Genomic DNA, 257,668 nt, shown 5'->3' with positions numbered 1-257,668 from the left:
TGCTGGCCATGGCCTCAGGAGGATGCTGTGGGGAGGACAACACAGCAGCTGCCCCATGCTGTGTGCTGGGCCCAGGACCCCTCCTGCTGCAGCTCCTCCAGCACCTGCTGGGCTTGTGCAGGGAGGTGGTTGGGGCCCTGTCCCTGGAGGTGTCTAAGGCCAGGCTGGCTGAGGCTGTGGCCAGGCTGATGTAGTGTGGGGTGTCCCTGCCCATGGCAGGGGGGTTGGGGCTGGCTGGTCCTTGTGCTCCCTTCCAGCCCTGACTGATCCTAAGATACTATGATACTGTGCTGCTCCCAGCACACCTCCCATCCTGAGATGCCTCTCAGACCCAAGGGTGCCTTGGGGTGGGACCCCCCCCTCTGGGCTGTGCCTCTGCCTGAGCCCCTGGGAGGTTGGCTCATTCCCTGCTCACAGCCCCAGCACTGCCCTTGCCTTCTCCTGAGGCGCAGCCCAGCCCTCCCAGGGTCAGTCAGAGGAGCCCTGCCACGGCCCTTGCTGTGCTCCCAGGGGCAGAAGGGACAGCTCAGGGCCATGGGGCAGGCCCCTGGCTCTGCTCTCAGAGGGGTGCATGGTCCTGGCCCCCTGCACAGGGGCAGCCAAGGCCATCACAGCGCTGGGATGGTGGTGTTCAGACCGAGGCAACACAACTCTGGCTGAGCACTGCAGGCACCAGAGCTGGGCCTAAGCCAAAGCCACCTCAAAGCAGAGGTGCCTGCAGTGCCCCAGCCCAGAGGGAGCAGAGGCTGCACCTTTCCTTCCTGTCACCAAACCCCCGAGGTGTGAGATGCTGACCCCCCAGGGGCTGGCTCTGGCAGGGCTGAAGCCAGCCTGTCCTCAGGGAGGGAGCCAGGCTGCAGATGCTTGGGCAGTGGCTGTCCCCTGGTGGGTTCAGCTCTGCTGAGGAGCACTTGCAGCATCTCACAAGCAGTGAGCTATGACCCTGCTCACTGCAGAGCTGTGTCCCAGGGACCATGCAGGCTGCTGGCTCATGACCTCCACCAAGGGGCAATCATTACCTATGAGGCATCTGGAAACCATCCCTCAGGTCCAAACGAGCCCTTGGCTCTCAGCTGCCTCTATCACCCCCAGCCCCACTGACCCCAGCAAGCCCTCAGCTGGCAGGGAGTGAGCAATACACAAAGCTTTCCCCTGCAGGAAATGCAGTGCCATGGAGCCAATGCCTCAGCATGCCAAGCACCACCTGTGTCCCGTCCCAGGGTGCTGAGCAGGGGCTCACACCTCCTGCTGCACCAGGGACACTTCACTGGCCTGAACTGAGAATGATGGCAGGGAAGGGCAGGGCAGGGCAGGGCTGGGTGGCTGCACTTCCCAGGAGGAATCTTGCACTGCTCCAGCTGCAGCCAGCTGCTGCCATCCCAAACATGCAGGGAGAGCAGCACCACCTCAGTGCTGCCTTCTGCTGCACCCCTGTCAGCTGCTGCAGCTTCAGGCAGGACAAGACTTTGCTTCTGGGCTCCTGTCACTCCCTCCTCCCTGGGCTGCCTTGGGGGCTCTCAGCAGGGCTGGGGGCAGCTCTGCCAGCAGACCTTTCACCAGCACCAGTCCCCATCCTCCTTCTGCAGCAGGGAGAGGTGAAGGTGCTCTCCCCAGCCCTCCCTAGAGCCTGGGAAGGAAGCAGCCAGTGCAGAGCAGCTGGGAGGGCAGAGCAGCTGCCTCGGGGCTGGCTGGGAGGGTGCTCTGCCTTCATTCACCTTCCTGCAGAGGCACCAAGGCAGGCACTCAGCATAGCATTAGTAAGGAGATGCAGCTCACTTTTACCAAAGTGACCTTCAGCAGACTCTGAGCTCTTTCTGCTTAATTTTCCCCCAATGAGAGCCAAGTCACTCAGGGGATGCCAGGAGAAGATCTGAACTCTTTATTGATCCAGCAAGGCTTAGCGAGGCAGGGTTCAGGGCTGGGATGGGCAGAGAGGAGCACTGCAGCCTTCCACTCTGACCTGCTGCAGAGCACAGGCCTGGCCCTCCTGCAGCCCAGCCCTCGAGGAGGCTGCCACAGGGCTCTCATCTTTGAATCCATGGCAGGGAGAAGCCTCTGGAGGGTCAGCAGGTTTTGGTCCAAGGGTCAGAGCCTCGCCGCCAGCACCGCACTGCGCTTCCAGTTTCGCTTTGTCTCACTCCCCCTGCAGCCTCCGGCTGGGGCAGCTGAGCTCCCTTCAAAAGAGTCCTCTGAATGTTGCATTTCACAGCACTAACAACTCAGGGCTGCTGCATTTTGCAGTGTGCAATACTGCCAGGCTGGAGTCTGAGCTGTGTGACTCCCCCAAGCAGCTGGAACAGATTCATTCCTGTAACAGTTTGGGTTCGGTGTTTGTGTAACAGAGACCAAAGCCCAGGCAGGGAGCAGGGCAGAGCAAGGCTGCTGCCCAGGCTCCTCTGGGCCACCCTTGCCCTGCTGTGTGCTCAGTGTGGAATGGTAAAAAAACTAAAGGCAGTCAGCTGCAAAGTGCTGCTTTGGGTGAGGAATGGCTGCAGTCTGGTTTCCCAGGCAGGTCATATGTCAGCGCCCAGCTCTGCGCACTGCTTGTCTGAGATGTGGTTAGCTAAGGACTCGATGATGTCCAGGAGGAGCAGCTGACTCAGGGAGCGGAGGTTTGGCAGCTTGGAGACCTTCAAGGGAAAGAAAAACAGAACAGAAATAAACCAGAAAGGAATTAAGCCCTCCCCAGAGCAGGTCTGAGGCATCAGCACGGCCCCTGCCGCCCCACCGGGCAGCTCAGGAGAGCCTGAGGCTGGGCACCTGCAGCCTGAGCCCACACTGGCTCAGAGGGCTCCAGAGCAGGACCCGTGGGGGCTCCAGAGCAGCTCCCCTGGGGGCTCCAGAGCAGGACCCTTGGGGGCTCCAGAGCAGGACCCTTGGGGGCTCCAGAGCAGGAGCTGTGGGGGCTCCAGAGCAGCTCCCTTGGGGGCTCCAGAGCAGCTCCCCTGGGGGCTCCAGAGCAGGAGCTGTGGGGGCTCCAGAGCAGGACCCTTGGGGGCTCCAGAGCAGCACCCGTGGGGGCTCCAGAGCAGCTCCTATGGGGGCTTCAGAGCAGCACCCATGGGGGCTCCAGAGCAGCTCCTATGGGGGCTCCAGAGCAGGACCCTTGGGGGCTCCAGAGCAGCTCCCTTGGGGGCTCCAGAGCAGCTCCTATGGGGGCTCCAGAGCAGCACCCGTGGGGGCTCCAGAGCAGCACCCTTGGGGGCTCCAGAGCAGGAGCTGTGGGGGCTCCAGAGCAGGACCCTTGGGGGCTCCAGAGCAGCTCCCGTGGGGGCTCCAGAGCAGGAGCTGTGGGGGCTCCAGAGCAGCACCCGTGGGGGCTCCAGAGCAGGACTCATGGGGGCTCCAGAGCAGCACCCATGGGGGCTCCAGAGCAGCACCCTTGGGGGCTCCAGAGCAGGACCCTTGGGGGCTCCAGAGCAGCTCCCGTGGGGGCTCCAGAGCAGGACCCTTGGGGGCTCCAGAGCAGCTCCCCTGGGGGCTCCAGAGCAGCACCCCTGGGGGATCCAGAGCAGCACCTGCAGGGGCTCCACAGCAGCTCCCCTGGGGGCTCCAGAGCAGCACCCCTGGGGGCTCCAGAGCAGGACCCTTGGGGGCTCCAGAGCAGCTCCCCTGGGGGCTCCAGAGCAGCTCCCCTGGGGGCTCCAGAGCAGCACCTGCAGGGGCTCCACAGCAGCTCCCCTGGGGGCTCCAGAGCAGCACCCCTGGGGGCTCCAGAGCAGGACCCTTGGGGGCTCCAGAGCAGCTCCCCTGGGGGCTCCAGAGCAGCACCTGCAGGGTCTCCAGAGCAGCTCCTATGGGGGCTCCAGAGCGGCACCTGCAGGGGCTCCAGAGCAGCTCCTATGGGGGCTCCAGAGCGGCACCTGCAGGGGCTCCAGGGCAGCTCCCCTGGAGGCTGCAGTGCAGGACCCTTGGGGGCTCCAGAGCAGGACCTGTGGGGGCTTCAGAGCAGGTCCTGTGGGGGCTCCAGAGCAGCTCCCTTGGGGGCTCCAGAGCAGCTCCCATGGGGGCTCCAGAGCAGCTCCCCTGGGGGCTCCACAGCAGCTCCCTTGGGGTCTCCACAGCAGCTCCCATGGGGGCTCCAGGCACAGCTCCCTGTGCTTACAGCCCAGCTCCAGACTGCTGCTGGAGGGCAGCTGCTGAGCCCAACGCAGGGACAGCTCTGACAGCTCCACTGTGGCTGGAGGCCACAAAGCAAAGCTGGGCACCAGCACAGCCCTGGATTTGAAGTCTGTTTGTACTGAGAAGCTGCCCCAGGGCCTGATCTCCTCCCCCCTGCGTGCTCCTCAGGACGTGGTGCTCAGTGCCCTCCCTGGTTTTGCTTGGCAAGCCTCCTGCAGTCAAAGCAGGTCACTGGGGCAGCAGCCAAGAGAAACCTTCACCACGTCAGGTCTCTGGGAATCTACAACCAACTTCATGCTCTTGAACTGCTCAGGAGCTCAACTCCTACCCAAAGAGAGCTCTGCAGACTCCTTCCTTTTCCACAGCCCCACAGTGAGGGAAGAGTGAGAGCCAGGAATCTCTCTTGCTGGAGTTACCGACAGGCAAACCCAGCCCTGCAGGCAGACTCTGCCCAGCCTCCAGGAGCTGCAGGGGGAAGATCCTCGCCTGGCTCTGCCCAGCTTGGCTGTGAGGAAGAACAAAGCTGGCTCCAGCAGCAGGTTCTGAAACCCAGCAGGGAGATGGCTGAGCAGACTTCCAGAAAGAGCTCAGGACAGGTGCTTGGGGTCATACCCCCAGGGGAGAGGTTCCACAAGGGCTGGGAGGGAGAGCCCTCAGCACTGGTGGGAGTCTGCCCCTGCCCGAGGCTCGCGCCGCGGAGGAACAGATTGGGGAGGGTCATCACCAGCGCTTCAGAGCAGCTTTATTGAGGCTTTTGCACAACACTGAGACAGGAGAGCCTCAACCACGGGGCCCAGAGCAGCCAAGCTCTGGGAACAGCTCCTCAGTGAACCCTCCTGCACGGGGAGAGCTGCTCAGCAGTCCCAGCTGGGAGGAGAGGAGACCCCAGCAGCCATGCCCCAGGCTGCCTTCACCTTGCTGACCCCACAGGTTTGTGCAGCCAGAACAAACCCTCCCTTCAGGCCTGTGGCTCACTCTGGGCAGGACAGCGACTGCTGGTGCCCAGTTCCCCTGCACTGGGCCAGGAATCACACACTGGAGGCTCTCAGGCCACAGGAGAACACTGCACAATGAGAGCTGCTGGGGCTCAGTGCTGGACAGGCTTCCAGCCACGGCTGGGTGAGAGCTTTCTAGCAGGCAGCAGTCTAAAGAGCAAACATTTGCACACAGCCTGGAGAGGAGGGCACCAGAGCAGCTGCACTCCTGCAATGGCTGCTCCCTGGCACAGCTTGGGCAGACTCCCCCCAGATCTCCTCTGGCCTCCCCTGGGCAGTTGAGGCCATGAGGTTTCAGCCCTCAGGGACTGTAATGCAGGGACCCCAGACCCCAGGAGATGTCCCAGGCCACCAAGCTGTCCTGTGGGACAGGCAGTGGGACCATGCTCCATGCCCCTCTGCAGCATCCAGGAGGCCAGAACACACTCCAGATGGAGGCAGGAGGTGGAACCTCGTGCTGGGGACTCTCACTGGGAGTGCAACTCCTGGGTGCTGGCTCCACCCTCAAAGCTTTTCATGCATTTGGAGTTATTCCTGAATGCAATACCCCAGGTGGGCAATCAGGCAGCTAAGAAGGAGCCTCTCTGTGTCTCCTGCTCTCCCTCCCTGGAGGTTACTCAGAGGAAAGGCAGGCAGCTGGGTGCTGACTGGGGAACTGTTGTCAGCATCCAGAATCCCAGCTCCTATGATTTATTTCCCCATTCCCACAGTGCTAATAAGCTGTGCAATGAACTGCTCAGGGGCTGGGGAGCTCTGGTGGAGGGCTCATAGCTCACAGGGGCACCTCCATGACAATGTCCTTATCTCAGGGTGAGAACAGGAACATCAGCACTTCAGGCTCGTGACCCTTCCTCTGGCCAATGCATCATCCCAGCACGGAGCCACCAGAGGGCACAGCCATGGCAATTGCAGCAGCAGCTGGCAGTTTGCCTGCTGAGCATGTGGCAGCAGCAGGCCCATGGCAGGGAACACTTCAGAAGAAATGTGAGCAGCACCCAGGGGACAGAGCTGTGCCCTCGGTGCCGACCCTGCCACACGCAGGAGGGCACAGCACAGAGCTGCGGCAAGGGCCGAGGGCAGCGGCGCTGGGAAGCTCCTCTTTTGGAAGGGCTTCACACTTCCAGAGCAGGCTGCTCCAGCCTCTCACTTGTGTTTGCTGTGCCCAGCACCCCCAGCAGGCTTGTCCTGGAGTGCCAGAGCCAGGCTGGCAGCACTAAGGAGTCTTTAGCCAGCGCAGCGCCACAGGGCAGCAGCTCTCCAAAGCCCCAGAAAAGACGCAACCAACCTTGGTGAACTGGTGAACGATGATGTGCAGGCAGTGCCTCTTCATGTCCAGGGCCTGGGTCTTGTCAGCTGCCTCCAAAATCTAGAGCAGAAGCAGGGATGAGAGTTTCCCTCTGCCCAGCTCAGGCTGCAGCACAGACACCGACTGAGAGGCAACTCCCCGAGCCAGGGAACCCCTCCAGATTCCATCACAAACCTGCATCTGCTCTGAGCTACTGAAAAGCAGCCCTTGGGTCTCACATGGGGGGAGGCCTCAGGAGATCAGCAGAGGGAAACTGCAGAGCTGCTTCAGAGCCAGGTGCCTGCAGTGCCCCAGAGAGGCCGGCAGGAGCCGAAGGCATTTAGAGCTGGAACAGCTTCTGCTGCTGTTGAGGAGGGCTCTGCCCACCCTGCAGCTGCCTCTGGCAGCTTCCTTACCATGCAATAGTCTCTGTTGGCTTCATCTCCCCTGCCAGGCCCTGTCAGCAGCACTGAGCAAGCAAGGCCAGGGCCACCTGCACACCACCCTTTGCCCTGGTGCAAAGGTCTACCAAAGAAAGGGTCAGGAGCTGAGTGCTGAGCACCTGGCAGACCTTTAGAGGCCTTCAGGACACTGCTCTGCAGTGGGGGCTGAGGAGCTGCCCAGGGACATCCTGCTGCTCAGCACAGGAGCACCAGGGACACACAGAGCAGGGCAGGAAATCAAGCTGCTGGAGGCTGTGTGTCCTCAGCAGGGGTTGTGCAGTCTCAGTGGGTGGCAGTCTGGGAGGGCCTCAGGGAACCTGGCACTGGGGGGGGGCACTTAACCCTTTGGCTTCCCTCTACCTAAGTCAAGGGACTAATTAAAGCTAGCTGGGGCCAGTTACCTGCAGTACATTCTCCACTGTGACATTCATCTCCAGGTTCTGCTTGCAGTAGGCCTGCAGCCTGTTGTTGGAGAAGCCATAGTAGTAGGGAGCAGCAAAGAGGTACCTGAGCAGCTCACTAAGGAAAAGCAGCAGCAGAGGCCTGGCACTGCCTGGCAGCACAACCCAGGGGAGAATGCAGCAGCCCACAGAGCAGCCCTGCCAAAGAGCCCCCAGCAGGCAGGGTCAGAGGCAGGGCCAAGCACTTCAGACAGACACTTGAGCCCCTCTGGGCTGAAGGATACAGGGAGTCTTCAGGAGGCATGTTCACCTCTCCATAATAGATGTATCTGAGCATGGACTCGAAGGCCTGCTTGCTGGGGACCATCTCCCCTATGGAGATGTTCACCTGCCCATCCTCTGGCATGAAGGAGCGGAACATGGCCTCGAAGTAGCTGCAGCAGGGGACAGAGCTGCTGGGGGATGCTCTGCAGGCTGCTGCTGCCCAGCGCTGCAGCTCCCCCAGCAGCAAGCCCAGGTGAGAGCCTGGGCAAAGCCACTGCTGAACTGCTGTCTCCTGGATGTCTGGCTGCAAACATAATCCCCCCTCCCCTCGTTTCCATCAGCACCACCTGAAATCCATCTCCTCCTGGGAAATGAGGAGGCTTGGGGCTTTGATTTTCACCTCATTTGCATAAGAGCTGGGAGAGAGCTTCAGGAAGGATGAATTTCCTTGGTGTCTACAGGCTGCCAATCAGGCAGAGTTCTTTCAACAGCTGTGAAATGCTGCTGGTAAAGCACCACAGTGGCTGACACTGAACATTACTGCTGGGGCTGGGAACAATAAGCCAGTGGTGCCAGGGTGTGCAGCAGCCATGTGCTGCGAGCCCTTCGTGCCTGGCAGGACACAAAGGTGCAGGCAGAGAGAGCAGGCGAGGGAAGGGCAAACCTACCTCACACAGACTGAGCAGGGGGAAGGGAGAAGTGCTGCCCCTGCAGCAGAGCATGGGAACCACCTACCCCCTGTCATCAACCATTTCTCCTGATGCCTGGTCACACCCAGGTGAAACAGCAGCAGAAAGAGATTCAGGTTTCACAGGAGGGACCTTCACCCTCAGAAGACTCTCTCTGACCTCAGAGCAATCTGCTGCTTTCCACTGCACTGAAGCTGCCTTGCATGCATGGAGCCACAGAATGGTTTGGGCTGGAAGGGAGCTCCAGAGCTCATCCAGCCCAACCCCCTGCACTCAGCAGGGACATCCTCCACTGGAGCAGGTTGCCCAGGGCCCTCTCCAGCCTCACCTGGAATATCTCCAGGCATGGAGCCTCAACTCCCTCCCTGGGCAACCTGCTGCAGTGCTCCAGCAGCCTCCTGGGGCAGAACTTGTTCCTCACATCCAATCTCAATCTGCTCTGCTCTAGGTTGAAGCCATTGCCCCTGGGCCTGTCCCTGCAGGCCTTTGGGAACAGTCTCTCTGCAGCCTCCTTGTAGCTCCCTTCAGGTCCTGGCAGGCTGCTCTAAGGTCTCCCTGCAGCCCTCTCTTCTCCAGGCAGAACACCCCCAGCTCCCTCAGCCTGTCCCCACAGCAGAGCTGCTCCAACCCCCTGAGCATTTTCATGGCCTCCTCTGGACCCTCTCCACCAGCTCCAGGTCCTTCCTGTGTGGAGGGCTCCAGAGCTGGATGCAGTACTCCAGGTAAGGTCTCACTAGAGCAGAGCAAAGGGGCAGAATTCTCCACCCTCCCTGGGCTTTGCCAGATCCTTTGTCTTGCAGTGCAGCTTCCTACAGCCCCTCCAGAGAACCTCCACAGCTCTAACTTCCTCCCTGCTGGGTACCAAACTCCACACTGCTGCTTGAAGGCTTACTGCAGGCACTGAGCAAAGCTGCACCTTGCACTTCACGCTGCACCAAGTTCCCCTCTGTCTTCTAACCAAGGGCAGCCAGCCCCAGCCCCCCAGCCCTGCCCCTGCTCCCCCCAGCATCTGCCCCAGCACAGAGGCTGACCTGGAGCGCGCTGCCAGGATGGCTTTGTGGGCAGGCTGGGGGTGCCCGTCCAGGAGCAGGATGATGTCACAGAACTCAGTCCCAGCTCCTTCCAGGTAAGCCTTCATGTCCTGGATTAATGAGGTTCCTGAAAGTCAATGGCAGTGAAGTGGTTAAAGGCTCCACAGCTCCAGCTCCCACCAAACTAACAGGGGAGAGCTCAGTGCCCTCCACAGCCTGGAGGGAGGTTGGTGCTGGTCTCTTCTCACAGGTCATTAGTGACAGGGCAAGAGGCAGTGGCCTCAAGCTGCAGCAGGGCAGGGTCAGGCTGGACATCAAGAGTGGTCAGACACTGGCACAGGCTGCCCAGGGAGGTGGAGTCCCCAACCCCAGAGGTGTTTAAAGAATCACAGAATCAATAAGGTTGGAAAAGACCTCAGGGATCATCAAGTCCAAGCTGTCCCCCAGCACCTCCTGACTACTAACCCATGGCTCCAAGGGCCACATCCAATCCCCTCTGGAACACCTCCAGGGATGGGGACTCCACCACCTACCTGGGCAGCACATCCCAAGGGCCAACAACTCTCTCTGGGAAGAACTTTCTCCTCACCTCCAGCCTAAACCTCCCCTGGCACAGCTTGAGGCTGTGTCCTCTTGTTCTGGTGCTGGGAGAAGAGCCCAACCCCCACCTGGCTCCAACCTCCCTTCAGGGAGTTGGAGAGGGCAATGAGGTCTCCCCTGAGCCTCCTCTTCTGCAGGCTACACAAGGGTGGTTTAGATGTGGTGCTCAGGGACAAGGCTTCGGGGTGAACCTTGCAGGGCAGGGTCAGTGGCTGGAGCTGATGGTCCCAGAAACCTTTTCCAACCTGAATGACTCTGTGATTCTGCAACACATGGCCAAGCCCAAGCCCCAGCCCCCCCTTGTTTTGGGACCCCTGGGGGGGGGGAGTTTGAGGCAGGCCCTTCCTCACAGCCCTGGAGCAAAACAAGCTTCATCCTCCCCCATCACAGTGCACCACCCACTGCCCAACCCAGCCTGGCAGCTCTGTGTCACACTGCTGACAGCAACCCCTGGCCATGGCCACTCTGGCAGGTGCTCTCCACAGGTAAGGCAATCAGGCTCTTCCCCACCCTCTGCAGGACTTCCCACCAGCAGGAAGACAAAATTCTGTCTGCTGATGAAAAGCTTCCCCAGACCCTGCAGGAAGGCCTCTGTCAGCCAACACTTGAGTTAACCTTTGGAAGGCCAGAGGGGCAGAGCACCCTCCCTGCTCAAGTTCACTCACAGCTCCAAAGTTCTTATTTTGTGGGTGTTTGGTGCTGGGCCCCTTGCCCTGTCCCAGCCCTGGATACAGAAGTGGCTCTGCCACCCTCTTGCAGGGGGCAGCTGTCTCATCTAGGGGACAAATGCCACCCAGACCTGCCTCACCTAGGGGACAAATGCCACCCAGACCTCTCATCTAGGGGACAAATGCCACCCAGAGGCTTTCTGCTGAGCCTCCTGGGGCTGGCTTCCCCATCCTCCTCTCCAGTCCCCACTTACTGCTGTGCAGAGCTCCCAGTCAGCTCTGGCAATGCCTCTGACCCTGCTGGCCTCAGAACATTTCATGATTGGATTCCTCTGTCTGCATGCCACCAGGATAACAATTCTGAGCAGGATCAGGCCCAGGGCAGTCCTTGATGAATTCCACAAGAGAATCACCCACCAAATCTCCTCCTTCCCCTGCACACACCCACCCCTCAAGGTGAAGCCCAGCAGCAGCTTTCCTTGCAAGATCTTCCTCTGCCTAAAACCTAGGAGCAGGCCAACTGCCTGCTCAGCTTTGTTACCTCCCAGGCTGCTCCCAGCACAGCCTCTGCCTTTGCTTTGAGTCAGTCTTTGTTCCTCCCTGCTCCTCCTGCCTCATCTCTCCCTGAACAGAACCAGGTTGCTTTACTGCAAGAAGAACCCACCAGGATTTAACAAGAGCCTTTCCAGGGAGGAGGTGGAGTGCCCATACCCTGGAGAAGATCAGAAGCTGCCCTGATGTGGTGCTGAGGGAGGTGGTTCAGTGGCAGTGGCTCAGGAGCAGTGTGGGATTGTGAGCTCCAGGGCAGCAGTTGGGCTGCATGCTCTCAAAGGTCTGTTCCAGCTTCAGCAGATCTGAGGCTCTGTGGCTCTGTCTGTTTGGAAGGGGACACTGCTCTGAGTGCAGCTCACTGAAGGACCAGCACAGAGCCACAGAGCTCTCAGGGCTGGAAGGGAGCTCAAGGCTCAGCCAGCTCCAAGCCCCTGCCATGGGCAGGGACACCTCACACCACAGCAGCTTGCTCATAGCCAGCCTGGCACCAATGCCATAGATTCACTCCAAGGTTCACAGGATGGGGTGGGTTGGGAGGGACCCCCAAGCTCATCCAGCTCCAACCCCCTGCCATGGGCAGGGACACCTCCCACCAGCACAGCTTGCTCAGGGCCTCATCCAGCCTGGTCCTGAACACCTCCAGGCAGGGGGCAAGCATCAGATCTCAGAGAACTTCCACTTTGGGTTGGGTTTTGCAGTATCTACTTAAATTCTGATCCCTTCACAACCAGAATGGTTTGCAGCAGCTCTGGCAGGGGAAGCTGGAGTGCCCCAGCAGCTGAACTTGGCTTCTCTCCCACCCAGCCCCAGAAGGAGCCAGCAGCAGTTACACTTTGCCCACCACCATCTTTGTGCTACCACCACACCTCTGGGGTGGTTGGGCAGGAGACAGAGAGTCAGATTTCACCTCTACCTTAAAGGCTTCAACTTTCTCCCCACCTAGACTCCCAGAGCTGCCAGGGCTGGAAGGGAGCTCAAGGCCCAGCCAGCTCCAAGCCCCTGCCATGGGCAGGGACACCTCACACCACAGCAGCTTGCTCACAGCCACCTCCAGCCTGGCTGCAAACACCTCCAGGCAGGAGGCTTCCACCACCTCCCTGGGCAGCCTGGGCCAGGCTCTCACCACCCTCCTGGCCAACAACTTCTTCCTCACAGCCAATCTCAATCTTCCCACTTCCAGTTTTGCTCCATCCCCCCCAGCCCTATCCCTCCCTGACAGCCTAAAAAGTCTCTCCCCAGCTTTCCTGTAGCCCCCTGCAGATCCTGGCAGGCCATAAGAAGGTCTCCTCAGAGCCTTCTGTCCAGAGTGAGAGAGCAGCTCCAGCCCTCTGCTCCTCCTCCTGGCCCTTCTCTGGACACCTTCCAGCACCTCCAGACCCTTCCTGTGCTGGGGGCTCCAGACCTGGATGCAGTGCTGCAGCTGTGGTCTCACCAGAGGGGAGCATGCCCTGCCTCAGTCTGGGGAACAGCCTGAGCACAGTTACACCAGTGGGTGATCTGCAGTGGTCTCCTTGCCAGGCTGCCCCCCAGCCCCCACCCCCCCCAGCAGTGGCAGAGAAACATGGGCAGGGCTGTCCCAGGGCAGCACAGGCAGGGCTGTCCCAGGGCAGGGCTGTCCCAGGGCAGGGCTGTGCCAGGGCAGCACAGGCAGGGCTGTGCCAGGGCAGGGCTGTGCCAGAGCAGCACAGGCAGGGCTGTGCCAGAGCAGGGCTGTGCCAGGGCAGCACAGGCAGGGCTGTGCCAGGGCAGGGCTGTGCCAGAGCAGCACAGGCAGGGCTGTGCCAGAGCAGGGCTGTGCCAGGGCAGCACAGGCAGGGCTGTCCCAGGGCAGGGCTGTCCCAGAGCAGGGCTGTCCCAGGGGAGCACAGAGAGGGCTGTCCCAGGGCAGGGCTGTCCCAGGGCAGGGCTGTCCCAGGGCAGGGCTGTCCAGGGCAGGGCTGTGCCAGGGCAGGGCTGTCCCAGGGCAGGGCTGTCCAGGGCAGGGCTGTGCCAGGGCAGGGCTGTCCCAGGGCAGGGCTGTCCCAGGGCAGGGCTGTGCCAGGGGAGCACGGGCAGGGCTGTGCCAGGGCAGGGCTGTCCCAGGGGAGCACAGGCAGGGCTGTGCCAGGGCAGCACGGGCAGGGCTGTGCCAGGGCAGGGCTGTGCCAGGGGAGCACAGGCAGGGCTGTGCCAGGGCTGTCCAAGGGCTGTCCCAGGGCATCACCGATGTCCAGCGGCTGGTCCGAGTGTGTCCGCACTGGGGGCTGCTGCTTCCTCCGCACAATCTCCACTATCAGGGATGAAGAAAGATGCTCAAACTCCTTCATCATTATGACCTGATTAAAATGGGACTCCTTCACCACGAAGTTCAGGCAGTGTTCCTTAAAAACAAGGACAATGAGGATGACAAAGGAGAGTTGGCTGCTTGAAGGCCTCCTGCAGCAGCGTCACGTCAGCAGTGCCCTGCTGAGGAGCCAGGGGAGCACTCATGGCCTCCCTCATGGGCCTGCAGCTGGAGCTGTCAGAGAATGGCTCAGGCTGGAAGGGACCTTAGAGGTCATCGACTCCAACCTCCCTGTCATGGGATTGGATGGAGGGAGAGAGGCTGTTCCCAAAGGCCTGCAGGGACAGGACCAGAGGCAATAGCTTCAGACCAGAGCAGAGCAGATTGAGATTGGATGTGAGGAACAAGTTCTGCCCCAGGAGGGTGATGGAGCACTGGAATAGGTTGCCCAGGGAGGTGGTTGAGGCCTCATGTCTGGAGATATTCAAGTTGAGGCTGGACAGGGCTCTGGGCAACCTGATCCAGTGGAGGATGTCCCTGCTGGCTGCAGGGGGTTGGACTGGATGAGCTCTGGAGCTCCCTTCCATCCCAAACCATTCTGTGATGCTATGACAATCCACACTGGCACTGGCTCCAGCAACTGCAACTGCAGACAAGAGCATCACAGCATCACAGGTCACAGATGTCAGGGGCTGGAAGGGACCTCTGGAGATCTTTGTGTCCAACCCCCTGCCAGAGCAGGAGCAGGGAATCCAGCACAGGGCACACAGAACACATCCAGACAGGGCTGGGAAGGCTCCAGAGCAGGAGACTCCACAACCTCTCTGGGCAGCCTGCTCCAGGGCTCTGGGAGCCTCACAGTGCAGAAGTTCCTCCTCATGCTGAGCTGGAACCTCCTGTGCTGCAGTTTCCATCCACTGCCTCTTGCCCTATCCCAGGGCACAGTGAGCAGAGGCTGTCCCTGTCCCTCCCTTCCTGACCCCCAGCCCTCAGCTATTGACAGACATTGATCAGATCCCTCTCAGCCTGCTCCCCTCCAGACTGAACACCCCCAGGGCTCTCAGCCTCTCCTCCCCAGGCAGTGCTGCAGTCCCTTCAGCATCCTTGTAACCTCCCTTGGGCTCTCTCCAGCAGATCCCTGTCCCTCCTGAGCTGGGGAGCCCAGAGCTGGATGGAATATTCCAGGTGAGGTCTCAGCAGGGCAGGGCAGAGGGGGAGGAGAACCTCCCTTGCATTTGCACAAGCTGCCAGCTTTGGCAAGGCATTAATGGCAGCAATCTGATTTCTGTAAGTGCCTGATCAGTTCCTCTGCATGCTAAGTGCTCACCTTTAGCTGATCCAGCTGAAGCTTGTTAGCATTCTCACAGACAATGAGCACATTCTGCAGGTCTACAGAAGCCTCAATGTACTGCAGGCAGAGCTGCTCCAGGCGAGAGAGCTTGAAGTTCAAGGCCAGTTTGTAGACATCCATAATGAGCAACACATCCTGCACATGGCCTGCAAGCACAAGAGGGAAAGGGCTGCAGAGCTGAGAGAGGAGGAGAGCAAAACATTCTCCAAGGAGTTCTTTTGACCTAACCTAGAATGCTGGGGGGAAAAAAATATACCCAATGGATACTAACAAATGGCTTCCAAAAAGTGAGGCATGGAAGAGTCAGCCCAGGAGCTGTGAGGGACAGGGGTTTGGGACACACTGACCTAAAGCAGGTTCCTAACTGAGCCATGAAGCAGTCAGCCCAGGAGCTGTGAGGGACAGGGTTTGGGACACACTGACCTAAAGCAGGTTCCTAACTGAGCCATGAAGCAGTCAGCCCAGGAGCTGTGTGGGACAGGGGTTTGGGACACACTGACCTAAAGCAGGTTCCCAACTGAGCCATGAAGCAGTCAGCCCAGGAGCTGTGTGGGACAGGGGTTTGGGACACACTGAGCTAAAGCAGGTTCCTAACTGAGCCATGAAGCAGTCAGGCCAGGAGCTGTGGGACAGGGGTTTGGGACACACTGACCTAAAGCAGGTTCCCAACTGAGCCATGAAGCAGTCAGCCCAGGAGCTGTGTGGGACAGGGGTTTGGGACACACTGACCTCAAGCAGGTTCCTAACTGACCATGGAAGAGTCAGCCCAGCAGCTGTGTGGGACAGGGGTTTGGGACACACTGACCTAAAGCAGGTTCCTAAGTAAGCCAAGAAGCAGTCAGGCCAGGAGCTGTGTGGGACAGGGGTTTGGGACACACTGACCTAAAGCAGGTTCCTAAGTAAGCCAAGAAGCAGTCAGGCCAGGAGCTGTGAGGGACAGGGGTTTGGGACACACTGACCTAAAGCAGGTTCCTAACTGAGCCATGAAGCAGTCAGAAAGGAGCTGTGAGGGACAGGGGTTTGGGACACACTGACCTAAAGCAGGTTCCTAACTGAGCCATGAAGCAGTCAGCCCAGGAGCTGTGAGGGACAGGGGTTTGGGACACACTGACCTAAAGCAGGTTCCTAACTGAGCCATGAAGCAGTCAGCCCAGGAGCTGTGTGGGACAGGGGTTTGGGACACACTGACCTAAAGCAGGTTCCTAACTGAGCCATGAAGCAGTCAGCCCAGCAGCTGTGTGGGACAGGGGTTTGGGACACACTGACCTAAAGCAGGTTCCTAACTGAGCCATGAAGCAGTCAGAAAGGAGCTGTGTGGGACAGGGGTTTGGGACACACTGACCTCAAGCAGGTTCCTAACTGACCATGGAAGAGTCAGCCCAGCAGCTGTGTGGGACAGGGGTTTGGGACACACTGACCTAAAGCAGGTTCCTAAGTAAGCCAAGAAGCAGTCAGGCCAGGAGCTGTGTGGGACAGGGGTTTGGGACACACTGACCTAAAGCAGGTTCCCAACTGAGCCATGAAGCAGTCAGCCCAGGAGCTGTGTGGGACAGGGGTTTGGGACACACTGACCTCAAGCAGGTTCCTAACTGACCATGGAAGAGTCAGCCCAGCAGCTGTGTGGGACAGGGGTTTGGGACACACTGACCTAAAGCAGGTTCCTAAGTAAGCCAAGAAGCAGTCAGGCCAGGAGCTGTGTGGGACAGGGGTTTGGGACACACTGACCTAAAGCAGGTTCCCAACTGAGCCATGAAGCAGTCAGCCCAGGAGCTGTGTGGGACAGGGGTTTGGGACACACTGACCTCAAGCAGGTTCCTAACTGACCATGGAAGAGTCAGCCCAGCAGCTGTGTGGGACAGGGGTTTGGGACACACTGACCTAAAGCAGGTTCCTAAGTAAGCCAAGAAGCAGTCAGGCCAGGAGCTGTGTGGGACAGGGGTTTGGGACACACTGACCTAAAGCAGGTTCCTAACTGAGCCATGAAGCAGTCAGAAAGGAGCTGTGAGGGACAGGGGTTTGGGACACACTGACCTAAAGCAGGTTCCTAACTGAGCCATGAAGCAGTCAGCCCAGGAGCTGTGTGGGACAGGGGTTTGGGACACACTGACCTAAAGCAGGTTCCTAACTGAGCCATGAAGCAGTCAGCCCAGGAGCTGTGGGAAAGGGGTTTGGGACACACTGACCAACAAGCAGGTTCCTAACTGAGCCATGAAGCAGTCAGCCCAGGAGCTGTGAGGGACAGGGGTTTGGGACACACTGATCTAAAGCAGGTTCCTAACTGAGCCATGAAGCAGTCAGCCCAGGAGCTGTGGGAAAGGGGTTTGGGACACACTGACCAACAAGCAGGTTCCTAACTGAGCCATGAAGCAGGCAGCCCAGGAGCTGTGTGGGACATGGGTTTGGGACACACTGACCTAAAGCAGGTTCCTGACTGAGCCATGAAGCAGGCAGCCCAGGAGCTGTGTGGGACAGGGGTTTGGGACACACTGACCTAAAGCAGGTTCCTGAGCCATGAAGCAGTCAGCCCAGGAGCTGTGTGGGACAGAGTTTGGGACACACTGACCTAAAGCAGGTTCCTAACTGAGCCATGAAGCAGTCAGCCCAGGAGCTGTGTGGGACAGGGGTTTGGGACACACTGACTAACAAGCAGGTTCCTAACTGAGCCATGAAGCAGTCAGCCCAGGAGCTGTGGGACAGGGGTTTGGGACACACTGACCAACAAGCAGGTTCCTAACTGAGCCATGAAGCAGTCAGAAAGGAGCTGTGTGGGACAAGGGTTTGGACAGTCAGAGTCCTTTTAAACTCTCCAAAGGAAGTGCAGGCTCTAACCCCCCTGACAGCTCTGCCTTGCCAGAGTGCTCAGCTGCTCTCAGCTCTGCTGACAGCTGTGGCTGTTATGCAGCATCAGCAATCAGCTCCCTGCCTTGGACAGACCCTGCTGGAGGCTTCCTGCTCGAGTGTGTACAGCTCTAGGCTGGCCTGGAAGAGAGGGATGAACTAAGAGAGGCGCAGTGGGGACCCTGATAGGCCACTGCAAGGGGGCTACTGGGACATCAACTCAAGGAATAATCCTCAACAGCCTTTGCTTTGCTCACAGGAGACCTCTGGCCATCTGCTCTGACCGCCTCCAGACAGAGCAAAGCCTTCCTGCCTGTCTCCTGCCTTCCCTCCCTCTCCCTGGAAAATCCCCTTCGAGGAGCATGCCCAATGCTGGCAGCTCAGCCCCTGCAGGGCTCCCCAGGGTGCTGCTCTCTGAACCCAGAGGAAGAACCAGGAATACAAATGCTCAGGACAGGGCCACTGGAGGATCCCAGCAGAGAGAGAAGCACCAGGGAGAACGTTTGAGGGGCTGGGGGAGGGGAAGGGCAGCAGGCTGCCTGGGAAGCCTGCAACAAAGAGCTCAGTGTGAGCTCCCTTCTTCTGATCCTGTCCTGAAGAGAGCTTGCTGAGGATCAGTGAAGCAGCTGAGCAGCATCTGGCAATGCCAGCAGACACACATGAGAAGGTTTCCTCACCCCCACTGATGAGGCTTGCTGTGACAGAGGCCACCTTGCAGGGGAAGCCTTGGGACACCTGCACACAACTCACTGCGTTGCTGAGCATCCCCTTGCAGAGAAAGGGAAGGGCCTGGAGTGGAAGGGAAGCAAAGCTTCCTGCACTAGGACAGATCTGCCTCCCTCCACCTGCCTGTGCCACATGGCTGCAGGGTCCCCAGCCCCACCAGCTGCACGTCCCCCAGGTCCCCCCAGTCTGCCTCCCCCCAGCCAACAGACCTCAGCAGCTCCCCACAGCCAGAAGCCAGGCTGGGTGGGAGCTGAGATCTCTGCCAGCCTGCAAGAGCTTTACACCCAGGGATCTTCAAGGAATGAATCAAATGGCTTTTGCCTCTCTTGAGGCTTCACTCTCTTGGATTGGTGTTCTGAGGAGATGACAAAGCCTGGCTTGCTCTGCCTTTTGTGTGAGCTCAGTTTGCAGTGGATCAAAACCACACCAGAAAAAGGCCAGGAGCCAGCCCAGGAGCCAGGGTCCCTCCAGGCTGTGATCTTCAAAACACCACCAGCTTCATTTGTTTGCTCTGGGTGCTCTTATGCCCTTTAGAACAACCAAGAACCTGCTCCTCCTTGATGAAATGGGGATCAAAACCAAAGCCCTGTCAGCATGCTCTGATAGAACCCTGCTTTGGGTAAGCACCCAAGCACTCAGAGCAGGACTGGTGGCTCCTGCTCCTTAGGAAACCCAGGTGTGGCCCTCTGGGCTGGGTGCCTCCAAAAAAGAAGCCTCAGAGTGGAGACCTCCAGTGTCTGCAGTGTCCAGTGCAGAGGGTGGACACAGGGAGCAGTGGGTTTCTATCCAGAGATCCTTCACCCTTATAAATCTGCTGCAAAGTTGCTGTCTCTCCCTTCCTCCCCTCTCTGCTCCCATGGAAGAGAGACTCTCTCTTACCTGGTAATGATGGGAGAGTGTCACAGAGCCTCTTTGGCCTGCTTAGGCCTAATGCCAGGCTGAAAAAGGGGGTGGGGGGTGCAGTTCCAGCCTGGCCAGCCTGAAACCAGCCTGGCAACAGGAGGGCAGAAAGAGCCCTGAGGTTTCTGGTGAAGCCCAGGTGGGGAAAAGGGGAGCTGTGTGTTGGGTGGTGTGTCAAGTCTTGACTGGGGACTGGTTTGAGCCTGCTGTGCTCTGCTGTGCTCCCCACTGTGCTCTGCAGCTTTTGCAGTGTGGGAATTGCTTCTCCACTGAAGCTTTCATTGCTGCCCAATCCATCTGCGTCAGTGCTGACCCGTTGCCCCTTCAGGAGCTGCAGAGCAACCTGCCCCACTCTGAACTGGGACACCAGGCTTGCTGCCCCGCTGCCGGCACCGCTCCCACCCCGCTGCCGGCACCGCTCCCACCCTCCTGCCCGCACCGCTCCCACCCCGCTGCCGGCACCGCTCCCACCCCGCTGCCGGCACCGCTCCCACCCTCCTGCCTGCACCGCTCCCACCCCGCTGCCGGCACCGCTCCCACCCCGCTGCCCGCACCGCTCCCACCCTCCTGCCGGCACCGCTCCCACCCTCCTGCCTGCACCGCTCCCACCCTGCTGCCCGCACCGCTCCCACCCTCCTGCCGGCACCGCTCCCACCCTACTCCCCCCGCTCCCACCCTCCTGCCGGCACCGCTCCCACCCTCCTGCCCGCACCGCTCCCACCCTGCTGCCCGCACCGCTCCCACCCTCCTGCCGGCACCGCTCCCACCCTCCTGCCCGCACCGCTCCCACCCTCCTGCCGGCACCGCTCCCACCCTCCTGCCTGCACCGCTCCCACCCTGCTGCCGGCACCGCTCCCACCCTGCTGCCGGCACCGCTCCCACCCTCCTGCCTGCACCGCTCCCACCCTCCTGCCGGCACCGCTCCCACCCTCCTGCCTGCACCGCTCCCACCCTGCTGCCGGCACCGCTCCCACCCTCCTGCCCGCACCGCTCCCACCCTCCTGCCGGCACCGCTCCCACCCTCCTGCCTGCACCGCTCCCACCCTCCTGCCGGCACCGCTCCCACCCTGCTGCCCGCACCGCTCCCACCCTCCTGCCGGCACCGCTCCCACCCTCCTGCCCGCACCGCTCCCACCCCTCTGCCGGCACCGCTCCCACCCTCCTGCCGGCACCGCTCCCACCCTCCTGCCGGCACCGCTCCCACCCTCCTGCCGGCACCGCTCCCACCCCGCTGCCGGCACCGCTCCCACCCTCCTGCCGGCACCGCTCCCACCCTCCTGCCGGCACCGCTCCCACCCTGCTGCCGGCACCGCTCCCACCCCGCTGCCGGCACCGCTCCCACCCTCCTGCCGGCACCGCTCCCACCCTGCTGCCGGCACCGCTCCCACCCCCGCTGCCCCAATCCCACCCTGCTGCCGGCACCGCTCCCACCCCTCTGCCCCAGTCCCACCCCGCTGCCGACACCACTCCCACCCCACTGCCCCAGTCCCACCCCGCTGCTGGCACCGCTCCCACCCCACTGCCCCAGTCCCACCCCGCTGCTGGCACCACTCCCACCCCACTGCCCCAGTCCGACCCCACTGCCGGCACCGCTCCCACCCCTCTGCCCTACCTTTCCGAGGGTATTTGATTTTGTCTGTGTAGAGGAACTGCATGAGCACCTCGAAGGGCTGTGCCTCGGCCTCCCGGATGGGCACCTCCAGCAGCGGCTGCAGGCGGCACAGCCTCACGCCGGCGCCCTCCCGCGGGCACGGCGCCTGCCCCTCCTCCTCAACGTCCTGCTTGGACTTCTGATGGGACAGAAAAACCACTCAGAGGTGGCAGTGAGGCTGTCTGCTCACACACACTGCTGGCCAAGCCAGAGGAAAGGTCCTGCTCCTGACTGCCTGCTCCTCCGGACCCAAGAGCTGCTCATCCGCAAGGCAACGAAGAATTCCTGCCTCAGACCTGCTGTTCCCTGTCCTGTGACACACCTGGATCAGAGCAAATGGGAGCTCCTGGATGGAGCTCAAAAGCAGCCCCTCAGAAACAGGGAGGAATGAACTCCCCTGAGCTCCTGCTTCTGCCTTCAGCAGGTACAACATCTCTCCTTGGAGAAGGAAAGATGCAGGAGCCAGGTGCCACAGACCTCTGCCTAGCAAAGCCAGGGCTGCAGGGATGCCCACAGACCTCTGCCCAGCAAAGCCAGGGCTGCAGAGATGCCCACAGACCTCTGCCTTAGGGCTGCAGAGGTGCCCACAGACCTCTGCCTCGCAAAGCCAGGGCTGCAGTGATGCCCACAGACCTCTGCCTTAGGGCTGCAGAGGTGCCCACAGACCTCTGCCTTGCAAAGCCAGGGCTGCAGAGATGCCCACAGACCTCTGCCTTGCAAAGCCACGGCTGCAGAGATGCCCACAGACCTCTGCCTAGCAAAGCCAGGGCTGCAGAGATGCCCACAGACCTCTGCCTTAGGGCTGCAGAGGTGCCCACAGACCTCTGCCTTGCAAAGCCAGGGCTGCAGAGATGCCCACAGACCTCTGCCTTGCAAAGCCACGGCTGCAGAGATGCCCACAGACCTCTGCCTAGCAAAGCCAGGGCTGCAGAGATGCCCACAGACCTCTGCCTCGCAAAGCCAGGGCTGCAGTGATGCCCACAGACCTCTGCCTTGCAAAGCCAGGGCTGCAGAGGTGCCCACAGACCTCTGCCTCGCAAAGCCAGGGCTGCAGTGATGCCCACAGACCTCTGCCTTGCAAAGCCAGGGCTGCAGAGGTGCCCACAGACCTCTACCTTAGGGCTGCAGAGATGCCCACAGACCTCTGCCTTGCAAAGCCAGGGCTGCAGAGATGCCCACAGACCTCTGCCTTGCAAAGCCAGGGCTGCAGAGATGCCCACAGACCTCTGCCTAGCAAAGCCAGGGCTGCAGAGATGCCCACAGACCTCTGCCTTGCAAAGCCAGGGCTGCAGAGATGCCCACAGACCTCTGCCTTAGGGCTGCAGAGATGCCCACAGACCTCTGCCTTAGGGCTGCAGAGATGCCCACAGACCTCTGCCTAGCAAAGCCAGGGCTGCAGAGGTGCCCACAGTCCTCTGCCTAGCAAAGCCAGGGCTGCAGAGATGCCCACAGACCTCTGCCTTGCAAAGCCAGGGCTGCAGAGATGCCCACAGACCTCTGCCTTGCAAAGCCAGGGCTGCAGAGATGCATCTTAAGCCATTCTGTGGCTTTCAGGTTTCACTTTGCAGCCCCTTGCAGTGGCTGCAGGGTGGCAAAGCCTTCAGCTGCGGTGCAGGGAGGCAGCCCTGTGCCCTGCTGCAGGCTGTGTGCCTCCAGTTCCTCAAGAGCAGCAAAATGTTTGCTGCTGAACAGCTGCAAGCAGTTAAAACGAGCAGGCAAGGACCCAGAGGCACCAGCCCTTCCACTCTGCATGAAGGCAAAGGGAACCACAGCAGCCTCAGCCCCCTCACACTGCCTGCCCTCTGAGCTGCCTAACCTCCCAGGCCATCCCTGCTGCCATGCAGCTCTCACCCTCCCCAGAGGGAGGCTGCACACAGACCTCCAGGGGTACTCCTCCAGATCAGAATTGAGCTGAGGGCTCCCAGGAACCACCCCACCAGAGGCAGGTAAGTGGATTAACTCTGTCTGCCCCATGTTCTGCTCCCCACCTGCCCTGGCACCCCCCCACTGCCCAGCTAACCCAAGCTACCCTCTGCAGTTCCCTTGCCCAGCTGCACCTCAGCACCAGATGCTGCTCTGCTCCTCATCTCTCTCAGCAGATGGAATTTTTTCCCTGACAACTTTACTCCCAGAACTGAGCAGAATTTGCTTTACCTTGCCACAAGATTGCTCTTCTAAAATACCCATAGAATCACAGAACTCTTTGGGTTGGCAAAGGCCTCTGAGCTCCTCCAGGCCAACCCCAACCCAACCCCCCCATGGCCACCAAACCCTGGCCCCAGGTCCCATGGCCACAGCTTGCTGCAACAGATGCTGCAGACAGGAGGGCCTGAGCCTGCCCAGGGGCTCACCAGGGACCTGCTCTGACTTACAAAGCTGTGCCCTGGGAATGCTGCTCCCTGTGCTGAGCACCTAACAACCAGCCCAGTGTGGGAGCACAGCCCTGAGGGGCCTCCCTGGGGCTGCTTCCAGGCACTTTAGGAGAACCTTAGAATGATAGAATGAGAGAATTGTTCAGGCTGGCAAAGGCCTCTGAGCTCCCCCAGGCCAACCCCAACCCAACCCCCCCATGGCCACCAAACCCTGGCCCCAGGTGAAATGGCCACAGCTTGCTGCAACCCCTCCAGCCATGGGGACTCTACCACCTCCCTGGGCAGCCTCTGCCAGGCCCTGACCACTCCTCCAGCAAAGACATTTGGCCTCCTCTCCAACCTCAGCCTCCCCTGGCACAATTTCAGGCCACTTCCTCTCCTTCTGTCCCCTGAGCCTGGGGAGCAGAGCCCAACCCCCCCTGGCTGCAGCCTCCTCTCAGGGAGCTGCAGAGAGCAATGAGGTCTCCCTCAGCCTCCTCTGCTCCAGGCTCAACCCCCCCAGCTCCCTCAGCTGCTCCTCCCCAGCCCTCTTCTCCAGACCCTTCCCCAGCTCTGTTGCCCTTCCCTGGCCCTGCTCCAGCCTCTCAATGTCCTTCTGGGAGTGAGGGGCCCAGAGCTGAACCCAGCACTCAAGCTGTGGCCTCCCCAGTGCCCAGCCCAGAGGTGCAATCCCTGCCCTGCTCCTGCTGCCCACACCACTGCTGCTCCAGGCCAGGCTGCTGGTGGCCTTCCTGCCCCCCTGGGCACCCCCTGGCTCCTGTTGAGAGGTCTCACCTGTTTCAGCCTCTCCCTTGCCTGGATGATTTTCTTTCTCAGCCACTTGCAGCGGGCTGTGACGATGGCGGTGTGCCCTCGGACTCGCTCTTCCTTCTGCCCAGGCCAAGGGAAGAGAACACATCCAACTTTGACTCCCAAACCACAAGCTGGGGGCAGATGGCAGACCCAGAGGGACCTGGGCTGAACTCCCACTTTCTATGCACCAATTCTGAACCCAAGGCAGCCTTGCAGCCGCTCTGCACCCGCAGAGGAAACCCAACCCCTCCCTTCCCCCCGGGCTGAGGGCAAACAGCACTTGGGAAGAGCCTTTCTGGGGTTCCCTGAGGGGAGGCTGATGCACAGCTTCAGTGTCACAGATGCTGCTTCTTGCTGCTGCACCTGATTGCCCCTTCTCAGAACAGCAGCTTTGCTACTGGGCTGCATCATCTGCTGTTGAGGATCTGTGATCTGATCTCTGCAGAGTGGTTTAGAGCCTCTTTGGGTGAAGCACTGCAGAGGGAGGCTCCAATTCCTCCTCTTCTTCCCCAGAAACTCTGTGATGGGAATTTGGGAAGAGGATCTGTGAAGAGGATGAGTTCCCTCTGCTGCTTTTCCTCATCCTGGGCTATTTCAGTCATCAGAAATGGCTCTTTCAGGGCTGTGTGGATCTGCAAGCCACTGTGACCTGCCCCTTCCAGGGCCTGCTCACACTGCAGCTGCCTACAGCGTGCTCTGAGGAGCTCAGGTTATGTCTCAGCCAGCCACACAACTCCTCAGTTTCAAACAGTGTCTCCTCCTTTGCAGCTTTAGAAATGCTTCTGGCTCAGTGCAGCTTGCTAAGCCACACAGACATCCTTGCACCACTGCCACTGCCCTCAGAAGCCCATTCCCAGGCTTCCTGGCAGGCTCACAGTGCCCTGTGCTGTTTCCCAGCAAGCAGCAACCTCCCCCTCGCTGGCAGCTCTTCAATAACCTCCACTCACCTCTCCCAAGACAAACTCCAAGTCACTGAACTGTCTGTTTTCCCACAGCCTTCCATAATCTTCGTGGAGAGTGCACTTTGGGTAACAGGAGAACTGAAAAAAGCCAGAGCAGGATTCACTTCCAGTGCTCTGGCCAAGAGCTCAGCCCCCCCCCAGCCCAGGGCTGCCCTTGCTGATGATCCCCAGCCCCCCTGCAGCACAGGGAGCAGGAAGGAGCAAGCAGACCAAACACCTCCCAGGGCTTGCTCTGTGGTGGTCACTCTTGGAATGAAGCTGGAGGTGGGGAGATTGAGGCTGGAGGGGAGGAGGAAGTTCTTCCCCATGAGAGTGGTGAAGGCCTGGGATGGGTTGTGCAGGGAGGTGGTTGGGGCCCTGTCCCTGGAGGTGTTTAAGGCCAGGCTGGCTGAGGCTGTGGCCAGGCTGATCTAGTGTGGGGTGTCCCTGCCCATGGCAGGGGGGTTGGGGCTGGCTGATCCCTGTGGTCCCTTCCAACCCTGACTGATTCTGTGACACTATGATACAGAGGGGAAGCAGTGGCAGAGCTGTGCCTCACCACAGCCTGGTGGCCAGGAGCCTCTCCTGCTCCCAGGAGCCTCTCCTGCTCCCAGGAGCCTCTCCTGCTCCCAGGAGCTGTCTGAGGGTCCCACACAAGAAAGAGAAACTGGAGTGCAGGGAGGCCTGGATCTGGGGTGCCTTGAGATGCAACATTTTGATCTCCCAGAGTTACTGGGGGGTGGGAAGGCTGCCTGAAGATTAAACTCCAGCTCAAGATGCTCTGACCCAGGAGCCCTGAGGCTGACAGTGCAGAAGGTGACCATCCTGGCAAGCCCCCTCTGCCACTCTGTGGTGGGGTTAAGGCTGCAGGTCTCAACCAGAGGGATGAGATGGCCCAGGGATGGAACAGGAGAGTGTAAGCTTTGGTTAGTCCATCCCATAATGCCTGCAGCCCCTTCTGTGCACACAGCACAGGCTCTCTGCCCTTGTCCCCTCTCTCTTCTCCCAGAGTGCTGAGCTCCTCTCTCTGTGGTACTTAGGGGGGAGTTGGCAGCACTTGGGCCTGGGGAGGGAGGTATGGGGGGGGGGGCACTGAGGTTCTGGAGCTGGCTGGGGAAAGGTTTTGGACACTGTTGGCCTAATGAGGTTTTGGCAAGCCCAGGATGGAGAGCTGGGCCAGGGCTGAATATGAACTTGTGTATTCTGGATGGGTTTGTGCTGTTGTGTAGAGCTGTGAAGAGTACTTCCAGCCCCAGCTCCAGCCCCAGCCCCAGCCCCAGCCCCAGCCCCAGCTCCAGCCCCAGCCCCAACCCCAGCCCAGACCCAGCTCCAGCCCCAGCCCCAGCTCCAGCCCCAGCCCCAGCTCCAGCCCCAGCCCCAACCCCAGCCCAGACCCAGCTCCAGCCCCAGCCCCAGCTCCAGCCCCAACCCCAACCCCAGCCCCAGCTCCAGCCCCAGCTCAGCCCCAGTCCCAGCTCCAGCTCCAGCCCCAGCTCCAGCCCCAGCCCCAGCTCCAGCCCCAGCCCCAGCTCCAGCCCCAGCTCCAGCCCCAGCCGCCCCAGCTCCAGCTCCAGCCCCAGCCCCAGCCCCAACCCCAGCCCCAGCCCCAACCCCAGCCCCAGCCCCAACCCCAGCCCCAGCTCCAGCTCCAGCCCCAGCCCCAACCCCAGCCCCAGCCCCAACCCCAGCTCCAGCCCCAGCCCCAGCCCCAACCCCAGCTCCAGCCCCAACCCCAGCCCCAGCCCCAACCCCAGCCCCAGCTCCAGCCCCAGCCCCAGCTCCAGCTCCAGCCCCAGCCCCAGCTCCAGCTCCAGCCCCAACCCCAGCCCCAGCCCCAGCTCCAGCCCCAACCCCAGCTCCAGCCCCAGCCCCAGCCCCAGCCCCAACCCCAGCCCCAGCCCCAGCTCCAGCCCCAACCCCAGCTCCAGCCCCAGCCCCAGCCCCAGCCCCAGCCCCAGCCCCAACCCCAGCTCCAGCCCCAGTCCCAGCTCCAGCTCCAGCCCCAGCCCCAGCCCCAGCTCCAGCCCCAGCCCCAGCTCCAGCCCCAACCCCAGCCCCAGCTCCAGCCCCAGCTCAGCCCCAGTCCCAGCTCCAGCTCCAGCCCCAGCTCCAGCCCCAGCCCCAGCTCCAGCCCCAGCCCCAGCTCCAACCCCAACCCCAGCCCCAGCTCCAGCCCCAACCCCAGCTCCAGCCCCAGCCCCAACCCCAGCCCCAGCTCCAGCCCCAGCTCAGCCCCAGTCCCAGCTCCAGCTCCAGCCCCAGCTCCAGCCCCAGCCCCAGCCCCAGCTCCAGCCCCAGCCCCAGCTCCAACCCCAACCCCAGCCCCAGCTCCAGCTCCAGCCCCAGCTCCAGCCCCAGCCCCAGCCCCAACCCCAGCCCCAGCTCCAGCCCCAACCCCAGCTCCAGCCCCAGCCCCAACCCCAGCCCCAGCTCCAGCCCCAGCTCAGCCCCAGTCCCAGCTCCAGTTCCAGCCCCAGCTCCAGCCCCAGGCCCAGCCCCAGGCCCAGCTCCAGCTCCAGTTCCAGCCCCAGTCCCAGCTCCAGCTCCAGCCCCAGCCCCTTCCAGTCCTGTGTGGAGCATCTCTGATTTCACTCCTCTGGGGAGGGGTGACAGAGCTTCTGCCCACTCTGAAACTGAGAGACACACTTTGCCATGATCTGTCCAAGGAGGCTGCCATGGCCTCTGTCAGGGCTGTAGAAGGCACTGGGGAGCTGGACCTGGGCACAGTGTCTGTGCAGGTGATGCCTCAAAAGCTTTTGCAGAGAGATCTTTGGCAGCTGCAGCTGAACAGCAGAGGCTGCCTGCAGCAAGGGCAGCAAGCACTGAGCTGCTGGGGAGCAGGGCAGGAGCTCTGCCAGTCTCACAGTCTCACAGTATCACCAAGGTAGGAAGAGACCTCAGAGATCATCAAGTCCAAGCTCTCACCACAGACCTCATGACCAAACCATGGCTCCAAGTGCCACATCCAATCCCCTCTGGAACACCTCCAGGGATGGGGACTCCACCACCTCCCTGGGCAGCACATCCCAAGGGCCAACAACTCTCTCTGGGAAGAACTTTCTCCTCACCTCCAGCCTCAACCTCTCCTGGCACAGCTTGAGACTGTGTCCTCTTGTTCTGGTGCTGGGTGCCTGGGAGAAGAGCCCAACCCCCACCTGGCTCCAACCTCCCTGCAGGGAGTTGCAGAGAGCAAGAAGGTCTCCCCTGAGCCTCCTCTTCTGCAGGCTAAGCAACCCCAGCTCCCTCAGCCTCTCCTCCCAGGGCTGTGCCCCAGACCCCTCCCCAGCTCTGTTGCCCTTCTCTGGACACCTTCAAGTCTCTCAATCTCCTTCCTGACCTGAGGGGCCCAGAACTGGACACAGGACTCCAGGTGTGGCCTAACCAATGCAGAGTCCAGGGGCACAAGGACTTCCCTGCTCCTGCTGGCCACACTCTTCCTGCTGCAGGCCAGGATGCCCTTGGCCTTCTTGGCCCCCTGGGCACACTGCTGCCTCCTGTTCAGGCAGCTGTCAATCAGCACCCCCAGCTCCCTCTCTCTTTGGCAGCTCTCAGCCACTCTGCCCCCAGCCTGGAGCTCTGCCTGGGGTTGCTGTGGCCAAAGTGCAGCCCCTGGCACTGGGACTTGTTGAATGCCATCCTGTTGGCCTCTGCCCAGCTGTGCAGCCTGGCAAGGTCCCTCTGCAGAGCCCTTCTGTCCTCTCACTGACCAACCTCTGCCCCCAGCTTGCTGTCAGCTGCACATTTGCTGCTGACTGACTCCATCCCCTCCTCCAGATCATCAATGAAGATGTTAAAGAGCACAGGGCCCAGCACTGCTCCCTGGGGCACAGCACTGGTGCCTGGCTGCCAGCTGGCTGTGGCACCATGACATGCCATGTGCAGAGGCAGAGGCAGAAGGGTTGAGGCAAGAGCTGGAGGGGCTGTGTGCTGAGCAGCAGTTACCTGGAACCTGTACATCTCTCCACTTCGAATGTTGTTGTCCACTGTGCCCCCAAAGATGTACATGGCATCTGAGATCACAGCTGCAGCATGGAAGAGTCTCCCACTGGGTAGCTAAGGGAAGAAAAGGACAGGAGAAGGCATAAACAAAAGATTTCCCTTTCTCCCAGGAGGAAGAACCTGCACCAGGTCAGCAGTGAGGAGGGAAATCAGAGCAGTCTGAAGGGACACCAGTGCTGCACCCCAGGACTGGATTGCTTCCTGGTGGATGCACAACATGCTTCCCAGCTCCACCTCTCCCTGCCCCAGCTGCACCTCTCCCTGCCCCAGCTCCCTGCTCCACCTCTCCCTGCCCCAGCTCCCTGCTCCACCTCTCCCTGCCTCAGCTGCACCTCTCCCAGCTCCACCTCTCCCTGCCCCAGCTCCCTGCCCCAGCCCCACCTCTCCCTGCCCCAGCTCCCAGCTCTACCTCTCCCTGCCTCAGCTGCACCTCTCCCAGCTCCACCTCTCCCTGCCCCAGCTCCCTGCTCCACCTCTCCCAGCTGCACATCTCCCTGTCCCAGCTCCACCTCTCCCTGCCCCAGCTCCCAGCTCCACCTCTCCCAGCCCCAGCTCCACCTCTCCCTGCCCCAGCTCCCTGCTCCACCTCTCCCAGCTGCACATCTCCCTGTCCCAGCTCCATCTCTCCCTGCCCCAGCTCCCAGCTCCACCTCTCCCTGCCTCAGCTGCACCTCTCCCTGCCCCAGCTCCCAGCTCCACCTCTCCCTGCCTCAGCTGCACCTCTCCCTGCCCCAGCTCCCAGCTCCACCTCTCCCTGCCCCAGCTCCCAGCTGCACCTCTCCCTGCCCCAGCTCCCAGCTGCACCTCTCCCTGCCCCAGCTCTACCTCTCCCTGCCCCAGCTCCACCTCTCCCTGCCTCAGCTCCACCTCTCCCTGCCCCAGCTCCCAGCTCCACCTCTCCCTGCCCCAGCTCCACCTCTCCCTGCCCCAGCTCCACCTCTCCCTGCCCCAGCTCTCAGCCATCTCCAGTGCTGAGAGTCAGCTTCCCTCAGCTCTGTTTGCCAGTTGGGTCAGGCCTGGGTCTGTCCTGCAGGCAGCACAGCTCATTAGATCTCTGCCTACCAACTCAGAAGGCTCTGGTGTGAGAAAGCCTCTCTCCTGCCAGGTGTTTCTGGCCACCAAACAGGATCATGTCCATCTGCAGAGACTCCAGTTGCAGGCAGCCTTGCTGGCTGGCACTGCTCAGCACCACTGACTCAGCCTCTTGCCCCCAGCAGCTCACAGCTGTGGTGGTTGAAGCTCCTTGCACACAGCTGTGAGGGTCAGGAGTTTCCCCTCTGCAGCCCCTGGTGATTTGTTCACACTCTACCTCTGTTCTACTCGAGCTGGGGGAGATTTCCCTAGCCACAGCCTGCCCCTGCCACAGCAATGCTCTCCCTGTGCCTCTCACTCACCAGCACCTCCAGGACCTCTGCTTCCCTCCAAGCTACAGCCTCCAAGGGATGCAATCCCCTGGGCACTAACTAGGACCTGGCTTGGCTGATCCTCTGTCTCCCCCCTTAGAGGCACAGACCACAGCTTTGGTGACCTTGAAATGCCTGAGCCAGAGCCACAAACCACCTGGGTTCCCCTGGAGGAGTAACATCTCTGCTGCCTCCAGCCTGCTCCAGGGAGACTTTATCAGAGGGATCCAGGGCTGGTGCTCACAAGTGCTGTGAGGGGAAGGTTAGGGAGGAGCAGTGCTCTGGTGCTGCCTTCCTGCTGGGCCCCTGGCCAAAGGAGCAGGAGATTACAGCCAGATTGCATCTGTCTGACATGGCCTCTGCCACTCTGAGCAGTAATCTCCTCAGCAGTCATCCCCAGGCAGGTGCACTGCCTGAGCACATCCAGCCTTCCCCAGGACGTGGAAAGCCTCTTAGTGCCCTTCAGCAGCAGGAGCTGCAAGCCCAGCCCCAGCCAGGAACTGACAGCTGGGTGGGCTGGCACCAGCTGCACCGAGCCCTGCTAGCAGCTAACTCCCCAAACAAGCAACCAACCAAGCCCCAACTAACCAACCCCCAACCAACCAACCCACCCCCAAGCAACCAACCCCCCAACCCACCAACCCCCAACCCACCCACCCCCAACCAACTAACTCCCCAACCAACCAACCCACCCCCAACCAACCAACCAACCCCCAACCAACCAACCCCCAACCAACCAACCCACCCCCAACCAACCAACCCCCAACCAACCAACCCCCAACCAACTCACCCCCAACCAACCAAGCGCCAACCAACCAACTCACCCCCAACCAACCAACCCACCCCCAACCAACCCACCCCCAACCAACCCACCCCCAACCAACCAACCCACCCCCAACCAACCAACCAACCCCCAACCAACCAACCAACCCCCAACCAACCAACCCACCCCCAACCAACCAACCCACCCCCAACCAACCAACCCCCAACCAACCAACCCCCAACCAACTCACCCCCAACCAACCAAGCGCCAACCAACCAACTCACCCCCAACCAACCAACCCACCCCCAACCAACCCACCCCCAACCAACCCACCCCCAACCAACCAACCCACCCCCAACCAACCAACCAACCCCCAACCAACCAACCAACCCCCAACCAACCAACCCACCCCCAACCAACCAACCCACCCCCAACCAACCAACCCCCAACCAACCAACTCACCCCCAACCAACCAAGCCCCAACCAACCAACCAAGCCCCAACCAACCAACCCCCAACCCCCCAACCCACCCCCAACCAACCCACCCCCAACCAACCCCCAGCCAACCCACCCCCAGCCAACCAACCAACCCCCAAGCAAGCAACCAACCCCCAGCCAACCAACCCACCCCCAACCCACCCCCAAGCAACCAACCCCCAACCCACCCCCAACAAACCAACCCCCAACCAACCAACCCACCTCTAACCAACCAACCCCCAACCAACCCACCCCCAACCCACCCACCCCCAACCAACCCACCCCCAACCCACCCACCGCCAACCAACCCACCCCCAACCAACTCACCCCCAACCAACCAACCCCCAACCAACAACCCCCCCACCCCCAACCAACCCCCAAGCAACCAACCCACCCCCAACCAACCAACCCCCAACCAACCAACCCACCCCCAACCCAACCCTCTCCTGCCACAGGTGAGAGCTTCAGGGAATTGTTTGGCTTGGCAAAGCCCTCTGAGAGCATCCAGGACAACCCAACCCCCCATGGCCACCAAACCCTGGCCCCAAGTGCACAGGCAGTGCACAGCTGCACCTCTGCTCTGCAGCAGCTCCACTTCAGAGTGTCACAGCATCAGCCAGGGTTGGAAGGGACCCCAAGGATCAGCCAGCCCCAACCCCCCTGCCATGGGCAGGGACACCCCACACCAGATCAGCCTGGCCACAGCCTCAGCCAGCCTGGCCTTAAACACCTCCAGGGACAGGGCCCCAACCACCTCCCTGCACAACCCATCCCAGGGCTTCACCACTCTCATGGGGAAGAACTTCCTCCTCCCCTCCAGCCTCAATCTCCCCACCTCCAGCTTCATTCCATTCCCCCTAGTCCTAGCACTGCCTGAGATCCTGAGCAGTCCCTCCCCAGCCTTCCTGCAGCCCCCTGCAGATCCTGGAAGGCCACAATGAGGTCACCTCAGAGCCTTCTCTTCTCCAGACTGAACAGCCCCAACTCCTTCAGTCTGTCCTCACAGCAGAGCAGCTCCAACCTTCTGCTCATCCTCCTGGCCCTGCTCTGGACACCTTCCAGCACCTCCACATCCCTCTTGCCATAGGGGCTCCAGAACTGGAGGCAGGACTCCAGGTGGGGTCTGCCCAGAGCTGAGCAGAGGGGGAGAATCACCTCCCTTGCCCTGCTGGCCACACTTCTCCTGCTGCAGCCCAGGCTCTGCTTGGCTTTCTGGGCTGCAAGTGCACACTGAGAGCTCCTGGTGAGCTTCTCCTCCCCCAGCACCCCCAAGGCTCTCTCCTCAGGGCTGCTTTCCAGCCAGTCCCTGCCCAGCCTGGATTTGTGCCTGGGATTGCCTCCAGCCAGCTGCAGGACCCTGCCCTTGGTCTTGTTGAACCTCCTGAGGTTGGCTTGTGCCCAGCTCTGCAGCCTGCCCAGCTCCCTCTGGATGGATCCCTTCCCTCCAGCCTGCCCAGGTCCCTCTGGATGGATCCCTTCCCTCCAGCTGTCTGCTGCACCACACAGCTTGGTGCCAGCAGCAAACCTGCTGAGGCTGCACTCAGTGCCACTGTCCATGGCACCCACAGAGATGTTGAACAAGCCTGGGCCCAGGACTGATCCCTGAGGGCCTCTGCTTCTCCCTGGCCTCCCCTGGGCCATGGAGCCATGCACAGCCACTCTCTGGGTGCAGCCCTCAAGCCAGTTCTGTATCCATCTGGTGGTCACCCCTCACCCCCATGTGTCACCAGCCTGGAGCCCAGGCTGTGGTGGGGACAGTGTGGAAGGCTGTGCTCAGGCCCAGGGGAACAACATCAGCTGCTCTCCCCTCAGCTGTTGATGTTGTCACCTGCTCAGAGAAGGCTCCAGCTTGGTCAGGCAGGGTTTGCCCTGGGTGCAGCCCTGCTGACTGCTCCCCATCACCTCTTCACTATTCTGAGCCAGCAGTGCCTGCAGGAGGATCTGCTCCATGATCTCTGCAGGCACAGAGGTGAGACTGCCTGGCCTGGAGCTCCCTGGTTCCTCCTGCTCACCCTTTTTGCAGATGGGAGCAATGTTTCCCCTGTTCCAGCCTGTGGGGACTGCCCCAGGCTGCCAGGGCCTTTGGAACAGACTAGAGAGGGGTTTAGCAACCTCCTCTGCCACTTCCCTCAGTGCTTCCAGCAAGGGCTTTGCTGGCACAGCTCCAGCTGGGTGTGTGGATCCCAGGGGAGGCACAGGGAGTCCTGCCCAGGGGAGGCTCAGGGAGTCCTGCCCAGGGGAGGCTCAGGGAGTCCTGCCCAGGGGAGGCTCAGGGAGTCCTGCCCAGGGGAGGCTCAGGGAGGCCTGCCCAGGGGAGGCTCTGGGAGTCCTGCCCAGGGGAGGCTCAGGGAGTCCTGTCCAGGGGAGGCTCAGGGAGTCCTGCCCAGGGGGGGCTCAGGGAGTCCTGCCCAGGGGAGGCTCTGGGAGTCCTGCCCAGGGGAGGCTCTGGGAGTCCTGCCCAGGGGAGGCTCAGGGAGTCCTGCCCAGGGGAGGCTCAGGGAGGCCTGCCCAGGGGAGGCTCTGGGAGTCCTGCCCAGGGGAGGCTCAGGGAGTCCTGCCCAGGGGAGGCTCAGGGAGTGTCCTGCCCAGGGGAGGCTCAGGGAGTCCTGCCCAGGGGAGGCTCAGGGAGTCCTGCCCAGGGGAGGCTCAGGGAGTCCTGCCCAGGGGAGGCTCAGGGAGTGTCCTGCCCAGGGGAGGCTCAGGGAGGCCTGCCCAGGGGAGGCTCTGGGAGTCCTGCCCAGGGGAGGCTCAGGGAGTCCTGTCCAGGGGAGGCTCAGGGAGTCCTGCCCAGGGGGGGCTCAGGGAGTCCTGCCCAGGGGAGGCTCAGGGAGTCCTGCCCAGGGGAGGCTCTGGGAGTCCTGTCCAGGGGAGGCTCAGGGAGTCCTGCCCAGGGGAGGCTCAGGGAGGCCTGCCCAGGGGAGGCACTGGGAGTCCTGCCCAGGGGAGGCACTGGGAGTCCTGCCCAGGGGAGGCTCAGGGAGTCCTGCCCAGGGGAGGCTCAGGGAGTCCTGCCCAGGGGAGGCACTGGGAGTCCTGCCCAGGGGAGGCTCTGGGAGTCCTGCCCAGGGGAGGCACTGGGAGTCCTGCCCAGGGGAGGCACTGGGAGTCCTGCCCAGGGGAGGCTCTGGGAGTCCTGCCCAGGGGAGGCTCAGGGAGTCCTGCCCAGGGGAGGCTCAGGGAGTCCTGCCCAGGGGAGGCTCAGGGAGTGTCCTGCCCAGGGGAGGCTCAGGGAGTGTCCTGCCCAGGGGAGGCTCAGGGAGTCCTGCCCAGGGGAGGCTCAGGGAGTGTCCTGCCCAGGGGAGGCTCAGGGAGTCCTGCCCAGGGGAGGCTCAGGGAGTCCTGCCCAGGGGAGGCTCAGGGAGTGTCCTGCCCAGGGGAGGCTCAGGGAGTGTCCTGCCCAGGGGAGGCTCAGGGAGTCCTGCCCAGGGGAGGCTCAGGGAGTGTCCTGCCCAGGGGAGGCTCAGGGAGTCCTGCCCAGGGGAGGCTCAGGGAGTCCTGCCCAGGGAGTCCTGCCCAGGGGAGGCTCAGGGAGTCCTGCCCAGGGGAGGCTCAGGGAGTCCTGCCCAGGGGAGGCTCAGGGAGTGTCCTGCCCAGGGGAGGCTCAGGGAGTCCTGCCCAGGGGAGGCTCAGGGAGTCCTGCCCAGGGGAGGCTCAGGGAGTGTCCTGCCCAGGGGAGGCTCAGGGAGTCCTGCCCAGGGGAGGCTCAGGGAGTCCTGCCCAGGGGAGGCTCAGGGAGTGTCCTGCCCAGGGGAGGCTCAGGGAGTCCTGCCCAGGGGAGGCTCAGGGAGGCCTGCCCAGGGGAGGCACTGGGAGTCCTGCCCAGGGGAGGCACTGGGAGTCCTGCCCAGGGGAGGCTCTGGGAGTCCTGCCCAGGGGAGGCTCAGGGAGTCCTGCCCAGGGGAGGCACTGGGAGTCCTGCCCAGGGGAGGCACTGGGAGTCCTGCCCAGGGGAGGCTCTGGGAGTCCTGCCCAGGGGAGGCTCAGGGAGTCCTGCCCAGGGGAGGCTCAGGGAGTCCTGCCCAGGGGAGGCACTGGGAGTCCTGCCCAGGGGAGGCTCAGGGAGGCCTTCTCTCTCCCAGGGCACAGAGGAAAGCTAAAAGCCACAGAGCAGGACCCACTGCCAGGCTGAGTCTCTGGCAGTGAGATCCTGGGCTAACCTCCCAGCCAAGCTAATCTCCTTACTGCATTAGGCAGTGCCTGACAAGAGGAATTTCAGGCTCAGCCCTGACACCTCTGGTGATGGGGGCTGGCACCCCCCAGACACAGCTCCTTTAGTCAAGGTTGATGAGATTTGCAGCCTGAGGCTCTTCCCAAGCTGGACCCTTGGCTTCCACAAGCAGAGCTCATCAGTCACCTTTGCTCCCTCCCCAGCACAGCCTCCCCCCCAGCACTGCCTCCCCCCCACCACAGCCTCCCCTCCAGCACAGCCTCCCCTCCCAGCACTGCCTCCCCTCCCAGCACTGCCTCCCCCCAGCACAGCCTCCCCCCCAGCACTGCCTCCCCCCCAGCACTGCCTCCCCCCAGCACAGCCTCCCCTCCAGCACTGCCTCCCCCCAGCACTGCCTCCCCCCCAGCACTGCCTCCCCTCCAGCACAGCCTCCCCTCCAGCACAGCCTCCCCTCCCAGCACTGCCTCCCCTCCCAGCACTGCCTCCCCTCCCAGCACAGCCTCCCCCCCAGCACTGCCTCCCCTCCCAGCACTGCCTCCCCTCCCAGCACTGCCTCCCCTCCCAGCACTGCCTCCCCTCCCAGCACTGCCTCCCCTCAGCACAGCCTCCCCTCCAGCACTGCCTCCCCCCCAGCACTGCCTCCCCTCCCAGCACAGCCTCCCCCCCAGCACTGCCTCCCCCCCCAGCACTGCCTCCCCCCCAGCACTGCCTCCCCTCCCAGCACTGCCTCCCCCCCAGCACTGCCTCCCCTCCCAGCACAGCCTCCCCCCCCAGCACTGCCTCCCTCCCAGCACAGCCTCCCCCCCAGCACAGCCTCCCCTCCCAGCACAGCCTCCCCTCCCAGCACAGCCTCCCCCTCCAGCACAGCCTCCCCCCCAGCACTGCCTCCCCTCCCAGCACTGCCTCCCCCCCAGCACAGCCTCCCCTCCCAGCACAGCCTCCCCCCCAGCACAGCCTCCCCCTCAGCACAGCCTCCCCCCAGCACTGCCTCCCCCCCAGCACTGCCTCCCCCCCAGCACTGCCTCCATCAGTACAAAATTCACCAGTTTCAGCAGGCCTCTTCCCCTCTTCCTGCAGTTCTCCTGCTCAGCCTCCCTCTGCCTCCTGCCTGCCCCAGCACAGATGCTGCAGACAGGAGGGCCTGAGCCTGCCCAGGGGCTCACCAGGGACCTGCTCTGCCTTACAAAGCTGTGCCCTGGGAATGCTGCTCCCTGTGCTGAGCACCTAACAACCAGCCCAGTGTGGGAGCACAGCCCTGAGGGGCCTCCCTGGGGCTGCTTCCAGGCACTTTAGGAGAACCTTAGAATGAGAGAATGAGAGAATTGTTCAGCTGGCCAAGCCCTCAGAGCTCCCCCAGGCCAGCCCCAACCCAACCCCCCCATGGCCACCAACCCCTGGCCCCAGCTGCCATGGCCACAGCTTGCTGCAACCCCTCCAGCCATGGGGACTCCACCACCTCCCTGGGCAGCCTCTGCCAGGCCCTGAGCACTCCTCCAGCAAAGACATTTGGCCTCCTCTCCAACCTCAGCCTCCCCTGGCACAATTTCAGGCCAGTTCCTCTCCTCCTCTCCCCGAGCCTGGGGAGCAGAGCCCAACCCCCCCTGGCTGCAGCCTCCTCTCAGGGAGCTGCAGAGAGCAATGAGGTCTCCCTCAGCCTCCTCTGCTCCAGGCTCAACCCCCCCAGCTCCCTCAGCTGCTCCTCCCCAGACCCTTCCCCAGCTCTGTTGCCCTTCCCTGGCCCTGCCCCAGCCTCTCAATCTCCTTCTGGGAGTGAGTTGCCCAGAGCTGACCCCAGGACTGCCCTGGTGCAGCCTGAGCTCCTTCCCTCCTGTCCTGTTGTGACCTGGGAGAAGCTCTGGCTCTCACCACCCCCAGCCTGGACTGGTACCAGGCACTGTCCTGACCCAGATGCAGGACCTTGCACTTGGCCTTGTTGAACCTCATGAGGTTCAGAGGAGATGCCACAGCTGCAGCTCCCAGCTCCACCCCCAGCCCAGGTAAGCCACATCAGCTCTCCTGCTGCACTTCCTTCCTGGGGAGGGAGCTGCAGAGACCAAACCCTTCTGCCCAGGCCTGCCCCTGGCTGCCTCTGGAAAGGAAGCTTGGAGGGCAGATCCCTCAGGAGGATGAGTGGAGACCTGACCACGGAAAATGGAGCTGAGCAACACTTCCCCAGAGGTGCTCTGGGGCCAGTTTCCACCAGCAGCTTCAGGAGGCCTCTCTCCAGCTCACTGAGCACAGACTCAGAAGGTCACTGGCCTGAAGGGAGCTGCAGCAGCACCTCCTAGAGAGAATGCAAGAGCCTGAGCAGTGCTGGTGAGCACAGGAGGCAGCACTCTGCTCTGGGAAGTGCTCACTGGCAGCTCTCTACAACTCCCTGAGGGGTGGTTGTGGCTGGGAAGGGGTTGGGCTCTTCTCCCAGGCACCCAGCACCAGAACAAGAGGACACAGTCTCAAGCTGTGCCAGGGGAGGTTTAGACTCGAGGTGAGGAGAAAGTTCTTCACTGAGAGAGTCATTTGCCATTGGGATGTGCTGCCCAGGGAGGTGGTGGAGTCCCCATCCCTGGAGGTGTTCCAGAGGGGATTGGATGTGGCCCTTGGAGCCATGGTCTGGTCATGGGGGCTGTGGTGATAGGTTGGACTCAATGATCCTCGAGGTCCTTTCCAACCTAAGTTATGCTGTGAGACTGTGAGACTCTCTGACAGCTGCACTGAGCACAGCTGAGCTCAGCTCCTGCCTCCCTGCAGGAGCCCAGGCCTTGCTCACACAGCAGAGAGGTTCTGCTGCCTGCTGGAAGGAATCCCTGCCCAGGGAGGCTGCAGCAGACTCATCCCCAGCAGGATGAGTTAAGTCCTTTCAATCCTCCCTGGCTGCCCACAAAGCATCACTGAGAAAGCCCAGAGCTGTGCCTCAGGAGCCAGGGGAGGCTCCCCCCCAGTGACCTCCCTCTGGGTTACTGAAGGGAAGTGGAGGAGCTTTGGAAGTCAGAGATGTTTATTGCTCTTGGCTTTGAAAGGCCTAATTGTGAGGCTGATGTTCCACAGGCCAGGCTCTGGAGCCTTCTCTTGCAACTTCAGCAGAGCCTGCTGGTGCCCACAGCCCCTGGGGAGGTGATGGCAGCTCCCAGGGGGACCAGGGAGCGACCCTCACACACTGCCCTGCGCTGAGCAGCAGCTCCCCCTCTGCCCTGCCCTGCTGAGACCTCACCTGGAACACTGCATCCAGCTCTGGGCTCCCCAGCTCAGGAGGGACAGGGATCTGCTGGAGAGAGCCCAAGGGAGGCTGCAAGGATGCTGAAGGGACCTGGAGCACTGCCTGGGGAGGAGAGGCTGAGAGCCCTGGGGGTGTTCAGTCTGGAGAGGAGAAGGCTGAGAGGGAGCTGATCAATGTCTGTCAATAGCTGAGTGCTGGGGGTCAGGAAGGAAGGGACAGGGACAGCCTCTGCTCACTGTGCCCTGGGATAGGACAAGAGGCAATGGATGGAAACTGCAGCACAGGAGGTTCCAGCTCAGCAGGAGGAGGAACTTCTGCACTGTGAGGCTCCCAGAGCCCTGGAGCAGGCTGCCCAGAGAGGTTGTGGAGTCTCCTCTGGAGCCTTTCCAGCCCTGTCTGGATGTGTTCTGTGTGCCCTGTGCTGGATTCTATACATAGAATAGACCAGGCTGGAAGAGACCTTCAAGATCATGGAGTCCAACCTATCATCCAACACCACCTAAGCAACTCACCCATGGCACCAAGCACCCTATCAAGTCTCCTCCTGAACACCTCCAGGGACTCCACCACCTCCCTGGGCAGCACATCCCAATGGGCAATCACTCTCTCTGTGGAGAACTTCCTCCTCACCTCCAGCCTGAACCTCCCCTGGCACAGCTTGAGACTGTGTCCTCTTGTTCTGCTGCTGGCTGCCTGGGAGAAGAGCCCAACCCCCACCTGGCTCCAACCTCCCTTCAGATAGTTGTAGAGGGCAATGAGGTCTCCCCTGAGCCTCCTCTTCTGCAGGCTAAGCAACCCCAGCTCCCTCAGCCTCTCCTCCCAGGGCTGTGCCCCAGACCCCTCCCCAGCTTTGTTGCCCTTCTCTGGACACATTCAAGTCTCTCAATCTCCTTCCTGACCTGAGGGGCCCAGAACTGGACACAGGACTCCAGGTGTGGCCTAACCAGTGCAGAGTCCAGGGGCACAAGGACTTCCCTGCTCCTGCTGGCCACACTCTGCCTGCTGCAGGCCAGGATGCCCTTGGCCTTCTTGGCCCCCTGGGCACACTGCTGGCTCCTGTTCAGGCAGCTGTCAATCAGCACCCCCAGCTCCCTCTCTCTTTGGCAGCTCTCAGCCACTCTGCCCCCAGCCTGGAGCTCTGCCTGGGGTTGCTGTGGCCAAAGTGCAGCCCCTGGCACTGGGACTTGTTGAATGCCATCCTGTTGGCCTCTGCCCAGCTGTGCAGCCTGCCCAGGTCCCTCTGCAGAGCCCTTCTGCCCTCTCACTGACCAACCTCTGCCCCCAGCTTGCTGTCAGCTGCACATTTGCTGCTGACTGACTCCATCCCCTCATGTAGCAGGGCTGTAACTCAGCACTCCCCACAGCATGCACAGGATGCAGCCAGACTCAGGCTGCACAGGAGGAGGGAGAAAGGCAACTCCAGCACAAGGCAGGCTGGGCTGCTCTGCTGCACTTCACACACAGGCAGAACCCTTCAAGTGCTGAGGCAGCAATGGGTTTGAGCTTTGGTTCAACTCAGAGTGAACAAAGTTGCTCTTAGATACAGACAAGAAAGGCAATGTCAAGTTCAGAGTGCCCTGGGAACAGCCTGGGGTAGGAAAGGTTCACTGCCACTGGTCAGAGTCTTTGCCAAGAGCTCAGAGAAGCTTCAAACCCTGAGGAATGATCCAGCTGCCACTCCAGACCACACCAAATGCTTCAAGGCTTACTGAGGCCAGCAAAGCCTCCCAGCCCCTGCAGCTCAGCAGCCTCTCAAGCACATTGATCACCCTGTGCTCCAACACAGCCTCAGCCTCACTTCCCTGCTCTGGAATCAGTCTCCAGATGCCATCACTGCCAGGGAGACTTCAAAACACAGCCAACAGGCTGAGACCTGCCTGGGGATACAGCCAGCCCCAGGAGAGAGCCTGGCACCAGGACATGAAACTCAGCAGGGGCCCAGCCAGGTATCAATGGAGCCTCAGAGCAGTGCCCCTGCAGCCTGGCTCCTGACAGGCAAGCAGGGAGAAGCCCTGTGCCGAGGGACAGCCTCGGCAGGGACGGAGCAGCAGCTGCACCCACAGCATGCCCTGGGTCCAAAGGGACCTCTAGAGGTCATCTTCCCCAACTGCCCTGCACTCAGCAGGGACATGGGACCAGAGAATCAGGGAGGCTGGAAAGGACCTCAGAGCTCAGCAAGTCCAAGCTGTCCCCCAGCACCTCCTGACAGCCAAACCATGGCTCCAAGAGCCACATCCAATCCTCCTGAGCACCTCCAGCTCCAGCAGGCTGCCCAGAGCCACAAAGCATCACAGAATCAGCCAGGGTTGGAAGGGACCACAAGGATCAGCCAGCCCCAACCCCCCTGCCATGGGCAGGGACACCCCACACTAGATCAGCCTGGCCACAGCCTCAGCCAGCCTGGCCTTAAACACCTCCAGGGACAGGGCCCCAACCACCTCCCTGCACAACCCAGTCCAGGCCTTCACCACTCTCATGGGGAAGAACTTCCTCCTCCCCTCCAGCCTCAATCTCCCCACCTCCAGCTTCATTCCATCCCCCCTAGTCCTAGCACTGCCTGAGATCCTGAGCAGTCCCTCCCCAGCCTTCCTGGAGCCCCCTGCAGATCCTGGAAGGCCACAATGAGGTCACCTCAGAGCCTTCTCCTCTCCAGACTGCACAGCCCCAACTCCTTCAGTCTGTCCTCACAGCAGAGCAGCTCCAGCCCTCTGCTCATCCTCCTGGCCCTGCTCTGGACACCTTCCAGCACCTCCACATCCCTCTTGCCATAGGGGCTGCAGAACTGGAGGCAGGACTCCAGGTGGGGTCTCCCCAGGGCTGAGCAGAGGGGGAGAATCACCTCCCTTGCCCTGCTGGCCACACTTCTGCTGCTGCAGCCCAGGCTCTGCTTGGCTTTCTGGGCTGCAAGTGCACACTGAGAGCTCCTGCTGAGTTGACATCAAGTCTGACCTTGAATGTCTCCAAGACTGAAGCCTCCACCACATCTCTGGGCAACCTGTTCCAGTGTCTCACCACCCTCTGAGTGAAGAGCTTCTGAATGTCCAACCTCAATGTGCCCTGCCCCCACTCCAAGGCACTCTCCCTTCTGCTGCTCCATGCCTTTGTCCACAGCTCCTACTCCCTCCCCAGCTTCCACAGCTCAGACAGAGTTTTATGACCCCCCTGTGAAAACAAATCAGCTTTGTACAGCACAAGGGAGCTGCCATCAAATCCTCTGGGCAAACAGGTTGTGAAAGGAGGCCCCCAGGTACTGTGGAGCCCAGAGCAGAGCATCCCCAGCCTGCTGCTGCTCATCAAGTGCTGGATCCATGCATTCACAGAGTGGGTTGGAAGGGACCTTCAAGATCCCAGCTCCAGCCCCTGCCATGCCCAGGGACACCTCCCACCAGCCCAGGCTGCTCCAGGCCTCATCCAGCCTGGTCCTGAACACCTCCAGGCAGGGCACAGCCACAGCCTCCCTGGGCAGCCTGTGCCAGGCTCTCCCCAGCCTCACTCTCAGCAATCTCTTCCTCCTCTCCACTCTCAGTCTCCCCTCTCCCAGCTCAAAGCCATTGTTCCTCAGCCTGTCCCTCCCAGCCCTTGTCCAGAGTCCTTCCCCAGCTCTCCTGGAGCCCCTTCAGCTCCAGGCTGAACAGCCCCAACTCTCCCTACAGGGGAGGTTCTCCATCCCTCTGAGCATCTTCATGCCCTTCACTGCAGCCTCTCCAGCAGCTCTGTGTCCTCCTTGTGCTGGGCCCCCCAGAGCTGGAGGCAGTGCTGCAGGTGGGGGCTGAGCAGGGCAGAGCAGAGGGGCAGAATCCCCTCCCTGTGCTGTGCTCTCCCTGCCCTGGCTGCAGCTCAGCTCTCAGCTGGCTCTGGGCTGCCAGGGACCACTGCTGGCTCCTGGGGAGTTTGTCACCAGCTGACACCCCCAAGGCCTTCTCCTCCAGGCTGCTCTCAGCCACTCCTCCCCCAGCCTGGCTCTGTGCTTGGGATTGCCCTGCCCCAGCTGCAGGACCTTGCCCTTGGCCTTGTGGAACTTCATGAGGTTGGCTTGGGATCACCTCTGCAGCCTGCCCAGCTCCCCCTGGGCAGATCCCTTCCCTCCACACCACACAGCTTGGTGTCATCTCAAACTTGCTGAGGTGCCTCAATCCCACACCCACAAACACCTTAAACAGCACAGGTCCCAGGACCCAGCCCTGAGGGCCAGCCCTTGTCACTGGTCTGCACTGGGACACTGGAGCACTCTCTGAGGGCAGCCAATGCAGCTGACTCCTGCCCCAGCCAGTGGCCACCCCAGGCTTGTCCACTCTGGTGCCCAGGATGCCACCAGATGTGCCCAGGATGTTCAAGGTCTCTGCAATCAAACTGAAGTACAGAGCAAGAGTGCAGGGTGTGAGCACCCCTGTGGAAATCATCTTGCCTCTGATCCTCACTTGTGCCACATTCACCTCCCTGGGGTACACCTTCAGCCCTGCAGGCTCTGCAGCACACAGGGATGAAGCCTTTCTGCCTGCAGGTCAGCTCTCAGACTCCAGCAGTGCCTCAGCTCAAGGACTTCAACCTGCCCCCATCCACCAGCATCAGCAAATGCAGCCAGGCTAAGCCCAGGCACACTACAGGACAGAGAATCATTGAGGTCAGACCTCTAAGACCATCAGGTCCAACCTCCCACCCCACAGCTCCATGACCAGGAGACCAGGGACCACATCTCCTTGTTTCTTGCACTCCTCCAGGGATGGGGACTCCACCACCTCCCTGGGCAGCCTCTGCCAGCCCCTGACCACTCTTTCTGTACAGAAACCGTTCCTGAGACCCAACCTAACCTTCCCCTGGCACAGCCTCAGGCTCTTTCCTCCTGTCCTGTCGTTCATCACTTGGCAGTAGAGGCCAACACTGGCCTCACTCAGGTCCCCCTTCAGGGAGCTCTAGAGAGCCATGAGGTCTCCTCTCAGCCTCCTCTTCTTCAGGCTGAACAACCTCAGCTCCCTCAGCATCCACACAGTGGGGATATGGCTGTCCAGGACCCAGCCCTGGGGCCAGATCCCCCTAGGGCCCTTCCCCCCCTGCAGCTGCTGCTGGGGATCTGTCCCCTGGGCTTTAAGACTGCAGGCTGCAAGAAGCCTTCTTGTTTGTGCCTGCTGGGAGGGAAGCAGCCAGAGGCCACTGCAAGCACAGCCACTGAGGGTGACTTGAAACCACACAGGCCCTCAGCACTTCAAGGTGAGAGCTCAGCTGCTCCTGGAGATGGGCTGAGAAGAAAAGGACACCCCCTGACAGCACCACTGCACTGCACTGAGCAGCCCCAGGGAAGCACATGAAGATGCTCCTCAGCTCTGGGTTGTATTTTCTCCTCCAGGGCACTCCTCAGCCCCCAGGCTCCACTGCCTCCTCATGTTCATGTGAAGCACCTGCAGGTTCTAACTTACCTACCCTGTTAGACATGGCAGGGGGGTGGAACTAGATCATCTCTAAGGTCCCTTCCAATCTATGGTTAAGATCCAAGATGTCTTAGGTTAGACATTAGGAGGAAATCTCCCTCCTGAGTGGGGGGAGGCACTGCAACCAGGTGCCCAGAGAAGTCTGGGAGGCTCCAAGCCTGGAGGTGCTCAAGGCCAGGCTGGATGAGGCCCTAAGCAACCTGGGCTGGTGGGAGGTGTCCCTGCCCATGGCAGGGGGCTTGGAGCTAGACTCACAGATTGCACTGGGGTGGAAGGGATCCTCAGAGGTCACCTTGCCCAAGCCCACTGCAGTCAGCAGAGACATCTCCAGCTGGATCAGGCTGCCCAGGGACACCCCCAGTCTGATCTTTGATATCCCCAGGGATGGGGCCTCAGGCACATCCCTGGGCAACCTGTTCCAGTGCCTCCCCACTCTCTCTGTGCAGAACTTCCTCCTGATGTCCAACCTGCTCTGCTTTCAAACCCCTGCCCCTGGATGCTCCTTTCCAACCTGAACCAGCAAGGGTTCAGAAAGGCCATTTCTGAGCCCCTCTGTGACCTCTGTCATCACTTCACAGCCACACCTCCGCAAGCCAACACTTCACAGTTGCCCTAACAGCTGCAGAACGTGCAGGGCTTCGTGCAGACAGGCACAGCACCGGAGGGAATCCTGCTGCAGCAGCACCTCCCAGCCAGCCAGCCCAGCTCCAGCCCCCGGGGCCAACTCCCTCCTCATCTCTGGCAGATAAGGGCTGACTCACAGCTGGGATTCCAAGTGGTTTGTGCCATCCCTTTGAACAGTTCTAAACGTGTCAACAAAACGTGAGAAAGTCCTCTGCCCACAGGAATGAAGCTGCTGGGAAGGGAAGGCGGTGGGAAGGAGGGCTCGCCGTGCGGCTCAGCCGGCGCCCCGGGCAGGAGGGTGTCCGGGGCCGGCACCAGTGAGTCAGGAGGGAAAACCACGAGCTGAAGGCTTTACCTCACTGTCTGGGCTGGGCTGGATGACTTCCCAGGTCTGAGAGTCCACATCGTAGCAGTGGAGCTCGTTGGGCAGGGTGTTGTCCGCAGCTCCCCCGAAGACGTAGAGGTGGCGGTCGAAGGCCACCATGGTGTGGCCGTAGCGGCGCTGCGGCGGCGGCGGCGAGCCGCGCAGGAGGTGCTCGGTGGGGATCCGCGTCCAGCTGCGCGGGGGACGGCAAAGGCGGCAGCTGGGCACAGCCCTGCCCTGCAGGGCCACGGTGCCACAGAGCCGCAGCGCAGCAGGGGCTGGCAGGCACCTCCAGAGAGCAGCCCCTGCCCGAGCAGGGTCACCCGGGGCAGCCTGCACAGGGAGGCAGCCAGGAGGGGTTTGACCGTGCCCAGGGCAGGAGACTCCACAACCCCTCTGGGCAGCCTGCTCCTGGGCTCTGCCACCCTCACAGTGCAGAAGTTCTTCTCCTCATGCTGAGCTGAAATCCTCTCTGTTCAACTGTGTCCCTGCTTTGTCACTGCACACCACCCACAAGAGCTTGGCCCCCTCCACGTGACCCCCACCCCTCAAGCTATTGATAGACATCGATCAGATCCCTTTCAGAGCCTCCTCCTCCCCAGACTAAACAGCCCCAGGGCTCTCAGCCTCTCTTCACAGGGGAGATGCTCAAGTCCCCTCATCACCCTCATGGGTCTCCCTTGGACTCTCTCCAGCAGGTCTCTGTCTCTCTTGAACTGGGGAGCCCCAAACTGGACACAAGTCTCTGGCTGTGGTCTCACCAGGGGGAGAAGAACCTCCCTAGCCCTGCTGCACACACACTACTTGATGCACCCCAGGATCCCACTGGCTCTCCTGGCCAGTTCTCTAGCTCTCAGGCTGCAAGGATGAAGAGGAGAGGCAGAGGAGCTCTGCTGACCCAGCAGGAGCACAGACCACAACTGGTACTGCAGAGTGCTCAGAGCCCTGCGCCAGCTCCCTGTGGCCAAGCTCCTGACTGAAGGAGTGACAAAGGCAGCACAGTTCCACAGCCCAGATGGATTTATGCAAACCCCAGCAGCTCACAGACCACAGCCTGGGAGGAATCAGTGACCTACAGTCACACACTTCAGCAGCTAACCCTTCTGAGGCACCCAAAGGCCCTTCTGACACCACCTCCCAGGCCGGCCAGGCATCGCCGGCTCACCACCGCGGCACCAATCCAGCCACAGCCTGCAGGCCAGCAGCTGCTGTTCCAGCTGTGGTCCTGCTTGAGCCAGCCAGGAAGCAGACAGATCAGGCTGGAAGAACAGATCAGTGGCTGGATTTTTCCCTCCTCAGAGGGGTGACCCTGGGTCCCACCACGTGCCTCTAACTGAGCCCTCAGTGAGCTCACTGCAAGCATCTCACAGGGCTCTGCCTGGCTCTGCTCAGGGATCCACAGCACATCCCTCAGGAGGATCTGGCCTCTCACTCTGAGTACACTGAGCCTCAGACTCAGGGTTTGGAGCCAGCTGACTGAACCTTCTGCTTGGCTGCTGCAAGAGATCTGTTTGATGGATGTGGCAAAGCACAGAGCCTCACTAGCAGTCTGTGCTCCACCCCCTCTGCCCTTCCTCACAATGAGAGGCACTATTCTTCCTCACTACCCTTCAGGATGTGCATTTCTCCACTCAGGCAGCCAAGGATTATGTGGATTTGGTGGGACTTAGCTGTCTCCACTTACATCTTCTCCTTGAACTCAAACTGGAAGAGGTTGTTGGTGATCTTGGCTCCACTCTGGCCAGAGAAAACAAACATCTTGTCCTTGCAAACAGCCACAGGGAAGTTGCAGCAGGAAGGAGGAATTTCACCACTTTGCTCAATCTGAAAGGGAAGGAGGTTCAGAGTTTACTCCAGAGGCTGCAGGACCAGGCAGTGCAAGGACAGGCAGACAGACAGACACCCAGCAGATGTGTGCAGCCAGCCAGGTCCATCTCAATCTGCTACAGGAAATCAACTAATGCTGTGCCCACAGCATCTGCACAAACTGACCTGATCCTGCAGGGCCACTCCTAAAGGCTCTGACAGGGCAAAGACTCTGAACCTGACAGCAGCCCAGCAGTGGTTCAAGTGGGAAGTGCTGTCCCTTTTACAGGGGCCCCAGCAAAGCCACCAGAGAGTCACAGAGCTGCCAGGGCTGGAAGGGAGCTCAAGGCTCAGCCAGCTCCAAGCCCCTGCCATGGGCAGGGACACCTCACACCACAGCAGCTTGCTCACAGCCACATCCAGCCTGGCTGCAAACACCTCCAGGCAGGAGGCTTCCACCACCTCCCTGGGCAGCCTGGGCCAGGCTCTCACCACCCTCCTGGCCAACAACTTCTTCCTCACAGCCAATCTCCATCTCCCCACTTCTAGTTCTGCTCCATCCCCCCCAGTCCTATCCCTCCCTCACACCCTCCAAAGTCCCTCCCCAGCTTTCCTGCAGCCCCCTGCAGCTCCTGGCAGGCCACAAGGAGGTCTCCTGGGAGCCTTCTCCTCTCCAGCCTGCACAACCCCAACTCTCTCAGGCTGTCTGCAGAGCAGAGCAGCTCCAGCCCTCTGCTCCTCCTCCTGGCCCTTCTCTGGACACCTTCCAGCCCCTCCAGAGCCTTCCTGGCACAGAGGCTCCAGAGCTGGCCCCAGAGCTGCAGCTGTGGTCTCAGCAGAGTGGAGCAGAGGGGCAGAATCCCCTCCCTTGCCCTGCTGGCCACACTTCTCTTGCTGCAGCCCAGGCTCTGCTTGGCTCTCTGGGCTGCCAGTGCTCACTGCTGGCTCCTGCTGAGCTTCTCCTCCCCCAGCACCCCCAAAGCCTTTCCTCCAGGCCTGCTTTCAAGCCAGTCCCTGCACCATAGGCAGCCTAGCTCCAGCTCCCAGATGCAGAAGCACAAATGAGCTGTCTTGTTCAACATCTCTGTGGGTGCCATGGACAGTGGCACTGAGTGCAGCCTCAGCAGGGTTGCTGATGGCACCAAGCTGTGTGGTGCAGCAGACAGCTGCAGGGAAGGGATCCATCCAGAGGGACCTGGGCAGGCTGGAGGGAAGGGATCCATCCAGAGGGACCTGGGCAGGCTGCAGAGCTGGGCACAAGCCAACCTCAGGAGGTGCAACAAGACCAGGGGCAGGGTCCTGCAGCTGGCTGGAGGCAATCCCAGGCACAAATGCAGGCTGGGCAGGGACTGGCTGGAAAGCAGCCCTGAGGAGAGAGCCTTGGGGGTGCTGGGGGAGGAGAAGCTCACCAGGAGCTCTCAGTCTGCACTTGCAGCCCAGAAAGCCAAGCAGAGCCTGGGCTGCAGCAGGAGAAGTGTGGCCAGCAGGGCAAGGGAGGTGATTCTCCCCCTCTGCTCAGCCCTGGTGAGACCCCACCTGGAGTCCTGCCTCCAGCTCTGCAGCCCCTATGGCAAGAGGGATGTGGAGGGGCTGGAAGGTGTCCAGAGCAGGGCCAGGAGGATGAGCAGAGGGCTGGAGCTGCTCTGCTGTGAGGACAGACTGAAGGAGTTGGGGCTGTTCAGTCTGCAGAAGAGAAGGCTCTGAGGTGACCTCATTGTGGCCTTCCAGGATCTGCAGGGGGCTGCAGGAAGGCTGGGGAGGGACTGCTCAGGATCTCAGGCAGTGCTAGGACTAGGGGGAATGGAATGAAGCTGGAGGTGGGGAGATTGAGGCTGGAGGGGAGGAGGAAGTTCTTCCCCATGAGAGTGGTGAAGGCCTGGGATGGGTTGTGCAGGGAGGTGGTTGGGGCCCTGTCCCTGGAGGTGTTTAAGGCCAGGCTGGCTGAGGCTGTGGCCAGGCTGATCTAGTGTGGGGTGTCCCTGCCCATGGCAGGGGGGTTGGGGCTGGCTGATCCCTGTGGTCCCTTCCAACCCTGACTGATGCTATGACACCAAGATACACTCTTGGTTTGCCAGATACACCAAAACCCCCACGCCCTGCCCTGGGACTGTTTGCTGTCTCCTGTGTGACAGATCCATGCAGTGCAGTCCAGCACAGGAAATGTCCAACACCACTTGGGAGGGAAACCAAAAGAGCAACTGTGATGTGCTAGGTGAGGCTGAAGCTCCTTACCTCCTCCCAGCATGTCAGCTCTTTGTCCTGCAGGCCAATTGTCCACATGTCATTTAACCTGCAACACAGAAGCAGTGCTGGATTTGGAACAGTTGGTTTCCAGTGAGTTTTAGCTCCTGGAGCTGGAGGGAGAGCTCCTATTTCATGAGCATTCCTTCCCCTGCACAGAAGAATTTCCTATTCCCACTAGCAAAGAAAACCCAATCTAAGAGAATCTTTTTGTCCTCTGTCTGAAATTTTGGCACCACCTCAGCATCCTTCTGCTTCCAAGGGCACTCCAGTTCCACTCAGCAGCTCTGCCTGCAGCTTCAGGAGTTCAGCTATTTAACCTTCAGGCTTCCTCTTCAGCACCCTGCCTCCTCCTCCCCATCCCTGCCTCCTCCTCCCCATCCCTGCCTCCTCCTCCCCATCCCTGCCAGCCCCTGAGGCTGACCACAGGCACTGTTTAGGTGTCTGAACCCACTCCACACACACACAGAGGAGGAGGAAGGAGGCAACCTGACACATGGCTGCTGACTGCTACCTGCCTGCCTGTGCTGCTCCCAGCAGGAGTCACCCACAGTGACTGCAGATGTTCCCTTTGTTCCAACCTGCCTGGAGGCTCCTCTTCCACAGGAAGGCATTTGGTAACATGATTACACATATTTAACATGAATTAGGCAGCTCCTCTCACCCAATCCCTCCCTCCAGCTACCCAAGGTCCCTGGGGAACTCCCTGAGCGTTTCCACAGAGCCAGGCAGCTTTCTCCAGCTCCTCCTCCAGAAAGGGAGAGCAGATCCCATCTGTTGTCAGCTAACAGCAGCTCTCCTGCAGACTCAGAGGAGCTGATAACTTCCCTGCAGATTCTCCTCCCAGGAGAGGCCAATGCAGCATCCTGAGGCAGGCCCTGGCTTGTGACAAGCTCTGTGTGCTCTCGGGATGCCAACACCGCCCAGCAACATCAAATGAGAACTGATCCTTCCCTGACAGACCAGCAGCAGTCACAGGGAGCTGGGGCAGAGCAGCAGGCACAGGGAGCTGGGGCAGAGCAGCAGGCACAGGGAGCTGGGGCAGAGCAGCAGGCACAGGGAGCTGGGGCAGAGCAGCAGGCACAGGGAGCTGGGGCAGAGCAGCAGGCACAGGGAGCTGGGGCAGAGCGGCAGTCAGAGGGAGCTGGGGCAGAGCAGCAGTCAGAGGGAGCTGGGGCAGAGCAGCAGTCAGAGGGAGCTGGGGCAGAGCGGCAGTCAGAGGGAGCTGGGGCAGAGCGGCAGGCACAGGGAGCTGGGGCAGAGCAGCAGTCAGAGGGAGCCGGGGCAGAGCAGCAGTCAGAGGGAGCTGGGGCAGAGCAGCAGGCACAGGGAGCCGGGGCAGAGCGGCAGGCACAGGGAGCCGGGGCAGAGCGGCAGTCAGAGGGAGCTGGGGCAGAGCGGCAGGCACAGGGAGCTGGGGCAGAGCGGCAGTCAGAGGGAGCTGGGGCAGAGCGGCAGGCACAGGGAGCCGGGGCAGAGCGGCAGGCACAGGGAGCTGGGGCAGAGTGGCAGGCACAGGGAGCCGGGGCAGAGCGGCAGTCAGAGGGAGCTGGGGCAGAGTGGCAGCAGGCACAGGGAGCTGGGGCAGAGCGGCAGGCACAGGGAGCTGGGGCAGAGCGGCAGCAGGCACAGGGAGCTGGGGCAGAGCAGCAGTCAGAGGGAGCTGGGGCAGAGTGGCAGGCACAGGGAGCCGGGGCAGAGCGGCAGTCAGAGGGAGCTGGGGCAGAGCGGCAGGCACAGGGAGCCGGGGCAGAGCGGCAGGCACAGGGAGCTGGGGCAGAGTGGCAGGCACAGGGAGCCGGGGCAGAGCGGCAGTCAGAGGGAGCTGGGGCAGAGTGGCAGCAGGCACAGGGAGCTGGGGCAGAGCGGCAGGCACAGGGAGCTGGGGCAGAGCGGCAGCAGGCACAGGGAGCTGGGGCAGAGCAGCAGTCAGAGGGAGCTGGGGCAGAGTGGCAGGCACAGGGAGCCGGGGCAGAGCGGCAGTCAGAGGGAGCTGGGGCAGAGTGGCAGGCACAGGGAGCTGGGGCAGAGCGGCAGGCACAGGGAGCCGGGGCAGAGCGGCAGTCAGAGGGAGCTGGGGCAGAGCGGCAGGCACAGGGAGCTGGGGCAGAGCGGCAGGCACAGGGAGCCGGGGCAGAGCGGCAGGCACAGGGAGCTGGGGCAGAGCAGCAGTCAGAGGGAGCCGGGGCAGAGTGGCAGGCACAGGGAGCCGGGGCAGAGCGGCAGGCACAGGGAGCCGGGGCAGAGCAGCAGGCACAGGGAGCCGGGGCAGAGCGGCAGGCACAGGGAGCCGGGGCAGAGCGGCAGTCAGAGGGAGCTGGGGCAGAGCAGCAGTCAGAGGGAGCCGGGGCAGAGTGGCAGGCACAGGGAGCCGGGGCAGAGCGGCAGGCACAGGGAGCCGGGGCAGAGCGGCAGGCACAGGGAGCCGGGGCAGAGCGGCAGGCACAGGGAGCCGGGGCAGAGCGGCAGGCACAGGGAGCCGGGGCAGAGCGGCAGGCACAGGGAGCTGGGGCAGAGCGGCAGGCACAGGGAGCCGGGGCAGAGCGGCAGGCACAGGGAGCCGGGGCAGAGCAGCAGGCACAGGGAGCTGGGGCAGAGCGGCAGGCACAGGGAGCCGGGGCAGAGCGGCAGGCACAGGGAGCCCCGGCAGAGCGGCAGGCACAGGGAGCTGGGGCAGAGCGGCAGGCACAGGGAGCTGGGGCAGAGCAGCAGCAGGCACAGGGAGCTGGGGCAGAGCAGCAGCAGGCACAGGGAGCTGGGGCAGAGCGGCAGGCACAGGGAGCTGGGGCAGAGCGGCAGCAGTCACAGGGAGCTGGGGCAGAGCACCAATCCCTCCCTTACTTCTGCTCATTTCCAGCTGTTCCCACTCCAGACTCTCATCTCCCTTCCACCAGACTGAGTCTCTCTGCTCCCAGGGCAGAAGCTGTTGGCTCTCAGCTCTGTCTCAGGGCTCCACACAAAATCCACCTTTTGTTCCACAACCCCTCAGCAACAGCAGAAGGCCTGTGGTGGGCAGCTGTGCAGAGATGCTCAGTTGCAGGATTCCAGGGATCATTCAGCATCCTCACAGGCAGGGAGGCTGTCAGAGGGCACAGCCAGGCCAGCCTGAGGCAGCAGGCTTTCCCCTTCCCAGCAGGTGCTGACGAGAACAGGAAGCAGGGAACAGCAGATGGGGAACCCTCAGCAAGGGGCTGGGTTTGGCCGGCCTCCAGTGAGGTGCTTAAAGCATTTGGTACATGGAAGCTGCTCTGGGGAGGTGGGAAGGGAGGGGCTGGGGTGCAGGGAAGCCCCCGGGGGGCAGGGCCCCCGGCACGTACCGCGCGTTGCCGTCGTAGCCAGCGAAGATCCAGAGCTTGTCGCTGTAGACAGTGGCGCCGTGAGCAGACCTGGCCACGGGCACCCTGCAGGGGGACAGGGACAGGACAGCCCTCAGCACCCTGGCCTGCACACACAGAACCCACAGCAAGGAAAAGGAAATGGCCCCCACACAGAATGGCTCTGGTCAAGACACTTCTGTCACAGGATCATAGGAGTGCTCAGGTTGGCAAAGGCCTCTGAGAGCATCCAGGACAACCCCAACCCAACCCCCCCTGGCCCCAGCTGCCATGGCCACAGCTTGCTGCAACCCCTCCAGCCATGGGGACTCCACCACCTCCCTGGGCAGCCTCTGCCAGGCCCTGACCACTCCCTCCAGCAAAGACATTTGGCCTCCTCTCCAGCCTCAGCCTCCCCTGGCACAATTTCAGGCCAGTTCCTCTCCTTCTCTCCTCTGAGCCTGGGGAGCAGAGCCCAACCCCCCCTGGCTGCAACCTCCTCTCAGGGAGCTGCAGAGAGCAATGAGGTCTCCCTCAGCCTCCTCTGCTCCAGGCTCAACCCCCCCAGCTCCCTCAGCTGCTCCTCCCCAGCCCTGCTCTCCAGCCCCTTCCCCAGCTCTGTTGCCCTTCCCTGGCAATGCTGCAGCAGCTGCATACACCCCCAGAGCACAGAGCCTCTGCAGGGTACATTTGAGTTCTGCCCCCTGCTTGCTTCAGTTGAGAGAAATCACCTTAAGGTATGAAGGAAAAAATCATTCCCAACGAGTTCCTCACCCAGCCTGCAACACCTGGGAAGTAGCTACAGGGGGACACAAGTGATATTGAACTGCTGCAGAGGGTCCAGAGAAGGCTACAAAGATGCTCAGAGGCTGCAGAACCTCCCCTGTGGGGCCAGGCTGGGAGAGTTGGGGCTGTGCAGACTGCAGAAGAGAAGGCTCCAGGGAGACCTCAGAGCAGCTTCCAGGACCTGAAGGGCTCCAGGAGAGCTGGGGAGGGACTCTGGACAAGGGCTGGGAGTGTCAGCATAATGCTTTGAGCTGGGAGAGAAGAGACTGAGAGTAGAGATGAGGAAGAGATTGTTGAGAGTGAGGCTGGGGAGAGCCTGGCACAGGCTGCCCAGGGAGGCTGTGGCTGTCCCCTGCCTGGAGGTGTTCAGGACCAGGCTGGATGAGGCCTGGAGCAAGCTGTGCTGGTGGGAGGTGTCCCTGCCCATGGCAGGGGGCTGGAGCTGGATGATCTTGAAGGTCCCTTCCAACCCAACCCATTCTGTGACTAGGATTCTAGCATCACAGCAATGAATGCTCCTTTCCCCTCCCACTACAGCCAGCAGTTCAGAAGCTTCAACTACGACATGAACTAAGTGCAGGTAGGAAGCCATGGCACCCAAGAGTGAGTGAGGTCAGTGCTACATGGCTGGGTTAACATCAGTGTCATGGGCAACATCCTTGAGCAGGCACAGTCAGCATCAGGGAGCAGTGCTGCTGGGTTTGATTTTGCCTTGGAAAAGTGAATCTCAGCAGCTGTGTTCAACAGAGGCAAACAGCAGTCATGAACTCATTCCTCTGCTCCTGAACACACAGCACCTTAGGATGTGAAGCAGAGCAAAAGGTCCAATCTTAATCCCAGAGCTGTCAGGGCTGGAAGGGAGCTCAAGGCTTAGCCAGCTCCAACCCCCTGCCATGGGCAGGGACACCTCACACCACAGCAGCTTGCTCACAGCCACCTCCAGCCTGGCTGCAAACACCTCCAGGCAGGAGGCTTCCACCACCCCCCTGGGCAGCCTGGGCCAGGCTCTCACCACCCTCCTGGCCAACAACTTCTTCCTCACAGCCAAGCTCCAGCTCCCCACTTCTGGTTCTGCTCCATCCCTCCCAGCCCTATCCCTCCCTGACTCCCTCCAAAGTCCCTCCCCAGCTTTCCTGCAGCCCCCTGCAGATCCTGGCAGGCCACAAGGAGGTCTCCTGGGAGCCTTCTCCTCTCCAGCCTGCACAGCCCCAACTCTCTGTCTCTCTCCACAGCAGTCTGTACATTTCACTACAGCTTCCAGCTGGTTTCTGGTAAAACCAAACAGAATTCATCAGAGGTCCACAGATTTCATGGCAGCCTGGAGAAAGAAAACCTCTAAAAGACAAAATTCCTTTGCTCCTATCCCTTCTGTCACACAAATCAAACATGAAGAATGTTTCCCCTTGCACTCAGCTCTGCTGAGGCCACACCTGGAGGGCTGTGCCCAGCTCTGGGCACCTCCACACAAGAGGGAGGTGGAGGTGCTGGAGCCAGGGCAGAGGAGGGCAAGGAAGGGAAGGGCCTGGAGAATAAATCTTGTGAGGAGCAAGTGAAGGAGCTGGGGATGGTTAGTGTGAGGAAGAGGAGGCTGAGGGGAGACCTCACTGCTCTCTGCAGCTGCCTGGAAGGAGGCTGTGGAGGGAGAGGTTGGTGCTGGTCTCTTCTCACAGGTCATTAGTGACAGAAGAAGAGGCAATGGCCTCAAGCTGCAGCAGGGCAGGGTCAGGCTGGACATCAAGAGTGCTCAGACACTGGCACAGGCTGCCCAGGGAGGTGGAGTCCCCAACCCTGCAGGTGTGTAAAGGTCCTTTGGATGTGGTGCTTGGGGCTATGGTTTAGGGGTGACCCTTGTGGAGCAGGATTCTGGGTTGGACCTGGTGATCCCAGGGGGCTTTTGCAGCCTGAATGTTTCTCTGACACATTAGTCCCATTTTCAGCAGAGCACACACTGCTCTGCTGAAAAACAAACAACCCCAAACCCCCTTCAGGAGAGAAGACAGATTTGAGCAAGCTTTCATCAAGGAAGCAGAGCAGAAATCATCTGCAGCCTTAACATCAGCCCTGCAATGAACTCCAACCCTGCCTGAGTTATGCTCAAGCCCCCCTGAAAAGTGGGAAGATGCTGCCAGCTCCTTACCTCCCTTCAGTCTTCCACTCTGTCCACTGTCCAGTTGCAAACTTATACTCAAAGAGATCATTTTTGTTCTTCAGGTTGGAGTTGGAATAAATGTCCCCAGTGTAACCACCTGGGCAAGAGCAACTCTGTTAGACTCAGCTGCAACAGAGCATCCACACTGCTGGGGTGGTGTTAGAAGCACACAAGTTTAGATCTACAAGGATGCTGAAGGGGCCTGGAGCACTGCCTGGGGAGGAGAGGCTGAGAGCCCTGGGGCTGTTCAGTCTGGAGAGGAGAAGGCTGAGGGGGAGCTGATCAATGGCTATCAATAGCTGAGGGCTGGGGGGCAGGAAGGAAGGGACAGGGACAGCCTCTGCTCACTGTGCCCTGGGATAGGACAAGAGGCAAGGGATGGAAACTGCAGCACAGGAGGTTCCAGCTCAGCATGAGGAGGAACTTCTGCACTGTGAGGCTCCCAGAGCCCTGGAGCAGGCTGCCCAGAGAGGTTTGGAGTCTCCTGCTCTGGAGGCTTTCCACACCCATCTGGATGTGTTCTGTGTGCCCTGTGCTGGATTCTCTGCTCCTGCTCTGGCAGGGGGCTTGGACTGGGAGATCTCCAGAGGTCCCTTCCACCCCCTGACATCTGTGATCCTTTGATCACACAGAGAATATATTTGGCTAATGGACTGCTACGGGTGGGAGACTTTTCCTGCACCCCCCCCAAAGAAAGCAAAGCTCTGGTCATGAGTTCCAAGTCCTCCTTACTTTAAACAAAGAGAGAAAGCATTCCTAAGCTAAACCTGCAATCAGTCAGCCCTGCACAGAGGGTCTGCTACTGACACTTCCTAAAGGGACCTCATTTTGCCACACCAGCAGCAGGAGGGCTGCAGCCAGCCCCTGCCTTACCGAACACGAACATGCTGCTCCCGTAGACCACGGCCGAGTGGTGGTAGCGCGGCGCTGGCGGCGTCCCGGTGGTGAAAGCCCTGCAGGACGTTGAGGGAGCAGCAGTTACCCTCCCCAGGGCCATGCTCCTGGCACCCAGGGCTGCTGTGCAGACTCACGAAAGGACACAATGGCTAAAAGTGGTTCTGCTGCTCCTGAGTGGTGTCACTGCCTGTGCTCTGCTCATTACACTGCCTGTGCTCTGCTCATTACACTGCCTGGCTTAGCGCTGCCAGCCCCAGCAGCTGGGAAGGAGCTGCTGCAGGCTGCCCGGCAGAGAGAGAGGCACAGAGCAAAGGAGCAAAGCAAAGGCCTCTGAGCCCCCCCCCGTGGTACCCTTCCTGACCCGAGGGGCCGCAGCAGCCCAGTCCCTGCCCGCATCCTTTCAGCGCTCACAGAGGGCACGAATGGGCACCGGCGGCTCGCTGCCCATCGCTCCCTGGCAGGCAGGAGCCATGGGGGCGCTCAGTGCCGCGCAGCCGCTCGCTGGGACCGGCTCTGACAGCGCTTGTCGGGGGGTGAGGCTTCCCCTGGGATGCTCCGGTCCAGCCCAGCTCTCACGGCTGCGCCCCGGGAGCAGAGCGAGCGGCAGAGGCTCTTCGCAGCGCCGCCGGCAGCCCTGCGGGAGCGGGGCCGGGCGCGGCGCGCAGCGCACCTGCACCACGAGCAGTCCTTCACGTCGAAGCGCAGCAGGTCGTTCAGCATCGTCTTCCTGCGGGGAGGAAGGGGAGAGGAGGCTGAGGCGGGCCGCGGAGCCGGCGAGGGGCGACCCCACTGCCCCCAGCCCTGCCTCCTCTCGGGCCCGGGCCTGCTCCCCACGGCGCCTGCCGCCCCCAGGCCCGGCCCGGCCTTACCCGTTGTCCCCGCCGAACACGTAGATGGCGTCCCGGTAGGCCACCACGGTGTGCTTGCTGCGCCTGCGGGCGGCAGAGAGCGGCGGTCAGGCCTCGCCGGCACAGCCCCTCCAGCCCCCGCCGCCGCCCCCCGTTCCCCGCTCACCGGGCCCCCACGAACTCGTCGCAGGGCGGGAGGCGGCGCCACCGGTGCACGGTCTCGAAGGGCCCGAAGTTGAGGGTGAGGTACTCGACGCTGTCCGAGCAGCTGTGGTCGAAGTCCACGCTCGGAGCCACCTTCGAGCGCCCGGCGCCGCCCGCCGGGGCCCCGCCGGCCGCCATGGCGCAGCCACCGCGGGGCCTCCTCCCGCCGGACTACGGCTCCCGGCGCGCCACGGCCCCGCGCCGGCCCCGCCCCCTCGCCCGCCCGGCCCCGCACCCGCGCCCGCCCGGCCCCGCCCCCGCGCCCGCCCGGCCCCGCCCCCGCGCCGCGCCGCCGTTCCGGGCACGGCTCTCGCCCCGCGCCGGACTACGGCTCCCGGCGCGCCCCGGGAGTGCGGCTGCCGGCACGGCGTCTCCGCCTCCTCGTCCTTCTAGGGCTGCCGGCGCGGCCGGGGAGCGCAGCTTCCCTGCCGGACCAGCGCTGCCGCTTCCCGGCTGCCGCTTCCCTCCCTCCTTTCCTCCCTCCCGCCGCCGCACCCCCGGGCCTGCAGCCCCCAGCATGCACCGCTGCGGAGGTCGCGAGTTCGAGCCCTGGGAGCGGCAGAGCTCTGGGAGCGAGGCAGCGCCGGGGCCGCCGCTGCAGGGCCTCGGGAGCAGTTTGCTGTGTTCACACAAAAAAGCCAACCGAGGCCAGTGCGCACCGGGACGTGCAAAGCCCCTGAGATCCTTCTGTGGCTCCCGCAGCTCCGCGCTGCCCAGCGAGGCGATGCCCGGGGTGCGGAGTGCCCCCCACGGGAGCCGCACACGCGTGTGCCAGGCACCGGCACCTGCCAAGGGCGGGGCGGGAGCCTCGGTCTGTGCCTAAAGCAGGTTCAGGGCCGAGCTGCTCTTTTGGAGGACAAACGAGCAATGGACAAAGGACCTCGAGTGTGAAACGCAGCAAACAGCACACTCGGCTTTGGCTCCAAAATAGTGCCCTGGGCTAATCCATTGCCTCATTGCCACGGCGCAAAGCAGGTCCTAGCTGGGAGACCCCTGCCCAAAGTAAACCCTGCCGCCCCCGAGCCTGTGCAGGGCAGCGCCGAGCCGCGGGAGCTACACTGGGAAGGCACCGAGAGCCTGAGCGCTGGCTCCTTGCATCAGTGGGGGCAGAGCTGCTACAGGGCAGAGCTGCTGCAGTCCATAAACGTCCACCACAAGCCCCAGGTGGTGCAGTGGAGTTGTGGGGACACATCCCAGCCCCCAGACTTGCACAGCTTTGTGATGAATGCTGCTGTTGAAGCTGAACCATGTCCCATGTCCATGGCCCAGGGGAGGCCAGGGACAAGCAGAGTCCCTCAGGGGTCAGTCCTGGGCCCAGGCTTGCTCAACATCTCTGTGGGTGCCAGGGACAGTGGCACTGAGTGCAGCCTCAGCAGGTTTGCTGCTGGCACCAAGCTGTGTGGTGCAGCAGACAGCTGGAGGGAAGGGAGGCCATCCAGAGGGAGCTGGGCAGGCTGGAGGGAAGGGATCCATCCAGAGGGACCTGGGCAGGCTGGAGGGAAGGGATCCATCCAGAGGGAGCTGGACAGGCTGGAGGGAAGGGATCCATCCAGAGGGACCTGGGCAGGCTGGAGGGAAGGGATCCATCCAGAGGGAGCTGGACAGGCTGCAGAGCTGGGCACAAGCCAACCTCAGGAGGTTCAACAAGACCAAGGGCAGGGTCCTGCAGCTGGGGGGAGGCAATCCCAGGCACAAATCCAGGCTGGGCAGGGACTGGCTGGAAAGCAGCCCTGAGGAGAGAGCCTTGGGGGTGCTGGGGCAGGAGAAGCTCACCAGGAGCTCTCAGTGTGCACTTGCAGCCCAGAAAGCCAAGCAGAGCCTGGGCTGCAGCAGGAGAAGTGTGGCCAGCAGGGCAAGGGAGGTGATTCTCCCCCTCTGCTCAGCTCTGGGGAGACCCCACCTGGAGTCCTGCCTCCAGTTCTGGAGCCCCTATGGCAAGAGGGATGTGGAGGTGCTGGAAGGTGTCCAGAGCAGGGCCAGGAGGATGAGCAGAGGGCTGGAGCTGCTCTGCTGTGAGGACAGACTGAAGGAGTTGGGGCTGTTCAGGCTGGAGAAGAGAAGGCTCTGAGGTGACCTCATTGTGGCCTTCCAGGATCTGCAGGGGGCTGCAGGAAGGCTGGGGAGGGACTGCTCAGGATCTGAGGCAGTGCTAGGACTAGGGGGAATGGAATGGAGCTGGAGGTGGGGAGATTGAGGCTGGAGGGGAGGAGGAAGTTCTTCCCCATGAGAGTGGTGAAGGCCTGGGATGGGTTGTGCAGGGAGGTGGTTGGGGCCCTGTCCCTGGAGGTGTTTAAGGCCAGGCTGGGTGAGGCTGTGGCCAGGCTGATCTAGTGTGGGGTGTCCCTGCCCATGGCAGGGGGGTTGGGGCTGGCTGATCCTTGTGGTCCCTTCCAACCCTGACTGATTCTATGAATGATACTATGAAAACCCAGCGGTGCTGATCCCCAAGTTTGGTGACAGATCTACCCCTGGGGTTTAATTTAACAGGGACCTTGCATTTCTAGCACAGCCTCAGCAACCTCCACCACTGTTGGTTTAGTTTCTCCTCAGGAGAAGCGAGCAGAGGGGTGCTCTGCACCTCCAACCCAGAGAGCTCAGACATAGAGCCCAGCACCTCCCACCCAGGCAGATTGTTCCAGCAAAGCTGACAGCCCCCAGCAGAGTTGTTTTGGTCCAGCATGGGGCATGAGGAGTTTTGTTAGGACAGCCAGGAGGAAAGCAGAAGGGTAGAGGGGTTAGAACTGGGTGAGCAATGGGGCCACACAGAGGTCACTCAAACCATCTCCCTTGGCACATGGCTGTTCTCACATCCTCCTTGGCCCTTGAGGCTCAGCATTTGTTGTCCTGCACAGCAGGAGCTTGGTGACCACAGTGTGCTGTGCAATGAGGCTGCTCCTGCGTGGGGACAGGGACAGGCCCAGCCCCAGGGGTGGTCCCAGACTGCAGCTCTTGGGCAGCTGCACTGTGCCCAGCCAGTGTGGGCTGCGTGTGAGCTGCTGCTGCAGGGCAGAGCGGAGAGCACAAGGCCCTGAGCCCAGCTCAGCTCCCAGGCTCAGCTACACCCTGAGCAAAATCCCTGCAAGTTGAAACCCTTCCTAACCAACACCCTGAGGAGCTCCAGCAAGACCTCTCCACGACGCTGCCCCACCTGCCTGCTGGACCTTGGGATTGCAAAGGACTCCTTGGGTTTCTCATTCAGGGTGAGGAACAGTGAGAAAGAGGAGCAGCAGGTCAGGCTTGTTTAAACCTTCCATCTGACTTAAGCAAAGCACCAGCAAGCACACAGCAGGCACCTCCCCCCAGCAAGCACACAACCCCCAGCAGCACCCCTCAACAAACAGCCCTGAGCAGGCTCCATTGCTCTCTGCCACCCCAGGACAGGCCTAGAGGCTTCCAGATGTTTGGTGTTCAGTTAGCTCCAAGGAAGGGTGATTGGGTTTGAGCCTTGCTGCCAAAGCATGGGGCAAAGAAAATCATGGACCCACCTCTTCCCAGGGCTGGGACCAGTCCCTCTGAGGACTCACTTGAACCTTCCTGCACAGGGATCAGGACACACAGCTGCAGCCACCTGCTTCCAGCTGGCTTTCCTCTAGAGCCTGCCCTGCGTAGCTTGACTTGAGTTGAAAAGACCAAGGGGGAGTGAGAGCCCAGACAAACATCCCAGCATTCCCAACAGGCTTTAAAACACAACCAGCAGTGGCATCTAGGTCAGAGGGAAGCAGCATTCCCACTGATGGGAATGACATGGCCCCAGGTTTAAAGCAGAGAATCCCCAGGGGATGAGGCACTGGGACAGAGCCGCAGGGGAGCCTGGGCAGAGCGACCTCTTTGCAAGCACACACAATTCAGGCCTCAAACTCTGCTTCCCATGGGGTTATAGCCAAACAAAACCACTGGGAACTCGAGGGCAGCTCAGGTGTCCAGGGGTGGGGACTGTCCCCTAGCACTGCCCATTGCTGGGCACCACCTGGGGGGCAGGGCAGGGAGGGCTGCTCTGCAATCCGGGGTTGGTTTACTGCTTTCCCCCCTGTGACCGCTGCAGGCTGTGCCTTCCAGAAAGGGACAGCTGCTGGAACACTCTGGCTGAGTGTTTGATGGACACAAGATAGCCTGAACGAATTTCATTGGTAGCTTGGTAGAATGCAACTTTGAGTTCAGTCTGAGTCTCAGTTCAGTCTGTCTGTCTGTCGTTTTCAGCCTGTTTCAGTCTCTCTCTGAGCAACAGCTGCAGGACGGAGTTGACCTTGAACCAACAGATAACAAACTGATTCTTGCCTGTGCTTTGAGCTAACAGAATCTCCTCCCCAATAATGACCTCTTCTCTCTCTCTTTGCAGAGAGACCTGGACAGGCTGGACAGATGGGCAGAATCCAACGGCATGAGATTTAACACATCCAAATGCCGGGTTCTGCACATTGGCCACAACAACCCCATGCAGTGCTACAGGCTGGGGTCAGAGTGGCTAGAGAGCAGCCAGGCAGAGAGGGATCTGGGGGTGCTGGTTGATGGTAGGCTTAACATGAGCCTGCAGTGTGCCCAGGCAGCCAAGAGGGCCAATGGCATCCTGGCCTGCATCAAGAACAGTGTGGCCAGCAGGAGCAGGGAGGTCATTCTGCCCCTGTACACTGCACTGGTTAGGCCACACCTCGAGTACTGTGTCCAGTTCTGGGCCCCTCAGTTTAGGAAGGATGTTGACTTGCTGGAACGAGTCCAGAGAAGAGCAACAAAGTTGGTGAGGGGTTTGGAACACAAGCCCTATGAGGAGAGGCTGAGGGAGCTGGGGTTGCTTAGCCTGGAGAAGAGGAGACTTAGGGGTGACCTTATCACTCTCTACAACTACCTGAAGGGAGGTTGTAGACAGGCTGATGATGGTCTCTTTTCCCAGGCACCCAGTACCAGAACAAGAGGACACAGTCTCAAGCTGCGCCAGGGGAGGTTCAGGTTGGATGTTAGGAAGAAGTTCTATACAGAAAGAGTGATTGCGCTATGGAATGGGTTGCCCGGGGAGGTGGTGGAGTCGCCGTCATTGAAGGTGTTCAGAAGGAGACTTGACGGGGTGCTTGGTGCCATGGGTTAGCTGTTTGGGTGGGTTGGATTGGTTGATGGGTTGGACACGATGATCTTGAAGGTCTCTTCCAACCTGGTTTGGTTTATTCTAATAAAGGTTTATTCTAATCCTTTTTGGGAAAACAGGGAGGTAGGGAGAGAGAGGGGGGACGGGGGGGGGGGAACCCTCCTGGCTGGAGGAGGGAATTGAATGTGGGTGGTTTTGGTTTTGTTCTTAAACAGATGTTATTAAATGATCAGAATCACACTGCTGTAATATGGTAAGTGGGGTACTGCATACTGACCACAAGAGCTGGTGTGGTATATAGACTGAGAGGCTGGGTAAGGATTTGAGGTGATGTTGAGGCTTTGAGCAATGCAGATGGTCAGTGATGCAAATCAGTCTGTGATGCAGGAGAGCCTGGAAAATGGATAGAATTGCATAATCACACGAGGTGAAGATGGGTAGACTCTTACTGCTCCTTTCCGATAGGATGAATGATTCAGAGTGGGAAATTAGATCCTTTTGTCAACATATTGAACTCATTGCTCAACATGAGAGCTCAACAGGAGCTCTCAGTGTGCACTTGCAGCCCACAAAGCCAACCAGAGCCTGGGCTGCATCAGGAGAAGTGTGGCCAGCAGGTCGAGGGAGGTGATCCTCCCCCTCTACTCAGCCCTGGTGAGACCCCACCTGGAGTACTGTGTCCAGTTCTGCAGCCCCTATTACAAGAGGGATGTGGAGGTGCTGGAAGGTGTCCAGAGAAGGGCCACAAGAATGATCAGAGGGCTGGAGCACCTCTCCTATGAGGACAGACTGAAGGAGTTGGGGCTGTTCAGTCTGCAGAAGAGAAGGCTCCGAGGTGACCTCATTGTGGCCTTCCAGGATCTGCAGGGGGCTCCAGGAAGGCTGGGGAGGGACTGCTCAGGATCTGAGGCAGTGCTAGGACTAGGGGGAATGGAATGAAGCTGGAGGTGGGGAGATTGAGGCTGGAGGGGAGGAGGAAGTTCTTCCCCATGAGAGTGGTGAAGCCCTGGACTGGGTTGTGCAGGGAGGTGGTTGGGGCCCTGTCCCTGGAGGTGTTTAAGGCCAGGCTGGCTGAGGCTGTGGCCAGGCTGATCTAGTGTGGGGTGTCCCTGCCCATGGCAGGGGGGTTGGGGCTGGCTGATCCTTGTGGTCCCTTCCAACCCTGAATGAAACTATGAAACTATGAAACTCTTGTTGGGCAGTATGTGCATTTGTGCACCAAGATGCACCAGGGAAGGTTTAGGCTGAATGTGAGGACAAAGTTCTTCATAGAAAGAGTGATTGGCCATTGAAATGTGCTGCCCAGGGAGGTGGTGGAATCACCATCACTGGAGGTGTTTAGGAAGAGACTGGATGGGGTGCTTGGTGCCATGGTTTAGTTGATTAGATAGTACTGGATGATAGGTTGGACTCGATGATCTCAAAGATCTCTTCCAGCCTGGTTAATTCTATTCTATTCTAATTCTATTCTTTGTTCTGTGTTTAGACTGGAGGTGAGGAGAAAGTTCTTCACCGAGCGAGTCGTTCGCCATTGGGATGTGCTGCCCAGGGAGGTGGTGGAGTCCCCATCCCTGGAGGTGTTCAAGAGGGGACTGGATGTGGCACTTGGTGCCATGGTCTGGTCATGAGGTCTGTGGGGACAGCTTGGACTCGATGATCCTCGAGGTCTCTTCCAACCTTAGTTACACTGTGAGACTGTGAGCTGGGGTTGCTTAGCCTGCAGAAGAGGAGGCTCAGGGGAGACCTTCTTGCTCTCTACAACTACCTGAAGGGAGGTTGCAGACAGGCAGAGGTTGGTCTCTTCTCCCAGGCAGCCAGCACCAGAACAAGAGGACACAGTCTCAGGCTGTGCCAGGGGAGGTTCAGGCTGGAGGTGAGGAGGAAGTTCTCCACAGAGAGAGTGATTGCCCATTGGGATGTGCTGCCTGGGGAGGTGGTGGAGTCCCCATCCCTGGAGGTGTTCAGGAGGAGACTTGATAGGGTGCTTGGTGCCATGGGTTAGTTGATTAGGTGGTGTTGGATGATAGGTTGGACACCATGATCTTGAAGGTCTCTTCCAACCTGGTCTATCCTACCCTATCCTATCCTATCCTATCCTATCCTACCCTACCCTACCCTATCAACCCTGTATATTGTGTATACATCCATCTGCATTTCATCCTGCTGGTGAATGCAGCTCTTGTCCATCTCTGCTCCTCTGACTGAGCTAGCTGTGGTTTCTGTGTGTGTGTGTGGGAGAACTGACCTTTCTCTCACCACCACACACACCCCAGCCCTGCAGCCTCGGCTCTTCCAGTCAGCTACCCCCTGCTGAAAAGCTCAGCTCTGCAGACCTGCAGGACAGGACTCCAGCTCTTTGGAGGCTCTAGATACGATTTCAAAGCACATTGTTCCACAAGGGAGCAGCAGGTAACATTCCTTAGGACTCACAAAGTGACAGGGCTTGGAAGGGACCTCGAGAGGATCCTCCTGCCAGGGCAGGAGCACCCAGGGCAGGGCACCCAGGGATACATCCAGGGGGGTTGGAAAGGCTCCAGAGAAGGAGACTCCACAACCTCTCTGGGCAGCCTGCTCCAGGGCTGCAGCAGCCTCACACCAAAGAAGTTTCTCCCTGAGGTGGAACCTCCTGGGTTGCAGTCTGTACCCTTGGTTCCTTGTCCTACCACTGGGCACCACCCCAAGGAGCCTGGCACCTCCATCCTGACCCCACCCCACAGATATTTAGACATCACTAAGCCTCCTCTTCTCCAGACTAAACAGCCCCAGGGCTCTGTTCTCCTTCACAGGAGATGTTCAGTCCCCCAATCATCCTCATGGCCTCTTGGGCTCTCTCCAGCAGGTCTCTGTCCCTCTTCAACTGGGGAGCCCAGAACTGGACACAGCATTCCAGATGTGGTCTCACCAGGGCAGAGCAGAGGGGGAGCAGAACCTCCCTTGCCTGCTGGCCACACTCTTCTTCATGAACCCCAGGGGCTGTTGGCTCTCTTGGCCACCAGGGCACATTGCTGCCCCATGCAGCACTTGCTGTGCACCAGAGCTCCAAGGTCTTTCTCCTTGGAGCTGCTCTCCAGTACTGAGGCCTGGTTCTGTTCCTCCCCAGAGGAAATGCTGTGCTGGCTCAGCCTTTCCTCTCAAGCAGCTGTACCCACTCCAGGCCCCTTTCTGAGCAGGTGGCTGCTGTGGGGCAGCCCAACAGCCCCCAGGCAGCACCCACAGGAAGTTTCTTCAGGGGAATCAGATCTGACAATAAAGTGACTGCAGGGAACAAGCTCCTTGGAAATCTGTTTTATAGGAAGGCTACCAATGTACACTTGGAGAGTTTGATTTCCACTTTCCCCAAGGGGGAACCAAAGGCAGAGAGGTGGTGTGAGATACATCACACTGCTCTCAGGGGGAGATCCACTTCCAGAGGCTGTTTCAGCGCTCTGGAAAGACACAGGGGGGAGTGTGAAGGAAGCAGAGCAGTTCAGAGTGGCTGTCATGGAGCAAAGAGGTTAAATACAGTCAGGACTTCCACCCACACCCCACCCCCCTAAAAACTGTGGCTCCTGGTGATCCATAACCCCAAAGTCTTTAGTTGCCACATGCCACAGGAGCAGAGGTTTCAGTGGTAACTTCCTTTGAGCATGAGCACACAGAAGCATCAGTGAGGAACTGCTCCCCTGGGGCTGGGCAGCTGTGAGCCACAGAGCCCCTTCCACACAGGGGAGGAGATCTGCATCCAGCTTTGTTGTCTCAGCTTCCCCTCCAAACTGCTGTAAACAGGCTCCACACCATCCAGGCATCTCTGGGAAGAGTCAATGCTTCTGCAGAAAGGCCAAGAGATTTACCCTGTGTGAGGTGAGCAGGAAGAGGAAGGCCCTGCCCCTGGCTCAGGAGGCAGCCGAGCAGCCTGGGAGTGACCCAGTCCCTGTCCCTGTCCAGCTGTGGGAGCTCAGCTGTGCCTCTCCAGCAGGCAGAGACAGTCAGCTGTCAGAGACAGCAAGGACATATTATTGTTATCTGTAAGAACTTCCTGGAAAGTTAACTGTGGAAAAGGAAAGTGCTGCCAGGGTGAGACCGAGGTGCAAAGCTCTGCAGCCTCCTGGCCCTGCTGCTTGCTCAGTGTTCCTTCCCTTAGCAGACTCGTGGTAAGATGAATTGCTGCTGCATCATCATCATCATCATCATCATCCACCTGGGAGGAGCAGGCAGACACTGGAAAATGTTTTATGTTTAGTCCTAAAACGTGGAATAAACCAAAAAGGAAAAGAAAGGCAACCCCAAAAGGCCAACCCCAGATCCTCCTGGGGGCTGTGCCGGGGCTGCTGGGGGCCCCGGGGGCTGCTGGGGGCCGGGGGGCGCTGGGGCCCCGGGGCTAGATGCCGATGGCCTGCAGCACTCTCTTCTCATTCTCGTTGAGGTGGTCAGAGAACATTGCATAGCAGGGCTGCTGTGCAAACTGGCAGAGGAAGTCAGTCAGGTAGGCCTGGAAGGAAGACAAGAGGCTCAGTTAGCATCACAACAGCTTTTGTGTTTAAGTCTGCAGAAGGCTGAGAGGGGATTGAATCAATGCTTGTAAATAGCTGGGGGCTGGGGGTCAGGGAGGAAGGGACAGGGCCAGGCTCTGCTCACTGTGCCCTGGGATAGGACAAGAGGCAAGGGATGGAAACTGCAGCACAGGAGGTTCCAGCTCAGCAGGAGGAGGAACTTCTGCACTGTGAGGCTCCCAGAGCCCTGGAGCAGGCTGCCCAGAGAGGTTGTGGAGTCTCCTGCTCTGGAGCCTTTCCAGCCCTGTCTGGATGTGTTCTGTGTGCCCTGTGCTGGATGCTGTGCTCCTGCTCTGACAGGGGGTTAGTCTGGGTGATCTCTGGAGGTCCCTTCCACCCTCTGACATCCTGTGAGCCTGTGTGCCAAAAGAGAAAGCTCAGCAGGCACCAGGGAAGACCAAGGGAAGAGCCCAGCTGAGGAGGGGGGGGCAGCAGAGCAGCACTAAGCAGCAGCTGCCAGGTGGTGGCACAAAGCAGGTGCAAACTGTCACAGAGGCCTGGGAGGATGGCAGCGTGCCCAGGAGAGCAGGAAACTCTGCCAGGTTCAGTCTCACACAGCTGTGAAGTGCCTCATCTGCCCTTGCTCCTCCAACCTACAAACACTGATCCAATGAGGGATTCCCCAGGCATTCCTGGGATACTCTGCACTTCCCTAAGCAAGTCCAGGGACCTGAGCCCCTTTGGGACAACCAATAGCTGAGGCTTCCAGGGTTACAGTCCTGTTAGGGTGCAACACACCACCAAACCCATAATGACAGGCTGAGAGGGCTGGGGGTGTGCAGGCTGGAGAGGAGAAGGCTCCCAGGAGACCTTCTTGTGGCCTTCCAGGATCTGCAGGGGGCTGCAGGAAAGCTGGGGAGGGACTTTGGAGGGTGTCAGTGCATTGGGTTTGGCTGAGCTGGAGTTAATTCTCCTCAAAGAATCCTTCTAGTGCCAGAGCCAAACCACCACAGTCAGGGAGGGATAGGACTGGGGGGGAGGGATCCAAACTAGAAGTGGGGAGATGGAGATTGGCTGTCAGGAAGTTCTTCCCCAGGAGGGTGGTGAGAGCCTGGCCCAGGCTGCCCAGGCAGGTGGTGGAAGCCTCCTGCCTGGAGGTGTTTGCAGCCAGGCTGGAGGTGGCTGTGAGCAAGCTGCTGTGGTGTGAGGTGTCCCTGCCCATGGCAGGGGCTTGGAGCTGGCTGAGCCTTGAGCTCCCTTCCAGCCCTGATACTCTATGAACTGGTTTAAACCCCAGCACTCTGGAGCATCACCTGGAGATCTATTTGGTACAGAGGGTCCTTTAATGCATCTGGGTCATCCTCTTCATCATCTTCATAGTAATCATCATCTGTTAGAGGCAAACCAGCAGGTTTTAACATCAAAGAGGGCAGCACCTCTCAGGAATCATTCCAGCAGCCTGTTGTTGAGCTCCCAGGATCCAAGAACAAACACCTGCAGCACTGCTGGGTTTGAAACTCCACTGCATGCAGAATATTCACTCCTGAAGTTCCCATGATCAGGAAACTCTAAAGCCCAGAACAGGCCAGGCCACAGTGGGAGCCTGGAGGAGCACAGAGGTGAGCAGACAGGGGGGACCAGACAAGCAGGTCTGTCAGTGACACATTCCCAGCTCCCTGCTGATGTCTGCTGCCTCCCTCACTCTATTTGCCTGAAGGTTTCCCCCTCCAAGACTATGCAAAGCAGAGGGAGGCAGAGGAGGAACCTGCTCCATCCTCTTTATGCACCAATTATCCCTCAGGGTCACCCCACAAACAAGCTCAGCCACTCCTGTGTCATTCCAAGGTCACACCTACAGCTCTGAGCAGCAACTGTCTCTTGAGATGAGAGATCTGCACCAACCTCCCAGCACTGTGGGGCAGCATCTGAACTCAGGTGAGAAATGCAGCTCTGCCAGGCCTGTGCTAGTCACAGACTCATCCCTCTTGCAGGTAAGGTTGCCCAGGGAGGGGGTTGAGGCCCCATCCCTGGAGCTATTCAAGGGTGAGGCTCAACCTGATGGAGCTGAGGCTGCTCCTGCTGACTGCAGAGGGGGTTGGACTGGGTGAGCCTTGGAGGTCCCTTCCAGCCCAGCCCATCCTGGGGTTCCATGACAAAGGTTCTTGTTCCACATCCCAGTGAGGTTATCTCCTTGCCCTGCCTCCTGAGCTGCTGCCAGGGGCAGACAGCTTTGACCAGGAAGGCATCTCCCCCCTTTTGGCCTTGAGGAAGCCCTTTAAAGCTGTTACTTACCATACTTGTTTGTGGAAAGAATGTCTGATAAGAACTGCCCTGCTAAGCCTTCATCTTCCTCCTCATCCTCTTCCTGATCCTCCCACATATCATTTGAGTCATCTGTTTAGGGGAACAGAAGTGAATCTAGAAATCATCCAAAGCCCAGAGGTCTGCTGGCCACGCTAGGGGGGACTGCAAACACTCCTGCAGGGGAAGGGAAGCAGCTGCAGCCTTTGGCCTCCTTGGGGGATGAGGAGCTGGAGCTAAGCAAAAAGCTTAGAACAGATGCTTGAAGTAGGGGAGAAGAGAGGGCAGCCAGATCCAGCAGGATTTTATTGGCATGTGGTCAGGTCCCACCTCCCAGAGTGGCCCAAAATCCTCTTCAGGTGGAAGGGTAAGGAGCACTGCCTGAGCTCAGCCCCTGGGCACTGCCTGAGCCCTGGCAGCCCCAGGCATGCTCTCTGTTCTTGTAAGATCCTCACTGCCATGAGCACTGCTGCAGAGAGGGCAGGGGAGGTCTCAGCCATGCAAAGGCAGCAGCAAGGGCAGCAGTTTACCTTGGCTCCAGTCTGCAGCTGTCTGTCTGGATGCATTTGCCTCCATGGCATTGGAGAGCTCATTGATGATCAGCTTCAAGATCTTGACCAGCAGAGGAATGTTTGTCCAGCGCTCAGGGTCTGCAGGGGGCAACAGCTGACTCAGAGAGTGGCTTGGAAGGGAGCTCAAAGCTCAGCCAGCTCCAGCCCCCTGCCATGCCCAGGGACACCTCCCACCAGCTCAGGGCCTCATCCAGCCTGGCCCTGAGCACCTCCAGGCAGGGCACAGCCACAGCCTCCCTGGGCAGCCTGTGCCAGGCTCTCCCCAGCCTCACTCTCAGCAATCTCTTCCTCCTCTCCACCCTCAGCCTCCCCTCTCCCAGCTCCAAGCCATTGTCCTCCCTCACTGCTGTGGATAAAGAATGGTTGGAAACAGAGCTGGGCTGGGCTGGGTGTTTGGTTGCCCTGTGCTGGGTTTCTCCCTGCTCTGTTGTTTGGGGTTTGGTGGTGGTTTTATGGGGGGGTTGGTTTGGTTCTGTTTGGGTTTTGGTGTTTCCCTCCCACTCCCAAGGCTCAGATCCCCTGAGCTGCACAGGCAGGGCAGCAAAACCTCCAGGCTGGGAGGAGGAAGGAACTGACACAAACCCTTCCACTGTCCTCTCTGTCAGGCTGCACAGCTGGACTTCCAGAGACCCTCACTCCAGCCCCCAGGCCTGCACTGCCTGGCCTTGAGACTCTGCCCCAGGACAGCAGAGCTGCAGCTGGCCTCAGGAAGCTTTCTTCCCTGGAGGGCAGGCACACACAGGGCAGTGCAGCCCCCACCAGTGGCTCTGCCCTGAGGGACACTGTGAGCTTCAGCTTGGCCTCCCCAGGGTGCTGCAGGGCTGAGTTATCCACAGGGCCAGGCAGAGAGGGGAGGGCCCAGAGGGACAGGCAGAGAGGGGCAGTGCCCAGAGGGACAGGCAGAGGGGGGCAGGGCCCAGAGGGACAGGCAGAGGGGCAGTGCCCAGGGGGACAGGCAGAGGAGCAGTGCCCAGGGGGACAGGCAGAGAGGTAGTGCCCAGGGGGACAGGCAGAGGGGCAGGGCCCAGGGGGACAGGCAGAGGGGGGCAGGGCCCAGAGGGACAGGCAGAGGGGGGCAGTGCCCAGGGGGACAGGCAGAGGGGCAGTGCCCAGGGGGACAGGCAGAGGAGCAGTGCCCAGGGGGACAGGCAGAGAGGTAGTGCCCAGGGGGACAGGCAGAGGGGCAGGGCCCAGGGGGACAGGCAGGGGGGCAGTGCCCAGGGGGACAGGCAGAGGGGGGCAGGGCCCAGGGGGACAGGCAGAGAGGGGCAGGGCCCAGGAGGACAGGCAGAGGGGCAGGACCCAGAGGGACAGGCAGAGAGGGGCAGGGCCCAGGGGGACAGGCAGAGAGGGGCAGTACCCAGGGGGATAAGCAGAGGGGCAGTGCCCAGAGGGACAGGCAGAGGGGCAGTGCCCAGAGGGACAGGCAGAGGGGCAGTGCCCAGAGGGACAGGCAGAGGGGCAGGGCCCAGAGGGACAGGCAGAGAGGGGCAGTGCCCAGGGGGACAGGCAGAGGAGCAGTGCCCAGGGGGACAGGCAGAGGAGCAGTGCCCAGGGGGACAGGCAGAGGGGGGCAGGGCCCAGGGGGACAGGCAGAGAGGGGCAGTGCCCAGGAGGACAGGCAGAGGGGCAGGACCCAGAGGGACAGGCAGAGAGGGGCAGGGCCCAGGGGGACAGGCAGAGAGGGGCAGTGCCCAGGGGGATAAGCAGAGGGGCAGTGCCCAGAGGGACAGGCAGAGGGGCAGTGCCCAGAGGGACAGGCAGAGGGGCAGGGCCCAGAGGGACAGGCAGAGAGGGGCAGTGCCCAGGGGGACAGGCAGAGGGGCAGGGCCCAGGGGGCCAGGCAGAGGGGGGCAGGGCCCAGAGGGACAGGCAGAGGGGGGCAGTGCCCAGGGGGACAGGCAGAGAGGGGCACTGCCCAGAGGGACAGGCAGAGGGGCAGTGCCCAGGGGGACAGGCAGAGGGGGGCAGTGCCCAGGGGGACAGGCAGATGGGCAGTGCCCAGGGGGACAGGCAGAGAGGGGCAGGGCTCAGAGGGACAGGCAGAGGGGCAGTGCCCAGGGGGACAGGCAGAGGGGGGCAGTGCCCAGGGGGACAGGCAGAGGGGCAGTGCCCAGGGGGACAGGCAGAGAGGGGCAGGGCCCAGAGGGACAGGCAGGGGGGGGCAGTGCCCAGGGGGGCAGTGCCCAGGGGGACAGGCAGAGGGGGGCAGGGCCCAGGGGGACAGGCAGAGGGGCAGTGCCCAGAGGGACAGGCAGAGGGGCAGTGCCCAGGGGGACAGGCAGAGGGGGGGCAGGGCCCAGGGGGACAGGCAGAGGGGCAGTGCCCAGGGGGACAGGCAGAGGGGGGCAGGGCCCAGGGGGACAGGCAGAGGGGCAGTGCCCAGAGGGACAGGCAGAGGGGCAGTGCCCAGGGGGGACAGGCAGAGGGGCAGTGCCCAGGGGGACAGGCAGAGAGGGGCAGTGCCCAGAGGGACAGGCAGAGGGGGGCAGTGCCCAGAGGGACAGGCAGAGGGGCAGTGCCCAGGGGGACAGGCAGAGGGGCAGTGCCCAGGGGGACAGGCAGAGGGGCAGGGCCCAGGGGGACAGGCAGGGTATTATTGTCCTTGCCTACAGAAGTGAGGAGGCAAACACAGGGGCTGGGAGCTGAGGTTTTCACTCTGTTTCATTACAGCCTTGGTTTAACTCAGATGCTGGCAGCTCCCTTCCCCTGGCTGAGCAGAAACACCTCCTGTGCTGCTCTGGGGGCTCAAAGCAAGTGATGAGAAGGCAGCAAGTGTCCTGTGACCACTGCTCACCCCTCACACTCCTGGGGCTCTCTCCTAGAGCTCTCCACCCCACACCCCAAATCCCCTGAGCCTGCAAGAGCTGGAGGCTTGAGGAGCAGCTGGCTGGGCCTGCAGGCTGGCTGCATCCAGCTGCCATGTCCCATCCCACATCTGGTCACACAAGCTGCAGCAGTGAGGTTCTGAGTGCCCACTCAGGGTCTGAGTGCTCCCCAGGGTCTTCCTCTGGGGCTCAGTCCTCACTGAGCCCTGCCCAGGGCTCACCCCAGCTGAATCTGGGAATCCCCACAGCACCCTCGAGGCACAGCCTTTGGCTTCAGGCACTTCATCACCCAAGTCCTCTGCAGCAGGTTGGTCAAGCTTCCCCTCCAAGTGATCTCTGATTTGCTGAAGTCCCTGCTGGGACTTGTGCAGTGCTGCCTCAGGCAGTCAGGGACCCAAGGACCACTTCTGGCTTTCAATCTCTGCCCTCTCTACACAAACCTTCCTCCCAGAGCAGCCACTGGGCAGCAGGGAATGGCCAGCTCTGCCTCACCAGCTGGACCAGGCTGATGCAAAGCAGCAGCAAATAACAACCCATCCCATCATCACCTCATTGAGATTAAACCAGAGCCACCAGGAGCCTTCCAGAGCGGCCCTGGTGGAAGGCAGGCAGACAATGGAGGTGTTAAGCACCTGCAGCAATCGGCTCTGAAGTGCCTGCTGCTTGGATCAGCGCTGAAGGACAATGCAGGACAGGGCTCCCACAGCTCTGTGTGAGCTGCAAGAGCTGTGTCAAGGCCTCTCACAGCCCCTGCAGAGGGGCAGGAGCAGCCCTGCAGCAGCCACTCACTCTTGGCCGACTTGGAGCGGGTCCGGATCCCCTCCTCCATGTTGAAGATCTCCTCCCCCTTCACCCGGATGTCCTGCAGCCTCTTGTCCTCTGTGTTGATGCCATACTGCAGGAGTTTGCACAGTGCCACAGAGCTGGCAGCAGGGAACAGGAAAGTGAGAGATCAGAGGTGCCCTGAGTGCCTGCCTGGCTTCCAGCTGTGGCAGCAGCAGCACATCTGCAGCTGGGGGGCCTCAGCCCCTTCCCACTGCCCTGCTTCACGGCAGCCACCACCACTGGGCTGATCTGCAGAGGGCCTCAGCCCCTGGCCTGCAGAGCGAGCTGGGAACAAAGCTTTGGAGTGAACACCTGCAAGCAGTGCAGGCAGGCACTGAAGCTTTCCCAGCCCAGAAGGGCCAGGAGGGGAAGGCACTGCTGAGGTATCAGCTGCAGCTGGAGGAGGAGCCAAGAGGACAGCAGGGGCAGCAACCTGCCTGGCCTGCAGCCAGGAACAGCTCTTCTGCTCTGTTCCACCCTGGTCCTTCACAGCCCTGCTACACTCTGACCTTCCTGGTTTGCTCCTTCAGTATCACAGCATCAGTCAGGGTTGGAAGGGACCACAAGGATCAGCCAGCCCCAACCCCCTGCCATGGGCAGGGACACCCCACACTAGATCAGCCTGGCCACAGCCTCAGCCAGCCTGGCCTTAAACACCTCCAGGGACAGGGCCCCAACCACCTCCCTGCACAACCCATTCCAGGCCTTCACCACTCTCATGGGGAAGAACTTCCTCCTCCCCTCCAGCCTCAATCTCCCCACCTCCAGCTCCATTCCATTCCCCCTAGTCCTAGCACTGCCTGAGATCCTGAGCAGTCCCTCCCCAGCCTTCCTGCAGCCCCCTGCAGATCCTGGAAGGCCACAATGAGGTCACCTGGGAGCCTTCTCTTCTGCAGACTGAACAGCCCCAACTCCTTCAGTCTGTCCTCACAGCAGAGCAGCTCCAGCCCTCTGCTCACCCTCCTGGCCCTGCTCTGGACACCTCTCTCTATGTTCTCTCCATCTCTGCACCTTAGCTTTCTGCTCCACACTTCCAAACCTCCTCCTCCAGCTGCAGGCTGCTTTCAAGCCATCCTGAGGATGACAGACTGCAGAGGGAGGTCACCAGTTTGGGCTCAGCACTGTTCAACTCTCTCCTGGCTCAAGTCTCAGACTGCAGTTTCAGAGCCCCAGGGCATGTGACCATTGTGCACTTTCCCTTCACACCTCCTTCCTCCCCAACCCTGCTGCTCTGGGCCCAGACCTCACCTGCCAGCCCTGAGCCCTCCACCATGCAAGTCAAGAGCAAACTGCCCCTCAGAGGGGTGGGGACAGCTACCCTGAGCACCACTGGGAGCAAGCCAGCAGGGGAGCCCTGCCAAGCCACCTGCTCACAACCTGCTCTCCTCTTGGACCTGCTCTGCTCTTGGACTGAGCAGCAGCACTGCACCTTGCCCTCCCTGCCAGCACCAGCCTTGGCTTCTCCCTCTGGCCATCAGCAGTCTCTGGGCATGCCAGACACAGCCCTGCTCTGTCCAACAGGGCATAAACCACTGCTGCTGGGATGAAACAGGCCAAGCATAGGATGGCTTGGGGTGGAAGGGATCATCCACTCCAACCTCTCTGCCACAGGCAGGGACACCTCTCAGCTGGGTTTGGTTGCTCAAGGCCTCATCCAACCTGGCCCTGAACACCTCCCTGGGCAGCCTGTGCCTCACCACCCTCATACTGGAGAACTTCAACCTCAGCTCCAGTCTAACCCTGCTCTCCCCTCAGCTTCCAACCATTCCCCCTTGTCCTGTCTCCAGACACCCTCAGGAAAAGTCTCTCTGGAGCCTTCCTGGAAGATCCCTTCAGGAACTGGAAAGAAAGTCTCAGGCCTCCCCAGCCCTCTCTTCTCCAGGCTGAACACCCCCAGCCCCCTCAGCCTGGCCTCACAGCAGAGGAGCTCCAGCCCCTGGATGATCTTCATGCTCTTCCTTCTTGGTCTCTTTTCACACCCAACAAGTAACAGGACAAGAGGAAATCACAGAGTTGGTTGGGCTGGCAAAGGCCTCTGAGCTGCCCCAGGCCAACCCCAACCCAACCCCCCCATGGCCACCAAACCCTGGCCCCAGCTGCCATGGCCACAGCTTGCTGCAACCCCTCCAGCCATGGGGACTCCACCACCTCCCTGGGCAGCCTCTGCCAGGCCCTGAGCACTCCTCCAGCAAAGACATTTGGCCTCCTCTCCAACCTCAGCCTCCCCTGGCACAATTTCAGGCCACTTCCTCTCCTTCTGTCCCCTGAGATTAGGGAGAAGAGACCAACACCCCCCTGGCTCCCTCAGCAGCTCTGTTCCCCAGACCCTTCCCCAGCTCTGTTCCCTTCCCTGGCCCTGCTCCAGCCCTCAGTGTCCTTCCTGCACTGAGGGGCCTAGAACTGCACCCAGGACTCAAGGTGCAGGCTCAGCAGTGCCCAGCACAGAGGCACAATCCCTGCCCTGCTCCTGCTGCCCCACACCACTGCTGCTCCAGGCCAGGCTGCTGGTGGCCTTCCTGCCCCCCTGGGCACCCCCTGGCTCATCTTCAGCTGCTGGCACCCAGCACCCCCAGGGCCTTTTCCACTGGGCAGCCACTGTGCCCCAAGCCTGGAGCCTTCATGGGGTTGTTGTGACCCAGCCCTTGGCTTTGTTAGCCCTCAGGCACAGGGATCCAGCCTGGCCAGAAACCTTTGCAGAGCCTTCCTGACCTCCAGCAGATCACCACTGACAGCCAGCTCCCCCATCCAGATCATTAATAGAGATGAAATGGCCTCAGGTTGCAGCAGGGGAGGTTCAGGTTGGACATCAGGAAACATTTCTCCCCAGCAAAGGTTCTCAGGGATTGCAACAGGCTGCCCGGGGGGGGGGGAGAGGAAGGGGGGAGAGGAAGGGGGAGAGGAAGGGGGAGAGGAAGGGGGAGAGGGAGGGGGAGAGGGAGGGGGAGAGGGAGGGGGAGAGGGAGGGGGAGAGGGAGGGGGAGAGGGAGGGGGGAGAGGGAGGGGGAGAGGGAGGGGGAGAGGGAGGGGGAGAGGGAGGGGGAGAGGGAGGGGGAGAGGGAGGGGGAGAGGGAGGGGGAGAGGGAGGGGGAGAGGGAGGGGGAAAGGGAGAGGGAGAGGGAGAGGGAGGGGGGAGAGGGAGGGGGAGAGGGAGGGGGAGAGGGAGGGGGAGAGGGAGGGGGAGAGGAAGGGGAAGGGAACACCACCTAATCAACTCACCCATGGCACCAAGCACCCTATCAAGTCTCCTCCTGAACACCTCCAGGGATGGGGACTCCACCACCTCCCCAGGCAGCACATCCCAATGGGCAATCACTCTCTCTGTGGAGAACTTCCTCCTAACCTCCAGCCTGAGCCTCCCCTGGCGCAGCCTGAGACTGTGTCCTCTTGTTCTGCCATCCTCAGCCCCTTCACAGAAGTTCCATCTGACAAGCACTACTGTGCTTGCAAGAGACACCCCCTGCCCTGGCTGCCCTGGCTGCCCTGGCTGCCCCTGGCTGCCCCTGGCTGCCCCTGGCTGCCCTGGCTGCCCCTGGCTGCCCTGGCTGCCCCTGGCTGCCCCTGGCTGCCCTGGCTGCCCCTGTGCTGGCACAGCCACAGCCAGCAGCGAGGAGCGCTGCGGGGACCCAGAGCAGTGCAGCTCCCTGAGGCAGGCTGAGAGAGCAGGGGAAGTGCACTCCTGCTGCCCAAGGCTGGCACACACCAAGGCAGGCCTGAGCCAGCTGCCCCCCAGCCTGCAGCCAGCTCCTCACCTGACCTTGCCTTCGTACTGCCCATAGAAGAGGTGCTGCCTGCTCATCCACTCGGCCATCACGAACTCCAGCGCCGGCTTGCCCGTGGGACCGGGGAGGCTGCACAGGAACTCCAGCAGTGGCTCCAGTTGGGAGTGAACCAAGTGAGCAAACACCATGATCAAGGACTGCAGGAGGAGAGAGGAGATGCTGGCTGTGCAGAATGGAAGGGCTGCAAACGTTGTATCAAACACTGGAGAGCTCCCTGCGGGGGCAGAGCCTGTGCCTGACAGCCCCAGGGGGAGAGGGGAAGCCAGCTGCAAGATCCTGTGTGCTGCAGAGCAGGCAATGAGCCACCCCCAAACCACAGCAGGAACAAATGCACCCCAAACTATGCCCCAAACCAACAGCCCTTCCTAAAGCAAAGCTTAGGCAAATGGCAGTGTGCAGGGGTTTGACTGGCAGCAACCTCCCACAGCAACCCCCAGACACTGCTGGAGCCCCACGGGGCTCTGGGGGGCAGGAGCTGGGCATGGAGCTCTCTCCACAGAGCTCTAAACCCACACTGCACAAAGCAGGAGAGTGTCTCACCACCAAGGAACACAAGTGCTTGGTCCAGAGCCAGAAGCCAAGCTCTCTTTCCCCTTTCCCAGGAGCAGCCTCATGCCCCAGCACATCACAGCACAGCAGCACTCTGAGTGCCCTCTGCACACGAGGGGCAGGGAAACAACTCCCAGCTTCACAAGGCTGTTACACAGGATGCAGCTTACAGCCTGACTCCTGCAGACCAGGGGCAGAGCTCATACCCTGTGCATCTCAAAATGTCAGTCTCCAAGTCTGAGGCCACCTGGGAGCTTCCTCAGGGAAAAGCTGCCCAGCTCCAGGGGCTCACAGAATGGTCCAGGCCAGAAGGGAGCTCCAAAGCTCCTCCAGTCCAACCTCCCTGCACTCAGCAGGGACCCCCCCAACCTGATCAGGTTACCCAGAGCCCTGTCCAACCTCACCTTGAATATCTCCAGGGATGGGGCTTCAGCCACCTCCCTGGGCAACCTGCTGCAGAGTTCCAGCACTCTCAAAGTGAAGAGCTTCTTCCTGATATCCAATCTCAATCTGCTCTGCTCTGCTTTGAAGCCACTGCCCCTGGGCCTGGCCCTGCAGGCCTTTGCAAAGTCTCTCTCCATCCTTCCTGCAGCCCCTTCAGGTACTGGCAGGCTGCTCTAAGGTCTCCCTGCAGCCTTCTCTTCTCCAGGCTCCCTCAGCCTGGCCTCACAGCAGAGCTGCTCCAAGCCCCTGAGCATTCTCATGGCCTCCTCTGGAGCCTCTCCATCAGCTCCAGGTCCTTCCTATCGTGAGGGCTCCAGCCCTGCACCCAGCCCTGCAGGTGAGGTCTCACCACAGCAGAGCAGAGCAGGTGGCAGAACCTGCTCTCTGGAGACTCTGGCAACACATCTGATGCAGCCCAGGCTGTGATTTGCCTTCTGGGCTGCAAGCTCACATTGCCTGCCCATGTGCAGCTTCCCATCCATCAGCACCTTGCAGGCTAGCACAGGGAAGAGACTCAGCACTGGCTACAGGGCCCTCAGGTGACTGCTTCAGATCTAAGCTTCAGGACTTTGAAGACCCCAAAATAGGCAGCAAGAGCTCCTCTGAGCAGCTGAGAACCAACACTGCATCCAAGGGGACAGTCAAGGCTTCAAGATGAAATCTGTGCTGGCATCTGAATGGCCTTTTAGATTCACCATGTCCTGGCTTGAAAGATGCACCAAGACCAGAGAATTACACAGGAGAAAGGAGTCAGAGCAGAGGCAACCTCTGAGGGCCCTGAGGACAAAGGTAGGATCTTGCTCAATGGTGCCAGCAAAGCCTCTTCCCCCAGCTGCTGCAGGGGCACTGGGGCAGCTCTCCCTGGCTGCTCTACATGAAGGGCACAGACAAGGCAGGAGAGAGAATGAAGACCACTGGGATAAAATTGTTGCATGGAACTGTGCCTCTAGAGGTAGGTCAAGGCTGGGAGAGATCAGGATGCTCCTGAGCCTCCCACCTGCTGCAGGCCACCTACACTGCCCAGCCACCAACCTCCACCTTGGCTCAAGCCCATACAAAACCAGGTGCTGCCTTTGCCACAGCCTCTCTGCTTGGCCAGCCCCTGTCCCCTCTGAAGGCTCTCTGCTTGGCCATCCCCTGTCCCCTCTGAAGCCTCTCTGCTTGGCCATCCCCTGTCCCCTCTGAAGGCTCTCTGCTTGCAAGCACAAGGTCAGGAGGGGCTATTTAAGGTGCATTAAAGCTTACCCACAAGGGCCTGGCTGACCCTGAGATCCAGGCAACTCTCTCTAAGCAGCAGGCATCTTCCTGACTACTTCAAGAAGCTACAGAGACCCTCCAGCTGCAGTGGCCATAAATAACAGGCAGACCATTGTAAAAGGTGAGAACTCCTGTTCCTGCCCCTCCTGCACCCCCTGGGTGCCCAAGCTGCTCACCTGCATCACGCTGAGCGTCTCCGCTTGCTGCATCTTGCTCAGGATGGCTCTCAGGATCTGGTCCAGATTCTCCCCCAGTTCACTTCCTGCTTTTGCAATTAAAGTGGAGACCAGCCTGCCCACAAAGGCAGCAGTGAACTCTGAGGTCCTGGGGTCCAGCAGCTGGCTCACCACCTGCATCACATACCAGAGGCCGTTGTGGCCCTGCTCGTCGTGCCACTGCGCGATCTGCTCCAGCGCCACCGACACGTAGGCACGCAGGCACTCGCCGCCGTTCTGCGGAGAGACAACCCCTTGAGACCCTCCCCTGGGGCAAGGCAGTGGGCAGGCATGGCAGGCATCTCCCTTCACCACCCCACAAAGACCCTCCACCAAGAGGAAAACGGTGGGCAGAGCGGTGGCAGCTGTGGAGGATTGGAGCTCTCTGCCGTGCAGCACAACTGAGTGAGGCAGATGTTGGTCAGTTAGAGGGTAGGAAGGCTCTGCAGAGGGACCTCGACCGACTGGGCAGATGGGCAGAGGCCAAAGGGATGGCATTCAACAAGTCCAAGTGCCAGGGGCTGCACTTTGGCTACGGCAATCCCATGCAGAGCTACAGGCTGGGGTCGGAGTGGCTGAAGAGGGAGCTGGGGGTGCTGATCGACAGCCACCTGAATATGAGCCAGCAGTGTGCCCAGGTGGCCAGGAGGGCCAATAGCATCCTGGCCTGCATTAGGAATAGTGTGGCCAGCAGGAGCAGGGAGGTCATTGTGCCCCTGGACTCTGCTTTGGTTAGGCTGCACCTTGAGTCCTGTGTCCAGTTCTGGGCCCCTCAGTTTAAGAAGGACATCGAAACACTTGAAGGTGTCCAGAGAAGGGCAACAAGGCTGGGGAGAGGCCTTGAACACAGCCCTGTGAGGAGAGGCTGAGGGAGCTGGGGTTGTTTAGCCTGGAGAAGAGGAGGCTCAGGGGTGACCTCATTGCCCTCTCCAACTATCTGAAGGGTGATTGTAGCCAGGAAGGGGGTTGGCCTCTTCTCCCAGGCAACCAGCACCAGAACAAGAGGACACAGTCTCAAGCTGCGCCAGGGGAGGTTTAGACTGGAGGTGAGGAGGAAGTTCTTCACCGAGCGAGTCGTTCGGCATTGGAATGGGTTGCCCAGGGAGGTGGTTGAGTCATCGACCCTGGAGGTGTTCCAGAGGGGATTGGATGTGGCACTTGGTGCCATGGTCTGGTCATGGGGGCTGTGTTGATAGGTTGGACTCGATGATCCTCGAGGTCCTTTCCAACCTAAGTGATACTGTGTGATACTGTGATACTGTGATACTGTGAGACTGTGAGGCTCAGAGGCACTCCTGCAGCCCCCAGGTCGGTCCCAAGCACAGAGCTCTGCCCTGCCCAGGCAGCTCCCAGGAAGACCATTTGTAAATGCAGAGACAACCTGAAGGAGCTGCAGCTTTGTGCCAGTCTTGTCACCCAGAGAAACTCCAACAGATTCTACCAAGTGAGAGACAAAGAGGGCAAAGTGTGGAATGGACAAACCACAGCCAGCAGCTGAGCTGCAATCTTTGTGTCCTCCTCCAAACAAGGCTCCAGCAGAGCACACAGCTGCTGGCTCTCTCCAGCCTCTTACTCCTGCTATGCTGTTTAGGGAAAGCCACTGCTATGGTCTGGACTGACATGGCACAGGGTGGCTGGCACAAGGGCCTCACATAAGTGTGGCCAGCAGGGCCCAGGAGGGGATTCTGCCCCTCTGCTCCACTCTGCTGAGTCCACAGCTGCAGCTCTGGGGCCAGCTCTGGAGCCTCTGTGCCAGGAAGGCTCTGGAGGGGCTGGAAGGTGTCCAGAGAAGGGCCAGGAGGAGGAGCAGAGGGCTGGAGCTGCTCTGCTCTGCAGACAGCCTGAGAGAGTTGGGGTTGTGCAGGCTGGAGAGGAGAAGGCTCCCAGGAGACCTCCTTGTGGCCTGCCAGGATCTGCAGGGGGCTGCAGGAAAGCTGGGGAGGGACTTTGGAGGGTGTCAGGGAGGGATAGGACTGGGGGGGATGGAGCAGAACTAGAAGTGGGGAGATGGAGATTGGCTGTGAGGAAGAAGTTGTTGGCCAGGAGGGTGGTGAGAGCCTGGCCCAGGCTGCCCAGGGAGGTGGTGGAAGCCTCCTGCCTGGAGGTGTTTGCAGCCAGGCTGGAGGTGGCTGTGAGCAACCTGCTGTGGTGTGAGGTGTCCCTGCCCAAGGCAGGGGCTTGGAACTGGCTGAGCCTTGAGCTCCCTTCCAGCCCTGACAGCTCTGTGATTCACCTCCCTTGCCCTGCTGGCCACACTTCTCTTGATGCAGCCCAGGATATTAGTAAAAGCCACTCAGGCCCCTGAAGTGCTTCCATGACAAACTGGATGGCAGACTCCTGAGGAGGTGCCAATACAGCCACCAGCAAGCAAAGCCTTGGCTCCCTTGAAGGCTGGCACCTCTCTTGGACTGGCACAGCCCTGCAGCCCTTCCCACTCCCCACACTGTTACCTGCATGGTTGCATTGTCATCTGTGTTCAGGCTGCACTGAGCCACTGCAGGGAAGGCTTGGCAGATGAGCAGCTGGGACAGAGGAGGTTTTGTGTTCCTCACAACTGTGGTCAATATATCAATAGAGGTCTGAAAGGAGAACACCAACACAACACAGCTCAGCAGCAGCCACAGTGCCCTAGGGCAGCACCACCCACCCCTGGCACAGGCATCAGGCATCAACTGGAGGGCTGTGAGCCAGCACTGCAGACTCAGCCAGCCTGGCTGGACAGGCCAGGACACTTCCTAAATGAGAGGAACTCAGAGTCCCAGCCCCAGGCAGCACTGCCTCTGGCATGAACACATGGTGTGTGCTGGCCAAGTGCCCACAGCACTGCAAACATCCAAAGCAGGGCAGCCACCTACGTGGGGCAGCTCCACAGCACCCTGATGCCTGCTGTCAGCACAGCCAGAGAGCTGCTCCAGCTGACTCACTCCACTGTGCTGGGATTGATCTCAATGTGTGTTAATTACCCAGAAGCAAGTGTTAGCCATGCCAATCAGAGCACAGCATTAGCAGCTCATGAGGTTAGTTCCACACAATCACTCTCCACAGCCAGTGCTCAGTCTTTGGTGAGGAGCCCTTGCACAGAAAGGACAAACCTGTGTCACTCATCTCCAGCAGCTCACACACAGGTGACAGAAACCAGAACAAGCCTTACACAAAAGGGCAAGGAAGAGCTGTGCAGCCTGCTGGAGAACATTGCAGCAGAAAGAGGAGGCTGTGACTGGAGAAGGGTGGCAAAACAAACAGTAGAAGTGACCAGGGGAAGGCTGCAGAGGCTGAGAGGAGGCCAGAGGGGCAGTTTATGGTTAACTTTCACAAGCATCTCCCCCCCCCTGCAGTTTGCCATCTCTCCACAAAGAAACCTCCACCAGTGACCACAGTCACTGCTGCAAAGCAGTTTAGAAGCACCCTCCCTACTCTCTGCAGATGTTAAAGAGGGAACCCCCTCCAGCTAAGCCCCCGTCCCACTGTAGCACTTACTGCACAAAGCCCTGCTGGGATCTTGTCAGCAGGGGCCTGCATGATGCTGACAAGGGTTGGGATTAGCCTCATCTGCATTGGACCCTGGCAGGCTTCTATCTGAGCTAGCTCCTTAAAGATATCTTGGGCAAGAGAAGCAACAACTGGATCTGGAGAGAGAAAGCAGCATTTACTGAGACACACTGACAAACACCCCCAGGACTGCCAGCCCTGCTCTGAACAGGCCAAGCAGCTCCCTTCCAGCGCCCCCAGCCCCAGTCACGGGCAGCCAGCTGTCACTTGTCAAGGGCTCAGCACCAGGGCTCAGGAGCAAGCCCAGCAGCAGGCTGAGGGTGCAGGCTGAGGGTGCAGGCTGCAGGCCTACCGTTGCTGTACTTGACAAAGATGGCAATGGTGAAGGGGCAGATCTTGCTCTCCACGCTGGCGGTGAAGGCTGCGTCCACCGTGCAGACGATGCAGAGCGTCTCCATCACCAGGTTGAGCACCTCGGAGCTGAACTGAGCTGCCAGGTGGATGAGGCCGTCCAGGATGCTGGGAAGGAAAGGCTGCAGCACGTGGGTGCTCTCTGAGATCTTCAGCTGGTCACAGTAGCTAGAGAGGAAACAAGGGATAGAGGAATAACCCCAAGAGACCAAGGGGAGCGCTGCGTGTCTGGAGGGGAGCGCCGGGGGCTCTCCCACCCCTCCCCTTCTGCTGCCTCAGGTTCACTCCTAGAGGACTTTTCCCTTCACTCCAGCAGAATCAGAGTGGTTTGAAGGGACCTCCAGAAATCATCCAGTACAACCCCTTTGCAGCCAGCAGGGACAGAGTCCTGTCCAGCCTCACCTTGAGTATCTCCAGGGCTGGGGCCTCAGCCGCCTCCCTGGGCAACCTGCTGCAGCGCTCCAGCAGCCTCCTGGGGCAGAACCTGACACAGTGTCCCTTGATCTCAACAGCTCAGCTAACTCTTCTCATTCCACCCCTGGGTGTTCCCAGCAGCAGAGTTGAGCCAAGTGATGTTAAAAGCTTCTGCCCTCCCTCAGGAACAGCTCTCTCAAGACCTGTCCATGGATGGAGAATGTGAATGGGAAGCAGCAGCCTGAGCCAGGCTCTCCCTGCTTACAGAGCTTCACTCCCCTGTTCTAGAGGCGAGCTAGGGAGCCACAACAGCTCAGGAATAACTAAGCTATGGCTCTGCCTTCATTGCCTCCTTAACATTTCAGCACAAATAGACAATCAGAGCATCACAGAATGCAGCAGGCTGGAAGGGACCCTCAGAGGTCACCTTGCCCAAAGTCCCTGCAGGCAGCAGGGACATCTCCAACTAGATCAGGCTCAGGGCCACACCAAGTTTGACCTTGAATGCCTCCAGGGATGGGGACAACCTGTACCAGTGTCTCAACACTCCTTGTGCAGAACTTCCTCCTGATGTCCAACCTGTACCTCCCCTGCTCCAGTTTCAAACCATTGCCCCTGGTCCTACTGCTACAAGCCCTTGGAAACAGTCTCTGCTCAGCCTTCCTGGGGGTTCCCTTCAGGTACTGGAGGGCTGCTCTGAGGTCTCCTTGGAGCCTTCCCCAAGCTGAGCTGCCCCAACTCTCCCACAGGAGAGGTGCTCCAGCTCTCTGATCATCTCATGGCCTCCTCTGGACTCTCACTGCAGGTGAGCTCTCACCAGAGCAGAGTGGCAGAATCACCTCTCCTGGAGTGCTGGCCACATGAGGTAGCTCTCTGGGGGGAAGGTACAGCAGGGCAGGGGTTTTGCAGGAGGGTTTTGTGTTGCTGTTTGTTTCTTCCATTAATGTTCACATTTCACTTTGGGATCAATGCAGAATTTCCTTTGTCCTCATGACTTATCTACAAACCCAGGACAAATAAAACCCCAGCAAACCAAACATTCCTCCTGGCTGTGATTTGCTCCACAAAGCCATCTGATGCCATTCTGCCACCTCTGTGGCTGAACAGAGTAGTCTGAGGTTCATCATGATGCTTTTCATCACTACCTACCTCTGCTTGGCTTTGGGACTCTATCTTAGAAGAGTTTGGGTTGGAAAGGACCTTAAAATTCCTTCCAGTTCCAGCCCCCTGCCATGGCTGGGGGGACACCTCCCACCAGCCCAGCTTGCTCAAGGCCTCATCCAGCCTCATCTCAAAACACTTCCAGGAGGGGGGCAGCCACAGCTTCTCTGGGCACTGCCTTCCAGGGCCTCCCCTCCCTCACTGTACCCACTGGAGCATTTCATAGGGAAAGACAGAGTTGCTTAACACCTTCTTTGCCTCAATTTTTACTAGCAGGACAGAATGTCTTCCAGACAGCTGGCCTGCAGAGCTGGCAGAAGGAGCCAGGGAGCTGCACAGGTTCCCTCTGCTCCAGAATGGGGTAGTTGGTGATCTGCTCAGCTGCCTGGATCCCCACAAGTCCATGGGACCGGATGGGATCCATCCTAGGGTGCTGAGAGAGCTGGCAGATGAGCTGGCCAAGCCACTCTCCATCATTTTTCAGCAGTCCTGGCTCACTGGAGAGGTCCCAGAGGACTGGAAGCTGCCAGCGTGGTGCCCATCCACAAGCAGGGCAGGTTGGATGAGCCAGGGAATTCCAGGCCTGGCAGCCTGACCTCAGTGCCAGGCAAGATCATGGCACAGTCATGCTGAGTGCAATCACACAGCACTTACAGGATGGCCAAGGGCTCAGGCCCAGAAAACATGGATTTAGGAGGGGCAGGTCCTGCCTGACCAACCTGATCTCCTATGATCAGGTCACTGCCTGGTGGCTGTGGGGCAGGCTGTGGATGTGGTCTGCCTGGACCTCAGCAAGGCCTTTGCCACTGTCCCCCATAGCAAACTGCTGGCCAAGCTGTCAGCCCATGGCTTGGATGGGAGCACACTGCATTGGGTTAGGAACTGGCTGGAGGCTGAGCCCAGAGAGTGGTGGTGAATGGTGCCACAGCCAGCTGGCAGCCAGGCACCAGTGCTGTGCCCCAGGGAGCAGTGCTGGGCCCTGTGCTCTTTAACATCTTCATTGATGATCTGGAGGAGGGGATGGAGTCCATCAGCAGCAAATGTGCAGCTGACAGCAAGCTGGGGGCAGGAGTTGAGCTGCTGGAGGGCAGAGAGGCTCTGCAGAGGGACCTGGCCAGGCTGGGCAGATGGGCAGAGGCCAAGGGCAGGAGATTGAACACATCCAAGTGCCAGGGGCTGCACATTGGCCACAGCAACCCCAGGCAGTGCTACAGGCTGGGGGCAGAGTGGCTGAGAGCAGCCAGGCAGAGAGGGACCTGGGGGTGCTGGTGGATGGTAGGCTGAACAGGAGCCTGCAGTGTGCCCAGGCAGCCAGCAGGGCCAAGGGCAGCCTGGCCTGCAGCAGGAAGAGTGTGGCCAGCAGGAGCAGGGAGCTCATCCTGCCCCTGGACACTGCACTGCTGAGGCCACACCTGGAGTCCTGTGTCCAGTTCTGGGCCCCTCAGGTCAGGAAGGAGGTTGAGCTGCTGGAAGGTGTCCAGAGAAGGGCAACAAAGCTGGGGAGGGGTCTGGAGCACAGCCCTGGGAGGAGAGGCTGAGGGAGCTGGGGTTGCTTAGCCTGCAGAAGAGGAGGCTCAGGGGAGACCTTCTTGCTCTCTGCAACTACCTGAAAGGAGGTTGGAGCCAGCTGGGGGTTGGTCTCTTCTCCCAGGCAGCCAGCACCAGAACAAGAGGACACAGTCTCAAGCTGTGCCAGGGGAGGTTCAGGCTGGAGGTTAGGAGGAAGTTCTCCACAGAGAGAGTGATTGCCCATTGGGATGTGCTGCCTGGGGAGGTGGTGGAGTCCCCATCCCTGGAGGTGTTCAGGAGGAGACTTGGTGGGGTGATTGGTTGCATAGTTTAGTTGATTAGGTGGTGTTGGATGATAGGTTGGACTCCATGATCTTGAAGGTCTCTTCCAACCTGGTCTATCCTATCCTATTCCATCCTATCCTATCCTATCCTATCCTATCCTATCCTATCCTATCCTATCCTATCCTATCCTATCCTATCCTATCCTATTCCATCCTATTCCATCCTATCCTATCCTATCCTATTCCATCCTATCCTATCCTATCCTATCCTATCCTATCCTATCCTATCCTATCCTATCCTATCCTATCCTATCCCAGAACAGGCTGGGCTGGAAGGGACCTCTGAAGCTCATCCAGCCCAACCTCCCCGCAGTCAGCAGGGACATCCCCAACCAGACCAGGTCCTCCTTGAGCCTTACCTGGAAGTGCCCTCAGCCACCTCCCTGTGCAAGCTGTGGCCATCCCTGCCGCCCTGTTTCCTGCTCCTCAGAGCTGTGCTGCGCTGGAGCTGCTCTCTCACTGCTTTCCGCTCCCCTCTGTTTCACCCACAGCAATCACCGCCACAGCCCAGACACAGACGCCCTGCTGGGTGTCACTGGGCGTCCCTGCAAGGCTTCCTTACCCCCAGATGGCCCTGACGGCGGAGATGCGCACGGAGGGAGGCTGCGTCTCGTGGAGGCCGCTGACAGTGGCCTGCAGGAACTGCTGGATCAGCTCCGGCGACATGGCCACGGTGAAGCGGCTGGCGGCCCAGAGCGCGCGGCCCAGCAGGAACGGCGACACTGCGGCAGAACACAGGGCCCAGCGCCCTCAGGGTTGGGCCAGCAGCAGCCGAGAACCACAGCAGCGTCCCAGACCTCCCCAGCCCGGCAGGACAGCAGGAGAGAAGCGTGCAGGCAGGCAGCCTCTGCCCACGGGCAGAACCCAGCTCACCCTCTGGGTTACTGCAGAGAAGAGTTTCCCCTCTGTGTCAAAGTAACCAAGCAGGCAGCCTTCCCCTCAGCTGCTCACACCTGTGCACCAATACAGCAATGCTCTGCTGCTCACCAGGTCAGAGGTGAAGGAAGAGGAGGGAGGCCTTTCAGCACCTCCTGCTCTCCCAGCTCCATGCCCTGTCCCCAGCAGCAGCACCAGGGGGAAGAGTGGGAGAAAGAGAGGATGTGCACAGGAGCTGCTGCAGGGGACTCCTCTGGTCTCCAACCATCACCTTGAACAGAACCCTCAACAGCACCAGGGGAGCTCTGGCTACTCAGACCCTCCTCACCTGTTTGCACCTACCAAGTGATGATGATGCTTTATGGTACTTAACCCTTCTGCCTTTGCAGGCTGGAAGCATCCTGCTCTAGCCAGCCCACCTCAAACAGATGATGCTCTCTGTGTCCCTGCATCTTTACTGCCACCCTTTATACTCCTGCAAGTGTTTCTTTTAAGATGAGGACACAAAAACCACCCAGCAAGACAGAAGCTTTGTTTGCTAAGGCATTCAGTAAAGCAAAATAAATAACAGTATAAAAGCCCTGCACCGAGATTGGAGCAGGCCCCAGGGCCAGTGCAGGCTGATGAGATCCAGAGCAGCCCTGCAGGGAAGGCCTTGGGGGTGCTGGTGGGGGAGAAGCTGGACAGCAGCCAGCAATGGGCACTGGCAGCATAGAAGGCCAAGGGCAGCCTGGGCTGCAGCCAAAGCAGTGTGGACAGAGCTGGAGAGAGGATCCTGCCCCTCTGCTCTGCTCTGCTGAGACCTCACCTGCAGGGCTGGGGCCAGCTCTGGGGCCCCCAACACAAGAAGGACCTGAAGCTGCTGGAAAGTGTCCAGAGGAGGCCACAAAGATGATCAGAGGACTGGAAAACCTCCCCTGTGGGGACAGGCTGAGAGGGTTGGGACTGTTCAGCCTGGAGAAGAGGAGGCTCCAGGGAGACCTCAGAGCTGCATTTCAATGTCTGAAGGGAGCTGCAGGAAGGCTGGGCAGGGGCTGTTTCTAAGGGGTTGCAGTGATAGGACAAGGGGCAATGGTTTGAAACTGGAGCAGGGCAGATTTAGGTTGGACATCAGAGGAAGCTCTGCACCATGAGGCTGGTGGGACACCGGATCAGGCAGCCCAGGGAGGTGGTTGAGTTGCCATCCCTGGAGACATTCAGGATCAGACCTGATGTGGCCCTGGGAGCCTGATCTAGTTGGAGGTGTCCCTGATGACTGCCAGGGGGTTGGACAAGATGACCTTTGAGGGTCTCCTCCAACCCAGTGCAAGCTGTGTGTCTGTGAAAAAGTTACAAAACACAAGATCTCTTTGTCTGGCCACCACTGCTCAGCATTTAATGCTTATCCCCAGAGCTATCCAGACCCTGGCTCCAGGAGCTCTCTAGAGCCAACAGCTCACAGCCCAACAGCACACATGGGAGTGAATGGCAACAGCTGAGGCTGGTTTCCCACGTGCACTGCACACTGAGCACACTACTTCTTCATCCAAAAGGAAGTTCCACCAGCCCAGGTTCCTCAAGGCCTCATCCAGCCTGGCCCTGAACACCTCCAGGGAGGCGGCAGCCACAGCCTCCCTGGGCAGCCTGTGCCAGAGCCTCCCCAGCCTCACTCTCAACAATTTCTTCCTCATCTCCAGTCTCAGTCTCCTCTCCCAGCTCAAATCCATTGTCCCTCATCCTGGCACTCCCAGCCCTTGTCCAAAGTCCCTCCCCAGCTCTCCTGGAGCCCCTTCAGGTACTCGAAGTTTGCTCAGAGGTCTCCCTGAAGCCTTCTCTTCTCCAGGCTGCACAGCCCCAACTCTCCCAGCCTGTGCCCATAGGAGAGGTTCTCCAGCTCTCTGATCATCTCTGTGGCCTCCTCTAGACCTGCTCCAGCAGCATGCAGACACTTTTGTTAGGAAGGGATTGCCAAGATCTGGCTCTCAGCAGTGGCTGTGAGGAATGGCAAGGTCCAACACACCTGAGAGGTTGAGGTCTGCAAGCACAACGTTGGTGAGGAAGCCGTGCATGTCGAAATGTATCCTGCCGTTCTTCACGCTGTCTGTGATGATGGACTTCACTGAGCCCAGGGCTAGCATACAAGCTTCATGGATTTTCCACCTGCAAAGCAATTCAGACACTCTGAGGCTGTTCTAGCACCATCATCTCCACAAAGGAACACAAACTCTGAAGTGAAGCTGTCACAGTTACTTGCTCCAAGCTACCGCAGCAATTTTCTTGAGCTCAGAGCAGAGGATTTGTAAGGGCCCTGAAAGAAGTGAACAGCAGCACAGCTCTGCAAGGTGGGAGCTGGGAAACTCACCCAGGCCACACACCCTCCTTAATCACCTCCTGCAGCATCACTTGAGTTAATTGTTGCTTCCTGGACCAGTTTTGTTCCCAGAACACAAAAGCAATGCAGCTCCTCTCTGAGGGCTTCCACCTCAGCTGTGCCTTGCTGGACCATTCCCCCTGCAGCAGCCCTGTGCCACCCAGTACTTGAAAGGTTTCCAAAGGTCTGGGTTTGCATTGTGTTGATGCTGATGAAAGTGGGTCATGTGCAAACACAGCCTCTCCTTGGATTTAGCTCTGCAGCAAAAGGCCTACTGCAGGAGTCCCCCAAAGCCTCAGAGGCTGATCTCAGCCACTCACTGGCTGCTCACTGCACAGAGAGGCTGCTGACACACATTCCCAACTCTGAGCTAATGCACTGGAAAACCAAAGGAGAACAGCTGTGGAGCAGCAAGCAGGTATTCCTGCAGCTGAGCTTTCTCCTCCCATCCCCAAGTAACATCAACCTCAACACTGAGGCCCTTGAAGGTTTGCATGAGCTGAGCCCAGAGGCTAAGTGCTGCCATTTCCCTTCAGCGTGCACAACCAACCTGGGAACTGCCAGGGAAGAAAGCAGCCAGGGGGCACAGGCAGCTTGTGCTGGAACTGCTGCAAGCATCCCACTGGAGGTGTCCTCATCTGGCTCAAGAGCTGCTGCCCTGCCTTTTTCTCCTTCTAAGCAGGGTTCTCTCATTTCACCCTTGTCCCTCAGCAGCAGTGCCACAAGAAGAATGTGATTCACTTCTGCTGCACCCAGGGCTACAGAAGAGCCTGAAACTCCCAGCAGGGTCACTCCTTGCCGCCCCTCTCCTTACCAGTGCTCAGCACCACTGTTTTTAGCCTGCTCAGCTTCTTGGAGATGTCTTGTAGCTGCTGCAGCCAAGGCAGATGCACTCTCATTCTGGAAATCAGCAGCCACAGCCTGTGGAGAGGGCAATGACAACAATTCATTTGTGCAGGGTAAGGCCCTCCTGAAGCTTTGTTATTTGCTATTCCTGGGTTGGTTGCACCTAAATGTGGAACCCATTTCATACCAGCAGCAGATCCTGGGCAGCAATCCTCACTGTGTAAGAGAAAGTATCATCATCTTCATCCTCCACAAACTGCTGTGGGTTTGCAGTCCAAACCTTTATCTGAAACAGAAAGGGGACAAGGACAGGAGGAGTGGGTGATGAATTCAGGACACAAGGGCTACAGGGATGCTGAGGAGGTTGGAGCAGCTCCCTGATGAGGAAAGGCTGAGAGAGTTGGGGCTGTTTAGGCTGGAGAAGAGCAGCCTGAGTGGGGATCTGATCAATGCTGACCAATACTTCAAGGGTGTCAGGAGGAAGGGATGAGGCTTTGCTCAGTCACAGCTCAAGGGGCAATGGGCACAAAGTGGAGCATGAGAAGCTTCATCTAAACCTGAGGAGGAACTTCTTGAAGGGTGGCAGAGCACTGGAGCAGGTTGCCCAGAGAGGTGGTGGAGCCTCAGTCTCTGGTGATGTCATGAGCTCTGTGGTGACAGGTTGGACTCAATGATCCTCCAGGTCTCTTCCAACCTTAGTGATACTGTGAGACTGCTAAAAACCTTCCCTAGGTGCCCCTGCCTTGGCAGGGGGCCTGGGCTCAGTGATCCCCAGAGGTCCCTCCCAGCCCCTGCCACTCTGATTCTGTGCTAAAAGGGAACTCTTCTGTTCCCAGGAACCTTGGTTCTGCAAAACTCCCTCCAGAATTGTTCTCTGCCATAAGAAGTGGCATCACAGTCTCACAGTATCACCAAGGTTGGAAGAGACCTCAAAGATCATTGAGTCCAAGCTGTCACCACAGACCTCATGACTAGACCATGGCACCACATCCAATCCCCTCTTGAACACCTCCAGGGATGGGGACTCCACCACCTCCCTGGGCAGCACATCCCAATGACCAATGACTCTCTCAGTGAAGAGCTTTCTCCTCACCTCCAGCCTAAACCTCCCCTGGCAGCTGCTGGGTCTTACACCCTCCTGGAGAAACCTCTGAGAAGGAGACTCTGAGCTCATCTTGCTCTCTGCTCCTCATTTCAGCTCAGAATCTGACAGAGCTGAGGACTGACCTGGAGCCAGTGGTAGAGAGTTTGATTTAGAGATGAGGAATGGGAGAGGCAGCTGACTCTGGGCAAAGTGCCTGCTTTCCTGCATCCCCACCTACACCAGATGCTGGCAGCCAGGCTTGGCAGGCCAGGGGCCATGGGGGTCTCACTACAAATTATCTCATGCTCCCAGCACAATCCCAGGCAGCATGACAATCCTCCTCTGACAGTATAATACTTCATGAAGAGAGAAAGAAAGAGAGCTCCTTAGCCTGGAGAAGGCTCTGGGCAGGCTCCTTGCAAGAAAGGAGATGTTTCAGCAGGGCCTAGACTCACCTCCCCTCCTTCCCCCCCCAGTCCTTCCTGCTTTAAGCTTTCAGGCCCAGTTTCAGAGTTCTGAATCCTTGTTCAGCCACTGCCAGCCCTGAACACTGGACTGAGCCTACATTTTCAGCACTCCCTAAGTACTGATCATGATTTTTGGAGAAGCTTAGGACTCAGCTCTTGACAGTGCTGAAAACCACAGAATCTGCTGGGACAGACAAGGGCTGATGGTCTGAAACCAAAAGAGGGAAGATTTGGATTCAACACAGAGAAGAAATGCTGAGGCTGCTCCATGCTGCCCAGAGCAGCTGTGGATGGTCCAGCACTGAGTCAGTTCAAGCTCAGCTTGGTTGGGGCTCTGAGCAACCTCATCTGAGGGAGCTGGGGTTGCTTAGCCTGCAGAAGAGGAGGCTCAGGGGAGACCTCATTGCTCTCTGCAACTCCCTGCAGGGAGGTTGGAGCCAGGTGGGGGTTGGTCTCTTCTCCCAGGCACCCAGCACCAGAACAAGAGGACACAGTCTCAAGCTGTGCCAGGGGAGGTTTAGGCTGGAGGTGAGGAGAAAGTTCTTCACAGAGTTGTTGGCCATTGGGATGTGCTGCCCAGGGAGGTGGTGGAGTCCCCATGGCTGGAGGTGTTCCAGAGGGGAATGGATGTGGCACTTGGAGCCATGGTTTGGTCATGAGGTCTGTGGTGACAGGTTGGACTTGGTGATCTTTGAGGTCTTTTCCAACCTGGGTGATTCTGTGATGTTCCTGCTCACTGGAACCAGATGAGCTCTGCTGGTCCCTTACAACCACTCTGTGGCTTGCTGTCCACATTCCACCTCATTAATATCTACAAACATGGACAGTCTGAGTGCCAAGAGGCTGGAGCCAGGCTCTGCTGGGGGATGCTCAATGAGAGGCCAAGGGGCAATGGGAGAAGCTGAGGCCTAGGAAGTTCCATGGAAACAGGAGGAAAGTTTTTCCCTGTGAAGGTGCCAGAGCCTGGAGCAGGCTGCCCAGGGGAGTTGTGGAATCTCCCTCTCTGGAGATACTCAAAACCTGCCTGGATGTGTTCCTGTGTGACCTGCCCTGGGTGACCCAGCAGGAGCAGGGAGGTGACTGTCCCCTTGCACTCAGCTCTGCTGAGGCCACACCTGGAGGGCTGTGTCCAGCTCTGGGCACCTCAATACAAGAGAGATGTGGAGGGGCTGGAGCCAGGGCAGAGGAGGGCAACAAAGCTGGGAAGGGCCTGGAGAATAAATCTGATGAAGAGTGACTGAAGGAGCTGGGGATGGTTAGTGTGAGGAAGAGGAGGCTGAGGGGAGACCTCACTGCTCTCTGCAGCTGCCTGGAAGGAGGCTGTGGAGGGAGAGGTTGGTGCTGGTCTCTTCTCACAGGTCATTAGTGAAGAAGAAGAGGCAATGGACTCAAGCTGCAGCAGGGCAGGGTCAGGCTGGACATCAAAAGTGCTCAGACACTGGCACAGGCTGCCCAGGGAGGTGGAGTCCCCAACCCTGGAGGTGTTTGAGGGTCATCTGGATGTGGTGCTTGGGGCTATGGCTCAGGGGTGACCCTTGCAGAGCAGGGTCAGTGGCTGGACTTGGGGATCCTGAGGTCTTTTCCAAGATGTCTCTGTGATTCTGTGACCCTGCTCTGGCAGGGGATGGGGATTGGATGACCTCCTGAGGTCCCTTCCAAGCCCTGACATTCTGTGATTCAGGAACACCTGGATGCTGTTGCCCTGCTGGCAGAGCAGTGACAGAGCAGCCCAGCAGATTACAGCAGCTTCCACACACTGGGAGCCTTCCTAGGTATTAGCTGTTTCAAACCCTTTCTTTTGCTCCCCACATGACAGACATGCTCACCTGCTCCTCTGTGATCTGCATGTAGAGAAGGATGTAGTAGATCAGCTCTGGCAAGGCCTTCTTCACTGTGCTTTTAAACTTGTTGTTCTCCAGCAAGGCATGGACAAACTCAAATATGCTGAACACCAGGTTCTCAAACCCCAACACTTCACCTGGAGAAAGGAATGGAAGAGGAAGAAGAAGGTGCCTGGATATGCCAGCACATAGAGGAAGGCAGAAGTGCCAACAAGCCCCATGACTGAGCATGCTGACAGACAGAAGAGCTATACCTGGGTGTCCAAACTGTTAGCCTGTCTGATGAGCTCAGGCTTATTCTTACTTCTGGACTAGCAAGAGCAGCAGCAGCCCCAGGCCTGACCTCATCTCTCTTCTCTCTGCACACCCCTCACTGAAACTGCTTTAAGCTCCACCTCAAAACCTCTTTGGTTTTCTTTTGTGCCATTCTTTTTACCTCAAAACTGTTGCAGAACTCACTGCCTGAGTCTTTAGAATGGTTAAGCTGTGTGGCTTCACCGACCACAGGCACAGCTGGCTTGGAACAGAGTGATGGACACTGCTCCAACACCAGAAATGGAGCTCTTAAGCTCTGAACTCCAACCTCCTGCAGGGTTTCAGGCACTGTGCTGACAGCAGCAGTGGTCAGGTAAGGCCATTCCTCCCCAAAGTGAAGGCTGAAGTGCAGTTCTCACCATCAGAGTCCACAGGGTCCTCCACCTCCTCGGTGTAGTTCACCTCAGTTCTCACATAAGTGCCTGGAGTCAAGGACATAAATGCATTTCTCTGAAGAACTGCAGCTGGCTGGGGATGGATCTGCTCCTGCCTTGCAGTCCCTGCAGCTAGGGAAGCTTTCTGCCTCACAAACAAACCTCTGTCTTATGCAGTCCTGTGTGTGACAGCCACAGAATTAACCAGGGTGGAGAAGACCTCTGAGATCATCAAGCCCAACCCACCACCCAACCCCTTCTAATCAACTAAGATGGGCTCTGTGTGCTGCCCAGCTTCAAAGAGCACTTCCACAACCCCCTCCCCTTCAGCACATCCTTTAGATCACTTAATTAACTTAATCCAAGGCCACCCAGAACTGCACCTGCACTCCAACTCTGCAGGAGCAGAACCACCCAGACTCCCACTTTGCAGAGGGCACTGACCCAGCTCAGCACTTCACTGCTGCTGAAGGGTGAGGAGCCACCCCCTGATCCCACCTCGTGGTGGCTCTGCTCCCTGCCAGGCCTCTCCACGAGCCTCCAACCCTGGGAAGTGGCAGAAAACTAACTTGGGGTTGGATAAGAAGGAAGTTTCCTTGGGGATGCAAATTGGAGGTTCCACAAACCCCAGAGCAAACCCAAGGGAAGGAGGGACAAGGCTCTGCCCTTCTGCAAACACAAAGCTGTTCTGGTCAGCTCAGGACTGCAGAGGGAGTCAGGAGAGGAGAGGGAGCAAAGCACCATCAAAATCTGAGCAGACAGCTCCTGAACTTTAACAAGGGTCTGAAAAAGACCCAAATGGAAGCAGCCTGCCTCTGCTTGCAGCAGCACTAAGGCCACTTTTCTGTTCTCCCTGCCCATTTTCACTCTCCAGGAGCCTTTCACCCAACATGCAGTAGGATTCTCAAACACCAGACTGTGCAGAAGCAGCTCTGATATAATGAGATCAAGGTCTGTGGCCTCCAGAGCAGCCAGCCTTATGACACTGAAGGGGAAGAGCTCAGGGAGCCCCTGTGCTATTGTCACAAGCAGTGCCCAGTTCTGGGCTTTAACCCCAAAATGCAGAAAGAGCTGCAGGAGGCTCAGCATTCTCCAACTGCTGATGAGAAAACCCCAGCTTTGGGATGACCAAGATGGAAAAGTTTGGCTTGGCAGTTGGGAGGCACTGGGAAAAGCACCAGCAGAGCAGAAGAGCTCTGAGTGACGGTGCAGGAATGACCACGGTGAAGTCCAAAAGGCAAAGCAGCTCCAGGTGTAAGCAGCCACTGGTGCTGCTGCAGCACAGGGATCTTGTGGGTTCTCCTCCACCTGCAGCCTTTGCACTGGCACTGGACATCTCTTAACAAAGCCAACTTTGGCTGGGGAGCAGCAGAGGCCATGCAGAGCTCAGCTCAGCTCCACAGCCTGTGCCACACCGACACTCGCAGCATGCACCGAGGACACTCTGCAGCTGCAAGGAGCTTCCTGGAGCCTACTGGAGTGACAGAGATCTCCAGGACATCTACACCACAGGTGTTTCTCAGGGCAGAGTGCTCCATGGCCACCAGCCCTGGGCAGGCCCTCCCTCTGCCTGAGGCAGCTGGCCCTGCTCCAGCTGAGGCTGTCCAAAGGATATAAGGCAGCGCTCTCGGTCAGGGTGTTCCAGACGATGGGCAGGATCTGCTGCATGGAGGACACCATGTGCTTGGGGTAGTTCTTCACCAGTGCTGTCACAGCCTGGGAGAGAAAGAGACTGAAAACAGGTGTGGCAAAGCATCAGCACACCCAGAGCATGGGCTGCCCTCTCCTCAGCAACTGAGAACACACAGAGGCTCCTCCTGACCAGGCAGTCCCCTCCCCTGCACCATCAGAGCCCTCTTCAGAGAGACTCTTCTGCAGGGAAGGGAAAGGCCAAGGCAAGACTCACAGATTCACAGGCTGGAAGATGCACAGCTCTGGAGATTAGAATAGAATAGAATAGAATAGAATAGAATAGAATAGAATAGAATAGAATAGAATAGAATAGAATTAACCAGGTTGGAAAAGACCTTTGAGATCATAGAGCCCAACCTATCACCCAACCCAACGCTATCTAATCAACCATGGCACCAAGCACCCCATCCAGTCTCTTCCTAAACACCTCCAGTGATGGTGACTCCACCACCTCCCTGGGCAGCACATTCCAATGGATGAAGGCAAGGGGAAGGTTGGGTGGCAAGGTGCAGACTGCAGGCAGAAGTGGAGGGCTGCAGTGAGCAGCTGGAGTGATCTCATCCCAGAAAATGAACTCTGCCACCAAACCAAAGCAGGCCACAGCCTCCTCCCCACAAGACATCCACCTGCACCCCCATCCTCCCCACAAAACATCCCTCTGCACCCCCATCCTCTCCACAAGACATCCCTCTGCACCCCCATGCTCCCCACAAGACATCCACCTGCACCCCCATGCTCCCCACAAGACATCCCTCTGCACCCCCATGCTCCCCACAAGACATCCACCTGCACCCCCATGCTCCCCACAAGACATCCACCTGCACCCCCAGGGCAGTGCTGCAGATGAAACCCCAGCCAGAGAATTCCCTCACCCGATTCAGCTGCACACACAGGCAGCAGTGCAGCACTAGGAATGGCTGAGGGCAGCAGTGCAGCACTAGGAATGGCTGAGGGCAGCAGTGCAGCACTAGGGCTGGCTGAGGGCAGCTCTGCAGCACTAGGAATGGCTGAGGGCAGCAGTGCAGCACTAGGAATGGCTGAGGGCAGCTGTGCAGCACTGGGGCTGGCTGAGGGCAGCAGTGCAGCACTAGGAATGGCTGAGGGCAGCTGTGCAGCACTAGGAATGGCTGAGGGCAGCTGTGCAGCACTAGGGCTGGCTGAGGGCAGCAGTGCAGCACTAGGAATGGCTGAGGGCAGCAGTGCAGCACTAGGGCTGGCTGAGGGCAGCAGTGCAGCACTAGGGCTGGCTGAGGGCAGCTCTGCAGCACTAGGAATGGCTGAGGGCAGCAGTGCAGCACTAGGAATGGCTGAGGGCAGCTGTGCAGCACTGGGGCTGGCTGAGGGCAGCAGTGCAGCACTAGGAATGGCTGAGGGCAGCTGTGCAGCACTAGGAATGGCTGAGGGCAGCTGTGCAGCACTAGGGCTGGCTGAGGGCAGCAGTGCAGCACTAGGAATGGCTGAGGGCAGCAGTGCAGCACTAGGGCTGGCTGAGGGCAGCAGTGCAGCACTAGGGCTGGCTGAGGGCAGCTCTGCAGCACTAGGAATGGCTGAGGGCAGCAGTGCAGCACTAGGAATGGCTGAGGGCAGCTGTGCAGCACTGGGGCTGGCTGAGGGCAGCAGTGCAGCACTAGGAATGGCTGAGGGCAGCTGTGCAGCACTAGGAATGGCTGAGGGCAGCAGTGCAGCACTAGGGCTGGCTGAGGGCAGCTGTGCAGCACTAGGAATGGCTGAGGGCAGCTGTGCAGCACTAGGAATGGCTGAGGGCAGCAGTGCAGCACTAGGGCTGGCTGAGGGCAGCAGTGCAGCACTAGGAATGGCTGAGGGCAGCTGTGCAGCACTAGGAATGGCTGAGGGCAGCTGTGCAGCAGTGGGGCTGGCTGAGGGCAGCTGTGCAGCACTGGGGCTGGCTGAGGGCAGCTGTGCAGCACTGGGGCTGGCTGAGGGCAGCAGTGCAGCACTAGGGCTGGCTGAGGGCAGCAGTGCAGCACTAGGGCTGGCTGAGGGCAGCTGTGCAGCACTGGGGCTGGCTGAGGGCAGCTGTGCAGCACTGGGGCTGGCTGAGGGCAGCTGTGCAGCACTGGGGCTGGCTGAGGGCAGCTGTGCAGCACTGGGGCTGGCTGAGGGCAGCTGTGCAGCACTAGGGCTGGCTGAGGGCAGCAGTGCAGCACTGGGGCTGGCTGAGGGCAGCAGTGCAGCACTAGGGCTGGCTGAGGGCAGCAGTGCAGCACTAGGAATGGCTGAGGGCAGCAGTGCAGCACTGGGGCTGGCTGAGGGCAGCAGTGCAGCACTGGGGCTGGCTGAGGGCAGCTGTGCAGCACTGGGGCTGGCTGAGGGCAGCAGTGCAGCACTAGGGCTGGCTGAGGGCAGCAGTGCAGCACTAGGAATGGCTGAGGGCAGCAGTGCAGCACTGGGGCTGGCTGAGGGCAGCTGTGCAGCACTGGGGCTGGCTGAGGGCAGCAGTGCAGCACTAGGAATGGCTGAGGGCAGCTGTGCAGCACTGGGGCTGGCTGAGGGCAGCAGTGCAGCACTAGGCCTGGCTGAGGGTAGCTGTGCAGCACTAGGAATGGCTGAGGGCAGCAGTGCAGCACTAGGAATGGCTGAGGGCAGCAGTGCAGCACTAGGAATGGCTGAGGGCAGCTGTGCAGCACTGGGGCTGGCTGAGGGCAGCAGTGCAGCACTAGGCCTGGCTGAGGGTAGCTGTGCAGCACTAGGAATGGCTGAGGGCAGCTGTGCAGCACTGGGGCTGGCTGAGGGCAGCAGTGCAGCACTAGGAATGGCTGAGGGCAGCAGTGCAGCACTAGGAATGGCTGAGGGCAGCAGTGCAGCACTAGGAATGGCTGAGGGCAGCTGTGCAGCACTGGGGCTGGCTGAGGGCAGCAGTGCAGCACTAGGCCTGGCTGAGGGTAGCTGTGCAGCACTAGGAATGGCTGAGGGCAGCAGTGCAGCACTAGGAATGGCTGAGGGCAGCAGTGCAGCACTAGGGCTGGCTGAGGGCAGCTGTGCAGCACTGGGGCTGGCTGAGGGCAGCAGTGCAGCACTGGGGCTGGCTGAGGGCAGCTGTGCAGCACTGGGGCTGGCTGAGGGCAGCAGTGCAGCACTAGGGCTGGCTGAGGGCAGCTGTGCAGCACTGGGGCTGGCTGAGGGCAGCAGTGCAGCACTAGGGCTGGCTGAGGGCAGCAGTGCAGCACTAGGAATGGCTGAGGGCAGCAGTGCAGCACTAGGCCTGGCTGAGGGCAGCAGTGCAGCACTAGGGCTGGCTGAGGGCAGCAGTGCAGCACTAGGCCTGGCTGAGGGCAGCTGTGCAGCACTAGGCCTGGCTGAGGGCAGCTGTGCAGCACTGGGGCTGGCTGAGGGCAGCTGTGCAGCACTGGGGCTGGCTGAGGGCAGCAGTGCAGCACTGGGGCTGGCTGAGGGCAGCAGTGCAGCACTGGGGCTGGCTGAGGGCAGCAGTGCAGCACTAGGAATGGCTGAGGGCAGCTGTGCAGCACTGGGGCTGGCTGAGGGCAGCTGTGCAGCACTAGGGCTGGCTGAGGGCAGCTGTGCAGCACTGGGGCTGGCTGAGGGCAGCAGTGCAGCACTAGGGCTGGCTGAGGGCAGCTGTGCAGCACTAGGAATGGCTGAGGGCAGCAGTGCAGCACTAGGAATGGCTGAGGGCAGCTGTGCAGCACTGGGGCTGGCTGAGGGCAGCAGTGCAGCACTAGGAATGGCTGAGGGCAGCAGTGCAGCACTAGGAATGGCTGAGGGCAGCTGTGCAGCACTAGGAATGGCTGAGGGCAGCAGTGCAGCACTAGGAATGGCTGAGGGCAGCTGTGCAGCACTAGGAATGGCTGAGGGCAGCAGTGCAGCACTAGGAATGGCTGAGGGCAGCTGTGCAGCACTAGGAATGGCTGAGGGCAGCTGTGCAGCACTAGGAATGGCTGAGGGCAGCAGTGCAGCACTAGGGCTGGCTGAGGGCAGCAGTGCAGCACTAGGGCTGGCTGAGGGCAGCAGTGCAGCACTAGGAATGGCTGAGGGCAGCTGTGCAGCACTGGGGCTGGCTGAGGGCAGCTGTGCAGCACTGGGGCTGGCTGAGGGCAGCTGTGCAGCACTAGGAATGGCTGAGGGCAGCAGTGCAGCACTAGGAATGGCTGAGGGCAGCTGTGCAGCACTAGGAATGGCTGAGGGCAGCACTGCAGCACTAGGGCTGGCTGAGGGCAGCTGTGCAGCACTAGGAATGGCTGAGGGCAGCTGTGCAGCACTGGGGCTGGCTGAGGGCAGCTGTGCAGCACTGGGGCTGGCTGAGGGCAGCTGTGCAGCACTAGGAATGGCTGAGGGCAGCTGTGCAGCACTAGGAATGGCTGAGGGCAGCAGTGCAGCACTAGGAATGGCTGAGGGCAGCTGTGCAGCACTAGGAATGGCTGAGGGCAGCTGTGCAGCACTAGGAATGGCTGAGGGCAGCTGTGCAGCACTAGGAATGGCTGAGGGCAGCTGTGCAGCACTGGGGCTGGCTGAGGGCAGCAGTGCAGCACTAGGAATGGCTGAGGGCAGCAGTGCAGCACTGGGGCTGGCTGAGGGCAGCAGTGCAGCACTAGGCCTGGCTGAGGGCAGCTGTGCAGCACTAGGCCTGGCTGAGGGCAGCTGTGCAGCACTGGGGCTGGCTGAGGGCAGCTGTGCAGCACTAGGAATGGCTGAGGGCAGCAGTGCAGCACTAGGCCTGGCTGAGGGCAGCAGTGCAGCAGTAGGAATGGCTGAGGGCAGCTGTGCAGCACTAGGGCTGGCTGAGGGCAGCTGTGCAGCACTAGGGCTGGCTGAGGGCAGCTGTGCAGCACTAGGAATGGCTGAGGGCAGCAGTGCAGCACTAGGCCTGGCTGAGGGCAGCAGTGCAGCAGTAGGAATGGCTGAGGGCAGCTGTGCAGCACTAGGGCTGGCTGAGGGCAGCTGTGCAGCACTAGGGCTGGCTGAGGGCAGCAGTGCAGCACTAGGAATGGCTGAGGGCAGCAGTGCAGCACTAGGGCTGGCTGAGGGCAGCTGTGCAGCACTGGGGCTGGCTGAGGGCAGCAGTGCAGCACTAGGGCTGGCTGAGGGCAGCAGTGCAGCACTAGGAATGGCTGAGGGCAGCTGTGCAGCACTGGGGCTGGCTGAGGGCAGCAGTGCAGCACTAGGAATGGCTGAGGGCAGCTGTGCAGCACTGGGGCTGGCTGAGGGCAGCAGTGCAGCACTAGGAATGGCTGAGGGCAGCTGTGCAGCACTAGGGCTGGCTGAGGGCAGCAGTGCAGCACTAGGAATGGCTGAGGGCAGCTGTGTAGCACTAGGAATGGCTGAGGGCAGCAGTGCAGCACTGGGGCTGGCTGAGGGCAGCAGTGCAGCACTGGGGCTGGCTGAGGGCAGCAGTGCAGCACTAGGGCTGGCTGAGGGCAGCTGTGCAGCACTGGGGCTGGCTGAGGGCAGCAGTGCAGCACTAGGAATGGCTGAGGGCAGCTGTGCAGCACTGGGGCTGGCTGAGGGCAGCAGTGCAGCACTAGGAATGGCTGAGGGCAGCTGTGTAGCACTAGGAATGGCTGAGGGCAGCAGTGCAGCACTGGGGCTGGCTGAGGGCAGCAGTGCAGCACTGGGGCTGGCTGAGGGCAGCAGTGCAGCACTAGGGCTGGCTGAGGGCAGCTGTGCAGCACTAGGGCTGGCTGAGGGCAGCTGTGCAGCACTGGGGCTGGCTGAGGGCAGCAGTGCAGCACTAGGGCTGGCTGAGGGCAGCTGTGCAGCACTAGGAATGGCTGAGGGCAGCAGTGCAGCACTAGGAATGGCTGAGGGCAGCTGTGCAGCACTGGGGCTGGCTGAGGGCAGCAGTGCAGCACTAGGGCTGGCTGAGGGCAGCTGTGCAGCACTAGGAATGGCTGAGGGCAGCTGTGCAGCACTAGGAATGGCTGAGGGCAGCAGTGCAGCACTAGGAATGGCTGAGGGCAGCAGTGCAGCACTAGGGCTGGCTGAGGGCAGCTGTGCAGCACTAGGAATGGCTGAGGGCAGCTGTGCAGCACTAGGAATGGCTGAGGGCAGCAGTGCAGCACTAGGAATGGCTGAGGGCAGCAGTGCAGCACTGGGGCTGGCTGAGGGCAGCAGTGCAGCACTAGGAATGGCTGAGGGCAGCAGTGCAGCACTAGGAATGGCTGAGGGCAGCAGTGCAGCACTAGGAATGGCTGAGGGCAGCAGTGCAGCACTAGGAATGGCTGAGGGCAGCTGTGCAGCACTAGGAATGGCTGAGGGCAGCAGTGCAGCACTAGGAATGGCTGAGGGCAGCTGTGCAGCACTAGGAATGGCTGAGGGCAGCTGTGCAGCACTAGGAATGGCTGAGGGCAGCAGTGCAGCACTGGGGCTGGCTGAGGGCAGCAGTGCAGCACTAGGGCTGGCTGAGGGCAGCAGTGCAGCACTAGGAATGGCTGAGGGCAGCAGTGCAGCAATAGGAATGGCTGAGGGCAGCAGTGCAGCAATAGGAATGGCTGAGGGCAGCAGTGCAGCACTAGGCCTGGCTGAGGGCAGCAGTGCAGCACTAGGAATGGCTGAGGGCAGCAGTGCAGCACTAGGCCTGGCTGAGGGCAGCTGTGCAGCACTAGGAATGGCTGAGGGCAGCTGTGCAGCACTAGGAATGGCTGAGGGCAGCTGTGCAGCACTGGGGCTGGCTGAGGGCAGCAGTGCAGCACTGGGGCTGGCTGAGGGCAGCAGTGCAGCACTAGGGCTGGCTGAGGGCAGCAGTGCAGCACTGGGGCTGGCTGAGGGCAGCAGTGCAGCACTAGGGCTGGCTGAGGGCAGCAGTGCAGCACTAGGAATGGCTGAGGGCAGCTGTGCAGCACTAGGAATGGCTGAGGGCAGCAGTGCAGCACTGGGGCTGGCTGAGGGCAGCAGTGCAGCACTGGGGCTGGCTGAGGGCAGCAGTGCAGCACTAGGGCTGGCTGAGGGCAGCTGTGCAGCACTGGGGCTGGCTGAGGGCAGCAGTGCAGCACTAGGAATGGCTGAGGGCAGCTGTGCAGCACTGGGGCCGGCTGAGGGCAGCAGTGCAGCACTAGGAATGGCTGAGGGCAGCTGTGTAGCACTAGGAATGGCTGAGGGCAGCAGTGCAGCACTGGGGCTGGCTGAGGGCAGCAGTGCAGCACTGGGGCTGGCTGAGGGCAGCAGTGCAGCACTAGGGCTGGCTGAGGGCAGCTGTGCAGCACTAGGAATGGCTGAGGGCAGCAGTGCAGCACTAGGGCTGGCTGAGGGCAGCTGTGCAGCACTGGGGCTGGCTGAGGGCAGCTGTGCAGCACTGGGGCTGGCTGAGGGCAGCTGTGCAGGACTGGTGCTGGCTGAGGGCAGCTGTGCAGCACTAGGGCTGGCTGAGGGCAGCTGTGCAGCACTAGGAATGGCTGAGGGCAGCACTGCAGCACTGGGGCTGGCTGAGGGCAGCAGTGCAGCACTGGGGCTGGCTGAGGGCAGCAGTGCAGCACTAGGGCTGGCTGAGGGCAGCTGTGCAGCACTAGGGCTGGCTGAGGGCAGCTGTGCAGCACTGGGGCTGGCTGAGGGCAGCAGTGCAGCAGGTTTTGCCCAGGGCTGCTGGAGTGGGGAGCCTGGCTCAGGGCAGTCCCCTCCAGGAGCCAGGGAAGCCTCAGGCCACCTCCCAGACACCAGCTCCTGCAGGGGCACAGCTCCAGTTCCTTTCCTTACCTCTCAAACTGACTGGGAGCTGCTCCAAGGCATGTGGCTGTCAGTTGGTTTCTGCTTACCCCATCCTACCCTCAGCCCAGTGTGGGTGTTTGTAGCAGTGGCTGCATGAAGAGAGGTCTAAGAGTAATTTACCCTCCTAACCCCCAGCTTTCCACTGCTGGGCCTGCAGCCACTGTGCCTGGTGAGAGTGGGCAGGCAGAGACAATCCAGACACCCACAGAATGAGCCTGGGAGCTGCCAGACACCCACAGAATGAGCCTGGGAGCTGCCAGACACACTACAGAAAAGCCCTGCTGGCAAAAAGCAGCCTCAGAAACTGAGAGGCTCCTGCAGGTGCTGGCAGAGGAGCTGAAGCTGAGCTGCAGGGCAGCTGCAAGCCCAGCCCCCCAACTATGGCCACAGCAGCAGCTGAAGAGACTTGTTCCATCTGCCAGTGCCCCTTAGGAGCTTCTCTAAGCTGCCTTGCAGCAAGCACTGCTGGAGAGCTCAGAGAGCCCTTCAACAGCTCTGCACTTGCTCCAGCCAGGGGCTGCAAGTTCATCACTTCCCTGCAGGGTAAGTCAGAGGAAGAAGAGCTCTCTGGGCTGGCAAATGGTGCACCTCACCCCCTGGCCTCTCATTCTGCCAGGTCCCACTGCCTGTGGGAGCTAAAAGAACTGCCCTACACATCTCCTCCAGTCTGCTCCACCACACAGTGAACTCTCCAACAAAATCCTTCTCCACCTCCCTTCAAGCTGCCCCCCAAGCAGAGCATGCAATGGCCAAGCCAGGCAGTCAGCCACTGCCCCCAGCCCCCAGCCTGAGCCACTGCACAGACCCCAAGATCACCACTGGGGAGCAAGACCACAGCTCCTGAGCCCCTTCCAGCTACTCCAGAAGCAAATACCTGACCACATCACCACTCATTGCTCAGCTCCTCCCTAAGGTCACTGCACTAAAGCCTTTTCTTGCTTCACTTCCTCTTTGTGTCTCTAGACAGAGCAGGGATGCCCCAGGCTGGGGCTAAACAGCTTACAGCAGAGGGCAGGCAGCTGCAGGAGCAGCCCAAGCTGAGCACTCAGCAGCAGTGCAGCTCAGGAGCCTGGGAGCTTTGGCCATGGCTGCCAGCCCCAGCCAGCAGTGAGGAGGGCAGGCTTAAGGACTTTCTGTAACTAACCTTTTGTTCCAGCAGCAGGAAAAACAGAACCTTAACTGCTGTGCCTCACCCCAGGTGTTGGAGGCACAGGGCTGGAGTGAGGCAGCAGGGCAGCAAGGCTGTGAGGTGCTGCTTGTGATGCAGTCACTGCACACCAGACACAGCCATGGAGCTGTTTGGCTTGGCAAAGGCCTCTGAGCTCCCCCAGGCCAGCCCCAACCCAACCCCCCCATGGCCACAGCTTGCTGCAACCCCTCCAGCCATGGGGACTCCACCACCTCCCTGGGCAGCCTCTGCCAGGCCCTGACCACTCCTCCAGCAAAGACATTTGGCCTCCTCTCCAACCTCAGCCTCCCCTGGCACAATTTCAGGCCAGTTCCTCTCCTTCTGTCCCCTGAGCCTGGGGAGCAGAGCCCAACCCCCCCTGGCTGCAGCCTCCTCTCAGGGAGCTGCAGAGAGCAATGAGGTCTCCCTCAGCCTCCTCTGCTCCAGGCTCAACCCCCCCAGCTCCCTCAGCTGCTCCTCCCCAGCCCTGCTCTCCAGACCCTTCCCCAGCTTCTCCAGCCTCTCAGTGTCCTTCTTGGAGTGAGGGGCCCAAAGCTGACCCCAGGATTTGAGGTGCAGCCTCACCAGTGCCCAGTCCAGGGGCCAAACTGCTGCCCTACCCCTGCTGGCCACACCACTGCTGCTCCAGGCCAGGATGCTGATGCCCACCTGGGCACCCCCTGGCTCATCTTCAGCCAGCTGCTGACCAGCACAAACACATCACACTCATACTCCCTTGCTATGAAGTTTGCCTTCCCTCTCCTGCCTGCCATGCTCAGTGGCTGCTCCTCTCACAGCAGGCACCATGGGCACACCAGCACTGGGCTGGGATTCAAGAGCTCATTCCCTCAGACACCAGGTTAACCCAGGCCACTCTCAAACACCAGAGCAGTAAATGCTACCACTGCTGCTGCCTTCTAGTCCTCACCATTGGAAATATTTCTGTTGTGGCCAAGCTTCCCCTCTGCTCCCAGGGTTAAAGGCACAGACTCCTCCTGATCACTGCTTCCAGGTGCCCTGGGAAAGACTGGGGCCAGATGAACACCCAGGGCCTTGCCATGATGTGATCCAGCCTGCTTCCTCTGCTAGCCAGAGCTGTCCCAGCAGGTCAGGCAGCTGAGGGCACTCCAGCACTGCTCCCTAAAGCTCCCAGCCCCCTCCTGCAGAGTGTTCTGCTCTGGACAGCAAGGACTGCCCCTGACTTCCACTGAGACCTTCATCAGCCTTGGAGTACAAAACTCTCAGGAGAGAGGGAAGGAAAAAAATCATCAGCCTGGAGCAGTCCTCACAGACTGGAACAGGGGAAACATTGCTCCCATCTGCAAAAAGGGTGAGCAGGAGGAACCAGGGAACTCCAGGCCAGGCAGTCTCACCTCTGTGCCTGCAGAGATCATGGAGCAGATCCTCCTGCAGGCACTGCTGGCTCAGAATAGTGAAGAGGAGATTGGGAGCAGTCAGCATGGCTGCACCCAGGGCAAACCCTGCCTGACCAAGCTGGAGGCCTTCTCTGAGCAGGTGACAACAACAACAGCTGAGGGGAGAGCAGCTGATGTTGTTCCCCTGGGCCTGAGCACAGCCTTCAACAGTGTCCCCACCACAGCCTGGGCTCCAGCCTGGTGACACATGGGGGTGAGGGGTGACCACCAGATGGATACAGAACTGGCTTGAGGGCTGCACCCAGAGAGTGGCTGTGCATGGCTCCATGGCCCAGGGGAGGCCAGGGACAAGCAGAGTCCCTCAGGGGTCAGTCCTGGGACCAGGCTTGTTCAACATCTCTGTGGGTGCCATGGACAGTGGCACTGAGTGCAGCCTCAGCAGGTTTGCTGCTGGCACCAAGCTGTGTGGTGCAGCAGACAGCTGGAGGGAAGGGATCCATCCAGAGGGACCTGGACAGGCTGCAGAGCTGGGCACAAGCCAACCTCAGGAGGTTCAACAAGACCAAGGGCAGGGTCCTGCAGCTGGGTGGAGGCAACCCCAGGCACAAATGCAGGCTGGGCAGGGACTGGCTGGAAAGCAGCCCTGAGGAGAGAGCCTTGGGGGTGCTGGGGGAGGAGAAGCTCACCAGGAGCTCTCAGTGTGCACTTGCAGCCCAGAAAGCCAAGCAGAGCCTGGGCTGCAGCAGAAGTGTGGCCAGCAGGGCAAGGGAGGTGATTCTCCCCCTCTGCTCAGCTCTGGGGAGACCCCACCTGGAGTCCTGCCTCCAGTTCTGCAGCCCCTATGGCAAGAGGGATGTGGAGGTGCTGGAAGCCGTCCAGAGCAGGGCCAGGAGGATGAGCAGAGGGCTGGAGCTGCTCTGCTGTGAGGACAGACTGAAGGAGTTGGGGCTGTGCAGTCTGGAGAAGAGAAGGCTCTGAGGTGACCTCATTGTGGCCTTCCAGGATCTGCAGGGGGCTCCACGAAGGCTGGGGAGGGACTGCTCAGGATCTCAGGCAGTGCTAGGACTAGGGGGAATGGAATGAAGCTGGAGGTGGGGAGATTGAGGCTGGAGGGGAGGAGGAAGTTCTTCCCCATGAGAGTGGTGAAGGCCTGGAATGGGTTGTGCAGGGAGGTGGTTGGGGCCCTGTCCCTGGAGGTGTTTAAGGCCAGGCTGGCTGAGGCTGTGGCCAGGCTGCTCTAGTGTGGGGTGTCCCTGCCCATGGCAGGGGGGCTGGGGCTGGCTGATCCCTGTGGTCCCTTCCAACCCTGACTGATTCTGTGATACTATGATACTATCTTCCTGCCATCTGCTGCACAGCAGCTCACCAAGGGGCAGAGGCTTGGGTTGAGCTTGCAGCTGGCTGCAAATGTGCTATAGAAAGAGGCTCAATTTCCCCCTCTGGTGCATCAGCATCTCAGGGGGTTCCTGTGCTGAGCTCATCCCTGGAGCTGCCTTAGCTAACCCCTTGAGGTCTCTCACTTCTGCATTACAAAGCCTATGAAATCCACTCCTCTGCAGGGGAAGGCAGCTCATGGCTCCTTCACCTCCCTTTCTTTGCCCCTAAGACAACTGGGGTCATCAGCTCAGAAGCCCTCAGTGACAAAAGCCTGAAGGGCCCTGAGCCAACAGCCAGAGTGCTCAGCTCTTCACAGCAGGCTCCCACAGACCCTGCCAGCAGCACACCTCCTGCATTCACTGCTGAAATCCACCCTGCCACCCGTGGCAGCCAACACACAGCTCTGCATTCAGGCCCACATCCTCTCTTGCACTGCACCCAGCAGTGGCCAAGGAACACAGCAGCCAGGAACAGAGCAGGAGGATGATGACATCTCCTCAAACTTTCCCAGCTCTCAAGAGCCTACTGCTGTGTCCCAGCACAGACACCAACAGCTCCAGCTCCTGCAGGCACTGCTGGGGAAGGAGCAAAAAAGGCTGCAGAGTGAAGGCTGCAGAAGAAGAGAACTGGCCTGGAAACTTCTCCCAAGCAGCAGGTGGCAGGACAAGAGGCAGTGGCCTCAAGCTGCCCCCAGGGTTAGACATGAGGAACAATTTCTTCCCCAAAAGGGCTGTTGAGCCCTGGCCCAGGCTGCCCAGGGCAGAGGTGGAGGTTCAAATCTGTGGAGCTGTGGTGCTGAGGGCCAGGGTTTGGTGGTGCCCTGGCAGTGCTGGGGGAAGGGTTGGACTCCATGCTCTGAAGGGCTTTTAAAAGTGAAAGGATTCTGTCAGGGTTGGACTGGACCTACCCTCTACAAACTGCTCTCTGTGTGGGCTGGAAGCTCCTCCTGCTAGAGCTGGATGTTTAACCTGGACTCAGAGATCCAGCCACTCCTGGGCTGCAGCCTCTTCAAATCAGAGCAGCCCAGAGCTCCCTCTTCATGTCAGAGCCCCAAGGTTCCTGTCCCAGGAGCCCCAGTGCCCAGAGAATGGGAAGGAAAAAGCCCACCAGAGCCATGCCCCAACCTGCCAGCATCCACCCAGACTGCCCCTGGTGCAGCACAGCAGGGAACAAGCTCCTGCTGTCCCCAGGGCATGACAGCCCTGCAGCCCCTGCCTAAGAAGGGCCAGGCTGCCACAGCCAGGCTACCACTGCCCTCAGCAGGAGTAAGGACAAGCTCCATGCTGCAGGACTCAGCAGCTCCTCTTGGGGTGCTGCAGCGAGAGGCTTCCTTGTCCCAGTGCGAAGCTGGTCCTTAGGAAGCACCTTTGGTGCTTGCCTTCAGCAGCTCCTCCTTACAGCTCTCTTCAGGGACCATGGCTGAAGGGGCCTGAGCCCCCCCTGCAGCAGCCTGAGCACTGCTCACCCAGCAGACAGGCAAGGAATGCAAGGCTGCATTTGACTCTGCAGCTCATCTCTCTGAGCTCTCTTTCTGCCAGTGCTCCCCAGCCACTGCAGGGCTGCCTCAGCCACACTGGCACTCCTGGCCACACACAGCTCTGCAGGCCCCTCTCCTTTGGCCAGGAGGCCAGGGCAAGACAAACCCTTCCCATTTCTCTTTGGCAGAGAGAATTTAGCATTGAAGAGAGATGGAAAGCATCTGCCAGGAGGAAGCTTTTAGGACTTCACTGCAGCAGAATTCTGCAGCAAAGCCATTTAGTAACTGTGAATGGTGTCCCAGCAAGGTGGGCCCAGGATCCCTAAGAGCAGGAAGGGACAAGGAATAGATCCCTGTGGATCTGTCAATGGACAGCTCCCTGGGGATCTCAGCACTGCTGTCTTCAGGAACTGCTTGAGACAGAGTCACAAAGCTGCTGCAGGCAGTGGAAGGTGTCCAGAGAAGGGCCACAAGGATGAGCAGAGGGCAGGAGCTGCTCTGCTCTGGGGACACACTGAGAGGAGTGGAGAGTCCCTGCTCATGGCAGGGGGGTTGGAACTAGATAGAATCATAGAATCAATAAGGTTGGAAGAGAACTCAAAGATCAAGTCCAACCTGTCACCCAGATGGTCCTTGGAGTCCCTTCCAGCCCTGACAGTTCTGTGATTCTATGATCTGTGAGCACAGCTGAGGCAGCTGGGGCTGGGAGCTGGGAGCAGAGCAGCCTGAGGGCTGCCCTCAGTGCTGGGGATAAAGCTGTGCAGGGCTGGAGCCAGGCTCTGCTCAGGGATGGCCAAGCACAGCACAAGGGGCACTGGGGGCAAGCTGGAGCAGAGCAGCTGCCAGGGGAACAGGAGGGGAAACTTTGTCCCTGGGAGGCTGCTGGAGCCTGGAGCAGGCTGCCCAGAGAGGCTGTGGAGTCTCCTCTGGAGCCTTTCCAACCCCCCCTGGATGTGTTCTGTGTGCCCTGCCCTGGGTGCCCTGCTCTGGCAGGGGCTGGGACTGGATGAGCTCCAGAGGTCCCTTCCAGCCCCTCACCCTCTGTGACTCTGTGACATTTTCCTCTTCTCAAGAGGAGAGCAGCAGCAGAGGTGATACAGACTGCAGCCTCTGCTCCCACCACACCTGACAGGGCACTGGCTCCCAGCTCTCTGGCCAGGCTGCAGAGCCTTACCTTCAGCACTTCCATCTTAAAGCCACTGTCTGATGTGGGTCCATCAGGCATCTGCAGGGCCTGGACAAAGGCCTCAGTGAACTGCTGCACCACAGGGAAGATCAGGACCTTGGCTGCACCCTGGATGGAAGCAACACAAGCACAGGTGAGTCCCAGGCAGACCCCAGGCTGGACAAGCAAAGCACTTTGCTGCTGCAGCAGCAGAGAGGGCCTGGTGGCAGCACTGCAGAGTCACAGCCTTGTCTCAGGCCTCACATTGGCTTCCTCCTGATGCTGGCAACTAATCTCAGCTGAATGCCACCCTTCAGACCACACAGCAGGGCCTGCTCCACAACACCACCCCCCATTACACTGATCACCTCAGGCTCTAGGGAGGCAGACAATCCAGTCTGGAGAGTCTCAGGAGGAGGATGGATTAGGTGAGATGAATCATGCCCTGCACCCAGACCTGCCCTAGGCTGTGGAAGAAGCCTGGGGTGACTCCACCACACAGCAGCAATCAGAGTGAGCCCTGCAGGAGGCATTTAGCTGCCTCCTGAGCCACCCAAGCCAAACCAGCTCTTTGGGAGCTGAGTATCAACAGCTGGCCTGAAGATTCCCAGGATGATCCTTGCTAGGAGGTGCAGCATTTCTCCAGAGGTCAAAGCAGAGCACAAGCAGCACTTGGCAGAGACACTGAACAGAGCCATTGTGTTGAGAGGATTCCTCCTGAGCCAGCTAAGGGCTGGGAGCTTCCATCAGCTGCCAGAGGCCACCTCAGCCATTGGCAGCAAGATTGCCTCTCTCTCTTTTGCTCTGAACCCAGATTCCAAGAGCAAAGGTTTTGTCTCCAAGGTGTAAGGCCCCTTTCAGCTCCCCTGCAGAACAAGACAGTGGGGAGCTACAGGTAACCTTGCACCTTGCCACCCAGCAGTGATCAGCCACTAGACTGAGAGCCATCCCTTTCCCACCCTCACCCCCAAAACCAGTCTGAAAAGCCACTGGCAAGGGCCTTGGGTTAGGGCTAGGGCCATGGCCATCTGGCCTTTACCAGCTGTGCTCAGACCAGCCTGTAGCTCTGCAGTTTGGTTTCCATCACCCCCTGAGGAGCAGCAGCTTGCAAGCAAAGCCTCCCCCAACAGCCACAAACTGCCCCTGCAGCCCAGATGGCCAAAGCCTGGCAGTTCACCAGCCTGCTGGAGACTGGCAGCTCTGAGGGCTTTCCAAACCAGAGGCTGTGACACCACCTCCTCCCCCTGCTCTCAGCTCTTACAGGCACATCTCCTGACACATCCAACTCCATGAGCAGGGGCAGCGCAGTCCCAGGCCGTGCAAAGGAGGGACTCAGCCGCTTCACGCCTGGGAGGTGCCACAGCCTCCCTCCCCACAAATGACAGCATTCTCCAAGGTTTAATTCCCACATGCCCAGGTGTTTGGAACCTGACTCCATGGAGTTTGAAAGCCTCTTGCCTTTTCCAGCTCCTCCATGTTGCAGATCATGTGGGCACAGGTGGTGAAGATCTCCACTGCCCGCGACCTCGTGCGGATGCCGTAGACCTGGGGGAGGTTCCACAGGGGCTCAGGGACACAGCACACCACTTCCTCCCCTCTGCTGGTAGCTGTCAGCACTTGGGGCTTCAGCCTCATTCCATCCCTGGCTGCAACATTCCTGTAGCACCATCAGCTCCCTCAGCTGTCACACCACAGAGGCAGCTCTTGCAGCGGAGCTCGCAGCAGAGTTCACCTCAACCACTAAAGCCAGAGCTGCTCTGCTCCAGAAACAGCCTCACCAAAGCCACTCAGAGGCAGCCTCAGAGGGAAGTAGGGGCTGAGCTGCTGGGAGCAGCTCCAGGGACAAGGACCTTGGAGTCCTGGTGGACAAAAGAAGGTTCTTCCCCATGAGAGTGGTGAAGCCCTGGAATGGGTTGTGCAGGGAGGTGGTCGAGGCCCCGTTCCTGGAGGTGTTTAAGGCCAGGCTGGCTGAGGCTGTGGGCAGGCTGATCTAGTGTGGGGTGTCCCTGCCCAAGGCAGGGGGGTTGGGGCTGGCTGATCCTTGTGGTCCCTTCTAACCCTGACTGACACTATGATAAGCCATCCATGGAACAGCAAGGAGGCCAAGGGACTCCCAGGGGGGTTCAGAAGGATGTGGCCAGCAGGTCAAGGGAGGATCTCCTCCTCCTCTACTCTGCCCTGGGGAGACCACATCTGCAGTACTGTGCCCAGCTCTGGGCTCCTCAGTTCAAGAGGGACAGGGATGCAGTGGAGAGAGTCCAGTGGAGGCTGTGAGGATGATGAAGGGCCTGGAACATGTGTGATGAGGCAAGCCTGAGACGTGGGGCTGTCCAGCCTGGAGAAGGCTGAGGAGATCTCAGTGATGCTTACAGACAGCTGAGGGGTGGGGGGCAAGCAGGGGCCAGGCTCTGCTCAGTGCTGTCCTGTGAAAGGACAAGGGGCAATGGGCACAAACTGCAATGAGCCCAGGAGGCTCCATCTGAACAGGAGGAGAAACTTCCTTGGTGTGAGGGTGCTGGGGCCTTGGAGCAGGCTGCCCTTCTCCAGGGACTCCCAGACCTGGCTGTGCCCCTGTGTGCCCCTGCTTTGGCAGGGAGGTTGGACTGGATGATGTGCAGATGTCCCCTTCCAGCCCCCAGCATGCTCTGAAGATCCTACCTCTGCCATGGTGAAGATTTTGTACATCTCTGGCAGGATCACAGGAGCCACCAGGGGCATCTGGGTGTCTGTCACCTCCCGTGTGAACTCTAGGGAAAGGAGAAGGGAAGGAAGTTACTGCCCCAGAGCAGTGCTGCAGGCAGCACCACAACAGTCTGGGGGCAGCACAAAGAACATTGCAAATGTGCTGATTTGTGCTGCACTGGACCTGGGTCACCTGGCCCACCCATGGCAATCCTTGAAGGCAAGCAGTGGGAACAGTGGGAATCTGGAAACTGAGTGTTAAAGCTCAGCAGGAGCCAGCAGTGAGCACTGGCAGCCCAGAGAGCCAAGCAGAGCCTGGGCTGCAGCAGGAGAAGTGTGGCCAGCAGGGCCAGGGAGGGGATTCTGCCCCTCTGCTCCACTCTGCTGAGCCCACAGCTGCAGCTCTGGGGCCAGCTCTGGAGCCTCTGTGCCAGGAAGGATCTGGAGGGGCTGGAAGGTGTCCAGAGCAGGGTCAGGAGGAGGAGCAGAGGGCTGGAGCTGCTCTGCTCTGCAGACAGCCTGAGAGAGTTGGGGCTGTGCAGGCTGGGGAGGAGAAGGCTCCCAGGAGACCTCCTTGTGGCCTGCCAGGATCTGCAGGGGGCTGCAGGAAAGCTGGGGAGGGACTTTGGAGGGTGTCAGGGAGGGATAGGACTGGGGGGGATGGAGCAGAACTAGAAGTGGGGAGATGGAGATTGGCTGTGAGGAAGAAGTTGTTGGCCAGGAGGGTGGTGAGAGCCTGGCACAGGCTGCCCAGGGAGGTGGTGGAAGCCTCCTGCCTGGAGGTGTTTGCAGCCAGGCTGGAGGTGGCTGTGAGCAAGCTGCTGTGGTGTGAGGTGTCCCTGCCCATGGCAGGGGGCTGGAGCTGGCTGAGCATTGAGCTCCCTTCCAGCCCTGACAGCTCTGTGGTTCTATGATCCTAAGTTCCCTGCAGCACAGAATCTTCTTCCTCAGCTTCCATCTCCTGAGGAAGCAATCCAAGAGTGACCAACAAGCTCCATGCCCAGGAGAGGAGAGCAGCAAATCCTGCTCTGCAGTTTGGAGTGGAAAGCAGCAGGACACTGTGGCAAGGAACTGGCTCCCCAGAGCAGCTGCCAAAGCCTTGGCTCAGACCTACCTGTGAGCACCCTCATGGCTCCATGCACTGCATTCACATCCCCACTGACCAGCATCTCCATCAGCAGGTTGAAGAGCTCAGGCCAGGCCTCGGGCCAGTCCCAGTGGGCGATGGCAGAGACGGCGTAGGCCACGCTGGAGCGCACCTTGCTGATGGACTCCCTCAGCCCATTGGGCAGCAGGTCCCTGATGGCAACCTTGGCCTGCAGGGAAGAGAGCAGGGAGGGAAAAAGCACCAGGGCCTCAGCCACAGCACAATGCCAGACACTGACCTGCAGGCAGAGTACCCTGAGCCTGCCTTAACGCTGGCTTTGCTGCCAGGGCAGAGAAGCCCTGCAGGGACCCCCCCCACAGCCCTGCAGGGACCCCCAGCACTCCTGCAGGGACCCCCCCCAGCACTCCTGCAGGGACCCCCCCACAGCCCTGCAGGGACCCCCCCCAGCACTCCTGCAGGGACCCCCCCCACAGCCCTGCAGGGACCCCCAGCACACCTGCAGGGACCCCCCCCAGCACTCCTGCAGGGACCCCCCCCCCAGCACACCTGCAGGGACCCCCCCCAGCACTCCTGCAGGGACCCCCCCCAGCACTCCTGCAGGGACCCACACACAGCCCTGCAGGGACCCCCCCCAGCACTCCTGCAGGGACCCCCCCCACAGCCCTGCAGGGACCCCCCCCACAGCCCTGCAGGGACCCCCCCCAGCACTCCTGCAGGGACCCCTCCATCCTCCCACTCCTCACAGCTCCCTGGGCAGGCACACAGCAGCCAGCTCCCAGCTGCTGTGAGGACAGGATGCAGATAGCTACATGGAAGGCATCCAGAGCCTGCTGAGCTGGATCCCAGCTCCAGTCTCAGGGACCAAGTTTGCTTACTTTGGAAGGCTGCAGTAAACAAGACCTGGTCACCCAACCCTGCAGGGACAGGAACAAAGCCCAGGACCTGGGGGGCATCACTCACAAGCTCTATACCCAGTAATTACACAGTCTCACAGCATCACAGAGTCACCAAGGTTGGAAATGACCTCAGAGATCATCAAGTCCAAGCTGTCACCACAGACCTCATGACCAAACCATGGCTCCAAGTGCCACATCCAATCCCCTATGGAACACCTCCAGGGATGGGGACTCCACCACCTCCCTGGGCAGCACATCCCAATGATGAATGACTCCCTCAGTGAAGAACTTTCTCCTCACCTCGAGTCTAAACCTCCCCTGGCACAGCTTGAGACTGTGCCCTCTTGTTCTGGTGCTGGCTGCCTGGGAGAAGAGCCCAACCCCCACCTGGCTCCAACCTCCCTGCAGGGAGTTGTAGAGGGCAGTGAGGTCTCCCCTGAGCCTCCTCTTCTGCAGGCTAAGCAACCCCAGCTCCCTCAGCCTCTCCTCCCAGGGCTGTGCCCCAGACCCCTCCCCAGCTTTGTTGCCCTTCTCTGGACACCTTCAAGTCTCTCAATCTCCTTCCTGACCTGAGGGGCCCAGAACTGGACACAGGACTCCAGGTGTGGCCTAACCAATGCAGAGTCCAGGGGCACAAGGACTTCCCTGCTCCTGCTGGCCACACTCTGCCTGCTGCAGGCCAGGATGCCCTTGGCCTTCTTGGCCCCCTGGGCACACTGCTGCCTCCTGTTCAGGCAGCTGTCAATCAGCACCCCCAGCTCCCTCTCTCTTTGGCAGCTCTCAGCCACTCTGCCCCCAGCCTGGAGCTCTGCCTGGGGTTGCTGTGGCCAAAGTGCAGCCCCTGGCACTGGGACTTGTTGAATGCCATCCTGTTGGCCTCTGCCCAGCTGTGCAGCCTGGCAAGGTCCCTCTGCAGAGCCCTTCTGTCCTCTCACTGACCAACCTCTGCTCCCAGCTTGCTGTCAGCTGCACATTTGCTGCTGACTGACTCCATCCCCTCCTCCAGATCATCAATGAAGATGTTAAAGAGCACAGGGCCCAGCACTGCTCCCTGGGGCACAGCACTGGTGCCTGGCTGCCAGCTGGCTGTGGCACCATTCACCACCACTCTCTGGGCTCAGCCTCCAGCCAGTTCCTCACCCAGCTCAGAGAGCTGCTGTCCCAGCCAGGGGCTGACAGCTTGGCCAGGAGGTTGCTGTGGGGGATGGTGTCAAAGGCCTTGCTGAGGTCCAGGCAGACCACATCCACAGCCTGCCCCACAGCCACCAGGCAGTCACCTGATCATAGAAGGATCTCTGGCTGATCATAGAGATCATAGAATTCTCTCTGGCTGGGATGAATCACAGCCAGGATGTGAGAGGTGCCCCAGTCAGCAGTGGCAGGGGGCTGGCACTCCTGGCCATTTCAGCTGCTAAAGACCCCTCTGAGCAGCTGCTTCATGAAACCTCTGAGCTGAGAGCTCTGCCATGGGAAAAGAGCCTTTAGGTCTCAAGCTGAAAAGCAGAGGACTGAGCAAGGCTCTGATAAAGGACTCCAGAACCAGCATTGGTAAGACTCACAAAGCTGTCTCCTAGGCTTGTTTAGAGCAGCAGAACCAACATGGCTGAGCTTTGCCTGCAGAAATGAGCCCAGAACCAGCCTGGCTGAGCTTTGCCTACAGAAATGAGCCCAGAACCAGCCTGGCTGAGCTTTGCCTACAGAAATGAGCCCAGAACCAACATGGCTGAGCTTTGCCTGCAGAAATGAGCCCAGAACCAGCCTGGCTGAGCTTTGCCTGCAGAAATGAGCCCAGAACCAGCCTGGCTGAGCTTTGCCTACAGAAAGGAGCCCAGAACCAGCCTGGCTGAGCTTTCACCACAGAAAGGAGCCCAGAACCAGCCTGGCTGAGCTTTCCCCACAGAAAGGAGCCCAGAACGAGCCTGGCTGAGCTTTCCCCACAGAAATGAGCCCAGAACCAGCATGGCTGAGCTTTGCCTGCAGAAATGAGCCCAGAACCAGCCTGGCTGAGCTTTGCCTACAGAAAGGAGCCCAGAACCAGCATGGCTGAGCTTTGCCTACAGAAATGAGCCCAGAACCAACATGGCTGAGCTTTGCCTGCAGAAATGAGCCCAGAACCAGCCTGGCTGAGCTTTGCCTGCAGAAATGAGCCCAGAACCAGCCTGGCTGAGCTTTGCCTACAGAAAGGAGCCCAGAACCAGCCTGGCTGAGCTTTCACCACAGAAAGGAGCCCAGAACCAGCCTGGCTGAGCTTTCCCCACAGAAAGGAGCCCAGAACCAGCCTGGCTGAGCTTTGCCTGCAGAAAGGAGCCCAGAACCAGCCTGGCTGAGCTTTGCCTACAGAAAGGAGCCCAGAACCAGCATGGCTGAGCTTTCCCCACAGAAAGGAGCCCAGAACCAGCCTGGCTGAGCTTTGCCTACAGAAATGAGCCCAGAACCAGCCTGGCTGAGCTTTGCCTACAGAAATGAGCCCAGAACCAGCCTGGCTGAGCATTGCCTACAGAAAGGAGCCCAGAACCAGCCTGGCTGAGCTTTGCCTACAGAAATGAGCCCAGAACCAGCCTGGCTGAGCTTTCCCCACAGAAATGAGCCCAGAACCAGCCTGGCTGAGCATTGCCTACAGAAAGGAGCCCAGAACCAGCCTGGCTGAGCTTTGCCTACAGAAATGAGCCCAGAACCAGCCTGGCTGAGCTTTCCCCACAGAAATGAGCCCAGAACCAGCCTGGCTGAGCTTTGCCTACAGAAAGGAGCCCAGAACCAGCCTGGCTGAGCTTTCCCCACAGAAATGAGCCCAGAACCAGCCTGGCTGAGCTTTGCCTACAGAAAGGAGCCCAGAACCAGCCTGGCTGAGCTTTGCCTACAGAAAGGAGCCCAGAACCAGCCTGGCTGAGCTTTCCCCACAGAAAGGAGCCCAGAACCAGCCTGGCTGAGCTTTGCCTACAGAAAGGAGCCCAGAACCAGCATGGCTGAGCTTTGCCTACAGAAATGAGCCCAGAACCAGCCTGGCTGAGCTTTGCCTACAGAAATGAGCCCAGAACCAGCCTGGCTGAGCTTTGCCTACAGAAATGAGCCCAGAACCAGCCTGGCTGAGCTTTCCTCACAGAAATGAGCCCAGAACCAGCCTGGCTGAGCTTTCCCCACAGAAAGGAGCCCAGAACCAGCCTGGCTGAGCTTTGCCTACAGAAAGGAGCCCAGAACCAGCATGGCTGAGCTTTGCCTACAGAAATGAGCCCAGAACCAGCATGGCTGAGCTTACCCCACAGAAATGAGCCTAGAACCAGCCTGGCTGAGCTTTCCCCACAGAAATGAGCCCAGAACCAGCCTGGCTGAGCTTTGCCTACAGAAATGAGCCCAGAACCTGCCTGGCTGAGCTTTCCTCACAGAAATGAGCCCAGAACCAGCATGGCTGAGCTTTGCCTACAGAAATGAGCCCAGAACCAGCCTGGCTGAGCTTTGCCTACAGAAAGGAGCCCAGAACCAGCATGGCTGAGCTTTCCCCACAGAAATGAGCCCAGAACCAGCCTGGCTGAGCTTTCACCACAGAAAGGAGCCCAGAACCAGCCTGGCTGAGCTTTCCCCACAGAAATGAGCCCAGAACCAGCCTGGCTGAGCTTTCCTCACAGAAATGAGCCCAGAACCAGCATGGCTGAGCTTTCCCCACAGAAATGAGCCCAGAACCAGCCTGGCTGAGCTTTGCCTACAGAAATGAGCCCAGAACCAGCATGGCTGAGCTTTGCCCACAGAAATGAGCCCAGAACCAGCATGGCTGAGCTTTGCCTACAGAAATGAGCCCAGAACCAGCCTGGCTGAGCTTTGCCTACAGAAATGAGCCCAGAACCAGCATGGCTGAGCTTTGCCTACAGAAATGAGCCCAGAACCAGCCTGGCTGAGCTTTGCCTACAGAAATGAGCCCAGAACCAGCCTGGCTGAGCTTTGCCTACAGAAATGAGCCCAGAACCAGCATGGCTGAGCTTTGCCTACAGAAATGAGCCCAGAACCAGCATGGCTGAGCTTTCCCCACAGAAATGAGCCCAGAACCAGCCTGGCTGAGCTTTCCCCACAGAAATGAGCCCAGAACCAGCCTGGCTGAGCTTTCCCCACAGAAATGAGCCCAGAACCAGCCTGGCTGAGCTTTCCCCACAGAAATGAGCCCAGAACCAGCCTGGCTGAGCTTTCCCCACAGAAAGGAGCCCAAGCATCTCAGGTCTGCTTTGTTTCAAGCAACTGAAAGCATACTTTGAAGTGGAGCTGACCAGAAGCCTGGAGCCCAACAGAGGGACAGAGGCTTTTGGAACTCCTGATGAAATTAATCCTCTTGAGGGATAAAGTCTCTGCAGGCAGACAGCATGAAACCAAACCTTACCCTTTCTGTGGTCTCTGGAGGTCTAAACTTCTCTGACTGAGAACACCAGTGAGTCTCCACATACTGCTTCAAAATGACAGAGGCCAGCTGTGAGGAGAGAGGTCAGGAGTCAGGACCACAGCTCCCAACCCCACCAGGGGTCACCCCCACCCCCTCTGCTCAACCTCCTGTCCCACCCTGCTGCTTTTAGAGGGGCCAGAAGGGACAGACTGCTTCTGAAGCAGACAGGAAGAGAGCTGAGGCAGCAGAAAGATGAAGGCATGGCCAACCACTGAGCAGTGGGGGGCCTGCACAGCACAGCCACAGGGCAGCAGCTTCATTCCCTCATCTCTCCAAAGGCAGTGGGCAGAGGGCTGTGTGGTAAGCAAAGCAACACAGAACCCAAACTGCCTCTTCAAGCAGGAAAACACCAACAGAGAGAGCTGCTGCAAGGGTGAGCCACAGGGCTGCCTGCTGCTGCCCACCACCCCATGCAGCCCTGCCCCAGCAGCAGGCTGAAGTGCAAACAGCAGTGGCCCCAGAAAGGTAAAGAAAGGAGAAAGAGCTCAGAAGAGAGAATGAACCAGGCTGGAAAGGACCTCAGAGCTCATCCAGTCCAACCTCTCACCCAGCACCATCTGATCAACCCAACCATGGCTCCAAGGGCCTCAGCCAGGCTCTTCCTAAACACCTCCAGGGATGGGGACTCCACCACCTCCCCAGGCAGCACATCCCCAGGGCCAATCTCTCTGGCTGGGAAGAATTTCTTCCTCACCTCTAGCCTGAGCCTCCCCTGGCACAGCTTGAGACTGTGTCCTCTTGTTCTGGTGCTGGCTGCCTGGGAGAAGAGCCCAACCCCCACCTGGCTCCAACCTCCCTTCAGGGAGTTGCAGAGAGCAAGAAGGTCTCCCCTGAGCCTCCTCTTCTGCAGGCTAAGCAACCCCAGCTCCCTCAGCCTCTCCTCCCAGGGCTGTGCCCCAGACCCCTCCCCAGCTTTGTTGCCCTTCTCTGGACACCTTCCAGCAGCTCAACCTCCTTCCTGACCTGAGGGGCCCAGAGCTGGACACAGTACCCAGGTGTGGCAAGGGCTCTGACAAACTGCCAAGGAGAAGAGGGGCAGTGCCAGACAGCTACCTCCAATTCCTCACCTGGAAAGAGGAGAGAGCTTTTGAAACCCCTCAGGCTCTGGGATGTGCTGCCCAGGGGGTGGTGGAGTTGCCATCCCTGGAGGGCTTTAAGCCAAGTCAGGATGTGGCACTTGGGGCAGGGTTTAGCTGCTGTGGGGGTGTTAGGGCAGAGGCTGGGCTGGATGAGCTCAGAGGTCAGACAGGTCTCAGACTCTGTGTGAAGCTCCCTTGGAACTTCCTTCCCCAGCCCCAGGCACACTCACCTGCCGGATGGCCAGGGCCCCCTGGGGATCCACAGTCAGCTCTGCCAGATGGACACCAAACTCTGGGGGGGAAAAGGGACAGACAGACAAGGATCACTGCTGGGAGCCTCATTTTATCCCCACACAGCCAAACCCATCAAGGCCTTTGGTCACAGCCATCACACCACCCCAGCTCCTCAGAGGTGGGAAGGAGGCAGTGGCCAAGCCCCACTGCATCATAGTATCACAGAATCAGTCAGGGTTGGAAGGGAGCACAGGGATCAGCCAGCCCCAACCCCCCTGCCATGGGCAGGGACACCCCACACTAGATCAGCCTGGCCACAGCCTCAGCCAGCCTGGCCTTAAACACCTCCAGGGACAGGGCCCCAACCACCTCCCTGCACAACCCAGTCCAGGGCTTCACCACTCTCATGGGGAAGAACTTCCTCCTCCCCTCCAGCCTCAATCTCCCCACCTCCAGCTTCATTCCATTCCCCCTAGTCCTAGCACTGCCTGAGATCCTGAGCAGTCCCTCCCCAGCCTTCCTGCAGCCCCCTGCAGATCCTGGAAGGCCACAATGAGGTCACCTCAGAGCCTTCTCTTCTCCAGACTGAACAGCCCCAACTCCTTCAGTCTGTCCTCACAGCAGAGCAGCTCCAGCCCTCTGCTCATCCTCCTGGCCCTGCTCTGGACACCTTCCAGCACCTCCACATCCCTCTTGCCATAGGGGCTCCAGAACTGGAGGCAGGACTCCAGGTGGGGTCTCCCCAGAGCTGAGCAGAGGGGGAGGATCACCTCCCTTGCCCTGCTGGCCACACTTCTGCTGCAGCCCAGGCTCTGCTTGGCTTTGTGGGCTGCAAGTGCAGACTGAGAGCTCCTGGTGAGCTTCTCCTCCCCCAGCACCCCCAAGGCTCTCTCCTCAGGGCTGCTTTCCAGCCAGTCCCTGCCCAGCCTGGATTTGTGCCTGGGATTGCCTCCCCCCAGCTGCAGGACCCTGCCCTTGGTCTTGTTGACCCTCCTGAGGTTGGCTTGTGCCCAGCTCTGCAGCCTGCCCAGGTCCCTCTGGATGGATCCCTTCCCTCCAGCTGTCTGCTGCACCACACAGCTTGGTGCCAGCAGCAACCCTGCTGAGGCTGCACTCAGTGCCACTGTCCCTGGCACCCACAGAGATGTTGAACAAGCCTGGGCCCAGGACTGATCCCTGAGGGCCTCTGCTTGTCCCTGGCCTCCCCTGGGCCATGGAGCCATGCACAGCCACTCTCTGGGTGCAGCCCTCAAGCCAGTTCTGTATCCATCTGGTGGTCACCCCTCACCCCCATGTGTCACCAGCCTGGAGCCCAGGCTGTGGTGGGGACACTGTTGAAGGCTGTGCTCAGGCCCAGGTAAGTGACATCAGGAGCATCAACTCTCCCTGCTGCTCCCTGCACACCTTCACTCCTTCCCTCTGCCTCTCATTTCTTCCTCTCATAGGCAAAAGTGTTTGCAGGGCAGGCTCCTGCCCAGCACAGGATTTACTGCTTTCACTAAAAATCATCTCAGGGAAGTCAAGATCCTACCCCAGGGGTCAGAACAGATCCCAGAGGGGCTCAGCTTGGAAGGGACCTCACAGATCACCTACTGCAAGCCCCTACCATGCCCAGGGACACCTCTCAGCTACACTCAGCTGCTCAGGGCCTCATCCAGCCTGGCCCTGAACACCCCCAGGCAGGAGGCAGCCACAGCCTCCCTGGGCAGCCTGGGCCAGAGCCTCAGCAGCCTCACACTGCAGAACTTCTTCCTCAGCTCCACTCTAACCCTGCTCTGCCTCAGCTCCAAACCCTTCCCCCTTGGCCTGGCTCAGACCCCCTCAGGAATGTTCCCTCTGCAGCCTTCCTGCAGGATCCCCTCTTGGAAGGCAGCTCTGAGGTCCCCCTGGACTCTTCTCTTCTCCAGGCTGAACAACCCCTGCCCCTCAGCCTGTCCAGCCCTTGGATCACCTCTGTGGCTCCTCTGGACACCCTGCAGCAGCTCTCTGTCCTTAAGCTGGGGACACCAGCCCTGAACACAGCCCTGGAGGTGGGGTCTCAGAACCATCTCTCTTCCCTGCTGCCCACACACCTTGGGATGCAGCCCAGGACATGGGTTGCCTGCACAGGGAGGCTCAGGTGAGATCCAGGCTGGGGCAAGACAGAAGCATTGGAGCCAGCAGTCCCTCTTTGGACACCCTGAGCTCCTCCAGAGAGCACCACTGCAAGCACCACTCCAGCTGTCCCCAGGCACCCCCTGAGCAGCTCTGAGCACAGCACACTGCCCCCAGGAGCTGCCCCCCAGCCCCTGGGCTCTGGGAGCTCCTCCAGCAAGAAGCTTGTCAGGAAAAGCAGAAACTTCCTGCAGTTGCCAAGCAAGTTGTGTAGCAAAGGCAAAGTGAGATCCCTGGCACCCATCCTGGGACAGCTGAGCACAGGAAGCAGCAGAAGCTGCTCTGCAGGGCAAACACTGCAGAGATCTGCCCCTGACTGCAGCTTGAGCTTGCACTCAGCTGGCACCTGGACTAAAGGCCAAGGGCAAGGCCCTGCAGCTGGCTCAGGGCAATCCCCAGCACCAATCCAGGCTGGGGGAGGAGTGGCTGAGAGCAGCATCAGGAAGGCCTTGGGGCTGTCAGCTGGAGACAAACTCACTGCCAGCCCAGAAACCAACCACAGCTGGGCTGCAGCCAGGGCAGGCAGAGCAGCACAGGGAGGGGATTCTGCCCCTCTGCTCTGCTCTGCTCAGCCCCCACCTGCAGCACTGCCTCCAGCTCTGGGGCTCCCAGCACAAGGAGGACCTGGAGCTGCTGGAGAGGCTCCAGAGGAGGCCACAGAGATGAGCAGAGGCTGCAGAACCTCCCCTGTGGGGCCAGGCTGGGAGAGCTGGGGCTGTGCAGCCTGGAGAAGAGAAGGCTGCAGGGAGAGCTCAGAGCAGCCTTGCAGGAGCTGAAGGGCTCCAGGAGAGCTGGGGAGGGACTTGGGCCAAGGGCTGGGAGGGACAGGATAAGGGACAATGGCTTTGAGCTGGGAGAGGAGAGACTGAGAGTGGAGAGGAGGAAGAGATTGCTGAGAGTGAGGCTGGGGAGAGCCTGGCACAGGCTGCCCAGGGAGGCTGTTCCCTGCCTCCTCTTAGGCTGGATGAGGCCCTGAGCAGCCTGTGCTGGTGGGAGGTGTCCCTGCCCATGGCAGGGGGCTGGAGCTGGATGCTCTGGAAGATCCCTTCCCACCCAACCCATTCCATGCATCTGTGAACTGAAGTTCCCCAATCTGCTGGGGAATGCAGTGCTGAGGCTGCAGCTCCAGAAGCTGAGGAGCAGAAGGTGTGCCCTGAGGCCCCAGCAGCACAGCCTGCTCCACAGCCAGGTCAAACCTGCTGCCAGCAGCCCTGAGAGAAACCCACTGAGAATCCTGCTCCAAATGGGCTCTGCCACTTCCCTCAGCAGCAGATCTGAGCCCTTCCCAGCTGTGCTGAGCTGAGCTCCTGCTCAGATCCACCCCACTGCTTTCCTGGGTGGGAGGTGAGTGCCTCCCCCCTCCCCAGGCTGCCCCTCAGCAGGCTCTGCCCCTTCTGCACCGACCATGTCTTCAACAAGCTCTGAGCTGAGGAGCTGGGAGCCCCACTCCAAGGGGTGCTCAGCAGCAGCTGCTCTGCCCTGCAGCAGGCTGCAGTGGTCAGGCTGAGCCTGGCACAGGCCAGGATGCACCCAAGGCTTTCACACAGCTGTGCCTCACTCCTGCAGCTGCTCTGCAGTCCTCAGCCCTCTCTGCACACAGGTTCTGATCCCCTCCCCTCACACCCAGTGCTCTGCACTGAAGCTCTCTGTCTCAGTGCCTGTGGGGCAGCTCTCCTGTTCTCCTGTGCCTTGCCAGCACTGCAGGGCTGTCCCTGGCAAACCAGAGGAGCAGCTCTGCCTGCAAGCCCTTTGGGCCTGAGCACAGCAGGGAGGTGTCCTGCCCTGCCCATGGCAGGTAGGTTGGAGCCAGATAATCTTTAAGGCCCTCTCCAGGCCAATCCACTTTGTGACCCTGGGCTAATCCTCCAGAATTTCTCCTTCCACACAGCACCTGGGAGCCAGGACCTGAGTTCAGGTACCCCAGGAGGCACCCAAGGCAGTACAGCAGCCCCCCTCAAAGCCACATGCATGAGAAGCTGCCAGGCAGCAGCTGACCACAAGCAAGACCTGGTGGAGCTGCTGCAGCTCAAGTGGTGCCACAGGTGCCAAGCTACCACCCCTGGTACAAAGGGACAGCAAAATGCATCAGGCAGGCACCAGGAGAGGATGAAGAGGGCTTTAAAGCCCCAAAGGAAGTGTGCTGAGCCACAGGGGACACTGAGAGAGCTTTGCCCAGACCCACAAAGCCAGCACTCCAAGCTGAGATGGGCTCCAGCCCCAAGCACTGCTTGTCTCCTGCACAGGCCCAGCCTCACAGACAAGGCTCAGGGTGCCCAAGAGCGACCCTGACCAGCCTGCCAAGCTCAGCACCACCTCCCCTGCCCCCTGCACACCTCAGCTCCTGCCAGAAGCACCTGGCAAAGCCCTGAGCTGCAGACACCTTCCCCTGCACGGGGGCGGGGGGGCAGGGGTCTGGGGGCTGCTCACGGGGGCCGGGGGTCGACCTGCTGTGCCAGCTCAGCCTCCTTCCACAGCCCCACCTGCAAGCAGCTTAGGGAGAGAGGGGAGGGCAGAGCAAGGCTTCCAGCCTCCCCCCCGGGGGTCCTGCAGCAGCTGCTGTCTCCAGCTGCTGTCTCCAGCCACCCTTCAATGCTTCTGGAGGAGTTTTTCCCTCCAGGAGATCCTGAGCCCCTTCCATTGCCTGCACACTGCCTGCTCCCAGGCTCCTTTCCCCCGAGCTCAGCCAGAGGAGCAGTCCCAGGCACCCCCTCCTCACTCTCCTTTGTCCCTCAGGACCCTCCAGCCTCCATCCTGGCTCTGTCGCTGGCAGCAGTGTCACACACAGCATCTGCTCACTGGGGGAGCTGCAGCTCCTCCACACCCCCAGGACAGTCCCCGCACTGCCCTCCACCTGCCGGGAGCAGGAGAGCCCCGGGAGAGCAGCAGTAGCAGCAGAGCCCCGGGAGCGCAGCAGCAGCAGCAGAGCCCCGGGAGAGCAGCAGCAGCAGCAGAGCCCCGGGAGAGGAGCAGCAGCAGCAGGGCCCCGGGAGAGCAGCAGCGGCAGCAGAGCCCCGGGAGAGCAGCAGCAGCAGCAGAGCCCCGGGAGAGCAGCAGCGGCAGCAGAGCCCCGGGAGAGGAGCAGCAGCAGCAGGGCCCCGGGAGAGCAGCAGCGGCAGCAGAGCCCCGGGAGAGCAGCAGCAGCAGCAGGGCCCCAGGAGAGCAGCAGCAGCGGCAGGGCCCCGGGAGCGCAGCAGCAGCGGCAGAGCCCCGGGAGAGCAGCAGCAGCAGCAGAGCCCCGGGAGCGCAGCAGCAGCAGCAGCAGAGCCCCGGGAGCGCAGCAGCAGCAGCAGCAGAGCCCCGGGAGCGCAGCAGCAGCAGCAGAGCCCCGGGAGAGCAGCAGCAGCAGCAGAGCCCCGGGAGAGCAGCAGCAGCAGCGGCAGAGCCCCGGGAGCGCAGCAGCAGCGGCAGGGCCCCGGGAGAGCAGCAGCGGCAGCAGAGCCCCGGGAGAGCAGCAGCAGAGCCCCGGGAGCGCAGCAGCAGCAGCAGCAGAGCCCCGGGAGCGCAGCAGCAGCAGCAGCAGAGCCCCGGGAGCGCAGCAGCAGCAGCAGGGCCCCGGGAGAGCAGCAGCAGCAGGGCCCCGGGAGAGCAGCAGCGGCAGCAGAGCCCCGGGAGAGCAGCAGCAGAGCCCCGGGAGAGCAGCAGCAGAGCCCCGGGAGTGCAGCAGCAGCAGCAGAGCCCCGGGAGTGCAGCAGCAGCAGCAGAGCCCCGGGAGAGCAGCAGCAGAGCCCCGGGAGAGCAGCAGCAGAGCCCCGGGAGCGCAGCAGCAGAGCCCTGGGAGCGCAGCAGCGGCAGCAGAGCCCCGGGAGCGCAGCAGCGGCAGCAGAGCCCCGGGAGCGCAGCAGCAGAGCCCCGGGAGCGCAGCAGCGGCAGCAGAGCCCCGGGAGCGCAGCAGCAGCAGCAGAGCCCCGGGAGAGCAGCAGCAGCAGCAGAGCCCCGGGAGCGCAGCAGCAGCAGAGCCCCGGGAGCGCAGCAGCAGCAGCAGAGCCCCGGGAGCGCAGCAGCAGCAGCAGAGCCCCGGGAGAGGAGCAGCAGCAGGGCCCCGGGAGAGGAGCAGCAGCAGGGCCCCGGGAGCACAGCAGCAGCAGCAGGGCCCCGGGAGAGCAGCAGCAGCAGGGCCCCGGGAGCACAGCAGCAGCAGGGCCCCGGGAGAGCAGCAGCGGCAGCAGAGCCCCGGGAGAGCAGCAGCGGCAGCAGAGCCCCGGGAGAGCAGCAGCAGAGCCCCGGGAGAGCAGCAGCAGCAGCAGAGCCCCGGGAGCGCAGCAGCAGCAGCAGAGCCCCGGGAGCGCAGCAGCAGGGCCCCGGGAGAGCAGCAGCGGCAGCAGAGCCCCGGGAGAGCAGCAGCAGAGCCCCGGGAGAGCAGCAGCAGAGCCCCGGGAGAGCAGCAGCAGAGCCCCGGGAGAGCAGCAGCAGCAGCAGAGCCCCGGGAGCGCAGCAGCAGCAGCAGAGCCCCGGGAGCGCAGCAGCAGAGCCCCGGGAGAGCAGCAGCAGAGCCCCGGGAGAGCAGCAGCAGAGCCCCGGGAGCGCAGCAGCAGAGCCCCGGGAGAGCAGCAGCAGAGCCCCGGGAGAGCAGCAGCAGCAGCAGAGCCCCGGGAGCGCAGCAGCAGCAGCAGAGCCCCGGGAGCGCAGCAGCAGGGCCCCGGGAGAGCAGCAGCGGCAGCAGAGCCCCGGGAGAGCAGCAGCAGAGCCCCGGGAGAGCAGCAGCAGAGCCCCGGGAGAGCAGCAGCAGAGCCCCGGGAGAGCAGCAGCAGAGCCCCGGGAGAGCAGCAGCAGAGCCCCGGGAGAGCAGCAGCAGAGCCCCGGGAGAGCAGCAGCAGAGCCCCGGGAGAGCAGCAGCAGAGCCCCGGGAGAGCAGCAGCAGAGCCCCGGGAGAGCAGCAGCAGAGCCCCGGGAGAGCAGCAGCAGAGCCCCGGGAGAGCAGCAGCAGAGCCCCGGGAGAGCAGCAGCAGAGCCCCGGGAGAGCAGCAGCAGAGCCCCGGGAGAGCAGCAGCAGAGCCCCGGGAGCGCAGCAGCAGAGCCCCGGGAGCGCAGCAGCAGAGCCCCGGGAGAGCAGCAGCAGAGCCCCGGGAGAGCAGCAGCAGAGCCCCGGGAGAGCAGCAGCAGAGCCCCGGGAGAGCAGCAGCAGAGCCCCGGGAGAGCAGCAGCAGAGCCCCGGGAGAGCAGCAGCAGAGCCCCGGGAGAGCAGCAGCAGAGCCCCGGGAGAGCAGCAGCAGAGCCCCGGGAGCGCAGCAGCAGAGCCCCGGGAGAGCAGCAGCAGAGCCCCGGGAGAGCAGCAGCAGAGCCCCGGGAGAGCAGCAGCAGAGCCCCGGGAGAGCAGCAGCAGAGCCCCGGGAGAGCAGCAGCAGAGCCCCGGGAGAGCAGCAGCAGAGCCCCGGGAGAGCAGCAGCAGAGCCCCGGGAGAGCAGCAGCAGAGCCCCGGGAGAGCAGCAGCAGAGCCCCGGGAGCGCAGCAGCAGGGCCCCGGGAGCGCAGCAGCAGGGCCCCGGGAGCGCAGCAGCAGCAGGGCCCCGGGAGAGGAGCAGCAGCAGCAGAGCCCCGGGAGAGCAGCAGCAGCAGGGCCCCGGGAGAGCAGCAGCAGCAGGGCCCCGGGAGAGGAGCAGCAGCGGCAGAGCCCCGGGAGAGCAGCAGCAGCAGCAGGGCCCCGGGAGAGCAGCAGCAGCAGGGCCCCGGGAGAGCAGCAGCAGCAGCAGGGCCCCGGGAGAGCAGCAGCAGCAGCAGGGCCCCGGGAGAGCAGCAGCAGCAGCAGGGCCCCGGGAGAGCAGCAGCAGCAGCAGAGCCCCGGGAGAGCAGCAGCAGCAGCAGAGCCCCGGGAGCGCAGCGGCAGCAGAGCCCCGGGAGCGCAGCAGCAGCAGCAGGGCCCCGGGAGCGCAGCAGCAGCAGCAGGGCCCCGGGAGAGCAGCAGCAGCAGGGCCCCGGGAGAGCAGCAGCAGCAGCAGAGCCCCGGGAGAGCAGCAGCAGCAGAGCCCCGGGAGAGCAGCAGCAGCAGGAATTGTGCTGAGCTTTGTTCCCTGCTCCGTTTGGCTCTGGGAGCACAGCAGTGGATGGGGGCCCGCAGGAAGCTCTCCACACGGACAAAGAGCTTTCTTCTCCAGCGACACTGCTTAAGCCAGCCCACTGCTGCCTAAGCTATGCCCTGGGCTGCCTGCTCCTCCCCGTGCAGCGCTCTGCTGACCTGCAGCCTGCCCTGGCACACTCCAAACTCCCTCCTGTGAAGCGCTGCTGCGGTTTCCAGCAGCTCTCACCCCAGTAGCACCTCCAGCAGCTCTGCCTCAGCACTCTCCTCTCTGCCACACTATTTATGGGGGCACCGAGCAGCCCAGCTCCACAGCAGCCTCCTGATTCCCTCCCTGCAGCATGAGACACCATCAGTCACTTCCCCCTCTCCTCTTCACCCCTGCAACCAGCTCCCGATCCGAGAGCTGTCCACAGCAGGTTAGTTGCTTCAGACACTTCCAGCAGGGGAATGTTCCAAAAGCTCTCTGGCAGCCCCAGGTCTCCTTCACACTGATCACAGATCCCCTCTGCCACAACAGGCTCATGCCCCTGCCCTCCTCGTTCCAACTGCTGGCAGGATTTAACCCTTCCAGCACCCCACCAGCTCCAGCCCTCTGCTCCTCGCCTCTGGGTCCCTCCTAAGAGCTGTCCCTCCTTTGCCACCTGAGCTCATCAGGTCCCTCCAAGTGTTGCAGCACAGCACTTCCAGGTCTCAGTCCCTCCAGACCTGGAGATCCAGCCTGCAGCACCTGCAGTTAGAAGCAAACTGAGAAGTAGAACTGCTGCTGCTGCTGCTCCCTGGCCTCTCCTGCAGCAGCTCAGCCACCACCACCAGCAGGAGTTCAGCCCTTCTGCAGCCCTGCACCCCCTGGCTGTCCCTGGCACACAGCTGGTGCACCACCTCTGAGCTGCAGCCAGCAGCACTGCCAGCTTCCACGGCTTTGACAAGATTTGCCTCCCTTCTTCCCTTGCTCTACCTTCATCTCTCTTGCATGCAAAGCTCCAGCACTCTGTGCCTCCCCCTGCTGCCCTCACCTGCACTCACAGCATCTGCTTCTCACGGCTTCCTCACCTTCTGTCTCTGTGGAGTAGCTCTGACCCATCAGCTGCATCTCCCTGCCTCAGTCACACAGCACAGCTGCATTCCTCTGGCTCCTCCTTGTAGTCTCTGCAGGTTTCTCCAGCCCAAAGACAGCACAAAAGGGAGACTGTTGTTATTCCTCCTATGCTGCCTGGCCAGGACAAGGGGAGCAGAACAATTCAGCTGAAAGAGACCTCAGGAGGTCTCCAGTCCACCCCCATGATCAAAGCAGCATCAAATGAGGTTGCTTAGAGCCTCTTCTAGGCTGGTCTTGGAGATGCTCAAGGGTGGAAATGGCAAAGCCTCTGTGGACAACCTGCTCCAAAGCCTGGCTCTCCTCCCAGTGAAACATGTCTCCTTGGAGCCAGGGTGAGCCTCTTGCTGCAGTTTCTGCCTCTTCATCCTCTCCCATCCCTCAACATCTTGACAACCTCCTCAGTTACCCAAAGCTGCTGCCAGATCCACCCCCAAAGCCCTCCTGTCTGCACACTGGAAAACCCCTCTGCCCCAGCACCTCCTGCTGTGGAGGTGCTGCAGCTGCCCAGCCAACCTGGCAGCCCTTTGCTGAGCTCACTCACACTCCCAGCTGTCCTTCTTGTCCTGGGGAGCAGAGCCAGGCCACTGCTGCAGGTGTGGTCTGCTCAGTGCTGACCAGAGAGGGATGATCACTGCCTCTGATCGTCCTCTTACAGCCTGGGCTGCAGGTGGCCTCCAGGGCACTGTGTGAGCCCTCTCCAGCCCACTGGCCACCAGGATCTCCAAGCCCTTTGTAGCAGAACTGCTGCCCAGCCAGGCAGTGCCTGACCCACACCCCCCTGGTAGGCTCTGCTTCCCCGGGGCAGAACTTGGGGCCTGTCCTTCCTGCATGCCAGTCCATTCCTGCAGGGCAAGCTGGACATCAGCCACCTCCTGCTCAGTCTGGTGTCACCTGCAGACACCTGGCCTCCTTCAGGTCAGGAGTACACTGTCCTGCAGGTCCTGCACCAGGCCTCTGCAGCTCTGGGATGGCAAGCAGAGAGGTCCTGGGTGACTCTAGGCTGCAGCACCCAAACAGCAGCACCGATGGCTCTCTTCCTCTTGCCCTTGAAGTTATCCCCCACATGGAATTCTGCTGCACCCCTGGGCTCTCCAAGGGACCTTGGAGACATCCATCAGGAAGCAGCCTCCAAACCCAGTACCTTCTGAAGCCCTACTGCCTAAACCACTGCAGGAACTTGATTTGCTGAGGCAGGACTCTGATTGTTTGGGGAAAACCAAGCTGCCAGTGGGAGCACACTGACAGCAGCAGCTATGCCAGGCAAAGGCCCTGTGGGGCAAGGCCCCTCAGGACATCATCACTCCTTAACCCTCCAGCAGCTGTGGTGGCCACAGACTTCCCCCCAGCACATCACAGAAGGCTTCCCCTGCAGGTGCTACAAGCACAGGGAAGAGGCTGCACAGCCAGGCACACTTCACCCATTGGCCTCCCACCTGCCCCACAGCACCCCAGGCACACCCTGACAGCTTCCCTCTCTTTACCACCAACTTCCTTTGCAGCATTCCCAAGCTAAAGCTCAGGAGCAGGAAGAGTTGAAAGCACTTCAGAGAAGTCTCTCAGAACAGCACAATGAGACAAAGCTGAGGCAAAGTGTCCAGCAGGGGCCAGGAGCAGCCAGGCCATCAGGAGGCACAACTTCAGGCTGCCCAGCTCCTGTCACAGCAGACCACCTGCAGACCCTCCAGTGCTTCCTGCAGAGCCCAGGTCTGCAGGGTGGATCAGAGCACTGAAGCTGAAGTGAAATCAAACATTAGCGTCAATGAGTGTTTAAGGGTAGCCTGCAGCCAGCAAGAGCAACAAGCACACGAACCAGCTCAGTGCCAGCACAGAGAGAGCAGTACAGCAGAGTCACTCCCTGAGTGTGAGCTGCTGCTCACTCCAGCTCTGTCCTGGCAAAGCCACAGCCCAGCTGCTCTCCAGCTCCAGCTCCTCGGCTCTCCACAGCAGCCTGAAGCCTGATGCTGGAGTCCCACACAAGACAAGGGCAGAGCCACGTCCTGACCACGCTCCACACAAACCACACCGCGGAGACGATGCCTGCAGGACATGGGCACAGCCATGGGAGCAGCACAGGGCCTGCCCAGGAGCAGCAGCGAGGCTCCGAGAGCATCGAGTGCGCAGCCCTGGAGAGGCGGCTCGGGCGGAAAGGCAGCGCAAGCGGCAAGCCTGCTGCAGCCCCCTGCTGCCCCTCCGTGTGCCACCAGCAGCGAGCTCAGAGTGCCCCACGCCGCCCCACACTGCCCCACGGCCGTGCCCCACACTGCCCCACGGCTGTGCCCCACACTGCCCCACGGCTGTGCCCCACACCGCCCCACAGCCACGGCCGTGCCCCACACCGCCCCACGGACACGGCCGTGCCCCACACTGCCCCACGGCCGTGCCCCACACTGCCCCACAGCCACGGCCGAGCCCCACACTGCCCCACACCGCCCCACGGCCGTGCCCCACACCGCCCCACGGCTGTGCCCCACACCGCCCCACGGCCGTGCCCCACACTGCCCCACACCGCCCCACAGCCGCCCCCCCCGCCGGCAGCGCTGCCTCGGGCCCGGCTGCAGCTTTGTGCTGCGACCCGCGCTGCAGGCCGGAGGCAGCCCGCAGCCAAGCCCCAGGGCAGCCGCACTCCCGAGGCGGGCAGGGGCTGCTCCAGAGGACGCCGGCGCCGTCGGGAGGAGAGGCACCGTCGGGAGGAGAGGCGGCGCCGCCCGCCCCCCGCCGCCCCCCCGCCGCCGATGGAAGTTCTGCCCGAGGCCGACGCGCGGCCACGAGGCTCCGGTACCGGGGCGCGCCCGCGGGCGGCCTTTCCCCGCCCTAACACCGCCGGGGCCCCGACCCGCTCCCCTCAGCGCGGCCCGGCCCCCACTCACCCTCCGTCACCTCCAGCACCTTCACCTGCTCCTCGGCGGCGGCGCGCACCGCCTGCACCGGGCACAGGATCCCGGTCAGCGTCTCCACCAGCGCCTCCTTCAACCCCTGCGCCACCGGTCCCGGCCCCGGCCCGCCGGCCCCGCCGCTGCCTCCGGCTCCGCCGCCGCCGCCCGCCCCCGCCGCCGCCGCTCCCGCCATCGCCCCCCGCCCCCCGGCCCGGGCTCCGCCGCCGCGCGGGCTACGGGCCGCCGCGCGCCAAACACACGGCACGCACGCACGCACGCGCGAAGCAGCGACGCCGGAGGCCCCGCGCGGCAGAGGCGCGCGGCGCACACCCAGCGCGCGGCGCCCCCTGGCGGCCCGGAGGGATCCGCGGCCGAGAGCGGCAGGCGGCAGCTCGCGCCCGGCCCCAGGCCCCTGAGAGGCTTCTGCTGCAGGGCTCAGAGCGCGAGGAGCTGCTGCACGGAGCCGGGGAGGGGGAGCCGGGGCCGGGAGCCTGCCGCGCAGGGCTGGCACAGGCCCGGAGGGCACTGCGGGAAGCTCATGAAGAGCAGCAGGGCCAAGGGCAAGGTCCTGTCTCGATCAGGGCAACCCCCGGCAGCAGTCCAGGCTGGGAGCAGCCCTGTGGAGAAGGCCTTGGGGGTGCTGGGGGTGCAGAGCTGGCCAGGAGCTGGCACTGAGCACTGCCTGCCCTGGGCTGAGCCCCAGCAGGGTGGGCAGCAGGGGCAGGGAGGGGATTCTGCCCTCTGCTCTGCTGAGACCTCCCCTGCAGGGCTGGGGCAGCTCTGGAGTGCTCAGCACAGACAGGGAGCTGGGGGAGCAGGGCCAGAGGAGGCCACAGCAGTGCTGGCAGGGCTGGAAGCCCTCTGCTGGGAGCCCAGGCTGAGAGGGTTGGGGTTGTGCAGCCTGGAGAGGAGAAGGCTGCAGGGAGAGCTCCTGGTGGCCTTGCAGTGCTGAAAGGAGCCTGGAAGAAGGCTGGGGACAGAGTTTAGAGCAGGGCAAGGGGAGATGGTTTGAACCCCAAGAGGCAGATTGAGAGTGAAGGTTTTTGTGCTTGGCCCAGGCTGCCCTGAGGGCTGGGAGCTGCCCTGAGGGGTGGGAACTGCCCTGAGGGGTGGGGGCTGCCCCAAGGGCTGGGGGCTGCCCTGAGGGGTGGGAGCTGCCCTGAGGGCTGGGGGCTGCCCCAAGGGCTGGGAGCTGCCCTGAGGGGTGGGAGCTGCCCCGAGGGGTGGGAGCTGCCCCGAGGGGTGGGAGCTGCCATGAGGGGTGGGGGCTGCCCCGAGGGGTGGGAGCTGCCATGAGGGGTGGGGGCTGCCCCGAGGGGTGGGAGCTGCCATGAGGGGTGGGAGCTGCCATGAGGGCTGGGGGCTGCCCCAAGGGGTGGGAGCTGCCCCCTCCCTGAACACCACAGGGCAGGGCAGGTGCAGTGCTGAGCAGCCTGCTCCAGCTGCAGTGTCCCTGCTGCTTGCAGTGGGGTTGGTCTGGGTGAGCTGCAGAGGTCTCCTCTCACCCCAACCATTCCATGGCCCCAGCTGCCCTGTGCCAGCTCCAGACCATCCCAGGGCAGCTCTCCTGTGCTCCATGTGCTGGAGGCTGCCTTGGGTGTTGGGAGAGGCCCTCCCTGTGCCCTGCTCTGGCAGCCTTGGGCTGTGCCTTTGGGATCTAGCTGCAGATTTCCAGCAGCAAGGTAGAAGAGCAGAAACAACTCACCCTTGGGTGTGAGAAAGGAGAACAGAAGATTCTGCTAAGCAAAGGCACTGGCTGGGGGCCTGGGGCACAGCAGCAGCTGAGCATCTCTCACACTTCCATCCCACTCCTTGTCTCTGGCTTGGCTGCTCCGCTGGGGAGATCACCACCAGCTCTGGCTGGCCTGGAGGGAAGGTGACACTGCCCCTGCTCCTCTGACATTCCTTCCTCCTCCTCCTCTTTGGTACCCAGGCAGGGCAGGTTGGATGAGCCAGGGAATTCCAGGCCTGACCTCAGTGCCAGGCAAGATCATGGAACAGTCATCCTGAGTGCAATCACACAGCACTGACAGCATGGCCAAGGGCTCAGGCCCAGCCAGCATGGATTCAGGAAGGGCAGCTCCTGCCTGACCAACCTGAGCTCCTTCCATGCCCAGGTGATGCCTGGTGGCTGTGGGGCAGGCTGTGGATGTGGTCTGCCTGGACTGCAGCAAGGCCTTTGACACCGTCCCCCACAGCCAACCCCTGGCCAAGCTGTCAGCCCCTGGCTGGGACAGCAGCTCTCTGAGCTGGGTGAGGAACTGGCTGGAGGCTGAGCCCAGAGAGTGGTGGTGAATGGTGCCACAGCCAGCTGGCAGCCAGGCACCAGTGCTGTGCCCCAGGGAGCAGTGCTGGGCCCTGTGCTCTTTAGCATCTTCATTGATGATCTGGAGGAGGGGATGGAGTCAGTCAGCAGCAAATGTGCAGCTGACAGCAAGCTGGGGGCAGGAGTTGATCTGCTGGAGGGCAGAGAGGCTCTGCAGAGGGACCTGGCCAGGCTGGGCAGATGGGCAGAGGCCAAGGGCAGGAGATTGAACACATCCAAGTGCCAGGGGCTGCACATTGGCCACAGCAACCCCAGGCAGTGCTACAGGCTGGGGGCAGAGTGGCTGAGAGCAGCCAGGCAGAGAGGGAGCTGGGGGTGCTGGTGGATGGTAGGCTGAACATGAGCCTGCAGTGTGCCCAGGCAGCCAGGAGGGCCAAGGGCATCCTGGCCTGCATCAGGAACAGTGTGGCCAGCAGGAGCAGGGAGCTCATCCTGCCCCTGTGCACTGCACTGGTTAGGCCACACCTGGAGTCAGAGTGTATCACAGTATCACTTAGGTTGGAAAGGACCTCGGGGATCATCGAGTCCAACCTATCAACACAGACCCCATGACCAGACCATGGCACCAAGTGCCACATCCAACCTCCCCTTGAACGCCTCCAGGGTCGATGACTCAACCACCTCCCTGGGCAACCCGTTCCAATGCCGAACGACTCGCTCGGTGAAGAACTTCCTCCTCACCTCGAGTCTAAACCTCCCCTGGCACAGCTTGAGGCTGTGTCCTCTTGTTCTGGTGCTGCTTGCCTGGGAGAAGAGGCCAACCCCCTCCTGGCTACAACCACCCTTGAGGTAGTTGTAGAGGGCAATGAGGTCTCCCCTGAGCCTCCTCTTCTGCAGGCTAAGCAACCCCAGCTCCCTCAGCCTCTCCTCACAGGGCTGTGCTCAAGGCCTCTCCCCAGCTTTGTTGCCCTTCTCTGGACACGCTCAAGTGTTTCGATGTCCTTCTTAAACTGAGGGGCCCAGAACTGGACACAGGACTCAAGGTGCAGCCTAACCAAAGCAGAGTCCAGGGGCACAATGACCTCCCTGCTCCTGCTGGCCACACTATTCCTAATGCAGGCCAGGATGCTATTGGCCCTCCTGGCCACCTGGGCACACTGCTGGCTCATATTCAGGTGGCTGTCGATCAGCACCCCCAGCTCCCTCTCTGTTTGGGAGCTCTCAGCCACTCCGACCCCAGCCTGTAGCTCTGCATGGGATTGCTGTAGCCAAAGTGCAGCCCCTGGCACTTGGACTTGTTGAATGCCATCCCATTGGACTCTGCCCATCTGTCCAGTCGGTCGAGGTCCCTCTGCAGAGCCTTTCTACCCTCTAACTGACCAACATCTGCCCCTAACTTTGTGTCATCTGCAAACTTGCTGCTGACTGACTCTACCCCTTCATCCAGATCATCAACGAATATGTTGAAGAGCACAGGGCCCAGCACTGCTCCCTGGGGCACAGCACTGGTGCCTGGCTGCCAGCTGGCTGTGGCACCATTCACCACCACTCTCTGGGCTCAGCCTCCAGCCAGTTCCTAACCCAGCACAGAGTGTAATGGTCCAATCCACGAGCTGACAGCTTAGTCAGCAGTTTGCTGTGGGGGACGGTGTCAAAGGCCTTGCTGAAGTCCAGGCAGACCACATCCACAGCCTGCCCCACATCCACCAGGCATCACCTGATCATAGAAGGAGATCAGGTGGGAGAGGCAGGATCTGCCCTTCCTGAATCCATGTTGGCTGGACCTGAGCCCTTGGCCATCCTTCAGGTGCAGTGATTGCTGCCAGGATAATCTGCTCCATCACTTTCCCTGGCACTGAGCTCAGGCTGCCAGGCCTGGAGCTTCCAGGTTCCTCCATCCAACCATTCTTGTGGATGGGGACCACCTTGGCCAGTTTAAAGTCACCTGGGACCTCACCTGTGAGCCAGGACTGGAGGAAAATGATGGAGAGTGGCCTAGCTAGCACATCTGCCAGCTCTCTCAGCACCCTAGGATGGATCCCATCCAGTCCCATGGACTTGTGAGTGCCCAAGTGGCTCAGTAGGTCCTGAACTAACTCCTGATGGATTTCCGGGGCATTACACTGCTCCCCGACCCCATCGCCCAGCTCCGGAGGCCACTCATCCTGAACTCCTGCCTTGCTGTTAAACATTGAGGCAAAGAAGGTGTTCAGGACCTCAGCTTTATCCTCATCCTCAGTCACTGTGTTCCCCTCCAGGTCCACTAGGGAGTGCAGGTCCTTCCTGCCCTTCTTATTGTTAATATATTTATAACAATGCTTTTTATTGTCTTTGGCAGAGCTGTTCAGCTTCAGTTCCAGCTGGGCCTTAGCCTCCCTAATTTTATTCCTACATAATCTAACAGCTTCCTTGAACATACCTCGAGAAGCCTTCCCCTCCTTCCAAAGGTGATACAGCCTCCTCTTCCCCCTTAAATCCTCCAGGAGCTGCTTGCTCCTGTGTCCTGTGTCCAGTTCTGGGCTCCTCAGGTCAGGAAGGAGGTTGAGCTGCTGGAAGGTGTCCAGAGAAGGGCAACAAAGCTGGGGAGGGGTCTGGAGCACAGCCCTGGGAGGAGAGGCTGAGGGAGCTGGGGTTGCTTAGCCTGGAGAGGAGGAGACTCAGGGGAGACCTTCTTGCTCTCTGCAACTTGAGAGGGTGCTTGGTGCCATGGGTGAGTTGGTTAGGTGGTGTTGGATGATAGGTTGGACTCCATGATCTTGAAGGTCTCTTCCAGCCTGGTCTATTCTGTTCTGTTCTATGCAGAGGGAAAGGAGAGGAGGTGTGGGCAGGGCAGTGGAGCAGCTCCCCTGCTCTCTGGGGCACAGGGGGGGCACAGGGGGGGTCCATGTCACTTTCTGCTTGTAAATATCTGTTCTGCACCGTAGCTCCTGGACATTTGGTGCCTGTCCACTGCACTCCAGTGCAGAGTGAAGTTCCTGCTTGTCAATGCAGCTTCCCTCTGCTGCCAGCTGAGTCAGTTGTGCCTAGGGAATGTGAATGGGAAACTGCAACCCATCACACCTGCCCCTGGGAGAGCCTTGCCCAGGGCAGGGGCAGCCAAGGGCCCCAGGGCTGTGCTCAGCACTGGCAGCCTGGGCAGGCTCTGCTGGGCCCAGAGGCAGAGCCCCAGCAGCAGCCAGGCAGGGTTGGGCTCCAAGGCACTGTGCTGGCAGGGAGAGCAGAAGCTCAGAGCCAGGGCCCAGGCTGTGGAGGCCTCAGGATCTAACAAAGCCCTGAGCAAAATGCCCCCAGCTGGAGCCTGGGCAGAGGAGAGCTGCAGAGCTGGGCAGCAGGGCAGGGGGCAGCTGGAGCCCACAGCTCAGGAACCCCCCAGGAACCTGCCCCAGCTCCACCCTGGGGCCAGCTCCTTCCTTCCCCTGCCTAGTCCCTGCCTCTCTGCTGCCATCTCCACCCACCCAGCCCCACCCAGCCCCATGTCTCCTCCTCCCCAGGCCATGGCTGAGGCCATCCTGACCCTCCTGGCCCTGGTGCCACTGGTGCTGAGCGTGGGGAGCCCAGTGCGGCTCCCACAGCAGAGCTCCTGGGGCAGGGGTGAGGAGCAGCAGAAGCAGGACCCAGCCTGGCAGTGCCAGGAGCTGGAGGAGAGGAGCCAGCAGCCACAGGAGCACCTCACTGCCTGCCAGCCCTGGGGGCCTTTGGGCCCCTGCTGGGGCTCCTGGGGCTCTGCTGCCTGCCCAGGAGGAGCTGGCAGTGAAGCTCCAGAGGTGCCAAGGAGGAGAGGCAGCACCAGCAGGGCAAGGCCAAGTCTCTGGGCAGGGTGGGCACCTCCACTGCCTTTGCCCAGGAGCAGCCTTCTGAGGGGCTGCATCCAGCCCTGGGGGCTCAGCTTGCTCTGGCTGGCCTGGCTTGGTGCCCAGTGGGTCACAGTGCTCTGAGTGTGGCCACTCTGGGTCCTTCCCCTTGCATTCCTTCAGCTGCTGGCTCCAGCTTGCTCCCCTCCCAGACACCATCCCCAGCCCCTGGCACTGCTGCTGCACTTTGTCCTACTCCCTGCCAGCTTTGCCAGGCCCTGAGCTGGAGCCCACCCCCCTGGGACACCATGCCCAGGGCTTGCATGCAGGGACAGGCACCCAGGAGGCCTGCAGGACACTGCTGCAACCTGGCTTCAAGAGCACCTGGAGGCTGCAGCAGCCCCAGGCTGGGCTCAGCTCCTGCAGCCTGAGCTGGGGTGGGTGTCCCACTGCAGCCTGAGCTGAGGGGTGGGTGTCCCACTGCAGCCCCAGCTGGGGGGTGGGTGTCCCACTGCAGCCCCAGCTGGGGGGTGGGTGTCCCACTGCAGCCTGAGCTGAGGGGTGGGTGTCCCACTGCAGCCCCAGCTGGGGGGTGGGTGTCCCACTGCAGCCCCAGCTGGGGGGTGGGTGTCCCACTGCAGCCTGAGCTGAGGGGTGGGTGTCCCACTGCAGCCTGAGCTGAGGGGTGGGTGTCCCACTGCAGCCCAGGCTGGGGGGTGGGTGTCCCACTGCAGCCCAGGCTGGGGGGTGGGTGTCCCACTGCAGCCCCAGCTGGGGGGTGGGTGTCCCACTGCAGCCTGAGCTGAGGGGTGGGTGTCCCACTGCAGCCCCAGCTGGGGGGTGGGTGTCCCACTGCAGCCCCAGCTGGGGGGTGGGTGTCCCACTGCAGCCTGAGCTGGGGTTGGGTGTCCCACTGCAGCCCCAGCTGGGGGGTGGGTGTCCCACTGCAGCCTGAGCTGGGGGTGGGTGTCCCACTGCAGCCCCAGCTGGGGGGTGGGTGTCCCACTGCAGCCTGAGCTGAGGGGTGGGTGTCCCACTGCAGCCTGAGCTGAGGGGTGGGTGTCCCACTGCAGCCCAGGCTGGGGGGTGGGTGTCCCACTGCAGCCCAGGCTGGGGGGTGGGTGTCCCACTGCAGCCCCAGCTGGGGGGTGGGTGTCCCACTGCAGCCTGAGCTGAGGGGTGGGTGTCCCACTGCAGCCCCAGCTGGGGGGTGGGTGTCCCACTGCAGCCCCAGCTGGGGGGTGGGTGTCCCACTGCAGCCTGAGCTGGGGTTGGGTGTCCCACTGCAGCCCCAGCTGGGGGGTGGGTGTCCCACTGCAGCCTGAGCTGGGGGTGGGTGTCCCACTGCAGCCCCAGCTGGGGGGTGGGTGTCCCACTGCAGCCCCAGGCTGGGGGGTGGGTGTCCCACTGCAGCCCCAGCTGGGGGGTGGGTGTCCCACTGCAGCCTGAGCTGGGCTTGGGTGTCCCACTGCAGCCCCAGCTGAGGGGTGGGTGTCCCACTGCAGCCTGAGCTGGGGTTGGGTGTCCCACTGCAGCCCGGGCTCGGGGGTGGAGCTTGGGGTGCTGGAGCCCACCTGGGCCCTAAAGTGAGCAGTGCCCCTGCCCTGTGCCCAGCACTGCCCTGTGCCCAGCACTGCTCTGTGCCCAGCACTGCCCTGCCCTGTGCCCAGCACTGCCCTGTGCCCAGCACTGCCCTGTGCCCAGCACTGCCCTGCCCTGTGCCCAGCACTGCCCTGTGCCCAGCACTGCTCTGTGCCCAGCAGTGCCCCTGCCCCAGCCCCTGCCGCAGCCCCCTCGGGGCGGTCCTCTCCTCACCCCAGCAGGGCTCTCTCTAAGCCCTCACAGATCTCTCTCCCTCTTCCCCTCCCTCTGTCCCTGCTGGAGGAGCAGCCCCAGGGTGCAGCTGCTGCAGCTCAGCTCAGCTCAGCTCAGCGGGGAACAGAAGTGAGGTCCTGGGGCAGCAAAGCCAGGACCCAGCCCTAGCCCCAGGCCCAGCCCCAGCCCCAGGCTCAGGCCCAGGCTCAGGCTCAGCCCCAGGCCCAGGCTCAGGCTCAGGCTCAGGCTCAGCCCCAGGCTCAGGCTCAGGCCCAGGCTCAGGCTCAGCCCCAGGCCCAGGCTCAGGCTCAGGCTCAGGCCCAGGCTCAGGCCCAGGCCCAGGCTCAGGCTCAGCCCCAGGCTCAGGCCCAGGCTCAGGCTCAGGCTCAGGCTCAGGCTCAGCCCCAGGCTCAGGCCCAGGCTCAGGCTCAGGCTCAGGCCCAGGCTCAGGCCCAGGCTCAGGCCCAGGCTCAGGCCCAGGCTCAGGCTCAGCCCCAGGCTCAGGCTCAGGCTCAGGCCCAGGCCCAGGCTCAGGCTCAGGCCCAGGCTCAGGCTCAGGCCCAGGCTCAGGCTCAGGCCCAGGCTCAGGCCCCGGCTCAGGCTCAGGCCCAGGCTCAGGCTCAGGCTCAGCCCCAGGCCCAGGCCCAGGCTCAGGCTCAGGCTCAGGCTCAGCCCCAGGCCCAGGCCCAGGCCCAGGCTCAGGCTCAGGCTCAGCCCCAGGCCCAGGCTCAGGCCCAGGCTCAGGCCCAGGCTCAGGCTCAGCCCCAGCCCCAGGCTCAGGCCCAGGCTCAGGCCCAGGCCCAGGCTCAGGCTCAGGCTCAGGCTCAGGCTCAGGCTCAGGCCCAGGCTCAGGCTCAGGCCCAGGCTCAGGCTCAGGCTCAGCCCCAGCCCCAGGCCCAGGCCCAGGCTCAGGCTCAGGCTCAGCCCCAGGCTCAGGCTCAGGCTCAGCCCCAGGCTCAGGCCCAGGCCCAGGCCCAGGCTCAGGCCCAGGCTCAGGCTCAGCCCCAGGCTCAGGCTCAGGCTCAGGCCCAGGCTCAGGCTCAGGCCCAGGCTCAGGCTCAGGCTCAGCCCCAGGCTCAGGCTCAGGCTCAGGCCCAGGCTCAGGCTCAGGCCCAGGCTCAGGCTCAGCCCCAGGCTCAGGCTCAGGCTCAGCCCCAGGCTCAGGCCCAGGCCCAGGCCCAGGCTCAGGCCCAGGCTCAGGCTCAGGCCCAGGCTCAGGCTCAGGCTCAGGCCCAGGCTCAGGCTCAGGCCCAGGCTCAGGCTCAGGCTCAGCCCCAGGCTCAGGCTCAGGCTCAGCCCCAGGCTCAGGCTCAGGCCCAGGCTCAGGCTCAGCCCCAGGCTCAGGCTCAGGCCCAGGCTCAGGCCCAGGCTCAGGCCCAGGCCCAGGCTCAGGCCCAGGCTCAGGCTCAGCCCCAGCCCCAGGCTCAGGCCCAGGCTCAGGCTCAGGCCCAGGCTCAGGCTCAGGCTCAGCCCCAGGCTCAGGCCCAGGCCCAGGCTCAGCCCCAGGCTCAGCCCCAGGCTCAGGCTCAGGCTCAGGCTCAGGCTCAGGCCCAGGCCCAGGCCCAGGCTCAGGCCCAGGCTCAGGCTCAGCCCCAGGCTCAGGCCCAGGCCCAGGCTCAGCCCCAGGCTCAGCCCCAGGCTCAGGCTCAGGCTCAGGCTCAGGCTCAGCCCCAGGCCCAGGCTCAGCCCCAGCCCCAGGCTCAGGCTCAGGCTCAGGCTCAGCCTCAGGCTCAGGCTCAGGCTCAGGCTCAGGCCCAGGCTCAGGCCCAGGCTCAGGCTCAGGCTCAGGCTCAGCCCCAGGCCCAGGCCCAGGCCCAGGCCCAGGCTCAGGCCCAGGCTCAGGCCCAGGCTCAGGCTCAGCCCCAGGCCCAGGCCCAGGCCCAGCCCCAGGCCCAGCCCCAGGCTCAGGCTCAGGCTCAGGCTCAGCCCCAGGCCCAGGCTCAGGCTCAGCCCCAGGCTCAGGCCCAGGCTCAGGCTCAGGCTCAGGCTCAGGCCCAGGCCAGGCCCAGGCTCAGGCTCAGGCTCAGGCCCAGGCTCAGCCCCAGGCACAGGCTCAGGCTCAGGCTCAGCCCCAGGCTCAGGCTCAGCCCCAGGCTCAGGCCCAGGCTCAGGCCCAGGCCAGGCCCAGGCTCAGGCTCAGGCTCAGGCCCAGGCTCAGCCCCAGGCTCAGGCTCAGCCCCAGGCTCAGGCTCAGGCTCAGGCCCAGGCCAGGCCCAGGCTCAGGCTCAGGCTCAGGCCCAGGCTCAGCCCCAGGCACAGGCTCAGGCCCAGGCTCAGGCTCAGGCTCAGGCTCAGCCCCAGGCTCAGGCTCAGCCCCAGGCTCAGGCCCAGGCTCAGGCTCAGGCTCAGGCTCAGGCTCAGGCCCAGGCCAGGCCCAGGCTCAGGCTCAGGCTCAGGCCCAGGCCAGGCCCAGGCTCAGGCCCAGGCTCAGCCCCAGGCTCAGGCTCAGGCTCAGGCCCAGGCCAGGCCCAGGCTCAGGCTCAGGCTCAGGCCCAGGCCAGGCCCAGGCTCAGGCTCAGGCCCAGGCTCAGGCTCAGGCTCAGGCTCAGCCCCAGGCCCAGGCTCAGGCTCAGGCCCAGGCTCAGCCCCAGGCTCAGCCCCAGGCTCAGCCCCAGGCTCAGGCCCAGGCTCAGGCTCAGGCTCAGGCTCAGGCTCAGGCCCAGCCCCAGGCCCAGGCTCAGGCTCAGGCTCAGGCCCAGGCTCAGGCTCAGGCCCAGGCTCAGCCCCAGGCCCAGGCTCAGCCCCAGGCTCAGGCTCAGGCCCAGGCTCAGCCCCAGACCCAGGCTCAGGACCAGGCTCAGCCCCAGGCTCAGGCCCAGCCCCAGGCCCAGGCCCAGGCTCAGCCCCAGGCTCAGGCTCAGCCCCAGGCTCAGGCTCAGGCTCAGGCCCAGGCTCAGCCCCAGGCTCAGGCTCAGGCCCAGGCTCAGGCTCAGGCCCAGCCCCAGGCTCAGGCTCAGGCTCAGGCTCAGGCTCAGGCCCAGGCTCAGGCTCAGCCCCAGGCTCAGGCTCAGGCTCAGGCCCAGGCTCAGGCTCAGGCCCAGGCTCAGGCTCAGGCTCAGGCTCAGGCCCAGGCTCAGGCTCAGGCCCAGGCTCAGGCTCAGGCTCAGCCCCAGGCCCAGGCTCAGGCCCAGGCTCAGGCCCAGGCTCAGGCTCAGCCCCAGGCTCAGGCCCAGGCTCAGGCTCAGGCTCAGGCTCAGGCCCAGGCTCAGGCTCAGGCTCAGGCTCAGGCCCAGGCCCAGGCTCAGCCCCAGGCTCAGGCTCAGGCTCAGGCTCAGCCCCAGGCCCAGGCTCAGGCTCAGGCTCAGGCTCAGCCCCAGGCCCAGGCTCAGCCCCAGGCTCAGGCTCAGGCTCAGGCCCAGGCTCAGGCTCAGGCCCAGGCTCAGCCCCAGGCTCAGGCTCAGGCTCAGGCCCAGGCTCAGGCTCAGGCCCAGGCTCAGGCCCAGGCTCAGGCTCAGGCTCAGGCCCAGGCCCAGGCTCAGCCCCAGGCCCAGGCTCAGGCTCAGGCTCAGGCCCAGGCCAGGCCCAGGCTCAGGCCCAGGCTCAGGCCCAGGCTCAGGCCCAGGCCAGGCCCAGGCTCAGGCTCAGGCTCAGGCCCAGGCTCAGCCCCAGGCACAGGCCCAGGCTCAGCCCCAGGCTCAGGCCCAGGCTCAGGCCCAGGCCAGGCCCAGGCTCAGGCTCAGGCTCAGGCTCAGGCCCAGGCTCAGGCTCAGGCCCAGGCTCAGCCCCAGGCCCAGGCTCAGGCTCAGGCCCAGGCTCAGGCTCAGGCCCAGGCCAGGCCCAGGCTCAGGCTCAGGCTCAGCCCCAGGCTCAGGCTCAGGCCCAGCCCCAGGCCCAGGCTCAGGCTCAGGCTCAGCCCCAGGCTCAGGCTCAGGCCCAGGCTCAGGCTCAGCCCCAGGCTCAGGCTCAGCCCCAGGCTCAGGCTCAGCCCCAGGCCCAGGCTCAGCCCCAGGCTCAGGCTCAGCCCCAGGCTCAGGCTCAGCCCCAGGCTCAGGCTCAGCCCCAGGCTCAGGCTCAGCCCCAGGCTCAGGCTCAGGCCCAGGCTCAGGCTCAGCCCCAGGCCCAGGCTCAGCCCCAGGCTCAGGCTCAGGCCCAGGCTCAGGCTCAGCCCCAGGCTCAGGCTCAGCCCCAGGCTCAGGCTCAGGCCCAGGCTCAGGCTCAGCCCCAGGCCCAGGCTCAGCCCCAGGCTCAGGCTCAGGCTCAGGCTCAGGCCCAGGCTCAGGCTCAGCCCCAGGCCCAGGCTCAGCCCCAGGCTCAGGCTCAGGCCCAGGCCCAGGCTCAGGCTCAGCCCCAGGCTCAGGCTCAGGCCCAGGCTCAGCCCCAGGCCCAGGCTCAGCCCCAGGCTCAGGCTCAGGCCCAGGCTCAGCCCCAGGCTCAGGCTCAGCCCCAGGCTCAGGCTCAGCCCCAGGCTCAGGCTCAGGCTCAGCCCCAGGCTCAGGCTCAGGCCCAGGCTCAGGCTCAGCCCCAGGCTCAGGCTCAGGCTCAGGCCCAGGCTCAGGCTCAGCCCCAGGCTCAGGCTCAGGCTCAGGCTCAGGCTCAGGCTCAGGCTCAGGCCCAGGCTCAGGCTCAGGCTCAGGCTCAGCCCCAGGCTCAGGCTCAGGCCCAGGCTCAGGCTCAGCCCCAGGCTCAGGCTCAGGCTCAGGCCCAGGCTCAGCCCCAGGCTCAGGCTCAGGCTCAGGCCCAGGCTCAGGCTCAGGCTCAGGCCCAGGCTCAGGCTCAGGCTCAGGCTCAGCCCCAGGCTCAGGCTCAGCCCCAGGCTCAGCCCCAGGCTCAGCCCCAGGCTCAGGCTCAGGCTCAGGCCCAGGCTCAGGCTCAGCCCCAGGCTCAGGCTCAGGCTCAGGCTCAGGCTCAGGCTCAGGCTCAGGCCCAGGCTCAGGCTCAGGCTCAGGCTCAGCCCCAGGCTCAGGCTCAGGCCCAGGCTCAGGCTCAGCCCCAGCCCCAGGCTCAGGCTCAGGCCCAGGCTCAGCCCCAGGCTCAGGCTCAGGCTCAGGCCCAGGCTCAGGCTCAGGCTCAGGCCCAGGCTCAGGCTCAGCCCCAGGCTCAGCCCCAGGCTCAGGCTCAGGCTCAGCCCCAGGCTCAGCCCCAGGCTCAGGCCCAGGCCCAGGCTCAGCCCCAGGCTCAGCCCCAGGCTCAGGCTCAGGCTCAGCCCCAGGCCCAGGCTCAGGCTCAGGCTCAGCCCCAGGCTCAGGCTCAGGCTCAGGCTCAGGCTCAGCCCCAGGCTCAGGCTCAGGCCCAGGCTCAGGCTCAGCCCCAGGCTCAGGCTCAGGCTCAGGCTCAGGCTCAGCCCCAGGCCCAGGCCCAGGCTCAGGCTCAGCCCCAGGCTCAGGCTCAGCCCCAGGCTCAGGCCCAGGCCCAGGCTCAGGCTCAGGCTCAGGCTCAGGCTCAGCCCCAGGCTCAGGCTCAGGCCCAGGCTCAGGCTCAGGCTCAGGCTCAGGCCCAGGCTCAGGCTCAGGCTCAGGCCCAGGCTCAGGCTCAGGCTCAGGCTCAGGCCCAGGCCCAGGCTCAGCCCCAGGCTCAGGCTCAGCCCCAGGCTCAGGCTCAGGCTCAGCCCCAGGCTCAGGCTCAGGCTCAGGCTCAGGCCCAGGCTCAGGCTCAGGCTCAGGCTCAGGCCCAGGCCCAGGCTCAGCCCCAGGCTCAGGCTCAGCCCCAGGCTCAGGCTCAGGCCCAGGCCCAGGCCCAGGCCCAGGCTCAGGCCCAGGCTCAGGCTCAGGCTCAGGCCCAGGCCCAGGCTCAGGCTCAGCCCCAGGCTCAGGCTCAGTCTCAGGCCCAGGCCCAGGCCCAGGCTCAGCCCCAGGCTCAGCCCCAGGCTCAGGCTCAGGCCCAGGCTCAGGCCCAGGCCCAGGCTCAGGCCCAGGCTCAGGCTCAGGCTCAGGCCCAGGCCCAGGCTCAGGCTCAGCCCCAGGCTCAGGCTCAGTCTCAGGCCCAGGCCCAGGCCCAGGCTCAGCCCCAGGCTCAGCCCCAGGCTCAGGCTCAGGCCCAGGCTCAGGCCCAGGCCCAGGCTCAGCCCCAGGCTCAGGCTCAGGCTCAGGCCCAGGCTCAGGCCCAGGCCCAGGCCCAGGCTCAGGCTCAGGCCCAGGCCCAGGCTCAGGCCCAGGCTCAGGCTCAGGCTCAGGCTCAGGCTCAGCCCCAGGCCCAGGCTCAGGCTCAGGCTCAGCCCCAGGCCCAGGCTCAGCCCCAGGCCCAGGCTCAGCCCCAGGCTCAGGCTCAGGCTCAGCCCCAGGCTCAGGCTCAGGCCCAGGCTCAGGCCCAGGCTCAGGCTCAGCCCCAGGCTCAGGCTCAGGCTCAGGCTCAGGCTCAGGCTCAGGCCCAGGCCCAGGCTCAGGCTCAGGCTCAGCCCCAGGCTCAGGCTCAGGCTCAGGCCCAGGCTCAGGCTCAGCCCCAGGCTCAGGCTCAGGCCCAGGCTCAGCCCCAGGCCCAGGCCCAGGCTCAGGCCCAGGCTCAGGCTCAGGCTCAGGCCCAGGCTCAGGCCCAGGCTCAGGCCCAGGCTCAGGCTCAGGCTCAGGCTCAGGCCCAGGCTCAGGCCCAGGCTCAGCCCCAGGCTCAGGCTCAGGCTCAGGCCCAGGCTCAGGCTCAGGCTCAGGCTCAGGCTCAGGCCCAGGCTCAGGCTCAGGCTCAGGCCCAGGCTCAGGCTCAGCCCCAGGCTCAGGCCCAGGCTCAGGCTCAGGCCCAGGCTCAGGCTCAGGCTCAGGCTCAGGCTCAGCCCCAGGCTCAGGCCCAGCCCCAGCCGCAGGCTCAGGCTCCTGCTGTGTCTGTTGGCAGCTCCCAGGCTCCTGCAGCTCCCAGCCCCCTGCTCTGCACACTGCAAGCTCTCTGTGTCCTGCTGCTGACCTTTCCAGCAGCAGAGAGCTTCTGACTCCCACCCTTCCCTCTGGGGCTTTAGGGAGGGAAGCTCAGGCACCAGCAGAGGTTCTCCTAGCAGGAGTAGATCTCTTGTGCAGTGCTCCTTGTTTCCTCCTGAGGCCTCAGCTGGAGGGTGAGGCAGCCAAGCCCTGCCAAGGAAGACCCCCAGGAAGCTGTGGAGCTGGGCTGGGAGTGCTGGCAGCAGCCAGGAGCCTGCAGGAGCAGCTGGGGCCAGCCCAGGGCAGAGGTGCAGCCCCAGCAGCAAGGCACAGGGGGAAGCAAACCTCTGCCCCCACTCAGGTCAGCTCTTGCTGGAGCTCAGTGCCCACAGCAGCTGCAGCTGAGCCTGTGCCTGCCCTGCAGCAGTCAGGAGGCACAGCAGGCACAGAGAGCCTCTGGAGGGAGGCTGCAGCAGACTTCAGTCCAGAGCTGAGGCAGCTCCTTGGGCTCTGTGCTGCTTGGTGATGAACAAGGAGCAGCTCTGGCACTGTGAGGCTCCTGCAGCAGGCTGCCCAGGGAGGTTGTGGAGTCTCCTCCTGGAGGTGCTGGGCAGAGGCTTGGACTTGATGCCCTCAGAGATGTTTCTCACCCTTAATGCTTCTGTGCTTCTCAGCCACAAACAGCTCAGAGGCTTTGCCCTGTGCCCAGGGGCTCCACACACCTGCCCCTGGGAGAAGGACCAAAGCCAGCAGGGAAGTTTTGTCAGCAGATTTCTTTGGTGGCAATGCCAAAGCAGCTCCAGCTCTGGGGATGTCCTCAGGAGAGTGCTGCCTCTGACACAGAGGCCTCCCAGCTCCAGGGCCCCAGCTCTGGCAGGCCCTGGAGCCATATCTCTGTCACCCTGACAAAGGAGGGAGCGCTCCACCCTGCAGCAGCAGCAGAGCCTCTCCAAAGGGTTTCAGCTGCAGCCCCACGAAGTCCCTTGTGAGCCTAAGCAGCCACCTGCCCTCCTCAGAGGTCATCCCCACCAGGGGGGCACTGCTGTGGCATCACTCACACTGCCCCTTCTCACCCCCAGGCAGGGACAGAGCTGTAACCACCAGCTCCAGGTTTCCTCACTCCCAGGTTCCTGGCCTGGCTGCAGCAGCAGCAGCTGCAGGGAAGGTCTCCTGAAGAGGGTTGGAGAAGGCTGGCAGGAGCTGCCCCACACCTTCAGCCCCTGCCTGAACTTCCTCCCCGCTCCTGCCCCTGCCCAACCTCAGACCCTGCTCTCAGCCCAGGAACATTCCCAGGCTGGAAAAGCTTTGCAAGAGACTGGAAAAAGGCTTTCCTCAGTGTGAGCAGCATCTTGATCTGCCTCCTGCCCCCACAGCCAGGCAGCAGCGTGGCAGGGCAGCCCCTCAGCCCCTGCCCTTCTCCTGCAGGGCTGCAGGCAGCAGGGCTGCAGGCAGCAGGGCTGCAGGGCTGGGCAGGGAGCTGCCTTGTCTTGCTCTCCAACACCAGCACCATTTCATTTTCTAACATAACCAGGGGGTTTATTCCACAATAGAAACTGCAACATTTGATACAAGCTACCCAAAAAAGGAGAAAGCCAAAATACAGCTGTGGCAATTCATTACTTTACAGACTCTGTGTTTCCTCTCCCTGGCCTCTACCTCCCCTGGGCCAGCAGTGACTCCAGGCTCTACCTCTGCTCTCTCTGCACCCAGACCAACGCTGGAAGCCAACCCCCTCTGAGAGTTGTCCTTCCAGTCACTGAAACCAAGACAGAGAAGTTATTGCTCAGATAAATAAACCTAAGTCTACAAAAAAACAACCCCAACCCCAAACCCCAAACCCAAAACCAAAACCCCAAACCCAAACAAACCAAAAACCAAAGTGGGAAAAGCCCCAAAGCAAACCCTAAGAGTCTCCAAAGAGTGAAGAGAGTAACCAGAGGGAGCTCCTCCCAGGAGGGTGCAGTGGGACCTTGGTGGTGCAGGGGTTTGGTTTTGTGGGCTGCTTGCACCCAGCCAAGGGGAGCTCAGGAGGCTGGGCCCAGGCCAGAGGTAACTGAATGCTGTACAAGGAGAGCTGCGAGTGGCCAAGGCCTGCCCAGCCCCTGCCACAGCCTGCAGCCCGAACCCCACCGACCACAGACAGCTCAAGGGGAGATACAAAAGTGTCAAAAACAGGGGGGGGTTGCTTGGGGGTTTTTGTTTGGAGTTCTGGAAAAGTGATCCCATGAGGATGGAAGTAGCACCATTTGCAGCCTGGCTGCTCGGGCAGCCCCTGCGGCTCCGCTGCGCCGCGCTCGCCCAGCGCCCCGGCCGCGCCGCGCCGCCTTCACTTGCGGTGCTGAGAGTCCTTCCCCGAGCAGCTGCTGCAGATGTAGTCCTCCTTCTCTGCCAGCTCTGCAGAGATGCCCACACACACCTGGTGGAACCACTGGTTGCAGCTGCCGTCGCACTGGACCCAGTCCACCTGGTGCGGAACAGACAGAGAGGAGCTCAGGGCAGGACCCAACGCCTGCAGCCCTCGGCTGCCACCGCCTCAGCCTGCAGCTGCTGCTGCTGGGGACACAGCTGCTGCTCCCTGGCCTCCTGCGGAGCTGAGCAGGGAACTCTGCCCTCAGCCCTCCTACAGGCAAGCTGTGGATGGCAGTGCCAGCAGGGCCCTCCCAGACACCCAGGAACGTCCCTGCTCTGCCTCCTCTGGCGTGGCTGAGCAGAGCTCCTCTGCTCCGTGCAGAGCTCTGCTGCCTCCCGCTGCAGAAAGGCTGCAGCCCAGCCCTGGGCCAGGAGCAGAGCTCAGCACCTCCTCCCCCTCCTCCTGCCTCCATGCAGATGCTTTGATGCCCACCTGCCCTCCCCAGCCCCAGCTGCACACTGCCCCTGGAGAAGGTGGGAGGCACGGCCACAGCGTCCCAGCGGCAGCAGACACTGCCCCCGGGTCCCCAGGCACCTCCTGCCCCTTCCTGCAGGGCAGCTGAGCCTCCTCAGCATGCAGGAGCAGGCAGCAGCTCTGCCTCCACTGACCTCCTCTCCCTCAGGCTGCAGGCAGTTGGCAGCAGGGCAGATGGCATCCTCATCCTCCGAGTCCTCCTGCTCCGAGGACGCGTCCGAGGCCGGCAGTTGGCCGTCGCCGCAGCGCTGCAGCTCCAGGAGCCTCTCCCTCTCCGCCCTGCTGCTGCTCAGCTCCTTGGAGGGGCTCAGGTTCAGCTTCTTCTTCTTGGGGGCTCTCACTTTTTTCACCCTGGCTCTCTTCTCCTCGCAGCAGCTCTCCCTCTCCAGGCGCCGCTTCAGCTTCCTCTCCGCGCAGCTCATCCCCTCCCGCCTGCCGCGGCAGCACTCTGCCTGCAGGGGAGGCAAAGGGGCAGAGCTGTCAGCACCCAGCTGGCACTGCCCTGGCACTGCCCTGCCCACCCAGCTGCCCTCCCCTGCCCTGGCACTGCCCTGCCCACCCAGCTGCCCTCCCCTGCTCTGCCCACCCAGCTGCCCTCCCCTGCCCTGGCACTGCCCTGGCACTGCCCTGCCCACCCAGCTGCCGCTCCCTGCCTCAGGCCAGGCTGCAGTGCAAGCAGTGTCAGGCTGAATGCTGCAGTGGAAGGGGAGCACAGGATGGGGGCACAGGGACAGCCCTGCAGAGCCTACAGCTTCAGAGGCAGCTCCTGGGAAGCCTCTTCAGCACTGGCCAAGAGTCAGCTCAGGAGATAGACTCAAAACAGCGACCAGAGGCAGCAGGTTCAGAGGGCAAGGAGCACTGGACCCCAGCTCCTTAGCACCTTCCTGCCCCTTCTGGGCAGGGGAAGTCCTTCAGCCAGAGGCACAAACCTTGCAGAGCTCAGGGGCTGAGGGGGAGGCTCTGCTGCTGCTGACAGTTACCTTCTCGTTGGTGCCTCCCAGAGGTGACCTCTGCTCTGCCTGCCCCCCAGGGCTGGGCTTGGTGAACAGGGCCTGGTACAGCTCCTGGACTTCAGGCAGGGAAACTTGCAGCAGCTGAGCTTCCATCAGCAGCTCATCCAGCTCTGTGCTGAGGACTGTGGGGAAAGACAGAGAGGAGAAGAGGAACTCTTCAGTGGCAGCACAGAGAAGGAAAATCCTCTGGGTAGCACATGACCAAAGCTGGGAAGGCTTCAAAACCTGCCCCTGAACGAATCAGCTCTGCCCTGTGCCCTCCTCCTCACTGCCCTGCTCCCTCCCCTCCACTGCTCTGCTCCTTCCCCTTCACTGCCCTGCTCCCTCCCCTTCACTGCTCTGCTCCCTCCCCTCCACTGCTGTGCCCTGCTCCTTCCTCTTCACTGCTCTGCTCCCTCCCCTTCACTGCCCTGCTCCCTCCCCTTCACTGCTCTGCTCCCTCCCCTTCCCTGCCCTGCTCCCTCCCCTCCACTGCTCTGCTCCCTCCCCTTCCCTGCCCTGCTCCCTCCCCTTCACTGCTCTGCTCCCTCCCCTCCACTGCTGTGCCCTGCTCCTTCCTCTTCACTGCTCTGCTCTGCTCCCTCCCCTTCACTGCTCTGCTCCCTGAAGCCACAGGAGGTGTGAAGATCTTCTCCCTGTGGCTACCATGAACTGAGTGAAAGGCACAGGGGGAGCCAAGAGAAGAGAGGAAGAAAAGCCGAGAGGATGAGCCTGGCAGCTGGGTGCTGCTGCAGTCACCACCTGCTTGCCTGGGGCTCCTGAAGCAGTCCCAGCCAGGGGAGGCCAAGGTCAGTGGGGCAGGAGCTGCAGTTCAAGAGGGAACTCAGCACCACTCAACCAGGGCCTGGATAATGGAGCTGGCAGCAGAGAGGCCTTGCTTGGTTCTGACTGTGACACTGAACTGCAGTAAGCATCTCTGTACTCTTGGTGTGGACTGAGCAAGCTGCAGGGGCTTGGAAACACAGAGGGGAGCCTAGCCCTGAGCCCCTGCAGCAAGGGGCACCGGGAGGAGAGAAACACAAATCACTCTTCCCAGCTGTGAAATGATGCAGTTCACAGCAGCTCTGTGCCAGCCCAACACAAAGTCTCAGCCAGGGACTGAGCAGCCTGGAGCACAGAGCAGCCACAGCAGCTGACAGCAGCAACTCTGTGAGTCTGTGCCAGCCCTGCTGCAGCAAAGCTCCCCTGGAGCCCCTGGGGGCTGCTCCCATCCAGCCTCTGCCGCTCCAGCGGCCTCTGCTCTCCGGCAGTGCCCAAGGTGGCCACTAAGTGCCCAAAGTGCCGAGGGGAGGGAGAAGCAACCAGGAGCCGTGCAGGCAGCTGCCTCTGCGCCTCAGGCACCTCCTGCAGGCCTGCTCCTCTCCACGGGGGCAGCGAGAGGGGAGCTGAGGATTACCAACCATGCAGCGGGATGCAGGGCTGCCCGGGGGAGAACGGAGAAGCTAAGCAGAGGGCTCTGCTGTGGTCCCAGTCGTGGGGCATGGAGAAGGACATTGCTCCAATGGTCTGCGACACCTGGGAAGGGAAGAGGAGCAGCAGCTCAGGCACTGCAGCCAACTGCAGCCCAGGCACCGCAGCCAACTGCAGCCAACTGCAGCCCAGTCACTGCAGCCAACTGCAGCCAACTGCAGCCCAGTCACTGCAGCCAACTGCAGCCAACTGCAGCCCAGGCACTGCAGCCAACTGCAGCCCAGGCACTGCAGCCAACTGCAGCCAACTGCAGCTCAGGCACTGCAGCCAACTGCGGCTCAGGCACTGCAGCCAACTGCAGCCCAGGCACTGTGGCCAACTGCGGCTCAGGCACTGCAGCCAACTGCAGCCAACTGCAGCTTAGTCACTGCAGCCAACTGCGGCTCAGGCACTGCAGCCAACTGCAGCCCAGGCACTGCGGCCAACTGCAGCCCAGGCACTGCAGCCAACTGCAGCCAACTGCAGCTTAGTCACTGCAGCCAACTGCAGCTTAGTCACTGCAGCCAACTGCAGCCTAGTCACTGCAGCCAACTGCAGCCTAGTCACTGCAGCCAACTGCAGCCCAGTCACTGCAGCCAACTGCAGCCCAGTCACTGCAGCCAACTGCAGCTCAGGCACTGCAGCCAACCGCGGCTCAGGCACTGCAGCCAACCGCGGCTCAGGCACTGCAGCCAACCGCGGCTCAGGCACTGCAGCCAACTGCAGCTTAGTCACTGCAGCCAACTGCAGCCTAGTCACTGCAGCCAACTGCAGCCTAGTCACTGCAGCCAACTGCAGCCCAGTCACTGCAGCCAACTGCAGCCCAGTCACTGCAGCCAACTGCAGCTCAGGCACTGCAGCCAACTGCAGCTCAGGCACTGCAGCCAACCGCGGCTCAGGCACTGCAGCCAACCGCGGCTCAGGCACTGCAGCCAACTGCGGCTCAGGCACTGCAGCCAACTGCAGCTCAGGCACTGCAGCCAACCGCAGCTCAGGCACTGCAGCCAACTGCGGCTCAGGCACTGCAGCCAACTGCAGCCAACTGCAGCTTAGTCACTGCAGCCAACTGCAGCCTAGTCACTGCAGCCAACTGCAGCCCAGTCACTGCAGCCAACTGCAGCTCAGGCACTGCAGCCAACTGCAGCTCAGGCACTGCAGCCAACCGCGGCTCAGGCACTGCAGCCAACCGCGGCTCAGGCACTGCAGCCAACTGCGGCTCAGGCACTGCAGCCAACTGCAGCTTAGGCACTGCAGCCAACTGCAGCTTAGTCACTGCAGCCAACTGCAGCTCAGGCACTGCAGCCAACCGCAGCCAACTGCAGCTTAGTCACTACAGCCAAGTGCAGCTCAGTCAACTGCAGCCAATCGCAGCGCAGTCACCGCAACCAACTGCAGCCAACCACAGCCAACTGCAGCCCAGTCACTGCAGCCAACTGCAGCCAACCGCAGCCCAGTCACCGCACCCAACCACAGCTCAGTAACCACAGCCAACCGCAGCGCAGTCACCGCGGCCATCTGCAGCACAGTCACCGTGGCCAACCGCAGCTCAGTCACCGCAGCCCAGTCACCGCACCCAACCGCAGCTCAGTCACCGCTGCCAACCGCAGCGCAGTCACTGCAGCCAACCGCAGCGCAGTCACCGCACCCAACCGCAGCTCAGTCACCGCAGCCAACCGCAGCTCAGTCACTGCAGCCAACCGCAGCGCAGTCACCGCAGGCAACTGCAGCTCAGTCACCACAGCCAACCGCAGCCGAGTCACCGCAGCCAACCACAGCGCAGTCACCACAGCCAACCGCAGTTCTGTCACCGCAGCCAACCGCAGCTGAGTCACTGCAGCCAACCACAGCCAACCGCAGCTGAGTCACCGCAGCCAACTGCAGCTCAGTTACCGCGGCCAACCGCAGCTCAGACACCACAGCCAACTGCAGCGCGGTCACCGCAGTGCAGTCACCGCAGCTGACTCACCGCAGCCAACCGCAGTGTAGTCACCACAGCCAACTGCAGCTCAGTCACCGCAGCCAACCACAACTCAGTCACCGCAGCCAACTGCAGCTCAGTCACCACAGCCAACCGCAGCCAACCGCAGCTCAGTCACTGCAGCCAGCTGCAGCCAACCACAGCTCAGTCACTGCAGCCAGCTGCAGCTGTGTCACTGCTTGTCTGGCTTGCAGTGGTTTCCATCAGTGGAAGCTGCTCCACCTGGTACACCCAAACCCTTCACCCACAGCAGGCAAAAGCAGCTTCACTGCCACTGCTGGTAGGCTCCAGGGGACTCTGAGTGATCAGTTCCAGAGGGCAGACACCAGCCCCAGGGTGCAGCAGCAGCTCTAGCAGGGCAGGGCAGAGCCTGGGGGGCAGGCACTGAGGGGATGATCCAGGCTCCATCTCCAGGGAGGACAGCACAGCCTCCTGCACACTCACTGTGTTGGTCCAACCAGACCCTGAGCTGTCCCAAGGCCCTTCCCTGCCTCAGCACAGGGATGTGCCAATGCTAACCATGTCCTTAGTTGGGCATAGGCCACAGGCTGAGACCTGTCAGTGTCACATCTCAGATCCACCAGGAACAAGATTCAGCTCAGTGCCTGTGCTGAGATAGCTCTGGCAGCTACCTGTGACCTGCCCCCAGCACCACTGCTCCTCACCACCAGTCCTCAGCTGAGGCCAGGCAGGGACCCAGCTGGTGCCCATGGTCAGATGCTCTCCCACTAAGCTGCCCTGGCACTTCTGATTTGGGAAGTGCAATCACAAGGGCCTGGAGTAGCTCTGTTGGAGCTACCTTGGTTTAGGAGGTTTCCTGAGTTGAGCTCCAGACTGCACAGGAATGGTCAAACTGCATCCAGGCTGGAGGAAGCTCACAGTGCCACACTCAGCTCTGAAACTAAGCTCACTGCTTCCAGTTCTGGCCCAAACCTCACCTCACCTGCCCAAAGCGCTGCCCAGTTCCTCTCAGCTGTTGTGGCTCTGCTGAAGAGATCCTTTCAAATGATCAGACAGATCCTTGGATGTCTGAACACAACTTCCCTTCCCTGCCTGTTGAAGAATCTGCTCAGCACAGGCACCTGGGAACAGCTACCTGGGGAGCAGCTCCAGCATCTCTTCAGGTGTGTGGCAGCTCTAATGTCTGAACACAACTGAGTGTGAGAGCACAAGGCACAGACCACCTCTGACAGGCTTGGGCCAGCAGAGCTGAGGGTGTCCCTCAGACAGCAGAAGTGAAGCTCATTTTGGGGGGTTGATGCTCTTGGTGCTGCACACAGCTCTTGTCTCAGGGTTCTTTCCTGCATTTACCCTCTCAGGAGCACCAGGAATGCTCAGCCCACTGCCCACTCTCTCTGTGTGTTTTGCTGAAAGATCTTCACTGGAGGAAGTGTGAGACTCCCCCACGGCCACAGCAGGAGCAGATCCTTAGCAGTGAGAGCAAAACATCAGCTGGGGAGTGCAAGTGGTAAGGGAATGAAGGAGCAGCAGCTGATGGAGATGGCCTCTGAAAGCAGCCTCAGCCTGAGAGCTGAGCTGGTAACACTCTGCACACTTTGAGCCTCTCTGGCCAGCTCTCAGCACTGAAAACTGCATTGCAATAGCTGCAAGCACAGAGTGGCAAAGCTAAGTGACCACTGCACACCCCAGGATCCATGGCTCCAGCAACTCTGTTAACAGCATCAGAGTGCAGGGCATGGGAGGAGGGGAAGGGGAAACAGAGCCTGAGGGGTAACTGCTCCCAGGACTGCAGCAGGGGAAGCTGCTGCTGCAGGACACATCCTGGCTAACAGCCAAGGCAGAACCCAAACTCCTCTGTGAAGCAACACAATCAGTGCTTCACAGAATGCCCTGGGTTGGAAGGGACCCCCAGAGCTCCTCCAGTCCAACCCCCTTCAGGGACATCCTCCACTGGATCAGGCTGCCCAGAGCCCTCTCCAGCCTCACCTGGAATATCTCCAGGGATGGAGCCCCAACCCCCTCCCTGGGCAACCTGCTGCAGTGCTCCACCACCCTCCTGTTGCAGAACTTGTTCCTCACATCCAATCTCAATCTGCTCTGCTCTAGGTTGAAGCCATTGCCCCTGGGCCTGTCCCTGCAGGCCTTTGGGGACAGTCCCTCTGCAGCCTTCTTGTAGCCCCTTCAGACACTGGCAGGCAGCTTTAAGGTCTCCCTGGAGCCTCCTCTTCTCCAGGCTGCACAGCCCCAGCTCCCTCAGCCTGTCCCCAGAGCAGAGCTGCTCCACCCCCACAGCCAGAACCGACCCAGAGCTGCCCACCCCCCTGCAGCCCCTCACCTTGTTAGCCTCTGGCAGCTGCCCTGCCGTGGTTTGCCACCTGCTGTACAATAATCCTGAGCCCATTTTGTCTTGTATGAGTTTGAGGTTCCCTGAGTAGAGCATCTGCTGTGCCCTGTGCTGCCAGCTGACAGTTCTCTCGATCATGTAGCGCAGGGCATCCCCCTCGGGCAGCCGCACTCGGATGCGCTGCAGGGCGGCCAGCAGGGGCAGGATCCGCTCCAGGGGAGGCTTCTCCGAGCGGTGGCACTGCGGACACAGCCACACGGCAGGGCCCTGCGGCAGGCCGGGCGCCGGGACGCAGGCGGTGTGGAAGAAGCCCCTGCAGAGCTCACACTGCAGCATGGGCGCCGCAGGCTCCTTCTGGCACAGGCAGACCCTCAGCTCCGCCTCCTCCTCGCCGCCCAGCACCTTCCCCTCGTTGGCAGCCCGCAGGGAGCGCAGCGCCTCCATCTCCTTCAGCCTGGCCTCCCCCAGCGTGGCCATCTGCGAGGGACAGCAGAGGAAGGGAGGTCAGCTCAGGGGAACGCCGCTGCCCGCTGCACCCTCACCCCCTCCGCAGCCTCGGATCACCTCCGGGCTGCTCAGCCCCCAGGCCTGCCCCTGCCTCGGTGTCTGCAGGGGAGCGGAGCGCTGCAGGGGTGAGGAGAGCCGCAGGGGCCAGGAGAGGCAAGGGCGAGGAGAGGCAGGGGTCAGGAGAGGCAGGGGCCAGGAGAGGCAGGGGTCAGGAGAGGCAGGGGCCAGGAGAGGCAGGGGCCAGGAGAGGCAGGGGTCAGGAGAGGCAGGGGTGAGGAGAGGCAGGGGCCAGGAGAGGCAGGGGTCAGGAGAGGCAGGGGTCAGGAGAGGCAGGGGCCAGGAGAGGCAGGGGCCAGGAGAGGCAGGGGTCAGGAGAGGCAGGGGCGAGGAGAGGCAGGGGTCAGGAGAGGCAGGGGTCAGGAGAGGCAGGGGTCAGGAGAGGCAGGGGCCAGGAGAGGCAGGGGCCAGGAGAGGCAGGGGTCAGGAGAGGCAGGGGTCAGGAGAGGCAGGGGCCAGGAGAGGCAGGGGCCAGGAGAGGCAGGGGTCAGGAGAGGCAGGGGCGAGGAGAGGCAGGGGTCAGGAGAGGCAGGGGCCAGGAGAGGCAGGGGCCAGGAGAGGCAGGGGTCAGGAGAGGCAGGGGCGAGGAGAGGCAGGGGTCAGGAGAGGCAGGGGTCAGGAGAGGCAGGGGCCAGGAGAGGCAGGGGCCAGGAGAGGCAGGGGCCAGGAGAGGCAGGGGCCAGGAGAGGCAGGGGTCAGGAGAGGCAGGGGTCAGGAGAGGCAGGGGCCAGGAGAGGCAGGGGTGAGGGGAGCTGCAGGGGCGAGGAGAGGCAGGGGCGAGGAGAGGCAGGGGCCAGGAGAGGCAGGGGTCAGGAGAGGCAGGGGTCAGGAGAGGCAGGGGCCAGGAGAGGCAGGGGTCAGGAGAGGCAGGGGCCAGGAGAGGCAGGGGCCAGGAGAGGCAGGGGCCAGGAGAGGCAGGGGTGAGGGGAGCTGCAGGGGCGGGGAGAGCTGCAGGGGTGGGGAGAGCTGCAGGGGTGAGGAGAGCTGCAGGGGCGAGGAGCCGCAGGGGCGAGGAGAGCTGCAGGGGTGAGGAGAGCTGCAGGGGTGAGGAGAGCTGCAGGGGTGAGGAGAGCCGCAGGGGTGAGGGGAGCTGCAGGGGTGAGGAGAGCCGCAGGGGTGAGGAGCGCTGCAGGGGTGAGGAGAGCTGCAGGGGTGAGGAGAGCCGCAGGGGTGAGGAGAGCTGCAGGGGTGAGGAGAGCTGCAGGGGTGAGGGGAGGGGTCCGGAGTGGCAGGGGTCCGGAGCGGCAGGGATGTGTATTCAGTTCCTTTCTGCTTCCTCATCAGGCCCAGAGACAGGAAGCTAATTCCTTTGTAAAACACAACCTTGCATCTCCCTTCCTCTGTCCACATCTCCACAACCCCCTGACCAGAACAGCCTCAGCTCTGCTGTGGCTTGCAGCTGCTGCTCCCAGCCTGCCTCTGGCTGACCACGAAACTCTTCTGGGCAGTGTTCAGGAGCACAAAAGCATCTCTGGTGTGAGCCCTGCCCAGAGCCCTGCCCTGCCTCATGCACTCCCTTTGGAGTTTGTAAACCCCAGAGGAGCTCAGCTGTGCTCCAGAGGATGGTCACAGAGCCATGGAATGGGTTGGGTTGGAAGGGACCTTAAAGATCTTCCAGTTGCAACCCCCTGCCATGGGCAGGGACACCTCCAGGCAGGGGACAGCCACAGCCTCCCTGGGCAGCCTGTGCCAGAGTCTCCCCAGCCTCACTGCCAGGAATCTCTTCCTCCTCTCCACTCTCAGTCTCCCCTCTCCCAGCTCAAAGCCATTGTTCCTCAGCCTGGCACTCCCAGCCCTTGTCCCAAGTCCCTCCTCAGGTCCTGCAAGGTCTCCCTGGAGCCTTCTCCAGGCTGCACAGCCCCAGCTCTCCCAGCCTGTCCCCACAGGGCAGGTTCTGCAGCCTCTGCTCATCTCTGTGGCCTCCTCTGGACCTTCTACAGCAGCTCCAGGTCCTTCCTGTGCTGGGGGCCCAGAGCTGGAGGCAGTGCTGCAGGTGGGGGCTGAGCAGAGCAGAGCAGAGGGGCAGAATCCCCTCCCTGTGCTGCTGCTCTCCCTGCTCTGGCTGCAGCCCAGCACAGGGCTGGATTCTGGGCTGCCAGGGACCATTGCTGCACTGGGCAGGTGCCCCAGCACAGGCAGGTGCCCCAGCACAGGCAGGTGCAGGACTAGGGCAGAGCATGGGTGCTGAGTGCTGCAGCTCCAGCACTGGGCTGTGAAAGGAGCCAAACCCCCACTGCAAGAAGATTCTTGGTCCCTTCATGTCAGAAACAAAACCTGGCACACAAAAGGCATTGTCCTGGGTGCAGCCCATGGGGGTCTGCTGCTTGTGCAACACCCCAGCTGTGAGCAGGAGATCACAGCTCTTGGAGGGATGCAGCCTTTAAGTCTGGATTCCCAGACCAGGGAGGCCTAGAGGAAAGCACACAGCTGGCACCCAGGGAGCACCCCCAGAGCTGGCACCTAGAGAGGACCCCCAGAGCTGGCACCTAGAGAGCACACCCAGAGCTGGCACCTAGAGAGCACCCCCAGAGCTGGCACCCAGGGAGCACCCCCAGAGCTGGCACCTAGAGAGCACCCCCAGAGCTGGCACCCAGGGAGCACCCCCAGAGCTGGCACCTAGAGAGCACCCCCAGAGCTGGCACCCAGGGAGCACCCCCAGAGCTGGCACCTAGAGAGCGCCCCCAGAGCTGGCACCTAGAGAGCGCCCCCAGAGCTGGCACCTAGAGAGCACCCCCAGAGCTGGCACCCAGGGAGCACCCCCAGAGCTGGCACCCAGGGAGCACCCCCAGAGCTGGCACCTAGAGAGCGCCCCCAGAGCTGGCACCTAGAGAGCACCCCCAGAGCTGGCACCTAGAGAGCACCCCCAGAGCTGGCACCCAGGGAGCACCCCCAGAGCTGGCACCTAGAGAGCACCCCCAGAGCTGGCACCTAGAGAGCACCCCCAGAGCTGGCACCCAGGGAGCACCCCCAGAGCTGGCACCTAGAGAGCGCCCCCAGAGCTGGCACCTAGAGAGCACCCCCAGAGCTGGCACCTAGAGAGCGCCCCCAGAGCTGGCACCTAGAGAGCACCCCCAGAGCTGGCACCCAGGGAGCACCCCCAGAGCTGGCACCCAGGGAGCGCCCCCAGAGCTGGCACCTAGAGAGCATTCCCAGAGCTGGCACCTAGAGAGCACCCCCAGAGCTGGCACCTAGAGAGCACCCCCAGAGCTGGCACCTAGATAGCACCCCCAGAGCTGGCACCCAGGGAGCAGCCAGGTTTCAAGCCATAGCTTCAAACTTTAATGTCCCATACCCTAAGGGACAGTTAGATTCAAGGCCTACTGCTCCTCACTGACCACGGGACCTTGCTCAGCCTGACCATGGTGGAGACTCTGCAGCAGGGCCCCTGGGATGCAGCACTTCAGCCCCAGCTAAGCCTGCTCCACCCAGCACCAGAGCTCTGCTGACTTCCTAATGCAGGAGGCTCTCTTCAATTATTTGTGGCCTTTCTTTTCATTATGAATGGTGCTGGGCTGTGTTCTTGCAGAGGCCCAGACTGGAGGAAGCCCCTTTTGTCTTGGCTGAAGCCCCTTCTGTCTTGGCTGAAGCCCCATCCAGCCTGTCTCGAGAAGGCTGTGGCACTTCCCAGGCCTCCCTGTGCTCTGGCAGCCTGCAGGCACTTTGCCTACTGCCACACTAAGCAGAGACTTTGATCATTTTTTCCCCACTAAAAGCAATCTGGGGCAGCCTGAAGCAAGCACAGGGAAGCAGAGTCCTAGGAGGCCTCCTGCAGGGCAGGGTGGAAGGTGGCAGCGCTGCATGGGAGGCAGCAGGGGGTGCAGGGGGCCGGGGAGCAGCCCTACCGCAGCGGCTGTGTCTTTGCTCTCCGACAGCGCTCGCTCCAGGTCGCTCAGAGTCTCCAGCTTAGTGCTCTTCTTCTTTCCCCCTGGAACTGGCTCCTTCAGCTTCTTCTGCTTCCTCTTCAGATTCAGCATGCCGATGTCACAGCGGGGACACAGCACCTGGGGGGCAGAGCAGCACTGCTGCTGTCACCTGCGGCGGGGTCGGGGCCTCCCTCCTGCCCTCGCGCAGCCGCGCACCGCTGCCCGGCACAGGGCTGCCTGCGGCTGGGGGCCTGCAGCTGGGGGCCTGGGTGAGCTCATCTGGGAAATGAGGAGAGCTGCAAGCTGGGAGACTCAGTTTCATACAACAGGCAGACCACAAACACCTCTGTGTTTGCCCTGGACTGCTGGTACGGAGAGCTGATACCCTGACAGGCCTCCAGGGAGTCAAGCTGCAAGCCCTGGAAGGCAGCAGCAGATTCCTAGGGTTGTGCTGCACTCCCCCTGGCCCCACGGCCCCTGGGGTGCTCAAGGGGCTCAGCACAGACCAGGGAGAGGAATTCAGGTGGTCACACAGGCTCAGGGTGCAGCTGCAGCAGAGACAGCCTCACCCTCACCATGGCTAAACCCAAGGTGCATCGAGCAGGTTTGCAGTCCAGCAGCTGCAGCCTGACCCTCTGCAGTGCCCTCAGCACCACAAAGCTGCCACCACTGCCATCTGTACCCTGCACAGGTCAGCCTGGGGCACTGCTCACTCTCATTACCACTCATTAAAAGGAGCAGAGAAAGCACAGCTAAAGCTTCAACACTTGAAAAGTTTGCAGAGGCACAGATTGCAGTGGGCTGGAAGGGACCCTCCAAGGTCCTCTTGTGCACCCCCAGGGACACCTGCAACCAGAGCAGGCTGCCCAGGGCCACACTGAGTCTGACCTTGTGCACCCCCAGGGACACCTGCAACCAGACCAGGCTGCCCAGGGCCACACTGAGTCTGACCTTGTGCACCCCCAGGGACACCTGCAACCAGACCAGGCTGCCCAGGGCCACACTGAGTCTGACCTTGTGCACCCCCAGGGACACCTGCAACCAGACCAGGCTGCCCAGGGCCACACTGAGTCTGACCTTGTGCACCCCCAGGGACACCTGCAACCAGACCAGGCTGCCCAGGGCCACACTGAGTCTGATCTTGTGCACCCCCAGGGACACCTGCAACCAGACCAGGCTGCCCAGGGCCACGCTGAGTCTGATCTTGAATGCTCCAGGGACAGGGCCTCAACCACATCCCTGGGCAGCCTGTTGCAGTATCTCACCACCCCCACTGCACAGGGTGCTGGGATTTGGGTTGGGTTCCTTATACCCAACCCAAATCCACCCTGCTCCAGCTCAAAACCATTGCCCCTTGTCCCACTGCCACCAGCCCTTCCAAGCAGTCTCTTCCCAGCCCTCCTGCAGTTAGCATGAAAAGCACAGGCCAAGCTAAGAGACTTCATGCTCAGATCACTAACAGACTCCTACAAAATAATCAATGTAAGCCAGTAATGAGCATCACTCAGTAATGAATGTAGCCCAGTAACTGAGTGACAGGGTGCACATGTTCATAGGATGATGTTCATTCTTTTGTAGGAGTGTATTCACTGCTTTCCTGGATTATATTCACTGCTTTCCTGGATTGTATTCACTGCTTTCCTGGATTGTATTCATTGTTTTCTTGGATTATATTAACTATTTTATAGGATTCTATTATTCATGAACCCCAAGGCCAGTGCTGGAGATGTGCTGAATGCTTCCTGCTGCTCCCTGAGGCAGCAAAGCTCTGCTGTGCTTTGGCCTCTCTTACCTCCAGCAGGGAGTAAGGGGAGTTCTCACACAGGAAGGTGTTTGCTGCACACTCCTTCCAGGCTTGAACTTCTGACACCAAGGCCTCCAGCCTGGGCAGGTAGTCCAGATGCACTGGGATAGACCTGCCCCTTGTGACCAGCTCTGCCAGGGTGTCCAGCACAGGCACACGTCCTCCAACCTGCCAGGGGAGAAAGGAAGAAGAGCCTGAGGCGTCACAGCAGTCAGCTACACTAACTGCAGGTACAGCCTGGGAACACAAAGGCACTGCTCAGACACCTGGGGCAGCTGCAGAGCTTCCATTTGTGCTCAGGAAGCACACAGCAAAGGCAATCAAACACTGTGGGGGGAGAGCAGAACACAGTCACCAAGGGAGAGTTCCAAGGGAACAGAGAGAGGCTGCCAGCCTGGCAGTCAGCATTCAGAGCACAAAACCAAATCAGTTTTAAGCAGACCCCTGAGGCAACTCTAACCCAGTCCCTGCCATTCCCAGGCACCATCTCAAGTGCCCCATGTGCCATCTGAAGTTTGCTCTCCTTGCAGCCCATGCCTAAAGCCACCCAGCCACCAAAGCCCAGCAGGAAAGCAGCAGCAGGAGCTGACTTCCAAACCAGACAGACCAGAGAGCAGCTCCTCCAGAACAACCCCAACAGCTCAAAGCACTGACAGCAAGAACTTCCTGCAAGCCACAAAGACAGCAGGGACTGGGCCAAAGGCATCCTGGGGTGGATTAGGAGGAATGTGGTAAGTCAAGAGACAGAGGCTCTCCTTCCCTTCTACTCTGCCCTGCTGAGGCCACAGCTGGAATACTGTGTCCAGCTCTGGGCCCCTCAGGTCAAGAAGAACCTCAGGGAACTGCTTGAGAGAGTCCAGCCCAGAGCCCCAGAGCTGCTGCAGGCAGTGGAACATCTCCCTGTGAGCACAGCTGAGGCAGCTGGGGCTGGGAGCTGGGAGCAGAGCAGCCTGAGGGCTGCCCTCAGGGCTGGGGATAAAGCTGTGCAGGGCTGGAGCCAGGCTCTGCTCAGGGATGGCCAAGCACAGCACAAGGGGCACTGGGGGCAAGCTGGAGCAGAGCAGCTGCCAGGGGAACAGGAGGGGAAACTTTGTCCCTGGGAGGCTGCTGGAGCCTGGAGCAGGCTGCCCAGAGAGGTTGTGGAGTCTCCTCTGGAGCCTTCCCAGCCCCCCCTGGATGTGTTCTGTGTGCCCTGCCCTGGGTGCCCTGCTCTGGCAGGGGCTGGGGCTGGATGATCTCTGGAGGTGCCTTCCAGCCCCTAATGTTCTGCAGTTCTGTGACTTCCCACAACCTCTACAGAACTGAAGCCAAATGTCTTGGGCACCCAGACACACTTTCCCACTTCAGGAGGCAGAATGTCAGGATCCAAAGCAAGCAATCAGCAAATGCCAAGAACTGAAGCCCCCTCAGGACAGCTCTCAGGCACAAGTGACTATTACAGGAGCTTTATTCCTTCAACAATTTCAAGCCCAGGACAACATTTTGCTGCTTCACCTCCAAAGCTTCCAATAAAACCCTGGTTCAGGTCACAGAGCTCTGGAAGTCTTAGCCAGAGTTCACTTCATGGACAGAAACAGGGGGGCAAATGAAAATGGAAGGAACTATTTGGCAGCCTCTATTAGAAGTTGAACTTTGGGCTACTCCAGTCCAAGCCTTTCCTCATGGGTGCAGTCCCACTGACCCCTGGCTGGAGTTCTTGTGAGGCTGAGCCATGAACCACTTCAAGAGTCAGCTCAGGCTATGTTGACTCACTTGGCCTCGAGCCAGTGCCTGCTGCAGGAGCAATGCTGCTAACACAAGGGGGGAGGTGGGAAGGGAGAAGGGAGCTTGGAGCTGACAGGAACTGTAAAAGGAGCAAAGAACCTCAAGAGAACAGGAAAGAAAACTGGATGGACAAATAGAACTGGGGACAAAAAAGGGAAAAGCAGCTTTGAGTGATGAGTGCCAGAAGCCAAGGTGAAACACTGTGCAGGTCTCTATCAGGCTCTGGTTGTGCTCCCAGCACCAACATTTGCTCACCTCAGGGTGCAAACAGGGAGAGGGAAACCAAGGCTGAAAGAAGCCTTCAAAAGGGAGGAAGTTAGAGGGGAGGAAGAAGAGGCCATCCAGCAGCTTCCACCCCAAAACTCAGCCAGAACTGCTGCAAAATTAGAAGCATTCAGCCTCTGAGCTCCAAGGCTGAGCACACAGGGCCTTGGGACTGGCTAATGGCTCTCACACAGGGGAATGCCTCTGCATCAGGATGGCTGAAGCAGCCCTGCTGAGACAGATGTGGGAACAGGAAATGAATTCTACAGGGCCTCAGAAGAGGCAATTTCAGCACCAGAAAGGATCAATAACCTTGTGGGATCAGGTCTGGGGGAGACATGACTGCAGTGCAGCACAGGAGGAATGAGTGCTCCAGAGAGCTGCATTCAAAACTGGAGGTAACACAGACAGGACAGCAGAAGCACTCCTGGACCAAGAGTGTTCCTGCATCAGGACACAGCCTTTTCTCCCTCTTTTCTGAAGGTGCTAGAGCAAAGGTGTTTGTTTAGTTGAGCAAATGGAGGCAGTGGAAAGCTACAGCTGCTGGCTTTAAACACTTCAGGTGATGATGTGGTTACTCAGGAGCCAGCAAGGGGAAGTGTGACTGTGCCACCGGCTCCACCCTCTGCCTGCCAGGAGTACAAGATGATTGCAGGTAGCAGTGAGGACTGATCACAACTTACCTTGAGGTTCCATCCTGTAATCTTTCCACCTTCAGTTCTGTGTCCCTAGCTCCTTCCTAGATTTTTGCTGCAGTCAGTTAATTGCAGAAGGGAAGGGATGCAGCTCAGGCCCAGAGGCAGAGGGAAGGGACAGCACCTGTGTGTGTGCAGCAGCAGCAGCAGCCCACCCTGACAGACCTCCTTGCCCAATGCACAGCCTGGGGCTGTGACCCTGGCAGGGGTTAGTGTCCCTAAGAGCACAATTCACCAACCTGCAGAGCCTCCACCTCCTGCAGCCAGTCCTTGGCCTTCTGGACCGCGTCCTTGAGCGCGGCGCCGCTCGGGAGGTACGCAGGGATCTCCTCCAGCTCCTTCACGGCCGCTGCCAGGCTGCTCAGCGACTGCCGGGGCCTGGGGGGAGAGATCAGCTCAGGCTGCAACCCTGCAGCACACCTGGGGCTCCTCTACTCATCTGGCTCAGCAGAGCCTCAGGGTTACACCCAACAGCCATGCTGTGGCCAGCCCCAGCCAGGCACTGGGCAGCCAGGGTGCTCCCAGGGCAGGGCTGCTCCCTGTGCTTGTGGGCACTGACTGACTGCTGAGTGCAAAAACCTTGGGTCCCCCAACACAGCCTGAATCCTACAAGTGTCAGCTGGGAGGTTCTACACTGGAAAGGTAAAGCCCCCAAGGATGGTTCTCCTGTGTTTCACCATTTGTGATGCCTTGCAGAGGCACAAAATGCTCCTCCACTGTGCAGGTCAAGCCCAAGCTGGTCTCAGTTGGCTGCCCTGTGAAGCTGCCATGTGCAAACTGCTGTGGGTGCCACACAGCAAAGAACCACTGAAATGCTCTGAGACTGGGGGAGAGAGGGGAAAAAATACACAAGCAGTTGAAAAGTCAGAACTCCTGAGAGAAGAAACTCTGCAGCTGGCTTGTGCCACCCTCCTGAGCTTCAACTCCTGGGCTCTGCTCCACTGCCCTCCATCAGGCAGAAGGTCACAGCAGTAAGGAGGAGATTTTTCTCTCAGTAAGGATTTATTTGGCTTAATTCCTCCTCCCTTGCACCAACTGACCAGGAAAAATCTCCTGAATGTTAGAAACAAAAGGTTCCCAGTTGGTGGTGTGGCTCTAAGCTGCATCTGGGCATGCCCCCTCCAGCCTGACAGCTGGGATGGGCAGCAGGTGAGAAGGAAGCAGGAGGTGTCTTAAAGCCCTTCCCAGTGGCAAAGGGAGAGCTTGCACCAGAGACACTGCAAGCCAGCAGCAACTGCTCAGTCCCTCATCTCCAGCCTCCATCCCTGCCCCTTCTGCATGGCACAGGTTTTGCCTTCCTGTTGTGAACTGGATGGCCAAGACAGGTCCCATGGAGGGGACAGGCTCTGCTCCACTGCACCCTGGGATAGGACAAGGGGCAATGGATAGAAACTGCAGCACAGGAGGTTCCACCTCCACGTGAGGAGGAACTTCAGCACTGTCCCAGAGCCCTGGAGCAGGCTGCCCAGGGAGGTTGTGGAGTCTCCTGCTCTGGAGCCTTTCCAGCCCTGTCTGGATGTGTTGTGTGTGACCTCTGCTGGATTCTCTGCTCCTGCTCTGGCAGGGGGGCTCGATGCTCTCTGGAGGTCCCTTCCAACCCCTAACATCTGTGACCTGTGACAGAGCCCCTACAGAAGTGAAGCCAACTGCCTGCAGCTTGAGCAGCTGACTGAGCTCCCAAGCCTCAGCCTCTACCTGGCCTTCAGCAGGTTCCTGGCCTTGTCATCCCAGTGCTCCGACACGGTGAGCAGCTCCTGCAGCCTGGCCATGGCTTTCTCCACCGCTGGGTAGGGAGCCAGCCCCACCCCCGAGTCTATGAGGCGCCTCATGTCGTCCAGGGTGAGGGAGCTGCGCTCGGCGGAGGCCAGCTGCACCTCCTGCAGCCAGCGCGCCTGCTCCAGCCGCGCGCGCAGCTCCGCCAGCTGCGGCAGCTCCACGTCGAACTCGAAGCTGACGTCCAGCAGCTCCTGCAGCTCCGCAGCGCTGGGCATGTCCTCAGACAGCAGCCTCTGGCTCTGCTGCTGGAAGGCTTCCACGCGATCCAGAAGATCCTGGAAGGCAGGGAGGCAGAGAGAGCTCAGCAGCAAAGCCTCTGGCAGGGCTCGGGGAGGCTGCAGCGCAAGCCTCCTGCAAGCACTGCCTGCAGCAGCCAGGGTGCAGGGCAAAGCACCAACAGCTGCAGCACACAGGGTGCAGGGCAAAACACCAACAGCTGCAGCACACAGGGTGCAGGGCAAAGCACCAACAGCTGCAGCACACAGGGTGCAGGGCAAAGCACCAACAGCTGCAGCACACAGGGTGCAGGGCAAAGCACCACCCCAGCTGCAGCACACAGGGTGCAGGGCAAAGCACCAACAGCTGCAGCACACAGGGTGCAGGGCAAAGCACCAACAGCTGCAGCACACAGGGTGCAGGGCAAAGCACCAACAGCTGCAGCACACAGGGTGCAGGGCAAAGCACCCCAACAGCTGCAGCACACAGGGTGCAGGGCAAAACACCAACAGCTGCAGCACACAGGGTGCAGGGCAAAGCCCCAACAGCTGCATCACAGAGGGTGCAGGGCAAAACACCAACAGCTGCAGCACACAGGGTGCAGGGCAAAACACCAACAGCTGCAGCACACAGGGTGCAGGGCAAAGCACCCCAACAGCTGCAGCAGCCAGGGTGCAGGGCAAAACACCAACAGCTGCAGCACACAGGGTGCAGGGCAAAGCCCCAACAGCTGCATCACAGAGGGTGCAGGGCAAAACACCAACAGCTGCAGCACACAGGGTGCAGGGCAAAACACCAACAGCTGCAGCACACAGGGTGCAGGGCAAAGCACCAATAGCTGCAGCACACAGGGTGCAGGGCAAAGCACCAACAGCTGCAGCACACAGGGTGCAGGGCAAAGCACCAACAGCTGCAGCACACAGGGTGCAGGGCAAAGCACCAACAGCTGCAGCACACAGGGTGCAGGGCAAAGCACCAACAGCTGCAGCACACAGGGTGCAGGGCAAAGCACCAACAGCTGCAGCACACAGGGTGCAGGGCAAAGCACCAACAGCTGCAGCACACAGGGTGCAGGGCAAAGCTCCACCCCAGCTGCAGCACTGACAGTGCCTTCAGCACACAGGGTGCAGGGCAAAGCACCAACAGCTGCAGCAACAGGGTGCAGGGCAAAGCACCAACAGCTGCAGCACACAGGGTGCAGGGCAAAGCACCCCCACAGCTGCAGCACACAGGGTGCAGGGCAAAGCACCAACAGCTGCAGCACACAGGGTGCAGGGCAAAACACCACCCCAGCTGCAGCACACAGGGTGCAGGGCAAAACACCAACAGCTGCAGCACCACAGGGTGCAGGGCAAAGCACCCCAACAGCTGCAGCACACAGGGTGCAGGGCAAAGCACCCCAACAGCTGCAGCAGCCAGGGTGCAGGGCAAAACACCAACAGCTGCAGCACACAGGGTGCAGGGCAAAGCCCCAACAGCTGCATCACAGAGGGTGCAGGGCAAAACACCAACAGCTGCAGCACACAGGGTGCAGGGCAAAACACCAACAGCTGCAGCACACAGGGTGCAGGGCAAAGCACCAATAGCTGCAGCACACAGGGTGCAGGGCAAAGCACCAACAGCTGCAGCACACAGGGTGCAGGGCAAAGCACCAACAGCTGCAGCACACAGGGTGCAGGGCAAAGCACCAACAGCTGCAGCACACAGGGTGCAGGGCAAAGCACCAACAGCTGCAGCACACAGGGTGCAGGGCAAAGCACCAACAGCTGCAGCACACAGGGTGCAGGGCAAAGCACCAACAGCTGCAGCACACAGGGTGCAGGGCAAAGCTCCACCCCAGCTGCAGCACTGACAGTGCCTTCAGCACACAGGGTGCAGGGCAAAGCACCAACAGCTGCAGCACACAGGGTGCAGGGCAAAGCACCACCCCAGCTGCAGCACACAGGGTGCAGGGCAAAGCACCAACAGCTGCAGCACACAGGGTGCAGGGCAAAGCACCACCCCAGCTGCAGCACACAGGGTGCAGGGCAGAGCACCACCCCAGCTGCAGCACTGACAGTGCCCTCAGCACACTCTGTGTATCAGCAGCTCCTCACACAGAGTGTGGCCATGAGGCTGAGCACCACAGCTCCAGGGCATTGCCCTCCAAGCTCCTTTGGCTAAGGGGCAGGTGTCAAAAGGAGGTCTCAGGGGGATGCAGTGCCTGGCTTTGCTCTGCAGTGAGCTGGAAGGCTGCAGAACTGCAAGGTTAAGGTTACAAAGGCTTTGAAGACTGCTGGGAAGGGCACAGAGCTTTTGGGATGCATTTGTGCTGCACTTCAGGGTTTTGGGCTGGACCACACAGTAAGCCACAGGCACTTTCATTTCCCATGCAGTTCAACTCCTCTGTTTTCAAGTGCTCCACAGCCAATTACCCCAAAAAGCAGCTCTGGGGCTGCCTGCACAGCATCCAGGATAGAATGAGAGAGTTCTTTGGGTTGGCAAAGGCCTCTGAGATCCCCCAGGCCAACCCCCCCATGGCCACCAAACCCTGGCCCCAGCTGCCATGGCCACAGCTTGCTGCAACCCCTCCAGCCATGGGGACTCCACCACCTCCCTGGGCAGCCTCTGCCAGGCCCTGAGCACTCCTCCAGCAAAGACATTTGGCCTCCTCTTCAACCTCAGCCTCCCCTGGCACAATTTCAGGCCAGTTCCTCTCCTTCTGTCCCCTGAGCCTGGGGAGCAGAGCCCAACCCCCCCTGGCTGCAGCTTCCTCTCAGGGAGCTGCAGAGAGCAATGAGGTCTCCCTCAGCCTCCTCTGCTCCAGGCTCAACCCCCCCAGCTCCCTCAGCTGCTCCTCCCCAGCCCTGCTCTCCAGACCCTTCCCCAGCTCTGTTGCCCTTCCCTGGCCCTGCTCAATGTCCTTCTTGGAGTGAGGGGCCCAAAGGTGCCAGGCAGTTAGGCAGAGTGTGCTCACTGCTCCTGCTGCCACTCCTCTGCATCCAGCCCTCCTGCCCCCTGCCTCCAGGGCTGGCTGGAATGCTGCTCCAGCAGGGAATTCTCCCTTCACAGCTGACACCTTGGGGTTTTGCCAGCTGGGTTGTTTGCCAGGGGAGGCAACCTGACTGTGATGGAAACAAAGCCCTTGCAGAGCTACAGTGAATGCTGAGCTGATCTCCAGGAAGTGCTTCTCGTTCCTGGGAGCAGCCTCATTTGCTGCAGAGCATGCAGCAGGGGTGGGGATGACAGAAGAGAATCCCCTGACCATATGTGTTGGATATCTCCCTGTTCAGAATGCCAGATGGAGAAGAACTGTTTGCATGTCTGGCACTGCTGAACTGCTGCTTTTTAGCTAGCAAGACAACCTCAGAGCTGCACTGCTAGAAACAACTAACTGCCAGCAGGGTGGCAGCAAAGCTGAGCCCCAGGCTGCAGACCTGGGAGAGCTTCCCCAGCAGCAGTCAGAAAGCTGCCCTCAGCTGGGCTGTCCTGACCCAGTCAGCACTGCCTGGGCTCTTGGTGGGCTGTGGACACTGCAGAGATGCTTCAGCAGCTGGACACAGCAGCTCTTGGTTCTAGGAGTCCCAAACAGTCCAACCAGGGCTGTACAGAGAAATGCTTCAAGCTGCTGACAGCCTGAGGGAAGGGGAAGGTGATGAGATCTGGTGTGGTGGAGCTCTGCAGAGCAGACTGTGAGGGAGCTCCAGCCTGCACAGCTCATCTGCTCTGCTGAGACCTCCTCTGCAGGCTGTGTCCACCTCTGGGGTCCCCAACACAGGAAGGACCTGGAGCTGATGGAGAGGTTCCAGAGGAGGGCCAAGAAAACAATCAGGGGGTTGGAGCAGCTCTGCTGTGGGGCCAGGCTGAGGGAGCTGGGGGTGTTCAGCCTGGAGAGGAGAAGGCTGCAGGGAGACCTTAGAGCAGCTTTCCAGTACAAGAAGGCTGCAGAGGGACTGTTCCCAAAGGCCTGCAGGGACAGGACCAGGGACAATGGCTTGAAATTAGAGCAGATTTAGACTAGATGTGAGGAACAAGGTCTGCACCATGAAGGTGCTGGAACACTGCAGCAGGTTGCCCAGGGAGGTGGTTGAGGTCCAGTCCCTGGAGATATTCAAGGTGAGGCTGGGCAGGGCCCTGGGCAGCCTGACCTGGTGAGGATGTCCCTGCTGAGTGCAGGGGTTGGACTGGATGAGCTTTGGAGCTCCCTTCCAAACCAAACTATTCTGTGACTCTAAATATGTGAAGTCTTTCTCCTTTAAGATTGGATTTGCAGCTGCCCAGAATTTATGTTCTTATTTTGGCCAGTTCCAAACCCAGCTCCTGAATTACTTTCAGCCTGTCTGAGGGCTGATCATCTGCTGAGCACAACAGCAGCATGAGCTGATGGTGGTGGCAGACAGAGAGATGTGAGTCTCCAGCAGCAGCAGGCCCTCTGCTGGAGCAAGTGCTGAGCTGTGGCCTGGGTTGTGCTTTCCTGGGCCAGGGGCTGGCAGCAGGAGGAGGCATCCAGCTGCAGAACTCTGAGAAAGCCAATTGTGGGTGCAGCAAGGAGGGCAGGGCTGTGAATGGGAGACCTGTCACTGGCAGCAGGATGGAGCTGTGACTGTTCTCAGACACACCTAGCTTCATTCTGAAGAGGGGACCCCAGTTAACTGACCCCAAACATCTTATCTGCAGCTCCCCAGGCCACCCTGCTGCTTCTTTCACAGTACCTGGTCCAACATCAATGCTCTGATTGCCCTGCACCAAAACCTGCTGACCATGAACACCAGCAGGGCAGACAGCTCCCTCCTTCAGCAGCCCCTGTGCCTGCTGCCCAGCACTGATGGTTCTAAGGTGTTTATTCTTGGAGCAAACAGAAAGGTAGGAAATGAAAGTTGGGGCTGTGCAGCCTGGAGAGGAGAAGGCTCCAGGGAGGCCTCAGAGCAGCCTTGCAGGACCTGAAGGGCTCCAACAGAGCTGGGGAGGGACTTGGGCCAAGGGCTGGGAGTGCCAGGCTGAGGAACAATGGCTTTGAGCTGGGAGAGGGGAGACTGAGAGTGGAGAGGAGGAAGAAGTTCTTGGCAGTGAGGGTGGGGAGAGACTGTGGCTGCCTCCTCCCTGGAGGTGTCCAAGGCCAGGCTGGATGAGGCCTGGAGCAAGCTGTGCTGGGGGGAGGTGTCCCTGCCCATGGCAGGGGGTTGGAGCTGGATGCTCTGGAAGGTCCCTTCCAAGCCAACCCATTCTGTGACTGTGAAATCCATCCCCATGCCCAAAGCTGTGCCCCCTGCCCTGGCAAGCTGCAGGTTACCTTCAGCAGGGGGGTCTGGCTGAGCAGGCAGGGCAGGGCATAGAGCTGCCTGACGAAGAGCCGCAGCTCCGTCACCGTCAGCTGGTTCTGGCACTTCCCTCCTCCGGAGCGGTACCTGCAACGACACAGCTCAGCTGGGGGCAGCACAGGAGGGGAGGAACAGCCTCCCCTCCTCAAACAGCTGCTTCTGCAAGCCAGGCTTCAGCCACAGTTAACAGAATGCTAAAAGCACCCAGGCAGCCCAGGGCTTCCCCAGCCGGGCAGCCAGGCTGGCTCCAGCAGCCTCACATCACAGGGGGCTCTGGAACAGCTCCTCGGCCCTGCAAGGGCAGCACTGCTGATCAGGCACTGAAACGAAGCTCTGTTCCAGAACACAAAGCAATTGTGGATGAGCCATTCAGCTCTGTTGCAAGAGCTATTGTAGTGAGCTCTCCCCATGCCCACAGCTCTAGAGGACAAATCCCAGCCCTGAATGGGTTTTCCATTTGCAGCTCCTGTAGGCACTTCTGAACAATCCTCTCTGGGCTGAACTCATCATTTCCATTTGCAGCTGGCTGCTGTGGCTCCCACCAGTGGCTTAGAAGTGTTAACAAATGGGCCAATGCTAAAGCCCTCTCTAAACTCAAGCCAATACCAACTAGGTCTGAGAAGCCCAAAGAGCAAAGGCAAGAAGTCTCTTCCAGGGCTGGCTCCAACCTAACCCACAAACAAAAGAGGCATCCAACCCCCCCAGCAGGACGTGCAGCAGGCCTGGAATGGGAGCACTGCACAACAAAGCCTCATTTGCCATTCTGTGTTAAACACAGGCATTTGGAAAGGGTATGCAGAGATCACCTTGGGAGTTCCAAAGCCCACAGGAAACTGAGCCAGGAAATCCATTCCAGGGCCTAGGAACAGCAGCAGCTGGGGTCTGGGCTGCAGGGTTTCCCTGGGATTGGTGGAAGTTCTGCAGCATCTCCCAGGAGAAGGCCCCAGTTGAATAAGTGACTCAAGATCTTTGTCCACACACACAAAGCCAAACTCCAAGGTGGTTTTGATAACCAGAAATGACATCAGCCTGCAAAAAGGCACAGCCAGAGCAGCCCAGCTCCAGCCACAGAGCCCTCTGCACTCTACCAAGTGCCTCACAAGCTCCCTGAGCTCCTGCAGGAGACTCCAAGAAGGAGAAAGCATTTCCTGAGAGCTGAAGCAGGGAAGGGCTGGACAGTGAGGAAATCCCTGCGTGCTTGCTCTGCTGTCACACTGCTCCCTGCAGTGCCAGGGAGGAGTCCTCTGGCCCCAGAGAGCCATCAGACCAATCCTCCAAGCAGCAGCTGTTGGGACTCTGGAATCACCCATCCCAGAAAGAACCACAGGAGCCAGGGAAGTGCAGCCCTCCTGCTGCTGCCACAGAGATGGTGAGCAAGAGTCACAGGGTTTACCCTCAGTACTTATCTTCTCTTTTGGTCTTTTCTCCCCATCAGCTGCTGTGTGCTCTCCACAGGAGGAGATCCTGAGTGTCACCAACTACCATGACTAACAGGGATGAACTTCTGTACCTCACTCCTTTACAGTGAGGGTGCTGGAGTGGAACATCTCCCTGTGAGCACAGCTGAGGCAGCTGAGCTTGGAGCTTGGAGCAGAGCAGCCTGAGGGCTGTCCTCAGTGCTGGGGATAAAGCTGTGCAGGGCTGGAGCCAGGCTCTGCTCAGGGATGGCCAAGCACAGCACAAGGGGCACTGGGGGCAAGCTGGAGCAGAGCAGCTGCCAGGGGAACAGGAGGGGAAACTTTGTCCCTGGGAGGCTGCTGGAGCCTGGAGCAGGCTGCCCAGAGAGGTTGTGGAGTCTCCTCTGGAGCCTTTCCAGCCCCCCCTGGATGTGTTCTGTGTGCCCTGCCCTGGGTGCCCTGCCCTGGCAGGGGCTGGGACTGGATGGGCTCCAGAGGTCCCTTCCAGCCCCTCACACTCTCTGATTCTGGGAAGTTTCCAGGGGAGTCAACCTCCTGCAGAACTCTTCCAAGCTCAGGATCAGGACAAATGCTGAGTCCATAAAAGCATGAACCCAACTCTGAGCAGAATCCTCACTCCTAACAACAGCTGGCAGCTGGTGTGGTGAGGGCTGCTCAGGTAAGTGCTAAGAGCAGAAAGGACTCTTGGAAGAGCTCATCTGGCACAGAGCAGTTGGGAAGGGCCTGGCTGCTGCTCCAGGTTCACCCTCAGGAGGCCTGAGCAAACAGCAAGGATGGAAGAACACAGGTTGGGGATGCCAGAACGAGAAGAGAGGGCTCACAAATAAGTGAAGGCAGAGATGGGGAGGGGCCAAGGCCTTCAATAGCAGTGCCATGAGTCTGCTCTGGAAGGGACCTGTCTGGCAGGGGCTGTGTCTGTTGGGGGTTTCCATCTCCTGTCATATTTCACATCACTGACAGAAGCTTCACCCTCTTGTGTTTGCAAGACAGTGGAGGTGAATTCTCAGCAAGGCCTAGCTGCAAAGCACAGCTGATGGAATCCTGTCTCAACAGCAGCTGAACCTCCTACTCCCAAAGTCCTTCCGAGTCAGCCTTGAAGGCACTGCAAGCACACAGGGAGTGAGAAGCTGCAAGGTTCCTGCTGAGGACAGCACACAGCTGCACCAGCACCCAGAGCAGCTGCCCTGACAAGCAGCAGGCTGTCCACAGCAGCAGCAGCACAGGTCAAAACTGTCCAGATGGGACAAGGAGGAGCAGTTCTCCTGAAGCACTTCACACCATTAAGGTGACTGCTCAAGTCCAACACTGTCCTCCAGGACTTTCCTAGCAGGCTCTTCCCACCAGGCCAGATGCAGCCATGGTAAGGCTGGGTGGAGCACTGCAGCAGCAGCAGCACTGCAGCAGCAGCAGCACCTGCAGCAGCAGCAGCACTGCAGCAGCAGCAGCACCTGCAGCAGCAGCAGCACCTGCAGCAGGAGGTGGTCATCTGTGATCCCTGAGAGGAAGCTCAGCACAGAGTCCCAGCCAGACTGAGGCAGTGAGGAGATCTGACCTGGCACTTCTGGATCTTCTGACTCAACCCATTCCAGACACAGAGGGACCAGGCAGCCAAGCACCCAGCTCTTAAAGAAGGCTTTACCCAGACCTGGCCCTGCCTTCAAACTCTGTGAGCAAAGCTCCTGGCTAGAAGATTTAACAGGAGAGCTGCCAAAGCAAGGGCCAGCACCACTCAGAGCACTGGTTGCATGCAGTGCTCCCATCACAGAGTTTCTCTGCGTGGAAGAGACCTCAGAGATCATCCAGCCCAATCCTCCACCCAGCACTGCAGGCTCAGCACCAAACCATGGCCCTCAGCACCAGGGCCACAGCTGCTTGAACACACCCAGGGATGGTGACTGCAGCACTGCCCTGGGCAGCCTCTGCCAGTGTCTGAAATCCCTTCCAGGGCAGAAGTATTTCCTAGCATCCAGCCTGAGCCTCCCCTGGGGCAGCTTGGAAACATTTGCTCTGCTCCTCTCCCTTGCCACCAATGAGCAGGGGCTGCCCCCTCCTTGCTCCAACCTCCCTGCAGGGAGCTGCAGAGAGCAGTGAGGCCTCCCTCAGCCTCCTCTTCTCCAGCCTGAACACCCCCAGCTCCCTCACAGCTCAGCTGCTCCAAGCCCCTCTCCAGCCTCCTTGCCCTTCTCTGGAAGTGCTCCAGCCCCTCAAAGTCTCTCCTGGAGTGGGAGGCCCAGAACTGGACTCAGTACTTGAGATCTGGCCTCCCCAGTACTGAGCCCAGGGGACAGCCCTCCCTGTCCCTGCAGCCACAGTGGCTGACCCAAGCCAGGCTGCCATTGGCCTCCTTGGTCACCAAGGCACTGCTGGCTCATGGTCAGTGACTGCCAACCACCACCCCCAGGTCCCTCTCTAAGCTGCAGCTTTCCAACCACACATCCCCAGGTCTGTAGCTCCCCATGGGGTTGTTGTGACTCAGATGCAGGACCTGACCCTTGGCCCATGGCTCTCACCTGTCCAGATCCCCCTGCAAAGCTTCCCTACCCCCATGCAGATGGACACAGCCACCAGCAGACTTACTGAGGGTTACTTACTCAATCACTTACTCACTCAATCTCCTCATCCACATCATTCATGCAGACACTAAAGGGAACAGGCTCCACTGCTGAACCCTGGGGAGCTCCAGGACCTAAGACACTTAATTTCCCCTCAAGGACAAGTGGTCTGGGAGCTTTGTGGTGCTGGGTGCTGCTCTGTCTGGAAATCCCACACCACCTTCCCTTTCAGGGATCTTTAGAATGAACTTACAGACCAGCTGCCAAACAGAGGAGGCAGAGACTGAAAGCTCAGGTAATAATAACAAGCCAGGTTGGAAGAGACCTTCCAGATCATCCTGTCCAACCCATCCACCAGACCAACCCACCTCAACAACTACACCATGTGCAGGCAGCAGGGGTGAATGGCCCTGCAGGAGAGGCCTCTCCTCTCCATTTGCAAGTCCCACAGAACACCCCTGGCACCTCCCTGCCCACTGGCACCTCTCCTCGGTGCCCAGCCGCCTTTACCTGGTCTGCCTCTTGCCGTTGAGGAGCTGCTGTGCCACCGAGGCGCATTTGTCCGCGTCCTGCGTCACCAGCCGGAGGTGCCGCAGCAGGTCGTTGTCTGGGAACTTCTTCACTTCTGATTCCTCTATCAAAGCCTTGAAGCTGATGAGACCTTTGGGGGAAGAGCCCAGGTTAAAAGCCTCCCTTTGCTGAGGCTGAATAACAATGCTTTCAGTCTGTCTCTGTCTCAACTTCAGCTCTGTCTGGTGGCACAGGGATCTCCAGACTCCTCCCAGGGGCAGGCAGAATCTCTGGGACTGCAGCAGCTAAAGAGTGCCTCGAAACCAGGGAGTTACCTACAAGCTCTTCTGCTTGGTACCACAGTCTCACAGTACAACTAAGGCTGGAAATGACCTCGAGGATCATCAAGTCCAATCTATCAACACAGACCTCATGACTAAACCCTGGCACCAAGTGCCACATCCAATCCTCTCCTGAACACCTCCAGGGTGTTCACCTCCACCACCTCCCTGGGCAGCACATTCCAAAGACAAATGACTCTCTCAGTGAAGAACTTTCTCCTCACCTTGAGTCTAAACCTCCCCTGGCACAGCTTGACACTGTGTCCTCTTGTTCTGGTGCTGGTTGCCTGGGAGAAGAGACCAACCCCCACCTGGCTACAACCTCCCTGCAGGGAGTTGCAGAGGGCAATGAGGTCTCCCCTGAGCCTCCTCTTCTGCAGGCTAAGCAACCCCAGCTCCTTCAGCCTCTCCTCCCAGGGCTGTGTTCAAGGCCTCTCCCCAGCCTTGTTGCCCTGCCCTGGGCAGCTGGGGGCTCAGAGCTGGGACACAACTCACTCTTTTTGTTGTTGATCTTGGCCTCCAGAGCCTCGCTGACGGCGGCAGCCCACTCGTTGTAGGACTCAGCGCGCAGCTTCAGCGCAGCCATCATGGGGTAGAGCTCCTCCAGGCTGTAGCGGAACCTGCAAGCACCACAGGGCACCGCTGGGCACAGGGTGGCAACGCTGGGCACAGGGCAGCGCCGGGAATGGGGCAGCAGCAGCGCCACAGGGCAGTGCTGGGCACGGGGCAGCGGCACCCAGGGCAGCGCCGGGAATGGGGGCAGCAGCGCCACAGGGCAGCACCAGGCACAGGGCAGCAGTGGCTGAGAGCTGCACAGTGCTCCAGGGGCTCCCTGAACAGCTCACACTGGGGGGGGTACAGAGCTCCTTTCTTCTAGGGGGAAAAGGAGGGGGGGAAAAGGAGGGGGGGAAAAGGAGGGGGGGAAAAGGAGGGGGGGGAAAAGGAGGGGGGGGAAAAGGAGGGGGGGGAAAAGGAGGGGGGGAAAAGGAGGGGGGGAAAAGGAGGGGGGGGAAAAGGAGGGGGGGAAAAGGAGGGGGGGAAAAGGAGGGGGGGGAAAAGGAGGGGGGGAAAAGGAGGGGGGGAAAAGGAGGGGGGGAAAAGGAGGGGGGGAAAAGGAGGGGGGGAAAAGGAGGGGGGGAAAAGGAGGGGGGGAAAAGGAGGGGGGGAAAAGGAGGGGGGGAAAAGGAGGGGGGGAAAAGGAGGGGGGGAAAAGGAGGGGGGGAAAAGGAGGGGGAAAAAGCTCCTACTGGTCTCCCTGGGCTGCCCAGGGGTTGCTTCTGGCTGCTGAGCTGCACACACACAATACCTCCTGCACACACTTAAGGCATTTCACACCTCTAGAGTTTTAGCTTACCTTCTGTAAACACAACTCTCACTTTGCTCCTGAGTTCTGGGCTTGCTTTTGCTTGGTTGGGCTTTAATGTACTGAGGGTAACTCCCAATTAGCTGGGGGGTCATTTCAAGCCACTCTGATAATTAAGGCCTAGAGCCAGGCTGTTTTCCTCCTGAGACAACTGCAGTGCTGCTTCCAACAGCACTTCAGTGCTACAGCTGAAGCCACTGTGGCACTGTCTCAGGGAAGCTACACTCATCTGGGACAAAGATGTCAGAAGAGGAGAGGGAAGATGACAACAGGAAGGGAAGGTAATGGAAGCAGAACAATGGCTGCCTGGCAAGGCCTGGATGTGAGGGAGGATGACCTGGGTGTTAGACATAACAAAGCCAAATTAACTCAGGCAGCAATCCTTGCCACTGTAGGGCAAGAAGGGCTGGTGCTGATCAAGAGTCTTTGTATGCCAGCACCAAAAAGGGATCTGGGGGCACTGTACTTGCAAGAGGCAAACAGAGTCCTGAGCCTGGCACCGCTGGCAGAGCAGAGGAGGCACCAAACCAAACCGCAGCGCCTCCACGGCACCCCCCCAGAACACAGGGCTTTGGCTCTCCCAAGCTTACCCCAGTTTGTATTTGTAAGTGGGACAGGAGCAGAGGTCCTCCACGTGGTACAAGCAGACCAGCAGCCCAGGCTTGCAGGGGCAGTAGACAGCAGACATGAAGCAGGTGGTTTTACACTTCACACACTGCCGCTCGTCGTCGGGCAGCAGCTCGAAGGCCACCCGCTCCGAGTCGGTCACTCCCTGCGGGAGAGGGGGGACAGCACTGCAAGGTCTGGGGCAGAGAGGGTTGTTCCAAGCTAAAACATCAGCAGCTGAATTTATCAAAGGAAAGAAGTCAGAAATCAGAGGTAAACCCCAGGCAGGCAGAAAGCTGCACTCAGGAACAGTCATCTGTGGCTGTGCTGCCTCCATCAGCGCCAGAAGAGCTCTGACTTGAGGAGAGGCAGCAAGGGGAAAGGGCAGCTGCTGAAACTAGATGCACCATGAACAACTCCTCACCCAGGTGGTCCTTTGAAACCAACAGTGCTGCTCAGGAGGCTTCTGTGTAGAGCTCTCAGTTATTGAATCACAGAAGGGAAGGGGTTGGAAGTGACCTCTGGAGATCACCCAGTCCAACCCCCCTGCACGAGCAGGGGCACCCAGGGCAGGGCACACAGGAACACATCCAGGTGGGGTTTGAGTATCTCCAGAGGAGACTCCACAACCTCTCTCTGGGAAGCCTGTTCCAGTGCTTTGCCACCTTCACAGTGACAAAGTGTGTTCAAACTTATGTTCATTACCTCTTGTCCTGTCCTGGGACCACTGAGCAGAGCCTGGCCCCATCCTCCTGACACCCACCCTGACTGACAAGATTCCCCTTCAGCCTCCTCTTCTCCAGGCTACCTAGCCCTAGCTCTCAGCCTCTCCTCATGTGAGAGATGTCCCAGTCCCCTCAGCATCTCAGTAGCCCTGCACTGGACTCTCTTCAGTAGTTCTTTGTCCTTCCTGAGCTGCAGTGCCCAGAACTGGATACAGTACTGCAGGTGAGGTCTCACCAAGAGAGTGCCTGAGAGGAGGGTGTAACAAGGAGGGCAGCCTCCTCTCCTTGTGTCAAGCAATGGGACCAGAGGAAATGGTTCCAAGCTGCACCAGGGCAGGAGAAGAGGAGGCTGAGGGAGACCTCCTTGCTCTCTACAGCTCCCTGAAGGGAGGTTGGAGTGAGGAGGGGGCAGCCTCTGCTCCTTGGTGGCAAGGGACAGGAGCAGAGCAAATGGTTCCAAGCTGCTCCAGGGGAGGTTCAGGCTGGACATGAGGAAATATTTCTGCACTGGAAGGGATCTCAGCCATTGGCAGAGGCTGCCCAGGGCAGTGCTGCAGTCACCATCCCCGGGGGGGGGTTCAAGCAGCTGTGGTGCTGAGGGCCATGGTTTGGTGCTGAGCCTGCAGTGCTGGGTGGAGGGTTGGGCTGGATGATCTCTGAGGTCTCTTCCAACCAGATGTTTGCTGTGACTCTGGGGAGAAGAACCTCCTTTGACCTCCTGGCCACACTCCTCTTAATGCACCCCAGGCTGTCACTGACCTTCTTGGCTGGGAGGGCACAGTGCCAGGTGGTGGCGCCCCCCTTGCTGTACCTGAGAACAGGCCCCAGGCCCCAGGCCGGGCTCCCCCTGCCGTGACTTACCAGCTTATCCACCTTCTCCCGCAGCCTCTTCTCCTCCTCAATCATGATGGCCATGTCCTTCTGGACCGTGGAAGCCACCACCACATCCAGGACATCTGCCTTGGAAGCCATCTTGCAGATCATCTCATCGTGGGAGAAGACGCAGTAGCGGTTCAGCAGGCGGTAATGCTCCACGCACTGGCGGCCCAGGGGCAGCTGCAGGGGAGAGCAGAGCAGGAGTTCCCCTGGAGATGACACTGCAGCAGCTGCTGGCCAAAGCCCACCCCAGGGAGGGAGCAGGACAGCTCCTCCTGACAGCAGAGCTCGTCGTTCAGAGCCCAGACCCTGAGCTGCTCAGAGCTGTCAGGGAGGACACTGAGGAGCTGGGGTCAAGGTGTGGCACCTGGGAGAGACCACCAGGAAGGGCTGACTCCATGAAGCACTACAGGCCCCAGCCTACCCCAGGGAGAGCAAACAGCTCCTCATGAGCTGGGCAGGCTACTTGTAGCTTGATTTTAAGGCTGTCAGTGACCAGGCACACAGCAATGCTGGAACATGGGGTCAGGTGTGAGGGCCCAGAGTGAACCTTGTGGGAAGCCAAAAGGAAAACCAAACCCAAACCAACCAATGTGCAAAGAGCACAGAGAGCTTCCTGCACTTTCAGTCATCTCCCACTTGCCAGTGATGCTTTTTCCACGTTTTAGATGGGCTGTGTTTACAAATAGCCCAGGCCTGGGGGTGGGGAAAGGAGAACTCCTAGGAGGAGCAATCTGGAGTGTGAGTAGCTTCAAAGGGTCTTCCAGGGCCCAAGCAACTCTGTGTGGCTGAGATCTGCTGGCAAGGAGAGATCATTGCCTGCAGCTTTGGAGCAACCATCCTTCACCTGCTTTTGTCTAGAAGAAGGCAAAGGACACTGAGCTCCTGGAACCCACCAGGACTCCTGTGTGCCTGTCTGGCTTCAATGAGCTCATTCCCAGAGCACTGCTCTGTACTGCTCTGCACACCCTGCTGGAGCATGGAGATGTTCAGTTCCCTTCTCTTCTAGGGAGGGTTCTCTTCCCTAAAGCCTACAGCAGCACCTCTGTTACCCAAGAGGCTGTACTCACACTGGATGCAATTCTGCTTCTCAGCCTCTCCCTCAGGAGGACTCTCAGAGTCTTTAACTGCTCCTCCTGGGTGCTCAGTGTCACTGATTCAGTCACACAGCTACAGCAGAAGAGAAGTCTGAGCTGGCTTTGCTTTTTAGCTTACAAAGCACCTGGTAGAGAACTCCCAGTGCAAGGAGCAGACAAAGTTCTTTCCAGCTCCTGACAATCTGGAGGGAATCTGGGGACACAGAAGGAGCAGCTTCCAGCAGCTGTGGTGCTTCCCATACCCCAGCCATGCACAGGACCCTGCCTGCCTCCTGCAGCAGAGCATGCACCAGCCCTAACCTATGGCTTCAAACCAGCGCCTTGGAAGCAGACAAGGCCACAGCCCCCTGCATGAGGGACAGACCCTCAGCACATTATGCTTCCAGGACCAGGCTCCTTCTGATCTGTGGACTGGATTTGTGCATCAGCAGTAAATGAGAGCTGCCCAGCAGCTAGGAACAGCTTTGGAACTGAATGTGAATGAACAGCTGGGTTTGGAGCTTACCCAATCAACTGTGCAGAAGTTCACAGCTTCAGCAAAATTGAACCCCTGATTGAAGCCACTGTGGTAAGCCCTGGGGAAGGTGATGACAAACTCCCCAGCACACTGGTTGGTTCGATACACCTAGGAGAGGAGACAGACAGGCATTAGGTCAAAGCTGAGCAGACCTGGGGCTGTGAAGAGAAAATGGATTTCCAGCTCCCAGAAACTCCTGTGAGGACTTTGGAGAACTCCAAAACAAAGCCCTAGAAAGCAAAGGGCTTTCACTCAGCCATGCCCACCCCCTAAGCCAGCCTCAGGCAGCTGCCTGTGCCTCCTGCACACTTCCATGGGGGAAGCACAGGCAAGGCTCTGCTCAGTGTGCAGCTGGAGGGGAAGAGCAATTGGGAATCTGCTCCAAAGTTCATCCTGCTGCAAAGCTGCTGCTGCCACGCAGGCAGCACGGAGCAGGCAGCTCTGCCTGCACCTTTCCATTCAGGAGCCTCTCAAAGCACAAAGGGCACCACCAATTTTGCTGCTTTTTGCAGACTTCCTTTAAAGCCCCCAGGTCAGCTAGCCAAAAGCTAATGAGGTTGTAAAGGGACATAATTCCCATGAGGAATCCAGCACGGAGCATGATGGAAACTGATGGAGAAATGCTTTTAAATCCCTAAGAACTTAGCCAGGGAAAATAAGAGGATGTGGATGACAAATAATGGAGGAATGGGCTTTGCCAAAACAACTGGTGTCTGATCAGGCAGACACAGGAAGAGCTCCTGCCAGTGCCTCAAAGGTGGAGACTAAGCTTCCCATCTGAGCTCCTGAAGCAGGCATGGGCTAAGGTGACCTCCAGAGAAGAGTTTGCCAAGCACTTCCAAAAGCAAGGATCCCATTGCCCCTCTCCTCACACTGGCACATTACACTGGACAAGGAAGAGACAACACACAGGGAAACTACCACAGCATCTCTGCAATAAAAGAGGTTTCCATTAGCAGCTTTGCAGCAGAGGTCAGTGCAAATGCCAGGGGGTGGCTGGGGGGAGGTAGCACAGGAGTCCAACGACATACAGGCACTCCGTGGGCCATCAAAGTATTCGGGTTCATTATGGTGACAAGTTGGTGCAAGAGATCTGGCTGAGATTCAAAGAGCTCTGGAGCAAGCTTCTTCATTACATCCTCCAGCTGTTCAGCTGCATACCCTGGGGCTCCATACCAGGTTTTAGGCTCCCCCCTGCAAGATTATTAAAAACAGTTACATGTAAGCAGTCTGCTCAGTCACACCTCCAGCCTCCTGCCTGCACACCCGCTGCCCAAGGCAGGCTCCAGCACCAGGGAGGAGTGCAGGCATTGCCTGGCTGCCTGCCTCCTCCCATGCCACACAGCTCCCTCCTCCAGCACCAAGCTTTTAACTGCCTACACTTCTCAGCACAAAACTTAAGAGTATTATGAGAGGGGGGGGGGGGGGGAAAAAGAGCCTGAAGAAGTCCTCAGGGAAGTTCTGCTGATTCCAGCACAGCCTCGAAGGTGAGCTGTTTGTCTCTCCCCCTCCACACAGACCCTTGGATCTAACAGCCAAAGGCAGCCCCTGCTCTCTCAATGCCACAAAAGCAACTTATCCTGAGCAGGAATCAAACTTCTACATTGTGCAGAAGACATCAAGAAAAAAAGTAAATGAATCCATATCCAGGAGAGGAACAAAGAGCTCTCAGCAACAGCTTGACCCAGTGCAAGGCAGCTGGGCAGATGAGGGCTCAGCAGAGGCTGCTGCAGGGGGCCATGAAGCTGCACCATCACTGCAGCACAGAGCTGCAGATGCCTGCCAACCCCTGCTGAAGAGCAAGGGGAGAAAAGGCCTTCAGAAAAGAAGGGAAGAGGCAAAGCTCCTTCCCCCAAGACTCCTGAAGAGCTGGCAGAGTAAAGCTGTCCCAAGAGAGTTCACTTTCCCCACAGATCATGAAGCAGTTGGGAGGACTCCAAAAGCAAAGAGCAGGAGCAGTCCAGGGGCACATCCCACAGCCCTCATCCCTAGGAGCTTACCCTGTGCCCCAGCAGCACCTCTGTCATGGGGAAGAGGACAGCCAGGGGAGGGTCTGTGGCTGGGCAGCTACCCTGCTGCCCCAAGGAGCAGCACAAGTGGTCACTAAGCAGTGCTAAGTGACTGGGCAGCCTTGGGCCTGGCCTGCAACCATTCCATGGGGACCAGCCACAGAGGCAGCTACAAACTGCCCCATGTCCTGACCCAGCCCCAGGCCAGTCAGGAGCTCTGCTCCTTGGTGTGTGCCAGTGCCAAGGAGTGGAAGCAGTGGACTTGGGCCAGGATGCTGCTACCAGGGGCCTGTGGAGTTCAGGAGAGCAGCCAGGGAGAGAGCCACAGATCCAGGGGGTGTGCTCAGGGGTCAGCCTTGGGGAGGCAGAAAGCTGCAGGGAGGGATGAAGGTGACAGCTCCACACCTGACAGAGCCACACTCCTGCCTTCAGAAGTGATGGAGATCTTCCTCTGAGCAGGACTGGCATCTTTAGAGGCCAAAGTGTTTGCTTTCCCCCTTTCACTGTTTCAAGAGCAGACAGAACCTAGAGGCATGCAGGAGAGCCTCTGGAAGGTCTGCTGCTGGAGCCTGCTTCACTTGGGACTCTGCTCAGAATACTCTGCCAGGACACAAAGCTCCTTCCAGGCACAGCCCTGGAGCTGGCCATGCCAACCCTGGTTGGTTACAAGAGCAACTCCCTTCTGAGGTCTTCTCAGAGTATGCAGCCCTGCCTCTGCAGCAGCAGGTCATGCAGCCTGGCTCCTCTGGCTCAGAGCAACAGCAGCCTCAACTACACACTGCTCCTGAACAGGCTAAACCCAGGCTCAAACCTCTAAGGGGACAGGAAAGAGAGGAGAAGAGCTGCACATGAAAAGGAAAGGCTTCAAGAGTTGGCTTGGGGGTGGAGAAGCAAACTGAAAGCATGAAGGGCAACTTCCCCAGGGGGCTGGGAGGCTCTGCACACCTCTGGGCCCTGTCCTGGGGGCACCTGTGGGCACTGTCCAGCTCTGCACACCTCTGGGCCCTGTCCTGGGGGCACTCTCCAGCTCTGCACACCTCTGGGCCCTATCCCTGGGGGCACCTGTGGGCACTGTCCAGCTCTGCACACCTCTGGGCCCTGTCCCTGGGAGCACTGTCCAGCTCTGCACACCTCTGGGCACTGTCCCTGGGGGCACTGTCCAGCTCTGCACACCTGTAGGCACTGTCCCTGGGGGCACTTCCACACCCTCTGGCCTTGCAGACACCTTAGTGCAAGCCAGGACAGGTCCCAGGGCAGAGGATGCCATTGTAACAGCAGTGAGGGAGCTCTCCTAGCAGAGATGTTGCTATTGCAAACCAGACAGCCCTCCTCTCCTCTCCAGATTTCTCAGCCTGACTGAAGCCCCAGACAAACCAAAAGGCAAAGAGGAGGCAGCTCCTTCCCAGCTCCTTTGTACAGTGCTGATCCTGGTCCCTCATTGCCTTCAGCTCACTCCAACATTGGTTTGGATCACGCCAAGCACCCAGGAAGAAGGTGAATGAAGCTGTTGCCTGCTCAGGCTGGGCTGCAGCTGCTATTTCAAGGAGCAACAATTGAACAACCAGCACAGAGCTGCTCCTGCACAGCTGCTGGGATGGCATTTGCCCCTTTTGCTGAGCATCTGTGTGCACAAGGCAAGGCAAAGAGCTTGCCAGGCTTCAGGAGGAGGGGCAGGAATGACTCTATAGCAAAGCTGCTGTGAGGTGAGGAGCTGGAGAAGTTCAATCTGCTCAGAACATCAGGGGGATGGCAAAGGTCTGTCCTGACTGCAGCTGAGAAGAGCTTGCTGGATGAGAGGATTTATGGCAGAATGATCTAACAGACAAAAAAAGATGCAGGGCCCTGAGATTGTTAGTTGAAGCTGGATGGTGTTCAAACAAAGCCTGCATGGGTTTTAGTTTCACACTGAGCAGGACCAGACACTGGATGGAGTCTGCTGCAGCTCTCATGGATTTGGAGCACTGGGAATGGATGTCTCTTTCCAAAACATGACCTCTTGGGCCCAAGGCAAATCAGTGCCCCCTGGAGCTAAGGACCCCCCAGGTTACCTGTCTGAACTCCAGGAGTCTGCTCTGACTCCACTCATTAAAGAGGGGGAGGGAGGGATGGAAGGGAGATTGCTTCTCAGGCTGGGTGTGCTCCCCCAACTCACCAATGCAGATAGTTAATGGAATAGCTCCAGTGGTCCTCTATGTGCCAACAGAAGGAGGAGAAGCACATCCCCACATACAGCCAGGGCAGCTTCATCCCACAGATGTCTGCAGTGATGTGAGCAAGCACAGACTGCTCCATCACAGGCATGTTGTTCAAATTCCAGCCACTGTCAAGGTACTCCTGAGAATGGAACAGAGCAGTCACAGCCTCATGGAACAGGAGGTGAACCAAGCCAGCACAAACCCTGCACTGCCTGCCCCCTGCACAGCTCTCAGCTGAAAGGAGAACTGCTTGGGGTTTGGCTTGGAAGTTACTCATTAATTCCCAGGACAAACCTCTGGCCATCAATGTCTGAGCACAGCAAGCTTGATTCATCCAAGCCTCTGGAGCACTTCTCCCCAGGTACTGTGCCAGACACCCAGAGCAGGCACTCTGCAAACCATTGCTGTGCACTGAAGCAAAGAGCTGCAACACAGACTCCACAGTCAGCCAGGCAGGACCTACCTCTTCATCTGCTCTGACTTTGAACTTCCCACCCCTGACTGGGAAGCCACTGCCAAATTCCTTGGAAGCAATATCAGCTCCATACTCTACTGTCACATCCTCTTCAATGGTGCTGACAAGTCTCCAGAACTCTTTCTCAACCAGCTCAGTGGGGACCATCTGGAGGTGCAGAGGAGAGAAAGGACACAGATAAAGCTCATGTGCATAGAAACTGCCCCAGGAGGAACCTCCAACCAGCTGAAACATTGCCCTGCTCCACAATCATTTCACCAAGAGGGGAAAAAAATGCAGCAGATAAAAGTTTCCACCCAGGACACAACCCCAGAATGTCAGGAAGGGAGCTCTGGAGATCACCCAGGCCAAGCCCCTGCCAGTGCAGATCACCCAGGGCAGGGCACACAGAACACACCCAGGTGGGTTTGCAATGTCTCCAGAGAAGGAGACTTCACCATTCCCCTGGGCAGCCTGCTCCAGGCTCTGGCACCCTCACAGTGAGAACTTCCTCTGCCTCAGCTTCCACCACTGCCCCTGGTGCTGGCATTGGGCATCCCCCAGCAGAGCCTGGCCCCAGCCTCTGGGCATCACCCTGCACAGCAATGGGGTCACCCTCAGGCTCCTCTCCAAGCTCCAGAGCCCTCAGCTGCCTCAGGCTCTCCTCACAGGAGATGTTCCACTGCCTGCAGCAGCTCCATGGCTCTGGGCTGGACTCTCTCAAGCAGTTCCCTGAGGTCCTTCTTGACCTGAGGGGCTCAGAACTGGACTCAATATTCCAGACATGGCCTCAGCAGGGCAGAGCAGAGGGGCAGGAGAACCTCTCTGACCTACTCACCACAGCCCTTCTAACCCAGCCAGGCTGCCCTTGGCCTGCTTGGCCACCAGAGCACATTGCTGGCTCATGGCCAACCTCCCACCCACCAGCACCCCCAGGTCCTTTTCCCCTTTCACTGCTCCCCAACAGCTCAGTCCCCAACCTATCCTGGTCCAGATGCTCTTTAGCCCAGGTCATTGATGAATATATTGAATAGTGCTGGTCCCAGAGCTGACCCCTGAGGGACTCCAGCAGACACAGGCCTCCAACTGGACTCTGTCCCACTGACCACAGCTCTGGCCATGCTGCTGCTTTGCTCTTTTCAGAGAAGGCTGACAGAGCATTCTCTTTCTACCAGGTACCACTCATGAAGAGAAAATACCAAAGCAACCCCCCCAAGAGGCTGGTGGAACAAGAGCCCATGACACCAGCAGGCCCAAGGAGTCACTGACACCCAGGGGAACCTCTGCTTTGGGATCTCACTCCATCAGCACCAGAATTCTCCCCTGCCTCTCAAAAGTCACTAAGCAAGAAAAAAAACCCAAAACAACAAAGAACTGCAGCTGATGGCACCAGGCTCACAGGAGGGTAGGGGCTGGAAGGGACCTCGGGAGAGCTTCCAGTCCAAGCCCCTGCCAGAGCAGGAGCATAGAATCCAGCACAGGGCACACAGAACACATCCAGACAGGGCTGGAAAGGTCCAGAGCAGGAGACTCCACAACCTCTCTGGGCAGCCTGCTGCAGGCCTCTGGGAGCCTCACAGTGTAGAAGTTCCTCCTCCTGCTGAGCTGGAACCTCCTGTGCTGCAGTTTCCATCCACTGCTCCTCGTCTGTCCCAGGGCACAGTGAGCAGAGGCTGTCTCTGTCCCTGTCCCTCCCTTCCTGACCCCCAGCCCTCAGCTGTCGATAGACACTGATCAGCTCCCTCCCAGCCTTCTCCCCGAGTGCAGAGCCCCATGCTGCAGCAGCTGGACCTACATGCACTGGCATGTTGAAGTAGTCTGACTTGAAGGCGTCGGCCATCTCCCCGAAGGTGCGCAGGGTGTAGTCCCTCGCCGCTTGCTCAAAGCCAAATGCTTCTTGAGGCTTGTTACACTCCTGCAGTGGGAAAGACTCAGAGCTTCAAAGGATGTTTGGCTTGGAAGAGACCTTAAAAGATCATCCAGTTTCAGCCCCCCTGCCAGAGCCAGGGCCACCTCGCCCTAGAGCAGGCTGCTCGAGGTCCCATCCAGCCTGGGGACAGCCACAGCCTCCCTGGGCAACCTCCTCCCAGGCCTCCCCAGCCTCACTACCAAGAATTTCTTCCTGATCTCCAGTCTAAACCTGCCCTCCTCAAGCCTGAGATCCTTATTCCTGTCAGGTATATTCTGTCAGCCTGCTCAGGTGTTACACTGCTGGGCTGCTGTCACAGCAGGCAGGACACCTGACCAACAACTGCCCTGAGTCACAGGGGTCAGGGGAAGAATCTGCTCTGCCTCGTTCACCAAGTCCCAGTCCTGATTTGAGAGTTGATTCACACCTCTGCAGATCTGGGTGGCTGCTTCCTCCTTCCCCCAGCAGAGCTAAGCCCCTGAAGTGCTGAGCTCTGTCAGTTTTGGTGGAGGTCTCCCTCACCTGGTGAGACTCCAACCTGACATACAGAGGGGAGATGCCCACTAAACCCCACTGCACTGACTACAGGCACAGCAAGCTCTGGCTCCCCACTTGGTGCAGGCTCCCTTCCCCTCTCTCAGCTTCTCTCACAACCTGATGAATATTCTGCCTCGGATCAAGGTACAGAAATATCAACCCCAGACACGAGCCCAAATGCTCACAAACCCCCTCAGGCTGCCTTGCCTGTGTCAGCTTACCTGAGCCAAGCACTGGGGACACCTCCAGTCCCCTTTGGGAACATCGTGGAGGGGAGGGATGAGGCAGAAGGTGTGGTAGCTGTCGTCGCAGCCGTCGCACAGCAGCAGGCGGTCCTCGTCGTTGCCACTGCCACACAGCAGACACACATAGAGATCCACCTGGGACAGACAGCCCAGAGTGGGCATCACAGCCACAGCACGGGAGGGGCTGGAAGGGACCTCTGCAGATCAGCCAGTCCAACCCCCCTGCCAGAGCAGGGGCACCCAGGAACACATTCAGGGAGGGTTCAGTATCTCCAGAGGAGACTCCACAGCCACCCCGGGCAGCCTGCTCCAGGCTCTGGCAGCCTCACACTGAAAAGCTATTCCCATGGATCTCCCACTCTCAGGTGGCTGGCTGTAGGTGTGGATTAAACCAAAGAACACTTCTGGGGTTAGGAAGGACCCAAGGAGTGGCATGGGCAGGAAGAACCATAGGATCACAGAACAGTTTGGGCTGGAAGGGACCTGCAAAACTCATCCAGGCCAACCCCCTGCACTCAGCAGGGACATCCTCCACTGGAGCAGGCTGCCCAGAGCCCTGTCCAGCCTCACCTGGGATAGCTCCAGGGATGGAGCCTCAACCCCCTCCCTGGGCAACCTGTTGCAGTGCTGCAGCACCCTCATGGCCAAGAGCTTGTTCCTGATATCCAATCTCAATCTGCTCTGCTCTGGTTTGAAGCCACTGCCTCTGGTCCTGTCCCTGCAGTCCTTTGGGAACAGCCTCTCTCCACCATTCTTGTAGCCCCCTTCAGGTACTGGAAGGTCACTGTTAGGTCTCCCTGAATCTCAGCACCAGCTCCTCAGAAGTGAGACCAAGTCCCATGGCCTTCAGCCTGGGGTGAGTGGTGGTGTGTGGAGAGCTGGGGCAGGAACGGGCTTGGTATTTTAGGAAGCATTTGAGCAACAGTTTCCAAGGCAGTGCTGAAACTGTGGAGGAAGTGGCAGGTCTGCTGGGCACCAGGTGCCAAGCTTGGCCACAAAGAGCAATAGGCAGAGAGATGACTTCAGTTTGGACTCTTCTTACCAACTGCTTATTTTGAGACTGTGCCTTGAGAGCAGGAGACAAGTTACAAGACACTGAACTCCTCTTACTCTCAGCTTTGCAGCAGCATGAAGCTTCACAAGCACAGCAACTGCTCTGTCTCCCCCAGAGGGTGACAGGAAGACCCCAGGGGTCCCAGCCAGGCAGGACAGAGCCATGGCAGCTGCAAGGCCTGGGAAGCAGCAGCAGCAGCAGCAGCAGCAGCAGCAGCAGGTTGTACTCACAGCATTTGTTGGCTTCTTGGCTCGGACTTTGGATTTGTCTCTCTCTGGCTCCCCTGCATGTTCTTTCTTCTCAGCAAGTTTCACTGTGCTCTGCAGCTCCTTTTCTGCTGTAACAGGAAAAATCCATCACATGGAGTTGTTACAAAAGGCTTTGCTGTTTGGCATTTGTTGTTCCTTGGTAGGCTGCCTTGCCCCAGGCTCCTTGCTGCATGGCTCTGCACCCTTGTTCATGCCTGCTTCAGCTAAAGGCAAGACTGGAAGCCCTGCAATGCCCTCAGAGCCCTGCATCAGAAACACCAAGCCAGCAATGGCTACTGCTGTCCACACCTGAGAGGGTATCTGAAACCCCACTGAAAGGAGATTCTGCTCTCCTCATAAGCTAAGGCTTTGTTTCCATGTGGTGGTGGCAAAGTGCTTGGACTCCTCCACTGACTGCACAGCAGCACGGCACATGGAGGCATGAAACAAGACCACAGCTTCCTCTGATCATCCTCACCCTGCAGCTTCCTGTAGTGGGAGCTTCCATGAGCCCCTAGGAGAGGTGAGCATGAAGCAAAGGTGGCCTGACAGAGGAGCAGCTCCTCTGCATTCTTCCACTCCTACCCCATCTGAGCAAATCCCTCCCCTAGGCTTCACTCCTGCCATGACACAAAACCCCCTAAACCAGCCAACCAAGCCCTCAGAGCTAACCTGCTCCCCCTCCAAACAACAACAAAGGGCAACACCTCCCCCCAGCCTATCCAACAGAGCATGGAGAATGCCAGGGCTCTGCTGCTGAGGGCAAGGGGACAATGAACACAGAATGTCAGGGCTTGGAAGGGGCCTTGAAAAGATTAAGTCCAACCCCCCTGCCAGAGCAGGATCACCCAGGGCAGGGCACACAGAACACATCCAGACAGGGCTGGAAAGGCTCCAGTGAAGGAGACTCCACAACCTCTCTGGGCAGCCTGCTCCAGGCCTCCAGCAGCCTCACACCAAAGGAGTGTCTCCTCGTGTCCAGGTGGAACCTCCTGGGTTCCAGGCTGTACTCATTCTTCCTTGCCCTGTCACTGGGCACCACTGGACAGGGCCTGGCACCTCCATCCTGACCCCCACCCCTCAGATATTGATAGACATTGATCAGATTCCCTCCAGGGCTTCTCTTCTCCAGACTAAACAGCCCCAGGGCTCTCAGCCTTTGCTCATCACAGACATCCCAGTCCCTCCAGCACCCTTGCTGCTCTCTGTCTGACTCTCTCCAGCAGGTCTCTGTCTCTCTTGACTTGGGGAGCCCCAAACTGGACACAGTATTTCAGGTGTGGCCTCACCAGGGCAGAGCAGAGGGGGAGGAGAACCTCCCTAGACCTAGATCCAGCACTGTCAAGTCTGTCACTAGAGGAGGGCCACTGAGATGGGCTCAGGGCTCCACAGGACAAAAGGCAGGTTAAGAAAGCAGAAACCTGCAGCTGAAATGCCCTCCTGCAAGGAGAGCCAAGCACTGAAAGCACAGAGCACAACATCCCAAGGGCAGAAGGCCACCTGCACAATTAGCTCCAAGTCAGTAACAACGACCAGAAAGATTCTTTTAACCTCTTTTGGATGGCTCCAAGTGCTGAGCTCAGAGGAAGCTCCTAGCAGGGAGCAGAAATGGCACTCAGCTGCTGCTCCACTCCCCACACTCAGCTGCTGCTCCACTCCCCACACTCAGCTGCTGCTCCACTCCCCACACTCAGCTGCTGCTCTGCTCCCCACTTGCCACTCACCACTGTCAGCCTTGGGGGGGGCACAGCCCATCCTGCGCCGCAGGTTGTGAGTTCTGCCCTCTGGAGTCTCAGAGTCACTTCTGAGGTTGGTTGCCTTCAAGAAAAGGAAAACAAAATCAGGAATGACCTTAGCAGGGAGACTTTGGTGGCACAGCTCCACGTGGCACAGGGCTCTCTGCCAGCTGCTCTCAGGCCACTTGCCTGCAGAGCCTCCAACCACTTGGACTCCATCTGGCCTCTGCCTGCAGTGCTGCAGGGAAGGCTGCAGACCCTAGGAGATCCACCTGCATCACCCCTGCCCCCCTCAGAGCTGCTCTGGCTCTGAAAAGGGGAGAAAGCTGACTGTGCCCAGCTCTGGGAGTCCTGACCAGAGAGGGACTATTGAGATCCAAACCATTCTCTGCAAGTCCCTGCTGCTCAGCCAGCTTGGGTGGCAGAACCACAGCATGGCAGGGACTGGAAGGGACCTCTGGAGATCACCCAGCCCAGCCCCTGCCAGAGCAGGGCACCCAGGGCAGGGCACCCAGAACACATCCAGGGGGGGCTGGAAAGGCTCCAGAGGAGACTCCACAACCTCTCTGGGCAGCCTGCTCCAGGCTCCAGCAGCCTCCCAGGGACAAAGTTTCTCCTCCTGCTCCCCTGGCAGCTGCTCTGCTCCAGCTTGCCCCCAGTGCCCCTTGTGCTGTGCTTGGCCATCCCTGAGCAGAGCCTGGCTCCAGCCCTGCACAGCTTTATCCCCAGCCCTGAGGGCAGCCCTCAGGCTGCTCTGCTCCCAGCTCCCAGCCCTCAGCTGCCTCAGCTGTGCTCACAGGGAGATGTTCCACTGCCTGCAGCAGCTCTGGGGCTCTATGCCAGACTCTCAAACAGTTCCCTGAACTCCTTCTTGAACTGAGGGCCAGGACTTGGCACCATATGGCAGATGTGGCCTCAGCAGGGCAGAGCAAAGGAGCAGGAGAACCTCTTTGACCTACTCACTGCAGCCCTTCTAATGCACCCCAGAGCAGAGGGGGAGAACCCCTCCAAGATTTAAAATACAGATTCCAACCCTCTCAAGAGCTGAGAGAAGCACAGGGAGAAGAGAACAACTTTGCCTTTCAAATGAAAACCCACTCTTTCTTCAGCCACTCTGATTAAAGCCAAGAGAGGACTGCAGGGGTTCTGAGAACAAGCTGATGTGAGACCCCAGCACTCCACTGAGGCAAAACAGAGGTCTTCAAACTTGTAAGCTGGCTTGTTGCAGGCAAGGCAGGCAGGTGGAAATCAGATAAAGCTTTGGGGACTTCATTTAAGCTCAGAGAACCATTTCATACTCACAATGACTAAGGCTAAAGAGGCAACCTGCCCTTCTGAAAGGCTTCTATGCCATTCTTTGACACAGCTCAGGAAGAGCTGACAGGGGAACAAGGGAGAGAGATTTGACATGAAAGCCTGCAAAGCCTGTGCCACTGACACCTCAGTTTGAGCTCAGCTTCAGGGGAACTTGATGAGGAGCAAAGCAGCAGCAAGGAACTTTGGGCTATCAGAGATCCTCTGCAGAAGCTCCTAAGCAGGAGCTCACTGGGCAGCTTTCAACACAAGCTGGCTCCCAGGCAATTCTCCCCTTCCCTCTCTGAAGTTTTCACACTGTGGCAAGACAATTCTCAGCTGTCCCTGTGCCCAGACAGGATTCTCCAAGGTTGCCTTTTCTAAGCCTAGTTTCTCAAGGGAGCTCACAGAGGCCAGGCCACTACCAACCCCTCCCTGAAGCCCAGGCAGAGGGACTTGGCCAGGCTCTGGCCCGGTGCATCCTCAGCTGTATGAGGGGCTGGGGGTGGCTCCTGTTCTCTTTGGGGTTTTCTGTGGGCTCAGCTGGTTGCTTGGTTTCAGTCTGCACAGGGGTTCTGACATTCCCTTCACTCTGTGTGTTCTCTTTGCCCAGGGTACTGCTTCCATGAGACAGGCAGAGGTTGTACTGCTTGAGACTTGCAAACAGAATGCTGTTTGTTATACTTAGTGATAGTGAACTGGGGTCAGCCTGCACTCAGGCAATGCAGTATCAGACACCTCTGCCTCCCCTGAGTGTGTCTGGATTCTGTGCTTAAGCCTCACAAGGGCAGCCTTTTTTCTCAGCCCAAGCCCTTTCATCACTTCATCTCACTTTCACTTCCTCAGCACTGCTCTGGTCTCTACCTCTACCCTTTTCTCCATCAAACAGCTAAGTCCTCCTCATTTCAAAACCAGCCTGCAGCTCTCACTGCCCTTCTCTAATTATGAACACCTTCTCCTAAGCATTTACTCACCAGGCAGGACAGCAAGGCCAAACTGCTTGTGTCTCACAGCTGCCAGCTAACCCTCATCCCACAGGCTGCACTGTTTGCTGGCAAGAATCATTTCCAGCACCTCCCTTCAGTTCACTTCCTGAAAGGTTTGCAGTAGGTGGTTTAAAGCAGCCTTGAGATGCAGGAAATGTCAAGCCAGTGAACATGAGAGTAACTCAGGTGTTACACACTGGCAAGCCCTGGCATACCTCCCGACAGCAAAGTCATTAACCAAACACTGCTGCTCTGCAAGCAGAAGAGTGCACAAACCACCTGCTTGTAGCTTCAGTGTAAAGTGCATTTAATCAGCTTGCCTGGCTTTGCACTGCACCGGGGCAGAAACATCACAGCAACACAGCTCAGCTGTTGCAAGTTATTGTCTTCAAACACTGCAGATGCTTGATAAGGGAATCAGCCCCAGCTGCTCTGCTCGGCCCCGGCCGCTCCCCCAGTTCCTGCTGCTCCACTCGGCCCCTGCTGCTCTGCTCCCGGGCCACTCCACTCCCCCCAGCCCTGGCTGCTCAGCTCGGCCCCAGCCACTCTGCTCCCCCAGCCCCTGCTGCTCAACTCGGCCCCAGCCACTCTGCTCCCCCAGCCCCTGCTGCTCAACTCGGCCCCAGCCACTCCACTCCCCCCAGCCCTGGCTGCTCAGCTCGGCCCCAGCCACTCTGCTCCCCCAGCCCCTGCTGCTCAGCTCGGCCCCAGCCACTCTGCTCCCCCAGCCCCGACTGCTCAGCTCGGCCCCAGCCACTCTGCTCCCCCAGCCCCTGCTGCTCAGCTCGGCCCCAGCCACTCTGCTCCCCCAGCCCCGGCTGCTCCACTCGGCCTTGGTTCTCTCTCTGTTTTCTTAACCAAGCATTTTGTTGCCACAACAATTCGGTTCTTGGCCTCCCCAAGGAAAGTGCTGGGAGGGTAGCTTTGTGTTTTGGCTAACCAGGAGCAGTTAGCAGGGACAAAAGGCTGCACTGGGCCGTGTCACCCAACACCACGGTCAGAGGAGCAGCTGCCGGCTCAGGGTGTTTGCCCTGCTGCTCCCCTTTCAAGGAGAGGTGAGAACCAGCACCTCCCAACCACAGGCAGATGCTGCAAGTGGAAAGCTTCAGGCCAAGCTGCTGAGGTTTTGTCACAATGATGAAGCTGCTGGTGGCTGGCTATCGGAGTGGAAAAGCTTCAGAAAACCTTAATTGTAACTTATTAACTAGGAACAGCTCCAGGCAGAACTTGCAACAGCTAAGCTGAACTGCTCAGCAGTACCAAAGGCCAAGCCTAGAACCACTGGAGTTAACAGAGGGTCTGAAACTGAAACAGCAACCTGGACTGGGAAGGAAGAGGCAACCATGACCTTCCCAACTCATGATGTCATCACTAATAAATCCATCTCCTGGGAGTGAGCCTCCTCTGCTCTTCATCTGCTCTAACAAAAGAAAGTAAACTCTCTGCAGGCAGAGCCTGGGGAGGCTGAAATCAGAGCACTGCAGTTGTCCAGCAACATGCCTCAAAGATGGCTGCACAGGAGAGCTCTGCACAGAGCCAGGCAAGGCTCTGCTTAGCCAGAGACATCTGATTTCTGAAGCACATGTTAGACAAACCCTCTCTGGCTGTGCCCAACCACACTGACTTGATGCTGGGCAAGCTTTCCCTTACATTGCATGGGGAAAGTGTCTCAAATTGATTGGACTTCATAAACCCACAAAGAAGGGGTTGAGTTGGAAGGGATCTTAAAGCTCAGCTAGTGCCAACCCCCTGCCATGGGCAGGGACACCTCCCACCAGCACAGGCTGCTCCAGGCCTCATCCAGCCTGGCCCTGAACACCTCCAGGCAGGGCACAGCCACAGCCTCCCTGGGCAGCCTGTGCCAGGCTCTCCCCAGCCTCACTCTCAACAATTTCTTCCTCCTCTCCACTCTCAGTCTCCCCTCTCCCAGCTCAAATCCATTGTCCCTCATCCTGACACTCCCAGCCCTTGTCCAAAGTCCCTCCCCAGCTCTCCTGGAGCCCCTTCAAGTACTGCAAGGCTGCTCTGAGGTCTCCCTGGAGTCTTCTCTTCAAGCTGAACAGCCCCAGCTCTCCCAGCCTGTCTCCATAGGGGAGATTCTCCAGCCTCTGACCATCTTTTGTGCCCTCCTCTGGACCCACTCCAACAGCTCCACGTCCCTGTGCTGGGGGCCCCAGAACTGGAAGTAGTGCTGCAGGTGGAGACTCAGCAGAGCAGAGGGGCAGAATCCCCTCTCTGCCCTGCTGCTCTCCCTGCTTTGGATGAAGCCCAGGACATACTTGGCTTCTGGGCTGCCAAAGGACATTGCTGGCTCACACTGAGTTTTTCAGCTCATGAAAGCCTCACAGAAACCTCCCAGGACCTGTGCAGAACAACTGCTGTCAGTCTGGGTCTGCTCTGAGGGAATGACAGAGATCAAAGTTGCTGAAGACAAACTTCATTCCTAGCATCTGCCACCTGTACTTTCACCTCAGCCCCACACTATTTCTAGCCCTGCTACAGCCATGAGAGCAGCCACTCCCAGCTCCCAGCCCCAGTGGAAGAGCCTCTCAGCCCTCCAGCCCCCACCAACACCCTTCAGGCCCCGCACAGCCCTGCCCGCATTCGCCATGGTTTAGGTGTCCACAAACACTCCAGCAGCTTTCACAAGGCAAAGAAAAAGTTCAGCAGCTCCTTGCTGTGCTCAGCCATCAGTGAGCAGATCAGAATGGCATCTGGCCTGGCAGCTGCTGGGGCAGCAGGGCAGCAGGGGCAGGTCCTCACCTCCGCTCGCAGGCGCTTGGCTCGCCGCGCCGGGGGGCAGCTCTCGGAGGGCTGCACCGACTGCCGCTGGGGAATGTCGTGGGGCTTGTACTCCTTGTCCTTGGTGTCACTGCTGAGGTCTGGCTTCTGCAAGCACTGAAGAGACACAGGTGGATTACTTCACGTCTTTGTTTCAGGGAGTGAGACAGATGCTCTCTAGCCCTCCCCGAAGGAGCTGAAGACAAAGGCTCCCCGGAGGAGCGGAAGCCATTGGGAGTTTAAATGGAAGTTAGTCCTCGCTGCAGGGAGCAGCACAGAGCACAAAATACACAACCCCACAGTCCACCTTGGCCATGGTTCTCCAAGAACCTCCTCAGGCCAAAGCTCTCTGCAGCTTCCCTCCAAACCAGGCCATAAGCCCAGGCCTCCATGCCCCCTCCCCACCATGCCTCTCTCCGCCCCCCTGTACCAAACCCGCAGCTGAGAATGAGCCAAAGGCTGCAGCCAGGCTGCAACCCTCCTCCACACAGCACAGAGGTGGTCTGCACCATGAAGGGGAGGGTGAGGGAGAAGGAGGGGAACCAGCTTGTGCTGTTCCCTTATAAAGATGAGATGCAGGCACTCTGCCACACTCTTCCTGCTGCAGGCCAGGATGCCCTTGGCCTTCTTGGCCACCTGGGCACACTGCTGGCTCATGTTCAGCTCCTGCCAACCACTACCCCCAGGTCCCTCTCTGCCTGGCTGCTCTCACTCTGTCCCCAGCCTGTAGCTCTGCCTGGGGCTGTTGTGGCCAAAGTGCAGCCCCTGGCACTGGGACTTGTTGAATGCCATCCTGTTGGACTGTGCCCATCTGTCCAGCCTGGCAAGTGCCAGCTGACCACAGCCCTGCCCTCACTGCAGCACAGCTGTGGCTGAAGGACATGGCAGAAGCTACATTCTTTGTGTGTTTTGGAGAGGACAACTCTGCTGCATGAATTAAGGGCAGAAAGGAAGAGGATGATGCAAGAACTGTTTGAGTTCTCTCAAGCTGCTGAAGGAACACATTTAATTGCTGAAAACTGTGCATACATTTAGCAAGGAGAAAGGAATAATTCATGACAACTCCAAGCCTGCCAAGCCACCCAACATCCAGCCACAGCAGACAAAATCTAACAGCTCTAATGAGTAAACAACACAATCACAGACTGGCTTCAGTTGGAAGGGACCTTTGAAGATCATAGAATCATAGAACAGAGTCACAGAATGGTCCAGGCCAGAAGAGACCTCCAAAGCTCAGCCAGGCCAACCCCCTGCACTCAGCAGGGACATCCTCCTCTAGGTCAGGTTGCCCAGGGCCCTGCCAAGCCTTACCATGAGTATCTTCAGGGGTAGGCCTCAACCACCTCCTGGGCAACCTGTTCCAGTGTTCCACCACTGATATCCACTCTCAATCTGCCCTTCTCCCCTTTGAAGCCATTGCCCCTGGGCCTGTCCCTGCAGGCCTTTGCAAACAGTCTCTCTCCATCCTTCCTGTAGCCCCTTCAGGTACTGGCAGGCTGCTGTTAGGTCTCCCTGGAGCCTTCTTTTCTCCAGGCTGAGCACCTCCAGCTCCTGTGCTGAGGACTCCAGACCTGGACCCAGCACTACAAGGGGGGGGTCTGACCAAAGCAGAGCAGAGGGGTAGCATCCCCTCCAACATACTGGAAGAGCCTCCTCTTGTCAGAGAGTGTTTCACCCAAACTGCTGGACCCATGTTTCCCCAGCCCTGCTCATCTGTTCCCATCTGCAGCATTATCTCAGGAAGAGAGAAACAGGATGGGGACTGCAAGAGCCACTGCAGCAGCAACAGGGCTGATGCTCTGCACAGAGCATGGAGATCAGACTTTCAGAAGCAAATGAGTCAGAGGAAGGGACAGAAAAGAGGAAAAAGTGGTATTGCAGGAGAGAGGTCCATGTGCTCAGCAGGACAGAGCTGCCAGCCAGGGGTCAGAGAGTGTCAGCAACCACCAACCGCAGGCAGCCCACAGCACTGCCCCCAGAAACCTGCACAGGCTCTGCTGTATTAGAACTGCCTTTAGGCTTGGTCCTTGTGAGCTCTAGACTTCACCTCTGAAAGCAAACACCTGACTTCATCTCAAGAGCAGACACACCAAGGCCCCCAGCCTTGCACAGCCTCTGCCAGGAGCAGCAGGCCCTGGCCGGGGCTGGCTCCGCTCCCACGCCGCTACGGAGGCCACGCAGCAGCTCGGTGCAGCTGGCTCGGAGCAGCAGGTGCCCAGGCAGCTCCCACAGAGGATGCTGTGGGTTGTGTGAGCTCCTGCACATTAACATCAGTGGGAGGAAGTGAAAAAAACAGGAGAGTTTCTCCTGACAGAAAATGGCCAAGCAGGAGAGGCAAGTGAAAGCATGGCAGAGAGAGGAAAGGCAGAGAGCAGTGCCAGGCTGAGGGGTCAGCAGCTCTGCTGCCTGCCTTTGTGCCCTCAGCTGAAACCAAGCCTCCCACTGGGAAAACAGAAACTAAAGAAGAATAAAATAGCTTCTCTTCCATCTAGCAACAGAAGACAGAAGACCCTTGGAGGCACACAGCCCTCCCTGACCAGGAAGCCTTGCAAACCAGCAAGCGGATTCCTAAAGGCTGAGGTTTCAACAGCAGCTGAGGCAGAAACAGCTCCCAGGGCCTCAGGAGCACAGCAGGGCTGGGAAATGGCTGTTGATCAACACAGAATCATACAATGGGCTGGGCTGAAGGCAGCTCCAAAGGTCATCCAGGCCAACCCTCTCTGCACTCAGCAGGGACATCCTCCACTGGGTCAGGCTGCCCAGAGCCCTCTCCAGCCTCACCTGGAATACCTCCAGGCATGGCCCCAACCCCCTCCCTGGGCAACCTGCTGCAGTGTTCCAGCAGCCTCCTGGGGCAGAACTTGTTCCTCACATCCAATCTCAATCTGCTCTGAAGCCATTGCCCCTGGGCCTGTCCCTGCAGGCCTTTGGAACAGACTCTGCATCCTTCCTGTAGCCCCTTCAGGGGGCTCCACCTAGGAGCAGCAGAAGTCTGTGTGAAGGGTGGGAATTACTCTGAACCTTCTTTACTCCTGGACTTCCTGGTTCAGTCTATGCCAAGGACACTCACTGCCATCTCTGCAGGCCTCTCCCAGCCAGCAGAGCCCTTTTGGTAAGGCTAAGCTTCTGTCCAGCATGTACCAGAAGCTCATCCCCCACACTGTGATCTCCTGTGACCACCAGCTCATTACAGTCTGAGAAGATGGTTGCTCATCACAGCCAAATGGTGGCAGACAGCAAGTTAAAAGCCCCTCAGCTGAAGGAGCAGCTCCTCTGGCAGGCAAAGGACACAGCAGGAACATTCACAAGGCCTCCAGGATGTCAAAAGATGGGGAACAAAACAAACAGGGATGCAAGTCCCTGGTCGAGATGCCTGTGGGTAGTAATTCACACACAAGCTAACCATTCAGGTTCCCTTGCTGGCACAGGCTGCCCAGGGAGGCTGTGGCTGCCTCCTCCCTGGAGGTGCTCAGGACCAGGCTGGATGAGGCCTTGAGCAAGCTGTGCTGGTGGGAGGTGCCCTGCCCGTGGCAGGGGGCTGGAATTGGATGACCTTCATGATCCCTTTCAGCCTAAGCCATTCCAGGATTCTACTTACAGGCACAGAACTGTTCCTGTTGGAAAAGCCCTCTCAGATCATGAGTCCAACCATCACCCCAACCCCACCATGGCCACTAGACCATCTCCTGAAGTGCCATGGCCACACTGCCCTTCAGCACCCTCCTGGGCAAGAACAACCCCTCCTGTGTACCCACTGTAGCCAGCAGGCTCTAGAGCTGCTCACTGTGCTCCAGTTAACACTAAGGGGTCCCAGAGAACCCACTCACACAAACACCTTCAGCAGAGAGGTGCACACACAAACCTTTGGCCATGTGATGCCACTCAGGAGCTCAAAGCCTTAGTTTGGAAGAGACCAGACCCAGAGTTACTGGCCCAGGAGTGTGCACTGTCTGAGCACCACAGGAGCAGGCCTGGCTGCCCCACATGCAGCTGCACCCAAACCACACCAACAGCTGGACAGGGCAGCTGGGCAGAACAGGCACTGGCAGAAGGCTCTGGGCATCCCAGTCCATGCAGGGGACATGAATGCCTCTGAGCACACAGCCTGGCTGAAGAGCCACACTGATGGTCACTACAACACAACCAAGGCACCAGTAGGAACCAGCCCACCAAGAGGTTCACTACAGCTGCCCTAAGATCTGTGCAGCCCAGGGCTTCAGGGTGAGGATCAAATGCAGACAGCCCAGGGGAGAGCTGCCTTGAGTATGCCTGAAGGAGCTGCTGCTGTCTGACTGAAGAGCTTCCTCAATCCATGCTACCTGCTCACCTCTGGGCAGCTCCACAGGGTCTCACCAGCTGCCCCTGGGCTCCATGGTGTGTGCCCAGCAGGGACAGCTGGCAAAGTAACTCCTGCAGCCAGTTTGACAGAGACTGAAGCCACAAAGAAGCAGTTAAGGCTACACACAGAGCTGGGTTTAAGGTATGGAACAGTCATAGGCAGAAACTACCTGGCTTTGGCAGAAGAGTCACAGAATCACAGCAAACATCTGGTTGGCAGAGACCTCCAGGCTCCCCCAGCCCAACCTCCACCCAGCACTGCAGGCTCAGCACCAAACCATGGCCCTCAGCACCAGGGCCACAGTGCTTGAACACCCCCAGGGCTGGTGACTGCAGCACTGCCCTGGGCAGCCTCTGCCAGTGGCTGAGATCCCTTCCAGGGCAGAAATATTTCCTCATGTCCAGCGTGAGCCTGCCCTGGGGCAGCTTGGAACCATTGCCTCTGTTTCTGTTGCTTGACACCAAGGAGCAGAGGCTGCCCCCTCCTTGCTCCAACCTCCCTGCAGGGAGCTGTAGAGAGCAGTGAGGCCTCCCTCAGCCTCCTCTTCTCCAGCCTGAACACCCCCAGCTCCCTCACAGCCCCTCCTCACAGCCCAGGGGCTCCAGGCCCCTCTCCAGCCTGGCTGCCCTGCTCTGGACAGGCTCCAGCCCCTCAATGTCCTTCCTGGACTGAGAGGCCTAGAACTGGACACAGTACTTGAGATGTGGCCTCCCCAGTGCTGAGCCCAGGGGGATGATCAGCTCCTGGCCCTGCAGCCACAGTGGCTGCTCCAAGCCAGGAGGCCACTGGCTGGCTCTTGCAAGCACTATCAGCCACAGATAAAGAGTTCAACAAAGCAGTGAGTGAGTGCAAGCCCAGGAGCAGCCTGGCTGCTTGAGGAGCTCCTCTCAACAGGCTCATGGAAATGTCACAGGAAGGCACCAACCCATCTCAGACTGACAGCTGTCAGCCTGGATAGCTTCATCTTCTCCACAAACAAACCTCACAGATGTTTGGACTCCCAGGCAAGCTCTGCACAGCCACACATTAAAATGCACACCTCCACAGGAAGCATCTGGGGAAGCACCAGACCCTCAGAACACAGGGAAGAGAGCCAAAGAGAATCTCAGCTGGAATCCTTCCCCAAAGAGGGGACTGCAAACCAACCTCAGCCTGAGGACAACGTTGGCAAGGAGGGAAAAACCCAAGAGTCAACTCTGGGTGTGGAAAGTGAGCCCAAGGCAAGGTGCTCCTGGGGCTTCTCTCAGCTCCTGGAGGCACATCTCTGCCACACATGGGAGGGCAATGTCTGAACAGCTTTGGGGACAGGAGGCAAGATAACAAAGTTAGCCTTATCCACAGAGATCTTCCAGGGGTGCAGCCTCTGGGGGGGCTGCTGTGGAACAAGTGGCAGAGGCCATGGCACGAGGGGGCCTGGGGAGTGCCCCCTCAGAAGCACCAGGAGCTCCTCTGAGGAGCTTCTCTCCTCTGGAAGAGTTCACTCCTGAGAGAAGCACCAAGGTGCACATCAGCTGTGTGTGCTTGCATGTCCAAGCAGGTGTGGCACCTTGGCAACTGGCTTCCAGCTTGGAGATCTTCCCCTGGGCAGTTGCAGCTCGCAGACATGAAAGCAAAGCCGGGGGTCACAGGACACTGCAGCTTCCAAACAGACCAAGCACCCCAAACCAAGGAGGAGCCCCAGCTTTCAAACCTAAAAGGATTCAAAGCTCTCAAAGAAATGCCTTCAGGAAATGATGCTGCTCCCATTGCTCAGCATGGATGTGTCTGAGACAAGGCAAAGTGCTCTGGATGCAGCAGATTCCCCAGCAGGAAGATTTTTAGCTACAGAATCAGTGGCCAGGTTGGAAGGGGCCTCAGAGCTCATCCACTCCAACCTCCCTGCCCAGGCAGAGACACCTCTCAGCTAGACTTGGTAGCTCAAGGCCTCATCCAGCCTCGCCCTGAACACCCCCAGGCAGGAGGCAGCCACAGCCTCCCTGGGCAGCCTGGGCCAGAGCCTCAGCAGCCTCATACTGAAGAGCTTCCTCCTCAGCTCCACTCTAACCCTGCTCTGCCTCAGCTCCAAACCCTTCCTCCTTGTCCATATTCTGCATGCTCCCCTTGCAAACCACTCCAACCCACACAAGTTAGGTTATTTTTTGAGCTGTCTCATCATGGAGCTAAATAAAAACTCTTCCATTCAAACCTTTCTTGACTTAGGCAAAAACCCTCCCCCATTTCTGCAGCTCTCAGTAAAAGGTTGGTGCTGATTCCTGTGGACAGGGACAGGTCTGTAACAGGATTAGGGCTCTGACAGTATCACAGTCTCACAGTGTCACTAAGGTTGGAAGAGACCTTGAGGATCATCGAGTCCAAGCTGTCACCACAGACCTCATGACCAAACCATAGCTCCAAGTGCCACATCCAATCCCCTCTGGAACACCTCCAGGGATGGGGACTCCACCACCTCCCTGGGCAGCACATCCCAAGGGCCAACAACTCTCTCTGGGAAGAACTTTCTCCTCACCTCCAGCCTAAACCTCCCCTGGCACAGCTTGAGACTGTGGCCTCTTGTTCTGGTGCTGGCTGCCTGGGAGAAGAGCCCAACCCCCACCTGGCTCCAACCTCCCTGCAGGTAGTTGCAGAGAGCAAGAAGGTCTCCCCTGAGCCTCCTCTTCTGCAGGCTAAGCAACCCCAGCTCCCTCAGCCTCTCCTCCCAGGGCTGTGCTCCAGACCCCTCCCCAGCTCTGTTGCCCTTCTCTGGACACCTTCCAGCAGCTCAACCTCTTTCCTGACCTGAGGAGCCCAGAACTGGACACAGGACTCCAGGTGTGGCCTAACCAATGCAGAGTCCAGGGGCACAAGGACTTCCCTGCTCCTGCTGGCCACACTCTGCCTGCTGCAGGCCAGGATGCCCTTGGCCTTCTTGGCCCCCTGGGCACACTGCTGCCTCCTGTTCAGGCAGCTGTCGATCAGCACCCCCAGCTCCCTCTCTCTTTGGCAGCTCTCAGCCACTCTGCCCCCAGCCTGGAGCTCTGCCTGGGGTTGCTGTGGCCAAAGTGCAGCCCCTGGCACTGGGACTTGTTGAATGCCATCCTGTTGGCCTCTGCCCAGCTGTGCAGCCTGGCAAGGTCCCTCTGCAGAGCCCTTCTGGCCTCTCACTGACCAACCTCTGCTCCCAGCTTGCTGTCAGCTGCAAACTTGCTGCTGACTGACTCCATCCCCTCCTCCAGATCATCAATGAAGATGTTAAAGAGCACAGGGCCCAGCACTGCTCCCTGGGGCACAGCACTGGTGCCTGGCTGCCAGCTGGCTGTGGCACCATTCACCACCACTCTCTAGGCTCAGCCTCCAGCCAGTTCCTAACCCAGCACAGAGTGTTGTGGTCCAAGCCACGGGCTGACAGCTTGGACAGCAGTTTGCTTAAAGAAGGTCAAGACTCCTCTCTTTGACAGATCATGGCAAGGGTGTTTCAGACAAATAAAACTGGATGCTGGCAAGGGCAGCCTGTGGTCTTGCAGATAAATGAGTGCTTGCACTCTCAGCCAGCCCTGGTGTTTGCTTTAATGGCCAAGTCTAAGCAGGAAGGATGAAGATTCAAGCTGGAAGAGAAAGTCACAGGACCACAGTGTTACCCTGCAACAGCCATGGAGCATTCTTGCACCTGGGCACCCTTGGGGAGGGGAGGGTGAGGCACTGCCACAAACTGCCCTGCTGGGCTACAGCCCCTCAGCAAAGCAGTGCAAGTGATGCAGAGCACACCTGCTCTGGCAGAGGGGGGCCTGCAGGGACCTGCTGTCTTTAGCACAGCACTACTGTGGCAGCAAGTCTGGGAGTCCATTAGCATGAGGCTTCTGTAAACTGCAGAGAGAAAATAGGAGGAGTAGTCAAAGCAGACAGGAAGAGGTTAGAATCATAGAATGGTTTGGGTTGGAGAGGAGCTCCAAAGGTCATCCAGGCCAAAGGTCATCCAGGCCAAAGGTCATCCCCAGGTCACCTTGAGGAGCTAAATTCTGCAAACTCTACTTTTGGTGAGAAGTTGGCCTATGGCCTGCTGAGTTGCTTGCATCAACAGCACAGAGTGCACCTTGCCACCTGCATGCCAGAAAGCATCAAATGCAGTCTGTGGAAAGACTCCAGCAAGGGAAAAAGCCCAGCAGCCTGGCTGCTGAATTCCAGCACACAGAATGAAACAGGCTGGAAAAGACCTCAGAGCTCATCCAGTCCAACCTCTCACCCAGCACCATCTGATCAACTCAACCATGGCACCAAGGGCCTCAGCCAGGCTCTTCCTAAACACCTCCAGGGATGGGGACTCCACCACCTCCCTGGGCAGCACATCCCCAGGGCCAATCTCTCTTGCTGGGAAGAATTTCTTCCTCACCTCCAGCCTGAACCTCCCCTGGCACAGCTTGAGACTGTGTCCTCTTGTTCTGGTGCTGGCTGCCTGGGAGAAGAGCCCAACCCCCACCTGGCTCCAACCTCCCTGCAGGGAGTTGCAGAGAGCAAGAAGGTCTCCCCTGAGCCTCCTCTTCTGCAGGCTAAGCAACCCCAGCTCCCTCAGCCTCTCCTCCCAGGGCTGTGCCCCAGACCCCTCCCCAGCTTTGTTGCCCTTCTCTGGACACCTTCCAGCAGCTCAACCTCTTTCCTGACCTGAGGGGCCCAGAGCTGGACACAGTACCCAAGGTGCTGCAGGCAGCTCCAGCACAGCTTACCAAGAGGCTGGCTCCAGACTGGAAGAGGTTGTAGGGGTAGAGGATGCGCTCGTAGTGGGCGCGGATGTGCGAGCCCACGGCCTTGCCCGGCGCGAAGCCCATCCGCGTGGCGATCCTCGTCCACTTCCTCTCCTTGCAGACCACATCGAATCCTCCTTCCTCTGCAACTAGCTGAAAGGGGGAAACAAAGGGCTGAGCTATCTACTGCTGCCATGACCAGCACTGCTGCTTTGAAGGGCAAGGCCCCACCGCCACTGCTGAGGCAAATCAGAGGAGCAGAGACTGACCCAAGGAAATGAAGCACAGGAAGCACAGAAGCTGCTGGAAGGCTGTAAGTGGAATACCTCTAACAGGACAGGAACTGCAGACTGGTTAAATTGCTCTACAACCAAGTCAGCAGCTGGGTTAGATGTCCAGACAGTCATTCAGCCTGCTCTGGAGAGCTGGGCTGGCTGCAGTGTGTCATGCCCCCAGCTCTGTATCCCAGCACAGCACAATCCGCTGCCCTCGCTGGCACAAGCACTGTGAACCAGGCTCAAAAGCAACCACATGAAAACTACCCCAGGCACAAAGAGAAAGGAGAGAACACAGGCTTGGGGCCAGTGAATCCCAGCCCTTCCCAGCAGGATACACCAACACCTCTGGAAGTTTGCCAAGCTTCACCCTACAAGCCCCTGGATTTCTTCTCCCATATTTCCAGAGGGAAAATGTTTCCCTCACTGCTGCCACGGCTCAGAAGCCTTCTCCAGTGAAGCCTGAGGTTTGTTCTTGACCAGTTTGTGCCCAGTCTTAAGGGAAAGCTGGAAGTGTCATTGGATGTCCCAGCTCAGATGGAGCCCCCCACTGCCTTTGTTACCATTTGGTCACATCAGCTCTGCTGGATTGCACAAAGCAACATCCCCAAAGCTCCCTTGAGCCCCTGGGATCCCAGCACAGCAGCTGGAGCTCTTTAGGACAAGTGCCTCCCCTTTCAGCAGCCTTACTCTGTTAAGCTGAAACAAATCCAAGATCTTCCTCTCCACATGGGGAATCTTCAGTGTGCATCCCTGAAGCTCCCAGAACTTGGCAATCTGGTCCAGAAAGTTCAGCTTCACACGAGTTTGGGCCTGAAAGAAACCAACCCACAAACAACAAATGAACTGCAGCCTGAATGCAGGTGGAGAGGTGGAGCTCCTGCACCACACTGCTTACAGCACAGCAGCCCCAGCTGCCTGCCTGGCTTCCTCCTCTGCAAGAGCAATTCTGCAGTGGTCATACACAAACCCCAAAGCCTTCCAAGCAGCCCCCTAGGGCTCCCCCAAGTCTTTATCTTTTCATGGAAACACAGAGTGGCTCAGCTTGGAAGGGACCTCAGAGCTCACCTGCCCCAACCCCCCTGCCATGGCCAGGGACACCTCTCAACTAGACTTAGTTGCTCAAGGCCTCATCCAGCCAGGCCCTGAACACCCCCAGGGAGGGGACATCCACAGCCTCCCTGCTCCAGAGTCTCACCAGCTTCATACTGAAGAACTTCTTCTTGAGACCCAGTGTAAACCTACTCTCCTTCATCTCCCAACCATTCCCCCTTGCTCTGGCTCTGCTCACCCTGGCACTTCACAGAACCACACCAGGAACTTAGTAGCATAAGGAGAAAACTCAGGCAGGCAAAGAGTCACCTTCAGTCCAGCTCATACCAGCAGTGAGCTAAGGGCTGTGGGTAATAGGTCACAGAGGATTTCCTTCCCCTCCATTCTGCCCTCCTGAGGCCACAGCTGGAATATTGTGCCAAGTTCTGGGCCCCTCAGGTCAAGAAACTCAGGGAACTGCTTGAGAGGGTCCAGTCCAGAGCTGCTGCAGGCAGTGGAACATCTCCCTGTGAGCACAGCTGAGGCAGCTGGGGCTGGGAGCTGGGAGCAGAGCAGCCTGAGGGCTGCCCTCAGGGCTGGGGATAAAGCTGTGCAGGGCTGGGGCCAGGCTCTGCTCAGGGATGGCCAAGCACAGCACAAGGGGCACTGGGGGCAAGCTGGAGCAGAGCAGCTGCCAGGGGAATAGGAGGGGAAACTTTGCCCCTGGGAGGCTGCTGGAGCCTGGAGCAGGCTGCCCAGAGAGGCTGTGGAGTCTCCTCTGGAGCCTTTCCAGCCCCCCCTGGATGTGTTCTGTGTGCCCTGCCCTGGGTGCCCTGCTCTGGCAGGGGCTGGGACTGGATGAGCTCCAGAGGTCCCTTCCAGCCCCTCACCCTCTGTGGCTCTGTAAGCAGGGCTGCTCACCACTCCCTCCCTCCCTCCTGAATTCATGCAGGCAGTGAATGGAAGTTGCTTGTGAACAGCAAATTTCCACCAGCTGAATGCAGGGGCTGTAATTGTTGCTTCCCAGAGGCTGTTATTTTTGTGGCACTCTGGAGATGTCTCATCTCTTCTGCTTTTCAAAGATGCTGCACATGTGCAAAATGCAGGCACAGATCTGTGGCACTTGAGAAGTTGAGTTTAACCACTTCTAAGCCTCCCTCTGAGGAAAAGGCCTGAGCTGTGCTCCTTCCATGAGCACTAACTTCACTTTTTGGGCTTGCAATGCTGTTAACTAGGTGCTGAGACAGGCAGGTGTCTGTGCTAACTAAAAACTGATGTTTCAAGGCCCTGAGTGCTGTCAGCTCAAGCCAAGCACAGCTCAGGGTCAGTCTAGGGGAAAACAAAGAGTCAACACTGGGAGCAGGAGGGATGCTCAGCTTTCCAGCTTACCTCTAGCTCATTGAGCCTCTGGATCCTCGGTGTGAAGTGAAGCTTATCCACATCACAGGCAAAGGGAGGCTGCCAGTCCTGGGGAAAGAGAAGAGCTTCATCAACAGACCAGGAAAGTGCAGGGAGCTTCTCTGCTTGCCACTCAAAAGCACGGGAGAAGTGTCCACAGCCTCCACACCCTGCTCAGCCCTAAGCAGCACAGCACCTTGGCTGCACCCCAGCCTGCCAGCCATCACACCCCACCACTGCTCCAGCCATGCTCAGCTCCCCTCTCCTTCCAAACTGCTCTGTGTGGAACAGGCCTAGGAAGCAGGAAGGATGAGATGTGTTGAGTGAGCTTCATTGTCTACCCTGTAAAAATGTCCCTGTGCCCTTCAAAGAGGTAATGAAGCCAGGGAAGCAATGAGAGTGGGGAGCAGGACCTGCACCCTGGCCAGGCCATCTTCCCCTCCCCACAGAATCAGAGTATCACAGTATCAGTCAGGGTTGGAAGGGACCACAAGGATCAGCCAGCCCCAACCCCCCTGCCATGGGCAGGGACACCCCACACTAGATCAGCCTGGCCACAGCCTCAGCCAGCCTGGCCTTAAACACCTCCAGGGACAGGGCCCCAACCACCTCCCTGCACAACCCATTCCAGGGCTTCACCACTCTCATGGGGAAGAACTTCCTCCTCCCCTCCAGCCTGAATCTCCCCACCTCCAGCTTCATTCCATTCCCCCCAGTCCTATCACTGCCTGAGATCCTGAGCAGTCCCAGAATCCCAGAACAGTCCAGGCTGGAAGGGAGCTCCAAAGCTCATCCAGTCCATGCCCTGTAGCCAGCAGGGACATCCCTAACTAGATAAGGTTGCCCAGAGCCCTGTCCAGCCTCACCTTGAAGATCTCCAGGGATGGAGCCTCAAGCACCTGGGCAACCTGCTGCAGTGTTCCAGCAGCCTCATGGTGAAGAACTTCTTCCTGATAGCAAATCTCAATCTGCCCTTCTCCACTTTGAAGCTATTGCCCCTGGTCCTGTCCCTGTAGGCCTTTGAGAACAGCCTCTCTCCATCCTTCCTGTAGCCCCTTCAGGTCCTGGCAGGCTGCTATTAATCTCCCTGAGACTTCTCCTCTCCAGGCTGAACAGCCCCAGCTCTCTCAGCCTGGCCTCACAGCAGAGCTGTTCCAACCCCCTGAGCATTCTCATGGCCTCCTCTGGACCTTCTCCACCAGGTCCAGGTCCTTCTTGTACTGAGGGCTCCAGACCTGGACACAGTACTCCAGGTGAGGTCTGACCAGAGCAGAGTGAAGTGGCAGCACCACTCCCCTGGATCTTCTGGCCACACATCCTTTGATGCAGCCCAGGTTGTGATTTGCCTTCTGGGCTGCAGGCTCACACTGCCTGCCCATGTGCAGCTTCTGCCCCACCAGCAGCCCCAAATCCTTTCCCACAGGGCTGCTTTCTAACCCCTCCTCTCCCAGCCTGTACTGATGGTGGGGACTGCTCCAGCCCAGGTGCAGGACCTGCACTGGCTCTGGCTGAACTCCCGAGGCTGCCCATGCTGCCAGCTGAAGGTGCTGCACAGCCTCACAACAAACAGCAGCTGCAGCAGAAAGAGACACAAGAACTTCTTTTCTTGATGCCTGGCCTGCAAGCACTCAGCACCAGCTGGAACAGGCCCAGTTGGAAAGGATTCTGATTATTGCTTTGCCAAAATACCTGCAAGTGGGAGTGTTATTTATAAACACAGCCACAAAGCAGCTTTATCTCTCAGATCTCTGACATCCAAGCCATGCAGTTGCTTTGGCAGTGCACAGCTCCACTGAACCCAATCAGATCTGAGTTCAACCTGACAGTCATGTAGTGCATAGAAAGCTATCTTCTTACCACTAATTGCAGAAGGAAGAGAACACACAGGAGAGCTGCTGATGCTGGAGTGAGACAAGAGCCTTCTGCTAGGCCAAGAGCCTTTGCTGGGTGCCTGTGGTGTGAGGCAGCCAAGGCAGAGCAGCACCACCAGCAGGGTATCTGTGCTTTTAGCAGACATCCCCAACATGGAAACCAGGGTCAAAAGCAACCAAAAGGTAACTGCTCCACAAATCCTTCAAGTGCAAGCACTGAGGCTCAGCTCTGCACCATGCCAAGCCCATCCTGTCACCACAGCAAGCCCAAAGCCACTGGAGAGAGGCAAGAGCATGGGAGAGCTGCAGAGCACTGAGGGACAGCAGCTGGGCATTCTATCCATCAACCACACATCAACCACTGCAGACCTCTGAAGCTCTCTGATCCTTCAAGGCATTCTGATCCTCCAGTAATCAAAGTCTGGAGAGAAGGCTGAGAGGGATCTGATCAATGTCTATCAATAGCTGAGGGCTGGGGGTCAGGAGGGAGGGACAGGGACAGCCTCTGCTCACTGTGCCCTGGGATAGGACAAGAGGCAATGGATGGAAACTGCAGCACAGGAGGTTGCAGCTCAGCCTGAGGAGGAACTTCTGCACTGGGAGGCTCCCAGAGGCCTGCAGCAGGCTGCCCAGAGAGGTTGTGGAGTCTCCTGCTCTGGAGCCTTTCCAGCCCTGTCTGGATGTGTTCCTGTGTGCCCTGTGCTGGATTCTCTGCTCCTGCTCTGGCAGGGGCTTGGACTGGAAGAGCTCCAGAGGTCCCTTCCAAGCCCTGACATCTGTGATCCTGTAACTGGAAGTCAGGGGACAAGAGAGGGATCGAGATGACCAATTCTCAGGAGGCTGCTCAGTGCCCAGGCTGTGGGAGATGCTTCTCCATCACTTTGGGTTTCAGCACAGGGCTATGGCTTGGGGATCTCTGCCACAGCACCAGAGACAAGGGCAGCAGCAAAGCAAATCTCTGACATTCCTTTGCAGAGCTCTGCCAGTCAGTGAATATTCCTGGCCCCAGGATGAGAAACATGACTGGGCACAGGGAGGGAAGGTTTGCAGTGTCACACTTCAGCAGCACAACTCCAGCTTCAAACTGAACCAATTGCTTTCACCATCTGTCAAAGTCTGGGGTTTGCTCTGTGCTCAGAGAGACAGAAGGACAGACAACCAGACCAGGAGAGGACACACTGTGGTGATAGAATAGAATAGAATGAACCAGGCTGGAAAAGACCTCAGAGATCACCAAGTCCAACCTATCCCCCAGCACCATCTGATCAACTCAACCATGGCACCAAGGGCCTCATCCTAAACACCTAAACACCTCCAGGGATGGGGACTCCACCACCCCCCTGGGCACCACATCCCCAGGGCCAATCTCTCTTTCTAGGAAGAATTTCTCCTCACCTCCAGCCTGAACCTCCCCTGGCACAGCCTGAGACTGTGTCCTCTTGTTCTGGTGCTGGGTGCCTGGGAGAAGAGACCAACCCCCAGCTGGCTCCAACCTCCCTGCAGGGAGTTGCAGAGAGCAAGAAGGTCTCCCCTGAGCCTCCTCTTCTGCAGGCTAAGCAACCCCAGCTCCCTCAGCCTCTCCTCCCAGGGCTGTGCTCCAGACCCCTCCTCAGCTTTGTTGCCCTTCTCTGAACACCTTCCAGCAGCTCAACCTCCTTCCTAACCTGAGGAGCCCAGAACTGGACACAGGACTACAGGTGTGGCCTCAGCAGTGCTGAGCACAGGGCAGGATGAGCTCCCTGCTCCTGCTGGCCACACTCTTCCTGCTGCAGGCCAGGCTGCCCTTGGCCTTCTTGGCCCCCTGGGCACACTGCTGGCTCCTGTTCAGCCTACTGTCACACAACCCCTTTGGGCCATGCTGGGGACACTGCTGACTGGAGAACTGTAAGCTCCTAAGTGCTTTGCTTAGGCTGAGAGAGTAAATGAAAGGAAAGAGGCTGCCTGGCTGCTTAGCTAAGGAGTAAACTGAGGCTGCAACAGCCCCAAGGCCATAGACTGCCCTCAGCCAGGACCCTGCAGTGAGGATCTGCAGAGGACAAGAGACAAGAGAAAGTGAAGAGGAGCAAGACTTCAGCTCAGGGCTGTTCCTGAGCCTGACAGTGTGCTCAGGGCTGTGCATGGCAGATGAGCTGCTGGCAGACTGTCAGGAAAGCCAGAGGAGGGGAGGGCAGGAGACTGTCCCTGGGCACAGAGTCTGCTGCCCTGAGGAGAGTCTCCATCCCACTGGGGCATAACAGGAGGAACAGGATTCCTACCTCTGCCTGCAGCCTCCAGCTCATGCTCCAAGGAACAGACAGGAGGCTCCCCAGGCCAGCTGCAGCCTTGGCACCCACTGCTAGAAAGCAGCCTGCAGCGAGCACAGAAGCTGGTCCCCTCCTTTTAGGAAAGCAAAGGGGGGAGCTGCCCTGTGTCCTCTCACAGAAACACCTCACTGGCAGCACTGTGTCCCAAGAGATGCTGCTCCAGACTCCCCTGCTGAGCCCCATGCCCCTGCTGCTCAGTGCTGGCTGCTGCACCTTTGGGGGCACTCTCTCCTTTTTGGCTGCAGCAGTGCCAGGGCTCCAGCCCACACAAGCTTCCCCAAGAGGCATCTTCTGCACCCTGCAGAACCACCACTGCCTGCACACTGCCCACAGCAGAACCCTCTGCTGGGACCTCAGCTGCCTTACAGGGAGCAGCTTTGGAACCACTACTGACCACAGGCCTTGCAGGCTGGCAGGCAGCTGGGGCCCTCCACCAGAAACAAAACCCTGACAGCCTTCAAATGTTTAACTTATAGCAGGGAGAAAGTCAGAGAAAGAACTTCTGCTGAGACGGAGGAATGGTCTGGCAGGAGACAACCCTGGGTTTACTCTGGCTGGGGCCACTGGTGGGCAGGCAGAGCTGAGCTGAGCTGAGCACAGGCTGTGCATTGCATAATGCATCACAAGAGATTATTACAAAGCCACTGCTGACTTCAGACACCTCAGCTGCACATCCCATTTATCACCAACTGCCTCCTGAGCAGCACTCACAGGCACACCAGCATTCACCATCTGGAGCAACTGCAGCCCGGGGGGCAGGCAGGCAGGCAGGCAGGCCAGCACTGCTGCCCTCGGAAGGCACAGACAGCTCCTGCTGGAGCACCTCACCCGCTCCAGGCGCAGCTCTGAGTAGCATTTCCCACTTCCCACTCCAGGGGTGGGCAGCTCCACAGTTCCCACACAAGCTGCTGTCACTCGGCGTGCTGGTTACTGCACAGAAGCCTGCACACGCTGGGAGCACAGCTCGCTTGGGGTGGCCGTGCTCGCTCGGGGCGGTGACGCTAGCTCCGGGCGGCGGCGCACTCTCGTGGCAGCCATGCTCGCTCCGGGCGACAATGCTCGCTCGGGCCAGCGGTGCACTCTCGGGGCAGTCATGCTCGCTCCGGGCGACAATGCTCGCTCGGGCCAGCGGTGCACTCTCGTGGCAGCCATGCTCGCTCCGGGCGACAATGCTCGCTCAGGCCAGCGGTGCACTCTCGGGGCAGTCATGCTCGCTCCGGGCGACAATGCTCGCTCGGGCCAGCGGTGCACTCTCGGGGCAGTCATGCTCGCTCCGGGCGACAATGCTCGCTCGGGCCAGCGGTGCACTCTCGGGGCAGTCATGCTCGCTCCGGGCGACAATGCTCGCTCGGGCCAGCGGTGCACTCTCGGGGCAGTCATGCTCGCTCCGGGCGACAATGCTCGCTCGGGCCAGCGGTGCACTCTCGGGGCAGCCATGCTCGCTCCGGGCGACAATGCTCGCTCAGGCCAGCGGTGCACTCTCGGGGCAGCCATGCTCGCTCTGGGCGGCGATGCTCACTCCGGGTGGCTGTGCTCGCTCCAGGCGGCAGTGCTCGCTCAGGCCGGCGGTGCACTCTCGGGGCGGCGATGCTCACTCCAGGCGGCTGCCCTCGCTCCAGGTGGCGACGCTCGCTCGGGCTGGTGGTGCTCGCTCCGGGCGACAATGCTCGCTCGGGCCAGTGGTGCACTCTCAGGGCAGCCATGCTCGCTCTGGGTGGCGATGCTCACTCCGGGTGGCTGTGCTCGCTCCAGGCGGCAGTGCTCGCTCAGGCCGGCGGTGTTCGCTCCGGGTGGCGGTGCACTCTCAGGGCGGCAATGCTCACTCCAGGCAGCTGCCCTCGCTCCAGGTGGCGACGCTCGCTCGGGCTGGTGGTGCTCACTCCGGGTGGCTGTGCTCGCTCCAGGTGGCGACGCTCGCTCGGGCTGGTGGTGCTCACTCCGGGTGGCTGTGCTCGCTCCAGGCAGCGACGCTCGCTCGGGGTGGCCATGCTCGCTCCAGGCAGTGACGCTCACTCGGGGTGGCCATGCTCACTCCAGGCAGTGACGCTCACTTGGGCCGGCTGTGCTCGCTCCGGGCGGCGGTGCACTCTTGGGGTGGCGATGCTCACTCCGGGTGGTGACACTCGCTCAGGGCGGCCATGCTTGCTCTGGGCGGCGGCACTCACTCAGAGCAGCCCTGCTCGCTTGGGGCGGTGGCGCTCGTTCGGGGCCGTGGTGCTCGCTCGGGGCAGCCATGCTCGCTCCGGGCAGCGACGCTCGCTCCGGGCAGCGGTGCACTCTTGGGGCGCCAACACTAGTTCCGGGCGGTGGTGCTCACTTGGGGCAGCGGTGCTCGCTCCGGGTGGCGACGCTCACTCGGGGCGGCAATGCTCTCTCGGGGCGGCGACGCTCGTTCTGGGCGGCCGTGCTCGCTCCAGGCAGCGATGCTTGCTTGGGGCAGCGATGCTCACTCGGGGTGGCCGCGCTTGCTCCGGGCAGCTGTGCTCGCTCGGGGCGGCCGTGCACTCTCAGGGTGGCGGAGGTGCTCGCTTGGGGCGGCGGTGCTCGCTCCGGGCCGATGCTCGCTCTAGGCAGAGCTGGGAGAGGCGCTGGGAAGCGCTGCCGGCGCCGCACCAGGCAGCAGCACCACAAGAGGGAGCTTTGTCCTGCCAAGCTGCCGAGCTGCTGACCCACATCGGGAGCCCCGCTGTGCAGAAGAGCAACCACAAAGCAGCTCTGCAGGGCCACTGCCCCTCACTGGGTGCCTGGGGAGCCTGGGAGCCTCCCCACCCCCATCCACCGGGCACCTGCAGGGTCCTCACAAGCAGCTGGGTCGGGGTCCATTTGCCCTCACAAGCACACAGAGCACTAAGATGAAGGACACACAAAGAGCAGAAAACCTGAACAGAGATTTTACAGCACCCAGCCTCTTCCCCTCAAACGATCTGGCTGCTTTCTGTTGCCCACAGAGGATTGCCAGGGACTGCAAATCCCCTGCCCAGGCTGGGGTGAGCTTGAGAGCCAGAGCCAGAGGCAGCTGAGCTAACCCCAGCAGCAGGCCATGCAAAGTGAGAGTGGCAGCAGTGCCCAACTGCTCTGCAGGCTTCACACTCACACAGTGCAAGCTGCAAATGGCCAGGAGAGCTGTTCTGTGCCATTTCTCCACTCCTCCTTCCAGAGGTGCAGGAGGGATGGCAGCAGCCTCAGCAGCTGCTAAACCTTGCACCTCAATCAGCCTCTGATGAAAGGTACCCACCCCCACCCTCATGACTGCAAGTGAGCATGGAATCAGCAGTGTCACTGGGAAGCTGCTCTACAAGTTGGTCAGCTTCCACTTTCCCTCTCCCCTCATCCTCCTCTCACTTTTGCCCAAGGATCTGATCTGTTCAGTGGCCAGGGAGCTGCTCAGAAGGCCTCCTGGCAGCCACGCTTCAAGAGCCTTTTTAATAACCAAATCTCCTTCTGCCTCTCTTTCCAGGAGCAGCTTTTCAGCCCTGCAAAGAGGAACTTTCCTCAGGCTTTCTTTCAGTCTCTCCTTTCTTCCCCCCCCCCAACATCTTTTGAGAGCTGCAAGCAGCATTTCAGCTGCACCCTGGCCAGTGCCAGCCACACACAGAGACCTCACTTCCATTCTTGTGCCAGACAGCTCCTCCTAGTCAGGTCCCAAAGAACATCTCAGCACTCCCTGCCAGACAAACACAAACTCCTTCACTGAGCTATGGCAACTCACTGCTTCCCAGGATGCCCACCCTGCCAGCCTGACCTACATTCTTTGTTCCTGCCTTTGCAAAGGTGTTTCATGCCTGCTGCCTCCAAGAGGGAGGCAGCCTCAGTGGCTCAGGAGGTCCCTTCTGGTTTTATGACTCTGGGGAAAGCAGGCTCAGGAAAAGCTCCGAAGGCAGAACCTGTGCAGAGCTGGTGGCTGCTGCCATTTATGGCCCCAGCACCCTGTCCACAAAGCTTCCTCCTGAAGGGCAACTAATCCCTCTCTGACCCTGTTAGGAGGCTAACATTAGTTGGGACTCCAATCATCAGCTTTGTGCTGACACAGTCCTGGCCTGGCCACCCCGAGTGCAGGTGAGGAGCCCTGGCCTGCTGCTTGCTGGGAAGGGAGCCTGGGTGCAGCAGCACAGCCCAAGTGCCCAGCTCCCCAGCAACTACCCTGGGGGAGTACTTCTCATCTGAGACAAAACTGAGCTCTCTTATCTACTGCAGAGACCACAAACACAACCACAAATCCTTCCTGGCTAAGGTCCTCAGCCAAAAAGAAGCTTGTGATGGGAATCACCTCTTTAGATCCCAGTGTGTCTGTACCAGCTCCAGCTGGGAGGGAAAGAGAAGCTCAGGTAAGCTGGAGATGATTCTCAAGGGTTACAGCTCCCTGGGACACAAAGGCAGAGGATGGAAACCACAGATAGTGTTTGACCATCAACAGGCAGCACGGTTTGCATGCAGCAGATACCAGCCTGGGCTCCATGGAGGGCACTGCATGCAAGGACCAGATAGGGAGGCTCTGGCAGCACCAGGCAAGAGCCAGCAGGGTACCAGAAGCACTGCAGGCACAGCTGGAGAGCCCTGGGGCACTGGGTCAGTGCGTTGGCAGTGACTCTAGGATCCCCAACTCACTTCAGAGGCATTGACCTAGACCCTGGAGCAGAGCCTGGGGCCAGGCTCAGCTGCCAGTGTCCAGGAGCAGCACTGCCATCTTCAGACACAACTCTGTACAGTGTGGATGGACCTCTGCTCTGATCCTGCAGAACACTCCCAGAGGCTGCAGAATGCTCCTGGAGCTCTTTGCAGACAGTCTGTACCCTCTCCAGATCTGCAGCCAGCAGCTGTCCAACCTGGATTTCAATGCCACAACTCAGATTAAGCAAAGATCTGAACCTAAGAGGCAGCCCAGAAGAGAAGCAGAGCAGCTACAGACAATGCCACTGGCTCCAGAGCACAGACATGGAGCCTCAGCTGAGCAGAGCTCTGCTCTGCCCAGGGGCTTCTCCTGTGACTTCCCCCATCTGCTCCCTGGGCAGCAGCTGCCCCAGCCTGAGCCACCACCCTGCAGTCACTCAGGTTCACTGTCACTTGCAAGGCTCCTTCCAGCAGAGGGAATGTCCCTGGACACATCCTCTGACAGTGGACATTCTCCATGGCTCAGTGTGGTCTCCTACACATGTGCACAGCACCACCCCCAGCACCTCCCACACTGCCCACCAACATGGGCCTGGGGGAGAGCACATCCCAGGGGAGCTGTGGGCATCAGTGAGCTCCATGGGTGAGCAGCTTTAGCTTCAATGCCAGGGAGCTGAACTGTGCTGAGTCTGGAACTGGTACACCTCCCCAAATCTGCACCTAGCTGGGCCCCACACAGAGGGTTCCAGAGTGAACTGCTTCACCTTAAATCTTCCATCAGCTTTAGAGAGCCAGTGTTGAAAACCCCTCACTGGAAGAGGCTGAGCCAAGGAGACCAAGTTCTCCCTGCTCTTGAAGCACACTCCAACGTTCCAGGGTTTCTCAAGTGCAGAAATCATCCTGCTGGTGACCACAGCAGTGCTCCAACCATCAGCAACAGCATTCCTTTTCCCTGTCTTTCTGCCACTTAAAGATCAGAGATGAACCTGCTCTGAATTCACTCAGCATCACTGCCCAACCTCTGTACTGAGCACTGCAAGGCCTCCACCTGGAGTGAGAACTTCCTGGGGAGATTTGGTGACTGATCTCCTTAGCTCACCAGAATTTGCCAGCACATGAGCTGGAGGCTCAGCACTCAAACATCTCTTCCCCAGCCCTGCCCCTTCTTGATCCCCAAGGGCCAGAAATGGGCAAGTCCACTCACAGAAAGGTTTGGGTTGGAAGGGACCTCCAAAGGTCATCTAGACCAACCCCCTGCAGCCAGCAGGGACATCCTCCACTGGAGCAGGTTGCCCAGAGCCCTGTCCAGCCTCACCTGGAATATCTCCAGGGCTGGAGCCCCAACCCCCTCCCTGGGCAACCTGTGGCAGTGTTCCAGCAGCCTCCTGCTGCAGAACTTGTTCCTCACATCCAATCTCAACCTGCTCTGTTCTAGGTGAAGCCACTGCCCCTGGGCCTGGCCCTGCAGGCCTTTGGGAACAGTCTCTCTCCATCATTCCTGTAGCCTCTTCAAGTACTGGGATGTAGTTATTAGGTCTCCCCAGAGCCTTCTCCCCTCCAGGCTGAACTCCTGTCCCCTGGGTGTTTTCCCCAGCAGCTGATCCCCTTCCCCTTGGTCACTTTGCAGTGGACCTGGCTGACGCTGGGCAGGAGCCAGCAGCTGCAGTGCTGCTCACCAAGCCTGACACACAGCCAGCACCTCTGCTGGGCTGCCCAGGAGGCTCCCTCCCAGCCTGTAATGGACTTATCTCTCTGTTTTCCTTTTGATAGAAGGGACTGGCTGAGCCTCTGAGCATTATCAAATCATGATCAGCTTCCTGCTCAGGTCAAAGTATAAAACTCCTCTGCACTAATTCCTGGGTTAGCCCTGGAATGCTCTACAGCCCCAGCATGGGGAGATTGCCAGAGCCTTCCACAAAGTTGCTCCAAAAGTTAATTGGTTTGGGTCTTGAGTTGAAGGAAGAGGGTTTGGGCTGCTTTGTGTTTAGACTGCCTTCATCAACATGAAAACAAGAGGAGGAGGCAGCAGGAACAAACACTGCTTGGATCAAGGATGCTCCTGAAAACTCCTCCCTGGAGCAGCAGCTTCACCCCCAGAAGCCAGCCCTCCCTCCCCTTTGGGTTTCACCACTCAGGCTTTGCCAAGCTTGCACTTTTCAACCTTTGTTCTGCCACATGCAGAACTTTCCTGACACTCCTCCCTGCCCTCTCTAGCTGACAATCTTCTGAACATCCTGGAACCAGGGCAGCATTTTCTGCTCTCCAGGTACCTCAGAGCAAAATCCTGATTCTCACCCAGACCCTCCACAGTTGCCTTCAGCAAAAGCTTTGGCTGAACTGCTCTACCCTTCCAGTGACCTCCTCCAGGATCCACAGCTCTTTCCCTACAGCCCTCCCTCCTCTGAGAGTGATCTCTGCTCCTTTGTTCTTCAAGGCAAAACCTCAGATGGAGTCCTGCTGAAGTGATTACTGTTTCATAACATCCATTGTTTATTGGGCAAGCAGGATCCCTCTGACCATGAGCTGCCCCTGCAACCTGCCAGCTCTGGGGAACCATTTCTTGTGTTCTTCTGGACTCCTCATGAACATCAGACACCCTTGGCTTCAGACCCTGGAAGATCCTTAGACTCATAGCCTTTGTTATTGTCATCAACAGCTGCAAGGATCTGCAGCTCCTTCAGCAGGGATCACTTCTGCACAGTAACAATTGCCATCATCAGAGCACTGAAGCACACTCCTGGATCTCAGAGCAGGACAACACAACTGCCTCAACCCAGCCTCACAGAGCACAGCAGCACCGCTCTGGCAGTGCCACTTCTCACACACCCAGGCTGGAGCTCCTGCTCAGGGCTGTGCCAATCCTCCTTCCACCCTGCACTGACAAGTGCTCAACAGCTCTTGCACCCTGAACAGTTTCAACCCTGGAGGAAGTGGATTCCTCCTACCCTCTTCCAAGTTTCCCCTCACTCCAGGATGCACTGAAAAATGTGAGCCAACAATGCAGAGATCTCCACTGTCAATTGCTCCAAGCTTGCAGCTTTCTGATCTCCAAAGGCTGAGTTTTATCAGGGCAGAGTTCAGGAGGCCTTAACAGCACACCTCCATATTCACAGCATTTGAGAGCACTGAAACTGGGTCTGCATCTCCTGCCTGGCCAGGACACCCCAGCATTTCCAGCCCATTGTACAACCCTGCAGGTTTGGAAGCAGATTCCCGTGGCAAACAAGGCCTAAGGAATGGCTGCTGGCTGCCTCCTCATGGCAGCAAAGCAACCACACAATGAACTGGGAGGAAAAGTCCATTCCCAAGAGCAGCCTCACATGCTCAGCCTTTCACCTTCCATTCTTTGCTGGACTGTGTGCCTCCATTAATTACTGTTAATTGCTTTAACTATTGCTTGGCAATGGCATCAGTGCTCAATGCCCTCAAGAATCTTCCAGGATTACCAGGCCCCCACTTGACACCCCAAGTTCTATTGCTAAAGCACTGCTGGAAGGAAGAAACCCTAACAAAGGCTATTTCAGTGCCCAGAAGAAAACTCCAGGTGCAGGACCTGATGGGTTGCAAACCAGCTGCACACCACTCTGCCCTCCTGCACCTGGCTCCCCACCTCCAGCTCAGCAGCAGAGCTTGGGTAGCATCTCAACTGCAAGCAGCAAGCACCACTGCTCAAGCCCTGCACCTCATCCGAACACCCTGCTGCCAGTGGGGCTGTCTGCCTCTGCTGGAGCTGCTGGCAGAAAGCCTTGGCCTGGCTGTCCACACAAAGCAGTGCCAGTGAATGTGAGCATTGTTGCACCCTCCACAAGACAGCCACTGCAGGCTCCCAGAACCATCCAAACAAGAGCAAACCAAGTCAGCACCGCTGCCTGGAACAAACTGAACTGGAATGAGGAGGCAGAAAGCTTCTTGGGAGTGCTCCACTGGAAGCTGCCATGCAGACACTGCACCTTCTGTGAGACTCCTGGTCCCCCTTTCACCCCCTGACCATGCAATGACCACCCAGCACCTACAGTACCTCAGATACCTCCATAGCCCCTTGCCAAACAGCTCACTCTCCTCAGACCCTGCCTCACGAGGAAAGCTATCAGAGATGTGCCCTTCTCCCACCTCTCCCAGTGCCCAGCTAGTGTTAGCAAAAAGACAGCAGAGGGAAGGATGACCTTGGTCCTTCAGAGAAGGGAGCTCAGCGCCTGGTGGTCTGCTGCTGAAACACCAAAGCCAGCTCAGGAGTGAGGACTTCTTCAAGAGCCGACTAGGAAGCTCCCCTTGGGCTCCAGCAGCCTCACTCCACGTTATTCCCTATCACAGCTCCGACACAAAAGCACAAACTCCTCTGCTGATCATCACTCAGCAGAGTTCCAGCTGAAAGCAGGCGAGCCCAGCAGCCAGATTTGCCATTCCCTGCCGGGCACAGCTCCTGGCAGCGCTGCTGCCTGCTCCCCGGCACGTACCCGCCCCAGGGGCGCAGGCAGGCGCTGCCCTTGGCTGCAGGCAGATTTCCCTCTCCCTAACAATGCCCCCGATGGAACTCGCAGCGCGGCGAGAGGGCTGCTGCCGCCTGCAGCTCAGGGCACCACAAGCCCCTCGACCACACCGAGCAGAACAATCGGGGACCGCTCACTGCGGCTCCGGCTTTCAGGAACTACGTCAACTGGAAGGCTTTTTGTGGTGGCCCTGGAAGAGCTCCCTCTATGCTCTAGGCCAGAGAGCCAGCAGCCAACCAGCAGCACCTCGCACCACTCAGCCAAGTCATTATCGAGGGGAGATAAGAGCCACGGCAGCTAAGCTCCCTGGAAGCCAGGCTCCGTACAACTGCTGGGTGCTCAGCCCTCGGCAGCTCCAACTATTTTCATCCCACTTCTAAATCCATCCAGCGAAGCATCACAAACACAGGGCAGGTCTTGGCTCCTCGGAGAGGCTGAGGGCATGCTGCAAACACAGCTGGGCTGAGGGAGTGCTGCCCTGGGAGGGGAGCCATTCACTTCAGAGTCTCTAACAGCCAGCACAGCGCACACCAAGCCTTTATTAAAGGGTTTGGGCTCCTTCTGCTTCTCTGCACAAGCAGCCAAGGCACAGAGATGAGGTTAACAAAAAAGCAAATCACAAGAGGGGGAAAAAGCCTTCATCAAAGTTGTGTTCTGCTCACAGCTGCTGAGATGATGCTGACAACACAGAAGCCAGGGAGAGATTACTCTACTCAAAAAGGTTACATAAGTTCCATGGTGGCTGCATAATGAGAACCATCTCAGCCCCTCAACTGTGGCAGCGTTTGGCCACGCTGCATGGAGGGAGGCTCTGCCACACTCTACCCAGACCCAGCCTCAAGAGTGTCCTTCTGTGAAGAGCCTCCACGGCACTGCAAAGCAGGACTCTTCCTCGAGAGCTCTTCCTCTCCCGACAAGATCCACTCTGCCACAAGCGTTCCTCGCCCCTCAGTAACGCAGCCAGGAAGGAGGAGGCAGGTTACCAACAGGAGTCCCGGCAACAATCACCACACAGGGCTGAGGAGTCTGCGTGGCTGAAGACGATTCCTTTGAACTCCAAGGCTCCCTCTCAAAACTTCGGGCAGCGGCAGCAGTGTTTTGTCAGCGGCAGCTCTCGCCGGATGGGCTTAAGGCTCTGGGTCGCTGGTTTGCGTCCTGGTGGTTGCCGTGGCGTTAACTCCCTCCAGCCAGCTGCACCCCCCCAGATTCGCACCCCCTCCCCTCGGTGCAACGCCAATTCGCTCCAAATAAAGGTGGATCCCACAAGCTTGCTCTGGAGATTTCCCACCCCCAGCAGCCCCTCTCTGCCCACCAGCGCTGTTGGTTGGCCCTTTAAATGAACTAACAATTCGGACTACACAAACTGAGGCTCTAAGGTCTCCACAGTCAGGAAACTGAGCCGACCGACAAAAGGAAACCCAAATTCCCAGCCCAGTTTTGAGCTTGCTGCACCACAGGTCGTGATGATGGTGATGGAGATGAAGGCTTATTACTCTTCCCACTGTGTGTTGCATTCTAAAATGGTGGCCATGTCTGCCTAGGATTCGGCTCGCAAAGCCACCAGCCAAAACTCCCTGGCTGCGGAGTTTGGTGGTGCTCAAGTTGGAGGAACAGTTACCTGCCTTCAACCCGGGCCAGACCGCGGGCAGGGCCGGGGGAGGCCGCCGGGGGACCAGGGGCGGCCGAGCAGAGGTCCCTCCAGCACCACAATGCCAACATGGAGGGCAACACCCAGGCAGCTGCCTCCTCCGGGGCTCGGCACGGGGACCGCTCGCCCCCCGCGGCCGCGCCGGGCCCGGGGGCCTGCCCAGCTTGGAACTTTCGGGGGTCGAGCGACGGGGCCAAGAGGGAGGCCGGGGCCGGCAATGGGGCAGCGCGGAGCGGCCGGGCAGCCGCTCGCCCATCGCTCCCCCGGCCGCCCCGCCGCCTGCCCCGCCGGGCAACTCCGGCACTTGGGAGCGACTTTGCGGGCGGGGACGGGAGGGCGGCCGCCCCCCAGCCTCGCGCCCCCGGCCCGGGGCCGACGAAACTTCAGAGCGGCGGAGGGGGCGGCCCCGGCGGCCCTCCCCGGCCCGCCCCACCTGCCCGGGGGTCACCTGCGCGCCCCAGGGCGGCGGAGCGGCCGCCGGCCTGAGCGGGGGCGGGAGCAGGGGCGGGTGGTCGGCGGTGCGGGCCGGGCCGGGCCGGCACACAAAGGCCGTTCCCCGGCGGCGCCATGCGGGCACTCACCGGCGGCGGCCGCACCTTGCAGATGCCGGTCTGCTCGGCGATGGGCCGGATCTTGTGGATGAAGGCGAAGGGGTCGGCGAACTCCTCCCAGCTGGGCTCGAAGACGGGGCACTCGGGCGGGGGCAGGAACTCGGCCATGGCCCGGGCCAAGGGCCGCTCGCCGCCGCTCCGCCGCTCTCTGAACAATCCAACAGCCGCTGGGCCGCCGAGCGCCTCTGAACGGGACGTGCACCTCCGCCGGGAGGGGGGTGGGGAGGGGGGCAAGGAGCTCGAGAGCGAGAGAAAAAGAGTCCGCCCCGGCCTGGGCGGGGGGAGGGGGCGCGGCCGCCCCGCCCCGTCACGCGCCTTTGTGAGGGGGCGTCGGGGCCGGACCCCCGGGAAGGGCCCGGTGCCACCGGGGCGGCCCGCGGGCAGCGCTCTCCCACCTGCCGGGCGGCCGCTGGGGAGGCGTGCGGGGCGGGAGAGCCGCTGGCAGCTGCCCCTGCCGAGGGCCGGGGCCGGGACCGGGCAGCGCCACCTCGGCCCCCGCGCCGCCCTCAGGCTGCTGCCCGGGCTCGGCGCTCAGTGCGGCCTTGAGAGCGCCGCTCGGGATGGCCACCCGAGCGCCCTCCCGCCGCGCCGCTGCCCGGCCAGGCCCCAGCCCTCAGCTCCCCTCTCCCGGGGCAGCACACCGCAGCCTTTGTGCGCGGCCCCTCGCCCCGGGCCTCAGGCGCGGCCCCGGCCCCTCTCGTGACCGCTCCCCCAGCACCGCTGGTTCGGGAGGCCCCTCGGCTCGCGTACTTCGTGCCCTCCGCTCTGGGCCCCACCACTGCCCAGCACAGCTGCCCCCGCTCCAGGGGCCGCTGTCTCCGCGCTGCCGGGGCCGGGCGGATGCGGCGCGGCTCGGAGCCGTTAAACCGCCCCGCGTCGGCGAACGGCACATGGAGCCGCGGCCCCTCCGCAGCTCTGTTTACATGCGCGGAGGGATCCGCCACAGCTGACAGCAACCGACGGCCGGCGCTTCTTTTTTTAAAGAGCCTCTCCGCTCGCCGCCATTGGCTCTGCCGCGGCTGCGTCACCGCCGGGGCGGGGCCTCGGGCTCCGCGCGGCTGCATTGTCTGGGCCCGGCCCCGGCAGCCCCCGGCGGCCCCGGCGCGGCCCCTTTGTTCCGCGTCCCGCGGGGGGGGTACACCCGAGCCCATTGTCCTGCCGCCTTGGGGGTACGGCGGAGCCCCTGCGCCGGCCCGGGGAGCACGAGGAGGAGCCCCCCCCCGCCGTTATGTGTGCACCCCGCTCCTGAGGGAGCCCAGTAGGGCGCCCCTCCCCCGGCACCGCCTGTTAGCCGTGCTCCCCCCCACCCCGCGGGGGGCTCGGTGAGGCTCATCCTGCCCCGGTAACCGGGCTGGGGGGGGCCCGGCGCGGCAGCCCCTCCCCCGCGGGGCAGCAGCAGGCGCGGCACGTAGCGCACGTGCGTGGCCGGGCGCCCCGCCCCCCCCCGGCCGCAGCGCTCCGGCCGCCATTAACGGCGCCCGGGGACCGGCGGCCCCGGCCCGGCCGGCGCTCACCCGGCGTGAGGCACCGAGCGGCTTCCGCTGCCCCGGGGCCGTGCTGCGGGGCAGCCAAGCTTGGTGCCGGTGCCGCTGAGCAGGAGCGCGCAGGGCCGGAGCCCAGCGCCCGACGCTGCCCTCGGTGCAGCTGAACCAAACTTCGCTGATTGCAGCCAAGATTTTGTCCACAGCCTGGAGAGACTCCGAGCGCTGCGGGCGGTGGCGGTGGCGGGTGACACGGGGTGACATGGGGGGGGCAGCGCCGATCTGCAGGGCTCTGCAGAGGCAGCTGGCCGGGCTGGATCCGTGGCTGGGGTTAACAAAGCCAAGAGCTGGCTCTGCTCCTGGGTCACAGCCACCCCCTGAAGGCTCCAGGCCTGGGGCAGGGGCTGGAAGTCACCCAGCAGAAAAGGCCCTGGGGGTGCTGGGTGACAGCAGCTGAAGGTGAGCCAGCAGTGCCCAGGTGGCCATGAAGGCCACCAGCAGCCTGGCCTGGAGCAGTAGCAGTGTGGGCAGCAGGGCAGGGGTTGTGCCCTGTGCTGGGCACTGCTGAGCCTGCACCTTGAATCCTTGTTTTCAGCTCTGGGTCCCTCACTCCAGGGACACTGAGGGCTGGAGCAGGGCCAGGGAAGGGCAACAGAGCTGGGGAAGGGTCTGGAGAGCAGGGCTGGGGAGGAGCAGCTGAGGGAGCTGGGGGGGTTGAGCCTGGAGCAGAGGAGGCTGAGGGAGACCTCATTGCTCTCTGCAGCTCCCTGAGAGGAGGCTGCAGCCAGGGGGGGTTGGGCTCTGCTCCCTAGTCACAAGTGATAGGAGAGGAAATGTCCTGAAATTGTGCCAGGGGAGGCTGAGGTTGGAGAGGTGGAAAAATTGCTGCTGCAGGAGTGGTCAGGGCTTGGCAGAGGCTGCCCAGGGAGGTGGTGGAGTCCCCATGGCTGAGGTGATCAAGAAAGGTGTGGCCATGGTGGGGCTGGGTTGATGTTGGACTGGATGCTCTCAGAGGGCTTTGCCAACCCAATCCAATTCGGTGAAGCCACAGCCACATGTGGCTCCCAACCGCAGGAGCAACAAATGAGTCAGGTCTGAGCCCCTCAGGTGGTTCCATCCACTGGAAGCTGCCACCAGCCCCTGGCCACATCAGTCCTGGAGCCTTTGGTTGCTCCCCTGTACCACTGAACACTTTCCACGTGGACTGCTCTGTGGGAGGAGGAAGCTGCCAGCTGTGAGAACTTCTTCTTGCCCTCGGAACACAAACCAAGAGATGCCCAGAGCACTTGGTGCCAGCTGAGGATGGGGAGCCTCATTCTTCTCACTTACAAAGGGAGGAGGAAGGTAAAAAGGGAACTGCTTTTGTGAGGTGCATTTGTGCAGAGAATGGCAGAGGGAGGGCAGCTCCACTCTGCCCAGCAGCCTTGGAGCCTCTCCAGTGCAGGCCTGGGGCCCAGCAGGACAATGGCTGTAGGCTCTGGACAGCCCTGGCACAGCAGCATTGTGCTGCCCAGGGCACAGACAAGGAACATGCCCTGAGCCCAGCAGCGTGGCAGGGTTCAGAGGCCATGCTCAGGCTGGGAAGGTGCCAGGTGTGTGCTGGGCACTGGCCTCACAAAGGCACAGCACTTGCTGTCAGCACCAAGAGCTGAGCTGCTCTGAGGGAGAGGGTCTGGCTGGGAGCACAGGTCCCAGGAGTCACACTCCTGCTGCAAGCTAAGAGCCAAGCTCCTGGCCCCAGAGCCCTGGGGACGTCCCATCCACTGGGAGCATCCCAACTTCCATGAGCTCTGGAAGAAGCTCCTGCCCTCTTCTTTGCTGCAGTCACCTGCAGCTGCCAAGGCCTGGGACAAAAGCAGCAGCAAGTTCAGGCAGAAGTCCTGAAGCCTGCCTGTGAAAGGCAGCAGGCCTGCTGGCTTGTGCTTTCATCTCACACCAAGGAAATCTCCACTATAAATCACCTGCCTCACATCACAGTCTGGAGAGAACTGAGCTGCTCATTCACCTTCAAACAGCTGCTCTGCATCACATCCCAACCTCCAGGGTCTCCAGCACAGAGGAGAACATCTTGAGCAACACTACCTTTGTGACTGTGGGTCTGACAGTTTCCCCAGGAGCTTCAGGGATGCTTAAGCAGCAGTGGCTGCTGCTGTGCAGCAGGGAAAAGCTTTTTGGTAGCAACTCCCTGAGGACTTGTTCTGTCAGGGCTGGAAGGGCCACGTTTAGCAGGACCATTTCTGCTGATACAATCACACACAAATGCCTCCTGAGGGATTCTGAGGGGAAAACATACTCCAGACACAGATGCTTTAACTGGGAAGTTATGATGGGGGAGCAGAAGCACTTGCTACAGGGATCTAATGGTTAGCAGAGCAGGGAGAACGAGCCACAAAAAGCAGGTGCCTTGGAGGGAGGCTGAGGTGGCTCAGGTCTGGGTGAGATGGAGATTTAAGGCAAGGAGGAAGCCCTGGAGGCTCTTTCTTGCCCATCAGGCATCTTGTCTTCCCAGCTTGCTCCCTGCTGGTGTAAGTGCTCCACAAACACAGACCTCTGCTCCCTGCCTTCCCTTGGATGCAGCCTCCTCCTGCTGTGACATCTGCAGTGTTTGCTGTGTCCAGGGGATTAACGTGGCACAGTTCTGTCTGGCTTAGGAATCAGCAGCTCAGGGTTCTGGGGTGAATTCCCCAAGCACTAGAGGAGCACAAACTGCAGAAGGGAAAGCAGCTTTCTCTGGGCTGGAAGGAGGATGCAGGAATTCCTCCTTCATGGTTCAGCTGAGTGTCATTAATTAAAGCCTTTTATTAGAGAGGCTTTCTTCAAGCCTGTTCCATTTGCTCCCAGGGAGCAGCAGTTCCCCACTTGCTGCTGCTCAGTATTGTACCCAGGAGACCCAGCAGATGCTGGCCTGGCAGGGACTGAGCAGAGACAGCAAGGAATGAAGGATCTCTTGGCCCAAGGAGAGGAGCATCAAAGCCTCTTGACTGAAGCTCAGTCACAGAGGGGTTTGGGTTGGAAGGGAGCTCCAAAGCCCTCTCTGCTCTCAGCAGGGACATCCTGCAGCAGATCAGGTTGCTCAGAGCCCTGTCCAGCCTCACCTGGCCTCAACCTCCTCCCTGGGCAACCAGCAGCCTCCTGGTGCAGACCTTGCTCCTCACATCCAGTCTCAATCTGCTCTGCTCCAGGCTGAAGCCGTTGCCCCTGGGCCTGTCCCTGCAGGCCTCTGGGAGCAGTCCCTCTCCATCCTTCCTGTAGGTGCTGGGATGTGGTTCGTAGGTGTTCACTGGGTCAGGGATTTTTCCTTGGCAGTTCCTCCACCCCCCCTCACACAGCTCCCAGCTGTGAGCTCCATCCAGAGTCCTTCAGTCACCTCACTGTCCCTTGCCCCCCTGTCCCAGCACAGCTTTCTCCACGTAGCATTTGCTAGCAAAACTCCAACCACCCTGCAGGGACGTTCAGCTCACCCCAACTTGTGCTTCCTTGGCTGGGAAGCACACCGTGTGCAGCCTGGCCTCCCCCTCACTCCCCTGCAGTAGCCAGCACCCCTCTGGAGCACCTTCAGGTCCCCAGGGACTTGCTTGCAGTTCTTGGACCCAGACACTGGGAAAATAAATGGAGGGAGCTGAACATCTTCCTTATGAGGAGAGGCTGAGGGAGCTGAGGCTGCCCAGTGTGGAGAGGAGGAGCCTGAGGGTGACCTCAGCAGCGTTTATGTGGAGGGTGAGTGCTGGGGGATGGAGTCTGGCTCTGCTTGGGCTGCCTGGTGGCAGGACAGGGGGCAGTGAGTGGAAGTTGAGGCATGGAAGGGGTCCATGTGGGCATGAGAAAGGTTTTCTCCCTGTGAGGCTGCCAGAGCCTGGAGCAGGCTGCCCAGGGGGGCTGTGGAGTCTCCCTCTCTGGATACTCAAACCCCACCTGGATGTGTTCCTGTGGGGCCTGCTCTGGCCTGGATGAGCTTTTGGGGTCCCTCCCAGCCCCTCACATTCTGTGAGTTCCTCCTTTGTTTCTCCCCCTTTGTACCTGCTCAGGCTCCCCAGACCACCCTGCCCCCAGGAGAGGGCTGGCTGCCAGCTCACACAGCACTGCCCAGGAAGTCAGCACGAACTCAGAGTGGTAACTGGTCACATCCCCTCTGCCTCCAGGCACACACAGGGCTGTGAACCCCAGTGCTGAGCAGGGGCAGTCCTGAGAGGGAGCAGCCAGCCAGGAGCAGGCTCCTTTCATCCCCCAGCCTGCAGTCTGCTCAGTTCCATCCCACAGCAAAGGCTCCAACTGCAGCCAGGCCCCTGGCACCCCCAGAGTGCTGCTTGCATCAGCCTCAGACAACAGGAGATGAGCTTCAGGAGAGGCTCTGCCCTGGCCCTCCAAGCAGAGAGAAGGGATCTGCACTTTCAGCACTGGAAGGCTAAACTGCTCCTAGAGGCTCCACAGGCAGCAGCAAGGTCAGGAGAGATGCTGACAGTCCCCAGGCTTCAGTGCAGCAGGAGCTGGAGGAGATCCTGGCCCTGAGTCAATGTCTTTATCAGGGACCTGGAGCAGGGGACTGAGTGCACCCTCAGCAAGCTCCTGCTGATACCAAAGGGGGGGAGGCTGACACCTGCCAGGCTGTGCTGCCCTCCAGCAGGAGCTGCACAGGCTGAGAGCTGGCTGCAGGCACACCTCAGGAAGATCAGCAAGGACAAGAGCAGGGTCCTGCAGCTGGGGAGGAACAGCAGCAGGCACCAGCACAGGGCAGGCAATGCCCTGCTGGAGAGCAGCTCCATGGAGAAAGACCTTGGAGTGCTGCTGGGCAGCAAGGTCTGCATGGGACAGCAATGTGCCCTGGTGGCCAAGAGAGCCAAGGGGAGCCTGAGGGGCAGCAAAAATGTGGCCAGCAGGGCTGGGGAGGTTCTGCTCCCCCCCTGCTCTGCCCTGCTGAGACCACAGCTGCAATCCTGTGTCCAGTTCTGGGCTCCCCAGGTCAAGAGAGACAGAGACCTGCTGGGGAGAGCCCAAGGGAGAGCCAGGAGGATGCTGAGGGGCCTTGAGCATCTCCCCTGTGAAGAGAGGCTGAGGGCCCTGGGGCTGTTTAGTCTGGGGAGGAGAAGGCTGAGAGGGATCTGATCACTGTCTGTCCACAGCTGAGGGCTGGGGGGCAGGAGGAGGGGGCTAAGCTTTTTTCAGTGGTGCACAGTAGTAAGACAAGGAAACAGGGACAAGCTGGAACAGAGATTTCACCTCAACATGAGGAGGAACTTCTTTGGTGTGAGGCTGCTGGAGCCTGGAGCAGGCTGCCCAGAGAGGTTGTGGAGTCTCCTGCTCTGGAGCCTTCCAAAGCCCCCTGGATGCATCCCTGTGCAGACTGCCCTGGGGGATCCTTTATTTAGAATAAACCAAACCAGGTTGGAAGAGACCTTCAAGATCATGGTGTCCAACCCATCAACCAATCCAACCCACCCAAACAGCTAACCCATGGCACCAAGCACCCTATCAAGTCTCCTCCTGAACACCTCCAATGACAGCGACTCCACCACCTCCCCAGGCAGCACATCCCCATGGGCAATCACTCTCTCTGTGGAGAACTTCTTCCTAATGTCCAACCTGAACCTCTCCTGGCACAGCCTGAGACTGTGTCCTCTTGTTCTGGTGCTGGGTGCCTGGGAGAAGAGACCATCATCTGCCTGTCTACAACCTCCCTTCAGGTAGTTGTAGAGAGCAATAAGGTCACCCCTGAGTCTCCTCCTCTCCAGGCTGAGCAACCCCAGCTCCCTCTGTGCTCTGGCAGGGTCACTGGAGTCCATCTCTGGAGGTCCCTTCCAACCTCTCCTGTCCTGTGGGAGTGGAAGTCCAAGAACTGGACCAGAAGCTGCCTGCAAACTCCACAAGGTATGGGTGGGTGAAACTCCACTGGAGTCAAACCCTCATTTCATCAGCAGGGCCTGGCCTCATTAAAGCTCTCCCTGCTCAGATGATCACAGCAGAGGGCAGGGAGGGAAAGCTGCTGATCCTCTCAGCCCTTGTAGGAAAATAGGTTCCTGGGAACAAACAGATTTGGTAAGCAGAATCTGTGACAGATCAAACCAAACCAGTCTGCCTGGGCAAGCCAGCAGCCTGCACCAACCTGCAGAGCTCTTTCCTCAGCAGGGCAGAGCCAGCCTGGCAGGCCTGGGGAAGGACTTGTACAGAGCAGCTGCAGGCTCTGCATGCTGGATGGAAGCCTGGATCACTGGGGGTGCAGCAGCCTGGGGACAGCTCCCAGGGGACTGAGTCTTGCTTTGGTGCCCAGGCTGCCTCTCATTGTGTCCTGGCTGGCTGAGTCTCCCCAGCACCACTCCCAGATGCAGACCTGGGTGCTCTGAAGCGACTTTTGCTACAAGAGGAGCAGTGCTTCTGCTACAAAGATGCCCTGGTAGCTTTTTGCCTGCCCTCCAGAAGCTGCACTCCATGCCCCTGCCCTGCTGTGCTGGCTGCTGTGCCTGCTCCACGTCTCCATGCTGCCTCCTGCACTCTGGGGAAGCCTCCCAGGCCCCCCCAGCTCTCAGCTCTTCAGCCTGCAGGCTGGGGCTGTCAGCCACAGGAAGCCATGCAGAGGGGCCACGCCGGAGGGGGAGGCAGGAAATCTGAGCCTCCTTTGTGGACTACAGCCGAGCTGGCTGAGGAGGGAAGTCCCCCAGCTGCAGGCAGCTCCTAGTGGGGACTATGTCAACAGCCAGGTAAGAACAGCTGCTGAGCATGTGGAGGGCTACCAGACCTCTGCTCCAAGGGGAAGGTCCTCTGCAGCTGTGCAACTGCCTCCAGCATTGTTTTGATTAATAAAACTCTTCAAGCCCCATACCCTCTCATTAGCCACTATTAAAGGCTTGAGCAAAGCCTCCCTCCCAGTGCTGGGCCAGGCTGCCTGCCACAAGGCCAAGGCTGAGCCAAGCCCAGGCGGGGAAGCTGCGCTGGGGAGGAGCTGTTCTCACGCCTCGCTCTGCTCCCGCCGGCTGCTGACTCAGGCTGCAGCCGGGGCTGGGCCTGCCTGCTCCTTGCATGCTGGTGGCAAAGGGCAGCAGTGGGCAGCAGCTGTGCCAGGCAGCACAGCCAGGGGCTGGGAGTGCTCTGGGGCAGTGTGGAGGCTGCCAGGGGCCCAGTCATCACCTGAGCACTTGGGCAGGCCAGGAGGGTGAGGCTCCAGGGTTGGTTGTCTCACAGGTGCCTGAAACAGGTCAGAGGAGCCTCACCCTAAGATCCCTTTACTTCTGCATTGACTGCACAGGGAGCCTCCAGTGACTGCTGCAGGTCCAGACCTTGGGGCCTGGCAAAGTGGAGCCCACTGCAGAGCCCTGGGTGGCAGCAGAGCAGCCTGGCAGCGCCACGACGCACAAAGCCACCAAGGGTCTCCTCCCCAGAAGTGAAGGTGCAGCCTTCCCACCCCTGAGCCCTCTGCTGCAGCAATCCACCACCCCTGCTCCCCCAGAGCAGCTGCAGCCAGCTGTGGTTTCTGCACAGGGGGAGCAGAAGCAGTGCTAAACCTCTCAGAGAAGACTTCCTCTGCTGCCAGGCCTGCAGAGCTCAGTGCCGGTGGCGACACCTGGCACCACCCCTGCCCTGCTCCCCACAGCACAGGGCCCCAGCAGGAGCTGCCTTTGCAGACCCCACAGCACAGGGCCCCAGCAGGAGCTGCCTTTGCAGACCCCACAGCACAGGGCCCCAGCAGGAGCTGCCTTTGCAGAGTGTTTCATTACCAAACGCTGCTGCTAGTTACAAGTTTCCTGCCTCTGCTGCAGCTGGAGCCCTCTCAGTCCCCCAGATGTGCTCCAGGCTTCAGTGGCTTTCAGACACAGCAGGGGTGAGAAGAGAGGCAAGGAGGAGACTCCAGGAGCTGGTGCCAGAGCACAGGATTCAGGGGACCTTGTGCTCAGGTAACCTGCAGCTGTACCCAGGAGGGATTTACATACCCAGGCCAAACAGAGACTGCCCAACCCGCCCCAGCAAGCTGCTCTCCAGGCTTCAAATGGCAAACATGGACAAAGACATCATCCAAGTCCTTCTGGATCACTACAGCAGGCTAAAAACCTGCAGCCCAAGGTGGAAGAGAGAAGGAATCAGAACATAAAGAGCCTGGGTTTAAACCACTGCCAGTCACTGATGAGGCCACATCAAAAGTGCTTCTGGAAGGGATTTGAAGCTGCACAAACAGCTGCAGATGGCTCAGGCAGGCTGGGGAACCTGAGGGAGCTCGGGAAGCAAGGCAGAGAAATCCTGATGACAAAGGTCCCAGTGTCAGCAAAGCAAAGGTGGTGAAGCCACAGGAACCACAGCAGGCAGTGGGGCAGCAGCTGGGAGATGGCACAGGTTTAAAGCCAGCTGGGCAGCCAGAAGGCATTCAGAGGGGACAGGATGTGACTGAACAGCCTGGCAGTGGAAAGAACTTGGGAGATCTACAGTCAAGCAACTACCAAAGCACACAGAGCTCAGGCCCTCAGCATGCCAGGTCCTGAGGGAATTCCCAAGGCAAACTTGGCTGACTGTGCTCCTCTGGAAGCATGAACAGCTGCTGAAGGTGGTGTCAAGGGTGAGTGCCAGGAGGCTGGAGCCAGGCTCTGCCCAGTGCTGCCCAGCACAAGGGGCAGTGCTGGAAGCTGAGGAAGTGCCATGGACACAGGAGGGAAAATGTTGTCCCTGTGAGGGTGCCAGAGCCTGGAGCAGGCTGCCCAGGGAGGCTGTGGAGTCTCCTTCTCTGGAGCCTCTCCAAACCCACCTGGATGTGTTCCTGTGTGACCTGCCCTGGGTGACCCTGCCCTGGCAGGGGCTTGGGCTGGATGATCCCTTCCAGCCCCTAACACTCTGTGATTCCAATGGCTGCAACAGGCTGCAGAGCATCTTTCACAAGGAAGCACAAGACTGAACAAGAAAAGCTTTCCAGTGACCACAGGTAGCAGGAGGAGGATTGCTCTTGATCTGCCAGACCTGCAATTAGCCCAAAAGGGTGGATCAGCACCAGGGTGCTTTGGAGAAGTGCCTGCAACAAGCACAGGAGTGGTTAATACAGCCCCTGGAAAGTAAACAAGCTCCACATCAACATGCAGCCACCAGGCTGCCCCGCTCAGCCTCAGCAGGCAGAGCTAGCACATGCAGCCACTCAGCAGACAGGAGATGCTTGCAGGCAGGGAAGATAATGAGGGCTGTGCACATATGCTGCCAGAGACAAAGCTGGGACTCAGCACACTGTTGATATCTGCAACAGCAGTGAACAAGGAGAGAAACAGACAGGGGATTGGAAAATAGAGAGGAAGATAAACACCAAACAGCCAAGTGTAAAACAAGAAACAGCAGAGTGCTCTGCTCAGCACTGCCAGGAGCTGCTGCCTGAACGAGGAGGGAGGGAGGGAGGGAGGGAGCAGAGCCCCTGGGTGCCACATGTCTGACTGCAAGGCAGCAGCAGCAGCATCTGCAACAGCACTGCTGGACAAGGGCAGAGGCTGCTCTCTGATGTGCTCTGGGACGTGACTAGGACACTTCCAGGCCTCCATCACATCCTTCTGTTCCACACAAGCACTCCATGCAAGTTGTGAGGAACAAAGGCAGAGAGCATTTTGTCCCCAGCCAGCAGAGCCCAGCCCAGCCCACGGCCTCCCTGCAGCTGATCCAGGGCACCCCACGGCCCCTGAGCCCCACTGCAGCACCCAGCTGAGCCCACACTGAGCCAGCAACACACAGCCCAGGCCTCCTCTTCCCCCAAGATGCCAGTTTCACACAAACCTCGGTGCCAGAGGCAGTGTAGGAGCAAACACACCAACTGCATGGGTGGGATCAGGGGGAGGGCTGGGGTGGCAGCAAGCAGCAGCTCAGATGCTGTCACAGCAGCCCCAGACACAACTGAGAGCAGCCCTGCCTGGCACACAGCTCTGAGTGTGTGCAGAGTTACAGCAGATCAGCTGCAGAGCTGCTGGAGGAAGCACTGGCTGGGCCCAGAGCAGTGCAGCCAAACCCAGCTGGTGGCTGGGCACAAGAGGTGCTCCTCAGGGCTCAGTGCTGGGACCACTTCTGTTTAACAGCTTCACTGAGGGCAAGGATAGAGTGGTCAGCAGGGGGCTGGCAGACAGCACCAAGCTGGGTGGCTGTGCTGGTCTGCAGCAGGGCAGGGAGGCTGTGCTGGTCTGCAGCAGGGCAGGGAGGCTGTGCTGGTCTGCAGCAGGGCAGGGAGGCTGTGCTGGTCTGCAGCAGGGCAGGGAGGCTGTGCTGGTCTGCAGCAGGGCAGGGAGGCTGTGCTGGTCTGCAGCAGGGCAGGGAGGCTCTGCTGGTCTGCAGCAGGGCAGGGAGGCTCTGCTGGTCTGCAGCAGGGCAGGGAGGCTCTGCTGGTCTGCAGCAGGGCAGGGAGGCTCTGCTGGTCTGCAGCAGGGCAGGGAGGCTCTGCTGGTCTGCAGCAGGGCAGGGAGGCTCTGCTGGTCTGCAGCAGGGCAGGGAGGCTCTGCTGGTCTGCAGCAGGGCAGGGAGGCTCTGCTGGTCTGCAGCAGGGCAGGGAGGCTCTGCTGGTCTGCAGCAGGGCAGGGAGGCTCTGCTGGTCTGCAGCAGGGCAGGGAGGCTCTGCAGGGGCTTGGGCAGATTGGATCCATGGCCAATGTCAATGAGCTTCAGCAAGGCCAAGGGCCAGGTCCTGCCCCTGGGCCACAACCACCCCAAGCAACACTGCAGGCCTGGGGCAGTGTGGCTGGGAAGGGTCTGGCACAAAGGGTCCTGGGGGTGCTCAGGGACAAGCAGCTGCAGAGGAGGCAGCAGTGCCCAGGTGGCCAAGAGAGCCAAAGGCCTCCTGGCTGGGATCAGCAATGCCACAGCAGCTACCCCACAAAGAAGCTTCTCACAGAATGGTTTGAGTTGGAAGGGAGCTCAAGGCTCATCCAGGCCAACCCCTGCAGCCAGCAGGGACATCCTCCACTGGATCAGGCTGCCCAGAGCCCTGTCCAGCCTCACCTGGAATAGCTCCAGGGCTGGAGCCCTAACCCCCTCCCTGGGCAACCTGTGGCAGTGTTCCAGCAGCCTCTTGCTGCAGAGCTTGTTCCTAAGCTTGAGCACTGACAGCCACCAAGCTCAGAGGGCCCTTGAGAAGTTCACAGATTCACTGCAGGGCAGGAACAGCTTCTCAAAAGTTTGAATTGCTTTGGAAAGATGAATTGGGGCAGCAAGGCTGGGGAGGGGTCTGGAGCACAGCCCTGGGAGGAGAGGCTGAGGGAGCTGGGGTTGCTTAGCCTGCAGAAGAGGAGGCTCAGGGGAGACCTTCTTGCTCTCTGCAACTCCCTGCAGGGAGGTTGGAGCCAGGTGGGGGTTGGGCTCTTCTCCCAGGCACCCAGCCCCAGAACAAGAGGACACAGTCTCAAGCTGTGCCAGGGGAGGTTCAGGCTGGGGGTGAGGAAGAAATTCTTCCCAGCAAGAGAGATTGGCCCTAGGGATGTGCTGCCCAGGGAGGTGGTGGAGTCCCCATCCCTGGGGGTGTTTAGGAAGCCTGGCTGAGGCCCTTGGAGCCATGCTTGGGTTGCTCAGATGGTGCTGGGTGCTAGGTTGGACTGGATGTTCTCAAAGGTCTTTTCCAACCTGATTGATTCTATTCTATAAACTCAGCCTCTGAAAGGTCATTCTGGACCCAACACCTCAGGCCTTCAACAAGCACTTCAGAAGCTCTCTGCCCCCTGCTCCTGCTCTCCTCCTTCTCCTGATCCCCTGATACTGCAGGATCCTGCTGCACCTAGCTCAGGGCACAGCAACTCATCTTCAGATGTCCTGCTTGGGAAAGGGAATCTCAGACCTCAGGCAGAGTCTGGGGGAGCCAGGAGCTCTCCACTCAGTGCAGGGAGCAGCAGGCTGGCTGCTGCTCAGTGCCCTGCAGAGACCAGCAGCAGCACCTCACCACTCCAGCCCTCAAGTACTTAAAGAACTGCAGCCCCTCAGCACCTGCTGCACACAGGCCCTCAGCACCATGCAGCAGCAGTTACACAGCAGCCATCACCTCCCCAGGGTAACAAAGCTGCAGGGGGAGCAATGCCTACCAAGCACTAATGCAACACATTGGGGATGACCTTCCTGGAGCTCTGATTGCATCCCCAGGGACAAGCTGAAGCCTGTAAGCTCTCCCAATTCTTTCCTCAGCTTCTCCATGACCATCTGATCTCCAGCCCCAACGGTGGAAAGAACTTCAAGGTCTCTGCTGCTTCTCCCAGCCTCAGACCCCACTCAGTTACTGTGCAGCACAACTACTGCTGCACACAGGGTCAAGATTGAGCCCACTGCCACAAGCACTTCAAGATGTCACACAGGAAGCCCTGGGTGGCCTCAAAGCAGGACCAAACTCATCCAATGGGTGGAAGCATTTAGTTTTAAAGGGCCTACCACACTCTTCCTGGCTCTAAGAGTGAGTCACTTCAGACTTCCTAAGTCTTCCTGCACTTCTGGACTGCATCACAAGACCCAGTGAGGAGATTCTGCCACTTTGCTCTGAGGCCTCACCTGGAGCACTGTGTCCATGTCTGGAGCCCTCAACACAGGAAGGACCTGGAACTGATAGAGAGGATCCAGAGGAGGGCCATGAAAATGCTCAGGGGTTGGAGCAGCTCTGCTATGGGGACAGGCTGAGGGAGCTGGGGGTGTTCAGTCTGAAGGGAGACTTGATAGCAGCCTGCCAGTACCTGCAGGGGCTACAAGAAGGCTCCAGAGGGACTGCTCCCAAAGGCCTGCAGGGACAGGCCCAGGGGCAATGGCTTCAACCTAGAGCAGAGCAGATTGAGATTGGATGTGAGGAACAAGTTCTGCCCCAGGAGGCTGCTGGAACACTGCAGCAGGTTGAGGCTCCATCCCTGGAGCTATTCCAGGTGAGGCTGGAGAGGGCTCTGGGCAGCCTGCTCCAGTGGAGGATGTCCCTGCTGGCTGCAGGGCCTTGGCCTGGATGAGCTTTGCAGCTCCCTTCCAGCCCAGACCCTTCTGTGACTCTAATGATCCAAGAATGAGGCAGGGGTATTCCCCCCATCTTCCTGGAGCACTCCTGGCCCCTCACTGAGTGTTTCCAATTCTTCTTTTCTAGGGAACAAAGAATTTAACTTTTGTTGTGCCCCAGGCCAGGGAAACCCAAAGAATGCTGCAGAGAAACTGAAACGTGCTGCTGGAGGGGTAGGAAATCCCTGAGGGAGCAGGACACTGCCACAGGAGCTGAGATCATCTTCCAGGGTGCCCTGGCTTGCCACACAGAGCTGGCCATGGGAAGTGGGGGCTGCAGAAAGCCAGGAGCAGGGAACCACTGAGAAGCTCCACACAAGGCACCCCTTGGACTCTGACCCTTTCCACATCTATTTAGTCTCCTCACATTCCTCAGCCTCTTGTCAGCCAGCACCCACACCACCTTCAGAGCAATGTCCTCTCTCCCACCTCACCATGCTCTCAATCCTCCTCTCCATTACAGCCAGCCCAGCTACAAGTCTTTAATCCTCTTGCCCCTCTCTTAGAGCTGTAGATCAAAGTCTTTGCACAGCCTGAAGTTGCAGCCAGCCCTCCCCCTAGTGCAGCCCAAGACACAGGGCAGGGATTGATCACTGCCACCTTGGCCCTGCAGAGAGAACAGCCCCAGAGCACCTCCAGTGCAGCTCTGCTGGAGGGTGGAAAATTGCTCCTCAGCTCTACCACAGCTTGTTTAAAAGCCAGGTCCCTGCTTTCAGAGCTCAGATAAAAATCCCTCAACCACGTCACAGAACCACAGCAGGGCTCAGGGTGGAAGGGACCTCAGAGCTCCTCTGCCCCAACCTGCTCACCATGCCCAGGGACACCTCTCAGCTACACTCAGCTGCTCAGGGCCTCATCCAGCCTGGCCCTGAACACCCCCAGGCAGGAGGCAGCCACAGCCTCCCTGGGCAGCCTGGGCCAGAGCCTCAGCAGCCTCACACTGCAGAACTTCTTCCCCAGCTCCACTCTGACCCTGCTCTGCCTCAGCTCCAAACCCTTCCCCCTTGGCCTGGCTCAGACCCCCTCAGCAGAAGTCTCTCTGCAGCCTTCCTGCAGGATCCCTTCAGCTCTGAGGTCCCCCTGGAGCCTTCTCCTCTCTGGGCTGCACAGCCCCAGCCCCCTCAGCCTGTGCTCCCAGCAGAGCTGCTCCAGCCCTGGCAGCATCTCTGTGGCCTCCTCTGGCCTCTCTCCAGCAGCTCTGTGTCCTTCTGCTGCTGGGGACAGCAGAGCTGGAGGCAGGATTGGAGGGGAGGTCTGAGCAGGGCAGAGCCCAGGGGCAGAATCCCCTCTGCTGCCCTCTGCCCACCCTGCTCTGGCTGCAGCCAGCACACAGCTGCCTGAGGGCTGCAGGAGGCTCTGCTGGCTCCTGGGGACCCAGCACCCAGCACCCCACAACTCTTATTTCTTCAAGGCTGCTGTCAACCCACTCTGCACCCAGCCTCTGTGCTTTCCCCATCTTTGTCATTCCCAGTTCCTCACAGGAGAAGGGATCTCCTTTTAGCTCCTAAGCTGGCTGCTTTTGCTGCCCAAAGCCTTAAGGCTGCTAAAGCAGTGTGGTGAATCCTAGGGTACAAATGCAATGAGGATTTGGAATCCTCAGCTGTTGGAAGTGACAAAGGCAGCCCATGGCACCAAGAGAGCTGAGACAGCTGTGCAGCATCTCCTGCAGGTAGGCAAAGACAAAGTTTTATTTGGCAGGGATTTCAAACCCTCAGAAGAGAAGAGCCCAGAGCAGCACACTGCAGCTCATGCCAACATCTCCAGTGAGAAGGTCCTCATGGACCTGACTGGAAAGCAGGGTCAGGGACACCCTCCTGGCATGAGCTTAGAGCTTGCCAGAGTGGGAGCAGCAGAAGGCCTAACAAGGCTGAGGGCCTGGGCAGGGCAATCCAAACCCCTGTCCCTTAGAGCAGCACCTGTCAGCACAGTGAAGTGACTCTGCCCTGGGCTCTGCCACCAGCTCCTCACCTCCTCACAAGCCACTCTGAACTGCCCAGCAGACAGCAGGGGTCTGCCCCCTCAGGGGCCTGCCCCCTCACCATCACACTGGGCAGAGACAAAGGGAAAGCCTGAGAATATTCACTACCAGATCCTAGAAGGGGTTGGGTTGGAAGGGACCTTCAAGCTCATCCAGTGCCCACCCCCTGCCATGGGCAGGGACCCCTCTCACCAGCACAGCTTGCTCCAGGCCTCATCCAGCCTGGCCCTGGACACCTCCAGGGAGGAGGCAGCCACAGCCTCCCTGGGCAGCCTGTGCCAGAGTCTATTACCAGCTTCCTTCAGCTGATGCTGTGTTTCCCTAGCCCAGCCAGCAGCACTCCAATGTGCAGTTTTACCTCTACCTTTTCCAGGGAGGAAGAGAATCACCCAGCTGCCTCCTCAAAAGCTCACCTCCAGTGCTAGCCTCCAAGCCAAACAAGCTCATCCTGCAGGAGTGGGCAGGCAGCACAGGCAGCCCAGGGAGGTGTGGAGCCCCCATCCCTGGAGGGGTTCAAGCAAGCTGTGGCCAAGGTGGGGTTGGGCTGCTGGTTGGACTGGGTGATCTCAGAGAGCTTTCCCAACCCAACCAATTCTGATTCAGGTGCTGGTGTCACTCTGTCTGCCAGGGTTCAAGGTACCTGAGGCACAGGAGCCTTTGCTGACTGAGAAATGCTCTGTGGGGAGGTGGCAGCACCTGCAGCTCTGTGCCTGGGGGCAGCTCTGTGCCCAGGGGGCCTGCACTGCCCATCAAGCCAGGAGGGATCTTCCATCCTGCAGTCACACTGTGGCACACTCACTCATCAGAGGGCTCCATCATTACATCTGTACTGCAGACAGGAACACCCCAGCAGGTATTTAGATGGCTCCCCCAGAGGGCAGAGGGGGTGGAAGTCAGACTCTGCTGCACTGCATTCCCCTGGATTGGCAGCAGAACAGATCTCAGATAAGCAATCTGCCACAGAGTTCAAACCCATCCACCACAGGCTCCAGCTCACTTCCTCCTCCTCCACTTCATGAGTCACAGAAGTTGTTCTGTATCAGGTGATGGCAATGAACTGCCTCCCAGCACCAGAGGAAGCTGTGTCACAGGTGAAGAGGCTCAGCTACCCCCAGCTAATGGCTGCACTGCTGCCACTGCAGACAAACACAGGGCTGCAGAGCAGGGGGGAGGAGAGGCAGAGGGCTTCCAGAGCAGGGGGTGAGGAGGTCCTGGCAGAGGGCTTCCAGAGCAGGGGGGGAGGAGCTCCTAGCAGAGGGCTTCCAGAGCAGGGGGGGAGGAGGTCCTAGCAGAGGGCTTCCAGAGCAGGGGGTGAGGAGCTCCTGGCAGAGGGCTTCCAGAGCAGGGGGTGAGGAGCTCCTGGCAGAGGGCTTCCAGAGCAGGGGGTGAGGAGCTCCTGGCAGAGGGCTTCCAGAGCAGGGGGTGAGGAGCTCCTGGCAGAGGGCTTCCAGAGCAGGGGGTGAGGAGCTCCTGGCAGAGGGCTTCCAGAGCAGGGGGTGAGGAGCTCCTAGCAGAGGAAGGCAGAGGGCTTCCAGAGCAGGGGGTGAGGAGCTCCTAGCAGAGGAAGGCAGAGGGCTTCCAGAGCAGGGGGTGAGGAGCTCCTAGCAGAGAGCAGGGGCAGACAGAGGGCTTCCAGAGCAGGGGGGGAGGAGCTCCTAGCAGAGAGCAGAGGCAGACAGAAGGCTTCCAGAGCAGGGGGGGAGGAGCTCCTAGCAGAGGAAGGCAGAAGGCTTCCAGAGCAGGGGGTGAGGAGCTCCTAGCAGAGAGCAGGGGCAGACAGAGGGCTTCCAGAGCAGGGGGTGAGGAGCTCCTAGCAGAGAGCAGAGGCAGACAGAGGGCTTCCAGAGCAGAGGGGGAGGAGCTCCTAGCAGAGGAAGGCAGAAGGCTTCCAGAGCAGGGGGTGAGGAGCTCCTAGCAGAGAGCAGGGGCAGACAGAGGGCTTCCAGAGCAGGGGGTGAGGAGCTCCTAGCAGAGGCAGACAGAGGGCTTCCAGAGCAGGGGGTGAGGAGCTCCTAGCAGAGGCAGACAGAAGGCTTCCAGAGCAGGGGGTGAGGAGCTCCTAGCAGAGGCAGACAGAGGGCTTCCAGAGCAGGGGGTGAGGAGCTCCTAGCAGAGGCAGACAGAAGGCTTCCAGAGCAGGGGGTGAGGAGCTCCTAGCAGAGGCAGACAGAGGGCTTCCAGAGCAGGGGGTGAGGAGCTCCTAGCAGAGGGCTTCCAGAGCAGGGGGTGAGGAGCTCCTAGCAGAGCAGAGGCAGACAGAAGGCTTCCAGAGCAGGGGGTGAGGAGCTCCTAGCAGAGAGCAGAGGGTGAGGAGCTCCTAGCAGAGGAAGGCAGTTGAAGTTTAGAATTCAGGAAGGGCATCCAGTAGGAATTTTCTTTTCAAGGGAGCTGATCTTAACCTTTGCAACTCTCAGGCTCTGACTCTTCCACTCAGCTCAGTTCAGTGCAGGAAGATGAGGCACTCATTTGTTACTTCAGCCATCCAGGCAGTGATTGCAACCTAAGGATTTCCTCAGGCAGCTGAAGCAAGAGCAGTTTCAGCAGGACTTTCCTGCTGCAGTTATCTTGGCTCCAGATCTGGGAAGATCACCTCCTCAGCTGAGCTCAGTGTGTGGATGGCTCCAGGGAGCTAACAGCTAAGGCAGGAGTGGCTCTTCAAGCCAATGAGGAGCACCTCAGTGTGCTGACAACGTACAGGAGGGCTGCAGCAGCAGTCCCCTGGCTCCTATCACACCTGCCAGCAGCAGGCACCTGGCAAGCTCCAGCTTCCCAGCACCTCCAAGCAGCACCACAGGTTACCTCAGTGCAGCTCAGCTCCAGTGCCTCCAAGCAGGGATTCCCCAGCCAGGCTCAGCATTCAGCAGCTTTACACAGGGATGCTCCAGAGTGCTGTGCCCTGCACAGGCTGATCCCTGTGTGCCCAGAGAACAGGCTGCAGGCCAGGTCCCATCACAGCAGCAGTGTCCTCCATGAGGGAATCCACAGCTGCAGGAGAAACCCAGCCAGGGTCAGCAGGGAGCTGAGCATGCCAGCCTCCAACAGCCTCCAACAGCAGACCTGCAGGCTGAAGCACTGCTGAAGATCAGCCTGATGGCCAGGGCAGGAATCCACTCCTGCACAGCTCTTGCAGGCAGCTCTGCTGCTGGCACTGGCAGCCACACAGCACCCTGCATGGCCTGCCAGCAGCACCTAGACATCTGTAAGGCATGAGACAGCCCCTGGCATATTCCTCTTGTGGGCACTGCCACTGCATGAAAGCTCTGAGGTGAAGCTGTTCTGCCTGGCAGCAGTGTGCCTGTCTCCTGGGCTGTGCCTGCCACATGTGCTTCATCACCCAGCAAGCAGGAAAAGAAGTTAGTCACCAGGAGCTGACACTGAGGTCTGCCATGGGACATGAAAGCAAGAAAAACCAGGGGAGAAACTCCCTGAAGCCTCAGACATGCTCAGCTAAGCTGACTGGCAGGGGGGATGACTTACAGTGCCTGCACCAGGCCATGGCTGGCAAGAATCTGAGGCACCACTCTAGTTTACAGAGCCTTAGGATTGCTCTCCCCATCTCTGGTGGCTTCCCTCTCCAAGGGGTTCATTTCCTGTCAGTGTGGCCCAGCCCAACAGCTGCAGGCACACAGACAGTGCAGCACTGCAGGCTTTCCAACCTGAGAAAGGCTCTGAGCAAGGCTCTGAGCAAAGCTCTGAGCAGCCCTGGCAGAGCAGGCTGCCAGCCCTTCCATCACCAGCAGCTAGCAGCCTGTTGACCTAAATCCAAGGACAAGGACCCCCAGGTCACCACCTGAGCTTAGGGAAGGCTCCCACTTGGAGCTGATGTCAAATCCTGCAGCAGGAGCCAAGCTCTACACAAAAGGAGGTTAAGGCACTTCTCATAGCACAGCCAAGACCTCTGCTGGGCAGGGAGCTGCATCTCCACCACAGCCAGGGCCTGGCCCCTGGGCAGGGAGCTGCATCTCCACCACAGCCAGGGCCTGGCCCCTGGGCAGGGAGCTGCATCTCCACCACAGCCAGGGCCTGGGCCCTGGGCAGGGAGCTGCATCTCCACCACAGCCAGGGCCTGGGCCCTGGGCAGGGAGCTGCATCTCCACCACAGCCAGGGCCTGGGCCCTGGGCAGGGAGCTGCATCTCCACCACAGCCAGGGCCTGGCCCCTGCTCTGCTGTTAACTCAGGAGTACAAGTAAAGTTGAAATGGGAAGAGGAACTCTCCAGCTCCAGTCTAGCCTTGGAGTCAGTCTTTGGGACCTCACAATCACATCCAGCAGACCACTGGCATCTTAACACATTTGACTGTTCCACCCTTGCTACCTCTGTGGGAGATTCCTCAGTCACCCAGCTGGGTGACACTTGCAAGAGGTGGTGTGGGTGCTGGCTCATTGTCCTGTGTCCCCAGGCTCCCACTCAGACCATGCAGAAAGCTTGACAGAGGCTGCCCTCATCTGAAGGTAACCTGATGATCCCAGTGCTCTGACAGCATCACAGAATCAGCCAGATGGGAAGAGACCTCCAAGGTCGTCAAGTCCAACTGATCAGCCAACCCTACCTAATCAGCTAGGCTCCATCAGCTTACACAGAAGGGAGGAGATCCTGTGGGACCTGAACCAAGGGCTAATTACTTCTGCAAGTGACTGGTTCAGGGACAGGCAGTGCTCAGCCTCAGCCACCTCCCCCAGACACATCCTGCTCCAGGCAGCTTCAGCAAGAGGCAGACTCCCCAGAAGGCTGCCAGGCAAGGACTGCAGCCCCTGTGGTGGGAGGACAGAGCAGCCCCCAGGTCCTGGCAGAAGTGGGAGGTTCCTCATGCTATGGCAGAGCCTATCTGGGCATCTCCTGCCCTTCCAGGTTACCACATCTTAGTTACTGGCCCATGGCTGAGTAAGTACAGCAGCCAGCCAGCCCAGCAGCCTTTGCCTTGAGAGGGGAACACAGGGCTGGCTCCACTGCCTCTTGGGACAGCAGCTTTAGAGCCCTGAGGAACACAGCTGCTCGTGCAGCTCAGGCACACGTCTAGCCTTGGCTCTGGGGGGAAACTGCCCTGCGAGGCCTTCACGGAGCAGCAGCCTAAGGCCAAGGCCTCATCCAGCCACCAGAGCACGGCTGCTCCGCTCCTGTCCCCCAGGCAGGAGCCCTGCCCCCGCGGGCGGCGCGGCCGGGCGCAGAGCGCTTGGACACCACAGGAGCTCTTGGGCAGAGGTTTATTCCCTTCCCTCCGGACGTACAGCGCTCCCCAGGAGGCAGCAGGGCCCAGCGATCCGCGCCCCTCGCCGGCTCAGTACTCTTCGCCTTCCTCGTCCCCCTCCAGCGAGTCCGTGCCCACCTCCTCGTAGTCCTTCTCCAGCGCGGCCAGGTCCTCGCGGGCCTCGGAGAACTCCCCCTCCTCCATGCCCTCCCCCACGTACCAGTGCACGAAGGCTCTCTTGGCGTACATCAGGTCGAACTTGTGGTCCAGGCGCGCCCAGGCCTCGGCGATGGCGGTGGTGTTGCTCAGCATGCACACCGCCCGCTGCACCTTGGCCAGGTCCCCGCCGGGCACCACCGTGGGCGGCTGGTAGTTGATGCCAACCTGTGGGAGAAGCACGAGAGCCTGAGTCTCCTGGAAGCCTCTGGTGATGGCCAGAGCCAAACAAGGCAGCAGCTGAGCTCAATGCTTCACACCTAAGGAAATAGCTCTGCATGGGCATTTCTCTCTGCATTTCTCTCTACGGCTCCCTGAAGGCTGCCCAGGGAGGTGGTGGAGTCCCCGTCCCTGGAGGTGTTCAAGAGGGGATTGGACATGGCACTTGGTGCCACGGTTTAGCAGTCAGGAGGTCTGTGGTGACAGGTTGGACTTGATGAGCTTTGAGGTCTCTTCCAACCTTATTGATTCTATGACTCCAAGGGAGGTTGAAGCAAGGAGGGGGCAGCCTCCTCTCCTTGCTGACAAGAACCAGAGGCAGTGGTTTCAAGCTGCTCTAAGGGAGGCTCAGGCTGGATGCTAGGCTATATTTCTGCACTGGAGGGGTGATCTCACCGCCCAGGGCAGTGCTGGAGTCACCATCCCTGGGGGTGTTCAAGCAGTGTGTGGAGCTGGTGCTTAGGGACATGGTTTAGTGCTGACCCTTGGCACTGGGTCAAGGGTTGGACTGGAGGAGCTCAGAGCTCTCTGTGATTCTCAACACACAAAGCAGGTACCTGCATGGCACCTCCAGGAGGAAAAGGCTTCCTAGGCCCAGGAGAGAGAAGGAGAAGCCTGGAAGAAGCCAGGGTGGGACTTGCCTTGAAGCCAGTGGGGCACCAGTCCACGAACTGGATGGTCCTCTTGGTCTTGATGGCGGCGATGGCGGCGTTGACGTCCTTGGGCACCACGTCGCCGCGGTAGAGCATGCAGCAGGCCATGTACTTGCCGTGGCGAGGGTCGCACTTCACCATCTGGTTGGAGGGCTCGAAGCAGGCGTTGGTGATCTCGGCCACCGAGAGCTGCTCGTGGTAAGCCTTCTCGGCGGAGATGATGGGCGAGTAGGTGACCAGCGGGAAGTGGATGCGGGGGTAGGGCACCAGGTTGGTCTGGAACTCGGTGAGGTCGACGTTCAGGGCCCCGTCGAAGCGCAGGGAGGCGGTGATGGAGGACACGATCTGGCCGATCAGCCGGTTGAGGTTGGTGTAGGTGGGGCGCTCGATGTCCAGGTTGCGGCGGCAGATGTCGTAGATGGCTTCGTTGTCCACCATGAAGGCGCAGTCGGAGTGCTCCAGCGTGGTGTGGGTGGTCAGGATGGAGTTGTAAGGCTCCACCACGGCTGTGGACACCTGGGGGGCTGGGTAGATGGCAAACTCCAGCTTGGACTTTTTCCCATAGTCAACTGAGAGCCTCTCCATCAGCAGGGAGGTGAAACCCGAGCCAGTGCCTCCCCCGAAGCTGTGGAAGATGAGGAAGCCCTGCAAGCCTGTGCACTGGTCGGACTGCAAGAGAGAACACAGGGCTCAGACACCCAGAGCCCCAGCTCCAGACAGCCAGTTCCATTCTGACTCACCCCAACTGTGCAAGCTTCAGGTAGGTAACACTGAAATTGATCCCTCTGCCAATAATCCACCAGGGGCCCCACAAAAGCATTTACTTTGGGCAGGTACAGGGGGGTGACCTCCCCACTTCAAATGGCTGCCTCAGCAGTTCCCCTAAGCCCCAACTCTCAGGCCAAGAACAATGACCAAGAGCAGCAGTAACATTCCAAGAACAACCAACCACCACCTTTCCCTTTGCTCTGACATTCCCTGCCTGCACAGAAATGGAGCAGCTCCCTGTCCCAGAGCTATTGCAGCAGCCCTGCCTGAGCTGCACAGAGCTCAGTCCAGGCAAGGGAGCTGTCAGAAGGCATCACACTGCCATTGCAGCTTCACCTCCTCAGATGAAGAAGCCAGACTGCCTTGTCCTCAGAAGTGCCACATGATGCTCAGCCTGGTTCTCAGGGCTGACAGGGACTTTCAACAGCTTGTAGAGACATGACAACCACGTTTTTCAGGTCAAAGTACAGCCTGCTGCAAGCAGCTTAGCTTTAATTAGAGATGGTGGCAGCAAGGCACTGAGAGCAAGCCCAGGTTTGACGTGCAGAAGGTGCCCAGCTCAGGCTCAGCACTGCCTCTGAAAGCAGCTGTGTTTGTGTGCACTGAGGGCTCCTCACCTTTGTGACATGGGCTCAGGACACTTTGACAGGGAACTCTACCCTTCTAAGCTGATATCTTCATAACTCTGCCACATGATCTAAGTGCTGGGGAGCCTAAACCATCCCAACTTAATGAGGTTCCTTCTCTGCTGTTACTGCCTCAAATTAATTCAGGAATCATGGCAGCAGGAAATGCAAACAGGAGTCTGAACCACAGAAGCAAACACTGCTATTTAAACTGCCTTGCCAGAGCCCCAGCAAGAGACCAATCCTTTTCCAGCAGGAACTATGCAAATCATAATTCCCAGCACTGTCTTTCTGAAGCTGAACATGAAACAAGAAAGGTTTCTGAGCCTCATCAGCATTTTAGACCACTTGAAAGTCCTACCTGGCAGGAATAAGCCAACCATCCCCAGCTGGCTGAGAACAAAACCAGATGCAGACCACAGATCCTCCTTCCGTGGCACAAGTGGAAGCACAATTTGCAGGGCCATGTATTTTTGATCATCCTAACCGCCAAATCCTGTCAAACAGGCTGAGGGAAGATGTCCAAGAGTCTTCAAGAGGAGGAAAAACATCTTACCAGCTTCCTGATGCGCTCCAGAACGAGATCAATGATCTCCTTCCCGACCGTGTAATGCCCTCGAGCGTAGTTGTTGGCAGCATCTTCTTTACCGGATATCAGCTGCTCAGGATGAAAGAGCTGCCTGTATGTCCCAGTCCTGACTTCATCTGGGGAGACAAGATTTCCAAGTCAGTTTTCTGTGCAGAATGAGCTTTTCAAACCTGAGGGTGTCCAGAGCAAGGTGTTGAAGCTGAGAGACTAAAAGCAGCTGGGTGCCTTCCCGTCAGGAGGTGCCACAGGCTCAGGGCAGACCGGATGCCGGCACCCAACACTCTCCGGCTCAGAACCTCTCCCCTTGCACTCACTGACAGGTTTGACCTGCCAGGGCAGCTGAAAACTGGGCAGTAGCAGCAGAATCATTCATCCACAGTTTGAGACAACCTGAGGCCCACTTTGCAGATCAGCATCTGAAATGCTGCTTTCCTCCCTCGTGTCCCAGGCCCGCCGGGATGCTGCCTTGCTGCTCCCGCAGCTGTGGGCAGGCAGAGCCTGCACTGCTTCGTCTCCTTCCCCTCAGTTGTGTTTTCTGCCACGGACAAAGATTCCAAAGGAACAGGAGATGCTCTTTGTAGCATCTGGTCAGTTATTAACTACTGAGCTGCAAGCTCCAGAGCAAATGTCTGTGCTGAAAAGCTGTGCAGATGGGGGGTTGGATTAGATGACCTTCAGAAGCGCCTTCCCGCTCTGCCCGTTCCGGGACTCTGGATACAGCAGCCCCAGCAGGCAGATTTAAAGAGTGGTTCAGTTATGATCTCCACCAGCTCTCAGAAGCATGCACTCACATCCAGCAGGCTCCAGCTCTGTCCTACCACAAAGGAACTCAGCACAGCTTTGTCTCTGCTTGAGCTCAAGCCCTTCTTGAGTTGTGTGCTAGTGCAGTGCTGCAGCCTTCCATTAAAATCAAGTGGAAAGCAAAGAGCTCTGTTAGCTGCAGATGCTGCTGCCTGCTTGCATGGCTGCTGCTTAACCTGAGGGTGAGCAACTCCCAGCCATGGTACTGCCCCAGGGCCGGGGCACACATGCAGCAGTCCTGCTGCTTTCAGCCAGAGCAGCTCTGGGAGCTCCAGAAATCCCTGCTCTACACACATGGCACCTCCAGAGCTGCTGCTGGCACAACAGATCACAGACCTGCTTTGGTTAGGGAACACCTTCAACCATTACCAAGTCAGATGCTAAACCATCTCCCTCAGCACCACAGCTCTGCATGTCTGGCCTGACCAGCTGGGGCAGGATGAGGGGAAGGAAATCAAAACAGCTGCTGCAGGACAGGTTATAGGACAGATGCTTTCAGCTGTGTCCATGAATTCAGAGCAGAGGGAAGCAGGGCACAAGTGGGACAAGCCATGCTAGCCCTGCCCAGGGAGCCTGCAAGCAGGCAGGGCAGGGATTCAGAAGGCCAGCCCTGAGAAAGGCTCTGATGTAACCTGTAACAAAGCCCTGGCTTTCCTCCTATTGCCAACTGTTTCATAAGACAGCCTTTTGCCCAGCTCCCCATGCTGCACTGGCACCATTAACAAGCACTGGAACACCACCTTGTGCCATTTGTCCCAAGACTCACCAGCTACCCACCCCCAGAGGCAAGATGAGAGCTTTGCCACCTGCTCTCCCTCACCTCATTTCTCAGCCTTTCCTGGTTGCTTAGAGCCACCACCTGGCCAGCAGCAGAGGAAGCAAAAGCCATGGGGCTCAGGAAAGCAAAGCCAGACCTGCCACAGCTCCTGGGCATTGGCCCAGGGGGCTCTGGGTCTTTTCAGAGGTTCCAAGTCCAGCACCCTCACCCCAACCTTCTGCTCTCCTGCAGGAGTCCTTTCTACTGCATTAGCCACAGAAGTGCTCTGGGGTGCCACAACAAAAGCAACTTGCAGGAGACCCCCAGTTTGAGTCTATAGGAGCAGCCTAAGCCTATTCCCTTGCCCCCCCTTCCCAACCCTGTGCATGGCAGTAAGAAACAGCAGCAGCAGCACAAGAAACAGGCTCCTGTCCTGGGAGAGCCCCAAAGCACTGAGGCAGGGCAGCCACAAACTGAGCCCAGCAGGATTCTTCAGGCACACAGTGACAGCAAACACAAGCAAGGGGGCAGCTGTGAAACTGGGGAGCCCACACTGGGCTAATAGGATCCAGCAGGGGCTGATGCAGGGCATCACATCTGAACACTGAGGATGCTGCCAGAGCATGGGACACAGCTGCCTTCCAGCAGAGGGGACTGCCATGCAAAGGGAAGGCAGCAGGGCACCTTTGGAAGCCCCTGGACTGAGGCTAGGGATTGAGACTCACTTCTGCAAACACTCTTCAAGCTTCAGGGAGAAAGCACAGGAACCACTGCCAGGTGCAGAAACCTGCTCTAGTGACACCACAGCTGACTGCTGGACACACTGTGCCATGTTGTGCCAAGAGGCTGGAACTCCTGCTTCCCTGCATGGCAGGAGCATGAGGCACATTCAGAGGGCCCACAGGCTGGCAGGAGGTCACACTTCAATGCTTTAGAGCTCCAGAGTGCACATGTGCCAGTCCAAGCACTTCCCATCACTAGGAAGTTGCAGGCAAACCCTGCCTGACCAAGCTGGAGGCCTTCTCTGAGCAGGTGACAACATCAACAGCTGAGGGGAGAGCAGCTGATGTTGTTCCCCTGGGCCTGAGCACAGCCTTCCACACTGTCCCCACCACAGCCTGGGCTCCAGGCTGGTGACACATGGGGGTGAGGGGTGACCACCAGATGGATACAGAACTGGCTTGAGGGCTGCACCCAGAGAGTGGCTGTGCATGGCTCCATGGCCCAGGGGAGGCCAGGGACAAGCAGAGGCCCTCAGGGATCAGTCCTGGGCCCAGGCTTGTTCAACATCTCTGTGGGTGCCATGGACAGTGGCACTGAGTGCAACCTCAGCAGGTTTGCTGCTGGCACCAAGCTGTGTGGTGCAGCAGACAGCTGGAGGGAAGGGATCCATCCAGAGGGAGCTGGGCAGGCTAGAGGGAAGGGATCCATCCAGAGGGAGCTGGACAGGCTGGAGGGAAGGGATCCATCCAGAGGGAGCTGGACAGGCTGGAGGGAAGGGATCCATCCAGAGGGAGCTGGACAGGCTGGAGGGAAGGGATCCATCCAGAGGGACCTGGACAGGCTGCAGAGCTGGGCACAAGCCAACCTCAGGAGGGTCAACAAGACCAAGGGCAGGGTCCTGCAGCTGGCTAGAGGCAATCCCAGGCACAAATCCAGGCTGGGCAGGGACTGGCTGGAAAGCAGCCCTGAGGAGAGAGCCTTGGGGGTGCTGGGGGAGGAGAAGCTCAGCAGGAGCTCTCAGTGTGCACTTGCAGCCCAGAAAGCCAAGCAGAGCCTGGGCTGCAGCAGGAGAAGTGTGGCCAGCAGGGCAAGAGAGGTGATCCTCCCCCTCTGCTCAGCTCTGGGGAGACCCCACCTGGAGTCCTGCCTCCAGTTCTGGAGCCCCTATGGCAAGAGGGATCTGGAGGTGCTGGAAGGTGTCCAGAGCAGGGCCAGGAGGAGGAGCAGAGGGCTGGAGCTGCTCTGCTGTGAGGACAGACTGAAGGAGTTGGGGCTGTTCAGTCTGGAGAAGAGAAGGCTCCCAGGTGACCTCATTGTGGCCTTCCAGGATCTGCAGGGGGCTGCAGGAAGGCTGGGGAGGGACTGCTCAGGATCTCAGGCAGTGCTAGGACTAGGGGGAATGGAATGAAGCTGGAGGTGGGGAGATTGAGGCTGGAGGGGAGGAGGAAGTTCTTCCCCATGAGAGTGGTGAAGGCCTGGGATGGGTTGTGCAGGGAGGTGGTTGGGGCCCTGTCCCTGGAGGTGTTTAAGGCCAGGCTGGCTGAGGCTGTGGCCAGGCTGATCTAGTGTGGGGTGTCCCTGCCCATGGCAGGGGGGTTGGGGCTGGCTGATCCCTGTGGTCCCTTCCAACCCTGACTGATTCTGTGATAAGCTTTTTGTAGTAAAAATGGTGCTATGGGTTTAAGAAATCAGGACAGAAGAGAATGAACCAGGTTGGGAGAGACCTTCCAGGTCATCGAGCCCAACCCATCACCCAACACCACCTGATCAACTAAACCATGGCACCAAGCACCCAGCAAGCCTCCTCCTAAACACCTCCAGTGATGGCAGCTCCAGATAGGGTACAGACCTCCACAGGCAGGAAAGGTCCAGGGGGGGACCAGGAAGTGTCACCTTTGTTATTTCACTCCCAGAATGCCTGCATCTCCCCTTTATAAGGGAACAGCACAAGCTGTCCAGCCCCCTTCCCCTCCCTCTCTCTGTCCCTTGCCTGGCCTGGGCTCCCTTACCTTTGCTATGCAGAGGGGGCCTGGGGCAGGCCTGGAGCCACAAGCCACAGTCTAGCTGTGTCCCTTGGGTTTGGTATGGGGGCTAGGGAGTCATGGTGGGCACAGCACTTGAGGCCTGGGGTTTTGGCCTGGTTTGGAGGGAGGCTGGGGAAGGCTTTGACCTAAGGAGGCTTTTTGGGAGAGCTGTGGCCGAGGGGGACTATGAAGCTTCAGCCTAAGGAGGTTCTTGCAGAACCCTGGCCAAGGCGCTGTGGATCTCGTGTAGTTGATGTGCTTTGCACTGCTGCAGGCAGTCATGAGCTGCACTTCCATCTCAGCTTCTAACCCTGTCCAGCCCAGAGTGCAGCATCCTTCTTTACAGCACCAGAACAAGAGCACACAGTCTCAGGCTGTGCCAGGGGAGGTTTAGGCTGGATGTTAGGAGGAAGTTCTACACAGAGAGAGTGATTGCCCATTGGGATGTGCTGCCTGGGGAGGTATCAGTCTCACAGTATCACTGAGGTTGGAAGAGACCTCGAGGATCATCGAGTCCAACCTATCAACACAGACCCCATGACTAGACCATGGCACCAAGGGCCACATCCAATCCCCTCTGGAACACCTCCAGGGATGGAGACTCCACCACCTCCCTGGGCAGCACATCCCAATGACGAATGACTCGCTCGGTGAAGAACTTTCTCCTCACCTCCAGTCTAAACCTCCCCTGGCACAGCTTGAGACTGTGTCCTCTTGTTCTGGTGCTGGCTGCCTGGGAGAAGAGACCAACCCCTTCCTGGCTCCAACCTCCCTTCAGATAGTTGTAGAGGGCAATGAGGTCTCCCCTGAGCCTCCTCTTCTGCAGGCTAAGCAACCCGAGCTCCCTCAGCCTCTCCTCCCAGGGCTGTGCTCCAGACCCCTCCCCAGCTTTGTTGCCCTTCTCTGGACACCTTCAAGTCTCTCAATGTCCTTCCTGACCTGAGGGGCCCAGAACTGGACACAGGACTCCAGGTGTGGCCTAACCAATGCAGAGTCCAGGGGCACAAGGACTTCCCTGCTCCTGCTGGCCACACTCTGCCTGCTGCAGGCCAGGATGCCCTTGGCCTTGGCCCCACACTTGGGCACACTGCTGGCTCCTGTTCAGGCAGCTGTCAATCAGCACCCCCAGCTCCCTCTCTCTTTGGCAGCTCTCAGCCACTCTGCCCCCAGCCTGGAGCTCTGCCTGGGGTTGCTGTGGCCAAAGTGCAGCCCCTGGCACTTGGACTTGTTGAATGCCATCCTGTTGGCCTCTGCCCAGCTGTGCAGCCTGGCAAGGTCCCTCTGCAGAGCCCTTCTGCCCTCTGACTGACCAACCTCTGCTCCCAGCTTGCTGTCAGCTGCACATTTGCTGCTGACTGACTCCATCCCCTCCTCCAGATCATCAATGAAGATGTTAAAGAGCACAGGGCCCAGCACTGCTCCCTGGGGCACAGCACTGGTGCCTGGCTGCCAGCTGGCTGTGGCACCATTCACCACCACTCTCTGGGCTCAGCCTCCAGCCAGTTCCTCACCCAGCACAGAGTGTAGTGGTCCAGGCCAGGGGCTGACAGCTTGGCCAGGGGTTGGCTGTGGGGGATGGTGTCAAAGGCCTTGCTGCAGTCCAGGCAG

At 60.1% G+C, this 257,668-nt stretch overlaps 4 protein-coding genes across 7 annotated transcripts in view; all 4 read right to left on the bottom strand.

Annotated features, from left to right (window-relative positions):
* Nucleotides 1-1,862: 1,862 nt before the first annotated feature.
* Nucleotides 1,863-57,752, bottom strand: LZTR1 (leucine zipper like post translational regulator 1). Of its 2 annotated transcripts, XM_068164722.1 has the most exons (20): nucleotides 57,527-57,751; nucleotides 57,382-57,444; nucleotides 57,183-57,239; nucleotides 56,489-56,568; nucleotides 55,604-55,712; nucleotides 52,684-52,767; nucleotides 49,358-49,415; nucleotides 47,004-47,143; nucleotides 45,311-45,512; nucleotides 28,827-28,937; nucleotides 24,891-24,983; nucleotides 23,926-24,021; nucleotides 20,741-20,918; nucleotides 14,641-14,810; nucleotides 13,254-13,410; nucleotides 9,231-9,357; nucleotides 7,531-7,680; nucleotides 7,247-7,352; nucleotides 6,403-6,483; nucleotides 1,863-2,630 (listed from the first exon to the last, which is right to left on the bottom strand). In XM_068164722.1, the coding sequence occupies exons 1-20, from the start codon at nucleotides 57,700-57,702 to the stop codon at nucleotides 2,514-2,516; spliced, it is 2,355 nt and encodes a 784-aa protein (XP_068020823.1). In that variant the 5' UTR covers nucleotides 57,703-57,751; the 3' UTR covers nucleotides 1,863-2,513. The 2 variants fall into 2 exon arrangements, with proteins under 2 accessions (XP_068020823.1, XP_068020824.1); XM_068164723.1 differs by lacking the exon at nucleotides 7,531-7,680 and having other exon boundaries at nucleotides 7,247-7,307; nucleotides 57,527-57,752.
* An 8,156-nt stretch (nucleotides 57,753-65,908) lies between these two features.
* On the bottom strand, nucleotides 65,909-134,063 carry IPO9 (importin 9). Of its 2 annotated transcripts, none has more exons than XM_068164741.1 (24): nucleotides 133,839-134,063; nucleotides 121,706-121,767; nucleotides 120,337-120,423; nucleotides 115,087-115,288; nucleotides 113,949-114,037; nucleotides 112,749-112,835; nucleotides 111,300-111,419; nucleotides 96,974-97,074; nucleotides 95,344-95,402; nucleotides 94,655-94,806; nucleotides 91,465-91,563; nucleotides 91,246-91,352; nucleotides 90,081-90,220; nucleotides 87,768-87,927; nucleotides 83,719-83,945; nucleotides 83,355-83,503; nucleotides 82,328-82,456; nucleotides 79,839-80,114; nucleotides 77,383-77,549; nucleotides 73,598-73,731; nucleotides 69,939-70,058; nucleotides 69,400-69,501; nucleotides 68,421-68,497; nucleotides 65,909-67,106 (listed from the first exon to the last, which is right to left on the bottom strand). In XM_068164741.1, exons 1-24 carry the CDS (start codon nucleotides 134,035-134,037, stop codon nucleotides 66,996-66,998), a joined length of 3,156 nt encoding a protein of 1,051 aa, XP_068020842.1. In that variant the 5' UTR covers nucleotides 134,038-134,063; the 3' UTR covers nucleotides 65,909-66,995. The 2 variants fall into 2 exon arrangements, with proteins under 2 accessions (XP_068020842.1, XP_068020843.1); XM_068164742.1 differs by lacking the exon at nucleotides 133,839-134,063 and adding an exon at nucleotides 130,926-131,528.
* A 15,938-nt stretch (nucleotides 134,064-150,001) lies between these two features.
* Nucleotides 150,002-228,019, bottom strand: KDM5B (lysine demethylase 5B). Of its 2 annotated transcripts, none has more exons than XM_068164718.1 (27): nucleotides 227,071-228,019; nucleotides 211,564-211,641; nucleotides 209,833-209,955; nucleotides 208,850-209,020; nucleotides 199,799-199,933; nucleotides 194,745-194,838; nucleotides 193,003-193,109; nucleotides 191,695-191,853; nucleotides 190,823-190,942; nucleotides 189,037-189,195; nucleotides 188,531-188,712; nucleotides 185,401-185,563; nucleotides 184,358-184,477; nucleotides 182,741-182,935; nucleotides 181,139-181,320; nucleotides 179,681-179,805; nucleotides 178,845-178,995; nucleotides 174,337-174,451; nucleotides 168,771-169,126; nucleotides 167,315-167,453; nucleotides 164,341-164,520; nucleotides 162,528-162,686; nucleotides 158,113-158,598; nucleotides 153,790-153,904; nucleotides 152,357-152,511; nucleotides 151,511-151,828; nucleotides 150,002-150,956 (listed from the first exon to the last, which is right to left on the bottom strand). In XM_068164718.1, the coding sequence occupies exons 1-27, from the start codon at nucleotides 227,206-227,208 to the stop codon at nucleotides 150,819-150,821; spliced, it is 4,563 nt and encodes a 1,520-aa protein (XP_068020819.1). In that variant the 5' UTR covers nucleotides 227,209-228,019; the 3' UTR covers nucleotides 150,002-150,818. The 2 variants fall into 2 exon arrangements, with proteins under 2 accessions (XP_068020819.1, XP_068020820.1); XM_068164719.1 differs by having other exon boundaries at nucleotides 193,003-193,106.
* A 20,664-nt stretch (nucleotides 228,020-248,683) lies between these two features.
* LOC137454559 (tubulin alpha chain, testis-specific) overlaps nucleotides 248,684-257,668 on the bottom strand; it is a 15,364-nt gene continuing 6,379 nt past the window's right edge. Inside the window, exons 3-5 of the mRNA XM_068164641.1 lie at nucleotides 251,723-251,871; nucleotides 249,761-250,441; nucleotides 248,684-249,068 (exon numbers count right to left, since the gene is read on the bottom strand). Of these exons, the coding sequence (XP_068020742.1) occupies nucleotides 248,775-249,068; nucleotides 249,761-250,441; nucleotides 251,723-251,871 (1,124 nt within the window). The 3' untranslated portion in view covers nucleotides 248,684-248,774. The remainder of the gene's footprint in view (nucleotides 249,069-249,760; nucleotides 250,442-251,722; nucleotides 251,872-257,668) is intronic.

Source organism: Melanerpes formicivorus, unplaced genomic scaffold (genome assembly GCF_026170545.1).
Source record: "Melanerpes formicivorus ecotype bairdi unplaced genomic scaffold, bMelFor1.0.p_v2 SCAF_82, whole genome shotgun sequence".
Taxonomy (NCBI): domain Eukaryota; kingdom Metazoa; phylum Chordata; class Aves; order Piciformes; family Picidae; genus Melanerpes; species Melanerpes formicivorus.
This window is presented reverse-complemented; position numbering and strand designations above follow the sequence as displayed.

Coding starts and splice junctions, on each gene's coding strand:
- LZTR1 (XM_068164722.1), bottom strand. CDS start 57,702: ATGGCGGCCGGCGGGGCCCCGGCGGGCGGCGCCGGGCGCTCGAAGGTG. Junction 49,416..52,683: donor GGCTACGACGGCAACGCGCG/GTACGTGCCGGG, acceptor TCTGTGTTGCAG/GTTAAATGACATGTGGACAA. Junction 28,938..45,310: donor AGCCCAGCCCAGACAGTGAG/GTAAAGCCTTCA, acceptor TTCTTCCCTTAG/CTACCCAGTGGGAGACTCTT.
- IPO9 (XM_068164741.1), bottom strand. CDS start 134,037: ATGGCGGGAGCGGCGGCGGCGGGGGCGGGCGGCGGCGGCGGAGCCGGA. Junction 120,424..121,705: donor GGGCCCTGGCCATCCGGCAG/GTGAGTGTGCCT, acceptor CTCTCCTCACAG/CTGGCCTCTGTCATTTTGAA. Junction 91,353..91,464: donor CTGCCCAGGATCTGCTGCTG/GTATGAAATGGG, acceptor CCCTCTCCACAG/GCTGTGGCTGCTGATTTCCA.
- KDM5B (XM_068164718.1), bottom strand. CDS start 227,208: ATGGCCGAGTTCCTGCCCCCGCCCGAGTGCCCCGTCTTCGAGCCCAGC. Junction 189,196..190,822: donor ACTTCAACATGCCAGTGCAT/GTAGGTCCAGCT, acceptor CTGCACCTCCAG/ATGGTCCCCACTGAGCTGGT. Junction 150,957..151,510: donor TGCAGCCTGAGGGAGAGGAG/GTCAGTGGAGGC, acceptor GTTCCGCACCAG/GTGGACTGGGTCCAGTGCGA.